Source organism: Bufo gargarizans, chromosome 9 (genome assembly GCF_014858855.1).
Source record: "Bufo gargarizans isolate SCDJY-AF-19 chromosome 9, ASM1485885v1, whole genome shotgun sequence".
In the NCBI taxonomy this organism is placed as follows: Eukaryota; Metazoa; Chordata; class Amphibia; order Anura; family Bufonidae; genus Bufo; species Bufo gargarizans.
Genome location: NC_058088.1, coordinates 111,051,737 through 111,340,094, shown reverse-complemented (window position 1 = coordinate 111,340,094; position 288,358 = coordinate 111,051,737). Strand labels below are relative to the sequence as shown.

Below are 288,358 nucleotides of genomic sequence, written 5' to 3'. Positions count from 1 at the left end.
CTAAAGGGCAAGGTAAGAGGGTTTACAGATAGGGGGACGCCCCATTCTCAAAACCCGATCACCGTTTACACTTTAACATATGCCTTACTGAACCCTGAGTGCGGACTCTGTATGCTGGTAATATCTGCGGCTTTACATTGCTACAATAGCGCTACAATATATTGGATATAACATCTATGCAAGAAAATTACTAAGTTGCTACATCAGTTTCATATGGACACAATTGTCACATAAGAAGATAGCATTCAATCAAAGTTTTTTTCAAGTTTTTTCACTTTTTTCATATCTTTTTTTTTCATAACTTTTCACAGGATATATTTTTTTCACAGATCATCATCTTGTATTTAGGACAATTACTTACAGATCTTTGATCTTACTCAATATTGCACAGTCTTACCATTTAACAGATGCAAGCAATTATTATTATTTCTTGAATTATACCGCTACAATGTATTTATTTTGCTAGCCATAGATAGAGTGAAGGAGATTTAACATATGGACCAATCTCAGTGTATTATTATTTTATGATATATTGTATTTTATCTTGTATTTTATATATATGATAAATAGAGATGGCTTCGCGGTTAGCCCGGCGGTCGTTTCACGACAATCTTTGCTTATTTGCGGTATGCCGAACGGACGAACTTATGGGGATGTCTGCTGGCACCATATTCTTATATATTGTGACTAAAATAATAGGCAAAAATAATTGGGTGACTAAAATTATAGATGGCGGAGGTGCAGTAGACATCGCTTATCTGGACTTTAGTAAGGATTTTTGATACTGTCCCACATAGAAGGCTTATCAATAAATTGCAGTCTTTGGGCTTGGACTCCCATTTTGTTGAATGGATTAGGCAGTGGCTGAGGGACAGACAACAGAGGGTTGTAGGCAATGGAGTATATTCAGACCAAGGTCTTGTTACCAGTGGGGTACCTCAGGGATCTGTTCTGGGGCCCATATTGTTTAATATCTTTATCAGCGAAATTGCAGAAGGCCTCGATGGTAAGGTGTGTCTTTTTGCTGATGACACAAAGATTTGTAACAGGGTTGATGTTCCTGGAGGGATACACCAAATGGAAAAGGATTTAGGAAAACTAGAGGAATGGTCAAAAATCTGGCAACTAAAATTGAATGTTGATAAGTGCAAGATAATGCACCTGGGGCATAAAAACCCAAGAGCAGATTATTAAATTAATGATACAGTCCTAACCTCGGTATCTGAGGAAAGGGATTTAGGGGTCATTATTTCAGAAGACTTAAAGGTAGGCCGACAGTGTCATAGAGCAGCAGGAAATGCTAGCAGAATGCTTGGGTGTATAGGGAGAGGCATTACCAGTAGAAAGAGGGAGGTGCTCATGCCGCTCTATAAAGCACTAGTGAGACCTCATTTGGAGTATTGTGCGCAGTAATGGAGACCATATCTCCAGAAGGATATTGATACTTTGGATAGAGTTCAGAGAAGAGCTACTAAACTAGTACATGGATTGCAGGATAAAACTTACCAGGAAAGATTAAAGGACCCTAACATGTATAGCTTGAAAGAAAGACAAGACAGAGGGGATATGATAGAAACTTTTAAATACATAAAGGGAAACAACAAGGTAAAAGAGGAGAGAATATTTAAAAGAAGAAAACTGCTACAAGAGGACATTGTTTTAAATTAGAGGGGCAAAGGTTTAAAAGTAATATCAGGAATTATTACGTTACTGAGAGAGTAGTGGATGCATGGAATAGCCTTCCTGCAGAAGTGGTAGCTGCAAATACAGTGAAGAAGTTTAAGCATGCATGGGCTAGGCATAAGGCCCTCCTTAATATAAGATAGGACCAGCGGCTATAGTATTGGGCATAGTATTCAGTATATTGGGCAGACTAGATGGGCCGAATGGTTCTTAGCTGCCGACACATTCTATGTTTCTACGTTTCTATGTTTCTAAGAACTTTGACCCATGACACATCACTGGCGGATCCAGGGGGGGGTGGGGCAATGCCCCCCCCCCCCCGAGTTGGCAGCACGGCCCTGCTCAGAAGTGGGGCTCGGCGGTGGGGCACAGGGAGATGAGCGCTTCCATTATGGAAGCGCTCATCTCCATAGTCATCTGTATCGCATCGCTGACACGGAGGTAAGTATAAGTGTTTATATATATATATATATATATGTACACAATACTTTTACTGACACATGGGAGGCTGTTATTACTGGCACATAATGGGGGGCTGTTATTACTGGCACATAATGGGAAGCTTTTATTACTGGCACATGGGGGGCTGTTATTTCTGGCACATGGGGGGGCTGTTATTACTGGCACATGGGGGGTTGTTATTACTGGCACATAACGGGGGGCTGTTATTACTGGCACATAACGGGGGGCTGTTATTAATGGCCCATGGGGGGGCTCTTATTACTGGCACATGATTGGGGGAGTTGCTCTTATTACTGGCACATGATTGGGGGGTTGCTCTTGTTACTGGCATATCATTGGGGGGTTGCTATTGTTACTGGCATATGAGTGGGGGGTTGCTCTTGTTACTGGCACATTATTGGGGGCACTATAGGGGCATCTACTGATGCCACAAAGAAGGGATATTTTATATGGGGGGCTCTGTACAGTAGAATTTATACTGGGACACATTATGGTGGGTACTATAGGGAAGGGGGGAGAGGAGTACTATGGGGTCATCTACGGAGGGCACTAAGAAGGGGCATTTTATACTTGCAAATTATGGGGGACACTGAGTGCATCTACTGGGACATTGTATATTGGTAGATTATAGGGGCACTAGGAGGAAGGGGGAAGAGGAGCACTATGGGGCCATTTACTGGGGGTCACTATATAGGGGTATTTTATACTGGCACATTATGGGGGCACCATGGGGACATTATGTCACGGATGAAGTTAGAAGATAGCTGGAACATATAAATAAACGAGCGACTGGCTTGATCCCAAACTAAGGAGCTTATAGGTGAGCCCTATAAAACCCTAAGAGCTCTCCCTGACTGCTATGCACATGAAAGGGTCTGTATGGTAGACGATTGCATGCCTGCGTACCTAATACTGTGTGACATCTGAAAACCCTATAATAGTGAGGGGACACGACCACTGACTCCCTGCACGTAATACGGACGGAGTCAGGGTCACCTAGAATCAAGACAGCAAGGAAACACAATAAAGTAAATGACTTATCTGAGCAAACAGCAGAAGCAGCCTACAGCAGTGAACACCTCATCCAGGAAGTAGTATGAACCGCAACGTAAGGCAGTATGGGAGGGATTATAAAGGAAGACAATTAGTCGAAATAAGTGACACCTGGCAGAAGGAAAGGAGATGAGAAAGTGAAACCAAAACAAAGAACATCATACAAGAGGTAGAGAAGAACGTCTGCCAGATCTTCTCACAGAACTGGCGGTGATACATTAGCTCAACTGGGGGCATTACAAGGGGGTATTTTTTGCACTGTCACATTATAAAGAGAATTATTTGTCACAGTCGTTACCTTTGGCTGTGACCTTCTGTCTATTCTCTCACTGCAGCTCCGTTCCTGTGTGTTTGAGGTTCTTTATGGGTTAACTCCCCTGTGTGCCTATTAGGAGTTAATCCTCTGTCTGCTCCATGGGTGTGGCCTCTCTGCTGCACCCATGGAACCTGTATATAAGGCTGAGGTTTCCTCAGTTCTGGTTCAGCTCTCTTGGTGTGTGTTGTCTTGTCCTGCTCCTAGTTTGTACTCACTCTCCATGCTGCTGACCCATGGGATCCCTGTCTGTCTGTCTGTGCTCTGTGGGTTTCCCTACTTGTTCATTGATGTCCTCTTTCCTGTGTTTCTGTTATCTGTTCTGCCAGTTATGTTTGTTACCTTGTGTGTATTCATGTCTCTGTTCTGCAAGCCCTTGCTGCACCTTTCTTTGCAACAGAGTGCCATGGGTAAGGCCATGCAGTTTACTACTGGTGTAGCAAGTCCTTCTCTGCTCATTGTCACTCCTGTTTCCTTGCTATGAACTCCTGCTTGTGTTATTAGTTGCCCTGTTTGTATTTGCCTGTCTATGTTATGTATGCCTATGTGCCGTCGGTACCTTCTGGTACCTGTTGTCCATTCGTTCCTGCTGTCACTGTCTAGTTCACGCTCCAGAGTGGACCCTGGCAACTTCCTGCTGCAAAGCCTAACCCTACCATCCGGGGCACTAGTGAATACCAGGAGTTGCTTAGTCACGCCCCTCTGGAGTATTACTAGACAGTGGCACAGTGGTGTTTTCCTCCACTGTGCGGACGGTACATAGAGCTCATGTTTTGTCTGTGCTGCCTTCCCTGTTTTTTGTTTGTGCAATAAACTCTTGTGTGTCTGTACCTGATTTCCGTTTGTTTATTGCTTGACGACGCGGTGGTCTCTCCTGGGACCTCCTAATCGTGACATTATTGCTACTGGGGGGCATTATGGTGGGCTTTATTACTCCCCCATGGTATGACCCCCTAGTAGCAGCACCGGCCTCTCCCTGCTCTTCTATCCCTCTGCCCCTTCTCCTAATCCTTATTATGAAATCTTTCTCATTAGGATAAAACACATCTGCTCCACCGAGCCCCCGGCCAAAGTGTTGAAGTGGTGTCCAAGATCCCCAAGGGCCAAGCCAAGTAATTGTAAGTTTTCATGTGAAATATGTTTGTTAAACACATAAAGCATACACTGTGCCACCCAATATACGTTATACCTCTACACTGTGTAGTTTGTTCTATAAGCACCATTGTTTTGTGGTGGAGGACAGAAAATAATCTGGAAGTGCCCCTCCAGAGACCAAGCTTTGGATCCGCCATTGTGACACATCCATCAGGTGTTACAGGACAGCCAATTGAGATGTTTCAGCACATGGACATACCCCCTACCTTATAAATAAACCCGATCTGGCCGCCATTTTACATTCAGTCTTTTGCCAGTGTAGAAAGAGGTTTCTGTGTGGAGCAGGAACAGACTGTTAGGGACACCAAACGCTAGCTAATAGGGCCAAAAAAAGTCCTGTTAAGGACTGGTATAGGTGTGCTATCGATAGGTGTGAATTACTGAGGGGTGTAATATACTTATAATAAAATTTCTAACTTAGAAAGAATATTATAGTGCATTTGTATTGTGCAGCAGTTATGTGCGGTTCTGCAGCGATACTGCAGCTACACAGAGTGCCAAACGCTATTGGAAAAAATAATTTCTACTGGTGTGATATACTAGTTACCCCCCAAAAAGCTGATTGAAGCAGGAGTGTTATATACCAATAATATACTTTCTATATAGTGCATTTGGGTAGTGCAGCATTTGTTTGCGGTTTTGCTGTGTTACCTCAGCTCACAGAGTGACAAACTCTATTAGAAAAAATAATTTCAACTGGTGTGATTATACTATTTGCCCCCCAAAAAGCTGATTATGGCAGGGGTGTTATATACAAATAGTATACTTTCTATATAGTGCATTTTGGTAGTGCAGCATTTGTTTGCAGTTTTGCTTTGTTACTTCAACTACACAGAGTGACAAACGCTATTGGAACAAATCATTTTAACCGGTGTGATATACCAGTTGCCCCCTCCCCCAAAAAAAAAAATGATTGAAGCAGGGGTGTGATATACCAATAATATACTTTCTATATAGTGCATTTGTGTAGTGCAGCATTTGTTTCCGGTTTTGCTGCGTTACCTCAGCTACGCAGAGTGACAAACGCTATTGGAACAAATAGTTGCTATTGGTGTGATATACTAGTTGCCCCCCCAAAAAACTGAAGCAGGGGTGTTATATACAAATAATATACTTTCTATATTGTGCATTTGGGTAGTGCAGAATTTGTTTGCTGTTTTGCTGCGTTAACGCAGCTACACAGAGTGCCCAACGCTATTGGAACAAATAATTTCTACTGGTGTGATATACCTGTTGCCCCCCAAAAAACTGATTGAAGCAGGTGTGTGATATACCAATAATATACTTTCTATATAGTGCATTTGGGTAGTGCAGCATTTGTTTTCAGTTTTGCTGCGTTACTGCAGCTACAGAGTGACAAACGCTATTGGAACAAAAAATATCTATACTTTCTATATAGTGCATTTGGGTAGTGCAGCATTTGTTTGCGATTTTTGCTGTGTTACCGTAGCTACAGAGTGCCCAATGCTGTTAGAACAAATAATTTCAACTAGTGTGATATACAAGTTGTCGTCCCCCCCCCCCCCCCCGGAAAAACTGATTGAAGCAGCGGTGTGATATACCAATAATATACTTTCTATATAGTGCATTTGGGTAGTGCAGCATTTGATTGTGATTTTGTTGCGTTACCGGAGCTACACAGAGTGACAAATGCTATTGGAACAAATAATTTCTACTGGTGTGATATACCAGTTGCCCCCCCCCCAAAAAAATGATTGAGGCAGGGGTGTGATATACCTTCTTCCACAAATACTGCTCTTCTATAGGGACTTTTGTCACAGGGTCATTTTGAAAATGACAGGCAGAGGAAGAGGCAGGCCATTCCGCAGGGGTGTTAGGGGTTGGGCAGGTGCACCAGGCCGGAGCCTAAGTGGGAAGTTGCAGAAGGTTCGTGCGATTATGTCAAAGGACACACCAGAACAATCCATCCACCATGCACGGTCACATCTGGTGCTCCCAGGATGCCGACACATGGCTCCACAGTATGTTTTTTTTTAACATGTCTGCTGCTGACAATAGTGTTGCTATCTGCAGCCAGAGCTGTCAACACATGAGTTGAGGTAAGCCCAACACTTACCTAGGGACGACCACCTTAAGAAGGCACCTAGCCTTCCATCACCGAGCCCAGTGGGAGCAACACCGTCAGAACCCACAAAACCACACTCCCGGCGCTCCACGTCCTGCCTCTTCTCCTTATCCTCTCTCCACCCATTTGTCCTCTACTCCACCTTCCAATGCGCCGTTGTCGCGTTAATCTGGCAAAAGGCAGGCTATCGTGGCCGAAATGTTCGAGCGAAAAAAGATGATGACATCAGATAACCCTCTTGCACAACGGCTGACCGCTGGCTTGACGGAACTGCTAGCCCGCCAACTACTGCAATATAAACTGGTGGACTCTGAGGCATTTAGAAAGTTTGTGGCCATTGGCACACCGCAGTGGAAGGTCCTCGGAAGGAAATATTTTTCCCAGAAGGGCATCCCGGAGCTATATGGCCTCGTTCAACGGCAGGTGAATGTATCTCTGGCACACAGTTTCGGTGCCAAGATACATCTGACCACAGACACATGGTCTACCAAACATGGGCAGGGAAGGTACATAACTTTTACTGCCCACTGGGTGAACCTTCTGACAGCTGTCAAGCATGCAACACGTGGCACCCGTGTGGATTTGGTGTTAACACCATGGATTGCATGCAGGCCTGCCTCTTCTTCTCCTCCTCCTACTCCATCCTCCCTCTCCTCCTCGGCTGACTCCTCCTTTTCCTCTTCTACCGCCTCTTCTGCTGCACCACCCAAACTCCCCAGAATCTATTCGACGTGCCAGGTGAGACGGTGCCATGCTGTGCTGCGACTGTTGTGCCTGGAAGCCAAGAGCCACGCTGGTCCTGCACTCCTTTCAGCTTTGCGGTAACAGGCCGATCAGTGGCTAACCCTTCTCAATTTGACAGTTGGTAAAGTGGTGTGCGACAACGGTACCAATCTGCTGAGCGCGCTGAAACAGGGCAAAATGACACACGTGCTATGCATGGCACATGTCCTGAACTTAGTTGTGCAGCGATTCGTTGCCAAATACTCCGGGATCCAGGACGTCTTGCGGCAGGCCAGAAAAATCTCTGACCATTTTTAGAAGATCTTACACGGCCATGGCTCGCCTTTCTGAAGTTCAGCGGCGACACCACCTGCCCATCAGACTTCTCATTTGTAACTGCCCGAAGTCATAGAACTCCACCTTGTATATGCTTGATAGGCTGCTTCAGCAGAAACGTGCAGTTAACGACTACCTGTATGAACTCTGCGGCAGGACTAGTTCTAAGGAACTTATTTTTTTTCACTGCTCCAGTGGCTGCTCATGCGCGACGCATGCAGACTTCTGCGGCCAATGGATGAGATCACCAAACTGGTCAGGCACAGCCAGGGAGCCAGTGACATTGTACGTTATGCCTTCTTTCTGGAGCGTGCATTGTGTCGTGTCATTGATCAAGCGGTCGAGTAGCAGGAGCAGGAAATGAGGAAATCGCAATGCTGGATGAATTCCCTGGGGGGCTACTCCATCTGAGAGAAGTCAACAGGAGTCAGATGAGGGTGGTGCTGGGGCTGAGGAGGAGCAAGAAGAGCATACTTTAAACTTTTCTGGGATCCCTGGTGTTGTCCATGGCTGGGGGGAGGAGACCAAGGACGACATTATCCTGGACGATGAGCAGGAGCCAGGCCACTCCACCGCTTCCAGTTTAGTGCAAATGGGGGCCTTCATGCTCCAGTGTTTGAATAGAGACCCCCGTATAAAAAGCATAAAGGGCAATGACCAGTACTGGGTGTCAACATACTTAGACCCCCGGTACGAGCACAAAATGGCTGACATGTTACCAGTGCAGTACACAGCCCTGCAGGGTGAGCGAATGTAAGGTCACAGGTTCTTGGTACTCACAGTTTTTATATACCCTGGGCAGGCGTACAGCAGTGATGGAGAGGCTGGCACATGGATCCTCTGGGGCACTCTATGTATAGGGACCAGGCCGGGTGGTAGGTGAGGTGCCCTGGGTGTTGCAGGTTTAGTGTGCCAGTGGCAAGATCCCTTTATAGTTTTGTTTCGCCAGTGCTGGTAACGGTGGCACACTGATTTGTTGTAGGAATAATTGAGGAACACAAGTTGCAGTGAACCAGAACTTCCTTTTACTGAACAGTTCAACTATTTACAGTCTTTAGTTAGTTCCACATGTAAAAGGTTGTAACAGGCAGACTCTATATAAACGGCAGGCAAAGTTCTTGAAAGATACTCAGAGGGAATAACACTTACAGATCAGGCCGTATTTTCCTCAGTTCCTGTCTGGCTTTCTCCAAGGCCCGTATGCCCTATTGCTGGATTTATCCTTGGGTAGGGAAACCTTCCTCTGGTATATGTCTCCTTGCTGTAGAATATCCTTCTGCCCTTCAGCTCTCTATTTAGCTGGGTAAAACTTGGCTCTGCACTGTGCTTTTAAAGGAACATCATGAGGCAACTTCTTCCCCTGGATGCAACTTCTGAGCTTCTTTGCTCAGGAACCTCAGGCAGGCTAGAACCCTAGACTATCTAGCTGCATGTTAGAAGCTGCACTTCAGCTAACCTCTAGCTAAAGTGTCCACTGGCTCCTAACTAAAAAAAACTCCTTCTCTCCTTTACCTGAACTGGACCTGACCATATATACTAGGGGGTTCCCTAGCCCCCTCTACTGTCTAGGAGGAGGAACTACCCCTAACAGGAGACAACCGGAAACAACAGGACAATACACACTATAATGCAATACAAAATACTGTATAAAATACAATGACCCTGTTCCACAAAAGGTGGGGAACAACGTAGCCCAATTGACCCTTGTGTAGTGCCCACATTTACGTAGTGGGACACTACACCAGCATCACAGAGGGCTGTCAGAATGCAGCACTTCCAGGTCTTGCTTCGAAAAATGCTGCATTCTACTTTTGCGAGCGCTGGCAGAGGAATTTCCACTCAGAGAAACAGTTGCGGGTACCAATCCAACAGAGCATGCAAGAAGAGGGCAGTTTTAGGATGTGTTAGTCACTTTGGATATGAGATCATTCTTGCATTCAACCCATCGACAGCCACACTCCGGATCCAGCCTCAGGGAACGCCTAGACCGACAAGTGTCCGACTACATCAGGTTAACGCCGATGTGGACACTCTGAGAAGCGAGGAACGCCTGGACTACTGGGTGTGCAGGCTTGACCTGTGGTCAGAGCTGGCACAATTTGCCATGGAACTCTTGGCTTGCCTCTTGTCCATTGTCCTGTCCGAAAGGACGTTCAGCGCAGCAGGGGGGGGGTCGTGACCGATAAGCGCATTCGCCTAGCTCACGATATTGTGGACTACCTCACATTTCTAAAAATGAATGAGGCATGGATCTCGGAGGAATTCAACACCTGTGACGACCGCATTTAATTGAATGTTCTCATGACAGTCCACAAATATCCGCCACCACCCAGAACAACAAATAATGGTCCTTGTCTTAGTTAATACAGTGGCATAAATGGCCTCTTCTGTTCGTTAAATGCCTAATGTTTTGGGCCTCGGAGGAATTCAACACCTGTGACGAACACGTGTTTCAACTATTATCATTGGGCTTTTTTTCAAGAGGGGGGATTTCGTTAGCCATGTTTTTAATCCAATTTTATATTTTTAGTTATTTTAAACATATGTATTTGACCTCTATTTGTACTGGGCTTCAGTAAAATTGATATCCATTGACCTTCTAATAGACCTCCAGCCACATGTACGCTGAATGCACTTTTATGTACTCTGAATGCATATTTTTGGGGGCTTGTAGTACACTGGCCTGCTGGAAAATTGATATCAAATGACCATGTAATCTACCTCCAGCCACATACTTACTTGTTCTTTTATGTACGCTAAATGCATAATTTTTGGGGCCTGTAGTACATTGGCCTGCTGGAAAATTGATATCCAATGACCATGTAATCTACCTCCAGTCACATACACACGTGTTATCGAATTTCAACTATTATCATTAGGGGTTTAATCAAGAGGGGTATTTCGTTACCCATGTTTTTCATCCAATTTTATATTTTTAGTTCTTTTAAACATATGTATTTGACCTGTATTTGTACTGGCCTGCAGTAAAATTTATATCCATTGACCGTGTAATATGCCACCGGCCACATAATTAGAATTTATTTTATGTCAGGTGAATGCCTAATTTTTAAGGCCCGTACTCCCGTGGCCAAAAATAACATTTTTCTAGGCTCCAACAGGGCACATTTCAGAAATTTTGTCTTTAAGACGCATAAAAATGTCCCCCGATTAAGATACATATTTTTTGTTGGCATTTTTGTCATTGATCCACCTCTAGTATGTCACTGTCCATGTTGTGGGACTATTTGTACACTTCTACTAAGTATTTGGTGGCTGCAAATAGGAGCTGAAGGTTTTTCAGGTTCGCCTGCCATTAAAGTCAATGGGGCCCGCCGCGAACTTGCGGTTCGCGAACATTTAATCGCGTTTGTGAACCATCTTGGCCGATGTTCGTCCATCACTAATGATAGACAGTTACATATATCAGGATATAGGTATGGTGTATACTTCAGGAGAAATTAAGCATTTTTAGTGTCACATCATACTTATTTCCTTTATTTTCTGACTGAAAGGGGTTGTCTCACCTCACTCTTTACAGGCTCCCTTGCTGCACACAGGGCTTGCTGGGGGTGGAACTGAAATGTGAGATCGAAGGCAGAGTGAGCAAGGCAAGGGGGATGCAATCCCTCCCCTTGCTTGTGCATGTGGCGCTCCTCGAGGCTGCTAGTATAGTAGAATTATCAGAAGCCTCAAGGAGCTTCTAGTAAGGCTCATATGAGGTGGCAGGGCCTAGGAGTGACTGCACAAGAGCAAGAGTATGTGTGCATTCGCGCCTATGAAACCCGGCCACCGTATAAGCTGGTAGATTTTGTATGTGTGCGCCTGCGCAGCCACGAATGATAATATTACAGCTACAGATGAGCGAATCGAAGCTGTCAAAGTCAAATTGGTTCCGAATTTCAGGAAAATTTGAATCTGAACGAATGAGAATTTCCTCACGCTTCGTGGTAATGATTTACAATTTTTTCTAACACTGCGGCTACATGTGTGAGGACATGGGGCAAGGAACTCGGGGAAGGCGGGATGACCCATAATGCCATGCATGCAGCGAATCAGCATCCAGCTTGGTGATGTCACAGCCCTTATAAATACGGCGGCCATCCTAGATTCTGCCATTCACCATCATACTTTGTTCCGGGACAGACTTGCATGCAGGCGCTAGGGAGAGTGAAAGAAAACCTAAATGTTAAAAATAATAAAGCAATTTACTAGTGCAGGGAAAGGATAGTGAGAGGAATTATTTTACAGGCAGGGAGAGACGTGCAAACAGGGCCGGTTCTAGGTGAAATGGGGCCCTGGGGCGAAAAACAATAAGGGCCCCCCCCCATGACACTTGCTGACTTTAATGTCCCGTATTGACTCTGGAGATTTAATTTGTGGACGTTCATACAGAAGAAACTGTATATTGTGTGGCACAATGTATGCTATATGTGTATAACAAACATATTTCACATGAAAACTTACAATTACTTGGCTTGGCCCTTGGGGATCTCGGACACCACTTCAACACTTGGCTGGGGGGCTCAGCGGAGCTGATGAGTTTTATCCTAATGAGAGAGATTTCATAATAAGGATTTGGAGAAGGGGCAGAGGGATAGCAGAGCAGGGAGAGGCTGGTGCTGCTACTAGGGGGCTCATACCACGGGGGAGTAATAAAGCCCACCATAATGCCCCCCCAGTAGAAATAATTCTCCCTATAATGTGACAGTGCAAAAAGTACCCCCTTGTAATGCCCCCAGTTGAGCTAATGTTCCAAATAGTGCCCCCATAATGTGCCAGTATAAAATACCCCTATATAGTGCCCCCGGTAAATGCCCCCATAGTGCTCCTCTCCCCCCTCCCTCCTAGTGCCCCCCATAATGTACCAGTATAAAATGCCCCATATATAGTGCCCCTGTAGATGCCCTCAGTGTCCCCCATAATTTGTAAGTATAAAATAGCCCTTCTTAGTGCCCCTGTAAATGACCCCATAGTACTCCTCTCCCACCTTCCCCAAAGTACCCACCATAATGTGTCACAGTATAAAATGCTACTGTACAGAGCTCCCCATATAAAATACTCTTTCTTTGTGCCCCTATAGTGCCCACCAATAATGTGCCAGTAAGAAGTGCCCCCCATAGATGTCCCCCAATAATGTGCCAGTAAAATGGACCCCCATAGATGCCCACCAATCATGTGCCAGTAATAAGAGCCCCCCACCATCTTGTGCCAGTAACAAGAACCCCCCCATATCATGTGCCAATATCCAGAGGCCCCACCCATATCATGTGCCAGTAGCCAGAGCCCCCCATATAATGTGCCAGTAGCCAGAGCCCCCCATATAATGTGCCAGTAGCCAGAGCCCCCCATATCATGTGCCGGTAGCCAGAGCCCCCATATCATGTGCCGGTAGCCAGAGCCCCCATATCATGTGCCGGTAGCCAGAGCCCCCCCATATCATGTGCCAGTAGCCAGAGCCCCCCCCCATATCATGTGTCAGTAGCCAGAGCCCCCCCATATCATGTGTCAGTAGCCAGAGCCCCCCCATATCATGTGTCAGTAGCCAGAGCCCCCTCATATCATGTGTCAGTAGCCAGAGCCCCCCCCATATCATGTGCCAGTAGCCAGAGCCCCCCCCCATATCATGTGCCAGTAGCCAGAGCCCCCATATGTGCCAGTAGCCAGAGCCCCCATATCATGTGCCTGTAGCCAGAGCCCCCCATATCATGTGCCTGTAGCCAGAGCCCCCATATCATGTGCCTGTAGCCAGAGCCCCCCATATCATGTGCCTGTAGCCAGAGCCTCCCCCATATCATGTGCCAGTAGCCAAAGGCCCCCCATATCATGTGCCAGTAGCCAAAGGCCCCCCATATCATGTGCCAGTAGCCAGAGCCCTACCATCATGTGCCAGTAGCCAGAGCCCCCCCCCCCCCATATGCCAGTAGCCAGAGCCCCCCCATATCATGTGCCAGTAGCCAGAGCCCCCCATATCATGTGCCAGTAGCCAGAGGCCCCCCCATATCATGTGCCAGTAGCCAGAGCCTCCCCCATATCATGTGCCAGTAGCCAGAGGCCCCCCATCATGTGCCAGTAGCCAGAGGCCCCCCATCATGTGCCAGTAGCCAGAGCCCCCCTCCCATATAATCTGCCAGTAGCCAGAGTCCCCCCTATCATGTGTCAGTAGCCAGAGGCCCCTCCATAATTTCCCAGTAGCCAGAGCTCCCCATCATGTGTATGTAGCCAGAGGACCCCCCCATCATGTTACAGTAGCCAGAGCCCCCGCCCATCATGTGTCTGTAGAAAGAGGACCCCCCATCATGTTACAGTAGCCAGAGCCCCCCCCCCCCCCTCATATCAGTAGCCGCCAGTATTGTAAAAAAAAAATCACTTATACTTACCTCCATGTAAGCGATGCGATGCAGGCCTCTTCCGGCCTGTGTCCCGTGCTGTATGGCTCAGGCGGCGCAATGACGTCATCACCCGCCTGCGCCAGCCTCTGATAGGTTGCCAGTCTAGTGCTGGCAGCCGATCAGAGGAACAGGGGAGGGACACACCTCTCTCTTCTGCTCCTCCACACAGCCATCTGTATCGCTGTCCTGAGGACGGCGATACAGATGACTATGGAGATGAGTTCTTCCACAATGGAAGCGCTCATTTCCCTGTGTGACTGTCCTGCCGCCGCTGCCCCCACTTGCCGCCACTGGGGACGGGGCCCACTTAAATATATTTAGTTGCAGGCCAGCGGGGGCCCCTAAGGACTTGGGGGCCTGGGGGCAATTGACCCCCTTGCCTTAATTGACGTGCCCTGCGTGCAGATACTAGGGAGAGTCATAGGAAAAACCTCATTGTGAAAAAATGCGATTTACAAGTGCAGGGAAGCATTACTTGGAGAACCATATAGTCTCATAATACAGCTCTGTCATTCCAGCAATTATTTATTGGGGTGCAAGTGCTATGTTGAAAAGCCTTTAGTGGCTTTTATCTGTGGAAAAAGATAAATATATACGCAGGTCACTTTTGTTGTTATTTGCGCTAAAAGCGTTTATTGCCATATTTCTAGAGAACAAGAGAAAAATAGACTAAGTTCATATTTGCTGTTATTTGCGCTAAAAACGTTTATTGTCATATTTCACCACATGAAAAAAATAGACACAGTTCACATTTGGTGTTATTTGTGCTAAAAGCGTTTATTGCGATATTTCTAGAGAAAAATAGACTAAGTTCATATTAGCTGCTGCCATCTCCACACTATGTCAACTTGCCACTCTGTAGTCTCCTCATGCTACTGCCATCTCCACACTATGTCACCATGCCACTCTATGGTATCCTCCTGATGCTGCTGCTGCTGCTTCCATCTCCACGCTGTCACCTTGCCACTCTGTGTTATCCTGCTGCTGCTACTGCCATCACCACACTATGTCAACTTGCCACTATGTGGTCTCCTTATGCTGCTGCCATCTCCACACTATGTCACTTCGCCATTCTATGGTATCCTCTTAATGCTGTTGCTGCTGCTGCCATCTCCACACTATGTTACCTTGCCACTCTGTGGGATCCTGCTGCTGCCATCTCCACACTATGTCACCTTATCACTCTGTGGTCTCCTCCTGCTGCTGCCATATCCACGCTATGTCACCTTGCCACTCGCTGGTCTCATCATACTGCTGCCATCTACAAACTCTGTCACTGTGCCACTCGGTGGCCTCCTCATACTGCATTCATCTTCAGACCCTGTCATTGGGCCACTCTGTGGTCTCCCCATGCTGCTTCCACCTCACCACTATGTCATAGGTCTTCTATGTGGACTTCTCATGCTGCTCCCACCCACAGGGAGCTACTTCATGACTGGTCCAATATTTTGGCTTTCGGCCTGGCTGACATCATCATTTGTTTGACCTTTCTTCTGATCTGTCAGAAGGAAGGAAAAATGAGACGCACAACCGATCCTGTCTGTGCAGCAGCTGTAAGGCCTGTATGGTCCCATCAGAATTGGCTTATGATTTGGTAGCCAAAAGCAGGAAAGGGTAACAAACACAGAAGATATGCAAATATTCCATTCATGTGTTATCTCTGTTTTAGATCCTGTTTTTAGATTTTTATTTTTTTTTTTGCATTAGCAATACTGATGGATTATTGAGCAAATGCTGAGCGAGTGAAGGAAGATGCTCAACAGACAGGATCAGTTTTTTTGTGGGTTATTGTCCTGACATTTTACAGGAAGGGCAAAATAATCAGTGATGTCAACACAAAAATTACTGCTGACACACTGTCCACTCTGTCGTGGGGGCTCTACCTGTATAAGCTTTTACTAGAACAGGTTCCGTAGACATCCATGTGGAATCAGCTGACTACAGTGCAAAAGCAGTGCACTTCTTCTTGGCGCTAACATCGTCCTGTAAGGCTGAGTTAACCCCTTAAGGACACATGATGTACCGGTACGGCATGTTTCCCGAGTCCTTAAGGACACATGACGTACCGGTACGTCATGTGTTGTTCCGATCACTGCCGCCCGGCCAGCTGTGATCGGAACAAGGTGCCTGCTCAAATCATTGAGCAGGCACCTCGGCTAAATGCGCGGGGGGGGGGGGGGTCCCGTGACCCCCCCATGTCCGCGATCGCAAAAAAACGCAGGTCAATTCAGACCTGCGGTTTGTTGTGATTTCTGCAGTTTCTGATCCCCGCGGTCCCTGACCGCGGCGATCAGAAACTTTAGTGTGGTGAAAATATATATTTATCAACCCCCCTGCACCTCTGAATGATTTTAGCCCGGTGGGAGGTGCAGGGGGGGTTGCGGGCGGTGCGGGAGGCGGGCGGTGCGGCAGGCGGGATAGCGATCCCCCGCCCGCCTCCCATTGAATAATCGTTGGTGTACAGTGGGTATACCAGGGTGTCAGCACATTGCTGACACCCTGGTATAAACGGCTGACATCGGTGATGCGATGTCAGCCGTTTAACCCTTTCCATACAGCGGTCCGTACGGACCGCTGTATGGAAAAGGTTAACAGCTCAGGGAGCCCCCTCCCTCTCCGATCGGGGGGCTGCTGTGCCTTTGCAGCCCCCCGATGGGAGAGGGAGAGAGCCCCGAGACATCCCCCCGAAGCCCCGTCCTCACCCTTCCCCATCTGCGAAGTTGTGGCAGACGGGGAAGGTTCCCATGGCAACAGGACGCCTTCTCAGGCGTCCTGCTGTCCATGGTGCTGAACAGATCTGTGCTGAAGGCATAGATCTGTTCAGTGTAAGTAAAATACTGTGCAGTACCCTATATAGAGTACAGTAATGTATTATACAGACATCAGACCCACTGGATCTTCAAGAACCAAGTGGGTCTGGGTCAAAAAAAAAGGAAAAAAAAGTGAAAAAAAAACAAAAAACACATTTATCACTGATTAAAAAGTAAATAAATAAAATTCCCTACACATGTTTGGTATCGCCACGTCCGTAACGACCTTATCTATAAAACAGTCATGTTACTTTACCCGAACGGTGAACGACATAAAAATAAAAAATAAAAAACTATATTGAAATTTTGCCCACCTTACTTCCCAAAAAAGGTAATAAAAGTGATCAAAAAAGTCGCATGTACGCCAAAATTGTAACAATCAAACTGTCATCTCATCCCGCAAAAAATGATACCCTACTTAAGATAATCGCCCAAAAACTGAAAAACCTATGGGTCTTAGACTATGGAAACACAAAAACATCATTTTTTTGGTTTCTAAAATAAAATCATTGTGTAAAACTCACATAAATTAAAAAAAGTATACATATTAGGTATCGCCGTGTCCGTATCGACCAGCTCTATAAAAGTATCACATGACCTAACCCCTCAGGTGACCACCGTAATAAAATAAAAATAAAAACTGTGTAAAAAAAGCCCTTGTTTGTCATATTACGTCACAAAAAGTGTAATAGCAAGTGATCAAAAAGTCATATGCACCCCAAAATAGTGCCAATCAAACCGTCATCTCATCCTGCAAAAACTGAGACCCTACTTAAGATAATCGCCCAAAAACTGAAAAAACTATGGCTCTTAGACTATGGAGACAATAAAACTTTTTTTTTGTTTTAAAAATGAAATCATTGGGTAAAACTTGCATAAATTAAAAAAAATTATACATATTAGGTATCGCCATGTCCGTGACAACCTGCTCTATGAAATTACCACATGATCTAACCTGTCAGATGAATGTTGTAAATAACAAAAAAAACGGTGCCAAAAAAGCTATTTCTTGTTACCTTGCAGCACAAAAAATGTAATATAGAGCAACCAAAAATCATATGTACCCTAAACTAGTACCAACAGAAGTGCCAACCTATCCCGTAGTTTCTAAAATGGGGTCACTTTTCTGGAGTTTCTACTCTAGGGGTGCATCAGGGGGGCTTCAAATGGGACATGGTTTCAAAAAAAACAGTCCAGCAAAATCTGCCTTCCAAAAACCATATGGCATTCCTTTCCTTCTGCGCCCTGCCGTGTGCCCGTACAGCATTTTACGATCACATATGGGGTGTTTCTGTAAACTACAGAATCAGGGCCATAAATAATGAGTTTTGTTTGGCTGTTAACCCTTGCTTTGTAACTGGAAAAAAATATTAAAATGGAAAATCTGCCCAAAAAGTGAAATTTTGAAATTGTATCTCTATTTTCCATTAAATCTTGTGCAACACCTAAAGGGTTAACGACGTTTGTAAAATCAGTTTTGAATACCTTGAGGGGTGTAGTTTCTTAGATAGGGTCACTTTTATGGAGTTTCTACTCTAGGGGTGCATCAGGGGGCTTCAAATGGGACATGGTGTCAAAAAACCAGTCCAGCAAAATCTGGCTTCCAAAAACCAAACGGCGCACCTTTCACTCTATACCCCACTGTGTGGCCGTACAGTAGTTTACGGCCACATATTGGGTGTTTCTGTAAACTGCAGAGTCAGGGCAATAAAGATACAGTTTTGTTTGGCTATTAACCCTTGCTTTGTTAGTGGAAAAAATGGGTTAAAATGGAAAATTAGGCAAAAAAATGAAATTCTCAAATTTTATCCCCATTTGCCAATAACTCTTGTGCAACACCTAAAGGGTTAACGAAGTTTGTCAAATCAGTTTTGAATACCTTGAGGGGTGTAGTTTATAGAATGGGGTCATTTTTGGGTGGTTTCTATTATGTAAGCCTCGCAAAGTGACTTCAGAGCTGTAGTGGTCCCTAAAAATTGGGTTTTTGTAAATTTCTGAAAAATTTCAAGATTTGCTTCTAAACTTCTAAGCATTGTAACATCCCCCAAAAATTAAATTTCATTCCCAAAATAATTCAAACATGAAGTAGACATATGGGGAATGTAAAGTCATCACAAGTTTTGGGGGTATTACTATGTATTACAGAAGTAGAGAAACTGAAACTTTGATATTTGCAAATTTTTTGAAAATTTTTGTAAATTAGGTATTTTTTTTGCAAAAATTAATAATTTTTTTAATTCATTTTACCAGTGTCATGAAGTACAATATGTGACGAAAAAAACAATTTCAGAATGACCTGAATAAGTCAAAGTGTTTTAAAGTTATCACCACTTAAAGTGACACTGGTCAGATTTGCAAAAAATGGCCTGGTCCTAAGGTGAAATAAGGCTGTGTCCTTAAGGGGTTAATACTTGAGTTATTTGGTCAGTTTGGGCCCTGTGACTGCCCAAATAAGTGAAGTGTGCAGTGTGATTCTAATAGCGTCACCTTTCATCTGCATGTCATATGGACTGACAGTATTATTTCACTACCCCAGCACACTCCCTATGCATGTTACTGCAAGGCACAATGTTCTACACCCATATAAAGGCTCTCAGCAGCCAGGAAGAAGACATTTTTTTATCGCGATTCGGTGAAAATATATAGGGATCAAAGCAATTTTTTTCTGAAAATTCGTCGAACCGGCCGAATCGAATTTTAAAGAAATTCGCTCATCTCTAATTTCAGCACTGGCTGTAACCATTAAAAAAGAGCATGTCAATTAGGGCAGTAAAATGAAGTACACATAGAGACAGAGGCACATTTGGTAATAAATGTACATTATGAAAAACCTTGCTAGGACTACAAGTAAGTGATTACATCGGGGATCAGCAACCTTTGGAACTCCACCTGTTCTGAAACTACAACTCCTAGAATCCTCCTTTCACGTCTATAGGAGTTACAATAGCAGCCAAGTAAGTGTGCATGCTAGGAGTTGTAGTTTCACAGCAGCTGGAGTGCCGAAGGTTATTATAGAGGTATGTAAATATGTGATGGCGAATTATTACACTGGAGTTTTTTATATATATAGACTTCTCTCTGTCTGAAGCTGCTGATAACAGATAACAATAGCTTTCTTGCAAATACATAGTAAACCTAACCATAATTAATAACAATAAGTAACATTCATATTCAATAAAGTGAATTATATGCATTTCTGTGTTAACCACATTGAAGATGTGCTTCTATTTTTGAATCAGTGGTCCTTTAAGTTGGACATTCTAAACATGGTGCTGATGTCATAAAAGTCACATTGTGAGAATATTGTATTAGAACCTGGCTCGCTCAGTGTTCTATACATTGCTTGACTTTACTCGTAGAGAGCAGCAGTGATATTGGTGTACGCATCAAGTGTATTTGAGTTTTTGGGAAGATGTGGGAGTCAGACTGTAGCTCAGATTCTGACCTCTCAGACTCATCTTCCATCTGTTATGGCACGAAGCCAAACTTACCATCTAAATACCGCCTAGGTGACAATTTCACTAAATACAGGGAAATGGCGGCTCAGAGTGTGCTGGCCAGGCTGACCAGCAATCCACAACTGAGAAACCCTGAAAAATATCCCCCATCTGGTTACAGTGGAAGAACAAAGGGTTGGAACATCACCCCGGAACCACCAAGATCGCCAAAAAAAGCTACAGCAAAAGAAGTCACCAAGAACATCATCCAAGGAGATCAGTGTATGGCAGCAGTGGCAAAGACCCAGGACTACCTCAAGAAAAAGACCATTAAGAAGAATTCTGTTCAGGCACATCCATCAAAATCACTGCCAAATTCCAAGGTACAGCAGAACCAGTATGATGAGCCTCCTGCACCTGAGACAAAGAAAAGACTAACATTACCAACTACAGTACCATCATCAAGTCATCATGTAGTCCAAAACCAAAAGCCAACAAGCAAAGCAACTCTTATGGCGGTTGCTGAGGCCCTGAGATTACTGCAAAATGAGGACTGGAAAAAGAAGATCCGAGGGATTGACACCATCATGTCCCTGATATCCTTCCATCCTGAAACTGCTCGGCTAAGAATACAAGAACTGAGAATAGCAGTAATACAAGAAGTGACCAACTTAAGATCTGCAGTGTCTTTAGCTGCTATCAGGTGCCTAGACTTCATGTTCAGCAAACTGCAGGCAAACATGGACTGCAGCATCCACCAGACTGTGAGGGCATTGTTGCAAAAGGCTGGAGAATCAAACACCTTTATCCATGAAGCAGTATGCAGCGCTTTATCATCAATGGTGGATAATGTAAGTCCAGGCCGTGCTCTAACAGCCCTGATAGAGGAAGGACTTAGCCACAAGAACAACACTGTGAGGTCCACCACCGTCAAACATCTGGCAGGTTTGGTGGACAGAATGGGCCCAGAGTACTTCCTTTCTGGTAAAAAAGGTATCACTGATCGGGTAATGGCAGCTGTAGCCAAATCTGTTCAGGATAGGTGTCTAGAAGCCAGGATGTATGGCAGGGAAATCCTGTGCAGTCTAGTTCCACACCCTAGACTGGGCATAATGCTGGCTAAGTATGTGCCCCCCAAAGACTTACCAGCCATAAAGCTCCTGCTGTTCAAACTGATTACTGATTTATGACCCAAGAATAAGTTATCAGAGTTTGCTGGACATAATACATGTATAAACGGAGGAGGAATGTGACCTACTGTATCCTGTGTTATAGCCCACCAAAGACTGATGCAGCCGGTGGATCTGACAAGGTATGCAGGAATTTGGGAAGGATTTGCTGTATGTGTCTAATGCTGTTCTATATGCATTTATATATATACCGTAATAGTATTTGTGGGAGCGTTCATGTGGGAAAAGCCAGAAATTCACTCGTATAATTTCTTTAACTCCTTCAGGATGCAGCCAATTTTGGATATTATGGGGGTCATTTATAAAGAAATATACTTTTTGGCGTATTTAAGGTGCAGCTATTCCCTGCTCACTCCACTTTGCAGAGGTGGCGCCAGTTCATGTCGTGGAAAATGGTCTTAGAGCCAGTGGAACCATACAAGGGCATGTTTTTGAGCTACAAGTTATACTTTTAATGACACCATTTAAAGATGTTGTGCATGATTTTGTTTTCATTTGCCCCCAGCCAGCAGTACCTGTGGAGCAATCCATACTCACCTCCTCCCTGCAGCTTAGTTCCAACTCTGAGGATCCTGGGCTCTCTTCACTGGACTTCCATTCCCCTTCTCTAAACTTCCACACATCATTTTTATAGGTATGATTTTTGGCAACATAAAAAGTGTTGATCTGTGTTTTTTTGCCTTGTTTTAGGGAGGCGAGGTAACAAAAAAACATCAATTCTAGTTTAGGATATATTTTTTCGGGTGTTCACCACACATGATGTAACCTGCTCCTCTTTCCACAGGTCAATAAAGACCAGCAAGACTCTTTCAGATTCCCTGAAGGATATCACTGACGAGGGAGCCCTATATCTGCACTTCACTGGCCCTGGGTCAGATTCACCAGCTGGTGGCATGCTTCATGTTGTTATATGAGACAAACAAGTCCTCTCCTCCATCTCTTCTAACTCTCCTAACTCTCTGGACTATATATTTGAAGGACACAGTGTAATACAGCTCTATGATTAGACTTTCAACACTCATACCAAGAACCATCCATCTTTGTACAACATCTCAGTCCCTGTTTTATCACTGATCTCCACCAAGCAGTGCACCTTTATACTAACAGGGCAACTTTTTCATATACACCCTTATAAATGTTATTTACTAGACAGTACAGAGAATAAATACTGTTGTGTCTTTCATTCGTCTGTAATGTTTTTTACTTTATTGTTTCAGTAAATATGTTATGGTGGGGTGGAGTGAGGTCGAGGCTATAGGCCCTGCCCCAAAGGTCAATGACACCAGTTTTCTGGAGTAGCTGAAATCTCCACCAGAATACCCAATAATTCCTGACAAGGCTTGTCGCTTCTCACCACAAATTAAGTGCATCCACAGCGGATATCAAACACTGGCATAACATGCAGTCTTTAACCCTTTCATGACCAAGGGTAAATGATGCCCCAGTGTCCAGGTCGAATTTTACAAATCTGACATTACCTTTATGTGGTAATAGCTTTGAAACGCTTTTATTTATCCAAGCCATTCTGAGATTGTTTTCTCGTGACACATTGTACTTTATGACAGTCATAAATTTGAGTCAATATATTTCACCTTTATTTATGAAAAAATCCCAAATTTACCAAACAGTTTGAAAATGTATAAATTTTCAAAATTTCAATTTCTCTTCTTTTAAAACAGAAAGTGATTCCTCATAAAACATTTATTACTTAACATTCCCCATATGTCTACATTATGTTGGCATCATTTTGGAAATGTCATTTTATTTTTTTAGGACGTTAGAAGGCTTAGAAGTTTAGAAGCAATTCTTAAAATTTTCAAGAACATTTCTAAAACTCACTTTTTAAGGACCAGTTCAGATCTAAAGTAACTTTGTAGGGCTTACATAGTGGATACCCCCATAAATGACCCCATTGTAGAAACTACACCCTTCAAGTTACTCAAAACTGATTTTACAAACTTTAATTAACCCTTTAGGTGTTCCACAAGAATTAAAGGAAAATGGAGATTACATTTCAAAATTTTACTTTTTGGCAGATTTTCCATTTTATTACATTTTTTTCTTTAACACATTGAGGGTTAACAGCCAAACAAAACTCAATATTTATTACCCTGATTCTGATGTAAGGGCGCACGGCAGGGCGCAGAAGAAAAGGAGCGCCATATGGTTTTTGGAAGGCGGAGATATTCTACCATGAAGGCCTGATTCACACAGTCTCCTCTTAACAGTTGTTCTAGAGATGTGTCTGCTGCTAGAACTCTGTGTGGCATTGACCTGGTCTCTAATCTGAGCTGCTGTAAACCTGCTATTTCTGAGGCTGGTGACTCGAATGAACTTATCCTCTGCAGCAGAGGTGACTCTTGGTCTTCCTTTCCTGGGGCGGTCCACATGTGAGCCAGTTTCTTTGTAGCGCTTGATGGTTTTTGTGACTGCACTTGGGGACACTTTCAAAGTTTTCCCAGTTTTTCAGACTGACTGACCTTCATTTCTTAAAGTAATAATGGCCACTCGTTTTTCTTTACTTAGCTGCTTTTTTCTTGCCATAATACAAATTCTAACAGTCTATTCAGTAGGACTATCAGCTGTGTATCCACCTGACTTCTCCACAACGCAACTGGTGGTCCCAACCCCATTTATAAGGCAAGAAATCCCACTTATTAAACCTGACAGGGCACACCTGTGAAGTGAAAACCATTTCAGGTGACTACCTCTTGAAGCTCATCAAGAGAATGCCAAGAGTGTGCAAAGCAGTAATCAAAGCAAAATGTGGCTACTTTTGAAGAACCTAGAATATGACATATTTTCAGTTGTTTCACACTTTTTTGTTATGTATATAATTCCACATGTGTTAATTCATAGTTTTGATGCCTTCAGTGTGAATCTACAATTTTCATAGTCATGAAAATAAAGAAAACTCTTTGAATGAGAAGGTGTGTCCAAACTTTTAGTCTGTACTGTATATATAAATATCCATAGTTTAAAATACTCTACACAAATTTAAGCCCAGAAGGGGATAGATCCCCCTATTTTGCTTCCATGAGTATACAGTTTATCCATTAGGGATTGCTTTAGATAGATGATTTTTTAACATCACACGCTTCTGCTGGTAGTATATTACGGACTCTAAAGGGAAAGAAAAGAAAAATTAAAAAATGTTCATGATAATTACACCTTAAAGACCATAAACTTATAAAATAACATATGAACCTTATCCCCCACCCCCTAAAAAGATACTGCTATTTAAAGAAAAGGGGCAAAACTCTGATTTTCATTAAGCCTCTTTGGCATCAAAGTCTTCAGTCTAAAAATCCACTTGCTCTCAATTCAACATACGAACCTTGCTTCATCCTTTCTTGCACATGAAATCTCGCGCAGCCGCAGTATCGCCGACTGCCTGCGCCTGTCCAATCCTACGGCTCCTGAGGGCAACAGCCTCAATAGTGTCACTGGGCATGCGCCGAGCCCAGTGACGTAATCAGAGAGCTGTTGCCTCTGGAGCCATAGGATCGGACAGGCGCAGGCAGTCGGCGATACTGCGGCTGCGTGAGATTTCATGCGCAAGAAAGGATAAAGCAAGGTTCGAATGTTGAATAAATTATATGATGTAGCGGAGGGGGTGACGCCGTTCAGCTCAGCTGTGGGAGGAAATTTATTTATGAGGAGGCGTGCTGGTCTTGAAATTAAAGAGGGCTAGGCACTGCAGGGGGGCGTTACTGGGCTCTAGAGAAGAGGAATAACGCCCCTCTGGGCACCTTGAATGTTCATTAGCATAACCGAAAAATCGCCTTTTTTATCTAAATGACAACATGAAAAAAAGAAAGAAGACCCTTGCTGGAAAGAAGGTAGTTTATTGCACATTGCAATGGTAAAAGCTTAATATGCTAAAACCCGATGACAGATTCCCTTTGAAAACCTGCTGTGTTTCCCTGTAAACAGATTATCCACTTGCGCCAACCAGGCTTGCTCTCTGGCTCCTACATCCATTATAATGGGACCAGAACTCTGTTACAAAAACAGAAACATTAATATTAATTATGAAATGGTCCAAGGCACTTCACCACAGGAAGTACGACGGTACACTCCTCAGCATACTACCAAACACCACAAAAAATGGAGTGCAAAAACACCTTAACAGTTAAAAATATATTTTTATTAAATACAATATTAAAAAATCATCATCATGACATTACATAATATGGTGTGATGGCAGGGAACAACAGCCGCACACCACCTCCGTGACTCCCTCAAAACAAAAAGAAGGAGGAATATATAGGCCGTACCATAAGCCAATAATGAACAGAGCATATCCACATCAACAGATAGAGTGCAACCAGCACTTACTAATTTGCTCAGTGCTTGCCTAGTGCTGCGCTAATGTGCGACCAAACACATGCCTCATATCCTATACAAATAATCAAACCTCAATATATGGTACACATACCTAATAAAAGATAGCGGGTGCAGAGGTGGTGCTGCTCCTCGATGCGAGTTTTGCGTATGATCGCTTTTTCAGGAGGAGTGGCTAACAAGGGGAACATGATTACTTAAAAACTAAGTCCATACCAATAGAGCAGTGATGGCTAACCTTGGCACTCCAGCTGTGGTGGAACTACGACTCCCAGCATGCTCCATTTATTTCTATAGAGTTCTGGGAGCAGCCAAGCAAGGGGGGAATCTTGGGAGTTGTAGTTTTAGCACAGCTGGAGTGCCAAGGTTAGCCATCACTGCAATAGAGTGTGTGAGCTGGAATCATGTGATATTAGTTGCATTACGTCATCATGCAAGCAGCGCATGACAAACACTGAAGGCAGACGAAAGAGAGGGCAATCAATGCGTGCAAACACAGACTGCCGTTGCTTCCATCCTAGCCAAATAGGAGAAGGTCATGCGCACAGACGACTACAATATGAGCAACAAATCCATATTCCAGATCGATTTCATATTTATACAAAAGCCACTTTATCACCATTAAAATCAAAATAATAACAATGCATTATAAAATGGATATTCGCCTAAAATAGTGATAATATAAAAATATATAAATTTCATTACAGAATGTATCATAATCAATTGCTCAATCTTAAATAAAGTGCACATGTACCCATCCTCTGATGGCTACTTCCAGCAGGATAATGCATCATGTCACAAAGCTCGAATCATTTCAAATTAGGTTTCTTGAACATGACAATGAGTTCACTGTACTAAAATGGCCCCCACAGTCACCAGATCTCAACCCAATAGAGCATCTTTGGGATGTGGTGGAACGGGAGCTTCGTGCCCTGGATGTGCATCCCTCAAATCTCCATCAACTGCAAGATGCTATCCTATCAATATGGGCCAACATTTCTAAAGAATGCTATCAGCACCTTGCTGAATCAATGCCACGTAGAATTAAGGCAGTTCTGAAGGCAAAAGGGGGTCCAACACCGTATTAGTATGGTGTTCCTAATAATAATTTAGGTGAGTGTAGGTGCATAATTGCAAAAATGATGATTACACTTACCGGTAATCGGATTTTCCTGACCCCACGAGAGCACCTTAGAGAGATGGCTCCGCCCGCAGGACAGGAAACCTGCAGCATAAAAAGATGGAGCCACTCTCCCACCTCAGTGAGTTTCCAGAGCATGAGAGGGACTCCCCCTTACGCTAGTTTAAATCTTATACATATATAGCTTTTTTATTTTTTATTTTTTTGCGACACCCGTGAACACACAGCCCCACACCAAAAGGGAGGGAATAAAGAGGTGCTGTCGTGGGTTCAGGAAAATCCGATTCCCGATAAGTGTAATCATCATTTTTGCCCTCCCCCACGACAGCACCTTAGAGAGAGATTTCAGAGATCATTCTCAAGGTGGGTGACAGTGCCCAAGACCTTTGTGCCAAAGAGTAGGTCAGAAATAGAATGGAGCTGGAGCTTATAGTGCTTATAGAAAGTGGACGGAGAAGACCAGGTAGCTGCCCGACAAATCTGTTCTATGGATACGCTGGCCCTTTCCTGCCCAGGAAGTAGACACCGCCCTCGTGGAGTGCGCTCTCACAGAAACAGGAGGAGAAACACCAGATTCTGAATATGCCAAGGATATGGCTTCTCTAATCCAGCGGGCAATAGATGCCTTAGAGGCCGTATTACCTTTCCTAACCCCACCGAATAGTACAAACAAGGCAGAATCTTTAGTTACTTCAAGATACTGCAAAATACACCTCTTGACATCAAGGGAATGCAGTTCCTTCTCTCTGTCATCCTTTGGTTCTGAAAAGAAAGCTGGAAGAACTACCTCCTGAGCCCTATTTGACCTAGAAGGGACTTTCGGCATAAAACCGAGATCTGGTCTCAGCAATACCCTATCCTCTCGGACAGTCATAAAAGGGGGGTTAATGGAGAGGGCTTGAATCCCACCAACCCTCCTGGCTGACGTTAAAGCTACTAACAAAACCAGCTTAAGGATAAGCAATTTAGCTGAGCAAGAATCTAGTGGCTCAAAAGGATGTTTGGTTAAGGCATTCAATACTAAGTTAAGATCCCAGGGAGGAAATCTGGTGCCCTTCACCGGCATCACCCTGTCAACTGCCTTAAAAAACCTAACCACCCATGGGTCCATGGCTAAACTCCTTCTCCCTAAGACTGACAATGCTGACACCTGCACCTTCAGTGTACTCTTTGCTAACCCGAGGGACAACCCTCTCTGGAGGAATTCTAACACCTGTACAACTGAGAATTCTAACGGCCAAGAAACTCTATCTACGCCTATAAAGGATAGGAACTTTCTCCAGACTCGCACAAAGATAACGTTAGTCACCTCTTTCCTACTTTTTATCAGAGTGGAAACAACTTCCTTCGAAAATCCCTGACTGGCTAAAAATTACCTTTCAAATTCCACGCCGAAAGGTGTAGAGACTCTACCTCCGGGTGGAATACTGGACCCTGCGACAACAGGTTTGGGATCCCTGGCAGAATCCATGGGTCCGAAACTGACATGGCTCTCAAAAGGGAAAACCATGCCCTCATCGGCCAGAAGGGTGCTATTAGAATTACTCTCGCTTCCTCGTACCTGATATTCCTTATCACTAGTGGAATTAACTGTAGAGGGGGAAAGGCATATCCTAAAAGGAAGTCCCATCTCTGGAGGAAGGCATCCACTCCAGATGGGTACTCCCTTGGACTGAGGGAAAATAACTTTTCAACCTTCCTGTTTTCCCTTGTGGCGAACATGTCTACTGATGGAAGACCCCATAAATCCACCATCTGGGAAAATACCTCTGGATTCAGAGACCATTTCCCCTGACGTAACCTGTGACGACTCAAGAAATCTACCTGAGAGTTCTCGACTCCTCTTATGTGTATGGCTGAAAGATGTAGAACTCTCCCTTCTATTTCTTCGAAAATCCACTCCATCTCCCTCGATAAGGAATCTGACCTGGTTCCCCTTGATGATTGAGGTACGAGACGACCGACCGATTGTCGGACATTACTCTTACGTGCCTGTTCTGGATCATTGGTAGAGCTGCTCGCAAAGCTAGTAAGACCGCCCGTAGCCCTTTCCGATTTGAAGAAAAAGGTCTCTGACCCTGGGACCATTCTTCCTGAAAAATCTGATCCTCCACATGAGCCCCCCATCCCCAGGGGCTGGCGTCTGTAGTTACTACTACTGGTTTTGGAAAAAGGACCAGGGAAATCCCTGAGTCAAATTCTCTGCTTCCTTCCACCAGTTCAGGGATGAAAGCTTTGGATCTGATAGCTTTATAATCGACTCCAGGGAAGTCCCTGCCCGTCTCGTGGTGGCCAGGATCTCTCCTTGTAGTTGCAGAGAGTGTCTCTGAGCCCACTGGACTGCTGGCATACAGGATGTCAGAACTCCCAACAGGGACATAGCTTTCCTTATGGACAAGGCCTCTCCTGACTGAGCTCTCTGAACTGCCTCTTGAACCCCGGCAACTTTCTCCACTGTGAGGAAAGTTCTCTCCTCTCTGGAATCCAGTACCAGACCCAAGAAAACCTGACTTGTTGATGACTGCATCCTGGACTTCTGGAAGTTCAATAACCATCCTAGGGACTGCAGTAGATCCATCACCCAATTCAGCGCCCTGACACATGTCTCCCGAGACTGGGCCACCACCAGAAAATCGTCCAGGTAAGGCATGAACGTGATATTCTCCTTTCTGATGAAAGAAGCCATCTCCGCCACTACCTTGGTAAAGATCCGAGGCGCCATAGAGAGGCCGAAGGGTAGTGCCCGGAACTGAAGGTGAAGAACACCGAAATCGTATCTTACAGCCACCCTGAGGAATCTCTGGTGGTCTGGATGTATCGGGATATGATGGTAGGCCTCCTTTAGATCCAGAACCGCCATATGGCATCCTGGAGATAAAAGATAGATCGCTGACCCGATAGTCTCCATCTTGAATGTTCTGGCCCTCAGAAATTTGTTCAGGTGCTTTAAATTTATAATCGTCCGGTATGACCCATCTGGTTTCTTCACTAGGAACAGAGTAGAATAGAAACCCATCCCTACCGCTAACTCTGGGACAGGAATCTACACCTTTTTGTTTGTTACATTTTTTTATTTCTTGCATTAGTGAGAGAGAAGATCTCGAGATCACAAATCTTTCTGTGGGATATTTTATGAATTCCAACTTTAGCCCTTCCTGCAGAAGTCCCACCAGCCATTTTCCTGCAATCTTCTCCCAAGCAGGTAGGAAGAACTTTAATCTTCCCCCTACTGGGATCATGGCGTCATTGTTTTCCCTGTTTCTCCGCACGAGCGGAGGCTGATCTGGACAAAAAAACCTTATTCCCAGATCTAAGCCTTGCTCCCTGCTCTCTGTCTCCCGTCTGCTTTTTATTCTGGAATCTGGACGGGTTCCGAAAGGGCCGTTTATATTGCTTAAACTGGGTAAAGGACTCCTGAGGAAATTTTTTCTTTCTGTTTGCGGCCTTTTCAAGCAAAGAGTCTAGTTCTGACCCAAAAAGAAATTGTCTGTCACAGGGAATGCCACATAGCATCAGTTTCGAAGGCATATCTCCTCCTTTCCAATTTTTAATCCACAAGGCCCGGCATGCAGAATTCGAAAGGGATGCGGCTCTGGCCGCCAGTCTCACCGCATCCACTGATGCATCCGCAATAAAGTCTGCGGCCTTTTGGAAAGTAGGTATGGATGCTAACAACTGCTCCCTAGGACATCTGTCCCTGATCTGCCCCTCCAGTCTATCCAGCCACAGAGACATTAACCTGGCAGCTACTGTGGCGGCTATACTAGGCCTGAATGCAGCCGCAGAAGACTACCAAGTAGTCCTCTGAAGAGGAGGAATCATCAGAGTCCCCATTCAGAGAATGAGACTCGCTGTCTTCTGACTCCACATTCGACTCCTGCCTCACCTCTCTTCTCCTCTTTCTACCGGCAGCCTTAACCCTTTAAGGACCAAACATTAGAACAATACCGGTGGCAGGATCTCAATGTCTGTGCCTTCAGACCTCCTTTCCTCTTCCATTATAGTAGGCAACCCTGCATACAATCGACATTGCAAACAGTTACCATGTGCCACCAGAGTGCCCCTCTCACCTGAGAGATCCACTGTATCCTGCAGACCCACCACGCCACGGACACCACTGAGACAGAACTTCTGCTGTCTATCACCGGACTTTACTCCAACACCCTGAATGCAGCCACAGAAGACTCCCAAGTACAGATCGCTGCCATACCTGCTCGCTTTTAAAGATGCCGAAATATCGAACTTCCGGTCACCTGATCCGAAGCACGCGGCCGTGGAACCCATCGACTTCCTGGATGACGTCATCACTGTGCGCATGTGTCCGGTGGCGTCCTGCTGGTCTGCGCTCTGCTGGGGCCTTCTGGCCGCACTCTCAACGGTGGTGCGGTCCTCCTCATCTGAGGGACCAACACCTTCTGCGGACTCCTGACCGCCGCCGCTCTGGCCTATTCCTTCAACCCCAAACCTATGAGAGAGGAATCTTAAGGCAGGTAAGAAAAACTGCTGTCACTGACTCTCCAGTAACTAACGGGGCTTCCAGGTCAGGACAAACCCAAACTGCAGGTTTCCCGCACCAGGACAGGATACCTCACTTAGGTGGGAGAGTGGCTCCACCTTTTGATGCTGCAGGTTTCCTGTCCTGGGGGCGGAGCCATCTCTCTAAGGTGCTGTTGTGGGGGAGGGGAAAAACAGTGGTACATCATAAATAAACGGTACACAATAAAGTGCTATATATGATTAAAAAAGGGGTGCACATGTGCAAACATTCATAATAATACACAGAATGCATATATATATATATATATAAATATCCATAGTATCAAATACTATACACAAATACAAGCCCAACAGGTTCCTAGGATTACCTTCAGTAACTAAACTGACTACTGACATAGCTGAGAGAGCTATAGAGGGGATACAGCAGAGAGGAGTGAGTTACAGAGAGTAGTATTTGTCTGCCATTTGCCTGCTGAAACCTATTGATGACCAAGATAAAGTCTGGAAACTGTATGGAATGCCGTTTATGCCAAGTAAAAGCAACTGTTTACCAAGTCTGGACTCAACTTTGTTCTACACCATCCAAGTTCACTTACCCCTTTTTGCACTGCTTCGGACCACATCACGTCTGGGATCCACAAGTATCCAGGTAGGAACACCGTGACAAGGTGTATATAACATTCACACAGACTGTAGGCCACCCTGCACCCCTCTGGCAATCCTACCCTGGGTGCCAACATTACCATCTACAAAAGGGAGCCTTGTGCTTTTGCTGCTTAACCGCAGCTGGCGTCACGTTTACTTGCTTTATAAGGGGGACATATTTTGTAGAAACCTCCTAAGGGGCAAGGGATACCCCAGGCGTGGCCTAGTGGGTCCGTTGCACATGTGTATATGGTTAGCAGATTCTGAAGGACACACCTGGCAGCATGTATGCCAGTTTTTGTTGCACAAGTTTGACATATTTTCAATAGTAAATTCCCCCTTGTGTGCATCCTGCCTAAATGTCTGTACCCTAGAATGTGCCTCTAATTTTTTCATTCTGTATCAATATTCCTGATATTTCTTTCTATGTGTTTAATAAAAAAAAAAATAATTATTACGTTTTGTCCTTGCCCTGAATTGTGGCTCCCCAAGTAGCGTACCTTTAATCGAGACAGACCACTCAACTGCTAAGGGGTCCAACGCTGAACTCATTTGCCCGGCAAGAAAACATTACATTTTCATGCAGCCACCACTAGAGGCTGCCCCATTTGAGCTTCCATTCCAGTGAATGGTAACTGTAAATTCCTGTGCTCTGAGCTCCCCCTAGGGGTGGCTGCCCGGCAGCCAGCTTTGTAATAGAAGGGAATCAGATTTACCAATGTATTTTTTGCCAGTTGTAAGTACACTGAGAAATATGGTGCTCAGAAGGAGCATCAGATTTATGAAGCACCTATTCCACTTTATCGACATAGAAGTTGGATAAAGTGGATGAGGTGGACGGCAACTTTTTAATTAAAATTTTCTTTTTGTTAAAATGTTTCCTTTTTATGAAGCTGTAAATTAGTCAAATATGTGGGACATTGTTCTTTGCGTTGCTGGGGAGCGATTGTTACATGCATACTGGGAAACTGCATGACACAGAAGGGCCCATACTAAGTTTTGCTATAGGGCCCTATAAGATCTGTGTAGGCGCCTGTGTGTCCCTTTATACCATCTAAGCAATTTCAAGCCTGCACTGCCCAAGACATATAATCATATGATACTGTATATAGTGTGATAGTCCGTTATTTAGCTCACCTTTAGGCCTCATGCACACGACAGTTTTTTTTCACGGTCCGCAAAAACGGGGTCCGTGGGTCCGTGATCCGTGACCGTTTTTTCGTCCGTGGGTCTTCCTTGATTTTTGGAGGATCCACAGACATGAAAAAAAAGTCGTTTTGGCGTCCGCCTGGCCGTGCGGAGCCAAACGGATCCGTCCTGAATTACAATGCAAGTCAATGGGGACGGATCCGTTTGAAGTTGACACAATATGGTGCAATTGCAAACGGATCCGTTCCCATTGACTTTCAATGTAAAGTCAGGAGTCCCTTTACTTTCACACTTGTGTTCATAATGCAGACGGTGGCTCCGTTCAGAGCGGATCCGTCTGCATTATATTGTTAAAACATTTCTAAGTGTGAAAGTAGCCTCAGACGGATCCGTCCAGACTTTACATTGAAAGTCAATGGGGGACGGATCCGTTTGAAAATTGAGCCACAGTGTGTCATCTTCAAACGGATCCGTCCCCATTGACTTACATTATAAGTCTGGACGGATCCGCTTGCCTCCGCACGGCCAGGCGGACACCCGAACATAACTTGAAGAGTCCCCATCACCATGGGAACGCCTCTACGTTAGAATATACTGTCGGATATGAGCTACATCGTGAAACTCATTTCCGACAGTATATTCTAACACAGAGGCGTTCCCATGGTGATGGGGACGCTTCAGGTTAGAATACACTGCAAACTTGGTACAAGACTGCCCCCTGCTGCCTGGCACCACCCGATCTCTTACAGGGGGATATGATAGCACAACTAACCTCTTCAGGTGCGGCACCTAAAGGGGTTAATTGTACTATCATATTCTCCTGTAAGAGATCAGGGCTGTCAGGCAGCAGACCCCCCCCTCCCCAGTTTGAATATCGTTGGTGGCACAGTGTGCGCCCACCATCCCCCCCCCCTTCCTCCCTCTATAGTTAAAAATTGTTGGTGGCACAGTGTGCGCCCACCATCGCCCCCCCCTTCCTCCCTCTATAGTTAAAAATCGTTGGTGGCACAGTGTGTGCCCAAAATCGCCCCCCCCCTTCCTCCCTCTATAGTTAAAAATCGTTGGTGGCACAGTGTGCGCCCACCATCGGCCCCCCCTCTCTCTATAGTAGTAACAACCATTGGTGGCAGTGTGCGGCCTCCCATTCCCCCCCCCCCCATCATTGGTGGCAGCGGAGTTCCGATCGGAGTCCCAGTTTAATCGCTGGGGCTCCGATCGGTAACCATGGCAACCAGGAAGCTACTGCATCCCTGGTTGCCATGGTTACTTAGCAATAGTACAATTGTAGAAGATTCATACTTACCTGCTTGCTGCTGCGATGTCTGTGACCGGCCGGGAGCTCCACCTACTGGTAAGTGAAAGGTCTGTGCGGTGCATTGCTAAAGAACTGTCACTTACCAGTAGGAGGAGCTCCCGGCCGGTCACAGACATGGCAGCAGCAAGCAGGTAAGTATGAATCTTCTACAATTGTACTATTGGGGGGGGGCAGATGGGAGTCCGCACACTGCCACCAATGGTTGTTACTACTATAGAGAGAGGGGGGGCCGATGGTGGGCGCACACTGTGCCACCAACGATTTTTAACTATAGAGGGAGGAAGGGGGGGGCGATGGTGGGCACACACTGTGCCACCAACGATTTTTAACTATAGAGGGAGGAAGGGGGGGGCGATGGTGGGCACACACTGTGCCACCAACGATTTTTAACTATAGAGGGAGGAAGGGGGGGGCGATGGTGGGCACACACTGTGCCACCAACGATTTTTAACTATAGAGGGAGGAAGGGGGGGCGATGGTGGGCGCACACTGTGCCACCAACGATATTCAAACTGGGGAGGGGGGGGGTCTGCCCCCTGCTGCCTGGCAGCCCTGATCTCTTACAGGAGAATATGATAGTACAATTAACCCCTTTAGGTGCCGCACCTGAAGAGGTTAATTGTGCTATCATATCCAGGCAGCAGGGGGCAGTCTTGTACCAAGTTTGCAGTGTATTCTAACTAGAAGCGTCCCCATCACCATGGGAACGCTTCTGTGTTACAATATACTGTCGGAAATGAGTTTTCACGAAGTGAAAACTTAGATCAGAAAAAGCTTTTATGCAGACGGATCTTCGGATCCGTCTGTATGAAAGCAACCTACGGCCACGGATCACGGATGCCAATCTTGTGTGCATCCGTGTTCTTTCACGGACCCATTGACTTGAATGGGTCCGTGAACCGTTGTCCGTCAAAAAAATAGGACAGGTCATATTTTTTTGACGGACAGGATACACGGATCACGGCCTCGGCTGCAAAACGGTGCATTTTCCGATTTTTCCACGGACCCATTGAAAGTCAATGGGTCCGCGAAAAAAAACGGCACAACGGCCACGGATGCACACAACGGTCGTGTGCATGAGGCCTTAAAGAGGTGAAAAGGTAGTGGGATTAGTCAGATTATTTCACACAAGGAGACCTCAGGAGACAGAAGTGCATTTCAGCTGGCGTCCTACCTGCTTTATTTCACAGGTTGCATTAAAACAAAAAACATAAATGGAACGCCTAGCCTTGTCCAGGCTCTAACTAAACAATAGGTCCCTCTCTAGGACGTGGCTGAGCTATCCTCAGTCCACCCAAAATAAGCATGCTGTCTGAACAGCAACCTGTGATACTTGCAGTTTGCAGGCTCTGGACCTTCAGGGTCGCTCAGTGAGATGTGGCTTCTCTCACTCCCAGGAAGTTCTGAGCAAGTGTGTTGTCGGCCCAGTTATCTAGCAACTCCCCAGGTGCAGCTCATCAGGACCCAGGCTTAGGTTTTTTTAACCCTTTCCTAAATAATTTTCTTCAGCATATGCTAAGAACCTGGGAGACACATATATACCCTTAATTACTTCACCCTGTGAGACACCACATCCCCTCCCCCCCCTCCCTTTGCACTAACCCATGGGTTGGGGCACCCTGGTTTGACAAACAGTAAGTAGGAGACAAACCATCTACATTTCCCTGGAGGCTGCCTGCTCGGGGCTGTTCTGTGAACCTAAAAGGCTGGAGGGACAGAAACCACCTGGTAACCCTACTATTCTTTTCCTTGTTATTCTGCGTCCACTTTAGGGGTGCATGGTCTGTGATGAGGGTGAATTCTCTGTTCAGGTTCTGTTAATGCCTGGTGACAAGTTCTCTTGGGTCAGCTGTCCATTGGTCCAGATGTCCAGCAGCAGGAAGATGATTTTCAGCCGATTGGAGGAAGCCTTCTGTGGTGCTGAACCTGTGGGTTTAAAAGAGAGGACATGGCCATTAGATACTGCATTTTGAAGAAGACTGGGACCAGTGCGCCGCCCTCCCTCATAGACGTGTTGCTTATTTGGGGGATATTGTCGCCCAGCTAATGCTGGGTGGACTTATTGGTCGATATTTTATTAGTTATCCATTAATTTATTAATTGAAGGTTATTTATTCATTAAATATTTATTTATTTAATTTGGGTAATCCCGAATAAAGCAAACAGCCTTTTTATCGAACGTTAAGTGTGTGGTTTCTTATTTATTCTCTTAATTGAAGTAATATGTGACCTGTGTCACCATGCCTGCAATGTCTGCTGCAGGACAGTGGTGTAACTAGAACTGACTGGTAGAGTTGAGCGAACACCTGGATGTTCGGGTTCAAGAAGTTCGGCCGAACTTCCCGGAAATGTTCGGGTCCGGGATCCGAACCCGACCCGAACTTCGTCCCGAACCCGAACCCCATTGAAGTCAATGGGGACCCGAACTTTTCGGCACTAAAAAGGCTTTAAAACAGCCCAGGAAAGGGCTAGAAGGCTGCAAAAGGCAGCAACATGTAGGTAAATCCCCTGCAAACAAATGTGGATAGGGAAATGAATAAAAATAAAATAAATAAAAATTAACCAATATCAATTGGAGAGAGGTCCCATAGCAGAGAATCTGGCTTCACGTCACCCACCACTGTAACAGTCCATTGTCATATATTTAGGCCCCGGCACCCAGGCAGAGGAGAGAGGTCCCATAACAGAGAATCTGGCTTCATGTCAGCAGAGAATCAGTCTTCATGTCATAGCAGAGAATCATGCTTCACGTCACCCAACACTGGAACAGTCCATTGTCAGATATTTAGGCCCAGGCACCCAGGCAGAGGAGAGAGGTCCCGTAACAGAGAATCTGGCTTCATGTCAGCAGAGAATCAGTCTTCATGTCATAGCAGAGAATCATGCTTCACGTTACCCAACACTGGAACAGTCCATTGTCAGATATTTAGGCCCCGGCATCAGGCAGAGGAGAGAGGTCCCGTAACAGAGAATCTGGCTTCATGTCAGCAGAGAATCAGTCTTCATGTCATAGCAGAGAATCATGCTTCACGTCACCCAACGCTGGAACAGTCCATTGTCAGATATTTAGGCCCAGGCAGAGGAGAGAGGTCCCGTAACAGAGAATCTGGCTTCATGTCAGCAGAGAATCAGTCTTCATGTCATAGCAGAGAATCATGCTTCACGTCACCCAACACTGGAACAGTCCATTGTCAGATATTTAGGCCCAGGCACCCAGGCAGAGGAGAGAGGTCCCGTAACAGAGAATCTGGTTTCATGTCAGCAGAGAATCAGTCTTCATGTCATAGCAGAGAATCATGCTTCACGTCACCCAACACTGGAACAGTCCATTGTCAGATATTTAGGCCCCGGCATCAGGCAGAGGAGAGAGGTCCCGTAACAGAGAATCTGGCTTCATGTCAGCAGAGAATCAGTCTTCATGTCATAGCAGAGAATCATGCTTCACGTCACCCAACGCTGGAACAGTCCATTGTCAGATATTTAGGCCCAGGCACCCAGGCAGAGGAGAGAGGTCCCGTAACAGAGAATCTGGCTTCATGTCAGCAGAGAATCAGTCTTCATGTCATAGCAGAGAATCATGCTTTACGTCACCCAACACTGGAACAGTCCATTGTCAGATATTTAGGCCCCGGCATCAGGCAGAGGAGAGAGGTCCCGTAACAGAGAATCTGGCTTCATGTCAGCAGAGAATCAGTCTTCATGTCATAGCAGAGAATCATGCTTCACGTCACCCAACGCTGGAACAGTCCATTGTCAGATATTTAGGCCCAGGCACCCAGGCAGAGGAGAGAGGTCCCGTAACAGAGAATCTGGCTTCATGTCAGCAGAGAATCAGTCTTCATGTCATAGCAGAGAATCATGCTTTACGTCACCCAACACTGGAACAGTCCATTGTCAGATATTTAGGCCCAGGCACCCAGGCAGAGGAGAGAGGTCCCGTAACAGAGAATCAGTCTTCATGTCATAGCAGAGAATCGTGCTTCACGTCACCCAACATTGGAACAGTCCATTGTCATATATTTAGGCCCCGGTACCCAGACAGAGGAGAGGCTCATTCAACTTTGGGTTGCCCAGCAATATAATGGTAAAATGAAAATAAAAATAGGATTGAATGAGGAAGTGCCCTGGAGTACAATAATATATGGTTAAGGGGAGGTAGTTAATGTCTAATCTGGACAAGGGATGGACAGGTCCTGTGGGATCCATGCCTGGTTCATTTTTATGAACGTCAGCTTGTCCACATTGGCTGTAGACAGGCGGCTGCGTTTGTCTGCAATGACGCCCCCTGTCGTGCTGAATACACGTTCAGACAAAACGCTGGCCGCCGGGCAGGCCAGCACCTCCAAGGCATAAAAGGCTAGCTCTGGCCACGTGGACAATTTAGAGACCCAGAAGTTGAATGGGGCCGAACCATCAGTCAGTACGTGGAGGGGTGTGCACATGTACTGTTCCACCATGTTAGTGAAATGTTGCCTCCTGCTAACACGTTGCGTATCAGGTGGTGGTGCAGTTAGCTGTGGCGTGTTGACAAAACTTTTCCACATCTCTGCCATGCTAACCCTGCCCTCAGAGGAGCTGGCCGTGACACAGCTGCCTTGGCGACCTCTTGCTCCTCCTCTGCCTTGGCCTTGGGCTTCCACTTGTTCCTGTGACATTTGAGAATGCTCTCAGTAGCGCGTCTACCAACGTGCGCTTGTACTCGCGCATCTTCCTATCACACTCTAGTGCAGGAAGTAAGGTGGGCACATTGTCTTTGTACCGTGGATCCAGCAGGGTGGCAACCCAGTAGTCCGCACACGTTAAAATGTGGGCAACTCTGCTGTCGTTGCGCAGGCACTGCAGCATGTAGTCGCTCATGTGTGCCAGGCTGCCCAGAGGTAAGGACAAGCTGTCCTCTGTGGGAGGCGTATCGTCATCGTCCTGCGTTTCCCTCCAGCCACGCACCAGTGATGGGCCCGAGCTGCATTGGGTGCCACCCCGCTTTGACCATGCTTCATCCTCATCCTCCTCCACCTCCTCCTCATCCTCGTCCTCCAGTAGTGGGCCCTGGCTGGCCACATTTTTACCTGGCCTCTGCTGTTGCAAAAAACCTCCCTCTGAGTCACTTCGAAGAGACTGGCCTGAAAGTGCTAAAAATGACCCCTCTTCCTCCTCCTCCTGGGCCACCTCCTCTTCCATCATCGCCCTGAGTGTTTTCTCAAGGAGACATAGAAGTGGTATTGTAACGCTGATAACGGCGTCATCGCCACTGGCCATGTTGGTGGAGTACTCGAAAAAGCGCAACAGGGCACACAGGTCTCTCATGGAGGCCCAGTCATTGGTGGTGAAGTGGTGCTGTTCCGCAGTGCGACTGACCCGTGCGTGCTGCAGCTGAAACTCCACTATGGCCTGCTGCTGCTCGCACAGTCTGTCCAGCATGTGCAAGGTGGAGTTCCACCTGGTGGGCACGTCGCATATGAGGCGGTGAGCGGGAAGGCCGAAGTTATGCTGTAGCGCAGACAGACGAGCAGCGGCAGGATGTGAACGCCAGAAGCGCGAACAGACGGCCCGCACTTTATGCAGCAGCTCTGACATGTCGGGGTAGTTGTGAATGAACTTCTGCACCACCAAATTCAGCACATGCGCTAGGCAAGGGATGTGCGTCAAACCGGCTAGTCCCAGAGCTGCAACGAGATTTCGCCCATTATCGCACACCACCAGGCCGGGCTTGAGGCTCACCGGCAGCAACCACTCGTCGGTCTGTTGTTCTATACCCCGCCACAACTCCTGTGCAGTGTGGGGCCTCTCCCCCAAACATATGAGTTTCAGAATGGCCTGCTGACGTTTACCCCAGGCTGTGCTGAAGTTGGTGGTGAAGGTGTGTGGCTGACTGGATGAGCAGGTGGAAGAAGAGGAGGAGGAAGCCGAGTAGGAGGAGGAGGCAACAGGAGGCAAAGAATGTTGCCCTGCGATCCTTGGCGGCGGAAGGACGTGCGCCAAACAGCTCTCCGCCTGGGGCCCAGCCGCCACTACATTTACCCAGTGTGCATTTAGGGAGATATAGCGTCCCTGGCCATGCTTACTGGTCCACGTATCTGTGGTTAGGTGGACCTTGCTACAGATGGCGTTGCGCAGTGCACACTTGATTTTATCGGATACTTGGTTGTGCAGGGAAGGCACGGCTCTCTTGGAGAAGTAGTGCCGGCTGGGAACAACATACTGTGGGACAGCAAGCGACATGAGCTGTTTGAAGCTGTCTGTGTCCACCAGCCTAAATGACAGCATTTCATAGGCCAGTAGTTTAGAAATGCTGGCATTCAGGGCCAGGGATCGAGGGTGGCTAGGTGGGAATTTACACTTTCTCTCGAATGTTTGTGAGATGGAGAGCTGAACGCTGGCGTGTGACATGGTTGAGATGCTTGGTGACGGAGGTGGTGGTGGTGTTGGTGGTACATCACCTGTTTGCTGGGCGGCAGGTGCCAACGTTCCTCCAGAGGCGGAGGAAGAGGCCGAGGCGGCAGCAGCAGAAGAGGCCGAGGCGGCAGCAGCAGAAGAGGTAGCAGGGGGAGCCTGAGTGACTTCCTTGTTTTTAAGGTGTTTACTCCACTGCAGTTCATGCTTTGCATGCAGGTGCATGGTCATGCAGGTTGTGCTAAGGTTCAGAACGTTAATGCCTCGCTTCAGGCTCTGATGGCACAGCGTGCAAACCACTCGGGTCTTGTCGTCAGCACATTGTTTGAAGAAGTGCCATGCCAGGGAACTCCTTGAAGCTGCCTTTGGGGTGCTCGGTCCCAGGTGGCGGCGGTCAGTAGCAGGCGGAGTCTCTTGGCGGCGGGTTTTCTGCTTTTGCCCACTGCTCCCTCTTTTGCTACGCTGTTGGCTCGGTCTAACCACTGCCTCTTCCTCCGAACTGTGAAAGTCAGTGGCACGACCTTCATTCCATGTGGGGTCTAGGACCTTATCGTCCCCTGCATCGTCTTCCACCCAGTCTTGATCCCTGACCTTCTGTTCAGTCTGCACACTGCAGAAAGACGCAGCAGTTGGCACCTGTGTTTCGTCATCATCAGAGACGTGCTGAGGTGGTATTCCCATGTCCTCATCATCAGGAAACATAAGTGGTTATGCGTCAGTGCATTCTATGTCTTCCACCGCTGGGGAAGGGCTAGGTGGATGCCCTTTGGAAAACCTGCCAGCGGAGTCTTCAAACAGCATAAGAGACTGCTGCATAACTTGAGGCTCAGACAGATTCCCTGGTATGCATGGGGGTGATGTGACAGACTGATGGGCTTGGTTTTCAGGCGCCATCTGTGCGCTTTCTGCAGAAGACTGGGTGGGAGATAATGTGAACGTGCTGGATCCACTGTCGGCCACCCAATTGACTAATGCCTGTACCTGCTCAGGCCTTACCATCCTTAGAACGGCATTGGGCCCCACCAAATATCGCAGTAAATTCTGGCGGCTACTGGGAACTGAGGTAGTTGGTACACAAGGACGTGTGGCTGTGGCAGAACGGCCACGTCCTCTCCCAGCATCAGAGGGTCCACTAACACCACCACGACCATGTCCGCGTCCGCGTCCCTTACTAGATGTTTTCCTCATTGTTACCGTTCACCACAATAAGAAAAATATTATTTGGCCCAATGTATTGAATTCAAATTCAGGCCTTTTTTTACAGACACCTAACACTATCTGGCTATCTATTTAGGTACCGTATTACACTAATAAAGGCACAGCAGTAACGACAGATTTAGCTGAATATAAATTTGAGGCCTAGTATTTAGGCACTGGATGACAGGTATACGTTTACGGACAGAATTAGACTTGGAAATGCACGGTAGCGTGTGAAGTTATTGTGGATGACCCTATCAGCACCTTGAATCTAATATACCCTTTTAGGGATAGATTTAAAGTAGGTCTGATACAGCAGAAACCACTAATTTAGGAAATTGCTAAGTTGGGAATTGTATTTCAACCCAGAACAAAAACTGTGCTTTGACGGACACAAAATAACTTGACCAGCTACAGCAATAACCACAGATTTAGCTGAATATAAATTTGAGGCCTATTATTTAGGCGCTGGGTGACAGGTATACGTTTACAGACAGAATTAGACTTGGAATTGCACAGTAGCGTGTGTGTGAAGTTATTGAGAATGACCCTATCTGCACCTTGAATCTAATATACCCTTTTAGGGATAGATTTAAAGTAGGCCTGATACAACAGAAACCACTAATTTAGAGAATTGCTAAGTTGGGAATTGTATTTCAACCCTGAACAAAAATATATCCTTTGCCAGACAGCAGACAGTATTACAATTGGCTGGCCACAGCTGAAACACCAGATTTAGGGTACTGCTATTTTGGCAATTGTATTTCACCCCTCAATAAAATAGCAAGCACAGCCAAGCCCCTGATGTAGGATATAGCCAAAATATAACCACACTATTGATGGTTAAATGCACTTGGTGACAGCTTGCCCCATATGTAGGATATAGCCCAAAAATAACCACACTATTGATGGTTAAATGCACTTGGTGACAGCTTGACCCTGATGTAGGATATAGCCAAAAAATAACCACACTATTGATGGTTAAATGCACTTGGTGACAGCTTGCCCCATATGTAGGATATAGCCAAAAAATAACCACACTATTGATGGTTGAATGCACTTGGTGACAGCTTGCCCCTGATGTAGGATATAGCCAAAAAATAACCACACTATTGATGGTTAAATGTACTTGGTGGCAGCTTGTGCTGGCGCACCACAAGACACAAAATGGCCGCCGATCACCCCAGAAAAAAGTGAATGAAAAACGCTCTGGGCAGCCTAAAAACAGTGAGCAATTGAATAGCAGCAGTTCAATGATCCACGGCTGTAGATCGATCACTGACTTAAGTCTTTTGGAGGAGTTAATCACTGCCTAATCTCGCCCTAACAGTCGCAGCTGCAACCTCTCCCTACACTGATCAGAGCAGAGTGACGTGCGGCGCTACGTGACTCCAGCTTAAATAGAGGCTGGGTCACATGCTGCACTGGCCAATCACAGCCAATAGGGGCAAGTAGTATGACGCTTGTTGATTGACTGCAAAGCAGCCTTTCAAAAAGCGCCAAGAAAACGACGAACACCGAACCCGAACTTTTACTAAAATGTTCGGGTTCGCTCATCCCTACTGACTGGGCCACACAGCAAATAATTAAACGGGCCATATGCCCCCCGTCCCCCCCTGAAACCTCAGACCTAAAAAAAAAATAACTCTCCTCTTCTCTTTGTGCATCTAGGCATGCACTACACTGTGACCTGACGTCCCCAGTGTCAGGTCATAGTGCACTTCTACGCACACCACATGCTGTCCTAAGGCTGTGCACTCCCAGGACTTAGTGCAGCACAGGCGCCCAGAGAAGAAGACCAGGGAGTGGTGAGTAATTCCAATGCTAGGACTAGGAGCAATATACTCACTGCTGCCTGGGCCCTGAGAAAAAAATCCATTTGTCTTCCTCCAGTGTTCCCTCTCAGCCTTGGGGGCTTCTGAGTGGGGATGGCTTAAGGCTGGGCAATGCTCCATCAAAGGTGGGCGATATGAAAACCCATAATACTGTAAAATAATATTCACATTGGTCAAAGAGCATACAATATAGCCCCCTGCCCCATGCTAAAAAGTATACAGTATAAACCTTACAGCTCATTATACAGTATAACCCTCCACCTCATCATACAGTATAACCCTACACCTCATCATACAGTATAAGGGTCCATACACACTTCTGCAAAATGGGTCCGCATCCATTCCCCAATTTTGCAGAACAGGTGCGGACCCATTCATTTTCAATGGGGCAGGAATGTGCGGTCCGCATCCGCATTTGCGGATCTGCACTTCCAGATCAGCACTTCCGTTCCGCCCAAAAATTGAACATGTCCTATTCGTGTCTGCAAAGGGATTTTCTATGAGAGTACCGGCAATGTGCGGTCGCAAAATGCGGAACGCACATTGCCAGTGTCTGTGTTTTGCGGATCCCCTACACCTCATCATACAGTGTAATTCCCACACCTCATCATACAGTACACGCTTATACTTCATCATACATTAGAACCCTACACCTCATCATACAGTGTAACCCCTACACCTCATCATACAGTATAACCCCTACACTATGCCATACAGTATAACCCCTACACCTCATCATGCAGTACAACACCTACACCATGTCATACAGTATACTCCTTACTCCTGATCATACAGTATAACCTTTAGACCTGATCATACAGTATAATCCCTACACCTCATACAGTATAACCCTGCACCTCATCATACAGTATAACCCCCGACACCTCATCATACAGTTTAACCCCTGCACCTCATCATACAGATAATCCCTACACCGAATCATACAGTATAACCCCTGCACCCCATCATACAGTATACCCTTACACCTCATCATACAGTATAACCCCCATACCTCATCATATAGTATGACCCCTACATCTCAACATACAGTATAACCCCTACACTGTGTCATACAGTATAACCCCTACACCCCACATTATAAAGTATAACCCCTGCACCTCATCATGCAGTATAACCCCTACATTCATTATACAGTATAACACTTGAACCTTATTATACAGTATAACACTTGAACCTCATCATACAGTATAACCCCTGCACCTCATTATACAGTATAACCCCTGTACCACATCATGCACTATAACCCTTACACCTCATCATACAGTATACTCCCTACATCTCATCATACAGTATAATCCCTACACCTCATTATACAGTATAACCCCTACACCTCATTATACAGTATTACCCCTGCTCCAGGCTGCAAGGCCCAGACTTCAGACTGGGATGACGGGGCCTTCTGCTGACCCCCTGACTTTGACTTCAGCTGTTGAAATGCAAGTTGCTCTCAGAACCCTCTCTTATCAAAGTGCCTGGCCCATTCTCAATCCAGCTGGTAAATCCATCCAGTAAAAAACATGCAGCAGTGTCTGTGGAGGAGGGGTGCAGGGCAGCTGGGGGCACACTTTCATTGTAACAGCCCTGCACTGCCCCTCAAGTACTGATGGTCACTGATCTGTGAGCTCCGTGTTTCCATTGTGCCCCCTCTGTGAGCTCCCTGTGCCTCCTGTTTGAGTTTGAGTGGTGTGTGTCACGTGCGAGTGGTGTGTGTTGTGTGCCCCATGTGTGAGTGGTGTGTGCTCCCTGTGCCCCGTGTGTGAGTGGTGTTTGCTTCCTGTGTGTGCTCCGTGCCCCCTCTATGAGCTCCCTGTGCCCTGTGTGTGAGTGGTGTGTGCTTCCTGTGCCCCCTATGTGAGTTCCCTGTGCTCCCAGTGTGTGCCCCCTATGTAAGCTCCCTGTGTGAGCTCCTTGTGTCCTGTGGGCTCTGTGTGACTCCGGTATGAGCTAGGTCTGCAGCACTTTTAGGGCACAACTAAACATCGTGCTCATGTGGTGCTTGTGACGTGGACATGCAGCATTTAATTACTGCATGGCTTTAATTAAACTAATGAAGACTTCATTGTTTAGGTGGTCTGCATTATTAATTGGGCGGGGGGGGGGGGGGTGCATTGGTGTATAGATTAAGAATCTGAGATCCACATTCGAATCCAAAATAGCAGTGTCTTTTTTTAGTACTTGGGGGGAGCAGACCAAGGCTGCTAATAAAGGCATCTGTAAAGCTGTCACACATTGAACCCCCATAACAGTGCGTCATCCACAGATCCCCCATAACAGTGTGTCAAACACAGATTCCTCATAATAGTGTGTCATCCATGGAGCACCCATAAGTGTGTCATCCACAGATCCCCCATAACAGTGTGTTATCCATAGATCCCCCATAACAGTATGTTATCCACAGATTCCCCCATAACAGTATGTAATCCACGGATTCCCCATAACCGTGTATCATCCACGGATTCCCGATAACAGTGTGTCATCCATGCAGGGCCGGTGCAAGAATTTTTGCCGCCCTAGGCAAGATAAAAATTGCCACCCCCCCTATCAGATGATCTGCCCATACCATGACATCACATATGTTCCACCCCTTTCTCAGCATTTAAATTCAAAGAACTGCTATGTTTCCCTTAGGGGTAATCAAGCTTCTTGTAGCTGTCTCCCTGACAGTCGCTAGAGGTGCTTCCGCGATTCTCACTATGAAAATTACAGTGGGAAGACGCGGAACATAGCTTTGAATGCGTGCGCATGCGCATTCGCAGCTGAGAGGAGGATCGGGGAGAAGAGTTCCCAGTGCCGGCGCTGGAGAAAAGTAAGTGGCTGAAGGGGTTTTTGCCCCACTCCTAACAACTATATAGTGCCAGGAAAATGAGTTTGTTTTCCTGGCACTATAGTGTTCCTATAACACCAGTACTGCACTGTGTCTTTTCTCTGCAGGAACAGGCTATAGACACCAGTACTTCTACATTAAACTGTACTGGTTCTGGGACTATAGCGTCCTTTTAACCAGCTCAGCTCCCCTAGCTTAAACCCCCTTAATGACCAGACCACTTTTTACACTTCTGCACTACACTACTTTCACGGTTTATTGCTCGGTCATACAACTTACCACCCAAATGAATTTTACCTCCTTTTCTTCTCACTAATAGAGCTTTCATTTGGTGGTATTTTATTGCTGCTGACATTTTAACTTTTTTTGTTATTAATCGAAATTTACTGAAATTTCTGCAAAAAAATGACATTTTTCACTTTCAGTTGTAAAAATTTTCACAAAAAAAATACATTTCCATATACATTTTTCTCTAAATTTATTGTTCTACATGTCTTTGATTAAAAAAATGGAATAAGTGTATATTTATTGGTTTGCGCAAAAGTTATAGCGTTTACAACTATGGTACAAAAATGTGAATTTCCGCATTTCGAAGCAGCTCTGACTTTCTGAGCACCTGTCATGTTTTCTGAGGTTCTACAATGCTCAGACAGTACAAACACCCCACAAATGACCCTATTTCGGAAAGTAGACACCCTAAGGTATTCGCTGATGGGCATACTGAGTTCATAGAACTTTTTATTTTTTGTCACAAGTTAGCGGAAAATGGTTATTTTTTTCTTCCTTCCAAAGTCTCATATTCCACTAACTTGTGACAAAAAATAAAAACTTCCATGAACTCACTATGCCCATCACAAAATACCTTGGGGTGTCTTCTTTCCAAAATGGGGTCACTTGTGGGGTTTATATACTGCCCTGGCATTTTAGGGGCCCTAAAGCATGAGAAGAAGTCTGGAATCCAAATGCGTAAAAGAAAAAATGCCTTGTGAAATCCTAAAGGTTGTCTTTGGAATTTGGGCCCCTTTGCGCATCTTGGCTGCAAAAAAGTGTCAAACATGTGGTATCGCTGTACTCAGGAGAAGTAGGTCAATGTGTTTTGGGGTGTCTTTTTACATATACCCATGCTGGGTGAGAGAAATATCTCTCTAAAAGTCGACTTTTCCCATTTTTTTTATACAAAGTTGTCATTTTAGAGAGATATTTCTCTCACCCAGCATGGGTATATGTAAAAAGACACCCCAAAACACATTGCCCAACTTCTCCTGAGTACGGCGATATCACATGTGTGACAGTTTTTTTGCAGCCTAGGTGGGCAAAGGGGCCCAAATTCCAATGAGTACCTGTTAGGAGGGCATTTTTAGGCATTTGGATTCCAGACTTCTTCTCATGCTTTAGGGCCCCTAAAATGCCAGGGCAGCATAAATACCCCACATGTGACCCCATTTTGGAAAGAAGACACCCCAAGGTATTCCGTGAGGGGCATGGCGAGTTCATAGAAGTTTTCTTTTTGGCACAAGTTAGCGGAAATTTTTTATTTATTTTTCTCACAAAGTCTCCCTTTTCGCTAACTTGTGACAAAAAGTTCAATCTTTCATTGACTCAATATGCCCCTCAGAGATTACCTTGGGGTGTCTTCTTTCCAAAATGGGGTCACATGTGGGGTATTTATACTGCCCTGGCATTTTAGGGGCCCTAAAGCATGAGAAGAAGTCTGGAATATAAATGTCTAAAAAATGTTATGCATTTGGATTCCGTGAGGGGTATGGTGAGTTCATGTGAGATTTTATTTTTTGTCACAAGTTAGTGGAATATGAGACTTTGTAAGAAAAAAAATATATATTAAAATTATGGCTAACTTTTGAAAAAAAAAAAATCTTCTATGAACTCGCCATGTCCCTCAAAAGTGATCTTTTTATAGCGCCGCAGCGATTTTACTGTGTTTTTGCAGTGATCAGAAAAAAAAAATTCTGTCACTGCGGTGGGGCGGACTGAACGCAAGTGTGCACACAAGATCAGGCCTGATCGGGCGAACACTGCGTTTTTTGTAGAGCCTATTGAACATTTCCTATTCTTGTCTGCAATTGTTGCAGACAAGAAAAGGCATTTTCTATATAGTTCTGGCAATGTGCGGATCCGCAAAATGCGGAAAGCACATTGCCGGTGTCCGTGTTTTGCGGATCCGCGGTGTCCGTGTTTTGTGGATCCGCAAAACACATACGGACGTCTGAATGGAGCCTTACAGGGGGGTGATCAATGACAGGGGGGTGATCAGGGAGTCTATATGGGGTGATCACCCCCCTGTCATTGATCACCCCCCTGTAAGGCTGTAAGGCTCCATTCAGACGTCCGTATGTGTTTTGCGGATCCATGGATCGGATCTGCAAAACACATACGGACGTCTGAATGGAGCCTTGCCTTTCTGGGGGGTGATCAATGACAGGGGGGTGATCAGGGAGTCTATTATGGGGCGATCAAGGGTTAATAAGTGGTTAATAAGTGACAGGGGGTGGGGGGTGTAGTGTAGTTTATCAAAACAGCGTCTAATATACCTTTTAGGGGTAAAAAAAAAAAAAATCGCATCTACAGCCTGCTAGCGAAAGATCGCCGCTGGCAGGCTGTAGATCCATTTGCTTACCTGCAGTTCCTGTGAACGCGCGCGCCTGTGTGCGCGCATTCAGAGGAAATCTCGCGTCTCGTGAGATGACGAGCCGGCGCGTGATTGTACCTGAGTCAGCCGCCTCCGGACCGCAATCCTGCGTTAGGCGGTCCAGAGGTAGTTAATGTGAGGTAAATTAGTTTTCAATGTAGTATTAATAATAACTAAACAATTAAATAATAAAAATATTGCATTCTCTACTTACCACCAGGACAATAAGATGATCTGGTCTCTGGCTGCAGTCTGGCTCTGGGGACTCCCTTGTCACTCTCCTCTCCCCCCTCCCTCCCTTGTCACTCTCTTCTCTCCCCTCCCTCCCTTGTCACTCTCTTCTCCCCCCTCCCTCCCTTGTCACTCTCTTCTCCCCCCTCCCTCCCTTGTCACTCTCTTCTCCCCCCTCCCTCCCTTGTCACTCTCTTCTCTCCCCCTCCTCGTCACTCTTCTCTCCCCTCCCTTGTCACTCTCATTCCCTCCCTTGTCACTCTCATTTCCTCCACCCCTCCCTTGTCACTCTCATTTTCCCCCACCTCTAGTGTAGCGTGGTCGAGCTCTGTTCGGTCCACGGTACACGAGCATTTGTTTCCTGTACCCAGCCGGACCAAAAGGAAGTGCACACTAAGTGAGCACTTCCTGTCAGTCCGGCTGGGTACAGGAAACGTTCAGTCCTGTACCGCGGACCGAACAGAGCTCGACCACGCTACGTTAGAGGCGCTTCCCTCCTGTCAGTGCCTCTCTTCAGGCCGCCCGGTGCGTGGGAGTGCCCGCTGCCCCCATAACAGTGTCATCCACGGATTCCCCCATAACAGTGTCATCCACAGATTCCCCCATAACAGTGTCATCCACAGATTCCCCCATAACAGTGTCATCCACAGATTCCCCCATAACAGTGTCATCCACAGATTCCCCCATAACAGTGTCATCCACAGATTCCCCCATAACAGTGTCATCCACAGATTCCCCCATAACAGTGTCATCCACAGATTCCCCCATAACAGTGTCATCCACAGATTCCCCCATAACAGTGTCATCCACAGATTCCCCCATAACAGTGTCATCCACAGATTCCCCCATAACAGTGTCATCCACAGATCCCCCATAACAGGTCATTACCCACAGATCTTCCATAAGAGTGTGTCATCCACAGATCCCCCATAAGAGTGTGTCATCCACAGATCCCCCATAACAGTGTGTCATCCACAGATCCCACATAACAGGTCATTACCCACAGATCTTCCATAACAGTGTGTCATCCACAGATCCCCCATAAGAGTGTGTCATCCACAGATCCCCCATAACAGTGTGTCATCCACGGATACCCCATTACAGCGTCATTCACAGATCCCCCATAAGTGTGTAATTCCCAGATTCCCCCATAACAGTGTGTCATCCACAGATCCGTCATAACAGTGTGCATTTGCAGCATTATCTGCATTCACTGCTATGGAATTTTGAAAAATAGCAGAGCCAGTGACCAGCTATTTTCACAACACTCATAGTATAATGAAGGATGACCATGCATGCACATTTTGCTCTCCCTTCACTTCAGAGGCCCGGATGGGACAATCCCTTTTTTTTTTTTCATCTTGTAATATAGTATATAAGGCCGAAAAAAGACATTTGTCCATCTAGTTCGGCCTGTTATCCTGCAATATGATCCAGAGGAAGGCAAAAAAAAACAAAAAACTGTGAGGTACCAAACAATTTTCCCCACTTAAGGGGGGAAAAAAAATCCTTCCCGACTCAGAATACCTCCCTGGATCAACGACCCCTCTCTAGTAGCTATAGCCTGTAATATTACACTCCAGAAAATCATCAAAGCCCCGCTTGAATTCTTTTATTGTACTCACCATCACCACCTCCTCAGGCAGAGAGTTCCATAGTCTCACTGCTCTTACCGTAAAGAATCCTTTTTGTGTACAAACCTTCTTTCCTCCAGACGCAGAGGGTGTTCCCTCGTCACAGTCACAAATAGATCATGGGAGAGATCTCTGTACTGTCCTCGGATATATTCATACATAGTAATTAGATCTCCCCTCAGTCGTCTTTTTTCTAGAGTGAATAACCCTAATGTTGATAATCTTCCAGGGTATTGTAGTTGCCCCATTCCAGTTATTACTTTAGTTGCCCTCCTCTGAACCCTCTCCAGCTCTGCTATATCTGCCCTGTTCACAGGAGCCCAGAACTGTACACAGTGCTCCATGTGTGGCCTGACAAGTGATTTGTAAAGTGGTAGGACTATGTTCTCATCATGGGCATCTATGCTCCTTTTGATGCAACCCATTATCTTATTGGCCTTGGTAGCAGCTGCCCGACAGTTTTTTACTGCTTAGTTTGCTGTTTATTAAAATTCCTAGGTCCTTTTCCATGTTAGTGTTACCGAGTGTTTTACCATTTAGTACGTACGGGTGATTTGCATTATTCCTTCCCATGTGCATAACCTTACATTTGTCAGTGTTAAACCTCATCTGCCACTTCCCTGCCTCTAATCTATCCAGATCCATCTGTAGCTGTATATTGTCCTCTTCAGTGTTAATTACTTGACACAGTTTAGTGTCATCTGCAAAAATTGATATTTTACTGTGCAAGCCTTCTACAAGGTCATTAATAAATATATTGAAGAGAACAGGGCCCAATACTGACCCCTGAGTGACAGTGTACCATTAGTAACCACCCTCTGTTTTCTATCACTGAGCCACTTACCCACATACAGACGTTTTCTCCCAGTCCGAGCATTTTCATTTTATATACTAACCTTTTATGTGGTACAGTGTCAAATGCTTTGGCGAAGTCCAGATATACGACATCCATTGATTCACCACTGTCAAGTCTAGAACTTACCTCCTCATAGAAACTGATTAAATTAGTTTGACATGACCGATCCCTCATGAAGCCATGCAGATATGATATTATTTGCTTGTTTTCATTGAGATCCTCCAAGATAGCATCTCTTAGAAAACCTTCAAACAGTTTACCCACAACAGATGTTAAACTTACTGGCCTATAATTTCCGGGGTCTGCTTTTGCACCCTTTTTAAATATTGGCGCCACATTTGCTATGCGCCAATCCTATGGAACACTCCCTGTCAGTATAGAGTTTGTAAATATAATAAATAAGGGTCTGGCTATGAAATTACTTAATTATCTTAGGATATGGGGGTGTATGCCATCTGGTCCTGGCGATTTGTCTATTTTAATCTTTTTAAGTCGCTGTTATACTTCTTCCTGGGTCAGACAGCTCACTTTTAATAGGGAATTTACTTTTACATTCTGTATTTCATCTGACAGTTTATTTTCCTCAGTGAATGCACTGGAGAAAAAAATATTGAATAGCTTTGCTTTCTCCTTGTCGCTCTCTGCAACTTCCCCCTCATTGCTCTGTAGGGGGCCGACATCTTCAGATTTATACTTTTTACTGTTTATATAATTGAAAAACATTTTAGGGTTAGTTTTGCTCTCTTTGGCAATTAACCTCTCGGTCTATAGTTTGGCGGCTTTGTTTTTTACATATTCAATTTTTTTATTGCTTCCTCGCGACCCTCCTGTTTTAGTGATTTAAATGCTTATTTTTTGTCATTTATTGCTTTCTTTACAGTTCTATTTATCCACATTAGTTTCTTCTTGTTCCCTAACCCTTTATCCCTATAAGGTATGTACCTCTCACAATTAGATTTCAGGATGCTTTTAAAAATATCCTATTTTGTGGCGGTATCTTTATTTTTGAGGACCCAGTAAGTTAGGCTTATGGCCTCTCTTAGTTGGCTAAATTTAGCTTTTTTGAAGTTTGGTATTTTTGTTTCTCCCTGTAGAAATGCTCGTTTGAAGGATAATTGGAAGGTTATTACTTTATGGTCACTATTTCCCAGGTGTCCCCCGACCTGCACATCTGTTGTTCTGTCAGGTCTATTGGTTAATACTAAGTCCAGTATGGCCGTCCCTCTAGTCGGGTCCTGAACCAGTTGGGTAAGGTTATTGTCTTTGGTTATTGCCAAGAACCTGTTTCCTTTATGAGATGTACAGCTTTCAGCAGTGTGGTTTTATAAACAGCACCAAGTGCCCTGGCCATTCATGATGCAGGTTCCATTTCCAGAATTCCCATTAAAAATGGACAGGAATGAAAATCCACGGCAAAACTGCATAAAAAAATGTGATATAGAAAGCATCAGAAGAAAAAAAAACATTAAGAAAAAAAAAACTGATGCGGATTCTGCATTAGGTTTCTTAAGCACAGAAAATAATCTGCGTGAACATACCCAAAGAGGCTGCAGGATCAGCAGCTTACAGTGGAAAGGCTAAAGAGAGATAACGTGGCATTCTGCAATCAGCTGCTGTGGTTGCAACTGCTGTCCGTGCCTACAGTCCTGTCACACTGCTGGTCCAATATTTCAGGGTTTGGGGCCCCACTTTCAATTTTGCCCAGGCCCACACTTAGTCTAAAACGGGCCCTGGGCGAAGTCATATACTCCTGAAGTCTTGTGAGACTTCGTGAATAACTTTGGTATTTGATTTTTAAACTGGAAAACCATTTTAAAACTTGGATCCGAACTTGGCTTTGGTTCCAAGGTACCAATACCTGTACGTCATGGACTGCACTGCATTAAGCCTCCAAGACATACAAGTTCGTCTCATGGCTGGAAACTGTCATGCAAACACACAGCTGGGGATCACAGCTAACTGGCCCAGGCCAGTGATTGCTCTGATTGGCTACTCTGTATAGATTAGCCAATCAGAGCATAGTAATGCCGGCTGAAACGTTCCCATCCCCACAGTTCATGACTATCGGGATCAGGACCTTATTAAATGTATATATGATCCCCCCTCCCCCTGCAGCTCCCCATGTGCCCGATAGTATCCTCAGTAAAGCCCACAAGCCTCCTCCATTACATTCAGGATGGCTGAGCGATAGCAGAAGAGTGTCAGCTGTAACAAACAGAGCTCCCTCCCCAATTGGGCCGCTGCACTGCTGTGGCAGTGTCCCGATGGTTACCATGGCAACTGGACGCCTTCACAGGCATCCCAGCTTGCGATGGTATATCTGAGCCTGAGAGTGTCACGGTGGGGGAAACTCCCCACCGTACAATGAGGAGGCAACTTGAAAGCAACAGCGTCCCTAATTCTGGCCCTGACTCCTAACCGTATGAGCCAACCCAGATGGTAGGAGGGCTCATACCCGGGCCCTACTAACCCTCAGGAAATCCCTGGACTAAGAGCAGGGTAAAGACGACCTGTTCCTCCAAAACACGGACGAACAGGGGTCTGCACCAGCCAAGCTGCAAAGGAAAAGGACACCAAGTAGAATGACATGTAAGTAACCAGTGGCCAGAGACAACTGAACCAAGAACAACAGTAAACCTGGTCCCTTACTTGCCGCAGCTGCTGGAAGGCACCAAAGAAGACACTGTAGAAAACTGGAACCCATACAAACGCACTGCTATCCAACACCATAAGGATGCAGTACGTGCAGACAGACACACAGGAACCAGCATTCGAGCAACTGCACATCCTAGACTTCTGGTCCACCCCTCCGGGAAACCAATGGGTCCCCCTTTCGGAGGATACAACATAAGACAGGGGAATGTCTAGCAAGCATGCTGGACACCAAACACCACCAGACATGTAACACCAAACTAGACAAACAAACACCCTGAACATAACCCACTCCAAACAAATAAGGATAGGAAGGGAAGGAGACACCGGGGTGACATTGATGACAACTAGGATGGCCCTCAGATCTCATCCATACACTGAGCAAGCATCTCACATGGAAGGCAGACAAACCAAACTGATCTCAGTCTCCAAGCCAAAGTATATAGAGACCTGAGACCACGCCCAACTCACCAATTTGCTGCAGCCAGTGAATTAACCCCCCATACACCACAACAGGAAGACACTACTTAAAGGGGAATTGCACACACAAGCAAAGGGCAACAGGTTGCTGCGGACAACAGCATGTGTGGCCAGCAAGTCACGGCGCACACAGCAAAACCCGTGACACTGCCACAACATGCCCAAAACAGAAACGTGTTACCACCGGCAACAGCAAGCGTAGCAAGTGTCACAGCGTACACCATAGGCCGTGACAGACAGGTCCTGCTAGAGGCAGAAGCCTGATCGGGCTTAATGTATATGAAAATGCACTATACAGTGTACTGCAGTGTATTGTACAGGCATCAGACCCACTGGATCTTCAAGAACCAAGTGGGTCTGGGTACAAAAAGTGTTTTAAAAAGTAAATTAAATAAATAAACATGTTTGGCATTGCCGCGTCCGTAACGACTTGATCTATAAAAGGATCACGTTACTTTTACCGCACAGTGAACATAAAAATAAAAGAAGACTGTGATGGAATTGCTAATTTGTCCACCTCACTTCCCAAAAAATGGTATAAAAAGTTATAAAAAAAATAAATAAATAAAAATCATAGGCCACCCAAAATAATACCAATCTAACAGTCACCTCATCCCACAAAAAATGACCCCTACATAAGACAATCTCCCAAAAAATAAAAATAAATGGCTTTCAGAAAATGGAGACAAAAATATGATTTTTTTCCCAAAAATGCTTTTATTGTTTAAAACAGAAATAAAGAAAAAAATTAAGACATATTAGGCATCACTAGGTCCGTAACGACATACTCTATAAAAATATCACGTGATCTACCCCCTAAGGTAAATGCCGTAAAAATAAAAATAAATATTGCAACCAATCAGATTTCACCTTTCATTTTCCAAAGGAGGTGTCAAAAATTAATGGTGGAATCTGTTCTACCATAGTCAGTTCTACCATACACTAGTTTGATAAATGACCCCATATGGCTTTCAGAAAATGGAGACACAAAAGCATGATTTTTTTTTTTCAAAAATGCTTTTATTGTTTATGGTTTTAAAACTGAAATAAAAACCAAATAGACATATTCGATACCTATAAAAATAGCAAATGATCTTACCCGTCAGGTGAACATCGTAAAAAACTGAAAATTACTGTGCTAGAACAGTCATTTTTTTAAAGTTACCTTGCCTCACAAAAACCATACTATCGAGTGATCAAAAATCATATGTACCCCACAATAGTACCAATAAATGTCATCTTATCCTGTGGTTTTCAAAATGGGGTAACTTTTTGGGAGTTTCTACTGTAGGGGTGCATAAAGGGGTCTTAAAATGTGACATGGTGCCTAAAAAACCAGTCCAGCAAAATCTGCCCTTCAAAAACCATATGGCACTTATTTTTATCTGCGCCCTGCTGTGCACCCATACAGCAGTTTACGACCACATATGGGGTGTTTCTGTAAACTGAAGAATCAGGGTAATAAATATTGAGTTTGGCTGCTGCCCCTTGCTGTGTTACAGGAAAAAATGGATTAAAATGTAAAAAAAGTGACATTTTGAAATTTCATTTACATTTTCCTTTAATTCTTGGGGAATGCCTAAAGAGTTAACAAAATTTGGAAAAAAAATTTGATTCTAAAATGTTTCTAAAATGGGGTGATTTATGGATGGTTTCTACTATGTTAGGGTACTTTCACACTTGCGACAGAGGATTCCGGTAGGCAGTTCAGTTGCCGTAACTATCTGCCGGATCCATCAAAACGCATGCAAACTGATGGGATTTGTCAGACGGATCAGGATCCTCATCGGCATGACAAATGCATTGAAATGCTGGATCCGTCTCTCCGGTGTCACCTAGAAAAACGGATCCAGCATTTATTCAGTCATCCTTTTTCTAAAGTGAAAAACCCTAATTTTGATAATCTTTCAGGGTACTGTAGTTGCCCCATTCCAGTTATTACTTTAATTGCCCTCCTCTGGACCTTCTCCAGCTCTGCTATGTCTGCCTTGTTTACAGGAGCCCAGACCTGTACACAGTACTCCGTGTGTGGTCTGACTAGCGATTTGTAAAGTGGTAGGACTATGTTCTTATCACGGGCATCTATGCCCCTTCTGATGCAACCCATTATCTTATTGGCCTTGGCAGCAGCTGCCTGACACTGGTTTTTGTAGCTTAGTTTGCTGTTTATTAATATTCCTAGATCCTTTTCCATGTCAGTGTTACCGAGTGTTTTATCATTTAGTATGTAAGGGTGACTTGCATTATTCCTTCCCATGTGCATAACTTTACATTTGTCAGTGTTAAACCTCATCTGCCACTTATCTGCCCAAGCCTCCAATCTATCCAGATCCATCTGTAGCAGTATATTGTCCTCTTCAGTGTTAATTACTTTACACAGTTTAGTGTCATCTGCGAAAATTGATATTTTACTATGCAAGCTTTCTACAAGATTATTAATAAATATATTGAAGAGAATAGGGCCCAATACTGACCCCCGAGGTACTCCACTAGTGACAGTGACCCAATCTGAGTATTTACCATTAATAACCACCCTCTGTTTTCTATCATTGAGCAAGTTACTTACCAACATACAGACGTTTTCTCCCAGTCCGAGCATTCTCCTTTTATATATTAACCTTTTATGTGGTACAATGTCAAATGCTTTGGAGAAGTCCAGATATACGACATCCATTTATTCGCCGCTGTCAAGTCTAGAACTTACCTCATAGAAACTGATTAAATTAGTTTGGCATGACCGATCCCTCACAAAGCCATACTGATATGGCGTTATTTGCTTATTTCCGTTGAGATGCTCTAAGATAGCATCTCTCAGAAAACCTTCAAACAGTTACCCACAATAGATGTTAAACTTACCGGCCTATAGTTTCCAGGCTCTGTTTTTGGACCCTTTTTGAATATTGGCACCACATTTGCCATGCGCCAATCCTGTGGGACATTCCCTGTCAGTATAGAGTCCACAAATATTAGAAATAAGGGTCTGGCTATGACATTACTTAATTCCCTTAGGATACGGGGGTGTATGCCATCCGGTCCTGGCGATTTGTCTATTTAAATCTTTTTAAGTTGCTCATGTACATCTTCTTGAGTCAGACAGGACACTTTTAATGGGGAATTTATTTTTACATTCTGCATGTCATCTGACAGTTTATTTTTCTCAGTGAATACATTTGAGAAAAAAATATTGAACAGCTTTGCTTTCTCCTCGTCGCTCTCTGTGACTCCCCCCTCATTACTCTTTAAAGGGCCGACACCTTCAGATTTATTCTTTTTAACATTTATATAATTGAAGAACATTTTAGGGTTAGTTTTACTCTCTTTGGCAATTAATCTCTCGGACCCTAGTTTGGCCGCTTTTATTTGTTTTTTACATGTTCTAGTAATACCTACAAAAATAGTTATTACTTTACATTCCCCATATGTCTACTTCATGTTTGGATCAATTTGGGAATATTTTATTTTTGGGGGATGTTACAAGGCTTAGAAGTTTAGAAGCAAATCTTGAAATTTTTCAGAAATGTTCAAAAACCCACTTTTTAGGGACCAGTTCAGGTCTGAAGTCACTTTGTGAGGCTTACATAATAGAAACAACCCAAAAATGACCCCATTCTAGAAACTACGCCCCTTAAGGTATTCAAAACTGATTTTACAAACGTCGTTAACCATTTAGGTGTTCCACAAGAGTTTCAAAATTTAGATTTTTGGGCAAATTTTCAATTTTAATCAATTTTTTCCAGTAACAAAGCAAGGGTTAACAGCCAAACAAAATGCTATATTTATTGCACCGATTCTGTAGTTTGCAGAAACACCCCATATGTGGCCATAAACTACTGTACGAGCACACAGTAGGACGTAGAGGGAAAGGTGCGCCGTATGATTTTTGGAAGGCAGATTTTGCTGGGCTGGTTTATTTACACCATGTCCCATTTGAAGCCCCCCTGATACACCCCTAGAGTAGAAACTCCATGAAAGTGACCCCATCTAAGAAAATACACCCCTCAAAGTATTCAAAACTGATTTCATAAACTTTGTTAACCCTTTAGGTGTTCCACAAGAATTAATGGAAAATAGAGATACAATTTTAACATTTCACTTTTTTGGCAGATTTTCCATTTTAATTATTTTTTTCCCAGTTACAAAGCAAGGGTTAACAGCCAAACAAAACTCAATACACATTGCTCTGATTCTGTAGTTTACAGAAACACCCCATATGTGGTCGTAAACCGCTGTACGGGCACACGGCAGGGCGCAGAAGGAAAGGAATGCCATACGGTTTTGGAAGGCAGATTTTGCTGGATCGGTTTTTTGACACCATGTCCCATTTGAAACCCCCCTGATGCACCCCTAGAGTAGAAACTCCCAAAAAGTGACCCCATTTTAGAAACTACGGGATAGGGTGGCAGTATTGTCGGTACTAGTTTAGGGTACATATGATTTTTGGTTGCTCTATATTACACTTTTGGGAGGCAAGGTAACAAGAAATAGCTGTTTTGGCACCGTTTTTATTTTTTGTTATTTTCAACATTCATCTGACATGTTAGATCATGTAATATTTTTATAGAGCAGGTTGTCACGGACGCGGCAATACCTAATATGTATACTTTTTTTATGTACGTTTTACACAATTATTTTATTTTTGAAACAAAAAAATAATCATGTTTTAGTGTCTCCATATTCTGAGAGCCATAGTTTTTTCAGTTTTTGGGCGATTATCTTAGGTAGGGTCTCATTTTTTGCAGGGTGAGGTGATGGTTTGATTGGCACTATTTTGGCGTACATAGACTTTTTTGATCACTTTTATTACCTTTTTGGGAAGTAAGGTGGACAAAATTTCAATTTCATAATTTTTTTTTTTTTTTTATGGCGTTTACCGTGCGGGTAAAGTAACATGACCGTTTTAAAGATCAGGTCGTTACAGACGCGGTGATATCAAACATGTGTAGGGAATTTTAATCAGTGATGTGTTTAATTTTTCACTTTTTTTTTTACCCAGACCCACTTGGTTTTTGAAGGTCCAGTGGGTCTGATGTCTGTATAATACAGTACACTATATAGTGTACTGTATTTTCACTTTACAAAGTATGATTAGACTTCTGCCTTTAGCAAAAGTCTAATCAGCACCATGGACAGTTTGTGATCAGTACCATGGACAGCCGGACACCTGTGAAGGCGTCCAGTTGCCATGGTAACCATCACTCGCTGCCACAGCAGAGCAGTGGGTGATGGAGAGGGTGCCCCTCCCTCTTAACCTTTTCCATACAGCGGTCCCTATGGACCATGGCATGGAAGGGGTTAAACGCATGGCATGTGTGCCAGCACAGATGTCAGGCGTTTCAAGCAGAGTGTCAGCAATGTGCTGACACTCTGCAAACCGCTCAGCTATCCCGAGAGGGGGCGGGCGGATGATCGCATGCCTGCCGACGCCCCCCAAGCACCGTCCTCCCTGACGCACTCCCCCCGCCGGCAGATAACAAAGAGGGCAGCAGGGGGGAAGTTAAACATTAAAATAAAGGTTATTTGAAGTTTCTGATCACTGCAGTCACAGACCACGGGGATCAGAAACTTCCAAAACCGCGGGTCTGAAATGACCTACGGTTTGCTGCAATCGCCGACATGGGGGGCTCACAGGACCCCCCGGCGCATTTAGCCAAGGTGCCTGCTCAATGATTTGAGCAGGCACCGGGTTCCGATCACCGCCCACCGGTGATCGAAACTATACAAGACGTACTGGTACGTCATGTGTTCATAAGTACCAGGACAACATGCCGTACCAGTATGTCATGTGTCCTGAAGAGGTTAAATACAGAAAAATTAAAATTTTGAAAATTGCTAATTTTTCTAAATTTTCTGTAAATTTTGCATATTTTTTTTATAAATAAAGGTGATTTTTTCAAATTTAACACTGTCATGAAGTACAATGTGTCACAAGGCACTGAAAAAAAGGTGCACCACAATAATATGTGACTGACCATTAAGGCCACTTTACGTGTATTGGTAACATTCTGGTGCACCTGGTAGCCTGTGTCACATGGCCTGTTATAGGTGGCGCAGCCCCATTGTATTAGTGATCTTACTATGTAGGTATGTAGGAGTTTGGCTGTGAGTCGGTCCTTAGCACCTATCGGACTGTGTTCACACACGATAGGTAGTTTAGCGGTAGGACCCATGCCACACTGAGACACCTTAACGGGGTGAGCAGGGCTCCGATATGTTCCTGACTGGAAAATATTGGCTAAAGTCTCAGCTTTTAACATCAGCCGCTAGCAACGGATCACTTGCGGAGCAATTGCTCCCCCGATTATAAACACGCTACAGTGTTTGGGGTTGAGCATTTCCTCCCATTTAGGCCACTTTACTCAGTGATTTTACAATGTGTCACAAGAAAACAATCTCAGAATGGCTTGGATAAGTAAAAGTGTTCCAAAGTTATTACCACATAAAGTGACATCAGATTTCCAAAATTTGGCCAGGTCCTTAAGGTGAAAATTGGCTGGGTACTGAAGGAGTTAGGAAAATGCTTCCAACATGCTTCCCAAGTTATCCCTTGAAAATGATTTATCCCCCATCCACAGGACAGGTGATTAATAACGGATCTTGAGAAGGTGGGGCGGTCTGAATGCTGGCATTCCCTGTGATCCTGAGAACAAGGGGTCTGTCTTAACACCTCTATTCTTTGCTATGGGAGTGGGGTCAGTTATCTATCACCTATTTTGTGGATAAATACAATTTTTTGTTTTTATTAGGATAAGATAACCCCTTTCAAGGGATTGTGCACTTTAAAAGGGGATGGAAACCCAATCTTCTCTTGTGTAGAGCTTCCCCATAGGTGCACAACCACTTTAAATAGGAAAATGCCCCATGTTGCATTTTTATTACCACTTGTTAATTGAATTCTGTGTCATGAAAGAAAAAAAAAATGTGGATTACCACACTTTATAAGATGCACCTGATAAGACGCACCCCAGGACTGAGAAGGAAAAATAAGAAAAAAAATATTTGTCATCATACCCGATATCAGATCCTCAGTTCAGACTCGCATAAATATCAGGACATTGGATCAGAACCCCATACCAGGACATCGGATCAGATCCTCATATCAGGACATCACATAAGACCCCCATATCAGACCTTAGATCAGCCCTGCATGTCAGACCTCAGATCAGCCCTTTATCTCAGACCCACATCAGACCTCAGATCAGTCCTCAATGTCAGACCCTCATCAGACGATATATATCAGCCCCCAATGTCAGACCCACCAGAGTTCCTTGCTAGAACACCATCAGACCTCACCATGTCCGTCAGTTTCTGCAAAAGTCACGCTCCCCTGTCTTCACCTGTACAAGGTCAGGATAGTGCAGCGGCGGGTCCAGGAAGGAAGACCAGGGAGGGCAAGTACAGTAAGTGCTCGCAGTGCTTCACTCCCCGCACCTAATGCATACTAGTGAGCGCTTCCATGATGAAAGCGCTCACTAGTATTTGCTTTATAAGACGCACTGCCCACTTTTGGAAGAAAAAAAGTGTGTCTTATAAAGTGAAAAATACAGTAACTCATTGAACTAGAATAAATGTGGGTGGAAATGGCAAACCATGGCAGAACTAAACCCATAAAATCCACTAATCTGCCCCCTCTGATGCATGTGAATGGGATCCTCTGAAAAGAATGAGCATGTTCACCTACACAGACTCAACAGAGAAAAGCCACAGATCAGCGTCTCCTCATCCATATTCTGTGTAATGCTATCCTCATGATGTACATGTGCCTGTATATATCAGGACCGTGCATGCTCTGGTGAATAGATGAATGGGTTGGGTGTGGTACTAATGACAGGTTCACTTTACGTTGCCTTCTCAAAACAGCTGATCGGCACCGATCTGATATTGGTTACCTATCCAGAGGCCATCAAACTTAAAATCCAGGAAAAAAAAAAAAAGAAGCAGCCATGAAGCCTATGGTCACTCTGGAGGAGCTGCAGAGATCCACAGCTCAGGTGGGAGAATCTATCCACAAGACAACTCTTAGTCATGTACACCCCAAACCTGACCTTTATGAAAAAGTGGCAAGAAAAAAGACATTTTTGAAAGCAAGCCATGAAAAGTCCCTTTTTCAGTTTGCCATAAGCCATATACGGGACACGGCAAAATTGTGGAAGAAGGTGCTCTTGTGAGACGAGAGCAAAGTTGATTTTTTTGGCCTAAATGCTAAACGCTATGTCCAGTGGAAAACTAACACTGCACACCACCCTGAACACACCATCCCCACGTGAAACATGGTGGTAGCATCATGCTGTGGGGATGCTTTTCTGCAGCAAGGACAGGAAAGCTGGTCAATGTTGATGGATGGAGCTAAATACAGGGCAATCCTGGAGGAAAACCTGGTAGAGGCTCAAAAGACTCGAGATTGAGGTGGAGGTTCACCTTCCAGCAGAACAACAAACATAATTGCATCCATATGTTAGAATGGCCCAAAGTCCAGACCTCAATCCCATTGAGAATCTGTGGCAAGACTTAAAAATTACTGTTCAGACACTCTTCATCCAAACTGACTGAACTTTAGCTAATTTGCAAAGAGGAATGGGCAAAAGGTTCAGCCTCTAGATGTGCAAAGCTGGTAGATACCTACCCCAAAAGACTTGCAGCTGTAATTGGTGGTCCTACAAAGTATGGACTTGGGGGGCTGAATACAGATGCATGGCACAGGTCTATTAAGATGGTGCCCACTCAGGAGCTGGGTGGGCGCCATAACTGCCAAATGCCTGCTATTTTATACTCCATACACTCAGTGGAAGAGTCAATGATTGGCAACAACGCCAATCACTGACTTTTAACACCCCAGATGTCATAGTCAATTGTGACCATGGCGTTGAGCGTCCAATTACCAGGAGCCCTGCGCTCCCACTGACTACAACTCCACCCCCGATTAGATTGCAACAAAAAAAAATATGTGGTATTGCTGTAATCATACGGACCATCAGAACAAGTCATTTTTACCATATAAGAAACACTGTAAAAACTAAAGACATAAAACAATGGTGGAATTGCATTTTGTTAAAAAAAAAAAAAAAGTTAGGGCTTTGGGGAAGCAAGAAGTAAAAAAAAAAAAAATGGGGGGGGGGGGGGGGGAATAGTCACATCAGAAAGGGGTTAAAAAGTAGTTAACCTTAAAAAAAATAGATCTTTGTACTTACTGTAAAATCTGTTTCTCTTTCGTATCATTAGGGGACACAGGCTTGACCTTGGGTATAACTGTAGACGACACTAAGCACAAAAGTGTGAGCTCCTCCCTCCAGCTATACCCTTGCTACAGGGACTAAGCTAAAACAGTTTGTGCAAAAGCAGTAGGAGAAGCAAAAGGAAAAACCAGAAAACCAAACAATGTACAAACCCAAAAATCACACAGGCCACAACGGGGCCTGTAACCAGAGAGAATGGGTGGGAGCTGTGTCCCCCAATAAACGGAAGGGAAACTGATTTCACGGTAAGTACAGAAATCTAGTTTTCTCATCTGTATCATTGAGGGACACACGCTTGACCTTGGGAGGTTACAGAGCAGTCTCAGTGGGTCATAAATGAAGAAGCCATCCGGTCAATCAGAGAACCGCCGGCTGCAAAACTTTAAGCCCCAGAGAAGCGTCAGAAGATGCAAAGGTGTGCACTTAAAATTTGAAAAAGGTGTGCAAAGACGACCAGGTAGCTGCCCCTCACACCTGAAGGGCCAAAGCCCCATGATGTACTGCCCAAGAGGCCCCCACTGCACGAGCAGTAACCCGGAAGGGTGGAGCCCGGTCACTGATGTGGTAAGCATCCACAATGGCCAAATGAATCCATCAGGAAATGGAAACTTTGGACACAGCCAGCCCTTGTTTCGGTCCCTCTGAAATGATGAATTATAAAGCCGTCCGTCGGAAAGAGGACGTCTGAGACAGATAGATGTGAATGGCCCGAACCAAATCCAGAGTGTAAAGCGACTGCTTATGAGGAAGAGACGGGGCAGGACAAAAGGAAGGGAGAATTCTCTCTTCATTGAGATAAAATGCCAACACAACCTTTGGAAGGAAGGACCGGACGAAGGACTACCTTGTCCCGATGGAGGATAAGGAAGGGCGACAGACAGGAAAGAGCCGCTAGTTCCAAAACCCTATGGATGGAATTAACTGCCACCAAAAAGGCCACCTTGTAGTACAGGAAGCAAAGGGACACCTGCTGGAAAGGTTCAAAACGGAGAGGACTGGAGAGCACTGAGCACCAGATTAAGGTCCTAAGGATTCAATGGAGGCTAGTAAGGGGCAGCAGCGTGCACCATCCCCAGCAGAAAGGTCAAAACAGCAGAAAGTGAACCCAAATTCTGCTGAAAAAGAATGGAAAGGGCCGAAACTTGCCCTTTGAAGGAACTGAGAGTCAGCCCCGAGTCTATGCCCGACTGCAGGAAAGACAAGAGTTGCGGCAACGAGAACCTAATGAAAGACAACTGGTGGCGTTCGCACCAACTAAAGTAGATCAAGGTCCGATGATAGATCCAGGACAATGGCTTCCTAGCCCGAATCATGGTCTGGACAACAGCATCCGAGAAACCCAGAGCCCTTAGTACGGCGTTAAATGTAGCAACTGTGGGGGATTAGCTCTTTTCCGGGGGTTGCAACCACACACTTCTTCACAGACACCAGGATTTAGGGGCCAAACTGTGCTTTATTGTGACACACGTCATAAAGAAAAAAAAAAAAAAAAACACACAAAGCCAAAATAAAATACCTTGCCCGTCAGGGCCCTATCTAAACACATAGGTTTCCCTGACTCACCTAAAGCATACAACAGTTCACACCCTTGATGAGATGTGGCTTTCCCAGCCCAACCTCCAGGCTGCTCCCACAACAGTGTCTCTTGGGGGAATAGTGGTCTCTCAGCCCTCCCAGCTCAGACCACACAGAGCCACTCCAGCCTTCTGTGTGCAAGTCCCCACCCCCCCTCTCTTTGAGGATTCCTTTATCCCCAGGTGATTACTGCACCCGATATTTCTTCAGACCTGGTGATTCTGGGGAAGACACAGCAAATCCTGCCATATGTCTCCCCTAACAACTATTGGCGCTCCGGCCGCCACTCAGGTGATTTTGATATTTGACCGCCGTGGAGTTGTCAGATTGAACCCGAACTGGACACCCCCGGAGACGGTCTGTCCAAAGAACCAGAGAGAGGCAAATCACCCGCAATTCTAGAAAATTGATCAGAAGGGAGCGTTCCTCGTGGGACCAGGCACCCTGAAGCGGGAGATTGTCCAGAAATCCCCCCCCCCCCCCCCGAGACAGACGTTTGTCGTCAAAACTATCCAGCGGAGGGGAAAGAAGGATGCCCGATGTCAGCATCAGAGACATCAACCACCACCGAAGGTCTCGGCGCGTCGGGGCAGGGAGACAGATGAGCCGATCCAGGGAGGCCGGGGAACTGTCCCAAATGGTCAGAATGTGCTGCTGAAGAGCCCTGCTATGTAACTGAGCATAGGGCACTGTTTCGAAGGAAGAGACCATGTAGCCCAGAGCACTAATGCACTGGCGAATGGGAAGAGGCTGAGGCCGCAACAGAGAGAGGATCTGACGACAAAGAGTAGAGAGCTTGTCCGGGGGCAAGAATATCTTGGCCCAATCGGTGTCAAACCGTATGCCCAAAAACATCAGCTGTCGAGATGGGTGAAGTTATGAACCACCCGAAGTTCAGAACCCACCCGAAGCGTTCCAGGGTGCCCCAGACAATGCGGAGGCTGTCCGTTGTTGTCCAGAATGACCCTTGGATATCGTCCAAGTAATGAATCGTCACTATCCCCCCTGGCATGAAGCAGAGCCATGACTTAGGGTAGAAGCTTGGTAAAGAACCTGGGAGACCATGTGGCAAGACCAAATGGGAGGGCCACAAACTGGTAATGAAAAGGTCCCACTGCAAACCAAATTTATTTCTGGTGACTGACACAGATGGGAACATAGAGATAAGCATACTTGATGTCTATTGAGGTCAGGTACTCCCCCAGGTCCATGAATGCAATGACCGATCGCAGGGACTTCATCCGGAAACGGCGAAGCCAAAGGAAGCGGTTGAGGGCTTTGAGGTCTAGGATCGGACGGACTGTACCCTCCTTTTTGAGGACCACAAAGAGATTAGGGTAGAATCTGCAAAAACGGTCTTGAAGTGGAACCGGAACAATCACTCCCTGCCGCAGAAGGGAAAAGGAATGGGCGGCAGAGGGAGAGGTGGCGGAAGGGGGGGACGAGCGAAAAAAACAGGACGGAGGTGGGGACCAGAACTCCAATTTGTAACCCTCCGAGATGACTTCTCGTACCCAGGCATCCGAGATGTGAGCTAGCCAAACAAGCTGTAACAGATGAAGACGACCTCCCACTTGACTGGGGGGGCGCCAGAGACCACACATCATGCAGAGGAGGACTTGAGGGTATAGGGCTTGGAGCCCTGCTGGCGACGACGCCAGGGAGGGCAAGGTTTAAAAGATGGCTGGCGCTTCTGCTCTGGGTCAGATTCGACAGCTGGCCGCTTCAGGCTGGAGGAACTCCGAAAGGGCTGAAAAAGAGGTCTGTGCTTTTTAGACCTGTTGAAGTGCATCCTACTCTGTGGCAAATGGGTGCTTTTACCCCCTGTAGCATCAGAGATAATCTCATCCAGACGCTTGCCAAAAAACCTGTTACCTGCAAAAGGAGAGGGACGTCAAAAGCATTATCCGCCGCCCAGCAAGATAGCCACAGGGTAGGGTGAATAGCCACCAAAAGGGCTGAAGAGCGGGCCAAAAGCCTGGCCACGTCCAAAGGCCTTCCAAAGGCATGGGAAAGTTGCATTGCAATATCTGAACGTTCCACCAAGGATTCCCCTGAGGCGAGGCCCTGACGTAGCTTGTTTGCCCACTCGGTCATAGCCTTGCTGACCCATATAGAGGCAAAACCTTCAAAAGCAGATTTGGCAAAAGATTCTAATTTCTCCATGGGGTCCGAGAAGGAAGCCCCATCCACCATAGGCAAGGTGGTATTCTTAGCCAGGTGAGATAACGGAGGTTAGACAACAGAAGGGAAGTCAGGGAAGTTCCATTCCTTGGAAAAGGAGAAATCAAACTCCAGGTGATTGGGGAAAACTTTTGGCGAGCGATGGGATCGCCTGAAGGAAAAACTAGAACCAGCAGATGAGGGCGTAGGGTCCTCAACCTGTAAGGTTTCTATAACTGCTGCAATGAGATTGTCTACCATAGTGGACAGTTTGGAAGACTGGTCCTCCGGTGAGACAAAGTCAGCGTCTGACAACTTATCCTCAGAACAAGCCTCTTCTAATGAGCATGCGTCAGAGCGAGACTCCCTGGGAGATGGAGGAAATGGGGGCCGCAGACGCCCTTCGAGGAGAAGGTGGTCTGGCCCGTTTTGCAGGATGGCCGAGATGGGAAGTAGCAGAGGGGTCCTCAGAGTCTGACTGGTCAAAGGGTGGTGGCACGGCCAAATGCACCATCATTTCCACAATGGCCCTGTTGGACTGGGAAACGTCCTGCACCATCTTGTACAGAGAGCGCAACTGGGACAGGGTCAGAGCCACTTGGCAGTGGAGCAGAGGGGATCCAACTGACCAGATGTGAATTTAGAGCTACAAGAAGCACATGCACAATGTCGCACGGAAGTGACCGCCGGCTTTGGGGGCTGGGTTTGCACATAGTGAGTATATGTAGTGAAAGGTAGGAGGGCTAAAGTTAGACCCTATAGGAAGGGGGGAAAGAGCTTACCCGGCCTGTGTCACTGCAGCCTGTCCGGAAAAAACCTGGTGCCAGAGTCCACAGAGGTCCTCCCGAGAAGGAGATGGGCGGAGATTTGCGCCAGGAAGCTAGATGAAGGAGGGGGAAATGGGGAGAACTCATTCCCCCTTAATGGAGTCGGAAGCCCGCGATAATTAGAAGGAGAGCTGGTGCACCCACTGGAGGTCTTTCCAACTCACCCCCCGTATAGCAGTGCTGCCGCAAGGAGCCCTGGCCGAGTGAGAAGTATCCGCGGCGAGCGGATCTGAAGTAGGCCACAGCAGAAGTCGGGGCCTCAATTTACAAGCGGCTCTGGCGGAAAAACAGGTGGGGGCAGGCGGGCGGGAGGGGTATGCGACAGAAAGAAGTTTGGCAAGCACAGAGGGCTACCCCTCACAAAAGGGCCGCCACGCAGCTGTTAACCCTTGGGGGGGGGGACAAGGCTTTGTGGGGGTGATCCACAGCAAGTAACCTAAAAAAAGGAGAGGGGGGTTGGAGCCAGGAATACTTACCTGTCTGACGTGTTCTGTCCCCCTGGTTCCAGCCGAGTCACCACCTTCAGTGTGCGGCTTCTTGGGGAGGGCTGCTACACCGGAAAAAGAGGTGACTTGTCGTGGTGACCCGAAGGCTGGTGGGATGCAGAGGCTTTAGAAACCTCTGGTCCCCCTTGTCTTCTGGAGAGTGAGAAGGAGCAGCAGGCTTGGGGACCCTCTGCTCTCCCGTATCCTGGGTGGGAGTGCAGGCAGCTAGGACTGCCTGTAATCCCGCTAGAAGAAAAAGAAATTAGCAGACCTGCAAAGCAGGGAGGTCTGCCTCCTATGGACACTGTGTGAGCTTAGTCCCTGGAGGAAGGGTATAGCTGGTGGGAGGAGATCACACTTTTGTGCTTAGTGTTGCCTTGGTGGCAGCAGCTATACCACGGTCAAGCCCGTGTCCCCCAATGATACGGATGAGAAAACCATATACCTATTTGGTGCTGCTGCGGGTCGACTTGCAGAATATAAACATTTTTTGGTGACACGTGGAACTGTGAAAAATCTAGAATGCAGAATTGCTGTTTTTTTAGCTATACCCCTTGGAAAGAGTTAATAAAAGTTAATCAAAATGTCTGTACCTCAAGCCCAAATATGCCTATGTTAGACAGAAAGAGAATAAAGTTATGGCTCTTAGAAAGGGACTATGAAAAATCGGGCCCGAACATTAAGGGGTTAATCTGCCCCGGTGGGTCACGCTGCCCTTCTCTAGGGGTGGGGGAGGGTAAGAAGCATAGGCTGGCCTGTACCAGGTCTGATGCATGAAGATCCATTTTGTTTGTTTTTTTGCAGTGAACTCTTATGCCGCATGCACAGCGCAGGGCTCCTCTCGCAGCACTGTTCGGCCTGCCCCGGAACACCTCAGCAGTAACGACACCACAAGCCACCGGTGTTCTTTGTACCGTGAAGATTAGAACCCAGCGGCGTGTTCTACTGTACAAATCAGAATTTAGCCGACTCGTGACGTCACACCCCTTGGCAACAGCCTCCCTGCTCCGCGCCGTCAGCCATTCAGAAAATCCTCCTGGAGCTGCGCTCGTCCAATCAGCGCTGAGCAGTGCGGGTGGGGGAAGAAAGCGCCAATTCGATGCGTCTCTCTGCTCCCTCCCCCGACAAGATGGCGGTAACTGCTTTGTTTCTGGTTCTTCGCCGAGTAATGGATCTGTGATCTGGGAGGCGGGGGAGGAGCGGGCCGGCCGGGAAGGGAACAGTCCCCTGCACTGTAGGGGGAGGCTGGCGGTGGTCGGGTCCTAGCGCTGTGTTCCCGCCGCTCGGCCTGTTATTTAGCTCCGGCTTAGAGGCCTCGCCTCCTTCTGAGGGGATTTTCACTTGTCTGTATTTTCTCCTCGTCATCCCCCTCCCCCTCTTACAGGATCCCCGGGGAATGGACGGGCATCGGTGAACGAGAGGCCGAGAGACGAGCCGGGCCTTGGAGAGAAATGACAGCAGAGCCCATGAGGTAGGCCGCGAAGCCGGGCACTTGTAGAGAGACGCCGGGGCCGTGCAGCATGTGATCCGCACGTCACAGACGTTATGGCCGCCCCCCGGGGCAGCGTGTCCTGCGGTACCGGTCCTGCACCGTGCCCGCTTCCCCGGCACATGGCTATTAGCACTGACTGTTTTCCTTATGCGTGTGTCATGGCGGCTTGTTTGCCTTTGTAGTGGTGTGTGATCACAGGGTCATGTGCTGGCACTGAGGAAGGGGCACACAAGTGATATGTGAAGCCGTGTGACTGTGGCACCCATTGTACAGTGAGTCAGACACGGCCACTGGTTCTGTGCAGGGCACTGTGTGCCAGTGGGTTAGCCACAGTCACTGGTTCTGTGCAGGGCACTGTGTCGGCCACTGGTTCTGTGCAGGGCGCTGTGTGCCAGTGGGTCGGCCACAGTCACTGGTTCTGTGCAGGGCACTGTGTGCTAGTGAGTCAGACACGGCCACTGGTTCTGTGCAGGGCACTGTGTGCTAGTGAGTCAGACACGGCCACTGGTTCTGTGCAGGGCACTGTGTGCCAGTGAGTCAGACACGGCCACTGGTTCTGTGCAGGGCACTGTGTGCCAGTGAGTCAGACACGGCCACTGGTTCTGTGCAGGGCACTGTGTGCCAGTGAGTCAGACACGGCCACTGGTTCTGTGCAGGGCACTGTGTGCCAGTGGGTCGGCCACGGCCACTGGTTCTGTGCAGGGCACTGTGTGCCAGTGGGTCGGCCACGGCCACTGGTTCTGTGCAGGGCACTGTGTGCCAGTGGGTCGGCCACGGCCACTGGTTCTGTGCAGGGCACTGTGTGGCAGTGGGTCGGCCACGGTCACTGGTTCTGTACAGGGCACTGTGGGGCAGTGGGTCGGCCACGGTCACTGGTTCTGTACAGGGCACTGTGGGGCAGTGGGTCGGCCACGGTCACTGGTTCTGTACAGGGCACTGTGGGGCAGTGGGTCGGCCACGGTCACTGGTTCTGTACAGGGCACTGTGGGGCAGTGGGTCGGCCACGGTCACTGGTTCTGTACAGGGCACTGTGGGGCAGTGGGTCGGCCACGGTCACTGGTTCTGTACAGGGCACTGTGGGGCAGTGGGTCGGCCACGGTCACTGGTTCTGTACAGGGCACTGTGGGGCAGTGGGTCGGCCACGGTCACTGGTTCTGTACAGGGCACTGTGGGGCAGTGGGTCGGCCACGGTCACTGGTTCTGTACAGGGCACTGTGGGGCAGTGGGTCGGCCACGGTCACTGGTTCTGTACAGGGCACTGTGGGGCAGTGGGTCGGCCACGGTCACTGGTTCTGTACAGGGCACTGTGGGGCAGTGGGTCGGCCACGGTCACTGGTTCTGTACAGGGCACTTTGACAATTAAAGGGATTGTCCGGGATTGGGGACATTGGCTTAATTGTTTAACAAGGACATGGATATCTCCCACATGACTGTCCTACCCTTCCCATACTTTTCTGGTGCCCCGTATTCATTACACAATTCTCAGCCAGACGTGAGTCTTTTCTCACATCCAGTGACGCCATCAGCCGCAGGCATTATGCAGAGCACTCGGAGGGGCAGTACCTCGGCGGCAACAGGTCGCTCTAAGCCACGCTCCTCCAGTGTCATCACCAGGCTGGGCGCGTTCTTTACAATGAAGGAGGCAAGGGAGCTATGCGGAATAAGATTCAAGGGGGGGGCGTGGCGATGCGGCAGGAGGCGGAATAACAATGAGGGGGCGGCGATGAACAGAGAGGCAGGAAGTTAGACAAAAATAAACAGATTTGTAAACAGTGCGTGGGGGCTGTCGGAGCCGTGTAGAAATGGCAAAAATGCCTTAAAACATATGGGGGGATCTAGAATCACCTGTTAACAGTGAGTACACTTAAAAATAAAACTTTGATCCCGCCGGACAACCCCTGCCCCTCCCCACTAATGTACCTTGCAGGCACACAGGACATAAATGGGTTGTATCTCTTCGGCAAATAAAATTTATCATATCGAAAAAGTTACAGGGGTTTTCCGAGTGTGTGTGTGTGTGTTTTTTTTTTTCTCTCTTTTCTGATGACCTATCTGGATACGTCACCAGTGGAGGTCCGACACTGGGACTCCTGCTGATCAGCTGTTTAAGAAGGCAGCGGTGCTTGCAGTAGCGCTGTGGTCTTCTCCAGCGTTTCCTAGGCCCGTGATATCGCGTTCCTTTGTCACATGACCCAAGCACAGCTCAGCCACTATACAATGTACGATGCTGTACTTGGTGAGCTGAAAGAAGGCTGCGGGGCTACTAAGAGCACTAGTGCATTGTAAAACAGGTGATCGGCAGGGTCCCAGGTCTTGGACCACCACTGATTAGATACAGAGGATAGGTTGTCAGTAAAAAAAACACACTTGGAAAACACACGCACAAAGTTAATACAAGGCACTTACTAATGTGCTGTGATTGTCCGTATTGCCTCCTTTACTGGCTGGATTCATTTTTCTATCACATTATACACTGCTTCTTACGACTACCCTGTAAGGCTAGGGATACACGACGACGTGTCGCACGCCAATTTTTGTAATGATAGTCTATGGTGTCGCAAAAAATGCATCCAGGGTGCTAGCCTTATCCAGCAGCGGTGGCCATGGAAAAAAAATCCACCTAATGCGTCCTCCTGTGGTCCTGGTGTTTTTCTATAATGTGCAAGCACGACCACTCGGGTGGTCATAACCCCCAGCTGTGAGCAGTGTATAATGTGATGTAAAAAATCCAGCCAGCAAAAGAAGCAATATGGACAATCACAGCACATTAGTAAGTGCCTTGTATTAACTTTCTCTACATGATAAATTCTGCGAGAAAACCCCTTTAAAGAGGACATGTAACTTCTGAAATGTTTTAGCACTAACATGTTCCCCATGTAATAAAAAATAATGTGCATCTATTATGACTTTCATTCCTCTTTTATTCCTACTAGAAGTTATGAATGAATTGCCAGCAATGAAGGTCCATGTGGGTGTTAACAAGTCACAGTTGCCCCCCCCCCCCCCCCCAACCTGGTAACACCCAGCTGGACCATTATTGCTTACTGCTGGCAATTCATTCATAACTTCTTGTAGGAATAATAAAGGAATGGTTCAGCACAGTTATAAGAATAGAGGCTCCAGAATTATTACATGGGGAATTTAAAGGGAGTCTGTCGGCACATTTACCCCCTTTTAACAGTTCCAATAGCGCTGTAGCCACAACACAGATGATTAAAACGGTACCTTTATATGCTTTTGTGGACTTCTAAAACTGCAAAAAACTGACCTTGATGGATATGTAAATGAGGGCTCGCAAGTGCCCAGGGCGGCATCCACCGCGTTGGAGCCCAGGCAGCTCTGCCTCTTCGGCTCTTATCCCCGCCCAGCCTCTTTCTCTGCCCGCCCATCTGTTTTCTCACCCTCAGCGAGATCCCGCGCCTATGCGATGACTTCCTTGGTCGGAGCATGCGCATAAGCTACTGCGATGCGGTGCCAGCACTGGGCATCACAGTGCGCATGCCCCGGCCAAGGAAGTTATCGCGTAGGCGCAGGATCTCGCTGAGGGGGAGAGAAAATCAGATACTGATGACCTATTCACTGGTTACATGCACTTCATCATTTATGGTTGTTGCAGCCTTTCACATTCAGGTGATTTTAATGCAGTGTTTGAAGCCAAAACCAGAAGTGATTAAAAAAGAAACATTGGAGAAGTCATATCTGTCCTCAATGCTTCTTCCTCTTTCATCATGCAAACCTGATTTTGGATTCAGAAACCCATGCCGCCATAAAGCTGCCTTTGTCAGTCGCTGTGATTGTGTTCACCGGTGCTGATGGATGGAGATATACAGGTCCTTCTAAAAAAATTAGCATATTGTGATAAAGTTCATTATTTTCTGTAATGTACTGATAAACATTAGACTTTCATATATTTTAGATTCATTACACACCAACTGAAGTAGTTCAAGCCTTTTATTGTTTTAATATTGATGATTTTGGCATACAGCTCATGAAAACCCAAATTTCCTATCTCAAAAAATTTGCATATTTCATCCGACCAATAAAAGAAAAGTGTTTTTAATACAAAAAAAGTCAACCTTCAAATAATTATGTTCAGTTATGCACTCAATACTTGGTCGGGAATCCTTTTGCAGAAATGACTGCTTCAATGCGGCGTGGCATGGAGGCAATCAGCCGGTGGCACTGCTGAGGTGTTATGGAGGCCCAGGATGCTTCGATAGCGGCCTTAAGCTCATCCAGAGTGTTGGGTCTTGCGTCTCTCAACTTTCTCTTCCCAATATCCCACAGATTCTCTATGGGGTTCAGGTCAGGAGAGTTGGCAGGCCAATTGAGCACAGTAATACCATGGTCAGTAAACCATTTACCAGTGGTTTTGGCACTGTGAGCAGGTGCCAGGTCGTGCTGAAAAATGAAATCTTCATCTCCATAAAGCTTTACAGCAGATGGAAGCATGAAGTGCTCCACAATCTCCTGATAGCTAGCTGCATTGACCCTGCCCTTGATAAAACACAGTGGACCAACACCAGCAGCTGACATGGCACCCCAGACCATCACTGACTGTGGGTACTTGACACTGGACTTCAGGCATTTTGGCATTTCCCTCTCCCCAGTCTTCCTCCAGACTCTGGCACCTTGATTTCCGAATGACATGCAACAGTCCAGTGCTGCTTCTCTGTAGCCCAGGTCAGGCGCTTCTGCCGCTGTTTCTGGTTCAAAAGTGGCTTGACCTGGGGAATGCGGCACCTGTAGCCCATTTCCTGCACACACCTGTACACGGTGGCTCTGGATGTTTCTACTCCAGACTCAGTCCACTGCTTCCGCAGGTCCCCCAAGGTCTGGAATCGGTCCTTCTCCACAATCTTCCTCAGGGTCCGGTCACCTCTTCTCGTTGTGCAGCGTTTTCTGCCACACTTTTTCCTTCCCACAGACTTCCCACTGAGGTGCCTTGATACAGCACTCTGGGAACAGCCTATTCGTTCAGAAATGTCTTTCTGTGTCTTACCCTCTTGCTTGAGGGTGTCAATGATGGCCTTCTGGACAGCAGTCAGGTCGGCAGTCTTACCCATGATTGCGGTTTTGAGTAATGAACCAGGCTGGGAGTTTTTAAAAGCCTCAGGAATCTTTTGCAGGTGTTTAGAGTTAATTAGTTGATTCAGATGATTAGGTTAATAGCTCGTTTGGAGAACCTTTTCATGATATGCTAATTTTTTTAGATAGGAATTTTGGGTTTTCATGAGCTGTATGCCAAAATCATCAATATTAAAACAATAAAAGGCTTGAACTACTTCAGTTGTGTGTAATGAATCTAAAATATATGAAAGTCTAATGTTTATCAGTACATTACAGGAAATAATGAACTTTATCAGAATATGCTAATTTTTTTTAGAAGGACCTGTATATATGAGCCATGGGCCTTGCAGCTTTGCTGAGTTTTAGAAGTGGCAAAAATCCACATAAAAAAATGCTTCAAACCCACATGTTGTGTTTTTTTTTGTTTTTTTTTTTGCAAGATCCAAAACTCTGCACAGCCACCATGTGTGCCGCACCTTGACAAAGCCCCGGCTGTCCTCGGATAGTGGACGTTATTTCTACAGTCATAGCCTGTTGTAGACGAGCAAATAATTAGCCATATATGAATTCAAGCAAGCGAGCATGCCTGATAATGGCGGTGTCTGAACGTTGGTAATAACTCTCGTTGACTGTATGAATAATAACTAGCGTGGGCATTCATCGTTGTTCGGTATGATATTATTTTAGGTCTGGGCGATTTTACCCCAGAAAGTTTTTACTTTTTCCCCCCTCACCTATGACGGCACCCATGGAGAGACCGCCTCCTACTCCTCAGACAGATAACGGGAACCAGAAACCACTTTTAAAAAAAGGGACCATCCTCTCCACCTCCAGTTCTTTCATGTCCGAAGGGGACAGGAGGGAGTCGGAAACAGTTAATAGATAGAGCTGTGGGCACCCCGACTGTTTGAAAGTGTGTAGGAGTGCTTACCCGTGCAGCATAAGTTTCCTTAGGGAGCCAGTACTAAGTCTGGGCCTCTTTCTCCCTTCTCCCCGCTCCTTATCGGCGAGTGGCATGCGCACGGATGCTGCGGCCTGGACGGTGACGTACTTCTGTGTGACAGTGGAGGGAAGCTATCCCTGTAAGGCTACTTTCACACTCGCGTTTGGTGCAGATCCGTCATGGATCTACACAGACTGATCTGTTCAGATAATACAACCGCCTGCATCAGTTCAGAATGGATCAGTTTGTATTATGTTTAACATTACTAAGACTGATCCGTCTTCAACACCGTTCAAAGTAAGTGGAGGACGGCTCCGTTTTCTATTGTGCCAGATTGTGTCATAGAAAACGGATCCACTTAAATTTTGTGTCAGAACGGATCTGTTTGGCTCAGTTTTGGCCTCTGCAGCTGCATCAAATTCCCCCTCTAGCGACAGTGATGTACTTTCTGGATTGGAGGAAGGCTTTTTATCAAATGATTCCTCTGATGAGGAAGCCACTGGGCAGCCGCTTTTTCATACAGAGAACATTAATTCCCTAGTAAAGGTTGTGCGAGCTACTATGGGATTAGATGACCAAAAGCCGACGCAGTCTGTTCAGCACTCAATGTTTGAGGGTCTGGGCCCTAAAGGAAAAAAGTATTTGTACATAAAAATATTCACACTGTTATTGCTAAAGAATGGAAAGTTTTTTTATTTCCTCCTCTAACGTAAATATCCTTTTGAGGAACAGGTGACTGCCTCTTGGGATAGAGCCCTAAGCTAGATGCCCCTGTGGTCAAAATAGCTTAAAAAAAACCCTGCCCTTTCATTTGAGGATATGGGTTCTCTGAAGGATCCAATGGATAGAAGGGCAGACATCTATTTAAAGAAAAATTGGGAGGCCTCGGCGGCAGCCTTTAAGCCAGCTGTTGCCGCTACTTTGGTAGCTAGATCCCTTAAGGCATGGGTGAAGGAGTTGGAGGATCACATTAAAGGGGGTACCCTTAGGGAGCAGTAGTTATCCTTTTTTCCTACTTTTTATAATGCCCTAGATTTTATGGTGAATGCTTCGTCTGACTCCCTAAGATTATCGGCCAGGGCTTCCGCTTTATCCAATTCTGCCCGTAGAGCTATCTTGTTGAAAAGCTGGAGCGGAGATGCTAGCTCTAAGGCCCCTTTCACACGGGTGCGAATTCCGCGCCGGTGCAATGCGTGAGGTGAACGCATTGCACCCGCACTGAATCCGGACCCGTTCACTTCAATGGGGCTGTGCAGATGAGCGGTGATTTTCACACATCGCTTGTGCGTTGCCTGAAAATTGCAGCATGCTCTTTATTCTGCATTTTTCGCACAACGCAGGCCCCATAGAGATGAATAGGGCTGCGTGAAAATCACAAGCATCTGCAAAGAAGTGCAGATGCAATGCGATTTTCATGCATGGTTGCTAGGAGATGATAGTGAATTGATTAAAGTCAATTTACTGTATTTCCCCTTATAACATCGTTATAAGGGAAAATAATAGCATTCTTAATAAAGAATGCTTAGCAAAATGTTGCTTAAGAGGCTAAAAGAAAAATTGACTCGCCTCATCTACTTGATCGCGCAGCCGGCATAGTCTTTCTTCTTCTTTGAGGACCTACAAAAAGACCTTTGACGTCACTACGCTCACCACGTGGTGAGCGCAATTACTTCATCAAAGGTCCTTTTGCAGGTCCTCAAAGAAGACTTTGCCAGCTGCGCGATCAAGTGAATGAGGTGAGTTAATTTAATTTAATTTTTTAGCCCCTTAAGCAACATTTTGCTAAGCATTCTGTATTAAGAATGTTATTTGCCCTTATAACGATGTTGTAAGGGAAAATAATATCTACACAACACCAAACCTGAACTTCACTGAAGAAGTTCGGCTCTGGGTACCGCATTAAATTTTTTTATCACGGGGGTGCAAAATGCATTCCACCTGTGCGATAAAAACTGAACAACTCAATCGCAGTCAAAACTGAAATTGTGTGCGCACTCGCGCGGCTTTTCCGCAATGCACCCGGGACGCATCCGGAGCAAATCCAGGGCGCCTGTCTGAAAGAGGTCTAAGGCTAAGCTTTGTGGCATTCCATGTCAAGGGGAACTCTTATTTGGCCCAGTCCTCAACGATCTTGATAGAGCCTCTGATAAAAAGAGGGGTTTTCCTTCCGTCAGTCGGCCACCTAAAAAAATCTTTCCGCCCCAAGTTTAACGGGGAAGTTTTCAGAGGAAGAGAAAGATCTAGATAATATAAGAGCCGCAAAAATGTCAAAGGGGTTTCTTTTTTCCAGGGCAGAGGCCTAAAAAAAAGCGGCCCCAATGACATCAGGCCTCCAGTGGGTGGTCGTTTGTCTCACTTTTCAAGTCAGTGGCAAAAAATCTCCAACAGCCCATGGATAAATGCTATTATAAAAGAGGGTTTAAAGGGAGTCTGTCACCTCCATATGGCCATATACAGTGCTTACATTGTCCTATAGCACACCTATACATGAATGTAATGGTACCTTTTGTTATTTTCTTTACACTTGTAGAAGCTGGAAAAGTGAACTTTGATTCATATGCAAATGAGCACTTGCAAGTGCCCAGGGGCGGCGTTCACTGTGTTACTGCCCAGGCTGCCCTGCCTTTTTTCATTGTTTCTTCCTGCCTATGCCCGCCCTCCTATTCCCTTGCATCATCCTTTGGTCCGGTTGAGATCCTGACAGTCGTGACACTCCCTTTTAAAAGTACACTTTCAGAGGCTTCCGGAAGAAAGATTTGTGTTGACAGACTATTGTGCAGACCCCACAAGGCAAGCAGCCATTATTTCAGAGGTTTATTCCCTATTAGCAAAAAAAGTATTGTTGGAGGTCCCAAAGCAAGAGGATTTCACTCAACTTTTTCTTGTTAAAAAAAAAGCCGAATGGTTCTTTTGGTACCATAATAAACTTAAAATGTCTGAACAGTTTTTTGGTGTACAAAAAGTTTCAAATGTAATCCATCAGGTCAGCAGTGAACTAACTCTTCCCAGATTGTTATATGGCCAAAGTGGATCTCAGGGATGCTTATCATGTTCCTATCCATCCCCACCACCAAATGTTTTTGAGAGTAGCATTTCTCTTAGGCTCCTTTCACACGGGCGAGTATTCCATGCGGATGCGATGCGTGAGTTGAACGCATTGCACCCGCACTGAATACCAACCCGTTCATTTCTGAAAATCGTGAAAATCGCAAGCAAGTGCGGATGCTGTGCGATTTTTCACACTCTTTTCGCATCTCCTTCTGTCTTCATCTTAGCTGTGTGGAGGAACAGGACCTGTGGTGACGTCACTCCGGTCATCGCATTGTCCGTCACGTGATCTTTTGCCATGGTGATGGATCATGTGATGACTGTGACGTCACCAAAGGTCCTTGTTGCTACAAAAACCTAAGATCAAGACAGAAGAGATGACGGCGGCTGCGCGAGCAAGTGGACTAAGGTGAGTTAATTTTTATTTTATTTTTTTTAACCCTTCCAGCGCAATTTTACTATGCATTCTGTATTCAGAATGTATTATTTTCCCTTATAACATGGTTATAAGGGAAAATAATAGCAATCTACATAACGATCCCAAGCCTGAACTTCTGTGAAGAAAATCAGGTTTGGGTACCAAACATGCGCGATTTTTATCAAGCGAGTGCAAAACGTATGACAATGTTTTGCACTCACGCGGAAAAATCGCGGGTGTTCCCGCAACGCACCCGCACATGTTTCCGCAACGGCCGTGTGAAAGAAGCCTTAGAGAGCTGAATTATGCATGCCCAATTTCAGGCCCTTCCCTTTGGAATGTCTCACGCTCCAAAGGGTTTTTACGAAGATCATTGCAGAGATGATGGCTCATGTGAGAGAGAAGAACTTAGTGATTATTCCCTATCTAGATGGTTTTCTGCTCCTCGCCCAGTCAGAACACATCTTGGAAGTACAGACTACCTGGTTGAGAGAGGGTCTGGACAAACTAGTATGGGAGATGAACTTAGAAAAGTCCAGTTTGCAACCGAGTCAGGAGCCCATGTAGAGTCTCTGCTACTGCAGGGAACCTGGGACTTCGGTTACCGTACCCAGTCTCAAAATTTCAGAGAACTGAATGCTATCAGATTAGCATTGATTCAGAGTTTTCTGTTGATCAGGGGCAGAAATGTCAGGATCCACTCTGACAATATGACAGCAGTTGCCCAAGCTCAAAGTCTGACCCTAAGCCACCAGATTTTTAGGCTAGCAGAGGATTTTCTCTTATCTCTTTCTGCAGTGCATCTAAAAGGTAGACAATGTAGAAGCAGATTTCCTCAGCCGTCATCTATGCCAGAGCGAGTGGTCCCTAGATCAGGGGGGTTTTCAACAAAATCTCGGCCTTATGGGGCGTCCCGGAAATAGACCTCTTTGCCACCAGGTCAAACAGAAAGGTGGTGGGGGTGTTTCTTTTCTTTGTCACAAAGGGATCAACTGAAGGCTGTAGATGTGTTGGCTCAGTCCTGGAGAAGGGGGCTTCTTTATGCCTTCCTCTCCCCCTTCCTCTGAAGCTGTTGCCAAGAGTACTCTAAAAGATCAGGGAAGATTGTGCTACAGTTTGATAGCCCCCTTTTGGCCAAGGAGGGTGTGGATTTCAGAGCTCTGCAGAATGTCAGTCGCCACCCCCTGGGTTCTTCCAGTTTTCCGGGGTCTTCTAGCTCACAGGGACTAATCCTTCACCCAAGTGGAGGCTTCATCTGACTGCCTGGCTCTCTGATGAGATCATCACTACTCTAATGGCTAGTTGTAAGAAGGTCACTTCTGACATTTATTTGAGGATTTGGAGGGCTTTCTGCAGGTTTGCCGATAAACCAGTGGATGTTCTGGAGGCTCCAGATATTCCTCGGGTGTTAAATTTCTTGCAGGAAGGTTGGAGAAAAAACTTAGACCTAGCACTTTAAAGGTGCAAATCTCAACTTCAAGCGCCCTATTTGAATTTAAATTAGCGGGTCATCCCTGGGTAAAAAGATTTATCACTGCAGTTTCAAAATTATCCCCAGTTTGCAAAAATAGAGTCCCTCCTTGGGATCTAAACTTAGTTCTTTCAGCCCTGACGTCAGATCCTTTTGAGCCGATGACCAGCATTTCCCCTAAGATCTCCCTAAGGCTACTTTCACACTAGCGCTTGATCGGATCCGTTCTGAACGGATCCGATCATATTAATGCAGACGGAGGCTCCGTTCAGTACGGATCCGTCTGCATTAATAACTTAGAAAATTTTCTAAGTGCGCAAGATGCCTGAGCGGATCCGTTCAGACTTTCAATGTAAAGTCAATGGGGGACGGATCCGCTTGAAGATTGAGCCATATGGTGACCTCTCAAGCGGATCCGTTCCCATTGACTTACATTGTAAGTCTGAACGGATCCGCTCGCCTCCGCACGGCCAGGCGGACAGCTGAACGCTGCAAGCAGCGTTCAGCTGTCCGCCTGTCCGTGCGGAGGCGAGCGGAGGCTGAACGCCGCCAGACTGATGCAGTCTGAGCGGATCCGCTCCATTCAGACTGCATCAGGGCTGGACGGAGGCGTTCGGGTCCGCTCGTGAGCTCCTTCAAACGGAGCTCACGAGCGGACCGACGAACGCTAGTGTGAAACTAGCCTTAAGCTGGCGTTTCTCCTAGCTATTACCTCTGCTAGAAGGGTAAGGCCTCATGCACATGGCCGTTGTTTTGGCAGCTCGGATGCGGACCCATTCACTTCAATGGGGCCGCAAAAGATGCAGACGGCACTGTTGCTCCATTCCGTGGTTCGCCCCCAAAATATATCCTGTCCTATTCTTGTCTGTGTTTTGCGGACAAGAATAGGCAGTTATATTAATGGCTGTCTGTGCCGTTCGCAAATTGCAGAACGCACACGGAAGCTATCTGTGTTTTGCGGACTGCAAAACACACACTGATCATGTGCATAAGGCCTTAGTGAGATGTCTGCTCTTTCCATTGATCAAAAATAGACTAAAACAAACAAGTGGAAATAATGTATCAATATCAGTTTATTATAAAATATATAGTATGGGGAAAAGACAGGATGGTGTACAGTATACAGAAAAGCAAAGGGTCAGAGACACCCTAACATGCACCTATCAGCCCATGTATCAATCAGACACAGGACAGTGTAGCACTCAAGGAACGAGAGATATAAGCACAGGGACAACTGATACTGCATAGCATAAAAGTATCCACCACAATAGGGTTGTATGCTGTCAAATGCAAAATATCATACCATGGTGTCCATGGGCTATCTCTCACATCCCAAAAACATGTATGGCACGACTAATAATGATAAAAGGAAAATCCCAGAATCTCATCAGTATCCTAAAAATAATAATCAGTGGTGGGCCTGAGGAATCTAGGACCCACTATGGATGTAATGAAAGTGCCGGGGGGATGCCGAGCTAAGCTAAACACAGGACGTACCTGAAGACATGATGACTGGAAGGATGTGGGACCCTAAGCGCGAGACCTCGACGCGCTCTTCATCTCAGCGGCTTCCATTGATCAGCCTTACTTAAGGATCTTGGAGGATTGGGTGGTTATATCTCCTGATCCTTCCTTTTTGTCAAGTGTCGTCCTCTTTTCACCATACCCTCCTTCTGTGCGTCTCCCAAAAATTTGAGAGAATCGGCGTTTCATTGTTTAGACGTGAAGAGATGTTTAATTCAATATCTACACGTCACGCAGCCATGGAGGTCTTCCTCCTGTCTGTTGCTTTGCTTTCAGGGTAGAGGGGCTCCGCTGCATCTTCCCAGACTATTGCTAGATGGATCAGGCAGGCTATTTACTTGGCATACTCTTCCAAGAGAGCTGTTTCACCATAGGGGTTCGGGGCTCACTCTACTAGATCAGACTCTACTACTTGGGCAGAGAGGGCTTCTGCTTCCATAAAGCAGATTTGCAGGGCTGCCACATGGAGTCATGGAGTTCCCCGCATACATTTTTATTTATTTTTTCCAAACATTAGGCTGCCTTCTAATGAAGGCCTAATATTTGGCTTTAACCACTTCAACCCCCCCTAGCTGAAACCCCCTTAATGACCAGGCCACTTTTTACACTTCTGCACTACACTACTTTCACCGTTTATTGCTCGGTCATGCAACTTCTCACCCAAATGAATTTTACCTCCTTTTCTTCTCACTAATAGAGCTTTCATTTGGTGGTATTTCGTTGCTGCTGACATTTTAACTTTTTTTGTTATTAATCGAAAAAAACTACATCCATATATACATTTTCCGCAAAATTTATTGTTCTACGTCTTTGATTAAAAAAATGTTTGGGTAAAAAAAAAATGGTTTGGGTAAAAGTTATAGCGTTTACAAACTATGGTACAAAAATGTGAATTTCCGCTCTTTGAAGCAGCTCTGACTTTCTGAGCACCTGTCATGTTTCCTGAGGTTCTACAATGCCCAGACAGTACAAACACCCCACAAATGACCCCATTTCGGAAAGTAGACACCCTAAGGTATTCGCTGATGGGCATAGTGAGTTCATAGAACTTTTTATTTTTTGTCACAAGTTAGCGGAAAATTATGATTTATTTATTTTTTTCTTACAAAGTCTCATAATCCACTAACTTGTGACAAAAAATAAAAACTTCCATGAACTCACTATGCCCATCACGAAATACCTTGGGGTGTCTTCTTTACAAAATGGGGTCACTTGTGGGGTAGTTATCCTGCCCTGGCATTTTAGGGGCCCAAATGCGTGCAAAGTAGTTTGAAATCAAAATCTGTAAAAAATGACCTGTGAAATCCTAAAGGTGCTCTTTGGAATGTGTGCCCCTTTGCCCACCTAGGCGGCAAAAAAGTGTCACACATGTGGTATCGCCGTACTCAGGAGAAGTTGGGGAATGTGTTTTGGGGTGTCATTTTACATATACCCATGCTGGGTGAGAGAAATATCTTGGCAAAAGACAACTTTTCCCATTTTTTTTTTTTATACAAAGTTGGCATTTGACCAAGATAGTTATCTCACCCAGCATGAGTATATGTAAAATGACACCCCAAAACACATTCCCCAACTTCTCCTAAATACGGCGAAACCACATGTGTGACACTTTTTTGCAGCCTAGATGCGCAAAGCGGCCCAAATTCCTTTTAGGAGGGCATTTTTAGACATTTGGATCCCAGACTTCTTCTCACGCTCTCGGGCACCTAAAAAGCCAGGGCAGTATAAATACCCCACATGTGACCCCATTTTGGAAAGAAGACACCCCAAGGTATTCAATGAGGGGCATGGCCATTTTTTGGCACAAGTTTTTTTTTTTTTTTTTGGGGGTATTTTCTCAGTCTCCCTTTCCGCTAACTTGGGACAAAAATTTCAATCTTTCATGGACTCAATATGGCCCTCACGGAATACCTTGGGGTGTCTTCTTTCGGAAATGGGGTCACATGTGGGGTTTTTATACTGCCCTGGCATTTTAGGGGCCCTAAAGCATGAGAAGAAGTCTGGAATATAAATGTCTAAAAAATGTTACACATTTGGATTCCGTGAGGGGTATGGTGAGTTCATGTGAGATTTTATTTTTTGACACAAGTTAGTGGAATATGAGACTTTGTAAGAAAAAATATATATAAAAATTTCCGCCAACTTGGGCCAAAAAAATGTCTGAATGGACCCTTATAGGGGGGGTGATCACCCATATAGACTCCCTGATCACCCCCTGTCATTGATTACCCCCCTGTAAGGCTCCATTCAGACGTATGTGTTTTGTGGATCCGATCCATGTATCCGTGGATCCGTAAAAATCATACGGACGTCTGAATGGAGCCTTACAGGGGAGTGATCAGTGACCGGGGGGGGGGGGGGGGGGGGGGGTGATCAATGACAGGGGGTGATCAGGGAGTGTATATGGGTGATCACTCCCCCCCCCCCGTCATTGATCACCCCCCTGTAAGGCTCCATACAGACGTCCGTATGTGTTTTGCGGATCCGATCCGTGGATCCGTAAAAATCGTACGGACGTCTGAATGGAGCCTGACAGGGGGGTGATCAGTGGTTCATAAGGGGTTAATAAGTGACAGGGGGAGTGTAGTGTAGTGGTGTTTGGTGCTACTTTACACAGCTACCTGTGTCCTCTGGTCGATCCAAGCAAAAGGGACCACCAGAGGACCAGGTAGCAGGTATATTAGACGCTGTTATCAAAACGGCGTCTAATATACCTGTTAGGGGTTAAAAAAATCGCATCTCCAGCCTGCCAGCGAACAATGGCCGCTGGCAGGCTGGAGATCCACTCGCTTACCTTCCGTTCCTGTGAACGTGCGCGCCTGTGCGCGCGCGTTCACAGGAAATCTCGCCTCTCGCGAGATGACGCACGAATGCGTCCAGGAGGAATGAATCGACCCCCCCCCCCCCCCCTCCAGGACGCATCCGTGCATTAGGCGGTCCTGGAGCGGTTAAAGTACTTCAGGCCCTTGCCCCACCCTAGATAGATCTCGCTTATATCTCCATGGGTGCTGTCATAGGCGAGGGGGAAAAATAAGATTACACTTACTGGTAATTGGTTTTCTTTGAGCCTATGACAGCACCCGGCTAACTCCCCCCCAAAAAAATAATTATATGTGTATCTTATATGTCTTCTCGGAAAAGGACTGGAGGTGGAGAGGGTGGTCCCTCTTTTAAAGCCATTCCTGTCCGGAGTAGGAGGCGGTCTCTCCATGGGTGCTGTCATAGGCTCAAAGACAAGTGTAATCTCATTTTTCTGTTGAACTGTAGTTTTTAGGGACACCATTTTAGCATACGTATAACTTACTGATTAAGGCCTCTTTCACACGAGCGTGACGGATTGGCTCCGGGTGCGTTCCGTGAAACTCGCACCATTTTTCAAGCAAGTTCAGTCAGTTTTGTCTGCAATTGCTTTCAGTTTTTTCCACGCGAGTTTCACAAACATTTTCTAGCAACCTTCAGTGAAAAACGCATTGCACCCACACTTGCTTCCGGATGCAATGCGTTTTTCACTGAAGCCCCATTTACTTATATGGGGCCAGGGCTGCGTGAAAAACGCATAATATAGAACATTCTGCGTTTTTCACGCAACGCAGAACTGATATGTGGAAAAAAAAATGGGTCAGGATTTAGTGCGAGTGCTATGCGTTCGTCATGCATTGCACCCATGCGGAAAACTCGCTTGTGTGAAAGGAGCCTAACCACTTCACTTCCAACGCCGTACATGTATGGCGCTGGAGTGAAGTGCAAACAGCAAACATGACGCTTGTGCAGCAGGTGTAATGGCCGGCAGGTCTCCTCTGTTTTAAACAGCAGAGACCTGCTGCAATGACAGCGATCGGCAATAAAGCTTCTGAGCTTATCGCTATCCTCTGCAGCCAGTGAGGGTGCCGGTAATTAAAACATAGAAACATAGAATGTGTTGGCAGATGAGAACCATTTGGCCCATCTAGTCTGCCCAATGTACTGAATACTATGAATAGCCACTGGCACTATCTTATATGAAGGATGGCCTTATGCCTATCCTATGCATGCTTAAACTCCTTCACTGTATTTGCAGCTACCACTTCTGCAGGAAAGCTGTTCAATGCATCCACTACTCTCTCAGTAAAGTAATACTATAGAAATACTTAAGCAACATAGAAATTGATTTTAATGTGCTGGGTCTCGCTGAAGAGACCCAGGGCATTGAAGCTGCAATTCTTATTTTGGCCAGCAGGTGGCAGGCTGACATAAGAAATTAGCAATTCTGAACAATTAATGGATCGGTGAGCAGGACAAAGGAATAAGAAAAAGAACGAACAGCAGGTGGCGCTATACAGATACATTTTATAGAATAACTCAGTGGCTATGCTAAATTTTAATTTACACGCCATTGCAAAAGTATTCAGATCCAGGGTTTGGTTTTAAAAATGTAGAATATTTTTTTTGGGGTGGGACAACCTTGTTAACTTTTTATTTTTTTGTCATGCGCTAATGGAAAAACTTCATTTTTTTTAATTTTTTTTATCTGCACTTCAGATTTACAGTGACCGTGTGACATAATTAGTTTTATTGTATGGGTCAGTATGATGATGGCGATAACGTATGTATAGTTTTATTTATTTATTTTTACTACTTTTGCAAATAGCACGTCATGCAAAAAGTTGTTTGTATCGTCGCGTTCTAATAGTCAGAACTTATTCATTTTTCTGGTACCATTTTGGGGCACATGGGACTTGCTCATTAACATTTATTTTTGGGGAGAGGATAGGAACAATTCCGTTATCTTTAGCGTTTTTCTTTGTTTCTGGGTCTGTGTAAATAACATGTTATATTATACGGGTTTTGTTAAACACTGCACAATAATATAGATGTGCGCATGTTTTTTCTTTTCAATAAAAAAAAAGCTTGTTATATGCAGAGGTATATAGTACCTTGTATACAGCTGCATTAAAGCCTATCCCTGTAACAGTGATGATCAGTCTTTTAGGCTGTGACTGTGACACAACCGAATACCCCTGCAGTCATGGCAAGCCTATTATCATGGTAACGCTTTGCCGCCCTGCAATTGTCTTCGTGGGTACCGATGGTGGTAAGGTGCCTTTGTGTAACTGCCTAGATACTGTGGTTGCTATTGAACGCAGCATGTAAGGATTTAAGCAGCCGTCATCGGCGTTAACTGTGATGCTGGCGGTCACAAAGGGAGCCTGACTACAACCGCACATGCTGTGCTGATACAGCTCTCTAGATGGATCTCTTCAGTCCCAATTGCACGTGCCAGGTTACTGAAAAGACCTTCAAATGTGACTGCATGTTAGCGATTATCTGCCCAAAAATCATAGCCCAAGAGTCATAGCCCTATTCACTTCACTCTCTTGAGAAGGACTGTGTTGGAGTTGTTTGCACATTCACTTATTACAATATTGGTTCCAGGACGACCATTTTGTGTTGAAACCATTTAAAGTTGAGTCATCTGTTCCAAAGCCCCAAAATGTCATCCAACATGAGAGAAAATGAAGATTTAAAGATGACCTTCCACCTCTCCTGACATGGTTATTTTAATAGGTACATGCATTCTCCATATAATAATTCTGGAGCATCTATTCCATGAATCTGCATTGTGCCGTTTCTTTATTTCTAATAGTGGTTATGAATTAGGGTACAGAGGGGTGTTAATCAGTTGGGGGGATGGTCCCTGCACAGTCTAACCATGGCAGTACTGACAGGATAGAGTGAGATTGTCAGGTACACCCCTAACTGGTTACCGCCCCTCTGTACCCTTACTGCAGACTGCTGGCAATTCATTCATAACCTCTAGTAGAAATAATAAAGGAAGGACATACAGACATAAGAATAGATGCTCCAGAATTATTATTACACGGGGAATGCATGCAGCTATTAAAACGGGCATGTCAGGAGAGGTGACAAGTCCTCTTTAAGAAAGAGAAGCAGATATCGAAGACAGATAAAACAAGTCCTTCCATAGAACAGTCATGAATAGGTGCTAACTAGAAACGAATCCAGCTGTCTTTCCAGAGAAATAACATGTTTGGTTGGATCGGAGTCTGAGGCATTGTATGTTGAGTCCAGTTTCAGCTTACGATGGCCCAGAAAGACCATTGTGTGTTGAAAGTGTTGTCCTGAGGGATCACTGTACTGGAATCTGCAGAAATCTATATTAAGTATTTTTATGCGCCTGAAATAAGTTTTTTTTTGTCTAGGATTCACAGCATAAAGAAATATATTATTGGCATATTATAGAGAGATGCCATAGCTTGCTGTTGTGCGAGGTCCACTTTTTTTAAGGCCTCATGCACACAAACGTGTATTTTCTTTCTGTGTCCAGTCTGTTTGTTTGTTTTTGTCTGTTTTTTGTGGACTGTATGCGGGAACTATTCATTTCAATGGGTCCCCCCCCCCTAAAAAAAAAAAAGAAAAAAATATATAGAAGTTACTTTGTGTGCATTCCGTGTCTGTACTGCAAAATAATAAACCTGTCATATTGTCTGCATTATGGACAAAGATAGGACTGTTCTATTAGGAGCCAGCTGTATAGAATGCACATGGACGTCGCCCGTATTTTTATTTTTTTTTGCAGATCCGTGTTTTGCGGACCACAAAATACATACGGTTGTGTGCAAGAGGCCTTACACAGCTTAGTTTTGAGTCTTAAGACGCAAAGTATAAAAGACTTCTTGTGGTATTTTATGGGACTGCCCCATAGCCAATGTATGCATTCTTTTTAGTATAGAGCATAAATATGTGAATAACCGCTAGAATATGGATAGGGTACTGCAGACTAAAGACTGCTTTATTTAGAGTACAGTAACTTCCAGTGCTCACCGTCCTCTGGTTTTCCTGGCCTGACTTTATTAACCCAGTTAAAGCTGTGATGTGACATCAGCAACATGTGACTGCTGCACCCAATCGCTGGCCTCTGCATTGCACCTGACAAGGGCAGTGACTGGCTGCTGTGGCCATGTGTTGCAGTGATGTCCGCATAGTCAATAGAGCCCAGCCAGGAGAATGGGGCGCAGCGTGGGATCTGTCAGGTGATTTCTTAGCTGTTCAGGCAGATCCCTGGGGTTGTCGGTCTTCCTCATGAAACCAGAGAACCCCTTTAATACGTTAGAAAAAAAAATCGTGAAGTACTCGCATTGGTGGGACTTCAGGAAAAGAGGTATGGATTGAATAAGGCTCTACTTACACCGGCCACACCTCAATAGATTCTTGCAGTGATGGGCTACAATGCACTCTATACAAGGTATACCAACGCATTATAAAAGCCATCAAATAATTGCATTGTGATGTGTCCTAGCGGGACTGGAAAAAAAATATATACTTTTTTTTTTTTTTGTTAATCAGATCATTTTTATTGTAAACATGTACATCAATAAAGCATTATTACAAATATAAACATATTGTATCACGTAATTTGATATACAACGTTAATTCCACTGGGAAATATGATACAACATCAAATGTCTATGCGGATATAAAACTACCGCAACATACCCCCCCCCCCCCCCCCCAACTCCCACTTCAGCACTTTATGGACTTATCCGAGTATTATTCGGTGCTAATCCTCCAGCGGCCCCACAATTTTTCATATTTTTGGTTAACATCGTATTTACTTTCCTTCTGAATTCCTCGATGACTGGAGGGCACAACTGAATCCAATGCAAGGCAATCAACTTCCTTGCCACATATAGTAATCGGCCAGCTACAATCTTATCTGTCTCCTCCTTTCCAATATCCGACACATATCCCAGAACGCACATTTTGGGGTCTCGGGGTATCTGCAGTGAAAAGGTATTTTGAATCACTGCCAACACATCCGACCAGAAGCCATCTAATTGTGAACATTGCCACAGCATATGCAATAAATCAGCTGGTTCTGCTTGGCATCGTGGACACTTTGCATAAATAAAAACTTTTAAAACTTTTCCTATAGTTTATTTTTTCATGAAAAACAAGCCCACAACATTGGCTGAAAAATTAATAAGTTCTGCATTTTGGAAACTTTTTTGTTTTTGTAGTGTTGCTATGGTTTTTTTACCATTCTCATGCAAATGTAGGAAAATTTTCAGAATACATTATTCTTTTTTTTTTTTTTTCCCCTGAGGCATATGAATGTGGTTTTTCAAAACTCAGCATTTAGGCAGCACGTAATTTGGCCTTAGGCCTCATGCACTTTGTGACATTTGCTGTGGCTTGTACATCTGTGACTTGGACCTTCTTATACTCTCCTGTTGAATCCAGTGATTCCCACTGGTCCTTGTTCACGCTGTTTGATGCCTCGTCCGTATGTCCTTGTGATCCCTGCAACCAATGAATCACTGATGCTCATGGCCTTGTGCACTTTGTGCTAGCATCACTGCTGAGGCAAGTGATTGCCTTCAAATGTCATGTGGATGGATGGGCTTGTCATCGCAGCCTCGAAGTAAACGGATCGACAAGGGCCAAAGGAGCAAAGAAGACTCAACAGGGATTTTAGTTTTTATTCTCTGCTCTTAGATATTTTTTTAAGGGGTGGATAAAGCCTTTAAACAGGCACTTAAAGAGAAACTAAAAAGTGTTGCCCATTCTTAACAGTTTTTATTAAATACTCCTAAATGATATAGCTGCACTATATGCACGTTGTACAGAGGAGTTTCTTTTATCGCTGGTTAGAATGCCCGACCACCAGTCATCAGTGGCCCACGTAAACGGTGACAAGCCACTGCTGCCATTTTTATCGTAATCAAGATGACATAATTTACAGCTAAAATGCATCTTTAGAGACCAGGTGGACTAACAGTTCGCTGAGGGATCAGGTTCCATTGCCCATAGAAGTCTGGAGAATGGAGGAGGAGGCAGGAGCTGCCAGATGGGGTTAGAGGCGCTATTGTCTAGTTGTAATATTTCTCCAGATATAAAATAAATATGTATATGAAAAATATATCTTAACTGGTAATTCTCTCCAAATCTAGTGTTTTTAGAAGAAAAGGTAAATGGAGAAAAAAGGCGCAGATATAAAAATAGTCTAAAACTCATACTGCTGCATGCTACAGAGGTAGGCCATCAGAATGAAGACCCCTTAACTGTAAAATATACTTTATACACTTGAGATTGCACGTCTGCTTTCATTCTGATTCGTGAACACGTTTTTGGAATCTATTACTAGTGATGAATCATGTGATCGGTGTGATTTCCTCTGCATGGTGATGGCGCTTGTTAAGATCCCCATAATGCATTGTTGGCCGAACCCTCCGAGTGTGTATGGGGGCTCACGACTGATCCCTTTGTTCTCCCAGGAGATGAGCTGTCCCCAGAGTTTCTGGCAGACACTTTCTTCTCTGTCCCTATTTTATACACCTTTATCTGAACTATGTGTACGGTGGAGTCTGGAAAGAGAACTGGCGGCTGGATTAGGCTATTTTCACATCTGCCTTGTACTGTAAGGTTTTGAGATCCAGCACAGGCTGTCAAAGGGACAACGCCTAACTTTTGTCCCTATTCATTGTCAATAGGGCCAAAACTGAACAAACCTTAACGGAGTGCACCAGAATGCATTCTGTTCCGGTTTGTTGCTTTCCTATGCCGGACACACAAACACTGCAAGTAGCATTTGTGTGTGCGGCATGGGAAACTGAACAAGCTGGATCCAGCACCAAAAATCATGTAAGTCAATGGTGCCAGATCTTTCCCCCCCCCCCCCCCCCCAGATCCTCTGCCACTAATGTGAAAGTAGCCTTATCGTTTCCCTCACGGCTATCGAATGTGTATGGCAGACTTTATTTTGATGTTGCTTTTTTAGGTGTAAATCATTCCAATGTTTTTTGGAGCGTATTCCGTACTGAAATCTTTAAGACAATCCACATGTCTTAGTTTCCATCAGGTCCATGCACATGGATTTGACCCATTGATTGGGACCAAGTCCATGTTTTGATCCATCACCTTTATGAGTAAGTTGACCCCAGATTTCTGCTGCTGATTTGTGTGAACGTACGCGTAGATTCTGACGCTTCAAATGTCTCGGAGAACCTATCTGCTCTTCTAATCTTAGTAAATATGTGCTTTCCCATAAAAAATGCTGGTGCTGCTTTCTGAGATCTGTGACGTGCTATCCCTTTGTTAACCCCTTCAGTTGAGCACGCAGCATTCATAGCGGCTGCTGGGGGTGCTTATACAGCTGACCGGTTTCAGAGATAACTTGGGGAGGACACTGCCTCTGATCTCTACTTGGAACCCCTGCTGTAAAATCATGGGGTTTTGCTTGGTTGCTATGGCATACTGGGCTCTGTAGCAAACTGCCTGTTAAGCCCTGCTCAGGCAGGAATTGATAGGGCATAGTTACTATGGCAGTCTGAGAAATTCTCTATCGCATGGTACATCAAACGATTGCACGTTAAGTCCCCTAAGGAGGCTCAAGTGATATCCCAAATTCTACAGCAATAATCAAGCCCTCACACAGCTCTGTAGACGGAAATACAAAAAAGGTATGGTTATCAGAACCTAGTGATGCAAAAATGTATTTAGATTTTTTTTTTTTTTTTTTTTATAACTGTGGCATGCTATGTCTTTGAGCGCTGGTACTTACCATACTTCTCTATGCCATAATAGTAAAGGCTTTATTACATGGGCAGATTTTTAAGATGCCCTTTATTGAGCGTTCAAAGTAACGTTCGTTCATTGGGTATTTAGGATCTTTTAACGTGTTTAAAAATAAAATTACATTAAAAATCCTGGTTTGCCGGCTGCAGATCGTGCAGTGTAATAGGTGCTCTGCTGCCAGCAAACAATGACAGTATAGGGATGAGCAATGCATTAACGATCGCTCGTCCTTATACCGAGGAGGAGATCGTTGCTTGTAATAGCAATGGTCTCCTCCTTTAGCGAGCAGGAAATTGATGGGAGGGAGCGCTTCCCTCCTGACAATCGTCTGTTCTCTCTACCTATGTAATGGGGCCTTAAGTCATGGCCAAAACTTTGTTATACAGCTTAGCTGATGTTGTCCAAAATTGTGTCATTAAAAACTACAATTTGCCCTTCATAAAAACCCTTGTACTAGAATAGGACAGAGGCAGAGCGGTGGCGAGGATGTTGCACACGGGAGTAGAAAGCAGGTCTACACCCCCTAGGATTTGCATTTACATACAGCTTGCCAGAATGAATTTGGGGCAGAAGTGAACAAAGGGGGTATAGCTCTAAAACAAAAAACAAACCACAATGATTGGGGGCCAGTAGTAATCTACAGTCATTACAGACCCTCTTTATGTGCAAATCCAAGAGCTATAACTATATTTTTTCCCGTTTTTTTAATGGCACCGTTCTGAGGTACAAATAATCATTGATCAACTTTTTTTCAAATGATAAACAGCATTACCTCCTTTGTCTTTTTACGATGTACATTTTATGACCTTTACTTTGTGTCATAAATAACATCATAACTTGGCTCTCCTGGTATTACTGCAGAACCAAATATATATTGTTTTTCTTTAACTTGTACTACTTTTGCATAAAAAGCACCATCAGGTCCCAAGACCCATAATTAATTTTTTTTTTTTTTTTCTTTTAACGGAGCAGGACAGCTCTTTATATTCATTGCTATTTTTTGGGGTACAGAAGAAATTTTATTCTAAGGGGTTGAAAGGCTGGGATTGGCTGTTTTGCTGATCTGCACAGTAGACAGCTGTGCTTTTGCGTATTGGGGATCATTAAAGGGGTTCTGCAGTTTGTTTAAACTGATGATCTATCCTCTGGAGAGATCATCAGCATGTGATCAGTGGGCGGCCGACCCCCAGGACCCCCGCCCATCAGCTGTTTGAGAAGGCAGTGGCGCTCCAGCAGCACCGCGGCCTTCTCACTGTTTACCGCTGGCCCAGTGATGTCATGACTAGTATCAACTTGCCTGGGCGGGGCTAAGCTCCATTCAAGTGAACAGAGCTTGGCCCGGCACAGGCAAGTTCATACTAGTCATGACATCACTGGGCCAGCGGTAAACAGTGAGAAGGCAGTGGTGCTGCTGGAGCGCCGCTGCCTTTTCAAACAGCTGATGGGCTGGGGTTCGGATCCTCGCCGATCACATGCTGATCTATCCAGAGGATAGATCATCAGTTTAAACAAACTGTAGAACCTTTTTAATGGGTTAATAAAGTATTTATGCAACTTTTCTTGTCTAGTCACAAATTATGGAGCATGTCATACTTCTGGCATAATTTGCAATTATTTGCGCCTCTTGTCATGCAGAAAAGGGCCTAGATCTTAGCAAGAGGGTGCTTTGCCAACCATGGGCCGCTAAATTTACCAGTTTATGCCAGTTTCTGGCATAAGTTATGTTTCCAATTTATAGCCGGCTTAAATTTTAATTTGTCACATGACTGCTGAAAGATGCACCAAATTAAGAGGCCTGTGTCTCCTAAATAGGTTGAAACAATGCAAACGTTGATGCAAATCTGTGCTTGCTTATTGCAGGGTTTTGATTTTCTGACTGTTTAATCAGCTGAAAAAGGGAAAATCTTTCTGGACGATCTGCCCGTATAAAAGGCCCTTAAGATTGGTGCAAGATAAATGTGTTTTTTGAGGACTTTCTCTCTGCATTGACATCAGTTGTGCAGAGTGCGACAAAGAACTTTCTTGCTACTTTTGTGGAGTTTTGGGTTTAGTGTTCATGGCATTGCTCAGCTGATTCAAGAGGTTGCCATGTTTGGGTTTGGCCAAGCACTGTGGCCTCTCCATAGCATACCAAATACAAAGCTGTACATAGTGTAGTGGCTGTACTTGGTATTGGATCATTTTTGGAGTATTTTTCTATTGATAGACTGGGCTTAAGTTCTAGCTGGGAAAATTGTTAAAAGCATTATACAGCCATTATACTGTAGAGGGGCAGTTAAAATATAAAAAAAACCTTAAAGGAGTTGTCCACATTTTTAATATTGATCAGCTAATTCCTCGATGGGTCATAAAGCTTCGCTGCAGTATTCTGACCCTCTAGAATGGCGTTCAGCTCCGTCTTCTGTTTCCGACGTAGGTGGCAGCTGCAAACAGTTGATCTGATATTGATGATCAATGGATAGGTCATCAATATCTAAAGGTTGGACTACCCCTATAAACTCGCCTTTTAGAGACCCCATAAAGTCGTGTACTGCCGCTCAGTCCTCCCAACTGGACTGCAGCAGTGATATCTTGTATATTGCTGTGGCCGGTCCCTGGCATTAGACCATTGATGGCAGAGATTGGCTGCAGCTGTATAGGGTGTCACTAGTGGCTGAGAGGATAGAGTGGCGGTGCTGGATCAGTGAGATGTCCAGAGGGCTACACGACATTTGTTGCGCAACATTTCGTTGCACCAATGTCGCACAGTTTTTATAATAGTCTAGTGTCGCAGCATGTCACCATAGACTATCAGTTGCGCGACACATGTTGCAGTGTAGTTGTGCTCTGTGTCTCGCGACAAATGTCGTTGTGTAGCCCTAGCCTTAGGCTACAACTACACTGCATCATGTCACGCGACAATTTTTATAATATTCTACGGTGTAGCACCGCGGCATGCTGCTACTGCAACACGACTACCAAAAATCTGAGAGAAAAAAATGGAGCATGACTTATGTTGCAGTATAGTTGTGCCCGCGCGACTTATTGCCGAACACATGTCATCGTGTATTTTATTTATTTTCTCCCCATATTGAGCCAACACCCAGGCTCCTTCCACTGATAAGAACCAGAATTATGGTGCTCTAACTCATTTTCTGATGAACTGAAGAAGATTCAGATGGTGTGTCCATAATACAGAAGCAATAAAGCACCCATATTTATATCCCTGTTGGTTAAAATAGTTTTCAAAGATTATTTAATTGATGACCTGCACTCGGGACACCCGCCGATCAGCTATTTGAGAAGGCACCGACACTCGCAGTAGTGCCGCTGCCTTCTCCATTTCTGGCTAGGCCATGTGATGTTACATCCATCAGTCACATGACCTAGGCAAAGCTGCTTTTCTGGCTGCTCCTTTTAATCAAGGCTTTTTCATCACCTAGGCTGCATCCTTCTCGCCCCTCCCCCTTTCTTCTCAGGCATTTTTATTGGCCCGCTTCTCTCGGCTCTTGGGAGGGGTCTCCAAACCCTCCTATTCCAGTTAAGCCTATGGGTGCTGCTGCTGGCTGCTTTTCTTTTCTTCCGGATCTAACTCAGCTCAGCCCTCGTGTCCTTTTCCAGAGAAGACTCCCAGCCCCCCCCCCCCCCCCCCCCAAATCAGGTTCGCCACGTATTATACGTGCGTCCGTTATAATAAAAAGTTGCCATGTGGTCAGCCTGAACCTGTTTGTGCGCAGTGCCTTGCCCTCAGACCCACTCAAGACGCCTTGACCACTCCTTCTGAATGGGCTTCTTCCCTGTCCCAAGCCATAGAGGACCTTGCCTGACTCTCCCAATCCATGGTTGAGTCGCTGGACTGCTTGCCTGCACAAATTGCAGCCGACTTCTCCGTGGATGGGGTACGCTCACGGGCAGACACCAGGTTCCGCAAACTACCTTGGGTTGTCACAACCATATCCCGCTCCTCCTCGCCATCCTCTGGTCACTCCCAGGATATATCTGAGGCTGGCGACGAATCCTCCCCTGCCGCCTCGGGGGACTCCCCTGACTCTGATTCTGGATCGGAGCAGAGCACTGCCCTGTCTGCGGCCATGCAGGATCTCATCAGGGCAGTTAGGGACGCTCTCCACGTGCAGGAAGACCCCCTCCTCCTCGGCTCAGAAATCCGTATCATTGCGTCGTTCTAGGCTTCCTGCTTTGGTTTTTCCCTAACCATGCGGATCTGGATGCACTCCTGGCCAAGGAGTGGCGTCACCCGGATAGGCGTCTTCAACCCACCAAGAGTTAGGACGTCCTCTTTCCCTTTTCCGAGGAGTCCATTACTATGTGGTCCGACTTGCTAAGGCCACCACCCTTCCTTTGGCCGACGCGGCTTCCTATCCTTCCCACCTTTGCTGCGCCATGGGTGGCAAAAGCCTGTGTGGTATGGGCCAAACAGCTTGTTTGGTGCCTTCTTTCGGATTCTACTCCGGGGGGGAGCTCCATCTTCTTGCCTCTCATCTTCTCAAGGCATCCCGGTATCTTTGTCGCCTCCTGGAATCTGCAGGGCGGCTGCTAACTCTGTGTTCATCCGCCACACGGTTTGGCTTCGTGCCTGAGCAGTGGATGCTACCTCCAAAAAGGCGCTCATCTCTCCCCTTCCTAGGTGGTAGGCTTTTTGGGAAACATTTGGAGGAGCTTATTTCTGAGTCCACGGGTGGTTAAAGTCTCCACACAGCAATTTCGCTCCTTTCGGGACGACTCCTCCCATCAGGAGAAAGACTGTGTTCATCCTTCCTTCAAGGCCAAGCCCTCCTGGCACGCCCCCCCTAAGCCTACCAAACCCCGGTCTGCAAAGCAGTCCCCAAGGGTCTTTACCAAGGTGTTGGCTCCCCTCCTCGCACTTCTCCATGCCAGGGGAGTTGCAGTAATACCAGTGAACAGAGCTTAGCCCTGCCCAAGCAAGTTGATACTAGTCGTGACGTCACTGGGCCGGCTGCCTTCTCAAACAGCTGATCAGCGGGGGTCCTGGGGTGTCGGACCCCCGCGATCAGAAGCTGATGATCTATCCAGAGGATAGATCATCAGTTTAACCAAAGTGCGGAACCCTTTTAAGGGCAGTTTTCGTAGGTAAAATTGTGAGTGAGCCCTCTCCCTGGGATAAGAAGCAACCCCGCACATGACTGGTCTCAGGATGCTTTATGCTGGCATGGCACAGGACTCGAGGTAGCGCTCTCCTATTAAACTCAGGGCCATCGTTTTTTCCAGACGTCCCAAACAGTTTGAAGGGGGCTTAATCATAGAAAATAGCTTTCCTCCAGTCCTCTGCAGTCCAGTCCCTGCATGCCAGCTGTTTGCTGTGTACAATATACATTTTTAACACATGTGGATGATGGTCAAATATTACATGGCCTCGGTTTCATTGTTTTTAGGCTACTTTCACACTAGCGTTCGATCGGATCCGTTCTGAACGGATCCGATCATATTAATGCAGACGGTGGCTCCGTTCAGAACGGATCCGTCTGCATTATATTGGCAAAAAATAGCTAAGTGTGAAATTAGCCTGAGCGGATCTGTCCAGACTTTTACATTGAAAGTCAATGTGGGATGGATCCGTTTGAAGATTGAGCCATATTGTGGCATCTTCAAACGGATCCGTCCCCATTGACTTACATTGTAAGTCTGGACGGATCCGCACGGCCAGGCGGACACCTGAACGCTGCTTGCAGCGTTCAGGTGTCCGCTTGCTGAGCGGATCGGAGGCTGAACGCCGCCAGACTGATGCAGTCTGAGCGGATCCGCATCCATTCAGACTGCATCAGGGCTGGACGGAAGCGTTCGGGTCCGCTTGTGAGCCCCTTCAAACGGAGCTCACGAGCGGACAGCCGAACGCTAGTGTGAAACTAGCCTTAAGAGTACAAGGCTGTTGATGTATAGACTTGTAAGAGCTCTGTACACCTTGATAAATTATCCTACTTGCTTGTGAGTTTTAGGTGCAATAGTTTTTGTTTTGGTGCATCTTAAAAAAACTAAAACCTGTTTATCACAAGTTGTAGTATTAGTATTATTATTATATATTTTTTTTTAATGTCCAGCTTAAAACCAGTTGTGTTAATTTTATGACAATGCATGCATGTTACTTTAGTCCCAAGTGGTATGTGTGGACTGTGCACAGTTTCTTTAGTAGTTGTGGTCCTCATAACTTTCTGCTTGAGTCACTTTTTTACTTGCAACATTTTGGTACAAAATTGCTTGAAGGTGCCTGTGTGGTAGTTTGAAAAATGGGTATAGGGAGTTAGTATTATTATATTTTTGTTTTGTTTAATGTAGGCCTTTATTTGTACTTGTGAATAACTCCCCAAAGTGGTGTTTGTCCAGTAAAAACCAAGAGCCCATTCTACTGTTGGTGAGATGAAAACTCTAAAATGTTTGTGTGGTCCTGGAGGTTAATCGCAAAAGAATCCCTTCCATTCATCCTAACCATTGCAAACAAATGTCGATGGGGGGGGAGAGAGAAAAACTGACTTAGTTACTCATAGCAACCCATCCAGTTCTGCCTTTCATTATTCAAAGGAGCTATGAAAAATGAAAGCTGGAACATAACTTGTTGCTATGGACAATTTAGCCAGTTTTAATTTCCACCAGTTTTGCTAAATCTCGCCCATTGTGTTTTGAAGTCTGTCCAGAGGACACAACTGCTCACTATGTACATCATGTAAGTGACCTGTCTCCATGAGCAGTTCACGCTCTCAGGCCTAGTTCCTGCAGCGTATTCGTATTTTACTTGCGTAATTACACTTGTCATTTTTATACTTTGTGGAGGAAGGTTACTTTAGGCAGTGTGATTGTACCATGACCTTTTTCAAGCCGCTCTGTTATCCACCCAGTGGATTTATTGGGAAGTGCACTTTTCTGCCATTTTATTCCCTGAGCAAATCTCAAAATGTCTGCTTAGATCTTCACTTGTGGCAATATTGTCCATGTATTAAAGGGAATCTGTCACCTGGATTGAGCATATTAAGCTGTCACCATTGCCATGTACAATAAACTACCTACTTTCCTGCAGTGGTCTTCTTGAATAGGCGTGCTTGGGCTCGATATTAAGCAGGCTGGGCACTGCAGGGGGCGTAACTGGGCTCAAGAGCTGAAAAATAACGCCCCTCTTGGCAGCTTTGAGGTTCATTTGCATATCACAAAAGGCGCTTTTTTTTATCAAAATGAAACCATGAAGAGAAGAAAAGACCACTGCAGGAAAGAAGGTAGTTTATTGTATGGCAATGGTGACAGCTTAATATGCTGAAACCAGGTGACAGATTCCCTTGAATAGAAATAGTATGCTGGCTGCTTTATAATTCATCAGTTGGTTTCTGCTGGGGAATTAAAGTAAATGGCTAGTTTACTGTGCTTCATGTAATGGATGTAGGCTTTCATCGATATGGAAGTTAATGAAATATCTTTCTCCTTCCTCCTCTTTTAGTAAAAACAAGTTGAATACATTGGTGCAGAAGCTACATGAATTTTTAGCTCACTCCTCTGAAGAATCTGAGGACACAACTTCTCCTACAAGAGAATCTGAAGGCAAGAGTGCAGGTAAGGTGGAGACATCTGTTTTAATGGTGGGCACAATTACGTGCGGGGCGAATAAATGTTCTAAATACTTTTTTTTTTCTTTCTTTTTTTTTTAGGCAGATCAAAGTCCAATTATAGATTGCATTCAATGGAGAACATGGAGGAGGTATAAAATAAACATTCTTATAATATTTTGACGTTTCAGCTTTGCCAATATGGTAAAAGTATTATAAAAGCCATTAGATTTTTTTTTTTAACCCATTAATGCATAGTGCCATACATGTACGTCATTTAAATGGATCGGCCTGCTGCAGTGAGCCCGCTCCATATGCAGTAGGTGCCGGCTGTATCATACAGTAGGCACCCGGCCACAATGACTGGAAAAAAACCCCTAATGGGTATAAAAAATAAATGGAGACAGCACGTCCAAAGGGTGGAATTTATTCCAGATGCAACGTTTCAGCTGTGTGGTAGCCTTTTTCAAGCATGCTTGAAAAAGGCTACCACACAGACGAAACGTTGCATCTGGAATAAATTCCACCTTTTTGGACGCGCTGTCTCCATTTTTTTTATTTTTTATACCTATTAGTTGCTTTGCTAGGGGCTTTTTACCACCCCTCCTGGAGACTAGCACCCGAAACAGTATCACCAAGGAGTGCTGTCCACCCGTATTTTCGCTATTGGAAACGAACCCCGTCATTTAACCCTTCAGATGCCGAGATAGGCGCTGATTGTGGCATCCCTCTGCCTTCCAATCAGAGCTCCCGCAGTGAAATTACAGGCTCTGATCAGTTAATATGGCAGCCTGGACACTTCTAGTAATCTGCCTGCTGAACTATGCACGAGGCACAGTTCAGTGGGGAGCGCTTCTGAATCCTATAAACACAATTGGGGTGAAAAGTACAAGGGATCAAAAGATCCCAGGTTCTAGCCCTGTGGGGGCTAATCGTTTATAAATAAAATAAAAAAAAGATAAAGGTTTAAATCACTATATATATATATATATATATATATATATATATATATATATATATATATATATATATATGTATGTATATATATTTTGTATATCTAGGATTGTAATGAGTTAACTTTTTCTACTACCAATTGCCCACCCACCCCCCTCTTTGTTTCAAGACTGGAGAGGAGAGAGAGGGGGGCAAAGAGCTGTGCTGTGGGAAGTGTCTGATTTCTCATCTTTCTACAGGTGTCCCATAGAGTGTGGTGGAATGCGTAAGCCAATCATATGGCTTGATGATATGTATATATTATTCACTGCCTATAGAGAAGCACCTCTTTGAAGTGTCACATATGACGTAGGCAGTATTCTTGTTAGAATAAACTCCATTACAAAATGGCGATGGTAACCAGATGTGTACATTAGTTCACATTCCAAAGTAGGACCAAGTGCGCAGAAGCCAGGGTGCTATCTCCTCTCTCTTATCTCTTCTTCCTTTTTGACCAATGAAACAATGTTTTAGCCTCAGTGAGGACTGCCCTCTTCTGAAAATGTATATACGCTTACCCCATGTAATAAAAAGTTAGAGATTGCTTTGACCAACTTCTGTGTCAGTGTCTAGTCTCTCAGCCACGCGTGGATATTAACCCCTGGGGGGTACATTGATTCGGAACACCAGAGTGTATCTTAAATGCCCTAATTTAGGGTGGTTTTAACATATATATTATATTTTTTTTTATTAAATTCGGACATGGTAAATTGTTGGTGGCATTAGAAAAGGCATCTTGTCCTGCAGAAAAAAAAGCCCTCATATAGCTATGTGAATGGAAAAATGAGAAAAGTTATGGCTATTGGAACATGCGGAGGAAAAATAAAAAATTTAAAAATGAAAATAGGCCTGGTCTTTATGGAGTTAAAGGGAACGTGTCATCAGAAAATGCGACATACTGTGACAGGACAGTCACACAAAAATCCGCCTAGAATAAACTGCTGCATTGCAGTTGCATTGTGACTCCATTGACTATCATTTCATAAAGATGTTGAGCAACTTTTCAGCGACATGTCGCTGTGTTTCCCTAGCCTAATGGGTCAGTGTTCAGTCCGTTTGCGATCCATTCTAAACTCTGACCACACCTTGATATGGAAATCCTTCACCTGAATGAGTGGTTAAACTGCCAGGGTTAAAGCCAGCTCTGATCCTGGCTGTTGCAGCAGTGTATCAGCTGGAGTTAAAGGGCTTGTGCCACTAAGGGTGGGTTCACATCAGTTTTCCCATCCCTTCAACGTATACAAAAAAACATTTACATTAACTGATTGCCTCAGACTGATGCCATTACAGTGGCATCCATTCACAATAGAGTTCCATCCATTGTGTAAAAAAAAAAAATATATACATGTGCTGCATTTTTGTATCTTTAATATTTTTTTCTAAGGTATACGTCAAACTGAGGCCTAAAATGTGATGTGAACCCACCCTAATAGAAATGTACACTGCCCAACAGATATCACGGTAATATCACTTTCGCCAAATAGCGCAATTTATCAAAACTGCCTTAATGTAAAGTAATTAGACTATCATTGTTCCCTGTGGCAAGTCGGTTTCGGTTTGGTTACGTCCTGTAATGGAGCCTTGTAATGTAGAACGCACGTACCCACAGCGCTTCTTCCCTTCCATAACCACTTCTGTCTGTCCACAAGCCCTGACAAATGCTGCAGATGGTGCAAAAGCAGCTCCTGCACCAGCCCCATCCTGGCTCCGTACATTTGTTGTGCTTTGTATTAAGGCCCACCCACCTGTTGTGCAGCAGGAGGGAAGAGGTTAAAAGATCATAAATTACATTTTGGCTTTTAACTGGCCTACCCCATGGGATGTTGAAATCTGGCTTTTTTAGTTGGGCCTCATTCACACTGCAATATTCTGGTTAGCATTTTTAATCTCTGTCCTCACATTGACTTTGTGTCTTTGTAGCCAAGAATGGGATTATTTGGACATTTTACATGTTTTGCACCTATTACTAGCTTTATTGGATTACAATTACTGATGTGAAATACTGACCTAAATACTCCTGTGTGAATAAGGCCTAACTGCAGGTTATTGCAGCGGTTTTGGAAAGTTTCTGTGCCCCCCAAATCAGGCCAAAGTTACACTGGCATGAAGTCACTGACGAATCTCGATGCTCAATCTGTTTCAGGGAAGTTCTTCTGAAAAAGCCAAATTTACCGGAACACCTCGCTCGAAAAGGTTGGTCTTTGTTTTTTCTGTGAGACTTTTCTGCTGTATTGTTAACTTGTCATTCCAGAATCTAATATTGTTGTATTTATTTTTTTCTGATTGCTTTTTTGGTGTTTTGCTCTTATTTTTATACATTTATGCTGCTCAGGATAGATAAGGTTGCTATGGACACAGTGATACCAATTATTTGTAGTTTATTCTATTTTTTTAATCAACGCCATATGTAAAGGAGACCATAAAAACTGAAGAAAAAACTGTTTGTCATGAACTCTATGGATTGTGTTTCTGCAGCCCAGCTTTGTCAGAACTAGGATGTGGATAATTTTTGTGCAATATCCCTAAATGTATCTATTTATTCTATCAAACACTGACTACCGTAGACCAGTTTCAGCCCCGCACGGCATGTGGGAGAGTGAATTTCTGTATTGAACTCTGCTCCTGTGACTGGACCGCATGGTATTATAATGCTGTGTGTCTCTGCTCAACATCGACTGTAATCATTTCTCCTAGCATAACATTGTCAGTACAAATCAATACAGTTGAGGTCAGGCAGAGATGCCCAACGTTATAAATCACTGGTCACTACAGGAAACTGTTCTCCCCACACAATGAACATGCTCGTCAGAAATTGGCATGTCATATTTTTTATTTATTTTTTTTATCCCGAAAAGAACAAATCGCATACGCCCTTCGCTTCCTGGTAGTGACTGTTCACTGATCAAGGCCTCGTGCATACAGCCATGTTTGTATTTGTGATCCACAGAAAACGGATCTGCAGAATACATTGGTATATGGTTGTGTGCGTGACCCTGATACAAATGAATGGGTCAGTGTGCGATCTGTAAAAGGAGCTGAATGCACACAGATGAAAAATATAGCTGTGTGCATGAGACATACAGGGTACTGGGATGATAGTTCTAATCCATATTGTGTTTTATTTTTATTTTTTCAAGGAAACCCATTTTTGTAACCAAGTATGTGGAATCTGATGAAGAACCAAAACCTGAAGAAACTATACTTGATGTGTCCAATGAAAACTCAGATCCTGAAGTTGATATGGAAAGCTTACCTTTAGGTATACAATATAACAAACTGGTTATGGCAATTTGTACCACTGCTTTTCATTATTTAATATTCAACCCCAAGTTCGTTTGACCCTAAGAAAAAAAAATGTTTTTTATTTTCAGTACTAATGTATTAATTAATGAAGGAAATGGTTCAAAACCGGAGTGACAGATTCCCTTTAGGGATAATCACCACAAAATACAGTGCAATCTGCAGGCAACATGTTAAGGTGGCCATACACATTCTAAAGTTTATCAAAACTGATGATTTCAGCCAAAATGTTCGTTCATCTGGTAAAATATAGCAAGTGCTAATGTATGGGTGCCTTTACGGGTTTGAGCACATTTTTGTGCAGTTTAAAATGCCTATCAGTCTGTTTTGAACAGATGACTATGACCTCTCCGGAGGATAGGTCATAGTCATCTGATCAGAAGGGGTTCGACACCCATTATCCCGTGGATCAGCTGTTTCAGAAGGTAACGCGGCAGTCTTAACCCCTTAACGCAGAATGCCATGCATGTACGGCGGGGGATGCATTGCCAGAATGCATTCCGCCATATATGCACGGCGGGATAATCGGTGCGCGCCCGATCACTGCAGGGGTCAGGCAGTCCCTGGTAGCCGGGCCCCTACTGTATCCACCATCATCGCTGTTTACAGTGATGCCGGCAGATTCACCACTTCTATGTTAATCAGCACGGACCGCGGCATAGAAGTGGTTTGCGGCAGGTGAAGCAGCGCATCGAGTCCCCGCGCTGTTGTGGCGGGGACCCGTAACAAGACAGCCAGATGCCATGCAGATGCTGCCCAATGCCCTGCATGGCATCTGGAACTGCCTTCTACGGGTGCCCAGGAGATCCAGCCTCAGGCTGGGTCTCCTAGGCAACCTGTTTGTGTACTACTCACTGTAGTACGCGAACAGGCAATGCATTACAATACAGATGTATTGTAATGCATTGCAGAGGGGATCAGACCCTCAAAAGTTAGTCCCAGAGTGGGACAGAAATAAAGTTTAAAAAAAGTGTTTTGAATAAAAGAAATAGTTCCCAAGTAAAATAAAAAGACACGCCCCTTTCCCCTGATTTTCTAAAAAAAAATTGAGAAACCGCACAAATTAGGTATCGCCATGTCCGCAACGAACGGCTCTATAAATAGATCACATGATTCGCCCCGTCCGATAGACACCAGGAAAAATAAAAATTGTATCGCCGCGCCCGTAAAAACCTGCTCTATAAAAATACAACATGACCTAACTCCTCAGATGAACACCGTAAAGTGTCAAAAAAGCCATTTTTTGGTCACCTTACACCACAAAGTGTAATGGCAAGCGATCAAAAAGTCATTCACACCCCAAAATAGTGCCAATCAAACCGTCATCTCATCCTGAAAAAAAATGAGCCCCTACGTAAGACAGTCGGCCAAAAAATAAATATGGCTTTCAGATAGTGGAGACACTAAATAATCTTAATTTTTTTTTAAATGCTTTGTTTTGAAAAACTGAAACAAACCGAAAAAAGTAGTCATATTTGGCATTGTCATGTCCGTGACAACCTGCTCTAAAAAATACCACATGATTTTAACTTGTAAGATGAATGTTATAAATAACAAAAAATAAAAACTGTGCCAAAACAACCATTTCTTGTTACCTTGCCTCACAAAAAGTGTAATATAAAGCAACCAAAAATCATATGTACCCTAAAATAGTACCAACAAAACTGCCACCCTATCCTGTAGTTTCTAAAATAGGGTCACTATTTTGGAGTTTCTACTCTAGGGGTGCATCAGGGGGGCTTCAAATGGGACATGGTGTCAAAAAAACAGTCCAGCAAAATCTGCCTTCCAAAATTCGTATGGCGCATTCCTTTCCTTCTGCGCCCTGCTGTGTGCCCATACAGTAGTTTACAACCACATATAGGGTGTTTCTGTAAACTACAGAATCAGCCAAAAATATTGAGTTTTGTTTGGCTGTTAACCCTTGCTTTGTAACTGGAAAAAAAATTTTTTTAAAGGAAAATCTGTCAGTGAAATTTTGAAATTTGATCTCTATTTTCCATTCATTCTTGTGGAGCACCTAAAGTGTTAGCAAAGTTTGTAAAATCAGTTTTGAATACATTGAGGGGTGTAGTTTGTAAAATTGGGTCATTTTGGGGTGGTTTCTATTATGTAAGCCTCCCAATATGACTTAAGACCTGAACTGGTCTTGAAAAAGTGGGTTTTAGATATTTTCTGAAAAATTTCAAGATTTGCTTCTAAACTTCTAATCCTTGTAATGTCCCCAAAAAATAAAATGGCATTCCCAAAATGATCCAAACATAAGTAGCCATATGGGGAATGTAAAATAATAACTATTGTTGGAGGTATTGCTATGTATTATAGAAGTAGAGAAATTGAAACTTGGAAATTTGCAATTTCTTAGAATTTTTGGTAAATTTGGTATTTTTTTTATTTTTTTATTTTTTTTAACTCCATTTTACCAGTGTCAAGAAGTAAAATATGTGACGAAAAAACAATCTCAGAATGGCCTGAATAAGTAAAAGCGTTTTAAAGTTATTCCCACATAAAGTGACATTGGTCAGATTTGCAAAAAATGTCCTGGTCCTTAAGGTGAAATTGAGCCCCGTCCTTAAGGGGTTAAAAGGCTGATCTGTGAGGGTCAGACACAGGACCCCGTCGATCAGGTGCTCATGACCTATCCAGAAATAGTATTAAGGAAACATGCATATATTTTTTTAAATCTACTTTTATACAGGTACATAAAACACACAGGCATAGCAGTCCTTTTAAAGGAGTTGTCTCACTTCAGTAAGTGGCATTTATTATCTAGAGAAAGTTAATACAATGCACTTATTAATGTATGGTGAGTGTCCATATTCCTTCCTTTGCTGTCTGGATTAATTTTTCCACAATATACCTAAAAGCACTGGCTGATGCTTTTTCCTATAGTGTGCAAGCACATAGAAACATAGAATGTGTCGGCAGATCAGAACCATTTGGCCCATCTAGTCTGCCCAATATACTGAATACTATGGATAGCCCCTGGCCCTATCTTATATGAAGGATGGCCTTATGCCTATCCCATGCATGCTTAAAGGGACTCTGTCACCAGTTTCTAACCCCCCCTTTTATAACTATGGTTCTCTCCATGGTCCCCTTCTCATTACAAAGCTGTTGTTATAAGTTAAATCCGCCGTGTAGTTTTCATAAAAATCGCTTTTATCTAACCTGTCAATCTTCAGGATAAGGTGCCCAGGGCGTTTCTGATGGTCTGAATCTGCCGCTCTTCGCCGCCGCCGTTGGTGCCCAGCTCCTCCCATGATCCTTTCAGCGCCACCTCGATGTAATGCAATCCGCCTCCGGCTCTCCTCAGTGCCCCCTCCTCCTTTGCAAAGATCTCGCGCGTGCGCACAGGCCTGTGCCTGATGCGCCCGTGCGGACGCATCAGGCACAGGCCTGTGCGCACGCGCGAGATCTTTGCAAAGGAGGAGGGGGCACTGAGGAGAGCCGGAGGCGGATTGCATTACATCGAGGTGGCGCTGAAAGGATCATGGGAGGAGCTGGGCACCAACGGCGGCGGCGAAGAGCGGCAGATTCAGACCATCAGAAACGCCCTGGGCACCTTATCCTGAAGATTGACAGGTTAGATAAAAGCGATTTTTTTTATGAAAACTACACGGCGGATTTAACTTATAACAACAGCTTTGTAATGAGAAGAGGACCATGGAGAGAACCATAGTTATAAAAGGGGGGGTTAGAAACTGGTGACAGAGTCCCTTTAAACTCCTTCACTGTATTTGCAGCTGCCACTTCTGCAGGAAGGCTATTCCATGGATCCACTACTCTCTCAGTAAAGTAATACTTCCTGATATTACTTTTAAACTTTTGCCCCTCTAATTTAAAACTATGTCCTCTTGTAGCAGTTTTTCTTTTAAATGTTCTCTCCTCTTTTACCTTGTTGATTCCCTTTTATGTATTTAAAAGTTTATATCCTATCCCCTCTGTCTCGTCTTTCTTCCAAGCTATACATGTTAAGGTCCTTTAATCTTTCCTGGTAAGTTTTATCCTGCAATCCATGTACTAGTTTAGTAGCTCTTCTCTGAACTCTCTCCAAAGTATCAATATCCTTCTGGAGATATGCACGGAATACTCTCCCGTGTGAATTAGAATTAGAAGCAATTCTTAAACTTTTTACGAAAATTTACAAAACCCACTTTTAAAGGATCAGTTCAGGTCTAAAGTCACTTTGTGGGGCTTACATAGTGGAAACCCCCCATAAATGACCCCATTGTAGAAACTACACCCCTAAAGATACTCAAAACTTTAACCCTTTAGGTGTTCCACAAGAATTAAAGGAAAATGGAGCTGAAATTTCCCCAAAAAAATTCTTTAACACATTGAGGGTTAACAGCCAAACAAAGCTCTATTTATTACCCTGATTCTGATGTTTACAGAAACACCCCACATGTGGTTGTGAACTGATGTAAGGGCAAACGGCAGGGTGCAGAAGAAAAGGAGTGCCATATGGTTTTTGGAAGGCAGATTTTGCTGGACTGGTTTTTAAATGCCATGTCCCATTTTAAGCCCCCCTGATGCACCCTTACTGTAGAAACTTTCAAAAAGTGACCCTATTTTGGAAACTAGGGCGTAAGGTGCCAGTTTTATTGGTACTATTTTGGGATACATATGATTTTTAATTGCTCTATATAATGTTTTTTTGTAAGGCAAGGTAACAAAAAACATTCATCTGACAGGGTAGATCATGTGCTATTTTAATAGAGCAGGTTGTTACGGACACAATAAGATTCTTGCGAGCAAGAATAGGAAATGTTCTCTCCGGAGCTGCGAACCGGAAGATCGGGGGGCACACTCCGGAAATACGGATGCGGAGAGCACACAGTGTGAACTCCGCATCCATACCGTCCCTATAGAGAATGAATGGGTCCACACCCGTTCCGCAAAATTGCGAAATGGATGTGGACCCATTTGCGGAAGTGTAAATGGAGCCTTAGTGTATTACACTGAGTAATACACTAACAGGTTGCCTAGGAGACCCAGTCTGAGGCTGGTTCTCCTGGGCACCTGTAGAAGGCAGGTCCCGATGCCGTGCAAGGCATTGTGCTGCCTTCTCACCCATCGGGTCTACACCACAGCAGTGCGGGGACCCGATGGACTCCCTCACCCGCAAAAAAAAAACCTTCTATGTTGTGGGCAGCTCTGACTGCGGCATAGAAGGGGTTAATGCGCCGGCATATGTGTTGTCACCGATGCCGTGCATACTGCAGGGGGCCGGCTAATGGGAACAGCTGATCGGGCGGGTGCAGGAGCTGGGCGGCAAGTCACGTCCCGCTGCGCCGCGCTATTACGGCGCTGGTCGGGAAGGGGTTAATCTCCCCAAGCCCCCGCCCCCCCCCCCCCCTCCTGTGCAGTGTTTCAGTTAAACTATCAAAATTTGTCTGTAAGCGCACATGAATATTTCCGCTCTCCGCCCTCATATTGACTTTTTATGCTCATTGTTTTATAGAAAGGCAATAACATCCTGCCAGTCCAGACAGTCTGGTGCAGTGTGGTGAAATAAGACTCTAACCTTTACTTCTGTCAGATGTTGGATGTCAGCCATTGAGAACTATTATTAAAGGAGTATTCAGGAGTTGTTTTATTTCTTCATAAAATAGGAAATCCTACCACTACCAGTAAAACTTGTAATTTTAGGCTGTCACTTGTAGTAGAACTGCCCACATGACTCTGATGTTTAAATGTATAAATCACACGTTTTAATGACTCTTTTCCTATGAAGCCGTAGAGACTGGAGGCTATGTAACAGCACACAAAGTAAATTGCAGTTTAGTTAACCTGTATGCTGACCCAGGGCGTCATGTACCAGTGGGGGTGAAGCACCGATGCATTATACAGGTCTTATGCCCGTTCTGTACCTTGTACTATGCCTTCAGTACTAGCATAAGAAATATAAATAAATGTATAACAAAAATAGTATATTTTAGTATTCTATAAAATAACTGGATTACCCTTTTAATTCTAAAATGATTGCCATCTTTTATCTACTGTGTATAGGCGCATTAACTAGGTGATAGGAATTGTAAGGCATGCTGAATAAATACTATGGTAAGAAGCATTTGGATTTACATGTGCTACAATTCTTTCAGGTACTATAGTTGTGCAACCAGAGCCAGTTCTAAATGAAGACAAAGATGATTTTAAAGGACCAGAATTCCGAAATCGAAGTAAAGTCAAACCCGATCTACCCCTACCCAAGAAACGGCCAGGTATTAACATACAAGTGTTCAAATATAATAAAAAAAAGTTCAGTGTTTGTATCCGTGCTGATACAACGCATGTTGGCATTCTATGAGAATAGGAACGTGTTAAACAATTTTCTCGTGCATGGCATTGGGGGACACAGCACCATGGGTATATGTCCAACTACCACTAGGAGGCACTAGACACAAAAAGTGTTGGCTCCTCCCAGGTGGGCTATACCCTCTCCACAGGCACGAGGCTATTCATTTAGTTTTAGTCTAGTGTCCGTAGGAGGCAGACCTGTCCTGCTTTTTTGCAGGTTCTGCTGTTTTTTATTTTTATTCTTTTCTTTTTTCTCTCTTCCGCAGGTCTCGGTGTTCTCCACCGTTATACCTGCTGCAGGCTGGGGCTCCATCGTGTTCCACTTTAGTTGCCCCCCTGCGGGCGCGTACTTCGGTACCATCGCCGGTCACCCAGTCCCCACGGACTGCATCCGCAGTGGCTTGCCGGCATTCCCACGGTTTCCGTGTTGAGTCTGCCGAAGGGGTGACCCTGCTGCGCCCGAAGACATCGGATGGTGAGTATATCTGATGGTGAGTATACTCCCCTGTGTCCCTGCCCCAGGGTTAGGTTCCCTCCTGTGGCCAGGGGGATGGGATCCACCTTAGCTGGGGGTCCTGGGGAGCCTCCATCTTCCCCCTAGCCAACCCCCCCTTTTTTCTGGGGGGGGTTATATTCTTGTTTTCCCTCCCTTCTCTTCCCCCTTGGTTGGTCTTTTCTCTCCTCCCTGGCCACACAGTCTTCTCCCTGGCTTCTCCGCTACTTTAGTCCCCGGCTTCTGCCGGGACTAGGCCTCATCTTCTGTGGCCCGTTCCCGGCTCCCAGGTGCTCCGTTTGCCCTGATCCACCTGTCCCTAGGTGTCGCTTCTCCCCCCCTACCCTCCTCACCTATTTTTATGATTCGGTGGGCCCTCTGCCGGCCGCGGTTCGCCCCGCCCCCCTCGCTCCATTCCCGGCCGCCTTAATAAATCGAGGCCCCGGCTTTTGGGCCTGCTAGGCCGCAATCTTCCCGGCCCCTCCTCCTTGCTTCCCGGGCTTTTCTGAGCCCCGCCCGGCCCTTGGGAGGGGCTATCTCTTCACCCTTTCCTGGGCTAACGTGTTTTTTCTGCTGAAGGGGGTGGTTAACCCCTTCCCTCCCCTCAATTGCTTTATGTCCCCTGCAGCCCTACTGACCACCTCTTTTGGGGGGACAAGCTGCTGCAGCGCCTCTTTGGGGGAACAGGGCGTCCGGGTCAGGATAGACAGCCTCTGCTGGCTGCTTTTTGAGCATCTCCTCTCCCAGCCTCTCCTCGGTCGCCACGTGTTTTCACGTGCGTCCGCTGTCTGCACCTCTCTGGGTCTAACAATGGCTGCCGTGCGGTCAGCCTGTCCCTGCTGGGTGCAGTACCTCTTCCCAGATCCTTTCCCCGAACAATCCCTTTGTGTCGGTCCCCCATGAATGGGCTCCCTCCGTGTCAATGCCATGGGAACCTTGACCGCCTCTCCCTGGCGGTGTCACTGGCCGCTACCAATCCAAATTGCGGCCACCTCTGCCCTCCCAGGGTCCTCCCTGCAGATGGGGCACGCTCAGTTAGGGGTACCTGCACCCGGGTTCGGCTAGGGGTAGCTCACGGTACTCCCTCGGGTGGTCTCAACGGGGTACCACCCCTCCTCGGCATCCTCGGATCCCCCCCAGGACAGGCCTGAGGCTGGTGACGAATCCTTCCTGTCACCCCATCCGTTGCCTCTGGGGACACCTCTGCGCCGATTCCCTCGGAACAGAGCATCAGGCGGTCTTCCTCCATACAGAAGCCCTCTGGGAGGTCAAGACGAATGTGGACGGAGGAACCTTTCCTACCCAGGGTTGGTATCCCCTCTAGTGGATTTTCGGATGGTGCTCCCTGACCACACAGGTATTCAACCGCACAGGTAAGGCAGCCGTCCCCGTGTTTAGCATACTGAGTCACCTACGCGGTGTCTCTGATACGTACGCCTTCTCCTTAACAGGGGGATGCCTGCACCACTGCCATAGGCTGTCCCTGACAAGCCTTCCTGGTTCCCCTATACCAGGGGCTATCCTCTACATATTTGAGAGTGTTTCCACAGGGTCCCCATCCTGGTGGTGGTGTTCGCCACTCTACCTCATTACAGGGGGTTCCTGTTCTGGGCAAGCGGTTAGCTCGGCTATCGCCTCCTGTAGGTTGGGGAGTTAAGAGCAATTGTACAGCTGCCTTGCCCCTTTTCATAGGTAGTGTACCTACACCTACTCCAGATGCTGGAGCCATTACTCCTGGCTGGCTCTGGGGTGTTCCATACAGCACTATTTCTCCCTTCCGGGCGAGATGTACAGGCCGCTTCGATTGCCGTTGCAATTGCACCTGTCTGTTCCCAGCCACTTTGCTCCCGTCATAGGTAGAGTATCTACGCCATCTCCTGATGCTGTAGCCAATTCCCCTGGCTGGCGCTATGGTGTTCCGTGCGGCACTATTTCTCCCTTTCTGGCGAGATTTACAGGCCGCCTTTAATTGCCGTTGAAATTGCACCTGTCTATTCCCAGCCATTTTGCTCCCTTCATAGGTAGAGTACCTACGCCATCTCCGGTGCTGTGGTCGATACCCCTGGCGGGCTCTATTGTCTTCCAGGCGGCAACATTTCTCCCTACGGGCGAGATATAGAGGCCACTTTCTATTGCCATAGAGTTGCCCCTGTCCGGTTCAGTTACACCTGTCTGTTCCCTGCCACCTTGATCCCTTAACAGGTAGAGTACCTGCACCATCTCCGGATGTGGTAGCCGTTCCTCCTGTCCGGCTTTATGGTGTACCATGTGGCATTTTCTCTCCCTTACAGGACGAGATTTTGAGGCCTCCTCCAGTTGCCGTGGCCATTGCACCTACCTCATCATAGTGTGCACCACACAGCCATCTTACTTCCTTCATAGGTAGAGTTCCTGAACCGTCTTTGATGCTGCAGCCGTTACACCTGTCTGGCTTCTATGGTGTACTATGCGGCCCTGTTTCTGTTGCCATTGCACCTACCTGATTGTAGTGTGCACCTGTCTTGTTCTTTGTGGTACCGTGCGGCCCTATGGGTTCCATTGTTAACGCGGTTGCTGTTGCACCTCTCTGGGTCTGGGGTGCACCATGCGGCCACATTGCTTCGATCTTAAATGAAGTTCCTCTTCACAGCCATATTTCTACTTTACAGGTTGTGTACCTGTACCCTCCGAATGCTGTCGCATCCCCAGATGCTGTGGCTATGTTTCCACTCTCCTTGGTCGGCAACATGCAGCCACTTTACCTTTATTTTAGGCGTGTGTTTGTAGTACCCCAAGTGCTGGGCCCTGTGGTGCGATCTGTGGCCCAGACAGTTTCTTTCTTACTAGGTGTTTTCTGCCCACGGGTTCTAATCTGTGCTGCAGATGTTGGTTCCATCCGTTTGGTTCTTCCATACGTCTGCCACTCCGTTACTGTCGTCCTCATTGGTCTCCTTGTGCCGCTCAAGGCACTGTCAGCACCAGGTCACCCTTGTTCAGCATGTGCATGGTTACCATATCTGGCAGGGGTGGTTCAGCCCATCCCCCACCTTATCGGTCTAGTGCTGCTTCTGGTAGCTCCAGTATATGACTGATCTGTCTGGTCCGGCGGGTGGTCCTCATTCAACCTCCTACTCCATGGCCAGGTGGTTGTTGGCCTTTGTGCTAGAGTTGCTCTTGCTTTCTCTTTAAGGTCCTACGGTATGCTGTGCTCCGCGTTACCCCATGTTATAGGGGAGTACTCACATTGTTTCCTATTGCTGAGTGGGCCATTCCTGGTGTAGTACAAGGATCTCCACTGGATCTTCTACCTTGTTTGGACATGTTGCTGGTGAGCATCGGCCGCGGCAGTGGTTTTCGGTCATCGCTGGATGTCCGCCTCACGGTATCCTTCTGGGTCCACGGCTTTTATCATTGCTGGACGTCCTCCCTGACGGGTCAAGGACAGGACCTCTGAGCGCCACACACACCTGTCTGAATTTTCAGCTGATTGCTCTGGTATCGGACAGGGCCCCGTAGTTCCTTCTGGGTCCAGGTGTTTTCGGTATTCCCTTGTATTTTCTGCTTAGTTGTGCTACATGGCGAAGGGGCAGTCCTCTTGGACCTTGCTGTCGTCTGCACCTGTCTGGTACTTTCTCCCCCCTGGAAGTTTTCTGTATGCCGGTCGCAGCTGGTTTCTACATTTCTATGTAGGCTACCCCGGTTTTTTCATGGCGACTTCTGCATTCCTTATGCATATCGATGTCTGTCGTTTTGTGGTACCTCCGAGCTGCTGTACTTGCCCTCTCTGGGACAATGTTTACGGTTTGCTGGTCAATGTTTTTGGTGCGGCTAGTTGTCCATGGCCAATGTCCCTTCCCCTATGGCGGTTTCTTTTCGCCTTTCCTGGATATGCTGGCTTGCGTTGTCTTCCGGTGGTTCAGCTCCTGGTTCCTTGTGACCCCATCTGGGTACTCCTTTCTGGAGTCCCTGTCCCTGTTCATTTGAGGTCCTCTTGGGATTTGTCTTTTTTTCCATCCTCCCACGTAAAGTACCTGGTATTGAGTGGTTTGGTGCTACGGTTTGCAATTCCACCGTATGGTCTCCTTCGGGAGGGACCTCCTCCTGTTGTAGACCCCTTCCTCCTTAGGCTGTTTGGAGTGCTCTTCTTCTACTCCCATGTCTGTCAGTCCAGTGTGTTCCTGCCAAGGTTGCCTGGGCCTGTCTCTGGTTCCTTTTTTCCATGATACTTCACATGCCCAGAGTTTCCTCTGGTCTTGCGCTTTACAGTGCTATCTTGTTTTCGGAGGCTTGTGCCTCGTTTCCTGTTTTTGGGGACGCAGGAGCGATCGTTCTTTGTTCCTGGCTTTTACCTACAACCCCCTCCTTCTCCAAGGGTTGGCAGTTTCCTCTAGCAGCCTTGGGTTTTCGCCTTTACATGGGGCGCTTGGCTTCTTCACCTGGCCTTGCGGTGAGGGGAGTCCCTCTCCCTTCACATGTGAGCCTTGCTATGGCTTCCCTCACTCGTTTGGTTTCCAGTGCTTCCCTGTTTCTTTTCTCCCCTGGCCTTTCAGGGGATGGCCACAGGTTTATGGGTCTGAGACAATGTAGGGCGTTGGGTCGATCCAACACGCAGTGCTGTCCTAATTTTTTTCTCCAGCCCTTGGCTGCGCTTGGTGTTCCCTTTTGCCACCTTCTTGCATTTGGGATTTTCTTCCAGACATTTGTCCTGGGGTGCTGGCAGCCTTCCCTGCTTCTTCTGAGGTTTCTTCCTTGTTATGAGACCTCTTGCCCATTCCGTGTTTTTTCCTGTTGGGTCACATGGTCACATTCTCCTGCACCTGTATGCCCAGCCGGTGGCACGTCTCTTCTTTTCCCACCCTCAGGGACTGCTTTGGGACGTCCCATGGTGCTGTGTCCCCCAATGCCATGCACGAGAAAATTGGATTTTTTGTACTCACCGTAAAATCCTTTTCTCGTAGTAGGCATTGGGGGACACAGATCCCACCCTATGTTTTTACTTCCGCTTCTCCGGGCTGGTCTCTTGATCTTTCCCGGTACGGGAGTTGTTGGTTCCTTGCTTTTCTTCTCTCTCCTACTGCTTTTGGTACAAACTGAATAGCCTCGTGCCTGTGGAGAGGGTATAGCCCACCTGGGAGGAGCCAACACTTTTTGTGTCTAGTGCCTCCTAGTGGTAGTTGGACATATACCCATGGTGCTGTGTCCCCCAATGCCTACTACGAGAAAAGGATTTTACGGTGAGTACAAAAAATCCAATTTTTACTTCATACTTTACAATGTCTGTATACATTTATCTCCATGTTGAGAATTGTTTAAAGGGTATCTGTCAGCAGATTTATACCTATGAAATTAGCTGACCTGCTGGATGTCCACTTGGCAGCTGAAGGCATCTGTGTTGGTCCCATGTTCATATGATCCTGCATTGCTAAGAAAAATGTTTTAATTTTATGCAAATGAACTTCTAGGAGCAACGGTGACATTGCAGTTATGAATATGGGAACATGGGACCAACACAATGCCTTCAGCTGCCAAGCACACATGTAACAGTTAGCCAGGTTCATAGGTGCAAAACTGCTGACAGATGCCCTTTATTATGCTAAATGACCAGCCTGTGGATAAATCAGCATTGTCAGAATGGAGAATCTTGTTTGTTTGGGCGGTGGCCACTTCCATTTCTGGACATGCCCTACTCCCCCTATATAAATCTGCTGCTGGTAAGCAATGAATATGGAGGCGAGCGGTCACAGTAGCAGTTGCATGTTCACATACATGGATTATTTCTGCATGTAATTGTATCATCTGCTGAAAGATCTGGTAGTATCGGGCAACGATTGCTTTGTTCTCATCATTGCCTGTGTTGGCCCTTGTAAAAGGGGTTTTGACACTTTTAAAGTAGAACTCCAGGTAAAATGTTTATTCTCTGACCCGCTAGAAAGTGATGTCATGTTGCCTACTCTGATCTCCAACTGACACAGGACAGGAAGTCTGTTACATCTCTGTTCATTCCTATGAGAGTGAGGCTCCCATAGGAATACATAGAGAAACTGACTTCCTGTCCACACATAAGATGCTGTGTCAGTTGGAAGAGTCTGATTGCTGGTCACATTACTCACAAATACAGCCAATGGTAAGAAAATTACTACAGATTACATCATATAACTATCCAACTGGTCAGAAAATAACATTTTTGGCAGGAGTTCTTCTTTAATTGCAGTTATGAAGTATGAATAAATGTATAGTTAAAACTGAGCAGATATCATTCGACTTGTACCAATTCCCTCCCCCCCCTTTTTTTTTTTTTTCTTTAGAGGAAGGACTCCATGGGATTGTCTCTTGCACAGCTTGTGGACAACAAGTAAATCACTTTCAGAAAGACTCAATTTACAGACATCCTGCTCTCAAAGTCCTCATTTGTAAGGTACACGTGGTTTGTTTTTTTGCTCTCTGAATGTGTGTGTGTGTGTATATACACACAACTATGGGTAAACTGGGTTCACATCTAGCCTTATTCACCTCCTAAGCATATGATGTTCACTTTCTCTGCAGGCTAGCACAAATGCATGGCTGTAACTGAAGGATTTGTCATTACTCTTTGTTACCAGTTAGTGATAACCTTATAATGTAATGAGCTTCTAGTGCTAAAAACTGGTTATCAATGTCAATAGAAAAAATAAATGATTATCTTCCAAATATAGTCCATCCAGTGCCCCTGGAATATTATGGTTGACCCCTTGAGTCTATTAAATACAATCTGGATAAAAATCCAGTACTTTGTTTTGTGTTAACGGATCTATGGATGCATGAGGCCCAGGGCACCCACAGATCAGCATAACAAAAGGACTGTTGCGCTTGCTAAGGTCCCCCCCCCTCGGTTTAGCTAGTCATAGCTGTTGATCCTCATATTAGGCTGTGCCTCTACTTAAGCTCGACACCACTATACCATCTTTGTTCTGGTGATTGACACTGGTTAGACCCATTAGGTTAAAGTCATTGTACTTTGACACCATTTCATTTAATAGATGATGATAGAAATGGCAAATTTCTAAATCGCTTCATATAAAAATTATGCCTGCATTTACCTGCTAAAAAACAAAGCTGTAAAGCCATGACCACTAGGGCCCTGATTTCCACCTAAGTTGCTGTTCACTGCCTGTTGTCAGGTAAGATGTGCCCCTGGTAGCAGAGACACAAGATGGCTCACAGGAAATGGGGGTGCTGTCAGGGCTAGCTGAGCTCCTGGACCTGATAGAAACCCTGCCTGTACGCTGCTTCTAAAGAGCAGAGAAGCTCCTGTATGTCTAAGGGCTTGTTAACATGACCGTGTGAAGGCCGTGCTGTGGACCGCAAATAGCGGTCAACAATGCACGGTAGGGCTGCAACGATTAATTGACGTTATCGATTATAATCGTTAACGGGATTCGTTGTCAACGAATCCCGTTATCGAATAATCGGCCGATTCGTTGATATGTGCGCGGTCAGGTGCTATGCCTGTCGGTCCTTGAACTTTAAATCACTGCATCTTCTTTTACCTTACAATGAAGCTCCAGAGCAGGCAGCGGCGTAACGTCACTTACTCACGTGACGCGTGTGCTCCGCCTGCTTCTTTCATAAAGTAGGCGGAGCATGTGCGTCACGTGAGTAAGTGACGTTACGCCGCCTGCTCTGCCTGTTACTGGAGCTTCATTGTAAGGTAAAAGAAGATGCGGTGATTTAAAGTAAAAGTTACTGCCAGTTAAGGAATAGTCTACTGCTGTGAGCGGCGGGGCAAGGGCTGTTATGGTGAGGGGGATCTGTGTATGGGGGAGATCTGTGGATGACACATAGCATAAGATGCATCCACAGAACCCCATATCCCCTTCACAACCGTGCCACCCACAGATCTCCCCCCCCCCCCCCCCCCCCCACCATGCGCAACCGGGCCATCCACAGTCCCCCGTCCCGTCCCCTCATGCGCAACCGGGCCATCCACAGTCCTCTCCCCCCCCCCCCCCCCCACACCATGCGCAACCGGGCCATCCACAGGCCATGCGGTGCAGAGGAACCGGAACCCCAGGAAGCACTCCGTAGTGCTTCCATAGTGTTCGGTTCTGTGCTTCCGTTCTGCATCTCCGGATTTGCAGAGCCCATTGAAGTGAATGGGTCCACATCCGTTATGCGGAATGCACACAGAACGGTGCGCGTGTATTGCGGATCTGCAAATGCGGTCCACAATACAGCAACGGGCAGCACACATTCGTGTGAACGAGCCCTAAGTCTGATCTCTCCCTCCTTGGCAACTTTCTCATCTTCCTAGACGAAAACAAACATAGAGGTCACTGCATACAGTATTGGCAACCAATTCAACAGAAGTGACACCCACAACATCTTGGTGATATGCATCTAGCTGTGCTGCTGAGACAGGGAATATCGCTGAAAGAGACTTTCGGGAAGCCCCAAAAACACTAGTTCCTCCTTTTTTATGATTGTACATAGAAGCACAGCCATTATGTAATTGTAAACTCAGGTACACTTTAAAGAGTAACTAAACCTTTTTATATAAATTTTTTTATATGTTGTCCCTAATAAAACTCTCTAATATACTTTATTAATCCATTTTCTATTTTGGCTACACTTTTCCCTCACTAAAGCACACCATTTTGGTTCCGCATGGTCAGGCGTACACCAAAACGCATCCACAGTGGAACGGAGCCAAACTGATGAATTCTGAACGGATCCTTATCCATTCAGAATGCATTGGGGCTGAACTGATCAGTTTTGAACAGTTTGTGAGATCCCTGAAATGGATCTCGCAAACGGAATTCAAAACGCCAGTGTGAAAGTAGCCTAATACTGTCTAATTGCCAGAGTAAACCTCAAGAGTCTTTGTGCCAGATGTATCACAGTGGTTGATGCTGGTTGATAAATCTGAGGCTGTGCTCACATAGTGGTGCTTCGGCTCCGTTCTTTCTGTCCCAGTGTCGGCAGTTGATTAGTGGAGGTGTTGGACCCCACCCTTCTGACATTATCAATATCTAGAACCTGGACAGCCCCTATAACCCAGAATTTGGTGAATTTTGTAGTATTTGTGCCTTCTTTAATGCAGTTTTAGTTCTGGTCAATGAGTGTCTGTCTGATCTTTTTGTCCTTTTTTTCAATTTTTACCTCAGAATTGCTTTAAATATTACATGAGTGATGACATCAATCGAGATGCCGATGGAATGGATGAGCAGTGTCGGTGAGCTATAGTTTTCTTTACCCATCGCCAAAGGGATCTTAGTAGCTACATACATATTGTATAATTAGTGAATGTAATTACATACATGGTTAATAAGGCTGAAAAAAAAACCATCTGTCCTTCCAGTTCAGCCTGTAGTTACTTTTTATTTTACTAGCGTTTAGCAAGGTGGAAACTGCTACCAATGGTTTTCAGTGGCAGATCGTGGTTTATTGCTGTGACTGCCTTGACTTTTCTTGTTGCAATGGAAAAAAAGCAACATGAATGGTGCAGCCTGTCGCTGAAAACAATGAGAGAGGTGTTTTCTGCTCCATGTCAAAATACCCTGTCTGGTCCCTAAGGTTGGATTCAATGTTCGTGATCTTTATTTTGAAAACCTAGTTGCTGTAAAACCACTTTTTTAAGATGTAGTTTGCCTGCACATGTTAGTATTAAAGGGGTATTCCAGTTACCATAAATATAACTTATTAGCTGAAGGGACCCGCCTTCGCTCAGGTATATTTAATTTAATGTTCGTGTGTGTCCTTTAAAATATATCAACACTATCCACTATAAGGCTGAGTTCACACGGGCGAGATTTCCACGTGGGTGCAATGCGGGAGGTGAACGCATTGCACTCGCACTGAATCTGGACCCGTTAATTTCTATGGGGCTGTGCACATGAGCTGTGATTTTCACGCATCACTTATGCGTTGCGTGAAAATCGCAGCATGCTCTATATTGTGCGTTTATCACGCAACGCAGGCCCCATAGAAGTGAATGGTGCTGAGTGAAAATCAAAAGCATCCGCAAGCAAGTGCGGATGCGGTGCGATTTTCACGCATGGTTGCTAGGTGACAGTCTATTCACTGTATTTTCCCTTATAACATGGTTATAAGGGAAAATAATAGCATTCTGAATACAGAATGCTTAGGTGATCAATTGATGGACCATGTGATTGGAGCATGTGATCTGACGTCACCACGGGTCCTAGCCGGTAGTTCATCATTAAAGAAGTAAAGAGACCGGGAACTACGCGATCAAGAGAAGGCGAGTTAATATTTTTTTTATTTTTTTTAACACAATTGATTACCTACTACACATTCTGTATTCAGAATGCTATTGTTTTCCCTTATAACCATGTTATAAGGGAAAATAATATCTACACAACACCGAACCCAAACCTGAACTTCTGTGAAGAAATTCGGGTCTGGGTACCACAGTCAGTGTTTTATCACGCGCGTGCAAAACACATTGCACCCGCACGATAAAAACTGAACATTGGAACTCAATCTCAGTCAAAACTGACTGCAATTGCGTACCTAATCGCGCGGGTTTGCCGCAATACACCGGGACGCATCCGGACCTAATCCGCCCGTGTGAACCCAGCCTAACAGTGACATCTACATCACCCTGCTCCTTGACAGTGACCTCCACAGTGCCCTGTCCCTTTAAAATTGGACCTCCACAGCAGCCCACCCCCTTAACTTTGACCTTTACAGCAGCCTTCCCCTTTAACGGTGAGTTTCACAGCTCACCACCCCCTTGACACTGACCTCCACAGGGGCCTGTCCCCTTTAACAGTGGCCTTTACAGCAATTTGACCCTTAACACTGACCTCCCTAACGGACCATCCTCTTAACTATGACCTCCACAGCAGCCTGCCCCTTGGGTGGCCAGAGGTCTAGTTTTAGGCCGGACAGTCCGGCTTTGACTCCCTGTCCTCCGTCTGGCGCATGGCCTGGACGGACACAGGGATGTCCTTTTGAACAGCTCACACCAGCACTGTGCTGTCTGAGCGTGAGCTGCAGGAAGAAAGTCGCCCTCCCTCCCACCCCCTGCAACTGACAAAAGTTGATTTTTAACTTCATTTTTTCTTTCCCTGTCGGCTTGGGGGGGTTGGACGTCGCCTAACCAGATCAGGGTGTGGCTTAGCGGGACCTAGAAGTTGATTTTTAACTTCATTTTTTTTTTTCCAATCTGTCTGAGAAGTGGAAGGGGCGTGGCCTAATCAAATCTGAATGTGGCCTTTTGAAAAGCTCTCTCTAAGACAGCAGCACTGTGCTGTCTGAGTGTGAGCTGCAGGGAGAAAGTCACCCCCCCCCCAACCCTTGCAGCTGACAGAAGTTGATTTTTTAACTTAATTTCTCGCCCAGTTTCCTTGGGGGACACAGAAGACCTTGGGTATAGCTCATCTCCATAGGAGGCGTGACACTAAGTGAAAACTGTTAAGCCCCTCCTCCACAGCTATACCCTCAGCCTGGAGAGAGAGACTGCCAGTTTTTGCTTAGTGTCCAAGGAGGCAAGACACTCCCTGCTACTGCAGGGCTGATTCTCCTTGTTTAAATTTTGATTTTTACTTTTTTCTTTTCTTTTTGTTCCAGATCATCAGGGACAACAGAGTCGCACTAGACCTCTCTGTTTCTCCCGGGGTCGAGCTGCGCCAGTGCCGGTCACCGCACTGCTGCCTCCCCCACAGAAGGCAAGGAGGACCAGGGCAGCCCAGCTCCCCTGTATCCCGCCAGCGCAAGGGTCGCCCGCACGCCAAGCCCCTCTTCCAGCGTCCTGCCACTACGGTGCCAGTAGCTGAAGGGGCGACCCTGCTGGAATGGACCGAGGGTGAAGACGGCTATGGTGAGAGATTGGCTTCTCCAGCCCTACGACCCCCCCCTTTCCACCACCACCACCACCCGGTCTCCTGCGGGCCTAACCCCCCCCCCCCCCCCCCATGGCCCATACTGTGCCTCTCTGAACAGCTTTCATAGCTGTGATGGTGAATGCCTTGCCTCTGATGGCAGAGGTCATGAGTTCGAATCCCTGGACAAACCTTAACCCTTCCACTGCTGGATCTAGGCTGGCCCCTGGGGTGCCGCAAGGCGGCAATCTGCTCCCTGCTTCCCCCCTCCCCCTCCTGGCCCCCATAGGACATGCAGCTGCTGTCCCCCTTTATCTTTTGATGTCCCGCCGGTATATGATACTACGCGGGCACCCGATCTCGGGGTCCCCCCATCTCCTTACCGGAGCGTTGCTCAGGGCCTGGGGCCCGCTCCTGACAGACCTCGCCTCCGGCCGGCATGGACATTCCGGTGCGGCCGGGCGCCGCAATGACCTGCTGGTCCGCCATCGGGCCTGCGGGGCCGCAATTCCGGCACTCCATTTGGGCCCGACTCTTCCGGCCTGCGGGGTGGGCTCCCGCGGCCGGTTTAATGCGCCGCTCCGCCTCAGTCCCGGCGGTATATAATACTATGCGGCCCCGGTCGGCCGGGCGCCGCACAAATTTAGGCCCCGGCTTTACGGCCTACTAGGCCGCAAAATTCTGGCCTTTGTTGGAGGGGGCGGGTACTTCTCCAGGCGCGAATTCTTCCCGCCTGGGGCTTCCTCCGCCCCCAGTGGATCGCAGCGCCGGCCCCCAGGCCGGCTCCCTGTTAACCCTTTGGGTGCAGGCAGGCTCCCAATGGGCCTGTATGGTTGGCCACCCCTTTTTTCTCTTGCATCAAGAGAATCTGTGCCCCTATATGGTGGTTCCCCTTTAGCCTCAGAGAGGCTGTTTTAAATAAAAAAAAAAAAAAAAAAAAATTAAAATGAAAATTAAAAATAAATAAAATATGAAATAATAATGAATAAACAGATGTCTAACAGATTCTTGTGGGCTGTGCAGGACGCTGCAGCCTCATCGCAGTAGTGCTGCCTGTCTGCATGCCCCCCTTCCATAGGCAGCATGGTTTCGCGCTCCCAGCCTGCGTCGCTGCCAGGTGCATTTCCCCTTTTAGGCGGTTTCTTGCCCTCTCCCGGGATGCAGCGCGGGCCAAGTGCATGCGGTCAGTTCTGTAGGCAGCATTCGTCACCCTCTCCAGGTATGGTGCCTGCCATGGGCATGACCCCCCCCTCCCAGGCGGGATACTGCACTCTCCCTGGCTGCGGGCTGGCCCTGTGTATGACCTTCTTAGGCGGATTGCTGCAGGTTCACCGGATACGGTGCTGGCCATGTGCACGACCCCCTTCCATAGGCGGAACGCTGCACTCTCACTGGATTCGCTGCCAGCCGTGTGCGTGACCCCCTTCCATAGGCGGAATACTGCACTCTCACCGGATACGGTGCTGGCCATGTGCACGTCCCCCTTCCATAGGCGGAACGCTGCACTCTCACTGGATTCGCTGCCAGCCGTGTGCGTGACCCCCTTCCATAGGCGGAATACTGCACTCTCACCGGATACGGTGCTGGCCAGGTGCACGTCCCCCTTCCATAGGCGGAACGCAGCACTCTCACTGGATTCGCTGCCGGCCGTGTGCGTGACCAACTTCCATAGGCGGAATACTGCACCCTCACCGGATACGGTACTGGCCATGTGCACGTCCCCCTTCCATTGGCGGAACGCAGCACTCTCGCTGGATTCGCGGTCGACCATGTGCGTGACCCCCTTCCATTGGCGGAACGCTATACTCTCACTGGATTTGTTGCCGATCATGTGCATGTCCCCCTTTTTATTAGGCGGAAATCTGCACTCTCACCGGATGCGGTGCTGGCCAGGTGCACGACACGCTTCCATAGGCGGAACGCTGCACTTTCACTGGATTCGCGGCTGGCCATAGGCATGACCCCCTTCCATAGGTGGTATGCTGCACTCTCATTGGATTCGCTGCCGGCCTTGGGCACGCCTCCTTCCCTCAGGCGGCATGCATACACTCCCTCTGTCTGTGGTTGTTCTCTCGCCGGTGCGTTGCTGGCCATGTGCATGAACCCCTTCCATGGCGGGGTGCTTGCACTCTCGCTGGATCCGCTGTCAGCCATGTGCATGGCCCCTCTTCCGTGGGCGGTGTACGCACTCTCACTGGATTCGCATTCGCTGCCGGCCATGGGCATGCCTCCCTTCCTCAGGCGACATACACACATTCTCACTGACTGTGTTTGTCTCTCGCCAGTACGTTGCTGGCTATGTGCATGACTCCCGTACATGGCAGGGTGCTCTCACTCTCCCTGGATGAGATGCTGGCCATGTGCATGACGCCCGCTGCACGTGCAAGCGGGCGTCATGTTTACACATCGCACCAGCGCCGTACATGGGTGGAACGCTTGCACTCCCATTGGATTCGGTGCTGGCCTTGTGTGTGACCACCCCTCATTCCATGGGCGGACCTTTGCACGCTCATGAGATTCACGGCTGTCCTTGTACGTGCTGTGCTGGACTTGTACATGTCCCCTTCATTGGCGGAGTGGTTGCACTCTCACAAAGTTCGGTGTTGGGGGAATTATTGCACGCTCTCTTAATGCTAGGATAACCCTGTGCATGTCCCCCTTTCACTAGGTGGACCTCCTGCGCTCCTGCAGGATTATATGGTATGTCCTATGTCTCTGGAGTAGGTACGGCCTTAGGCGTCACCCCCTTTTGGGGTGGGCCTTTGCACTCTTGCCGACTGCAGTTTGCCAGGTACATTTCCCCTCTTTCGGGGCGGACTGCTTACGTTCCATCGCGTGCCATGCTAGGCTTATGCATAACTCCCTTTCAGGTTGCACTTTGCACTTCCATAGATGCTGGGGCACTCTGTGGCTGGCCCTCTTCTCTGAGTGACTTTTTTGCAGGGAGCGGCCGTTCTTGTGCGTTGTTTGGGCCGTTTATGCCTTCTCCTCCCGTAGGTGGGTTGGCCTTCTCACTGCTTACGGGGCTGCTCGTACGTATGCTTCCCCTCCTTCCTGCGACATCCCTTTGTTCTCTTGGGTTACTTGCCGCAAGCCTTGCACTCGTCTCTACAGAGATCGTTCTGTCCACCTGACCCGGAGGGCTCTGTGCTCTCTACTGCACCGAGCTGGGTGGTACTCATTCATTTCGTTGGCCCTTCCTCCCGGGAAGTGTTCGTGGTTCCTAGATGCGTGCTGTTGTCTGCAGCGCCCCTCGGATTCTTCGTTGGCTCTGGCGGGACTATGGTTCCTTCGCCTATTACCATTTCCTCCTCTTCGGATGCAGTGTGGTATGAGTCCTTCCTCTTGGCGCCCTCTACGCTTCGGTCTGATCTGCTACCAGGTTCGGGCCACTCTTCTCGGGAAGATCACCCAACTTCTCTTGGATGCTCTATTACCCAGGTCCGGAGGACTTCCACCTTGGGTTCTTCAGGGTATTTGCCTTCTGCGAGGCGGTGAACCTGGCGTCTCACAGTGTAGCAGGGTTCTGCTTTTGGGCTGTCCTATGACTTCCCTGCTGCCCACTCCTCCTTTCGGTTGGGGGGTGTGATGCCGGCCTCTGTCTCGACTACCTTGTCTTGCCGGCTCTGTTTGGCTCCCCGTTCGGTACAGATCACGCCGATGTGGCTTCTGCCCGGCCAGGCTTCAGAGGCTGTTCCTTCACTGTCCTCCCCTCTGGGGGGAGCATGGTTGTTCATGTGGATGGTTCCGGTGTTCCTTTGGTCTCGTACTGTCTCCCTTGTTCACACTGGCTGTATTAGCTGTGTGCCTCTTGCTGGGTCTACCGCGTTCTGTCCTCCCGCTGGGTGCAGATTGCGTTTTCCATTCTAGGCTATGGTCCTGCTGTAGACTTACCTTCTTGGTAACTTGGGGGGACTGCCCTTCGGTCCAGATTGTCCTTCGATCTCCCACACCAGGACTGTAGATAGTCTTCCTGTGGTGGCTACATAAGCATGGACTTTAGCCTGTCTTGTCCTGGCATCTGGCGGATGCTGGGCGGACCCTTCGGTTCCCTTCCGTCTGTCCTTCTGCTCCCCCACTCCGGGTGGATACGGGACAACGTTGCTCGGAGGCCGACGGGACCAGTTTTGCCGACCCTTCTGCCCGTGTTACTGGTCTGCGCCTGGTCACATTGGGTTTTTATCCGCTTGCCCAGGTGACTCCAGCGGGCTCGCTACTGTTCGCTCCTGGCTGTGTTTCGTCCAGGATCTGTCGTTGGACTTAGGGTTTTTTGTCTGGGTGTCGGTGGGTAGCTGGGCATTCCCCACTCTGCCCTTCTCCCCCCCATGGTTCTGTCTTTCTCCAGTCCGGCCTGGACCTGGGACTGGGACTCCTTTGCTTGAAGTGTCAAGTGTCGGCGCTGTCCTTCCTCTTCCAGCGTTCCCCGGCCCTCGGGGCCTGTCCAGACCTTCTTCCTCGGAGTGGCTCTTTGGTTCCTCTGTACTGTACTCTCGGCGCTCCAATCTTGTCCTTGGAGCCGTTACAGGAGTTCTCTCTACCCCTTCTGTCCTGTACGGTTGTGTTCCGTATCAGTCGTGTCTCTGACGGGTGCCGGAATGGCCCCTTGTTACGAGCTTTGTCTTTTCCAGGACAGGGCTGTTCTGCATCCCGTTTCTTCTTCCTTCCTTCCTTCCTTCTGAAGGTGGTGTTTGCCTTTCGCTTCAACACCTCACCTATTTGGACGTTGTTTGGGCCTTGCCGTTTTTACTTGGAGATCTCCGACTCTTGCAGACGTTCGGCCTCTTGGGTTTCCAGGAGGGCTGTGCATAGGGTTGACAGACTCCAGGGTGGTTTTCCTCCGCTTGATCAGATTGGCTATTGCTGAGGTTACCGCACCAAGGGCAGGATTCTGTCTTTGGTGTCACCGTTCCTTTCACCAGAGCGGTCGGTGCCTCCTGGGCCGGAGGCATTGGGCTTCGGCCGTGCATCTGGGCACGGCGGCCACAGGTCTGCCTTGCACGCCTTACTGAGTTCTACAGGGTGCATACTCTGACTTTGGCAGATGCTGCCTTACCCCGCCTGGGTTTACAGGCGGCGGTTCATTGATGCCTTTCGGGTGCTTCACCTTGGTGCTGTGGTCCCTCCCCCTTTTGGACTGCTTTTGAACGTCCCAAGGTCTTCTGTGTCCCCCAAGGAAACTGGGCGAGAAAACGAGATTTTTGTATAACTTACCAGTAAAATCTCTTTCTCGCTCTTTCCTTGGGGGACACAGCACCCACCCATTCATTGTTTTTTCTCTGTACGTTTTCCAAGTTTTTTGTTACCCGTTGGGTAGTTGGCTTGTTGGTTCCTTGTTGGACTTTGCCTTTTCTCACTGCTTGGACACGCAACTGGCAGTCTCTCTCTCCAGGCTGAGGGTATAGCTGTGGAGGAGGGGCTTAACAGTTTTCACTTAGTGTCACGCCTCCTATGGAGATGAGCTATACCCAAGGTCTTCTGTGTCCCCCAAGGAAAGAGCGAGAAAGAGATTTTACTGGTAAGTTATACAAAAATCTCGTTTTTTTTCAATCCCTATCGGCTGAGGAGTGGAAGGGAGGGGATCAAGGGGTGTGGCTTAGTAGGACCTGGGGGTGGGGTTTTAAGTTCGTCTTTTGAGGGTGGACACATTATGGCAGGATGTGTGTCTGGGCTCATTCCTGCAAGAGTGCGGCCCCTCTGGGCACCTTACTGGCTCATTTGCATACCAAATACCAAAACTGGATTTTCAGAGGATAAAACCATCTATTGCTGGAACAAAGGCACATCTTGAAATAAGGTGCTAAGTGCTATTAGGCCATGGCTTTACTTCAATAGCAATTATCCTGGTGACAGATTTCCTTTAACCCTGGGCCAGGTTTCATCTTCCTGCACAGGCCATTTTTTGCAAATCTGACGTCACTTTATGTGGTAATAACTTTAACTTATCCACGCCATTCTGAGATTTTCTCGTCACTTATTGCGCTTCATGATAGTGGTAAAATTCAGTCAAAATATTTCATTTTTATTTATAAAAAAATACCATATTTACCAAAAAGTTAGAAAAATTAGCAAATTTCAATTTCTCTACTTTTATAATAGTGATACCTCCAAAAATAGTTATTACTTTACATTCCCCATATGTCTACTTCATGTTTAGATCATTTTGAAAATTACATTTTTTTTTTTTGGACATTAGAAGGCTCAGAAGTTTAGAAGCAAATCTTAAAAATTTTTCTGAAAACTTCCAAAACCCACTTTTTAAGGACCAGTTCAGGTCTGAAGTCACTTTGTGAGGCTTACATAATAGAAACCTCCCAAAATGACCATTTTATAAACTACACCCCTCTAGGTATTCAAAACTAATTTTACAAACTTTATTAACCCTTTTAGGTGTTTCACAAGAATTAACCTCCTCCGGACCGCCTAACGCAGATGTGCGGTCCGGAGGCGGCAGCGCTGTGCAGTGTCACGCATATACGCGTCATCTCGCGAGACGCGAGATGACGCGCTTTGCCGGGCCCGCGCATGGGCCTTCTGTGCCTTCTCCTCAACATGGCAGAATGCGCAGTTCGGGCCGGCATTTCGTCAAGGGGGGTCGCGTCATCAGCTTGCCAGCCAATGATCGCGGGTGGCAAGCTGATGATTTAAAAAAAAAAAACAATCAAGTGCCAGATAACAGATCATATTAGTAAATATGATGTGTTATATGGCTGCCCTGCTCCTCTGCTGGTCCTTTTCGTCGGTTGGATCCAGCAGAGGAGCAGGCTACACAGTGAGTACACCAAACACCTCATACTAGCCCCAGATCACCCCCTGCACCCCAATTAACCCTTTGATCACCCCTTTGATCGCCCCTGTCAATCACTAGTGAAAGGAAAAAAGTGATCAGTGCAAACTGTCACTTTTTTTTTTTCCCCACTGGTATTGACCGTTAAGTTTTAGGTATAGTTTAGGCCCCTTGGTTAGGTAGTTTAGGGATCATTTAGCGCCCAGCCCACCGCACCGCAGTCACTGATTCGCTGATTAGCGTATCGCTAATCAGCATTTGTACTTTTATAGTATCTGGAAGTGATCAAATCTGATCACGGTCAGATCTATAATTGTATTAGTGTCACTTTAGTTCTCCCTCCACCCAAAACGCAGTGTTTGCCCGATCAGGCCTGATCGGTCGCCCACACCCGCCCCACCGCAGTGACAAAAAATATTTTTTTTTGATCACTGCACATTCACTTTACACGTGCTGCGGCGATAAAAAAAAAATCAGTTTTGATATTTTTTATCAACCGCAGCGGCCTCCGGTACTTCGCTAGCCTCCCGTTTGTAAGACAGGCTTGCTTTTTTTCTTGGGTAGTCTCAGGGAATACCCCTAAATTTAGTTGCCCAAATGTCAAACAGGGGGTATTCTTCTGAAGAGGCCTACAGGCTTCTGACCCAGTCGGATGAGGAATGGGAACACTCATCTGATGAATCTAGCGGGTCAGAATACGAACCTGTAGAAAGCGGTGGCTCTCTGACCCAAAGTTCGGACGAGGAGGCTGAGGTCCCTGATAGTACCAGGTGTACCCGGCCCCGTGTCGCTAGACCACAGGTTGCGCAGGATCCGCTTCAAGAGCAGCAGAGTGGGGCTGGTGCTGTCGGATTACGTGGTGAGGCATACACCAGCAGCGCAGCCCTCCCTGGACCTAGTACCAGCACTGCCGTACAACCTGGTGAAATGGCGAGCACCAGAAGGGCAGTTGAAGCTGGTACGGTGGCACGAGCAGTAGTGACCCCGTCGCAGCCACCGCAAAGACGTGCCCGTAGAGCCCCTAGAATCCCTGAGGTGCTGGCAAACCCTGATTGGCAGTCCCCAACTTCAGCCGCACTTGTAGTTTTCCCTTTCACTGCCCAGTCTGGAGTTCGGGTTGAGACAGCTCAGATCGGTTCGGCCCTGGGATTTTTTGAGCTGTTCTTGACTGCGGAGCTCTTAGACATAGTTGTGGCCGAAACAAACAGGTATGCCACACAATTTATAACCGCCAACCCGGGAAGCTATTATGCCCAGCCTTTCCGGTGGAAACCAGTCCAAGTTTCCGAAATTAAAACTTTTCTGGGCCTTCTCCTCAACATGGGTCTAACTAAAAAGCATGAATTGCAGTCATATTGGTCCACGAACCCAATTCATCACATGCCCATGTTCTCTGCTGCTATGTCAAGGGCACGTTTTGAGGCCATCCTGCGTTTCCTGCACTTTAGCGACAATAGCACCTCTCGTCCCAGAGGCCACCCAGCTTTTGACCGGCTCCACAAAATTCGGCCCCTCATAGACATTTCAAATTTTTGTCCTAAGTTAGTGGAAAGTGAGACTTTGTGAGAAAAAAAAATAAATCAATTTCCGCTAACTTATGCCCCAAAAAAAAATTTCTATGAACTTGCCAGGCCCCTCATTGAATACCTTGGGGTGTCTTCTTTCCAAAGTGGGGTCACATGTGGGGTATTTATACTGCCCTGGCTTTTTAGGGGCCCTAAAGCGTGAGAAGAAGTCTGGGATCCAAATGTCTAAAAATGCCCTCCTAAAAGGAATTTGGGCACCTTTGCGCATCTAGGCTGCAAAAAAGTGTCACACATGTGGTATCGCCGTACTCGGGAGAAGTTAGGGAATGTGTTTTGGGGTGTCATTTTACATATACCCATGCTGGGTGAGAGAAATATCTTGGTCGAATGCCAACTTTGTATAAAAAAATGGGAAAAGTTGTCTTTTGCCAAGATATTTCTCTCACCCAGCATGGGTATATGTAAAATGACACCCCAAAACACATTCCCCAACTTCTCCTGAGTACGGCGATACCAGATGTGTGGCACTTTTTTGCAGCCTAGGTGGGCAAAGGGACCCACATTCCAAAGTGCACCTTTCGGATTTCACAGGTCATTTTTTACAGATTTTGATTGCAAAGTACTTCTCACACATATGGGTCCCTAAATTGCCAGGGCAGTATAACTACGCCACAAGTGACCCCATTTTGGAAAGAAGACACCCCATGAGGGGCATGGCGAGTTCCTAGAATTTTTAATTTTTTGTCGCAAGTTAGTGGAATATGAGACTTTGTAAGGAAAAAAATAAATCATAATTTTCCGTTAACTTGTGACAAAAAATAAAAAGTTCTATGAACTCACTATGCCCATCAGCGAATACCTTAGGGTGTCTATTTTCCGAAATGGGGTCATTTGTGGGGTTTTTCTACTGTCTGGGCATTGTAGAACCTCAGGAAACATGACAGGTGCTCAGAAAGTCAGAGCTGCTTCAAAAAGCGGAAATTCCCATTTTTGTACCATAGTTTGTAAACGCTAAACTTTTACCCAAACCATTTTTTTTTTTTTGCCCAAACATTTTTTTTTATCAAAGACATGTAGAACTATAAATTTAGCGAAAAATTTATATATGGATGTCGTTGTTTTTTTTTGTGCAAAATTTTACAACTGAAAGTGAAAAATGTCATTTATTTGCAAAAAAATTGTTACATTTTGATTAATAACAAAAATGTCAGCAGCAATGAAATACCACCAAATGAAAGCTCTATTAGTGAGAAGAAAAGGAGGTAAAATTCATTTGGGTGGTAAGTTGCATGACCGAGCGATAAACGGTGAAAGTAGTGTAGTGCAGAAGTGTAAAAAGTGGCCTGGTCATGAAGGGGGTTTTAGCTAGCGGGGTTGAAGTGGTTAAAGCAAAATGGAGATGACATTTCAGAATTTTTGGCAGATTTTCCATTTTAAATCCATTTTTTTTCCCCAGTAACAAAGCAAGGGTTAACTGTCAAACAAAACTCTATTTCCTTGATTCTGTAGTTTACGACCACATATGGAGTGTTTCTGTAAACTGCTGTACGAGCACACGTCAGGGTGCAGAATGATAGGAACGCCATATGGTTTCTGGAGGGCAGATTTCACTGGGATAATTTTAAAGGGATTCTGTCACCTCCCCTAAGGCAAAAAACGATTTAAAACCAGCCATGCAGCACAGCTTACCTGGATTAGGCTGTGCTGTTCAATCTTGAAATCCGTCCAGCAGTTAGTTCAAAAAACGAGTTTGATCAATGAGGAAATGCGTCCTGAAGGTGCCCAGAGGGGCGTTTTTTTCTTCTGAGAGAGCCCAGTCCCGCCCCTTTTTCAGTGCCCAGCCCGCCTTCCTTTTACTTCCTAACCGCCGCCCCCAGCCTGCCACAGCCTCTCCTGCCTCTCCTCCCCCTCCCTCTTGCCGAACGAAGTCTCGCACAGGCGCAGTACCCACTGAGGGCTGCGCCTGTGCGATCATCAGGAGACTGAGGGCGGCAGCTTCATCTTCGTCACTGGGCATGCGCCGAGCCCAGTGACGTCCGATGCTCGCTCTTCCCTGCTGACTGAGGGAAGAGCGAGCATCGGACGTCACTGGGCTCGGCGCATGCCCAGTGACGAAGATGAAGCTGCCGCCCTCAGTCTCCTGATGATCGCACAGGCGCAGCCCTCAGTGGGTACTGTGCCTGTGCGAGACTTCGTTCGGCAAGAGGGAGGGGGAGGAGAGGCAGGAGAGGCTGTGGCAGGCTGGGGGCGGCGGTTAGGAAGTAAAAGGAAGGCGGGCTGGGCACTGAAAAAGGGGCGGGACTGGGCTCTCTCAGAAGAAAAAAACGCCCCTCTGGGCACCTTCAGGACGCATTTCCTCATTGATCAAACTCGTTTTTTGAACTAACTGCTGGACGGATTTCAAGATTGAACAGCACAGCCTAATCCAGGTAAGCTGTGCTGCATGGCTGGTTTTAAATCGTTTTTTGCCTTAGGGGAGGTGACAGAATCCCTTTAAGTTGCCATGTCACATTTGAAGCCCCCCGATGCACCCCTAGAGTAGAAACTCCAATAAAATTTCCCCATTTTGGAATTTATGGGATAAGTTGGCAGTTTTGTTGGTACTATTTTAGGGTACATATGATTTTTGGTTGCTCTATATTACACTTTTTTGTGAGGCAAGATAACAAAAAATAGCTGTTTTGGAACCATTTTTTATTTATTTACAATGTTCATCTGACAGATTAGGTCATGTGGTATTTTTATAGAGTAGGTTGTCACGGATGCGACAATACCAAATATGGTTCAATGTTACATAATCATTTTTGTAAGAAATGATTTTTTTAGAGTTTCCATATTCTAAATGCGACTGTCTTATGTAGGGTCTAAATTTTTTTTCAGTATGAGATGATGGTTTGGTACTATTTTAGTGTGCATATTACTTTTTTGATCGCTTGGTATTACGCTTTTTGTGATGTAAGTTGACAGGCTTTTTTGACCCCCCCCCCTTTTTTTTTTATGTTCACCTGAGGGGTTAGGTCATGTGATTTTTTTTTTTTTATAGAGCCGATTGATACGGACACGGCAATACTTAATTGTCTACTCCCCCCCCCTATTTCTTACAATGTTTTTATTTTTTTACTTTATTTTGGGAAAATAACATGTTGCATTACAATACAGAAGTGTATTACCAGTGTAATACATTTGCAGCCTGCCTCCTGTGACATCATATTCTCTCCCTGAATGAAGACACAATGCCTAAGGAAGGCATCTGGTCCCCGTCACAGCAGCGCGGGGACCCAATGGGGAAGGGGAGGGAGCTCCCTCTACACACCCTGCACATACCGCGCTCAAAGCTGACAGCGGCATAGAGAGGGTTAATGCGCCGGCTTCAGTGTTTTCACTAATGCCGGAGCATACAGCAAGGGTCCAGCTAATGGGAACAGCCAGTCCCCTGCAGCTGGTCGGGTGGGTGCCGCTCCTGCACCCGCCTGATCAGTGCGCCATAATGGTACTGTACTGGGTGGTAAGTCACATCCCGCTGCACTGTCCTATTCTGGGCGGGAAGGGGTTAAAGCTCACCTACAGTAAAGAAAAATGGCTCGGTTGTTATGGAAACCTGGTGTAAAGCTGTGTGTATGTGGAGACTGGCCTGCGAGCTTCAATTGGCTGATGAGGGTCATGTGACCAGGCTTCTATTGGCTAATGCATTTTTTTTTTTTTTAAATATCTCAGGAACGGTACGTCCTAGAGAACTGAGACCCGGTCTAAAGCCTTTCCAAACACCTGATGTACCTGTGTGCCAAATTTCGTGATTGTAAAATGCGACGGTGCAGATTCTTTTAGGGGACATACACTCAGCTTTATATATTAGATGTTTTAGACAAATTCTACCTAATATAATGTAAATTTCACATATTTACCGTTCAGTAGTTATAAGTTATACAGGTACAAGTGCTACCCACTGTGTTTCCTCATAAATTACCATGGCATCGACCTGTAGTTCTGAGCCTTTGTTAGGTCGAGCATGCTCAGTATGTTGCTATCGATTCTCTAGCTCAGGGGTGTCAAACTCAAATTCATCGGGGGGCCGCATCAGCAGTTTGGTCACCCTCAAAGGGCCGGTTGTATCTGTAGGACTGTGTCCACTCTTATTATCATAAATTATTGTCACTGCATTCAATTATTACTGTCTTTTGTAATAATGTAAGTAATAACTAGCTCTGAAAGCTTGACCTGCTAGCGCTGACTGGGGTCACATAGCATTATACTGATTTATGATGCTATGTAACCCCTACAGTTCTGGAATGTGTTGGATAACACTGACATAATGCTGTCAGTGTTATCCAACACATTCCAGAACTGTAAGGGTTACCGTATTTTTCGCCCTATAAGACGCACCGCACCGGCTCATAAGACACACCTAGGTTTTTGAGGAGGAAAATAAGAAAAAAAAAATTTTGAACCAAAAGGTGTGCTTTTGGTGGGTTTTGAACTAATTGTGTTGTGTGGGTGGCACTGTTATGGGGGGGATCTGTGGATGGCACTGTTATGGGGGGATCTGTGGATGGCACTGTTATGGGGGGATCTGTGGATGGCACTGTTATGGGGGGATCTGTGGATGGCACTGTTATGGGGGGATCTGTGGATGGCACTGTTATGGGGGGATCTGTGGATGGCACTGTTATGGGGGGATCTGTGGGTGGCACTGTTATGGGGGGATCTGTGGGTGGCACTGTTATGGGGGGATCTGTGGGTGGCACTGTTATGGGGGATCTGTGGGTGGCACTGTTATGGGGGGATCTGTGGATGACACATATATAGCATCTTATGCTATGTGTCATCCACAGATCCCCTCCATAAGTGTCCCTGTAGTGAATGACCCTCAATACACGGGCTAGGGGCCGGCATCTGCTTTTATAATGACAGCGGGGCCCGTGCAGTGACTGTATTCTACTACATGGGCCCCGCTCACTGTATAATCCTATGTCTAATAGTTGTATGTAATCGCATAATCAGCGCTGTGTATTACGGTACTTACAACTACAAGCGCTCGCCGCTCGGTAGGCAGAGAGGAGGGAGGAGGCAGGCCGGGAGGACAGGCGCTGGCAGCGCGAGTCATGCGCCCACGCTGCCTGCTTCATTCATAAAGTGGGCGGCGCAGGCGTGTGACGTATGACTCACACTGCCAGCGCCCAGCCTGCCTCCTCCCTCCTCTCGGCGAGCGCTTGTAGTTGTAAGTACCGGTAATACACAGCGCTCCTTATGCGATTTATTATCACTTCCTGCAGGGGCCGCCTGCAGGAAGTGATAATAAAAGGTGAAGGCTGGCGGCGGCTACGCGGGCCACATGACTAGGTCTGGTGGGCCGGATTCGGCCTGCGGGCCTTGTGTTTGACACCCGTGCTCTAGCTAAATGTGTTGTGAAACAAAGGGCGTGTCAGTGTGCTGGTGATTACGGAGTAGAGGGGCGTGGCTGTATATCAGGCAGCCAATCGGTAAACATCAGCACTCACAGCAGGAAAGCTAGGGATTGTAGTCTGAAGTTTTGGGAGGGAAGATCAGGCGCCATGATATTCTGTGTGCTGCAGGCTCACAAAGTAAATTGAAGCTCTGGCTATATGTAAAGGTATGGGTTCTGATTGGGTCACAGCTTGCAGCCTTAATGCAGTTTAAAAAAAAAAAATTAAGTTCAGGCATACCACTTTAAAGGCTATTTGCAGTTTTCAGTCTGTATGTTGGATCTATTAACAAGAAGGGCATGGGGGTTTAATGGTATACATTACTCAAATGTGCAAAGAAGAAACCGTAATGGATTCTAGATGCCATAAATGTGGGTGCTTGTTTAACTGGCATCTTTATTAATTTCTTGCTGGATATTTAGCATGTATAAACCTTTCCTAGAGCTTGTATGCATTTCCTTCGTTACTCATTCATCTGGGCAGTGTGATGGTACAGCAAATAGTCGGCCTTTGTACAAAGCACCAAGTGGTACCACAGTAGAAGGATAGACCTCCTCTTGTGTTTTGCCAGATTCTGTATTAATGACCGTGCTAAGAAGCTCACTTCTGTTGTGTGTCTGTGTAAAGCAATGTAAGCCTATGAGTGAAACCTGACAGTGCATTTGCTGACATTACAAGCACATTACTACTAGGTAAAGTGCTGCACAAAAGAATAGCGCTTTTCATTTACCCCTGAATCAAGCAGTTTCAGTAAACAAGTAAATTGGGGCAGAAGTTAGGTCGGAACACTTAATGACAAAGTAGGTTTGTCGTTTTTTGTTTTTGTTTGTTTTTTTTCTTTTTTGTTTTAAGCCAGCAATGTATTGGAGCATAATATATTTATATATTTTCTTTTATATCTAGTTGGTGTGCTGAAGGAGGAAATCTTATCTGCTGTGATTTTTGCCACAATGCCTTCTGCAAAAAATGCATCCTCCGGAATCTTGGTCGTAAAGAATTGTCTGCTATAATGGATGAAGAAAGCAAATGGCATTGCTACATGTGCGAATCTGATCCTCTGTTGGACTTGGTAGCTGCATGTGACAGTGTTTTTGAGAACTTGGAACAGTTGTTACAAAATAAAAAGAAAATGAAAGTAGAAAACGACAAGAGTAAGCCTCATGACCAAACTCTAAAAAGCCTAAGTTGTAATGGACAAGACAAACAAAAGGATTCACGTTCTTGTGCAATAACCTATTCATTCAATGCCTTGATGGTTCCAAAAGAAATGTTAAAAAAGACTAAAAGAATAATCGAGACAACAACCAACTTAAACTCAAGTTTTGTAAAATTTCTGAAGCAAGAGTCTGAAAATGTCGATTCTAACCGCAGTGTTCGAATTCGTCAGTTAAAGGCATTTAAGTCAGTCTTGGAGGACCTTAAAAAGGCACACCAGGCTTTAGAGGAAAGTTTGGCCAAAGAGATGGCTTGTGATTTTGGTAAAAAAAATAAGAAAAACAGAGATGTTAGTGAGAATCGGCAGCCAAAAGAGAGAGACAACGACAAAACTAGTGAACCTCGGAAAGAGTCAACCAGTGTGTGTGAAAATGAAAAAGTAAAAAGTGACCGCAAAGAGAAGCATGGGAAGTCTAGAAATAGAGATGTAGATAAAAGGGTTAGTTTAGCTCAGGCTCAAAATGGAGAGCAAGACGATACTATAAATGTAAGTGTTGAAGAAAAGGAGGGTAATGGTGACATTCTGGAATCTTCAATACATGAGGGAGAGGACCTAGAAGATATGGACACAGAGGATGGTGATGTTCAGCTGGTCAAAGAAGGTACAGTGCAAAAGCGGAATGAGAATCACAGTGACACTGTATTAGATGAGCAACCTCAAGAGGATTCTCATGTTGAGGGCGAGTCTGATTCTGAAGAAGTACAAATTAAATGTGAGAAAAATCGAGAGAAGCTGAAGACAAACTTAAAGCCAAAGCGTAGTATAATGGACAGCAAAAAAAGAAATACAGAGAAAAGTAAGAAAGAGCAACAGTCGAGTGCTGAATCCGAAAATGATGCTGAGAAGATGGCTTCTAATAGGACATCATCCAGGCTAGCAAAGTCTCGTTCACCTATGAAGAAGCAAAAAAATGATCAGCAAGAATTTGAGCCCAATGCTGCTGAAGCACTGGACATGGACATTGTTTCAGTCCCTACTTCTGTTCCAGAAGATATATTTGACAGTCTGGATGCCTCACTGGAAGCACAAAATGCATTGAACGATTCTGGGTTAAAAACGCCAAGTAAGAAACATGGTAAGGAACCAAAGGCGGCCGTTAAAAAAGAGCTGATTCTGAAGTTGACTCCTGTAACTGTTTCACCATCTAAGAATGTGGACTTGAATGAGGACTCTAAAGCTGAGGCTTCTGAACAAGGGTCTGATGCTGACAAACCACGGAGTCCCAGCTATGTTTCTGCTAATGAGCACTCATCCGAGAATGAAGATTCCAAGTTAAGAAAGTCTCCTCGTGTGAAAACCACACCCAAAAGACGCCAGACTGACACAAAGACCTCATCAAATACAGAGGAGGAAAGTAATGATACAGACAAAGAGAGAAAAAATAAAAAGCCGTCCTCTAAAAAAGAAAATAAGACAAAATCTGCTTCTTCAGACTCTGGCAAGAGTTCAAAAAGAAAATCCGATAAGGAAAAATTAGATTCCAACAAGCATGGAAGTGGATCGGAATCTGATGAGGTCCCTGAAATTCTTAAAATGGCAGCTTTGATGAGCAACTCATCCTCCGATCATGAAAGCTGCGGTGAAACCAAGAATTCGAAGAAGGCTGTTAAAGGAGATAGTCCAAAGACTGATGGAAAGCGCAAAAGAAAGAGTTCAAGCTCTGGTCCTGAAGCTGTTAAGAAGGTGACCAGAAACTCAACAGCAAAAAAACGCCGCTCAAACCACTCTGACTCGTCAAACTATGACTCTGAACTAGAGAAGAAAATGAGAAAAGCAGGAAACGTGGAGGCTGCCAAGAAGGGTAAAAAGAAAACTGTCAAGAGTGAGGAAGAGAGTGGGCCTTCCACAGAGGAAACCGAAAGCAAGAAACCCAAGAGGAGCAAGACGAGGAGCACAGCTCTGAAGGATAAGGCATCTACATCATCTTCTGACTTGTCTGAAGACAGTCACAATATAAGTCACAATTCTGATGATGGCAGTGAAGATGAGCAAAAGATAAAGCCTATAGTGGAGAATGAAGTCCTGTCAGCAGTTGGGTTTGCTCAGTCTTCAGGTATGCTTTTTTTTTTTTATACCTAATGCTTCATAATTCTTATACATCTATTAGGCTACTTTCACACTCGCATCTTGGCTTTCCGTTTGTGAGATCTGTCATGGGCCCTCACAAGCAGTCCAAAACGGATCAGTTTTGCTCTAATGCATTCTGAATGGAAAAGGATTAGCTCAGAATGCATCAGTTTGCCTCCGATCAGTCTCCGCTTGATGAAACTGAGCCAAACTGATCCATCCTGGCACACAATATGTCTATGGGGACTGGTCTGTTTTCTCTGACACAATCTGGCACAATAGAAAACAGATCTGTCTCCCAAGGACTTTCAATGGAGTTCATGATGGATCCATCTTGGCTATGTTACAAATATTACAAACTGATCCGTTCATGACTGACGCATGCGGTTCTATTATGGTAACAGATCCGTTTTTGCAGATCCATGACGGAGCCGACCAAAACGCGAGTGTAAAAGTAGCCTTAAAGAGGTTGTCCAAGTTATATTTATTGATGACCTATCCTCAGGATAGGTCATCAATATCAATCGACTGGGGCTCGGCACCTCTGCTGATCAGCTGTTTGAAGAGAAGGCGCGTACCGTGCCAGAGCTGCCTCCCCTTTACCGTTTACCTTCTAGCTGTTGCATCTGCAGTACCATTGAAATGAATGGGACGGCTTGGGTGTAATTACACCTGCTCACCCCTGCAAATGCAACGGCTAGAAGGTAAACGGTAAAGGGGAGGCAGCGCTGGCACGGTGCGTGCCTTATCTTCAAATAGCTGATCGGTGGAGGTGCCTGGTGTCGAACCCCAGCTGATCGGCTATTGATGACCTATCCTAAGGATAGGTCATCAATAAATATAACTTGGCCAACCCCTTTACCTGTATCACTATGGATTGTTTACACATTGTGGCAGCCTCTGTTTATTCGCAATATAAGGTGCAGTAGTTGACTGCATTCTGCGTGCTGCACTGAACTCTTGTTTTGCTGCCTAAAAGGGTCAAGTAAGGATAGTTTCACACTAGCAGTATGAGACCTGCCATGCAGTTCTGGCATGGAATAGCCTGCTCTAGCTGTCTGGATCTGGCATTGCTGGATGGTACCTGAATGCCCATCAGCTCCATTGTCTGTAATGGGGTCCAGTGGAGATCCGGCTACAACCTGGCAAATATGCTGAGAATCGTCCAGACAAAAACTGCTCCACAAAACTGAGAGCTCCGGCAGCCTCTGCCAGAACATCCTGCTGGAACTAATAGGCTAGTTTTACACTAGCGTTAAGATGCTTGAAAATTCATTTAGATTACTGTCTGGCAATGCCAGATCCAGAGAGCTCTCTTAGCTAGTGTGAAGCTAGCCTTATAAATGTTAATTATGGAATGCATTGAACTTTCCTAATGAAACCAATTATATTGCAACAGACGTGGGAATGGATGTGTAGCTTAACAGTAATATTGGATTTCTTAGTAGGCAGGAAAATAAAAACTTGTAGTATGCTTCCTTTTTGATTCAGTGCAGTTCCTGTACTAGATCCATGTTCCTCCCATCTCAGTGGCTGTACACAGAGGCAGTGTCCACGTGACGTAACCATAGTGGCTACTCATCCCCACATGTGAACATCACAGTGGTATTGTCGACTACTGTGATCACATGTTGTATAGCTGGTAGTCAAACTCTGGGCATCGGGTTTGCAGGAACGGTGCAGAGTACGGTAGTTATATTACAATTTTCCTGTTACTGAAACATCTTTGCTCTGGTGTGCTAATACGGTTTGCTAACATTTAATGGTAACAACAGGGGCGCTGTATTGACATCGGTGTTACCTTGGAGTTTCCATTGCCAATTCCAGTCTCTTTTGGAACTAGAGTAGCCGAGTCTGCAGTAGTATTCTGGCGTCCAATAAGTATCCTCCTTAACGTTAATGTGGTCAGTCAAGATTGTCTGTCTGGTTTCGGTTTAAAACTGATCCGAAGACCGTTTGTGTGAACAGAGCTTTCATTTTGTTTTCTATGTCTTTTGGATAAGCTATGTTTTCCCCATTTTATATACCTATAAAAACCTGCTGTTTCAGGTGATGAAGCAGGAACAAAATCTGGTACTCGTGATGTGGAGGATGAGGACGAAGATGATGACGATGATCCTGAGAATAGGTATGATTCCAACCATACGGACTTAAAAAAGATTATAACACACCCTAAGCGTGGGTCCAAAGCAAAGCAACGGAAGAGCAAGCAGGTTGTACAAACCCGGACTTCCTGCGTTTTAAAGACTCGATCCAAGGCTGATCGCAAGTTTGACCGAGAGGCCAACAAAGCAGGGCCAAAAACCAGAAAACCAATGAAAAAATAAATCTATAAAGTGTTCACACACCTTGCATAGGGTGTGTTATAAATACACAGCAGTGTACTGTTGTTTGTGTTCATATTTTTCCTTGGAAAACTATTTTTCTTGAAAGCAATGACTTGAAGGATTGAATCTGTTTTAGGTCACACTGTTGATGCACGTTGTCCCTGCCGTCTGAGCTTTTGAACTGTAAGGTTTAGTGGGTGGCTTGGTACTTCGTTTTCTTCATTCTTGTTTAGTTTTATGTTCTCTGAACAATTTTAATTTTATATTTTGTCATTTTAAATCTGTCCTATCCTAAACTGTAAGTGAGTTTGAATAAGCATCCACGCCACAATCTTTTATTTTAATTTTTTTTACACCCATGAATGTTCAAGCTTTCTGCCGTGCAAACTATTTGGGCAACAGTGTATAATTATGCAAGTTTGAGATGTCAGAATATTTTTCTATGAAGAAGTTAGTCTGAAGTATATCACATAGGCAAAGCCATATTTCATTATTGTTTTAGAACCCATCAATATGTTTTACTTGAAATGTATAGGCCATTCTCCACACATTTATGCACACGTGTGCAACCAGTGTTGTTGCTGTAACACATCTTAAATTTAAAAAAAATCAAAATTTCATATAGTCTTCATTAAAAATGTCCTGTTTTGTGTCCTCACCTCCAATGAAGATCTGTGTGTGCGGTGTCTCTACAGGCCGCAGACACTGTCTGATCTGAACCTGCAGCATACTTCATACTTATAGGACATTTATACTTGTTTTTATTTTGTGATGCCTTAAAAGAAATGGTTGTAAATGTTTCCATCTCCTTTACTCTCAGTTAAAATGTGTTGTGCCCAGTTTTAAAGTTTTCCCCTTTCTGCGGGATAGGGGATAACTGTTTGACCACTATCCATTCTTTATGGGACTGCCGGAGAGTACAGGTCTATCAGGATGGGGGGGGGGGGGGGGGATTTCAGGACCCGCATTCTCCTGATTGTGGAGGGTCCCAGCATTTAGGGTATGATCACCTTATCGGTGGTGATCTATCATGTGGATAGGTCATAACTGAAAAACCTAATTCATTCATCATAGAATTTAAAGATAACTTGTCACCATGAAATGCAGTGCAGTCTGCAGGCAGCATGGTGTAGAGCTGAAGAAGCTGAGCAGGCTGATGTCATTTTATGGGTTAAGATTTAGTAGAAATTGCAGTTTATAAATTTAAATTTCTGCTCTTTCTGACTTCAGTTGTACATGGGGGGGGGGGTCATCAGTGATGGCATTCCCTGTGTAAATGTGTATACAGAGAAGGCTTTCAGTCACTGATAGTTGTCTTAAAGGGAATCTGTCGCCAGTTTCATGTTGCTAGGTTCTATAGCAGCTCCAACAAATGCCAGCAGGTCCTGATATTCATGTGCTCATGCTTTCTCCACCCCTGCCACTGATGGACAGCTTTTTCTAACAATCAGCAGCATGTGGACAGGGAGAGCCAGGAGCCCATAAATATTCAGGACTTGTTGGCAGGGGCTGTTCAATACAAGAATTTAGCGAAACGTCTGAGTCAAGAAAGTGACCAAGCATTTTACTAAGGGGATGTGTCACTAGTTTTTGTTGCCCTTAGGGCACCATAAAACTGATGACAGATTCCCTTTAACTTCAGACATAGCAGAGATTTAAATGCATAGTTTACGAGGTATGCTGAATCTTTCCCTACAAAAATAAATAAATAAATCAATCTGCTCTACTCCTCCTGCTCTATAACTTGGTGCCTGCAGATCGCACTGCGTTTCATGGTGACAGCTTCTCTTTAAATCATACCAGGCCTCCAGGAAGCTATGAATCTATGATGCTGTCTTTTATATGGAACTGGTTTTTTGGCCTTTAATTACCCTCGCAACAAAGTATTTGATCTGATCAATAAGTAAATAAATTAGCCATTTGGGGGGCGGGGGATAAATTAAGAGTTTTCGGAGATCGCCACAAACTTGTCCAAAGTGAGAGAGCATGTTAAGAAAATAGAAAAGAACTGATCCTTGACTGCTGAACCCCCACCGCCCCTGTGTCGCTGCAGCAGCGGGGAGTTAAGTGTTAGCGCTTTTGTTTTATAACATTCCCACATTGTGCTATAATTTCTGAAACCACTTTAACACTTTTTATCCTTTGTCAGCTTGTGAGGATCCTGCGAACAGCAGCTTAGGTTTTGGCTTTCTGAACTTCCTGTGACTATGAAATCGAGGGAGATATTATTCTTACAGGCTTTTCATTGGGACTGGCTGTAAAGATTAGTGCTCCTCCATTTTAGTATGCATCATGGTTACCCCTCACTACTTCAGAATATGCAAAGCAGTACACAGATGGATATTGTTGGATGTCTTAGCGGTGATGGCAAACTGCCCTTATTTTTAAGTATATAGATCAGAAGAGCAGTGCTGTTCTCCTAGAGATAAGATTAGCTCTCCTTATCACGTGATGCTATGTAGGTTCATTTTAACTGCAGTCACACACTTTTAGGCCTTGCATGGATATATGCTTTAAGGGTATATTCACACACAGCGGATTTGTTGCAGAACGTTTATGTAAATGAGGCTTACAGAAGAATTCATTTAGATACATAGAATTATGTTTCTGAAATTTTAGCCACAAACCCACCAAATACCCATTATAAACCACCTTATAGAATTATAACGAGGGTGTTCTTTGCTGGTATCTAAACCAGTTTCAGTAAATTAATTTTCTTTCTTAAAGGAAAGGTGGCTGCATAGACGTTGTCACCTCATTCATGGGAACTAATAAACGGGACTTGTAGGGCTCATGGCAGGGTCCTAGCATCTGGATAGACATTTTATGTTGTTGCCTCAAAATCCATCTTTAAGCTTTTAAAATAAACTGTAAATAAGAAAAACACACACGACCCCAGCATTGTGGGGCGATGCTGAGCCCCCCCCCCCCCCCCCCCATTAAGTAACGGTCTTCTCTCCTGGGAGTAAATATTTGGTGTACAGGTCCTCCTATAAAAATGCCATTTTGGGGGTTTTCAAGTGAACCACTGGGGGTCAATTTGGTGCTTGGATATATTTTCATTAAGTGTACCAAATTGAGCTGGCCTTGTGCCATGATGCATGGAGTCCTCCACCGGTGGTATAATAGAAGGCTGCAGACCTGATCCAGACTAAAGAGCACACCGAGCTGCTTTACTTGCATATCTTTAAGCCGATTGCATGACGCGTATGGACCTCTGACATGTAACTGGATAAAAAGCTGCACATAACCAAGCATACACTATTCTCTGCCTGTTTTTTTTACACGTATGGTATGGATATGTGACAATCTATGCAGCGTCACAGTTTTGCTTGGAGGATCATGGGTGCCACTTTGTGGGTTCCCCATAGTTTTGCAGAACCTTGATGGAGTTACGACACCGGTGGGGCCATGTATAATAGTGGCACTGTGTTGCGGGAATGGGGAAACATAGCACTTTTTTTCCCTACCCTGCAAACACCGCTCTGAAAATTATGCTCCGACATGGCTAGATGACTTGTGAAACCGTCCTCCTTCAAATGTTAAAGGGAGCAGTAAACTTTGCTTAATGATGCTTCTTTCTCCTTATAAAAAGCACATATTTCACATTAAAGGGAGTTTGACCCATCAAAACTGCTGTCAGAATTATATAGGTGAAGTGATTGCACGCGCCTATCAGGCGGTCCCTTCATATGCAGTGAACGGTCCGCAGCCTCTTCCCTCTGTGCTGACGGCTCTAGCATCTAATCGCTAGAGCCTGGACCCCTGCACATGAAGGCACAGACTCCTGGACACTTGCAATCAGGGCACTGGGAGGATTAAAACATAGGTCTCTTGGTCTTGCACCAGAGATGTTAACACTGCTCTTCCCATCAACTGTATAAAGCTGTCAGCAGTTTTGAGGGGTGAAACTGCTGACTGACTCCATGTAAGAAATCTATTAACTGACTGAAAGGTTACAAGATTTCTGCCAAGGTCTGTATGAACTTTTCATCCTTGTGGAGATCCCTTAAGGAGTAGCACTGACACTATTGACCCTCATGGGCACTTTCTGTATACAGGACATATAGTGAACTGCCGATGTGCGATTTAGGAACTGTAAAGTAAACCCAAGCTAAGTTTGAATATATATCGTAGTTTTAGAGAATTGCCCTAACAGTAATGGCTTATTACCCAAGCTGCATGTGAGTAACCCTAAGAGTACAGCCCTTGTGGGAGGATCCAAATAACTCTGCCACCCTCGCTCCTCCTTGATTGACAGGGCCAGGTTCCTGCATAGTCCTCTCGTCTGGCCCTGTCAGTCAAGGAGATGGATGAGCCGTCAGAGGAAGTGAATTTTTTTGGTGACAAACTACCTTTAAAATTCATCCCCTGCAAAGTAGTTTCATCTTTTGACCCTCTTTTAAAAAAATTCCATAATACTGTTAAATGAAGCCAATCTGTAATCCTAACTGTAGCCCCAATTTTAGTCTCTAGAGCTGCTTTAGGTAGAGTACAAAACAGGATTGCTTGCCCGCCAATGCCGACATGCATGTGAACTGGACTTTTTGACCTAATGTATTTCTGCACCTTCTTTAGCCAGATTGCAGTAACCTGTTTACAAAATGAATAAAGGCAAACTGGAAGACATTTTTTTTTAGATTCAGAATTGGTAGCATTTGATGTGATCCCCATATTTGTAGGGGTCCAGTGGGTTTAATAGATTGGTGGAGGCATAGCCCTGACGGTGACAAGTACTTGTGAGCTCTGCCATAACTTTGCATCCCCTCACCAACCACCCCTGAAAGTGGGATTTGTAGAACAAAAAGCCGATCTGGTACAAAAGACTGACCTGAATGTTACCCACAATCCATTGCTGCTTTCCTGTGTTTTACTATGATTTTATGGATAATATTTATTGGTCAGTTGATGTAGCTGATGAATTGACATTTAAGGAGTCGTTTCAGGAGCGTGTTGCTTCTGCGACTCCACAGTTGTTTGCTGCTATATTTTAAAAGAGAAAACAAATATAGTAAATACAATATAAAGACATTAATTTCATAAATAAGGTGCCGCTTTTTCTACAGCATTCTCCTTTGCAGCTTTTCTTAAGCATGAGTGTTCATGATGAATGATGAATATTTGCTATTTATCCCACACAACTGCTGAAGATGCTGGCTTTTTGGCTTTTGTTTCTATAGACTTGTGGTTCTGTTTAGCTTGATTTTACAGTATAGGAGCATAGCACTGCTGATTCAGACTCCATTATTACATGGGAGGGGGTAATATATCAGATCTATATAGGCTGGTGCGTACACTTTTATATAATCCTGAGGCAATTAGGGTAATAGCCCACATGCCATTTAGTTACATCCATGTACCCACTGAGTAGGACACCAAACATGGCGGCTGCACTGTAGAGGTCGCTGCCACTTAACCTGCCGCTTAATGTGCAAATCATGGACCCACTTATTTACAGGTGGGTAAAGGCTAATTTTGGGCCTGTGTTATCAGTTATGTTTTTTTGGGCATGCTTGACAGTTTTCACTTACCAGCTCTATATTCACTATTTGCCTATACTAAAGTATAGCTGCAATAGAGCAAGCTGGCCCTTGGCCTGGTGAATTGGAGATTGTTGCAGACCAGAAATATCCATCTAAACCTCACTTTACCATGATGCCTCAAGCCTTCTTAAACTCAATTGCTTTGAGTCTAGGCATCATTTCTCCTAGTATTTCCAGTAGACCATCCTTTAATTCTAGTAATGTAGTTGATGACGCAGTGCTATGTTTCCTCATGTGTGATTTATACAAATTTTATTCCTTTTTCCTCCCCTGGGATTGTTCAAAACTGAATTCATAAATTCTAATAAGGTTAATGGTGTATAAATGCATTTTGCTTTTCTGGTTGCAATAAATTTTTTGAAACTTTCTTGTCCATGCATTTAATTTTTAATTTTTATTTTTTTTTACTTTGGGGGTGGGGGGCAAAAGGATTAATGTAGATTAGAGACTTTTTTTGTACAAAATTTACATCTGCAAATTATACAAATTTGCATCTTTTACCGAATTCTTGCCTTGGTCACATTCACTTTTATATAAGGCTGCTTTTACACCTCCAGTGTGAATTCTGGCAGGCAGTACCATGAATCAGCCGGACACAAACCGCAGCGTGCATTGTCTGCCAGCATGCACGTGGAACTCCGAGGGACCCCATTAAATACCTGTTTGTATCCGGTAATGCCGGATCCAGAGAATTTCAGCAGACGGAATTTACACCGGTGTTGTGAAACTAGCCTTAATCTGACTGTACTCTAAAAGGGGAGTTATGAGTGATGCCACAATAGTGGATTAAAAAACTGATGGCGCAGGCCATAGAGGGTGTTTATTTTTTAAAATTTTTTTGCTACTTCATTATTTACTAGATTTTAAGACTGAAACTGGTGTAAATTTATAGCTAAAATGTATGTCGGCCAGAAGATGGCACATCTTACGATTTGGCTCATCTTACGATGCCACACCAAGGAAATGTCAGGCTTAAATAATCTGCCCTTAAGTCTTGTGGGTAATTTCAGAAGGTTGGTCTCGAACCCACATTCCCAGTTACACATTACAGCATGATTATTACAACCTAAGAATACCGTAATGATCCTACCTGAAACAATTTCCTTGTGTGAGCTCTCTAAAGGCAAACTCCATTATAAAGACTAATTGGAAACTATTGTTTCAGCTTCTTTCCCAAGTAAATAAAAAATATTGTATTTAAAGATAATGGTAAAATTCTATTTAAAATAAGTCACAGCTCACTGACATTTTGTTAACTTCTTGAACACCCATCTCCACTTGAAATGTGCTCATTTTTGAAGCTTTTTTTCCTTCAGTTATTTGTATATTAATCATCAATATCTGGCGGAGGTCTAACACAACGCATCCTGGCGATCAGCCATTATGCATCTGAACTACACAGATTCGCCCATTGTGTGCAGTAGGTGAAGCTAGTTACTGCAGTCTTCCATTAAAATGAATGGGGGCAGTGCTCCAGTTAGGGAGAGTTCACATCACCGTTATTTTTCCGTTATTCTGATCCATCAGAAGAGCAGGGGGAAAAAAAAGTATTATTTGACATCTGTTTGAGACATTTCCGTCTACGATCCATTTGCCACTGGAAGAGGAATGTGTTAATTAAATCTATACCATGTATATATTATATGAAAACACGGTTCCTTAAAAATAACAATCTGAAAGTGTTATGATGTCGGGAGGATAAAGTCCTCCATGAAGTCTTTATACCTATTCCTAACAAAAAAAAAAGTGACGAAGTTCAAAAGTAGCATTCCCAGGTGTCTTGTCAGGTTTCCATTAATGTCTGCTGCTCGATTCTTCTTCCCCAGGTGGAAACCAAAACAGTAGTGTGAACAGAGCTTAATAAAAACACACACATCTGTATACAAACACACATACATGTCAGGGGGGAACTAACTCCTTGGGGACAGAGCACCTTAATCAGTGTGAGGAGTCTTATAGGCCATACATGCTCCTCGGCAATTCTGGGAGGGAAGGGATGCAAATGAGCTCTTTACAAGCTCTGCCTTATCCGGTGGCATTAGAGGCAGAGCTGTTTAAGAACTCATTCGCATCCCTTCCATACATATACATGCATATATACATACATACTAGCTGCGCCCCTGCTGCCCCTCCACACTGGCTCCCGTGCCCCCATTTTTTTGTCTGAGGTTTGTTTTCTTCCTTGCTGGCATAGTCCGTCACCTGATTCTATTCAACCAACCTCTGATGGGTCTACCAGAAACGGGTCATGGTTGAAGCCAGCGGTTGGCTGAAGAGGGTCAGGTGACATGCTCCTGCTGGGGAGAAAGAAAACAAACCCCAAACCAGAAGATGAAGATTTGGTTGCTGGTAGGGAGCAGGCAAGTATGATCCTTTCAGTGGGGGAGGCAGGCTGTCAGCACCTGCCTGTTAGAAATTATATATTCCTGGACAACCCCTTCAAATGTTTCAGCTTATGCGCCGCATATGCACAGTGAGTCCTGCAAGCAAATTGTGTTCTTAAAGCTACACTTGATTATACATTTTAAACTGTATGTGTTTTAAAGAGGTTGACCCATTAAAACCACTTATCCCCTATCCACATGATCGTGTCCAATTGATGTTGCCTTCACCAATCAAGAGAACAAGGTTTAAATGGAACATATTATGCAAAAACTTAGTAGAAAAGTTGCTAGAAAGTTTATGTACAATTCAACAGCAGCATAACTTTTACCTTCACTCCTCAGTTTTGAGGCTGTGCATTGCATAATCGAGGTGCTCATCAGGAACCTCTACAAGATTATATACATTTTTATTGATGTCTTGAGTTTAATTGGGTTTTTCACAAAAAAAAAATCATTCTAGTTTTCTTGCTGGCCACTGGACACACAGACACTTCCTGATCTCTAGCTCACTTGTCAGCTTTGCTGTATAAACTGGGACAGCATGAGCAGAGTAATCTCATTAGAAGGTGAGTGAAGGTGAGGTCTGTTGTACTGCTACAGTCTTAGATTAGGCAGGATTAATGCAGTGTACACAAAGGGTTTATATGCTGTCCTTTACATTTTTACTGGAGGAAAGTGGTACACGATGATATTTTTTATTTTTCTTTTGGAAAAGTTTGTCCTTGTATGCCTATACAAGTGACATAAGTCTGTTTTAGTAACTACGTTCACATGTAATAATTCTGAAGCATTTTATTATTTCAACTCTGTTGTACCATCTTGTTAACATTCCTCCTCTGTGAATTTATTAATAAAAGTCTGAGTATTACAGTTGGGGGGTGTCCCTGCATAGTCTGACACTGCTAATCACCCAACCAGTAACACCCAAGCGTAGCTTTATCTTTAATAGAAGGGCACAACATATAGTCCTAAGATGCTCCAGAACTGGTATTACATAGGGATGCAAGTAGATACTAAGACATGTCATGAGAGGGGACAAGTCCTTTTTAAAATCTAATAAATAGCTGCAGACTTTAATAAATGAACCCATAATGCTTTTTCTGCTCCAAAAGCAGAATATGGGTCCATTCACACGTCCGTGATTTGGGTCCGCAAAATAAAAATAAAACGTCCTATTGTCCGCAGAAAATATATTATATTATAGTGTCTGTGATGTGCGGTCCGCAAATTGCAGGTGTCCGTGTTTTGCGGATCCGCAAAACACTTACGGACGTGTGAATGGACCCCATGATGGAGGAAAAGAAGCTGATCTTTAATATATAGGTTTATATAAACTTAAACTGTTCTGGGTTAAAAAAAATAAATAAATGAGGAAATCTTGGCAGGAATCTTTGGAGAGACGAAGGGGGAGATTTATCAAAACTGGTGTAAAGTAGAACTTAGTTGCCCACAGCAGCCTATCAGATTCCACCTTTCATTTTTCAGAATAATGAAAGTTAGAAACCGATTGGTTGCTGTGGGCACTTTAGCCATATTGCCTCTACATTGCCCAGCTCTCCCTGTGTATACACAGAAGTCAATCATCCTGTGTGATCAGTATTCACCATCTCCCCTGAGAACCTTTGTCAGGATTTACATATTGATCTGCTCTACCATGCTGCTGATTGCACTGCGCTTTCATAGCGAAATGTTCACTTCAAAGGGGCATTCCAGTTATATCAAGAGTTTAACTGTTGGATGGGGGGGGGGACCAGCATTTGGATTAGTTTTACCCTATCCTGTGGCTAGAGGATGGCCTGCTATAACTGGAATACTATAGTAATAAAAGATTAGGTATAGAAAGGCTCTTATCTATGGTAATGAACATTAGTCCGTGCCTATCTATATCACGTTGATATACTGAAAATGATATTCTACATGCAGATATTGCCTATATTAACAAGGGTTCCAGGTTTCCTTTCCCAGGACTGGTTACCACTACTAGGACCAACATGCCGTATTTTGCTGTGCTTTGTTTATGTATGAAGTGATGTTCGGTAACCTGTTTCTATGTTAGGCTACTTTCACACTAGCGTTCGATCGGATCCGTTCTGAACGGATCCGATCATATTAATGCAGACGGAGGCTCCGTTCAGTACGGATCCGTCTGCATTAATAACTTAGAAAAAATTCTAAGTGTGAAAGTAGCCTGAGTGGATCGGTTCAGACTTTCAATGTAAAGTCAATGGGGGACGGATCCGCTTGAAGATTGAGCCATATGGTGGCGTTCAGCTGTCCGCCTGTCCGTGCGGAGGCGAGCGGAGCGGAGGCTGAACGCCGCCAGACTGATGCAGTCTGAGCGGATCCGCTCCATTCAGACTGCATCAGGGCTGGACGGAGGCATTCGGGTCCGCTCGTGAGCTCCTTCAAACGGAGCTCACGAACGGACCTATGAACGCTAGTGTGAAAGTAGCCTAAGTAAGCATTCACACTGCCTTATACCATTTGTGGCCTGCAAATTGCAGATACGCAAAACACGTATCCCGCCATGTGCATTCCGAATTTTGCGGATCAGCACATCCTACAGACAAGAATAGGACATGCTCTATTTTTCTTTTTGTGGGGCTGCAGCACGGACATACGGATGCGGACAGCACCCAATGTGCTGTTTGGATCTTGTGCTGCCCCGTTGAAAGAAATGGGTCCAAGTGAACCTAAGATACAGTCGTGGGAGGGCCTCCTTATGTGGTGAGGACAACTACCTATATTTTTTTTCTTCAATAATGTATATCCACAGCAGTGTTGTCACTGCCTTTCACAATTCTATAACTGGTTCTCCCATTTTGGATACATGGACACCAGGCACTGTGAATGGCAGCCCCTGGCTGGCTTGGTTTTCTCTTTGGCACACTTCATCCCTTTACAAAGAGCAGAGAAAATCCAAAAAAAACACAATCTAATGTCAGCTAATTGTGGGACTGTAAACCTGCTCAGCCTGCTAATGGTTTGTCCTTAATTCATGGCACTTATGGACCACCATTGTGGATTGTGCATTACACTTTACCCCCTAAAGATCTAATTTATGAGTGGCAAACTAATAATGTCTATGATAAATGACCTTAGAGGGCTAGAAGGGGGGTCAAGGCATCTATTTAAACGGGTTTTCCAGGCTACTGATGACCTTTCCTCAGGTCTGGCACCATCTCTGGTCAGTTGTTCCCTACAGCTCCATTCAGTGGCTGTACTGGGTTACTGCAGTTCATCTCCCGTTCAAGTAAGTGGGAACCGAGCTGCAGTGACCCCGCAAGGCCACTACAGTTTGAACAGGGCTGTGCTTCCTGTGCAAAGTGCTAGTTCCAGCGCCTGTAGGGAACAGCTGATCAGTGATCGTTCAGGGTGTCGGACCATCACCGATTTGGATATTATAGACACATCCTTGGGATTGGTCATCAATTTAAGGAGCCTGCAAAGCCCCTTTTAAAGGGTATGTCTACCTTGTGTGCACAGTTACAGCTTATGAAAAGTGTCAGTGTACATGAAGTTGAGTACTACTGTCAATTCTTCACTGGTACGTATGCATAAAAGATTGTGTTATACATAAGAGCTGCATTAACCTTTCTGCTTTCTTCAGTGCTGAAATCTTCAGGCATTGTTTGCAGTCTCAATATCTGAACAGAGTAACTAAATTGAAACTTTCAAATGGTGTTTAACGGTGATTGTGTAACAGACCGATAGGGACCGAATGACACTGTTCTGGCCTCCATTAGGTTAGATTCACAACTGCAGTGTAAATCAGTCTCTGTTCTGATGTAGGAATAGAAAAATGGAATCCATGTATACGGCATATGTTGGATGGAAGTCGTGCCAGACATGTCTAATTGACCGTAATGGAGTTGGTTATTATGTCCTTTTTTGTGAGAGACTACAATGGAGCCTCCTAACAACCTCTGCCGCAGATGTGAACCTAGCATATGGAAGGAATGGAGTCCTAGGGATATGCTTGGCATGTACACTAAGCAAACATCTTCACTAATCTTCTACGAACAGGGCCTTAATAGTACAACTTGTTTTTGGCTTGTAACACTGGGCCTTGTTTGTAGGACCTATTGAATTTTACATACATGTGCCCCAGTCGGCAAAAATAGCTGCTATTCTGTGTGCCGACATCTCATGACTGATAAATTGCTGGAATATTATACTACATAATGTAACATTTATGATTGGAATTTATAATAAGTCGTGTTATTGGATTAAAATGTAGAAGCATTATTTTATGCTCCATGTATGAGATTAGAAAGAGAATGCATTTCCTGATGAAACATTGTACATTGTGCATGACGAGGACTACTTGGCATTGTTTTCCTCCTATTTGTCTGTTTGGACCTTGGCTCAAAAAAAAGGGGGCCAAAACAGGTCTGTCAAATATTCAAGTGTGTGCAATTTCACTTATTAGATCAGTTTCTCTTTCCACGCCTTCAGTACAGCAGCAGACATTTTGGTGTCCTTGATGCACTAAGCTTCAGTCTTTGAATATACAGGATAGGGTCTGTTGTAAAGGACTGATCAATAACTTCAATATGTGTAACATGCTTTTGTCTTCTGTTTTACTGAGACTAAATGAATAAAAGAACAGAGTAAGAAAAAAAAAAAATCTGGCTGCTCGATGGAGCCCACTGGGTCTCACTTGGTAGAATACCTTCAAATGGGAGAATAAAAAGAAAAAAGTGTTTTTTCAAATTTAGTATCCCTCGAAATGTATCGTAGCATAACCAAGATCAAAACTCAATTGTTTTCATTTTTCCAGGATTGCTAAGAAAATGCTTCTCGAGGAAATAAAAGCCAATATGTCATCTGATGATGAAGTATCTTCTGATGAGGAGCCCGAGGATGGCAAAAAGAAAAAAGCCAAATCTGAAAAAGTAGAGGATGAGGATAATGGTGAGTGGTTCAGTGAACATAAATCTCTAGTGCGTGTGCAAGCATAATGTACTTCCCCTTTTCCATCCTACAGATGGACTATGGACAACTCTGAAGCAGTTTATTGCATTCTAAATTTAATCTAAAAATATATATATATTTTTTTTTTTTTTTTTTTTTTTTATTATTGGTCTTCATTAAAAAAAAAAAAAAAGTTTTCTGCAGATTTTTCTGTATAGTTGTCAATTTCTGTTTGCAGACTATTGCCGTCTGTTAGTCCCATCAGACAGCAGCTCTGACGGCTAAATTTATAGCCATTATTTCTAAATGTGCACTCTTAAAGCTGTATTCATATCATTTTTATAAGAATTGAGCTATAAGGAGTGTTTAAGCTGTCAGGAGTTCAGACATAAGGGTTACAAACAGTCTTCAGAACTGCTGTCTGACGGGGCTCAGTAACTGAAAGCTATAGCCTGCAAATAGAAATTGATATCTTTACAAAAAATTCTGCTGAAATTGTTTAATAAAGACCAATTGAAAAAAAGAATTTTATCCCAAAAAGTAGAATGAAATAATAAACCATCCCAAAGTTGTCCATAGTCTGCCTGTAGGATGCAAAAGGGGAAGTACAGGTGGCTGCAAGGAGGAGGGAGAAGCTTTCCCCGAATAAACTGCTGAACTCCATTCAGCCTGGGATCACTATCCAGGGGCTCCCAACAATTGGACTCTTTATGATCTTATATTTATCACCTTTCCTGTGCATGGGTGATACATCAAGCCTTATAAAGCCTTATTAATATATAGGCCATCAATTTTTGATTGGTGGGTGGCTGACCTCAGTGACTGAATCAGCATGATAAATAGGCTGCAGTTGAGTGGTTTTTATTTTATCTCTATTGGAATTTTCTAGAAATATATTTGAGCCCCCTCGTAATCTGTTCTTTATTTTCCTGTAATTACAGAATTAGGGCATATGGCATGAAGCTGTCATTAGGCCTTGTGCCATGGACTGTATTGCAGCCTGCAAACTGTGGATCTGCAATATGTGGGCACTGGCCGTGTGCTCCCCGCATCACGACCCATTCACTTGAACTTTGTTCAGTTTTTCATTTTTATTTTTATTTTTTTATTTTTTTACGGTGCGGATGGGTCCCTGACCCATTCAAGTTGAATAGGTCTGGATCTGTCGTGGCTGCCACACTGATGGGGCAAATTGCGGTCCCCAATGCACGGAACGGCCGTGTGCATAAGGCCTAAGTGTTCTCTTTTTAGATTGGTAGTACTAATACAACATATTTTTTAGATGAAGAAAATGAGCAAAGTTCGGACTCTGATACTGACTCTGAATCTGCAAAGAAGCCCCGCTACAGACATCGTTTGCTGCGTCACAAGCTGTCTCTGAGTGAAGCAGAATCTGAAGGGGAGAAGTCGGAGAAAGAGAAAAAAGATAAATCCAAGAGTTCAAAGGATGGCACGCGTCGGAGCAGAAGAAAAGGTATTTTAGAAGTAGATCATTTTATTACCAATGATTGTAATGGTTCAGGCCACTGAACTTGTAGCTTCAAAGAATAAATCTATATATTCGTATCATGTATTATGAAGCTGAGGAAGATGACATAGGATCCACCATTGACATTTGGTGAAGGTGGCTGCTCAGCTTCTCCTCCTCTCTGCACAGTGAAGTCAATGAGAGGTTTCTGCTGTGAACAATATCTCAACAGCAACTTTTTTCAAATGGAAGAATGTACAATTTTTACTACAACATTGTGATTGCCATAAATGGGTAGTCTAGGATTTTGACATTGATGGTCTGTCCTCAGATCGGCGAGAGTCCGGGCTGTACCCCAGCATACAAGCCATTATTTTGTAGCCCAGGGCATCGGAACTACACGTCTTTGTCCATTGTGAGGGCCAGTTTGCCTGACCCTATCAATCGGTGCAGAGGGCACCACAGTTGTAGCGAAAGCGGAGGCTCTAGGTGCACTGACAACCCCCCCGTTGCTCCTAGAGGCTCATTTGCATATATTAATGCATAATTTTTCTCTGCAAATGCGGGCACATATGAATATGGGACCAACACAGATGCCTTCAGCAGCCAATCGCACATGCAACCGGTCAGCCAGTTTCATAGGTAAAAATCTGCTGACAGATGCCCGTTAGGCCACCTTGTTTGCAAAGAGTCGAAACGTATATATGGAAAAACCTGGAGAGTAAGTCAGTGATTGATATAGATAGTGGTAGACTTTAAACCATGTGTTCAGTCAAGTCACACAGAAGAGGTGGAGAACTTATTAATTTGATGATACTATTATCTAGCGCCTGTCGAGCTCACTGCATTTTATTTTGCTTGTTGGCCGCACAGTTTTCCTTTGAGACTAGTCTAGTAGCTTGCATTGTTTTGCAAAATGGTCTGTCTAATGGCTTGCTCGGAGTTAATATAGTGGCTGGAGCTTGAATCCATTATGTTGACAAGTTGCTCTAAATTATAAGGCAATTATTTGTACACTTCTACTTTGTTTAATGGATCTTTTTAAATGACTCTCAAGGTAATTTGTCCACTGTCTGTCACTTCCCTTTTTATATGTTCGTTTAGGTACCTGGGAGATTTACAGCATCTACTATAGTAGTAGACACAATTACCAGACACCTACAATGCTATTTAGATTGAGCAGCAGCAGTAGTAATCTTTTATTGATATCTGATCCATTTAAAGGGGTTATGCTTTTGATTAATGTAAAAAATTAAAATTAGACGACATATAGGACATGGCAGTTTCTGTCTAACATCAAAGCTAGAACCAGCCCTGTACCTCCCATAGATTTCCCATTCATTACTAAGGGCTCACACGACTGTATGAATGAGTGTGGAACGTTTTGGGACCCATTCATGTCAATGAGGCCACAAAAAGATGCGGACAGCTGTCTGCATACGTAGTTCCGTTCTGCGGCCCAGCAAAAAAGAGAGCATTTTCTATCATTGTGACGGCCATGTGCGGTCCGCAAAATTTCGACTTGCACACAGGCCAGTCTCTGTGTTTTGTGGATCGGCAATTTACACACTGCAAATCACTACGGTGGTGTGAATGAGCCTGAAAATGTATCTGCTCGATTCTATTCAGGTTTGCAGCTAAGGTGTGTGTCCTTTCTGCTGCAGCTCTCTTCCTATCACAGCTCGGGGGTAGGGTTCTTTCTCAGAGGGCATGTCCTTTCTGTTGCAGCTCTCTTCTTATCACAGCTCGGGGGTGGGGTTCTTTATCAGGGGGGCATGTCCTTTCTGTTGCCGCTCTTCCTATCACAGCTCTGGGGGTGGAGTTCTTTCTCAAGGGGCATGTCCTTTCTGTTGCCGCTCTCTCTTTCTGTAACTGTCACGGTTTCTAACAGAAAATCCAGCTGTTGGCAGTTGAAGGATAGAATTGAGCATTTGCGACCTGCTCATCCAGCTTAGTAGGTGGGTGTGCACATTATACCATACAGATTAAATGCCAGGGGGCGCCATTATAATTAAAGTGAATATCCTCCATGGAGCGTTTTTGCAACAGAAAGTAAATTATAATAGTTTTCCATGCTAAATTATATTGAAATAACAGGTAATGTAAAAGGACAACCCACTTAAACTCTTTGTAAAAGTTGGGCTGCTTATGCCTCTTTAATTTGTGGTCTTTGGCCCAGCAGTGAAAATGCAAGTATTGATCCAGCACAATTGAATGGATCGCATTTCTGATGCACCATGCATGATGATTAAGGCCACATGGTGTGTCAAAAATGCATAAGTGTTGTGTTTGTGCTGATTTTCTCTTACAGCTTTATTTCATTTCAACGTATTTTATTCTTCAAACCTTGTGCTGATCAGTACTTTTCCATGTTCACCACTTTAATCTGGGATGGAATCTGAGCAAGATGGAGAAGACTGCTAATGCCAGTGCGCTGGATTTTTGTTTTGTTCACTTTGGCCCAGCAGTGTAAATGAAAAAAACCTTCAGTTAGAGCAGATGAGAAAATGAGTGCGTGCTGTTTTAATAAAAGCCTTTCATTTCTTCTGATGTCTTTTATTTCTCCTAGAAATGTATGAATAAATTGGCAGCTGGGTGTGAACAGTGAGAATGGTAACACCCAGTGTATTCATACATTTCTAGTAGGAATGACAGAGGTATGGCACAACATAGTCACAAACTTTATCCAGAATAGGTTTTTTTTAAGTTGAATTTATTGTGTGTAAAGTTGACATGAGTAACTTGCTAATACAGGTGAAACTCGAAAAATTATAACATTGTGCAGAAGTCCATTTATTTCAGTAATGCAGCTTAAAAGGAATTGCATTAATGCAACTTAAAATTAGAATTTTGTGAAAAGGTTCAATATTCTAGGCTCAGTGTCACACTCCAGTCAGCTAATTAATCCATACCCCCTGAGCAAAGGGGACCTGAGCTGTTGACTTTGGGGTTTGATGAGCTGTAAGCCATAATCATCCAAATTCTACCAAATAAAGGCTTGAAATATCTTGCTTTGCATGTAATGAGTCTATCTCGTATATTAGTTTCACCTTTTAAGTTGCATTACTGAAATAAATCACTTTGCACAATATTCTAATTTCCCCTGTATATGTAAACAATATCTCTGGTCTGCAGTATGTACAAATTTATTCCCTTTTATACACTGCTCCTCTCTAAGGGTTGGGGCCACCACCACTGGTGGCAATGCAGCAGCGGTGGCAGTGCTTGCTTACAACATGAGAAAAAGCCAACCTTCCTGGTGCCATTTATCATTGGTTGTCATGAGCTGTACAGCACCCACTCAGCCGAAGCTGCTAGTGGTTCTGATCCACTGGCAGCCTCGGGAGTGTGCACACACAGCCACTTGCAGTGGAGGTGAGACACCCCCTTTAAAGGGGTTGTCCGGGTTCAGAGCTGAACCCGGACATACCCTTATTTTCACCCCGGCAGCCCTCCTGAGCCTGGCATCGGAGCATCTCATGCTCCGATGCGCTCCAGTGCCCTGCGCTAGATCGCGCAGGGCACGGGCTCTTGTGTTTACAATAACACACTGCCGGGCGGTAACTTCCGCCCAGCAGTGTGTTCGGTGACGTCACCGGCTCTGAGGGGCGGGCTTTAGCTCTGCCCTAGCCGTTTTACTGGCTAGGGCAGAGCCAAATCCCGCCCATCAGTGCCGGTGACGTCACCGGGGTTCCTGTCAGCCCCATAGAGAGCCCCGGTACGTCACCGGAACTCAGAAAAATGCCTTTGCCCTGCGCGATTTAGCGCAGGGCAAAGGAGAGCATCGGAGCATGAACTGCTCCGATGCTCATGTCAGGGGGGCTGCCGGGGTGAAAATGGAGGGATGTCCAGGTTCAGCTCTGAACCTGGACAACCCCTTTAATGGAGAAAAACACTTGTTGGAAGACCTGATGGCTCCTCTTTTACTGTAATGTCACTAATTAAAACCAGATACCCAAATGTTTTTATTTTCTGGTTGTAAATGTTATTTTGCGTACATAATTATGGGATGTGGAGAAGTTGCCTGAGCTTCAGCTCTTCAATGGTAAGCAGTAGGGATGAGCTAATTTACTTCGGATGAAACATCCAAAGTTGATTCGCATGAAACTTAGTTTGAATACTTTACAGAGCGACGCTCCGTACAGTATTAGAATGTATAGACTCTGATGAGCCGAAGTTATCACTTTGTAAAGTCTCATGAGACTTCGGGTAATAACTTCATAAATTTCTGCTGTTAAAAAACTTTTCCTTGGAAACTGAACCAGAGTTTGGGATTATTATATTTTTTACAGTACAAATTATGAAGTTATTACCTGAAGTCTCATGAGACTTCGCAAAGCAATAACTTCGGCTCATTGGAGCCTATACATTCTAATACTGTACGGAGCTCCTGCATTATACAGTATTGGAACGAAGTTTCATGCGAATCTACCTCGGATATTTCATCCAAAGTCTATTCGCTCATCCCTAGTAAGCAGCAGTTCAGAGATGCTTTACAGCAGCTACTTGGACCGGAACTTGTAGTCTGGAAATTACATTTATGGGAGAGTGTTTTAAGCATGCTCTGTGTAGAGGTCATTGTGCAGGGAGGGGAAGGAGGTGAGCTGTAACCATCACCAGTTGTCAGGCACTGCATCCTTATCAAAATGTGTTTCATGGTCAGAGCTGCTATTTACTATATTTTGTAAAAGCAACATTTATTCCCACTACTGCAAGTTTTCTTCACTTCTGAACAGTAGCAGTCAACATATGAATGTGAGATGTAGTTATAAGCAGGGAGCAGTGTATTTCTTTAATAAACTTTAGCAGCTATTCTGCGATAACAGTATTTAAAATTTTAATTACTAATCGGCATTCCGTTATCCTTTTTTTTTTCCTAGTGAGCAGTGATGAGTCTGCAAGTGGGGCATCTGGAGTTAGTGAGGAAGTCAGTGACAGTGACTCTGATGATCAGCGTCCCAGAACAAGGTACTTTTATTTTTAATATATTTTACCTTGTTTTATGTTCTCAGTGTATGATTAGTCAAATACAAGCAAAATATACAGATGGGTGAAAACAGGTAAGGCTCCCTTCACACTCAGATTTTTCTATTTTCTAATTTTAAGAAACATAAATTTTTCATGTATGTTTCGCAAGCGTTTTTTTAACATCTTTTTCATTTTTAATTTTTTTTCCCATCAACTTTGGCCCAAGAACACCACCACAAAATAAATGTAGTGCTTTTCCCCCTTGTCGACTTACATCTAACATTTTTGTGCAGCTTTTTTGGAGGGAAAAAAGCAGCATTTTCCTAAGAATGCTGCATGTGATATCACCCTAGGACAGTGATGGCTAACCGTGGCACTCCAGCTGTGGTAAAACTACAACTCCCAGCATGCTCCATTTATTTCTACAGAGTTCTGAGAGCAGCCAAGCAAGGGGGGCATCTTGGGAGTTGTAGTTTTAACACAGCTGGAGTGCCAAGGTTAGCCATCACTGCTCTAGGAAGTAAGCAACAGTTTCAGTATTGTGTTCCTGCAGGGATAGGGCTGTGTTCGCATTACGTTTTTGTCCCACATTTAAGATATACACACAACATTTATGTTAAATGGGTGCATCATTTTTGTTGGGCTGTGCAGGATGGAAAAGCGTGGTATACTATGCATTTGCACCCTTGGTTTTGAAAAAAACATAAGTATATTAAGTTTGAGACAAAAGCGTGATGTGACAAGCCCCTAATATTTATCAGACATTAAAGATATTTAAACGCCTAGCGAGAGCTATAGGAAAAGGTTTTCCAATATTTTTATAGAATTGGTGAATAGCAGAAAAAGTATAAAATACGAAATAATTGTCATTAGAGTAACTAAACCTTTGTGTTAAAAAATGTTTTATCAGATAATTTTTATTATTGCTTTTTCAAGTAAATTCGTTATACAAGTACAGTAACAACCCCCCCCCTCATCCCTCCCCGTCCCCTTCCCAAAGCATAGTCACTTAGAAGACGTTAGGTATGGTCCATAGCTGTAATTTGCAAGTCCATCTGAAGATATCACAGTCCATTCTTCTGAGACAGGGTAGATGACATCGAAGAGCTTCTGTATTCCAGGCTATATCCACATAATGTTTCTGCACAAGCATTCAGTCATCGTCCACCATCCCATATCTCGTCACTCTCATACGCATACATCCTTCATCCCTAACACTCCATTCAAAACCCACAGCCCCACTCTAAGACAGATCATAATGTGAAATCCACGAGAACCAAATAGTTTCAATTTTTTTTATAGAGTCCCTTTTCAGGTAAACATGCTCCTCCAATTGAACTAGTGCGTGCACCCTACCCACTACTTCCTGACCAGTGGGAGCTAACTCATCAATCCAATGAAATGCTATGCATTTCCTTGCTTGATACAATACTCTCATAACGGCCACCTTCTTTTTCAGCATGTTTCTTGGCACTGTCACAAAGCCTAGTAAGCAGGCCAGTGGGTTGACCTCTAAGCCTACTTGAAAAACCCTATTTATAAGTTCCACTATCTCAACCCAATACCTCCTTAAGTGCGGGCAATTCCACATCAAATGAATCATGTTCGCACTTGAGGCATTACAACGTGGACATACATCATCCCCCCTATAGCCCATTTTCAATAGCAATGCAGGTGTTCTATAAACCCTATGTAGGAGATACAGTTGAGAGATCCTATAAGACTCGCTTAGTGACAACGTTGGTAAGTCGGTGCAAATTTTTTCCCATTTCTCCTCAGTCAGCGCCTCAATATCAGTCTTCCATTTCTCATACAACTTCAGTGGGTTGGCCTTATCAACTTCCGCCCTGAGTGTGTTGTAATAAAGGGATATCACTCCACTAATGGTCCCTGCCCTTACAGTATAGTCCAGGGATCGGCAACCTCCGGCACTCCAGCTGTTGTGAAACTACAACTCCCAGCATGCTCCTTTCACTTCTGTGGGAGTTCAGAGAACAGCCAAGCAAGTGTGCATGATGGGAGATGTAGTTTCACAACACCTGGAGTGCCGGAGTTGCTGATCCCTGGTATAGTCAATGATAGAACATCTGGGTGCCTGCTGGATCTTCCCCTTTTTCTCCTGAGTCTGAACAGCATGCCTCAGCTGTAAATATACATACAAATATGAGGGATATCAAATTCTTGTCTCAACACTTCAAAACTCTTCAATGACTCATCCGAGAACAATTGAGCCATCTTACCCAATCCATATTGTTCCCATTGCTGCACTCCACTAACCTTGTTTAGCTCAGGGTACATGTAATTAGGCCATATAGGTGTATGGGCAGTATACCCATTAATACTCAACCTTTCCTTAGTTTTCCACCAAATTGTATGTATCCTGAATAGCAACAGATATTGAGCACCATGAGTGAAATGATCCATCCTCCAAAGCCGACAATAAGCAAGTACAGTGTATCAAATGCTGAATAATACGACCCGAATTGTTCAATTGAGACTCATCCCCCCCATCCTCTGAGATGCTGTAGTTGGGCTGCAATATAATAAGACCAGGGGTCTGGTACCGGCAAACCTCCGTGTGTTTTAAGTCTCTGGAGGGTTGAAAGTTTAATCCTAGGCACACCTCCCCTCCATATTAAATCTCTGAATACTGCGTTAACAGTGTTAAAGAACCTAAGCGGGATGCAGACCGGCGCATTATGGAGGAGGTATAGAAGTTTCGGCATTAGTATCATTTTCAAGAGATTGACCCGACCAATTACCGACAAAGGCAATTTGCTCCAGGCCTGTATTTTCTTTCGAAATTCACCTAGCATGGGTACTAGATTCAAACGTTCATAGTCACCTAAATTTGTAGTTACCCACACTCCTAAATACTTTAAGGATGACACCACTTGCAGCCCTCCTGTATCCGGTGGAGACCTAACATTACTACTACCCAAGGGTAATAGGGCTGTTTGTGTTAAATTTTAATATGATGTCCCTAATGCCCTAATAACTTTTTGTAATATGCTTTATCCTACCTAAAACTGTTCTCTGTACACTGATGATAGCTCAGCGGTGTATGGAGTACAGACTGAAATTTCTCGCCCAATTTCCTTGGGGGACACAGAAGACCTTGGGTATAGCTCATCTCCATAGGAGGCGTGACACTAAGTGAGAACTGTTAAGCCCCTCCTCCACAGCTATACCCTCAGCCTGGAGAGAGAGACTGCCAGTTTTTGCTTAGTGTCCAAGGAGGCAAGACACTCCCTGCTACTGCAGGGCTGTTTTTCTCCTGTTTGGTTTTTAGTTTTGATTTTTGCTTTTGTTTTTTTTTCTTCAGATCATCAGGGACAACAGAGACGCACTAGACCTCTCTGTTTCTCCCGGGGTCGAGCTGCGCCAGTGCCGGTCATCCGCACTGCTGCCTCCCCCACAGAAGGCAAGGTGGACCAGGGCAGCCCAGCTCCCCTGCATCCCGCCAGCGCAAGGGTCGCCCGCACGCCAAGCCCCTCTTCCAGCGTCCTGCCACTACGGTGCCAGTAGCTGAAGGGGCGACCCTGCTGGAACGGACCGAGGGTGAAGACGGCTGTGGTAAGAGAGAGGCTTCTCCAGCCCTACGTTCCCCTCATTCCCTCCCCGGTCTCCTGCGTGCTGGACCCCCATACTGGTCCCTGCTGGACCTAGGCTGGGAGGTGTCGTTGGGAACAGCCATGTTTCTGGCTCCAGGGCTGTCTCTCATATCCAGCTGTTGCCCAAGCCCCACACCACCACCATACTGGTGACCGCGGGGCGACTATACACTGCCCCTTCATAGGGCATTGCACAGGGGTGAGCAATGGATTGCTGTGGAGGAATCTGCTTTAGGACCGGAGTCCGGCTCCTAGCTGCCTCTGACACAGGGGTTATGCCGGCCCTCCCCCTTACCGGTCGCAGATTCAGTACAGGGGGCCCGCGCTGACTGCCCTGGTCCGTTAGGGCAGGGGGTGCAGTGCTGGACTTCAGGGTCCCCCCCCGTCCCCCCCCCCGCTCTCCTTACCGGTGTCTAGGGCCAGGGGCCCGCTCCAGAAGCTGCCGGCTCCAGAAGCTGCCGGACGCAAGGCCCTCACGGCCTGCATGTACTGAGCGCGATGCTCCAGCAGGCCCCGGCTGACTGTTGAGGCTTCCGGTCGGCCGGGAGCCGCAAACTTTTGACCCAGGCTTCGGCCTGCTCGGCCGCAATCCGGCCCTTTGTCTCTGCCGGCCCGCGGGGTGGGCACCCGCGGCCGTTAGTACATGCGTCAGCCGGCTCCCGGCCGGGTGCCGCAAACTTTTGACCCAGGCTTCGGCCTGCACGGCCGCAATCCGGCCCTTTGTCTCTGCCGGCCCGCGGGGTGGCCACCCGCGGCCGTTAGTGCATGCGTCAGCCGGCTCCCTCCCGGTCCCGGCCGACCGCCGGTACTCCCGGTCGGCCGGGCGCCGCGAAAATCTAGGCCCCGGCTTCACGGCCTACTAGGCCACAAACTTCCAGCCTCGGTTGGAGGGGGCGGGAACTTCTCGCGGCGCGAATTCTTCCCGCCTGGAGGTCCCCCGCCCCCAGGGGATCGCAGCGCCGCCCCCTAGGCCGGAGGTTTGTTAACCTGTTGGGTACCGGCCACCAGGGGCCGGCTCCCATCTAGAGGACACCCTCTATGTTCTGGGCTTCCTGGTGGGCCTGTGTGAGATTGTGCCCCTGTATGGTGGCCCCTTTTTTTGCCTCAGAGTGGCTGTGTTTTTAAAAAAAAAAATAAATAAAAAAAAATAAAGAATAAAGTTAATAAATAACGGAATGGTTGCGCAGGACGCTGCAGCCTGATGCAGTAGTGCTGGCCGCACGCTATGCCCCCCTTCCGTAGGCGGCATGTTGCGCTCCTCGGCTGCGGTTCTGGCCAGCTACATGTTCCCCTTCTAGGCGGACCCTTGCCATCTCCCGGGATACGGCGCTGACCAAAGGCAGGCGCCCCGTCTATAGGCAGAACGTCGCCTCTCCAGTTACAGGTTGGCCATGTGCATCACTCTCACTGGATTTAATGCCGGACAGGTGCATGACCCCCTTCTGGGGCAGAAGAATTGCACTCTCACCGGATACGGTGCTGGCCATGTGCACGACCCCCCTCCTTGAGGAGCACGGCACTCTCACTGGATTCCTGCCGGCCATGTGTGTAACCCTCTTCTATGGCGGTACGCTGCACTCTCACTGGGTTCGCTGTCGGCCATGGGTATAAAACATGTGCACGTCCCCCTTCCATATGCGGAACACTGCACTCATTGGGTTCACTGCCGGCCATGTGCACGTCCCCCTTCCATAAGCGGAACGCTGCACTCTCAATGGATTCGCTGCCGGCCTTGTGCATGACTCCCTTCCATAAGCGGTAGGCTGCACTCTCATTGGTTTCGCTGCCGGCCTTGAGCATGCCTCCTTCTCTCGGGCGGCATACATACTCTTCCTGGCTGGGGTTGTTCTCTCGCGGTAGGTTGCTGGCCACGTGCTTGACCCCCTTCCATGGCGGGGTGCTTGCACTCTCACCGGATCCGCTGCCAGCCATAGGCATGGCCCCCCCCTTCCTTGGGCGGTGTACCGCACTCTCGCTGGCTTGGCTGCCGGCATGGGCATGCCTCCTCTCCTCAGGCGACATACATGCACCTTCACTGACGGTGTTTGTTCTTGCGCCAGTACGTTGCTGGCCATGTGCATGGCCCCGTCCGTGGCGGGGTGCTCGCGCTCTCCTGGGATGCGATGCTGCCGTGTGCGGTTCATTGCACCCTCACCGAATACGTTGCTGGCCAGGAGCATGGCCCTCTAAACATGGGTGCGCTGCTTGCACTCCCTTTGGAAACGGTGCTGGCCTTGTGCATGACCACTTCTTATTCCGTGGGCGGTAATTTGCGCGCTCATGAGATTCACGGCTGTCCTTCTATATGCTGTACTGGACGTTCCCCTTCATTGGCGAACTACTCGTTGCACTCTCACAAAATTCGGTGTTGGTTGGATTATTGCACAATAATTTAATGCCAGGATAATCCTGTGCGTGCCCTTCCCCCTTCACTAGGTCCTTTGGTGCGGGCCTTTGCACTCTTGCCGTCTGCAGAGTTTGCCAGGTGCCTTTCTCTCCCCTTTTTTGGGCGGACTGCTTGCGTTCCATAGCATGCCCCCTGTACTAGCCTTGTGCATAACTCCCTTTCGGGTTGCACTTTGCACTTCCATGGATACTGTGGGATGCTTGGCTGTGCGCTCTGTGCGTTGTTTGGGCCGTGTTTCCCTTCTCCTCCCGTGGGTGGGTTGGCCTTCTCGCTGCCTGCGGTTTGCTAGTACGTATGCCTCCCTTCCTCCTGCGACATACTTTTTTCTCTTGGGGTGAGGCTGCTTGTCGCTAGCTTTGCACTCTTTTCTGAAGAGGTCATTCTGTCCACCTGTATGAGCCTAAGGTGTTGTCCAACACACAACAAATGAATGCCCAATGTATTCACCGCTGTATACCTTGTATATATGTAGACGGGCTCTGCTGGCTCGCTACTGCACCGAGCTGGGTGGCACTCATTCTCTGGTGTGGTCCCGTTGTGACTGCACCAGCCATGTTCATTGGCCCTTCCACCTGGGGGTGTTCGGGGTACCTTGATGCGTACCCGTTCGTCCTCCCGTGACATTGCTTCCCCGCACAAGCCGTCGGGTCGAGAGCGTTGTCTTTGGCGCCTTCTGCACTTCAGTCTGATCTGCTACCAGGAACAGACCGCTCCTCTCGGGTAGGTCACCCAACTTCTCTTGGGTGCTAGTCTATCCAGGTCTGAGGGACCTCCACTTTTGGGTTCTTCCGGGTTTTCGCCTTCTGCGAGGCGATGTGCAGGTCGTCTCACAGAGTAGCAGGTTTTCGGCTTTTGAACTGTCCTGTGGCTTCCCTGTTTGCCATTCCTCCTTTCGGTTCGGAGGGTGTTATGCCGACCTCTGTCTCGACTGCTTTTCCTCGCCGGCTCGGTTGTTTTTTGGCTTCCTCTCTGAGTTTGTCACTCCGAGGTGGCTTCTGCACCGGCCAGGCCTCAGAGGCTGTTTCGTCATTGCCCCCTCCCCTTCGGGGGTGAGCATGGTTGTTCATTTGGATGGTTCCGGTGTTACTTGTGGTCTCGTACCGTCTCCCTCGTTTTCGCTGGCAGTACTAGCTGTGTGCCTGTTTGCCAGGCCTATTGCGTTCTGTCCTCCCGCTGGGTGCAGATTGCCTTTCCATTCTGGGCATATGGTCCTGCTGGACTTACCTTTTCGGTAACTTGGGAGGACTACCCTTCGGTCACGGTTGTCCTTGACTTTCCCTCACCAGGACTGTAGAACTCCTTCCTGTGGTGGCTACGTCGACTTGGACTTTGGCCTGTCTTGTCCTGGCATCTGTCGGCTGCTGGGCGGACCCTTTCAGTTTCTTCCGTCTGTCCTTCTGCTCACCCACTCCGGTTGGATACGGGACTATGTTGTTCGGGGGCCGACGGGAGTTTTCTTCCGACCCTTGGGCCGTGTTACTGGTCTGCGCCTGATCACATTGGTTTTTTTTTTTCCCGCTTGCCAGGCGATTCCTGCGAGCGCGCTAGTGTTCGCTCCCGACTGTGCTTCGTCCGGGTTCGGTTGTCGGACTTGGGGTTCTTGACTAGGTTTTGTGGTAAGTGGGGCATTCCCCCACTCTGCTTTTCTCTCCCTTGGTTTTGTCTTTCTCTAGTCCGGCCTGACCCTGGGACTGGGACTCTGTTACTGAAGTGTCAAGTGTCGGCGCTGTCCTTCCCCTTGCAGCGTTTTCTGGCCCTCCTGGGCCTGTCATGACCTTCTTCCACAGAGTGGCTCTTTGGTTCCTCTGTACCGTTCCCTGGTACCGCCCTGGGAACTACACACTGAGCTCTTGGCGCTCCACTCTTTCCCTTGGTGCCGTTGTAGAAGTTCTCCCTACTCCTGCTGTCCTGTACAGTTGTGTTTTCTGTTGCCATCATGTCTGACGGGTGCCTGATGGGTGGCCCTTCGTGTTCTGTGCCCTCTGTCCTTTTCCAGTACGGGGCTGTTTCTCCATCCCGTCCCTTCCTTCTGAGGGTGGTATCTGCCTTCTTATCTACGAGGCTTTGGTCATCCCCTTCCCGTCTCCGGGAACGGGCGCTTCACCGCTTGGAGATTGTTTGGGTTTGCAGTTATTCCTTGGAGATCTCCGGCTCTTGTCGGCGTTCGGTCTCTTGTGTTTCCAGGATGTCCGCGCAAAGGGTTGACGGACTCCAGGGTGGCTTCCTTCGCTCTCTGTGTCTATTGCTGTGGTTACCGCACCAAGGGCAGGGTTCTGCTTTTGGTGTCACCGTTCATTTCACCAGAGCGGTCGGTGCCTCCTGGGCCGGAGGCATTAGGCTTCGGCCATGCTTTTGTGCAAGGCGGTCGCTGGTCTTCCTTGCACACCTTACTGGGTTCTACAGGGTGCGCGCTGGGGCTTCGGCGTCTGCTGCCTTGGGCCGCCTGGTCTGCAGGCGGCGGTTTCTTGATGCCTTCGGGTGCTTTGCCCTGGTGCTGTGGTCCCTCCCCTCTTGGACTGCTATTGAACGTCCCAAGGTCTTCTGTGTCCCCCAAGGAAATTGGGCGAGAAAACGAGATTTTTGTATAACTTACCAGTAAAATCTCTTTCTCGCTCTTTCCTTGGGGGACACAGCACCCACCCATTCTTTGTTTCCGAGTTTGTTTTACCCGTTGGGTAGTTGGCTTGTTGGTTCCACTTTTGGACTTTGCCTTTTCTCACTACTTGGACACGCAACTGGCAGTCTCTCTCTCCAGGCTGAGGGTATAGCTGTGGAGGAGGGGCTTAACAGTTCTCACTTAGTGTCACGCCTCCTATGGAGATGAGCTATACCCAAGGTCTTCTGTGTCCCCCAAGGAAAGAGCGAGAAAGAGATTTTACTGGTAAGTTATACAAAAATCTCGTTTTTTGAACGGGTCCGTATAAGCAGGGAGTACGGGCAGGAGCGCATATTGCTGCTCCTGCCTGTGCCAACTCCTTGCATAGCACATGAGTACTCTGTACCCATGGGCTATGCCAGGATTGGCTGAGTGGAGCGGGCTTCTCCTTTGCTAAGCTAACAGCTGACATGCAGTTCTTATAGCTTAGCGGAGTAAGCAGGAGCCCGCTCCGCTCAGTTAGTAAACCTCTGGGGGGCAGGAGCAGCAATAAAATGCGCTCCTGCCCTTTCCCACTGCTGCTGCGACCCCATTCATAAATTTCATAGCCAGTACTCCATACACCTCTGAGCTGTCAGCGGTGTACAGAGAACTGTGTTTTAGGTGCACAGGGAATGGTGCACTTTAGGGAGATAAAAGTATAATAAAAATACAAAATTAGTTAATCAAGTATATTAGAAAAAGATTTGATGGGGCATTGGGGATATCCTATTAAAATTTGATGCAAAGGTTTAGTTACTCTTTAAATGTCTATCCTCAGAGATGACATAATATGACTGTTGCAGTCAATCACTGGTCTCACTTGTAACATGTTCAGGGAAAATCTATTTAACACTAGTAATAAAGAGGAAAAAATAATGCACAAGAAAAATGTGAAATAGAATAAATTCTGTCACATTTATTAAAGGGATTGCCTGTATACTATAATTTCCTGTAATCACTCGTTTACTAGTCCAATTTATTAGTTGGCGCTATCTGGTCACCAATACCGTCCATTGCTTTGCTTCCTATGTCTTTTCGATTTGTTCCTGGTCCTGGCTGTATTGCCATCCATCTAATTTACATGAACGGGGAGTTGGCGGCATCATTAGATCTCCTGTATTGTACTGCACCTGCACAGGCAAACTAGTGTAGGATATGTCTAAAACGTAGGCACTGAAGAATACAGCAAATCTAATGATGCTGTCTGTATTAAATAAATGACTGATCACAGGACATTATACTATACTGTGCTAGACACTGGACAACCCTTTAAGGTGGATAACTTCAGCCACAGACCGTCTTTGCTATTGTCTGCTACTACTAGATTGTGCTGAGGTGGTTAAGAGGGAAAAATATTATATATGTATATGTTAACCCCTTAAGGACTTCTACCGTACATGTACAGTGGAAGTCTTGACTTTAAAGATGCTTTGCACAACAGAAACCTTGAGGCAGATACAGTGATTGGCAATAACGTCAGTCCCGGCCATTTAACCCTTCAGATGCTATAGTCAACTGTTTTTTTTACCTCAGGGGAGCTGTTCTTCTGGGGACTAAATGGATCCTCTGTGCAGAGATTGAGGGAGCTATTCAGTTGCTATAGCAGCCTGGGGCCTTCTGAAGGCTCCAAGGCCTGCCTTCTTGTCAGACACTGACTGTGACATAGGGAATCCTGTAAATATTAACATATGAAGCTAAATCGTATGCAGTACAAAATGGTTCCATTAGAATGCACAACGTGCCTCATAAGAAATAAGCCTTCATATAGCTACGCAAACTGAAAAATAAAAAGGTTATGGCTTCTGGAAGGCAGCAAGTGAAAACCAAAAATTGGCTGAGCCTGTAAAGGGGTATTCTGGTTATGTTTAGTTATCCTCTATCAACATTATAGGGGATAACTATTAGATCGTGCAGTGTTCTACCGCTCAGAGCCCCCATACCCCATTGAGCCCCATGAAATGAATGGAGCTGCTGTTTGGTCATGCATGCGGCTGCTCCATTCATTTCAAGTACAATGCTTGGCTATCTCTGGTACTCCCATAGAAATGAATGGAGCAGCCGGACGCATGTCCACATAACTGCTCCGTTCATTTTGGGGTTCCCGTTCTGATCGTTGGGGGTCCCAACGGTAGGACCCCTACCAATCTAATAGTTATCCCCTCTCCTATGGGTAGGGGCTAAATTAGCATAACAGGAATACCCCTTTCAGTCATTAAACGTGGTCATTTACCTAATCTGTTATATGGCATAAAACATGACTGTAAACATACCATATAACTAGAATAACCCCTTAATCATATCTGTGGTCCACTATGATTTTGCAGGGCAGCAAAGAAGGAAGCAGAGGAGAATCAACGAAGCTACAAACAGAAGAAAAAGAGGAGAAGAATAAAAGTTCAAGAGGACTCTAGTGATTCCAAGGTACCTGCTGCAAGCATTACATACTGGCTTGGTGCATCTGTATTTCTATGGGCTGGGTTCACACATGGATTAATTGTTGCAGGTTTTCTGCAGCAGAGTACAGCATGGGGCAAGCAAATAAGTCTGACCCCCGGGACCTCCACTTATCAGCTTTTTGAGAAGGCACAGGTACTCACAGTGCCATGACCTTCTCCAGCTTTGCCTAGGCTGTGTGATGTCACGTTCGGTTACATGGCTTATGTGCAGCTCAGCTCCATACAATGCATGGTGCTGTTCTTGGTGAGCTGAGGAAGACCGCAGTGTTGCTGCAAGCACTGATGCCTGGCAGACATCTGATTGGCGGGGGTCCGTGGTGTCAGACCCCCACGATCACAAACTTAATTTGCTTGCATTTTGTCAGTTTGTTTCTGCATGGGTTTTGCGTTAAGAAGAGGCATGTCCCTTTTTGATGCAAGTTTCAAAGCTACATTGAAATTATCCACAGCAATATGAATGACAAATGTAGGCTGAGTGAACATTTTGTTTGCAAAGAAACCACAGCAAATCCATGTCCTATTGTTTCCAGTGGGACTCCGTGTTGCTGTTCATTCATTTTTATTTTTTTGTGTGCAGATTTTAAAATCTGTTTCAAAAAAGTACATTCCCTTTTTGACAGAAACCACACCGGAATTAGCAGGGCTGTGGAGTCGGAGTCGGAGTCGGCAAAAAATGAACCGACTCAGACTCCGACTCCTACTAAATTTAAATTGGAATAAAAAAAAAAAAAAGCAAGTTTAAATGTCCGAATTCATAAACGGTTATAATTAATGACTTCTCTACTGTAAGAATAAAAGCCAATGCATGCAGTGCCTCACGTAACCGCAAAACAAACGCGTTCAGTGATGTGAAGAAGCATGCTTTTCATATGCTTCACTATATGGCACGCAATGCACAATTAGGAGTGGCAATACATATACTTTCCATTGTGTTGTGTTCTGATGTTACAGGGAACACAATGCCCATGGTTTACCTAGCCTCTCACTGATAAGGGATTAAGTAAATATGTGTTTTGCAGGACTAGAGACACTTGTATAAGTGAAGGGAATGGAGGGTCAATAGTTCAAGACTGAAGCTGTAAACCATTGGAAAAACTGCTGTCATTCAGCTAAGGCTATAAAACGTGTAAACTCAGAATGTTATCTTAAAGGGACACTGACAGGGCCAATAAGCATATTGAGGTATATATATGGCACTACAGGTCTTATAATGGGTATTACAATCATATAAGTATCCCCCGTCCACATTATACATACAGTAAACTTTAAGTTTTATAACCTGCTCCAAGGTCTGCAATCTGCCCAAGGGGCGGCGTTTCACCTCTCTTGCGCCCAGCCAGCCTCCCCCAACTGCCGCTTTGAAGCGCCTCCCAGCTCATGAATATTCAGTTTGCTGGGCGGCTTCTGCGGTCCCCGTTCTGAAGCGCTGAACAGTGCCCTGCGCATGCGCCGGCTCTTGTGAAGTCGGGGACAGTAAGCGCCGCCCAGCGAAGTGAATATTGATGAGCTGGGCGGCGCTTACTGTACCGTACTTCACAAGATCCGGCGCATGCGCCGGGCACTGTTAAGCGAAGCGCTTCAGAGCGGGGACCGCAGAAGCCGCCCAGCAAACTGAATATTCATGAGCTGGGCGGCGCTTCAAAGCGGCAGTTGGGGAGGCTGGCTGGGCGCAAGAGAGGTGAAACGCCGCCCCTTGGGCAGATTGAAGGCCGTTGGAGCAGGTTATAAAACTTAAAGTTTACTGTATGTATAATGTGGACAGGGGGGATACTTATATGATTGTAATACCCATTATAAGACCTGTAGTGCCATATATATACCTCAATATGCTTATTGGCCCTGTCAGTGTCCCTTTAAACTTTAAACATGACTATGGGATTCTTCTAGGGAAATCATGTTTTAAAATAAATGTCCCTTCCTGGATCCTCCCACTGCCCTATCTTCAGCAGAAGATCATCACACAAAGGAGAAGGCAGCAGCTTCTGCCCAACTACCTCTCTGTGCTAGAAGAGCTTAGAAGAACTTTTTTTCTTTCCTTCAAGGAATGTATAAAATACATTCGCATATTAAATACAGAGGAGTCGGAGTCGGGGAGTCGGAGTCGGAAGTACAAAAAACGGAGGAGTCTGAGTCGGAGCATTTATCTACCGACTCCACAGCCCTGGGAATTAGCCCAGTTGAAAGGTCCTAATTCATGGTTGGACCCCGGCAAAAATCTGACAACTGTCAGGTGTCAACATTTAGAGATATGCTTTACAGCAGACTCATAGGCCATAGTTAGGGATAGCGAATCGACTTCGGATGCAACATCTGAAGTCGATTCACATAAAACTTTGTTCCAATACTGTACGGAGCAGGAGCTCAGTGTAGTATTAGAATGTATTGGCTCCGATGAGCCGTAGTTATGCCCAGATATGTGCCCCTCACAGTAATAATGGCAAGAATTTATTGCTTTGCGAAGTCTCGCGAGACTTCGTGTAATAACTTCGTAAATTAATTTGTACTGTAAAAAAACAAAACATTTCCCGAACTCTGGTTCAGTTCCAAGTGGTTCCATAGTCACAATGCACAGGCAGAAAATTCATTGTCTTCTATGGGAGAATTTTCTAGGCATGCACAGGTCATCTGTGCAGGAAGGAAACGGGTAAGCTTTACTGTGAATAGTGGATCTTTTGATACCTGTCATTGTAGTCCGTCCTGAGATAATAATTAGGTGAATCCTGAAAAGTATTCTGTACAGAACAGGAAGTCTTGAAATATTATTAGACTTTGTGGCCAGTATAAAAACTGAAAAATAGATTGTCAATGACACACTCCTTTTTAAGCTACATAAATTTACTTTTCTTGTGCGTCTGTGTACTGCAGATGTATGTTCTATTGGGTAGTTGTCCCATCATATTCTACTTGTAATGCCACCTTTCATCCTGCTGAGGTCACTGTTGTCTTTTGTTTTCTCCAGTATAAGCTGGAGCATCCATGCATTAGCCCTGTGTTAATTGCTTCCTTTATGTATGTACTGTACTGTCTCTGCCTCTACTAGGTAAAATGGTTACCTTTCTAGTACAAATGTAGTACTGATATAGAATTTTTTTAAGGGTAGGCTCACATATCTTCATTTTTCCTGCTTTTATCTTCCCATCAAAAACAGGGGGAAAATAAACTATATAAGTTCTAAATCAGTTGTAACACCATCATTACCCAATGGACTCCATTAAAATAGCATAGCATGCAATATTTTGTGCTTGATTTTTGCTGGAATCCACAACTGTGAAAACTCTGCTGCAGAACCTAGCCTAAAGCTGGCCATACGTGTAAGATAGCTGTTGACAATCCCTCCATATACATGCAGACTTAGTTCAGCTGAGCAAATGTGTGCTCACTAGGTAGAGGAGGAAGAACTTGCTGCCAGTCTACTCTGGCATTGGCTCATCTCTGAGAACATAAGGATTGGGCATTTGAAATCAGACTTGGGCTACTTTCACACTAGCGTTTTTTTGTGGATCCGTCATTGATATGCAAAAACGCTTCCGTTACAATAATGCAACCGCTTGCATCCATCATGAACGGATTCGGTTATTATGTCTTCTATAACCATGATGGATCAGTCTTGAACACCATTGAAAGTCAATGGGGGGCGGATCCGTTTTCTATTGTGCCAGATTGTGTCATAGAAAACGGATCCGTCCCTATTGACTTGGTCTACTTTGACACTGCCGTTTTGTCTTTTCCGTTTGTGAGACCCGTTCAGGGCTCTCAGTAGCGGCCCAAAACTGATCAGTTTTTGTCCTAATGCATTCTGAATGGGAAAATGATCCGCTCAGAATGCACCAGTTCAGTCTCCATTCCGCCCTGGAGGCGGACACCAAAACGTTGCAGCGTTTTGGTGTCCGTCTGATGAAACTGAGCCAAACAGATCCGTTCTGACACACAATGTAAGTCAGTGGGGACGGATCCGTTTTCACTGACACAATCTGGCACAATAGAAAACGGTTCCGTCCTCCATTGACTTTCAGTGGTGTTCAAGACTGATCCGTCTTGGCTATGTTGAAGATAATCCGTTCTGAACGGATGCAGACGGCTGTATTATCTGAACGGATCCGTTCATGATCCGCACAAAACGTGAGTGTGAAAGTAGCCTTACATCGTGTGCCAGGGCGGATCCATTTGGCTCCACTTTGTCAGGAGGACAGCAAAATGCTGCAGGCAGTGTTTTGGTGTCCGCCTCCAGAGCGGAATGGAGACTGATCGGAGGCAAACTGATGCATTCTGAGCGGATCCTTTTCCATTGAGAATGCATTAGGGCAAAACAGATCCTTTTTGACCGCTTTTGAGAGCTCTGAACGGATCTCAGATATGGAAAGCCAACACGCCAGTATGAAAGTAGCCTTGCCTGAACCTTGTATCCCCAGACATCTGGCATTTGGGCAGATTTGGTTGGTTCTTAACTACTTATGTTTTGGCTGACATTCATCTAATGTGTATGATCATCTTAAGTTCATCAATTGTTAAGCTACTTTCACACTAGCGGCACAGACCTCCGGCAGGCTGTTCCGTCGGCTGAACAGCCTGTCGGATCTGTCCTGCCGCTAGTGACCGTGTGCCCCGGACTGCCGCTCTGTCCTCATTGATTATAATGGGGGCAGTTTATTCTGGTGAGAGGCTGCCAGAATAAATGTTGGACATGTCGTAGTTTTATTCTGACAGCCTCCGCCGAAACTCTGCCCTCATCGTAGTCAATGGGGACAGAGCGGCAGTTGGGGGCACACGGTCACTAGCGGCAGAATAGATCAGACAGGCTGTTCACCAAACGGAACAGCCTGCCGGAGGTCCGTGCCATTGGTGTGAAAGTAGCCTTAGTTGCAAAGAAACAAACCTTTTTATTTATTTTTTTAGGTAGAGAATTTTTTTTTTTGTATACTTACTACAGGAAATATGCCACTTGCCCAGTATGGCACTGCCCTCCTGTAACTGTTGACAAGGAGCTTCAGGTCACAGATGCCCTGGTCTATCATATATTTTATACAACATAAGATACAGTGGTTGACAGTAATATTTTCTTAGGTAAAATTTCCTAGACTAATAGCACTAAATCATTGAAACGTCAAAAATGTTTGCAGAACATAGACCATGGGCTATATCTGCAGCCACTAGTAAGCAACACCAAGCAGGTTCGCTCCTCCTATCTATCCCCATGATGGTGATAAGAAATTTATTGCGATAAATACCCATTTAGAGGAAAAAACATGTACTCTTGTTTCAGATCTAATTGTAAAGTATAAAATCAGAGAAAAGCTTGTGGAATGGGGTGGACAAGGAACTTAGTGGCCCTAGGGGAAAAAAAACTAAAAGTGGCCTCATGTTGCAGATGTAATAAAATTGATGGAAGGCGTGGCAACACAATTAGACAGGGCCACCAGTACCACAGTGCTGCACAGTTTACTGCCCCAGCAGAACCAAATACTACAATGCAGCACAATGTGCATTTTTTACACACATTTAAAGATGTTGCCTGGGTTACAGATATGGATGACCTATCTTTAGGATAGGTCATCAGTATCAGATCAGTAGGGGTATGACACCTGGCACCCCCACCAATCAGATGTTTCGAGGAGCGTGGCACCAGAATTTATACAAGGTGTCAATCTGGACGCAGTAGTTTCTGTAGTCTGTATAGTTTCACTCAGCAGTGTACTGCAGTCCTGCTCTTACACTTAAATTGGAGTTGAGCTTCAGTACACACGCATGGCTGCTATTCAATGTACAGAACTGTGCTGCCTGATTCAGCTGCTCAGTGGGGGGTCTGGAAGTCGGACCCTTACTGATCTGATATTGATGGTAATGTACTAGTGATGTGATGCACTAGTATACACTGCATAGATGGATATAATGATATATATAGAGATAAAATAAATATATATATATATATATATATATATATATATATATACACAAACCATCTCATTTTCGTACAATAATACGATACATAATTATTCTTTAGCATTACTCATAACCACCCACCTCCCAACCAACCTACCCTCAGCAGCCTGGCAGCAGGACACAGGAGTGAGGCAGAGCCTAGCTCTGCACTGGCAGTTGCCATGAAGTCAGCTGCGGTGCCCATACACTAGGTGACATCACTGTGACAGTCAGCTACGTCCTGGTGTTTGCCAGCCTCATGATTTTAAGAGAAGGCCATGTGACGTTCTGAAGCTACAAGCATCAGATCCTTATCCTGCAGCTTCCATTACAGGTCTACCATCACCACTAATGGAAGCAGCCGCCCCTATTACGTTGTTAAAGACTGCAGTGATTAGGAAATGCTGATATCGCTGTTTCTTAATACCACGGTATATTGTAGATACCGGTATATTGCCCAACTCTACCCCCATCGGCTATACCCCTTCTGCAGCCATGGAGCTAATCTTAGCTTGGTTAGTAGGAGGCAAACATGCCTGATTGCAGATCTGCTACCATTTTTTCCTATTTCTTTTTTCTTCTTCTGGAATTACAGGTGGCAGAAGCTGCCTTGTACCCTAGTCAAAAAAACACACCAGCATGGCTGGATGAGGGTAGTCCTAGTAAAACCGAATTTATAGCTAAGATTAATTGGTTACTTAATCTGGAACGAGGGGTCTATAGGAAGAGGAGTGCCATGGCCAAATTTGAAAAGCTCTGGACTCCTTGGATTGATGCCCCTGGGCTGGCATCCAGGGAACTTCAGAGATACCGTCTGGGATTAGTGTGAGGGTACTACCGCTTATTGTACTGGAGAAATGGAATGTTTCTACGCTGTGTAATGTACTGTGGGGAAGTTATGACTGATAACAAATGTATATTCGATTTATAAGATCACAGCTTTTCTTTCAAGATTTTGTGGGATTGTTGTAGGGATGGGGCCTGTGCCTGTGTAATTATGTGGTGGTGATGGTGTAACCGAATGTTGAAGCTATGGAAGATGGAGGGCATCACAATTATGGTTTGTGGGGGGAGGGTATGTGGGGGTTGGGGCCTTATGTTTGTATTATTAAAATGCTAATAAAAAATTACTTTAAAAAAAAATAAAAAATATACCAGCAGCTCACCAAACACACTGCTCGTTCCCTACCTCCAGAAGGCAAGGAGGTATGGCAGACCACAAAATCTGTAGCTCTGTTTCCTTTGCTAATACAAGGGGTGACCCCACTCTCCAAGTTCCCTTCCTACCACTCATTCTGCCACGGCCTATTAAATGAATAGAGGCTGTGGCTGTTGTGAACTACTATGCTGCATGTCTGGCAGTATTTCCTTTCTTGGGCCAAATGCTTTTCTTAGTAATGGATGGATCACAGATGTGAGGCGCGACATTGGCAGGGCAGATCGTGGAACAACACTCAGTGATGCACAGGAGATGGGTACCTGTTATGTGTCACCCTCGCCGTCTGCCCCCTGTCCAACTGACCACAGTCTGACTGGTTACCTGCTGCCCGTAGCCGCCTCATACTCCCGCTGAGGGCACCGGACAGAGCTCTTTAAATTTTACCGGAACATGAGCCCTAAGTCTGCGCGCTCTCTGGTACCAGACAGTCCACCAGGGCTACAGTCTCTAGGGCCGCCCCTGGCAACGGCCAGTGCGTCATAGAGCATTAACCTATCACGGACGTCTCCGCTCCTCTGTACTGCCGCGGCCCGGAAAACAATCTTTCAGGGCCCGGTCCTGGGCCGCGGCCCGGCGGTTGGGTACCGCTGCCTTAAAGGATAACTGTCACACTTAGACCCCAATTTCAATTTTCATATATTTAGTTACTAATAACATGATATTCCAGAATCAGTTACTATTAGACTGACTTACCCTATATTTAATAAGATTCAGCCCTTAGCAACCAGTCTGCATAAAACTGCAATTTCACTATTCAGTTAAGATGGCCGCCACTGCCCTCACCCTGAGGCTAATCCCGCCTGCCCTCACTAGCCAGTAACAATAGCCCCCCAAAAGTGTCAGTAACCAGAGCCCTCCCCCTAAAGGGTTAATCTCCTGCAGCACAAAGGGGTCCTCTTACCACATGTTGCTTTCATTTATACACTGAGCAGATGGCAGATCTCCCTTCCCTGCTCTGCGCTGCTTCAACTCTGCATTCTCCAGCTCTGCTGAGTGAGGGAGCGTCTGCCAAGCGCAGGGACAGAGAGAAGTGAACACAGCCCAGGAACTGTTATCAGCTGCTGGGGAGGACCTGACTTTAATCATTTACTTACAGTCCCTGGCTGTCAGGAATGTGACCTTGCACGCTGCTTCAACACATAGACACATAACCCTATTTTAAGCACAGGTAAAAGTAGGCAGTACAGGGAACAAAACGGTGGAATTAAGGAGTATTTGAATACACAGTGAAAAGTTGAAATAGGGCCACCAAGGAGGTATTAATCACCACAATCCCAAAAAAATACAACAGTTATACTTTAATTTTATAATTATAGCCACTTGGTATGTTCACTGCTACAGTGCGAGTCGCTGTATCGGCCATGCAAAGGGCTAGTATATTCCTGCTATTCCAAGGATTATCCATCTGATCGGGGTGATGGTTTGTCACAAGTCATCCCGGTTGGGAACTCAAATTATGTTTTTTTGGTGGATGATCTTTCCTGACAGTCCAGGAGTTGCCCTGATGTCTGCTTGCTCAGAGATTACATCATACTTCACCAAGCTGTTTCTGTCTTAAAACATCCGTCTGGTATTTTTCCACCTCTGGCACCTTGATTGGGTTCTCTTAGACCACCAACGCAAGGGTTTTTCTCTTGCTTTTGAATGGTCCACACTCTTCACTTCTAGGCCTTTAAAGCACAATATTGGCTCCCATTCTTTTAAATACAGATTGTCTCAACTTTTTCCAGGCTTCTAGCCATTACTTGGGCCATCATTTTTTATCTTCAAACTGAGGTTTAGCAGAATTATCCCTTTCATGATTCAGACCAGGATCCATTGTTGCATAGTGTCTCTCTCCATAGCAAAGGAGGACTGAAGCGCTCACCACCAGGCCTCCATACTCTAACACCTGTAATCATTTATATATCTGCCTGAGACATTGCTGCAAAACTGGGTGTGCAGCAATCTGACATTTCTGACTAGGAGCGTTATTTTTATTGTCAATGAGTGTATGTATATTTTCTTCTTTGTTTTCTAAATCTGTATTACTAAAGGGTTGAGCGTTGTTGCTATATATAACATGTATTTATTGACGTATGCCTTTCCTGATAACTTTTCAGTAAATCAATGATGTATTTTCCTTATATATTTTAGGGTAATTCAGAAGATGGAGATCATGATGATGATGATGATGGCGATGATGATGATGATTCAGACTCTAAATCTCCAGGAAAAGGTCGGAAGAAAATCCGTAAAATTTTAAAAGTTGACAAGTTGAGAACAGAAACTCAAAATGCTTTGAAAATGGAAGAAGAGAGGAGAAGGAGAATTGCTGAGAGAGAGAGAGAACGGGAGAAACTGAGAGAGGTACGTATAGTGCATAAGATGACACTTTAACTTGTGTTGCATGAAATCTATTTACTCTGATAATGCCTCATAAGTAATTATGGGAACAATTTTTTGAGGCTGTAGAGTTTCACAGACTCAATTCTCATTTTGTATACAGGTTTGAACATTGGACTGCTTTCAGAATGAAGCTAGCTAACAAATGTTCTTGATTCATTAGGTTATTATTGTGGAAGATGCATCACCAGTTAAATGTCCAATTACCACAAAACTTGTTTTAGATGAAGATGAAGAAACAAAAGAACCCTTGGTACAGGTCCACAAGAACTTGGTCACGAAACTAAAACCCCATCAGGTTGATGGTAAGTTTTCAGGAAATGGAATAACTGGAATAGAAATAAAGTAGCGCACAGTAAAACAAAGGAGTTTCCACATTAAAGGTTTCGCCCACATTAATTAAGTTGCCTCAGGCTACTTTTCATTAATGTGGGCAAAACCTTTAATGTGGAAACTCCTTTGTTTCACTGTGCGCTACTTTATTTCTATTCCAGTTATAGAAAACATGGCCCATGGACAAGTGTGGCACTTTATCCGGGCGGGTGGGGATATAAAAAAAATGTAATCTTTTTTGAAAACCTAAGCTACCCCTTTAAATGGAGAGATACTTTTGTGCAAGTTTAAGACCCTTCCTAGAATTTGGCTTGCTATGTATTGCTAGACTTCTTAAATAGATTGTCTAGGATTATTTTTAAACTGCTTCTCCCATCAGGCCCTGTGTAGAAAGCGATACCTACCAGCTCACTTACCGGCTCTCAGAATGGCTTCACCAGACTTTATCTCAACGCCTGTGAACTTCCTGCAAGGACGTGGATCACGTGCACTGCTGAAACCAATGACTTACCTCTCCGGTCACATGTCCTTAAGCGGCAACTGACCCAGCAGTGATATAGTGCTTGGGGACACGTCACTACTGTGGCAAGTCATGTGACCTCATACATGCAGAAATTTTATAGGCAGGGACTGGAAGTCTGCTCAAGACAACCCAAGAGCCTCTGAGCCTGAACAGAAAAATTCCTGACCAAGCCCTTAAAGGGCTCCTTGAGAGACAAAATGGTCCGTTGTTTTTCATGGCATTTTCCCCTATGGAGCAGGAGATGGAAAATACACCAGAAGAATAACATATAATGTGCCACAGTACTCACCTGGTAAAGGCCAGTTATTGGCTGTAGTGCTCCTGTGTTGCCACCCTGGAGTGATAATTATCTGATTTTTAAACCCTTGAGCAAAATTTTTGCCTAATTCTGGAAAAAAAAACCTATAACCGTGGGTTAAGAGTGTGCCTGCTTAGTGGATGTTGAATTGCTGGGATTTAATTTCCTTAGATTTGTGGAAGTTTTAGGTAGTTTGTCCTGCCAGTAGTGTCTTCAGTTTCTGTATATATTATTGTTGAATGGTTTGATTTTTGCAACAATAAAATGACTTACATTGGCACCACAGGTAAAGGGGCATTAGATGGGTTGTCTCACTTCAGCAAATGGCATTTCTCACTCATATCATAGGGGGCCATAGGACCGTGGGTATAGCTTGCTGCTGCCACTAGGAGGCGACACTAGGCTGAAAACTTAGCTCCTCCCCTGCAGGCTATAACCCCTCCAGCCTGGAGAGAGCATCTACGTTTTTAGCTGTGTTGTAGTTTTTAGGTTAAGGGACACAGATTCGCACGCGTCTGTCTCCCTGGGAGGCTAGCCGGTGTCGGTTTGCATCGGCATGAGTAGCCAAGGCAGTTTCGGAGTGGTCCCTCCGTTTAAACCAAGACCTTTGTGACCAATCTTCCTACGGCGGAACTCCGGTCCTTGGCTGTACAAATTTCCCAGGCAGGAAAGTACCTCTGCGAAGCTGCTTTGCACGTGGGGAAGATGGTTGTCCTCTCCTTGGCTCTCGCGGTAGCTATCAGCCGAGAGCTATGGCTTAAAGTCTGGTCGGTGGATTCATCCTCCAAACGTTCTCTTTCAAGACTTCCCTTTGCTGGCTCTCGGCTCTTTGGTACCCGACTAGATGACATTATTTCGGAAGCAACAGGGGGGAAAAAAAAGCACCCATTTACCGCAACCCAAGGCGAAATGTTCCTTTCGTCCTTGGGTCACATCTTCCCGTTACCAGTCCTTTCGTAGGTTTGCGGGCACTTGTCCAGCGGCCCCACCTGCAGCCAGACCACCCAATCAGGACCAACGAAAGGGCCCATCCTTCAAACCCCAGCCAGCATGGCGTCCACGAGCACAACAGCCTTGTTCCGCTCCCGGGAAACAGCCCTCAGCATGAAGGTGCGGCCGTCTCCTTTTTCAGGAAATGTAGTGAACTCCTATTTCGGACGCTTGGACACGAGAGGTAGTGACACCAGGATACAAGATGGAATAAAAATCTATCCCACCCAACCGTTTTTTCCTCTCCCAGCCGCCCAAGGATCCAGTTCGGGCGGCTGCTTTATTCCAAGCAGTTCAGTCCCTCCTCATACGGGGGGGGGGGGGGGGGCGGTGATAATTCCAGTCCCCTTACAAGAGAGTCCCCTTACGGGTTTCTATTCAAAGCTTTTCGTAGTACCCAAAAGGAAGGCGATGTCCGCCCCATGTTGGACCTCAAGATGGTGAACCGCTTCCTCTTTGGTACAGGGGGAACTCATGGCATCGATGGACATCCAAGACGCTTACTTACACGTTCCCATCGCATCCGCTCATCAACGTTTTCTTCGTTATGCCATTCATTCATGTCACTACCAGTGCGTCGCCCTGCTATTCGGCCTAGCGACAGCTCCGAGAGTGTTCACAAAGGTACTTGCCCCCCTCCTGGGTCTCCTGTGCTCCAGGACATTACTCTCCTCCCATATCTAGACGACATCTTGATCAAAGCTTCTACAGTCTCCTAATGCGAGGAGAGTATTCAGATCACTTTGAGCACTCTGTCCCGCTTCGGTTGGATAGTCAATCGATGGAAATCCTGCTAGTCTCCCACCACACAAATCGTGTTTCTGGGCATGATACTAGACTCTGGTGCAGCCATAGAACGCCTGCCACCGGACAAGAGCGTGGACATTCAGCGATCTATACGCATATTACTCCAACGCCGCAATCCGTCTATCCGCGATTGCATGCGGGTGCTGGGCATGATGGTGGCCTCCTTCGAAGCCATTCCCTTCGCTCAATTTCACACAAGGTATTTTTAACGAGCCATTTTGTCAACTTGGGACAAATCCCCAGATTCTCTGGATCGCCGGATCAGGCTGTCCCTCCAAACGGGTACAGCCCTCAGTCGGTGGACAGAGTCTGCGCATCTGTTGGTGGGGAAATCCTTCCAGTGATATGGACAGTCATTACAACCAACGCCAGCCTTCGCGGTTGGGGCCGAGTTCTCGCCACACGGACGGTCCAGGGCTTCTGGTCTCCATCGGAGTCCAAACTTCCCATCAACATATTGGAACTCTGGGCCATTTATCTCTCCCTTATCCATTGGACTCCACTTCTGCAGGGTCGTCCGATCAGGATACAATCGGACAATGCCACAGCTGTGGCCTACATCAACCACCAAGGAGGGACTTGCAGTCTCGCAGTGATGCAGGAGTCCGCAAAGATTTTACAGTGGGCGGAGTCCCATATTCCGATGATTTCGGCAGTCTTCATCCCGGGAGTGGACAACTGGACGGCAGTCGGACAACAGTGGACCCGGGGGAGTGGGCCTCGAACAACTCTGGATGGAGGGACATCTGCCTTAGGTGGGGACGTCCGGAAATGGACCTGATGGCGTCCAGGTTCAATCACAAGCTCCCGTGCTTCCTCTCGCGCAATGGATCCAACAGTACATGACGTAGACGCTCTCGTGGCACCTTGGGACAGCTTCGCGTTCCTTTACGTGTTCCCACCGTTACCAATTCTGCCTCGGATCATATGCAGAATCAGGAAGGAAGGCATCAAGACAATCCTGATCGCCCCAGACTGGCCTCGACGAGCTTGGTGCTCAGAACTCATTCTTCTGCTAGGAGATGCTCCGTGGCCTCTGCCACTCAGAACCGATCTGCTCTCCCAGGGCCCAGTCTTCCATCAGAATTTAGGTATGCTATGTTTAACGGCGTAGCTGTTGAAACCCTTCTTCTGGAACGTAGAGGTTTTTCTGATGCGGTCATTCAAACCATGATTAGGGCCAGGAAACCTTCCTCTTCTAGGATTTACTACCGCACCTGGAAATCCTTCTTGTGATTCTGCGAGGAACGGGCTCTTTCTCCCAGGTGTTTTTCCCTTCCTACGGTTCTAGTGTTCCTTCAGTCAGGATAGGACCTGGGCATGGCTCTCAGTTCCCTCAAAGGACAGGTCTCGGCCCTGTCCGTTTTTTTTTTTCCAACGTACTCTAGCCGTCCTAGGTCCGGTCAAGACTTTCTTGCAGGGAGTAGCTCACACCGTACCCCCATATCAGCCTCCGTTGCTCTCTTGGGACCTAAACCTGGTTCTCTGTTCGCTCCAGGCAGCGCCGTTTGAACATCTGAGTGAAGTTTCCGTCCGTCTACTTTCCTGGAAATTGGCCTTTTTAGTTGCCATTACTTCTATTCGACGGGTTTTGGAGCTGGCAGCTCTCTCCTACAAGGAATCCTTTTTGGTGTTTCACCAAGACAAGGTGGTTCTTTGTCCAGTGCCATCTTTCTTACCAAAGGTTGTTTCTGCCTTTTCATGTGAACGAGGACATTGTTTTGCCCTCAGCCTTCACAGACATGGGAGGTCTCTCTCTCCATCGTCTGGATGTAGTACGGGCCTTGAAGATCTGTCTGTGGTGGCTCCCTACAGACGCACTGACGCTCTATTCGTCATCTCAGAAGACCCTCGTAAAGGTTTGGCGGCTTCAAAGGTGGATTCGCTTGGCAATTGCCGATGCTTATCGTTCCAGGGACAAGGTTCCTCCGCCCGGGATCACGGCTCACTCTAACAGAGCGGTCGGGGCTTCTTGGGCACACCTCCACCATGCTTTGGCATCTCAGTTGTGTAAGGCAGCGACTTGGTCCTCTCTACACAACTTTACTAAATTTTACCGGGTGCATTCCTTGGCCTCGGCGGATGCTTCTCTCGGCCGCAGGGTTCTGCAGGCCGCAGTACAATGACTTTCATAGAGAGTTGGTTTGGGAGTATTTGTTTCCCACCCCGGGTACTGCTTTAGGACGTCCCACGGTCCTGTGTCCCCCAATGATATGAGTGAGAAAGCAAGATTTTTGTGAACTCACCTGTAAAATCTCTCTCGCTTGATTCATTGGGGGACACAGCACCCACCCACATATAGTTGTAAGGCACGTGGGGTCTCTGTTTTGCCAGTTGGGACCTTCTGTTTGGGTCAGTCTTATGGCTGTGTTCAGTTTTTTCTGTTGATTTTCACTTTATTCTAGTCTCTCCTTCTGCTGGAGCACAAACGGAGATGCTCTCCCCAGGCTGGAGGGGGTATAGCCTGCAGGGTAGGAGCTAACAGTTTTCAGCCTAGTGTCGCCTCCTAGTGGCAGCAGCAAGCTACCCACGGTCCTGTGTCCCCCAATGAATCAAGCGAGAAAGAGATTTTACAGGTGAGTTCACAAAAATCTTATTTTTTTTTTTTTCATGTAGAGAAAGTTAATACAAGGCACCTTCTATGGAAAAATGAATCCCGCCAGCAAAGGTGACAATATGGATAATGACAATACATATACTTTCTCTACAGTATTAATGCCACTTGCTGAAGTAACACAAGTTCCCGATCAGTATGTCTTTGGAGTGCATAGTTAGGTAGATAAAAAAGGATTGAGAGATGAAAACTAAACCTGTTAGAGCATTAAAGGGCTGTCTCACCTCAGCCAGTGGTGTTAATCATGTAGAGAGAGGTAATACAAGTCACTTACTAATATATTGGGATGGTTCATATTTCCTGCTTTGCTCACTAGATCAATCTTTCATCACATTATACACTGTTCGTTTCCATGGTTACGTCAATCCTGCAGTACATTAGTGGTGGTCATGCTTGAACATTATAGGAAAACACGCTGGTCGCTGGGACCATTGGAGCACACATAGGCCAACATTTTTTCCTATAGTGTTCAAGCACAACCGCTGTTGGATTGCAGGGTGGTCTTAACTGAAACGATAAGTGTATAATGTGATGGAAAATGGATCAAGCCAGCAAAGGAAGCGATATGGATAATAACAATACATTAGTAAGTGCCTTGTATTAACTTTCTCTACATGATTGTCATTTTCTGAAGTGAGACAACACCTTTAAGTGTGTTAGACTCCCCCTGACATATAGTATTGGGTCTTGCATATTTCATGCAATATTTTTCTTGGAAAGAACTTCTCACCAAACGGTAGTTATACTATTAATAGTTTGTAAATTTTCCTTCTAGGTGTCCAGTTTATGTGGGATTGTTGCTGTGAATCTGTGAAGAAAATCAAGAAAGAGAAAGGCTCTGGGTGTATTCTGGCTCACTGTATGGGTCTTGGAAAGACATTGCAGGTATATGCCTAACCTGTGGCACATGACGTCCTTCCTCCTCATGTTCGTTTTACAACTTTGTGAACAGAACCGCTAAACTAAGCTAAATGTTTTAAACTAATGCAGAAATGTTTAAATAGCCCCTACCTGTAGCAGCGCTCATCTCCCTGGATAAATCCTAGGGAACAGTCATGTTCCCTTAACCCCTTCCCGACATATGACGTAATAGTACGTCATGGCGGAAAGTGACTTGTCACACTTTGACGTACTATTACATCATGGTGATCGGGCGGGCAACGGAGCGGTGTCCTCCCGATCACTGCAGGGTCCCTGATGGCCGGACCCTTGCTGTATCCGCCGCCAGCATTGCTGTAAAAAAAACTATGCCGGAAGATTAACCCCTTCTATGTCGCGGTCAGCGCTGACTCCGGCATAGAAGGTGCATGCGACAGGTGAGGAAAAAAAAAAGGAATAAACATTAGGTATCACTACGTCCGTAATGAACAGCTCTGTAAATATATCACACGATTCACCCAGTCCGATAAATTCCATAAAAAAATTAAAAAAAAAATAAGAAACTGTGTCAAAAAAGTACATTTGTCTCCTTACAGCACAAAAAGTGAAACGCCAAGCGATCAAAAAGGTGTATGTCCCACAAAAGGGTACCAATAAAACCTCATCCAGCAAAAAATGAGCCCTCACAAAAGAAAATCACAAAAAAAAAAAAAAAGTATAGCTCTCAGAACATGGAGACATTAAAACGTCATTTTTTTTGTTTCAAATATGCTGCTATTGTGGTAAAGTGAAATAAATAAAAAATAGTCAATCAACCATGGGAAGGAGGGGTTTCATCAGTAAGCAACAAAGTTAGGGCTCAAGCACAGGGCCGTAAGTGTTTTGTGGTCTGCAAAACACGGATCCTGACCGAGTGAATGCTACCTTTTTTTTTTTTCTTTAACTTCTGTAGAAATGTCCTATTGTCCGCAAAATGGACCCCCCCCCCCCCCTCCTTTCTTTCGGTGACATGGTGTGCTGTCCGCATCTTTTGCAGATTGGATGTGGACAGAAACTACGATTGTGTGCATGAGCCCTTAGGGTGGACTTAGGTGCTAGGGCAACCCCCTCTGTGCTCTCATTTACATTTTGGATAAAGACTGGATGTTTTTGGTCCAATGCAGCAGACGATTTAATTAAAAAAGCATTTTATTGCTCTTTTCGAGGCCCAGCAAGCATTATGCATTGTTTTAATTATGCATCATTTTGCTTTGCACCACATTTGTTAAGTCATTTAGATATTTTTTTGGCTTGTCTGTCACATGTTGTGGCTTAGCAGTTTGGTGTGTTTTTCAGTAAGGCTCCTAATAGATGGTATAAGCTTGAGACTGAACAATCTAAAAGTGCTCAAGAATTATCATCCCGCATCAGCTAGTGTGATAAATCTGGAGAATCTTAAAGGGAACCTGTCTACCTGGGATTTTGGGTATAGAGCTGAGGACATGGGTTGCTAGATGGCCGCTAGCACATCCGCAATACCCAGTCCCCATAGCTCTGTGTGCTTTTATTGTGTAAAAAAAACGATTTGATACATATGCAAATTACCCTGAGATGAGTCCTGTACATGAGATGAGTCAGGGACAGGACTCATCTCAGGTTAATTTGCATATGTATCAAATCGTTTTTTTTACACAATAAAAGCACACAGAGCTATAGGGACTGGGTATTGCAGATGTGCTAGCGGCCATCTAGCAACCCATGTCCTCAGCTCTATGCACAAAATCCAGTGACAGGTTCCCTTTAAGACTGTCAGATCCAAAGGACATTTACACTTGCTGAAGATTAGAGCAATTAATGGGAATGACTGCTTGTATGAACACTCGTTCCTGATAATTGACCTGTGTAAATAGTTAGTCTGTGACCACATCTTTTATGTGGCACCTGAAATTACTAGCTAGCACTACATCGCCCTACGTAAACAGGGAGGTGCTGCCAACAAACAGTGACTGTGGGAATAGACAGGTGTAGCCGCATACAGAAGGGACGATTGCTGCATTTAAAATCGCCTCAGCTCAATTATCTGGCACAAGTGGTTCATTCCCGGTAATTGCCTGTGCATTGACCCATGTTATAAGGGCCAAAAGTTTACAATGAATTTGAATTTTGATATACTGTACTGTGTTTGACATGTCGGTGCATGATCTTGTCATATTGTGACATGGGAACAGCACCAATGATGTAGATTTACCTTTTAGTGTTCGCTTTTTTTAAAGTGTGCATAAGGCGTGAGTTCTCTGCACTGCTTGCTAGTTTGCAGTCTAACACTTGGACTCCATATGCTGGCTTCAGTCCGTCTGCTCTCGGGTTTGTCCAATCTATGTATTTATTTTACTTTAGAGCCAGTGTTTTGATCTTAAGCCTTTCTGGTAATTGTTCTCCCCATGGGTATATTTACAGACACTGCTAGTCATAACAGTCAGATTAGCCCTAAAAAAAAAAATCATTCGCTCTTTAGATACGCTTACCATTTTTCAAGTGCATTCAATTAATTAACATACCACGTCAAGCCAGAAGTGTAAAATCTGGTAAATCTATTTGTAAATTGAGTTTGTCCTTAGCCATTCTCTGAGTAATATCAGTGGAATTTAAAGGGACGCTTCCATCAAAAATGATCACATACTAACAGCCTATATTTCTGTGTTGTACTTAATTTCTTTATAAAAAACAGATGTATGTTCTAAATATCATTTTTTCACTCCATGTATTCTACTTCCTATCCTTGCTCTTTAACTTCCTGCTTGGACTTTTACCATGGCAAACAAGCTCTCCTAATGGGGCTGTGCCACAAATAACACTTGTTTTCTACCCATGGGAAAAGTGTTTGATCGCTGGGGGTCAAACCGCTGGGACCGTGGCGATCACGGGAGTCTATGGGACTTCTGTGAGCACTGTACGCTGCAGTCCCATAAAGTGAATGGAACAGTAGGCAGGCATACACACGTTCACTCTATTCTCATGGGGCAGTTTGGCGGTGCTTGTGAACCCCTGTTTTCATGATCACTGGAAGTCCCAAAAGTTGAACTATCTGCGATTAAACACTTGTAATCCCCCTATAGTTACTCAATTGTATGACGCATGATGCATTAAAATAATCAATGCAGTTCTTTTCTGTTTGACATCCTTAATTAGGCCTATTAAGAGCATAAAGCTGTCGAAACTGTTATCCCAAATCTACACCTACTATTATCATTAATAACCACCTTTTATGAACGATTCCTGATTTTGGCCCCCAAAAAATGAAATGCTATTGCTAACATACTCTAGTTTGCTGTTCAAATAGTGTTGTGGTTTTTACAGGCGAAACATCCTAAATGCAAAAAAGAAAAAAAATACATTTTTTCCTGTAGTTTTAACCTCCCAGTCTGTATACACCCTCACTGTCATACACTGCACACTTGCGCTTGGTTAAGTTTCCTGATCATGTAATATCTTGGGCATCATAGTGGTTAATGTTTATTTTAAGTAGTGATGATGCACTTTGCGGATGTTGTAAATGGCTTGCATGGTAATGATGCCCTGAAATGCCAGTTTGGAGTTCAGGTTTGGTAAATAGCCTCATACGCGTTTTCTGTGCTGAAACATAGTGAAATGCTCATATGTATGCTTCCTGATCTTTCCTCTCTGCTCAAGGTTTTACCCAGATGATTGACACTAGATGAAACTTTTTTTTCTTCTTCTCCAGGTGGTATCATTTCTTCACACTGTACTTCTGAGTGACAGGATGGACTTTTCCACAGCTTTGGTGGTGTGTCCTTTAAATACAGTTTTGAATTGGACTAATGAGTTTGACAAATGGCAGTATGGCCTTGAAGATGATGAAGCTTTAGAGGTTTGTATATCAAATTGAAGGCACTGTTATTTAGATCTCACTTTTATTATTTATTATTGCATTTTACACCTTTTGGGTTTAAAAAAAAAAACATTTCAGTTTTGTTCTTCAGGCTTAAAGGGGTTATCCAAGAGTATAAAAAGCTCCCCCATATGCCCAGGCCCCTCACATTGAATATTCCTACCTGGCTCCACGCTCTGTGTTGCTCCTGGTCCCCGTACTGCCGCTGCAGCTTCTCCCCATGCGGGGATGAAAACATCTGGTGTCGGGGGGGGGAGCAGCCAATGGCAGACTGGGACGAGCCTCCCTAGCATAGCGGCGTCGGGAACCAGGTAAGTATATTCAATGTGAGGGGCCCAGGGGTAAGGGGAAACTTTTTATACTCTTGGATAACCCCTTTAAGTTTGTCAGTCTGCAGAGTTTTTTGCTTTGTTTTTCAGTATGACCGCTTGATGTGTAACCCTTATCTTTGAACTCCTGGTAGCTCATGAACACACATTTAAGCAATATTCGTATCTGTTTGGTAAGAACTTGGCTACAGTGAGTGTTCATGTGCTGTCAGGAGTTTAGAGATGAGGGCTGTACATCGAGTAGTCAGAGTAGCAACCTGACAGATTCAGTGGGAAACTGAAAGCAATGTACTGTGCAGACAGACTGAAACTTAAGCCTTTAGAACAAAAACTGTTGGAAATTTGTAATCGATCAGTTGATTTTTAGCCCAAAGTGAGTAAAATGCAATCATAAAATAATTGACCCTGAATGTGATCATAGCCTTTAAATTTAAAAATATGGGTATAATAAAAACTAAATTAGGACATATAAATCACATTCGTATAAAAATCTTTCATGGATTTGATTTTAAACAGTTTATAGTCAATATTTTAAAGGGAGTCTTTTCAGTGGTTTCAACCATGCAACACTGGTGACAGCGCTAGGTAGGGGCTGGGAAGAGCGGAACAAACATATTTTTTGGAGCTTTTATTAATGGAAGTAGTGTCTATATAAATTACTCCACCAAAGTCTGCTTCTGCAAGTGCCCAGAACGTGGAACTTCACTATGATGTACTCTTTGCTTGAGCTGCTTCACTTTCCTTCATCTCTGCTCCGAGTGGTAGCTGAATCATCTAACCAGGAGACCACTGTAGCTATCCCTCAGGGCAGGAGCTGCAATCAAGTGCAAAACAGAGAATGCAGGGACAGGAGCACTCCCTGGCAGAATATAAATGCACATTCACACTACTACCGAGTTCTTCAAAAGGTATTTTTGTCCTGCTAACCCCAGCTCCATCAGCTTTGTAAAGTCAAAGCTACCGACAGACTGTAAAATGTACAGTTCACAATATGTTCCATGGGTATGTAAAAGGTCGGTTTCCATTACCTGGCAGCAATGAGTGCTGCTTTGTTTTTCATTAGAAATTTTGAACAACATGTGACATCAATCATATACAGTTGGGTCCAAAAATATTTGGACAGTGACACAAGTTTTGGCATTTTAGCCGTTTACCAAAACATATTTCAGATACAGTTAATAATTGATATGGGCTTAAAGTGCAGACACTCAGCTTTAATTTGAGGATATTCACATCCTAATTGGAGGAAGGGTTTAGCAATTACAGCTCTTAAATATGTAGCTGCCTCTTTTTCAAGGGACCAAAGGTAATTAGACAGTTAGCTCAGATGCTTTTTAATGGGTAGCATGAGCTATTCCATCATGAATCAATCAATTAAGCAGGTAAAAGGTCTGGAGTTGATTGCAGGTGTGACAGTTGCATTTGAAAGTTGTTGCTGTAAACATGTGGTCAAAGATGCTCTCAATGGAAGTGAAACAGACCTTTTATTAGGCTGAAAAAAAGAAATCCATCAGTGAGTGTGTGGCCAAATGAACAGTTTGGTACTTTCTGGTGAAAAAATGAGCATACTGGTGAGCTCAGGAACTCATGAAAGTCTGGATGTCCATGGAAGACTACAGGGGTGAATGACCACAGAATTCTTTCCATGGTGAAGAAAAAAACCTTCACAACATACACCTAGGTGAAGAACACTCTCCAGGAAGTAGGTGTACCTGTATCGAAGTCTACCATAAAGAGATGACTTCATGAGAGAAAATAAAGAGGGCTCACCACAAGGTGCAAACCAGTAATCAGCCTCAAAAATAGAAAGGCCAGATTAGACTTTGCCCAAAAAAAAAATCATCTAAAGAAGCCAGCCCAGTTCTGGAGCAGCATTCTTTGGACAGATTAAACTAAGATCATCTGTACTAGAATGATGGGAAGAAAGTATAGAGAAGGCCTAGAACGACTCATGATTCAAAGCAAACCACATCCTCTGTAAAACATGGTGGAGGAAGTGTGATGGCATGGGGCATGCATGGCTTCCACTGGGACATTGGTGTTTATTGATGATGTGACTGAAGACAGAAGCAATAGAAAGGGATCTACTTTCTATTCAGATTCAATCAAATGCAGCAAGGGTGATTGGACAGTAACCCAGAAGTTTAAAGAGGACCTTTCATTACAATAAAAACGAAGTATGCTGACATGGAGAGCGGCGCCCAGGGATCTCTATGCACTTACTATTATCCCTGGGCGCCGCTCTGGTATCTTCAGATTTTTGGCTCAACTGGGAGGAGCCTGCTCAGCAGATATCTGGGATTCGACTGCTGGAATCCTGCCAATCATGAAAATCGGGGTGTCTCCAGTATTCGGCTATATTTGGGGGCCCCATAAAAGTCAGTGGAGCAGAGGTTGTGCAGCACAACGTCATTCACACCGGGTCATTGTGGGTGTCCCAGAAAAGGCCACCAGAGATCACACTTTTATCACCTGTCCAAGTGAAAGCCTTTTAACAGCAGCTTAAGCAAGATGACCGCTCCCATGGTAATATACAGAAAATAGAATGTAAAAGTCGGTCATAAAATATCAGATTAGAAAAAATAGAACCAGTATCTGGGTTTAATTATGAAACAAAGGCTTGGGGATTGGGACTTGTGCAAGGAATTGTGTTTTCAATAAGTTCATGGCGAGCCATGCAGGAGCTCAGATGACTCCAGTAACTCTACCTCATAGTCTAGGCCAGGCATCCTCAAACTGCGGCCCTCCAGCTGTTGTAAAACTACAACTCCCACAATGCCCTGCTGTAGGCTGATACCTGTAGGCTGTTCTGCCATGCTGGGAGTTGTAGTTTTGCAACAGCTGGAGGGCCGCAGTTTGAGGATGCCTGGTCTAGGCTTTGTGTTCTCTTCCTGGCTTACCAGAGCTTAGTGTTGCATGCATTTGGTCATGACATTAGTTGAGTGTTTTTTCTGTTAGGTTTGTGAACTAGCCACTATCAAGCGTCCACAAGAGCGGGGATTCATACTACAACGATGGCATGATAATGGAGGAGTGTTGATTATTGGATATGAGATGTATCGAAACCTCACTCAAGGAAGGAACGTGAAGAGCAAAAAGCTCAAGGAGATGTACCTGAAGACCCTTGTTGATCCTGGTAATGTTTCCTTTGTCTTAGTTTACTGAGCAATATATTGTATGTTTCCTCATAATGTTCCTTCTGCATAGAGTTATATTAAAGGGGTTATCCCATGATTAATGTAAAAAATTAATATCAGACACCATATAGCACATTAAAATCTCTAATAAAGCTAGAACCAGCCCCATGCCCTCACATGAATCCAGAGATCCATCCCTTCATCTATTGTTTCAGCTGCTTTGCTAGATTTATATCAAGCTGACCGCTCAGGGGGCATGCCCTTTTTGGAAAACCACACTCTAAATCTGCAGTGTTATCGAGTGCTAACAAATCGCTTCTGTGTTTCAACCATGTGTTTTGGCTGCCTTTGGTCCCCCACATTGGCCGAAGGCTAACTTGCCCTCTGACCAGAGCAGCGGAAACAACTGTAACTGCTCTATCTTTATTATTATTAGACACTGGAGCATCTCAAGAAAGCGCATTAAAAATTCAAGCCACTTGACCGTGGTCCCTTAGTGATCCCATAGTGAAAGCTTTGCTGCTTTTGCCATAACGCCATTGGATTTTGCAAATGCTAGACTTAGCATCTCCATATTTCTACATACATTCCAGCTTTTCCTGTGTCCTTGGATTTCTTACTTTCAGAGATATTTTTCCATGTTTAACAAAATCTTCTGCCATGCATATCGGTTGTGAGTTTTCTTTAACCACTTCAGCCCCGCTAGCTGAAACCCCCTTCATGACCAGAGCACTTTTTACACTTCGGCACTACACTCCTTTCACCGTTTATCGCTCGGTCATGCAACTTACCACCCAAATGAATTTTACCTCCTTTTCTTCTCACTAATGGAGCTTTCATTTGGTGGTATTTTATTGCTGCTGACATTTTTACTTTTTTTGTTATTAATCAAAATGTAACGATTTTTTTGCAAAAAAAATGACATTTTTCACTTTCAGCTGTAAAATTTTGCAAAAAAAACGACATCCATATATAAATTTTTCGCCCAATTTATTGTTCTACATGTCTTTGATAAAAAAAAAAATGTTTGGGCAAAAAAAAAAATGGTTTGGGTAAAAGTTATAGCGTTTACAAACTATGGTACAAAAATGTGAATTTCCGCTTTTTGAAACAGCTCTGATTTTCTGAGCACCTGTCATGATTCCTGAGGTTCTACAATGCCCAAACAGTAGAAAAACCCCACAAATGACCCAATTTCGGAAAGTAGACACCCTAAGGTATTCGCTGATGGGCATAGTGAGTTCATAGAACTTTTTATTTTTTGTCACAAGTTAGCGGAAAATGATGATTATTATTATTTTTTTCTTACAAAGTCTCATATTCCACTAACTTGCGATAAAAAATTCTAGGAACTCACCATGCCCCTCACAGAATACCTTGGGGTGTCTTCTTTCCAAAATGGGGTCACTTGTGGGGTAGTTATACTGCCCTGGCAATTTAGGGGCCCAAATGTGTGAGAAGAACTTTGCAATCAAAATGTGTAAAAAATGACCGGTGAAATCCAAAAGGTGCACTTTGGAATATGTGCCCCTTTGCCCACCTTGGCAGCAAAAAAGTGTCATACATCTGGTATCGCCGTACTCAGGAGAAGTTGGGGAATGTGTTTTGGGGTGTCATTTTACATATACCCATGCTGGGTGAGAGAAATATCTTGGCAAAAGACAACTTTTCCCATTTTTTTATACAAAGTTGGCATTTGACCAAGATATTTATCTCACCCAGCATGGGTATATGTAAAATGACACCCCAAAACACATTCCCCAACTTCTTCTGAGTACGGCGATACCAGATGTGTCACACTTTATTGCAGCCTAGATGTGCAAAGGTGCCCAAATTCCGTTTAGGAGGGCATTTTTAGACATTTGGATCCCAGACTTCTTCTCACGCTTTAGGGCCCCTAAAAAGCTAGGGCAGTATAAATACCCCACATGTGACCCCACTTTGGAAAGAAGACACCCCAAGGTATCCAATGAGGGGCCTGGCAAGTTCATAGAAATTTTTTTTTTTTCGCATAAGTTAGCGGAAATTGATTTTTTTTTTTGTTTTTTCTCACAAAGTCTCACTTTCCGCTAACTTAGGACAAAAATGTAAATCTTTCATGGACTCAATATGCCCCTCAGCAAATACCTTGGGGTGTCTTCTTTCCAAAATGGGGTCAGTTGTGGGGTGTTTGTACTGCCCTGGCATTTGAGGGTCTCCGCAATCATTACATGTATGGCCAGCATTAGGAGTTTCTGCTATTCTCCTTATATTGAGCATACAGGTAATGAGATTTTTTTTTCCGTTCAGCCTCTGGGCTGAAAGAAAAAAATGAACGGCACAGATTTCTTCATTCGCATCGATCAATGTGGATGAATAAATCATTGCCGGGATTTTTTTTTTTATATATATATATATATATATATATATATATATATATATATATATATATATATATATATATATATATATATATATATACACATACACACACAAAGTGTTTGCCAAAGCATAGGAACGCCTCCTCCTCAGCTCGTATGCCTTGGCAAACGTATCTGTCACTGCAGAGGAGAAAATCCCGTCTTGCAGCGCCGCATACACCGACTTGCGTGTAATCTGACAGCAGCGCAATGCTTCTGTCAGAATGCACATCGGTGCTGCAGCTAGTAGATCGGTTGGTCCACCTGGAAGGTAAAAAAAAAGAAAAAACCAGGCCACAACGCAATAATTTTATTAACTTTGGAACAGAACATGTAAACTTTAACTTTTTGAACTAAACATTAACGTGTTTGCTTACTGGTGTTTTTTTTTTGTTTTTTTTTTTTTTGTTTTTTTTACCTTTATAGAACAAACCTCTCCTTCCCCATGGGTCAATGTGCAAAGCGCAAATCGCCCAAAGATGTGGCGAAGTGCGTTATGCACTTTGTCCCATGTGAAAGGAGACGTTTGCAGCAGCTGTGAGTGAATGGGCCCTAATAGCCCTGTGTGCCTATCCTGGTGAGATGATCCCTATGCTAGGTGTACCTGTGTGTGGTACTTTCGGAAACACTCCCCTAAGCATAGGGCAGGGTGGTCAGGACAGTCAGGACAGAAATAGCGGGTGTCACGCCTTATTCCACTCCTGCTACAGACACAACATCTTTTTCGGGGTGACGGGTGGGTTGAGGTACCAGCAACGACATTGGGGAAATGTCGCTCGTGTAGACGGCTAACTACACTGGTGGATGGGGCCACGGAACCTCCTGGATACAGGAGGTTCTCGATGATCTCTTCCTGAAATTTGAGGAAGGATCCAGTTCTCCCAGCCTTACTGTAGAGAACAAAACTATTGTACAGAGCCAATTGAATTAAATATACAGACACCTTCTTATACCAGCGTCTGGTTCTGCGGGAAACTAAATACGGAGACAACATCTGGTCATTGAAGTCCACCCCTCCCATGTGAAGGTTATAGTCGTGGACTGAGAGGGGCTTTTCAATGACACGGGTTGCTCGCTCAATTAGTATTGTCGTGTCTGCGTGAATGGAGGAGAGCATGTAAACGTCACGCTTGTCTCTCCATTTCACCGCGAGCAGTTCTTCGTTACACAGTGCGGCCCTCTGCCCCCTTGCAAGACGGGTGGTAACGAGCCGTTGGGGGAAGCCCGCGCGACTAGTTCGCGCGGTACCACAGGCACCAATCCGTTCTAGAAACAAATGCCTAAAGAGGGCCACACTTGTGTAGAAATTGTCCACATAAAGATGGTACCCCTTGCCGAATAAGGGTGACACCAAGTCCCAGACTATCTTCCCACTGCTCCCCAGGTAGTCAGGGCAACCGACCGGCTCCAGGGGCTGATCTTTTCCCTCATAAACACGAAATTTGTTTGTATAGCCTGTGGCCCTTTCACAGAGCTTATACAATTTGACCCCATACCGGGCACGCTTGCTTGGGATGTATTGTTTGAAGCCAAGGCGCCCGGTAAAATGTATCAGGGACTCGTCTATGCAGATGTTTTGCTCTGGGGTATACATATCTGCAAATTTCAGGTTGAAATGGTCTATGAGGGGCCGAATTTTGTGGAGCCGGTCAAATGCAGGGTGGCCTCTGGGACGGGAGGTGCTGTTATCACTAAAGTGCAGGAAACGCAGGATGGTCTCAAATCGTGTCCTGGACATAGCAGCAGAGAACATGGGCATGTGATGAATTGGGTTCGTGGACCAATATGACCGCAATTCATGCTTTTTTGTCAGCCCCATGTTGAGGAGGAGGCCCAGAAAAGTTTTAATTTCGGAAACTTGGACTGGTTTCCACCGGAAAGGCTGGGCATAAAAGCTTCCCGGGTTAGCGGTTATAAATTGTGTGGCATACCGGTTTGTCTCTGCCACAACTAAGTCTAAGAGCTCCGCAGTCAAGAACAGCTCAAAAAATCCCAGGGCCGAACCGATCTGAGCTGTCTCAACCCGAACTCCAGACTGGGCGGTGAAAGGGGGAACTACAGGTGCGGCTGAAGTTGGGGACTGCCAATCAGGGTTTGCCAGCACCTCTGGGATTCTAGGGGCTCTACGGGCACGTCTTTGCGGTGGCTGCGACGGGGTCACTACTGCACGTGCCACCGTACCAGCTTCAACTGCCCTTCTGGTGCTCGCTACTTCACCATGTTCTACGGCAGTGCTGGTACTAGGTCCAGGAAGGGCTGGGCTGCTGGTGTATGCCTCACCACGTAATCCGACAGCACCAGCCCCACTCTGCTGCTCTTGAAGCGGATCCTGCGCAACCTGCGGTCTAGCGACACGGGGCCGGGTACGCCTGCTGCTATCAGGGACCTCAGCCTCCTCGTCCGAACTTTGGTTCAGAGAGCCACTGCTTTCTACAGGTTCGTATTCTGACCCGCTGGATTCATCAGATGAGGGTTCCCACTCCTCATCCGACTGGGTCAGAAGCCTGTAGGCCTCTTCAGAGGAATACCCCCTGTTAGACATGTGGGCAACTAAATTTAGGGGTATTCCCTGAGACTACCCAAGAAAAAAAAAGCAAGCCTGTCTTACAAATGGGAGGCTAGCGAAGTACCGGAGGCTGCTGCGGTTGATAAAAAATATCAAAACTGATTTTATTTTTTTTTGTCACTGCGGTGGGGCGGGCGTAGGGCGAACGCACGTGTGGGCGACCGATCAGGTCTGATCGGGCAAACACTGCGTTTTGGATGGAGGGAGAACTAAAGTGACACTAGTACTATTATAGATCTGACCGTGATCAGTTTTGATCACTTCCAGATACTATAAAAGTACAAATGCTGATTAGCGATACGCTAATCAGCGAATAACGGACTGCGGTGCGGTGGGCTGGGCGCTAACCGATCCCTAAACTACCTAACCAAGGGGCCTAAACTATACTGAAACCTAACGGTCAATACCAGTGGGAAAAAAAAGTGACAGTTTGCACTGATCACTTTTTTCCTTTCACTAGTGATTGACAGGGGTGATCAAAGGGTTAATTGGGGTGATCTGGGGGCTAAGTGTGGTGTAGTGGGTACTCACAGTGATGTGTGCTCCTCTGCTGGAACCAACCGACCAAAAGAAGGAGCAGAGGAGCACAGCAGCCATATAACCCCATCATATTTACTAATATGATGGGTTAAATGGCTGCTGATTGGATTTTTAAAAAATCAGCAACCTGCCAGCCAATGATCGTGGCCGGCAGGCTGCTGACGAAATACTCTGCTGCGAAATGCCGGCCCGCGATGCGCATGCGCGGGCCGGCTGTGACGTAATCTCGCGTCTCGCGAAATGCGTCCAGGAGGAAAAAATCAACCACCTCCCGGACGCATCGGTGCGTTAGGCGGTCGGGAGGTGGTTAAGGTGGTGTCATGATTAAAGCCTCGTGAACACGTCCGTGAAACACCAGCCTGGATTTCTCCTGAGTGCAGGAGTGCACGGCGTTATTGGTTCTATGACGCCGTGTGCTTCCTGCTGCCGCTGCAGTACAGTAATACACTTATCCACCGATCTCCAGAAAGGGAGTTTTGTTCACCCGTGCTGGTGATTGCGCCCTGCCGCTTCATTCATTCCATATAGGACTGCTGGGAACAGCTGAGCACTGTGCTATCTCCAGAAGTCCCATTGAGAATAAATGAAGCAACCTGGTGCATGCTCTGTCTGATGCACCATCCACGTGGAGGAGGAGGATCTCCCTGAAGTGAATCAGAACTTCAGGCACTTTGCATGACCTGGGCTGTGCTTCTGCCTCCATTCACAGTTCCAGTACAGTAGGCTGATTGGTAGGGGTGTCGGACCCTCACTATTCTGATATGACCAATCTTTAGGTTTAGTCATCAATATCAGGATCCTGGAAAATCTGTTTAATACTCAATCAGTATTGTAGAGGATTGCTCAAATAACATAATCCAGACCATCATTTCTTTCTTGCTTAGTGTCATTCTCGTTACCGTTGATCTGCAGTTAAAGTGGGTTATCCAATAGTAGAAATACCCCCTACAATGCCCGGGCCCCTCTAATAAGATGATACTCACCCTGTCCCCACCTCCCTACATGGCCGCCACTGCATCTCCCCGGTCACACAGATCACAATAATTGTCGATGGGGAGAGCAGCCAATAGCGCTAGCCTCCCTAGCACGAGTAAGTATAGTGTATAGCAGGGGTCCGGGCATTGTTGGATTTCTGCTATTGGATAACCCTTTTAAGTAGACTCAAACTCTAAAGTTGTTGCAAAACTATAAATCCCAGCATGCACGAACAGCTGCAGGCTACACACTATAGTTACCATTAGTTTTTAGTAATTGTAGTTATAAGCTTTCGAGATTTATTATAATTTTTTTTAATTAGTTCTTTGAAAGTGATTATTTGACCTGGGCTAGAACTTCTATGCGCAGTGTGTTTTATCCCGTTTTCTTCTGGGCCCCGACGTTGCACAGCGTAGTACCATAAAGCAGACAGCGCGCGGTTATCGTCCAGTAGTTCTGGCAGCACTAGACAGGGCTGACTTGCAGCTGTGCTGTTGTTTGGATCTAATATGGCTGTGAGTCAGAGCTGGCAGTGAACCGGACTGCCAGTAAAATGCAGCTATGGCTCACTGCTGCGACTTTAAATAGGAAAACATTCACTGCTGGGAACCATTTTAATTTAAAAAGGAAAAGAAAGGGGTGTGCCTGAATTGTTTGCATCCAACGCATTGTACATTTACATGTCTTTGTCATAAAGTAGTTACCGTAACTCCAAACTCTGCGAGCTTAAACTTCTGCATGTCACTTTATAAAATAATCTTTAGTGTTTGTATAGTTTTGAGCTGTTATCTGGTTTGGGTGCCTACTTCTTGCTCCTCAACTATAGCACTTAAGTTCTACGGGAGTCATTTTTTTTAAACCCCTATAGCTGGGGGTGGATCTGCTGAAGTTCTGTAGAGGTGTAGAAAATGATGAGTGACACTGGCCCGCCAGCCCGTCCACGCCGCACCCACTTTTTTAGACCTGGCGTGAGCGGGGAAAAGTCAGACTGATGTGCAAATAACCTTTGTGCCACAGTCTGTGCCAGCAATACACCTATTATATTCATATTTCTGGATAATAAATGACCCCTGTGTTCACATACCGTGTCTACACTGTTTGCTACACATCAGAGTGTCGTGATTTCCTGTGCAGGTTGCTGTACTGTCTACTGACCTGCACGACGACTTCATCAGTATTTGCACTGAATTGGTTTTCCCATGTTTGTTTTTATCTTAATTCTTTTATGCTAGAACAACAATATACCATACCACTCTATTATATGTAAAAAAATAAAATAAAAAGTTGACCTTTCCCATCACCCACCCTATCTGCACTGAAATGAGGAAGAAGCGGTTTTCCTAGAGACAGTAATTGGACACGAGACAAGTGAGAAGCTCGGTTGGCAGACTCCATTTCTAACAATGAACAACAACTTTATTATTGCCTAGGCTCCTGTATTAATTTTTAATTATGGTAGCTTTCATAGAAATTTCATAAAATATTTGACACCCCAACAAAGATTAAAGGCTGTGGAAACATTTTGTGAGGTTTTTTTTATTTATTTTTTAACTTCTTTAACTTGAGGGCTTGTGTAACTGCCTGTCCCCAGTCTTTTCTCTCTCAAATAGTTTTTTCTAGCAGGTTTCTAACCAAATCATTTTACAGACCGTCCGTCCGTCCCTCGGTAGAGCAATCCCATCCTTGTCTGCGATACGGACTAGAATAGGACATTTTCTGTTTTATTATTTTGCGGGGCCATGAAACAGACCTGTGGATGTGGACAGCATATGGCGTGCTGCCTGTATCTTTTGCGGCCCCACTGAAATCCGACCTGCAAAAAATGTGTCTGATGCATTCAAACCATATTTGTTTGCAATTTGTCCACAATGTGTGGACTTGCCACCCATTAGTGGTTCTCTCATCTGGAAACCAGAAACCGCTAAATACAACCTGACTGACTTCCACTGTGTGAACCTGGCCACCATTTTCTTCAGTTCTCCAGGCTTGTGTTTTTCTTTTTCTTCTTCTTTTTAGTCTGCCCTTGCACATGGAGATGATCTCGTTCAGTACACTTTCGGTAACAGTTTGGTTATAGTACATGTTGGCATAGGAAATCTGCTGCTCAAGCAGGAAAAATAAACTGTTCTGTTGAGTAGTGTGCGTGGGGCTGAGTCCCAGGTCTAGTCTTCAGTCATTTGATGCCTTGTTTGAACGCCAGCCATGGTCACTGAGCAAAGCAGAAGTGCGGCCGTCATATGCTTTGTATTTATTTTTCTTCTGGAGTCCTGTAAATCGTGTAATCTGCCTTTTTTTAAGCAGGCGGTTTTCTCTTCTCCACTCATTTTCTAGGAAGTGAGTTATCTGTAAGGTGCATGTCATGGGCTAATAGTGATTAAAACTTGTCAGAGCTTTGTGGTGCACCTTGTCACAACCATGCGGTCCTCATTACCCTGGAAAGCTTTGTGCACGTGCTAATTGACTTAAACATCTCTTAGCTGGTTTGTGTTAGCAGAATTTAATTCACCTCTTCTCGGGGTAAGAAAATAACCTGAAGCTTGATTGCACTTGCCTTTGATTTCTAGTTTAATAACTGCTGCGTTATTTTTGCTCACTTTGGTCTAACATAAGCCTGAAGGCTTTGTCTTTTATGCTTCCACCGAGGTTATGCTTCAGAAATCCATACTTCCTATTATCAGTGGTCACTCTGCATAGTCCAAAGTATCTTTCTTTTTACTACTTTGCACATCATAAAACAGGCAAATGTTTCCCTTCTCCGGAACACTTGCTGGTTTGGTCCTGTGTGAAAGGTATAAAGAACACAGCTTGATCCTTCTTAATGACGGGGACACAGTAGTGGGAGACTTACAGATAGCCCAGAGTGTGGATGTATGTGGTTATTGATCTGGTTTTGAAGCCAGAAAACTCAGAGCTACTAAAGCCTCATGTCATACTCGCAGGGGTCCAGGAAGCAAATTTTCAGTTTGATGGTGGTGGTCCACTACCGTAATGTTAAAGGGACACCTCCATTAGAAAGGATATAGATAGATATAGATATAGATATATATTTATACATACATACATACATACATACATAGCCATGAAATGCAGTGCAATCTGAAGGCAGCATGTTATTGAGCAGGTGGAATTGAGCAGATTGATTTTTGGCAGTTTTATGGAAGTCGATTCATTCATAAACTACGATTTTAATGCTGTCTCCGTACAGCATTAAAATGTTTTGTCTCGGTTTCACCTGAAGTCACGCAAAACATTGGAAAATTAATTCTGTATTCATTTCTGCATCTTTAAAAACATTTAAAATTATGAATCTGAAGTCAGGCTGGTACCACTGTTCTAAACCCGACTTTGGATTCCTAATTTTAAATGTTTTTAAAGATGCAGAAATGAATACAAAATGAATTCACCAAAGTATCGTGCGACTTAGGGTGAAACTAAGTTTGTTTCCATAGAGCCAATACATTTCAATGCAGCATTTAATCTTCTGGATAGAGCATTCGTTTAAAGAGGTTTTCCGAGACTTTTACACCCAAGATCCCTGTTGATCAGCTCTTTGAGAAGGCACTCGCAGTAGCGCCGCATCCCTTTAGCCAATTTGCCTTGGCCATTTGACGTCACATTCATTGGTCACATGGCCTAGGCGCAGCTCAGCCCCTTTGAAGTGATTGGGGTGAGCTGTGATACCAGACACAACCGCTATACAATGTACGGCACTGTTCTTGGTGAATTGAGAGAAGGCAGCAGTGCTGCTCCGAACAGCGATACCTTCTCAAACAGCTGATCGGTGCGGGTCCTGGGTGTAAAAGTCTTGGAAAACCCCTTTACACTAATGCTTTTTCTGAACTTAACAAGGATGTCCAGTTTCAAGAGGAAACCAGACAAACCCCAGGATCTGCCTGATCCGGTTTGCCTGCCGGGGCGCCATAAACCAGGCTGCAGCAGTGGCCACATTTGTGCACCCCATGAGACAAGTGATTGGCTGTAGCTGTCACATGTCAGCATTACGTCACTGCTGTAGCCAGGTATATAGAGCGTGAGCAGGAGAAATGGAGTGGCAACGCTGTGTGGGGTTTAACTATGCCTTAGACATGGATAGAGGGAAGGTTGCTGGAGGAGGAGAGGAGGCTCATGGGCCTACTACTACTGTATTCAAAATGACTGGAAAATAGAAGGGAAGGACTTTATTCTTTCCTGAAAACACTGTAATTTATCATTGCGCAAAAACTTTTGTGCAACTGGTATTTTTCCTCCATCCTCGACACTTTCCTGAAAAGGGGACGTGGGGAGGGTGCAGGGCCAGCGGGCACATTACATTTATCTTTTTACACCAGATTTCTGGTATACTAGAAGACTGAAATCTACGCCACGGTGTCCCTATTGGTAGATTTACTTCTATGTATTTGAGACTATCATAAGAAGTAATTACAGGAAGCCAGCAAGGGGCAGTGTCCTATACAAGTAACAAAACCTTAGACTTCACCGTCAAAGATTCAGTGGTATTTATTTAATTACTTGTATAGCGCTGATGTATTCCGCATCGCCTTACAGACGTCATCACTACCTGCTGCCCCCTGTGGAGCTCACAGTCTGAATACCCTATCAGTATGTCTTTGGATTGTGGGAAGAAACTGGAGATCCCACAGGAACCCCACACAAACACGAGGAGGACATACAAACTCCATGCAGATGTTGTCCTTGGTTACAATTGAACCTAGAATCCCAGTGCTGCTAACCACCAGTGCCAACCACTGAGCCACCATGTTGCCCCTGTGTGAGGAACGAAATAAATCAACATGTTTCTTGCCACCGTGTATATAGTGCAGGGCTGGCCAACCTCCGGACCTGTCTATTCTGCACCAGTTTATTTGTGTCTATGGTTATGTATGTGCTTATACAGTATTGATATGCAGTAAGAAATATAGGTAGTCATAGGATATACTTTGCTTGCTGTCTGTAAATAATGATTTTCTCTATTTTATCCAGGCCCAGACTTCGTGATATGTGATGAAGGCCATATTCTTAAGAACGAAGCATCTGCTGTTTCTAAGGCTATGAATTCCATAAGGACAAAAAGAAGGATAATCTTGACTGGAACCCCGCTTCAGAACAATTTGGTGGAATGTAAGTAATGTGTTTCAGGTCTTTTTTTTTTTTTTTTTTTTTTTTTATATAGACACATGACCCTGTACACCCATTTTGTACCACTCCAAAGCATCTAAAATACAAATGGAACTAATCTACCATTTTAGGTTTACAGCTCCTTCTCACACCCACTGGTTAGGGCCCACTTACACAGGCCAAAGATCTTTAAAATTATTGGGGGGTAGTATTCATACAAACACTTTTTCTAACAATTGCCCCAAGTAAAGTTGCCGCCAGTCATCGAACGAACGACCGTCCAACTAAATGCTTGTTAATCAGCGTTTTGTGTTCGTGCAAAACCTTAAAGGGACACTGACAGGCCCAATAAGCATAATTATCTATATATATGCATGCACAAGTCTTCTATTGTGTATTAAAAACATATAAGTCTAACTCCTGTCCACCTTATGAACACTGCAAACTGATGTTTTATAACCTGATGTAATCGCTCTTCTTTCTGCCCAAGGGGCGGTGTTTCAGCTTCACTTCTGCCCAGCCAGCGTCGCCCCAACTGCCGGTTTGAAGTGCCGCCCAGCTCATCAATATTCACTTCGCTGGGCGGCTTCTGCTGTTCCCAACGTTCCGAGATCCCATAGCTTTCTACTGGGCATGCGCGGGATCTCGGAAGGTCGGGGACAGCAGAAGCCGCCCAGCGAAGTGAATATTGATGAGCTGGGCGGCGCTTCAAAACGGCGGTTGGGGCGCGGCTGGCTGGGCAGAAGTGAAGCTGAAATGCCGCCCCTTGGGCAGAAAGAAGAGCGATTACATCAGTTATAAAACATCAGTTTGCAGTGTTCATAAGGTGGACAGGGGGTATACTTATGTTTTTAATACACAATAGAAGACCTGTGCATGCATATATATAGATAATTATGCTTATTGGGCCTGTCGGTGTCCCTTTAAATAGTTTGCAGTACATTGCCTTGTGTAAACGGGGATGTGCTTCTGGCAAATAAAGAATTGGTATGGGGACAAGCGATCGCAGTAGCAGTCATTCATTCCCTTAAGAGGGATGCAATTGCAGCTGAAAGAGCAGGCAGTGATTGGGAATAAAAGGTTTGTTCCTGATCATTGCCATGTTCTCCACCTCTTGATAATCTACAGAGTGGGGGACTTTGTATATGCTATTTATGCCACTGTTGTGGAGTTAAAGTGTTGGCAATTATGGCACACCCTATATTTGCACCATAAGTTGTGAATTTTTCCGGTTCTTGACTCTTCCAAAAAAAGGGGGACGTAGCTCAGAAGGCAGGGCAGAGCCCACAGGATTTACTTTAACTTGCTCTAGAAACTGGTATAAGTTACAGTGCAGGTCTACTCCAGCTCCTGGCTGGTGTAGATGTCAGTTAGTGGCGCACAGAGTGGCAGAAATGCACCTAATGCCTTTTAATAAATGAGGTCCCAATGGATGTAGACGGACGTACAGGAACTCCAGTCTTGACGAATCTCCCCCATATGTTTTTAGAATGAAGTAGGGGACAAATTAGAGGGTCTATGACTATTGATCAGAAATTCATTCATGAGGTCAGTAAGGAGTAGGGGACGGGGTACACAGGCCTTTGCAACTTTGAACCTGCTTTATTTCTATTTTACATGGATTGGAGCAATAACAAATGATTGCAAAAGTATTGATACCTTTTAAAGGGAGTCTGTCCCCTACTTTACGTACTTTACATTGTACTGCCATCAGTGCCCTGTAGGTGATATAAACTGTTAACAGAGCATACCTTTTTTTTCTCCCTTCTGTGGATTTGATGTTGAAAAAACGACATTTGTGGCTATATGCAAATGACTTGCAAGTGCCCAAGGCGTTCCTCCCAGAATGCATGTGCCCATGTCCTCCAATGAATGCCGTTATCTCTTCTCCCATGTTTCACTGACTCTGCTCACTTCACTGCCGGCCCAGGAATCCGCCATACACTGACCACTGTGGGCAGCTGCATCAGTGAACCGACTGCGCATGGCTGGGCCCGGCATTGACGCAAGCTGGCGCGGTATTTCTGGGAGCAGAGTCCGTGAAGTAAGGGCACTGGACTGGCTTACATGCAAGGAGAGATCAATGGCAGTCTCGGGAGGGCATGAACACTTGCATTTGGGGAGGACCCCCCAAGGCACTTGCAAGTCGTTTGCATATATCTTCAAACATTGTTTTTTCAACATCAAATTCACAGATGGGAGAAAGAAAGGTACGATCTGTTAACGGTTTGTCACTACAGGGCAGTATGGGACAGTAATATATGTAAAGTTGGTGACAGACTCCCTTTAAGGGACATTTTCAGGTTTACATCAAATCATACAGTAATTTGACTGTTGTAGTTGTTAAAATTACATTATAAGATACATAAGTTCATTAGATATTATGGTTTTAATTACATCCCACGCTACCTATTGCCTTCTTGTATTAGAGCGCAGCGCTTGATCAAGGGGATGGCCTTCAACACACCTTGTCTCCTATTGCAGACAGAGCAGTGGACGAAGTCCTCTGCTGCAGCTGTAGTCTTGGAGCCAGGTACAGGTATGGGAGGAGAATGTCTAGTCTCCTGCTATACAATTCTATATGTAATACACAGCTCTGATTAAAAGAGGCCGAGTACTGGAAAGGAAATTCTAGGCCTTATTTTAACTCTTAGATGTGCTGGTTTGGACAGTGATCTCTCACTTGCGGGTCTTCATGCCAGCTCCTGTCAGGAGTGCCCCTGTTCAGCTGTCTCCAGAGTCAGGAGCTTTGCTAGATGTCGGGAACTTCTCACCTAAATGCATCCTTCTGAGGGGTTGTCTTAAGCAGATGTCCCTATTTCAGATGCATCAAAGTCAAATTTAGTGTCTAGACGTAAGTGCAAAGGTCCAAGCTGTTTCTTTTCATGTGGAATTGGAGTTGTTGTGTTTTAGACTTGTTGCCACTGATTACTGTTGGTGTGTGTAGAGTCATTAAAAAGCATTTATTACTCTAGATAAGGCTCTGTTGGGCATCAGGAAAGCTTCCGTCTCGTACACTAAACATAGCCATGGGCCTTCATTGACCCTATAGAAAATAAGGTCACTTTCACACATCAGTGTTCAGTCAGTGATTTCCATCAGTGATTGTGAGCCAAAACCAGGTGCGGCTCTAAACACAGAACAGGTGCAGATCTGTCCCTCATGCCTAATCTCTGAGTAGGCTCTACTTCTGGTTTTGGCTCGCAATCACTGACCAAACACTGACTGACCGTGAAAGCGGCCTTAGAATGTCGTTTTGGCTTCCATCAGGGTGATAGCTGTTGTTTTTCTTTCTATATGGTAGGCCACCACAGAAGAGCATACTGTATGGTTTACATCTGTGGGGGGTTTTCACCATCAAAGGCAACAACCAACCTATACCAGTGTGGCATATACTGAGTAGCATATGTACATTGTGTACCTCGAATAAGAACTCAGTTTTGCAGTATAATGGTAGTTCGTAGAAGTTTTTTTTTTTTTTTTTTTTTTTTTTTTTTTTCCTGCTAATCTTAGTTTGTTTTCATGGTACGCCCAGAACTTCTCATTGTAGGATCCTTTATTTTCAGATCACTGCATGGTTAACTTCATCAAGGAAAACCTGCTTGGCTCTATCAAAGAATTTCGGAACCGCTTCATAAATCCTATACAGAACGGGCAGTGCGCGGACTCCACCATGGTGGATGTCAGAGTGATGAAGAAACGGGCTCACATTCTGTATGAAATGTTAGCAGGTTGTGTGCAGGTGAGTTCTAAAAGCGAGATGAGGTGTTCATTACATTGTGAATATGTGACTGTAAAAACCGGTGTGCCTTTAATTATTTCAGAGAAGAGACTACACGGCTCTGACCAAGTTTTTACCACCGAAGTATGAATACGTCTTATCTGTTCGGATGACTCCTGTTCAGTGCAAGCTCTATCGCTTTTATTTGGACAATATGGCTGGTAGGTTTTATTATTTTTTGTATTTCCCAAATCAGTGGTAGTCTGTGACAAAAAAGGTGGAGTTGTTAGACTATGGTCCTTTGGCGGTATTCACAGTCAGATGCCAAGTGCCTTTTATGCCCATGAGTGCATCTCTCGTATTAGTTCTTCATATTATATTTTGAATATAACACTAATGGAGTAGAACAAGGGTGGCATTGACATCTGCATTTCTGTACACACACAAGTTGAATTGTTCTAGATGCGCAAGACACAGCAACTGTATTTATGCTTCCATTACATGCATAAAGGCGCTTACAGGGCATTCAGGGCTTTTTTGAATTTGGCTATCTTACATTTAATGCTCCTTTCACACGACTGTATTTTTGCTCTGCATCCGATACGCATTTTTTGCAGATTTGATGCAGACCCATTCATTTCAATGAAGTCACAAAAAATGTGGACAGCTCAGTGTGCTCTCTGCATACGAATGTTCATTCCATGCCCCAGCCTCAAAAAAAAAAATATAACATGTCCGTTGTCGTTTTGGGGGGGACAAGAAAATACATGGTTTCCATGGGTCCATAAAAAAAAATGCAACACGGTCACCATCCATGTGTTTTGTGGACCATAAAATACATCATGTGAATGCACCCTAAGTGGGCTTTTGAGTTGCATGCTCTCCATTCCTGTCTCCCACTGAATTGCTAGCCCCTGCTCTCACACGGTCTGTGTGATGTGCACAATACCTGTATTAGCTTGTTCATGGACCCTGTAAGGTTACTTTCACATCTGCGTTTTTGTTGTCTGGTTTTGAGACCCGGCATGGGATATCAAAACCACAGCAAAGCGCTTCCGTTATAATAATGCAACCGGCTGCATCCATTCAGAACTTATCCGATTTGTATTATTTTGAGAATTAAGAAACCGGATCCGGCACTAAAACTATTGTAAGTCGATGGGCGCGGGATGCTATTTTTTTTTTCATGTCTGAAATAATCAGATCCAGCACCATTGACTTACATGGTTTTTGGTGCCACATTGAGGTTGTTGAGTTTCCCATGCTGCTTGCAGCGGTTTTGTGTCCAGCATGGGAACGCAAGAAACCGGAGCAGAATGCATTCTGGTGCACCTTGTTCTGGTCTTCTCAGTTTTGACGCCATTGACGATGAATGGGGACAAAACTGAAGCGTCACACTGCGATTTTGAGACTCTATGCCGGATCTCAAACCCGGACAGCACAACACAGATGTGAAAGTAGTCTTAAGCAGAAGATAGTTTGCAGTGGAGAATACATGTGTGTTACAATATGAGAGTGTGCCTCGGGTTTTTTTTTTAATCAAAGTCAGTTTGTAACCAGGAGAAAATATGTCTTTATAGGGGTGGGAAAAAACCTAACCTACATAATTTTGTCGGTGGGAATTATTTCATTGGACATGTGCTCTGCTCTGAGTCTCCCCTCCCTGCTCTTTAGAGGTTTGTGTCTTTCTCTTCCCACCGCTCCAACTGCGACCATCTCTTCCCGCCGCTCCAACTGCGGCAAGAGATATTCGTTCATTAATCATAATCAATGGAAAAGTGGTAATGTTAAGTTAATTGTGGTCATAATCTCCCAGGCCTATGTCTTCATGCCTCAGTATGTCTAAGTTGGAAGCACACATGGGTACAGCATCCCCCAGAAAAAGGCGGCTATGGCTGCTGTATTGGTTTATGATCCATACAACACAGACCCATATTTGAGCTCTTGTGAAGTAGTATCACCATAGTTCTGAATGAGGGAATGTTTGCTGCCGGGTTCTCCGTAATGTTCACTCAGCAGCACTTCTGTCGGTATAAGTGAATAAAATTGCAGATGAATTGATTTTTCTTCTGCTGCCGTTATGGTAAATTTCTCTAAGTGCCGTTTTTCTTCCCTTTGTCTTTTCTTGAGGGAATTGTCCTCTGAAGTTTTTTTTTACCAACTTTAATTTGAAAACAGAAGGCCATCATAAGTATAATTACACTTTGTACCAGTGCATGATGGGCAGCAGATGTTAAGTCTGGGTACAGAAAGTCTACCGTTGTCTTAATTGTTTTGATTGTGCTTTTGTCCCGCTAAGAACGCCTTAGATAACTTGCCAACTGCTTTTTTGTCTGTTTTTGGACAGACTATTATCGTTAGGCTGGATTTGATGGTAATAAGATACCGATTCAGGAATATTAATAAATCATGTGCATTAGTAATGCCGCTGTACCCCGAGGGAACAGTGTAAGTAATCTAATAGATGCTGAGCCCAGCTTACAAAGGGGTCATATTATTTTATCTTGATATTTTTATTTTCTTCTACTGTGCTTTTTAATAAAGCGTCAACACTTGTGTGCCTCCTAATCTTCATCCTGTATGAAGGGCTGCCCCAGAATCATAACTGAAAAATGTAATGTCTCCTGTGATGGACGGTCATCTGTGCAAAGTATTGATGCTTTGTAGTTTTTAACGTTGGCTCTCTATGCTATGCTGACCTGTTCTCCCCTGCGGACATCATGCCCTACTCGCTATGCTGCTGCTTTGCTTTTTAGGGCACAAGCCCTCACCTCCAGCCTCTTAAAGGGCCAGTGGGTGCAGTTTCAAATCCTTCCACAGTCAATAGCTGGGAGTCCCAGGGTATTTAGGGCACCCTCTCCACGCAAAGGGTGCCTGAGCTTTAATTTCCCTGGTGACCAGCAAATGTGTTCTGATAGTCTTGTGCTATTGCGATTTACCTGTGGTTATCCTGTGTTCCAGCTCTTCCAGTTTCAGCTCTGTCAATGTTTAAGTTAACCTTGTCCATCTGCCTTGTCTGTATCTTCACTATCACCCTGCCTGTCGATCCTGTGTCTCCCACAAGCTATGCTTCAAGTGCGCTGTCTGGATCTCAGAAACCTACATTCAAGTCTTACTTACTGTTCAGACTACAGAGGTCTGTCTCTAGCCAGCAGCCTATTCTCCTCTGCCTATTGAGAACGCGTGGTTGGAAGGAATACCTGGTGGCCTAAGGCTACATAGTGACACTAGTTGTGGCCAGGATCGCTGGGTAGCGGGGATCTGATAGAAATGAATGGGATTGCCATGGCAGTCACAAGAAATCCAGCCGTGTTGGATTTCTTGCGACTGCTGGTGCAATCCCATTCAGTTCTATGGGATCACCACTACTCAGTGATCCAGGACAAGACAGGTGTTGCGTGACCAGTGTAGCCTTAGCCTAATACTGGTATAAGATGTATGGCTAACCTCAATTTTTTTGGTCTTAATGTGTACTGTCTGGTATCTACAAGGACTTCCACTATCCAAACAATATATCAGCTAGGTTTTTTTATTTTTATTTTTTTACGTATATATATTTTTTTTAACAGCTCATTGCTCTTTCTGATATTTGTGATGTTAGAGGATCTAAACAAGTATTTACTTTTTCCGCTTTTATATATCATTGCCAATTATATTACACCCAGACTGCTCCGCTTGTCCCGTCTTCAGAAATGTTTTTTGATCCATTTAGGCTGCATCCACATCTGTGTTCCTAATTCTGGTATCCTGTTCTGGAATAGGAACCGAATACCGGAATTGCTATATCCAGCATCTGCCAGACATCGTCTGCTCCTGGCAGATTCCATTCAGTGTAATGGTGTCTGCCGGAACTCTTGAGTACTCAACATTCGTGACGCAAACCCAGCACACCCCATTTTAGTGGATGGGATCTGTTGGGCATCAACGGTGTCTGGCATTGTCAGTATTTTGTTTCTGCGCCAGATCACAAAACCAGAATCGGCAACACCAGTGCGGACAGATGTGTAGGCATTTCTGGTGCTTTGCTTTTGGATTGTATGTTTGTTGCTTTTATTATAATTGTTTGAAAAAGCACTGCTGTTTTTTAAAACCTCCACAAAATGTGATCCCAGCCTTAGAAGATGCTACTTTGCCATGAGTCAGAGTTTTATGCATGTCAACATGTCTTGTAATGCAGGAACAAACGTAGGAGTGGAGACTGCATGTGTCAAGGTGGCCGTAAGCAGGCTTTCTTCTGCAATTCTTTTCATAAACTTGTATGTATGCAGTTTTGGCATATAATAGGAAACATTACAGAAAATCACACACAAGTAACTACACACATATATATCACAAAAATAAGTATTTAAGCCACTTTGTTGAATCTGGAGCAGTTTAAAGTGACCCTCAGTCTAAGGGGGAAAAAAAACACATTAACTGTGGAACAAATAGAACACTTACATGAACGGTAATGCTCAGTGGCTCACCTATGGTGATCTCCTTTTCAGCAGCAGATCCAACATGAAAGTACCGCATGTCGGCCTACCAGAAGCACACAGCGCAGCAATTGCAGAGAGAGCAGAGCCTCTAGGTGTAACAGCAATGCCCCCGTGGCTCCTAGAGGCTCATTTGCATATATTAAAGCTTCATTTTCCGCAGTAATGCGGGCACTTATGAAAATAGGACCAACACAGATGCCTTCAGCTGCCAAGTGCACATGCAACAGGTCAGCCAGTTTCATAGGTACAAATATGCTGACAGATGCCTTTAAGCCCTTAGGCTACATGCACACGACAATGAAAAAAATCAAAAAAACAGATGATCAATTTAGAAAGAGGGGTGCTATGACCAAATTTGAGAAACTGTGGACTCCTTGGATTGACGCCCCAGGGCTGGCATCCAGGGAACTCCAAAGATACCATCTGGGACTGGTGTGAGGGGGTACTAATGCTTGATGTGTGTAGCTGGATCCATGATTGGCGGTCTCTTGCAGGATTTGTGGAATGTCTCTCCTCTATTTAATAAGGGGAAGTTGTGTATGGTAACAAAATGTAATTTCACCCATAGGACAAAGATTTAACGCAGTATTGAGTGCTGTAGGGAATGAGCATGTATTTATCATGGACATTATGGTGGGGTCGGGTGGTGAGGAATGTGGAGAATGGAGAGCATCATCAAGATGTTATGAGGGGGGAGGGTGTTGGAGTTTTGTGAAATTTTCAAATATGTTAATAAAAATTAATTTAAAAAAAAACCATTTTTTTTGTTTATGCCTTTCTGAGAAATAAACGCTAAAAACAATCCCATTAAATCTTAATGGGGCAGTCTGTCAGTGAACATGATATTCCCTGTCTGTCAAAAAAAAACTGCCGTGTGAATAAGGGTCCATTCACATGTCCGTGGCGTATTGCGGCTCTGTTTCGTATGTTTTTTGCGGAGCCACGACAGGCAAGTTTGGGGCCGAAGTTCGGGTCTGCGCTCCGGAAATGCGGATGCGGAGAGCACATAGTGTGCTCTCTGCATCGCGTTCTGCCCCATTGAGAATGAACAGGTCCGCACCCGTTCCTGATATTGTGGAATGAATGTGGACACATTTGCAGACGTCTGAATGGAGCCTAACCCCATAGTCTATGGTGTTGTTCACATGGCTTTTTTTTTTTTTTTTTTTTTTTTTTTTTTTTTTTGACGGCATAGACTACTTTTGTTTTTAAAACGGATGTGTGACGGCGTTAGAAAAAAACATCTGTCCATTTTTCTTGTCCGTGTGCATGTAGCCTTAGAATTGTTCTTGTGCAATGCTTACTATCTAACAATACGTATCGGTGAAATGTTAAAGGGGTTGTCTTACTTTGGCAAATAGCATTTATCATGTAGAGAAAGTTAACAAGTCACTTACTAATGTATGTGATTGTTCATATTGCTTCCTTTGCTGGCATGATTCATTTTTCCATCATGTTATTAGAGTTGTTGCGATACCAAATTTTTGATTCGGTTTCGATACCATGAAAAAGTATTGCGATACTTGATACCATTCGATACCACGCAAAAAAAATAAACAAAAAAAGCCACGTGCATTCCTCATTTTTTACATTCACCACCTAGATTTTTTTTTTACATTTTAATAGTTTGGACTTTTCTGACGTGGCGACGTAATATGTTTATTATTTATATATTTTATATGTGAAATTGGGAAAAGGGGGTGATTTATACTTCATATTTTTTTTTTTTTTTACACTTTTTATTTAATAACTATTCCCCCCCCCCCCCCCCTTAGGGGCTAGAACCTGGGATCTTTCATCCCTTTTCCTATTCAGCCTGATAGATCTCAGGGATGTTACCATGGCAACCAGGGCTTCTGTAGCGTCCTGGCTGCCATGGTAACCGATCGGAGCCCCAGCATTACACTGCTGGGGCTCCGATCAGAAGCTGCCACTGCACCACCAATGAGGGGGAGGGGAGAGGTCCCTGTGGCCACTGCCACCAATGATTTTAATACTGTGGGGTTGAGATGGGCTGGCGCACTGTGCCACCAATGATTTTAATGGGTTGGGGGGCACACTGCACCACCAATGATAATTACCCCTTTATACAGGAGGCGGGTACTGGCAGATCAGCGGCAGTTAACTGCCACTGATCGCAGCTCCCTGTCAGGGGCAGGGTGCCGGCAATGCGATTCTGCTGCCAGCACCCGCCTCCTGTATGTGTTAAAGACTGACTACTATATGGGACTCCAGACTTTCACTATCAGGCCACACAGAGCGGCGCCCAGCGATGTCTCAGCACTCACAATTAGTCCTGGGCGCCGCTCCGTTCACCTGCAGTGCTCCATTACTGTCTCCTCTCCTGCTCCACATGCTGCTGATTACTATCGGAGCAATGGGAGGAGACATCAGCTTCACTAGTGGGCGTTCCTTCTCCCTGGCTGTAGCGCTGTCCAATCGCAGCGCAGGGAAAAGGAACGCCCACTAGTGAAGCTGATGTCTCCTCCCATCGCTCCGATAGTAATCAGCAGCATGTGGAGCAGGAGAGGAGACAGTAATGGGGCACTGCGGGCGAACGGAGCGGCGCCCAGGACTAATGGTGAGTGCTGAGACATCGCTGGGCGCCGCTCTGTGTGGAAATAATCCTATCATTGGTGGCGCAGTGCGCCCGCCCCTCCTCCGCCCCTCTCTTCTCATTGCCGCCCCTCCTCCGTGGGGCCGCCCCTCTTCCGCCCCTCTCTTCTCATTGCCGCCCCTCTCTTCTCATTGCCGCCCCTCCTCCGCCCCTCTCTTCTCATTGCCGCCCCTCCTCCGCCCCTCTCTTCTCATTGGTGGCAACGGCAGCAGCACAGGGGGGAGGGAGGACAGCTTCCTTCTCCCCGTGCTGCTGAGAGAACATGAGCGCGCCGATAGCAGCGCGCTCATGTTCAGAGATACTAGACTGCGCAGAAGCTCAGCCCAGTATCGAAAAAAATGGAAGTCCCGGTATCCTATCGATACCGGGACAAAAGTATCGATTGGGTATCGAAATTTCGATACCCGCAACAACCCTACATGTTATATACTGCTTGTTTCCATGGTTTTTGCTTAAAAATATTATACAAGAGACACAAAAGGAAACAAAATTGAAAGAAGTGAAAGTAGAAAAAACTACTGTCCTGTATTTCATTCTTCCCCATAGACTTTCTGCTAAGATCAAAAACTGCTGAAAAATGCCACACGATATCTGTGTGTGGAGCCGCTCTTCATTACGGATGTATTGTTCTCCCCTTTTGGCAATTAAATCCTGATTTATCTGCTTGATATGTCTTTTTTGTGCTCTTTGTCTACACTTTTGCCTAGAAACTCCAGTCCCCAAATGTTCTCGTCACACATTCGGTATGACCATTTTATTGTGCGATCGGGGAACGGCTGCAGGTTGCTTTATTAGACTGAGCTCTGGTTGGTGTCAGTAATTGACAGCTAGGTGTACTCTATATTTCTGTGCACATAAAGCATGTGGTTTTCTTTTTTGTGGTTTTAGATAACACACTTGCTTTTCAATTTAACTTTTCATGCTCAAAACCAGATTTCTGTATTGAGATTTTAAGTGTGAAATGAAAACACATGCTGAGATGTTGTAAAAACCTTGCCATAGTCCCCCATATAATCCTTTTACCTTGACAGGTGGTGGTGGTGGCGTTGGTGGTGAGGGAGGCACACGAGGCAAATCTGGAACCAAGCTTTTCCAGGACTTTCAAGTTTTAAGTAGGATCTGGACTCACCCTTGGTGCTTGCAGCTGGACTATATTAGTAAAGAAAATAAGGTACGGCAGATATCAGACTACATATTTTTGTCTGTTAAATGTTTCCCCAATAAATGATGCCAAATAGTGGGTAGAATTCCGGTGAAATAATGGAAATTAGGTTTTGTTTCGAACATGCAGTGCTATAGATTTGACTGCTGCTCTTTCATCTGCGATCATATTCCTTTATATTTGAAGATATATGCCCATTATTAAAGCTTTGTTTGAAATGATGTAAGCCAGACTTTTTCCAAGTGACTAAACAGATGTGCTTCAGTTTAACACGACAGTGCCTGCTGCTGCGGAGAGATCCATTGCAGTGACGTCATCGGTGTGTGTTTTTTATTTATATTTTTAGGGTTACTTCGATGAGGACAGCATGGAAGAGTTTATAGCGTCTGACTCAGATGAATCCTCAATGTCCCTCAGTTCGGAAGAAGAAGCCTCAGTGTAAGCACTTTTTATACAGCCACAGAAGGGGTTAAAGAGCCCCCTTCCTCCTCCACAGGGCCTTTCTGCCTCTTTCCCCAGTGGGTACAACAATATTATAAATGCAATCAAAATTGGCCTCTATGGCCGTGCGTCTACCTACAAGAATAATTATTTTGTGTTTATCATCTCCTGCCAGAAAATCACTTAACAATAACGTAATGTGAAAGATCACCAGGAATTAGTCAAACAATCAAAGATAAATGCCAACTGATTTACTTGTGTCCTGCCATGTTGTGCCAAAATGTGAATTAAATTATGAATCAAGCAGTTACAGTTTTATGGAAGGTATATGTGTGCAGTCTGAGCAGCTTAATTACTTTCAGATTTTATTTTTATTTTTTGTGACTAGCTCACATTGGGTAATTCCTTCGTTTACATCCAATCCACATTATTTGCGGATTGCATGAGGACCCATTAGTTTCTGTGGGTCTGAAAAAATCCAAAGAGCACACGGATGTCATCTATGTGCTGTCCACTTTTGTGTGGCTGTTCCACAAATTCTAGAACGTGTCCATAGCCATTTCTGTAAGGCCCCATTAACACGATCATGGGACCACTGTGCCTGTGTGGCAGACCACAAACCGGTGCACTCCGCATCGCGGTGGAGACCTATTGACTTCAATATCTGTAAGGCCCCATTAACACGATCATGGGACCACTGTGCCTGTGTGGCAGACCACAAACCGGTGCACTCCGCATCGCGGTGGAGACCTATTGACTTCAATTGATCATAATCTGCAAGATGCGGTGAATGATGAGGCATGTCCTATCTTTTGTGGCACAGAGACATAGACCTGGAAGCACGCGGAAGGGTTTCTGGTTCCAATGTGAAGTGCATGTGGCCAGAGCCAGTGTCTTGCAGACCCGCGGTAGCGGCTTGCACATGGAAGATATCTGTATTTGTGGACCTGCAGTTTGCTGACCTCAAAATGGTTAGGCTATATGCACGCGACCGTCTCAGAGTATTTCACTGAGCTGAAATAAAAGAAAGCATGGCTCAGTTATATACTTATAACTTTGTTTGAATCTTTAGAAAGAAAAAGTCAAAGGGTAAAGGCAAGAAGGAGAGCAGTTCAAGTGCAGAGGAAAGCGATAACGACGTTGAAGTTATTAAGGTGTGGAACTCGAGGTCTCGTGGTGGGAACGGAAAAGACTCCAAAGTAGAGGATACGTCAAATACTTCTGCAGTTGTTAAACCAGAAGAAAGTGAGTTAGTCTTATGCATGGAATTAACTAACAGAGTACCGAGTGTTGCAAGATTGGTCTTCTTGCGGTTTACTTGTAGTACCTCAAGTACAAGATCTATGAGGTCGCTGTAGAAAGTTTTAAAATCTTGCGTGCAGTTCCATTAGACTGTCTCAGAACACATGCAGCTTGTTTCTGGTTAATTTTTTGAAGTGCTGATGATGCAACGTTTGTTGATTATTAGACCCCTGATACATTTTCTGACTTTGAAAAGTGATTCAGTGAAGGTTGAAATGAACAGTTACAGCCCAGACTATTCTCAGAAACAGCGAACTGCCAAATTCTAGTCCTTCCCTACTTTACAGGATGTCACCAGATTTTACAGTAACACTTTCTTCCCAAGGGCCCCTTACCATCTTGCAATGTACATGTGTGTAATGGGGGATCTTATGGGGCATATAAGCTGTGCCCATGTGAACACCCTTAGGGGATTGACAACTGCCCTGCAGTGAGTGCGAACCACTGAGTTTGGAGAAAACGCTGAATCACTGAATTTTTTTCCTTTTCTGCATTGCGGCAAAGAGGAAATGGTTCCCTACAAGCCCTTTTAGGACATACCTAAGGCTACTTTCACACTAGTGTGCTGCGGCTGTATCTCCTGCCCATCCCCATTACAGTGAATGGGGCTGGGGCGGATTTCTGGTAGCACACATGTGCAAGCATTAGTAGGGATCCGGCAGGCTGTTCCTCTGCCGGACAAACTAACGCTAGTGTGAAAGTAGCCTAAGGTGTATGTACAGGTTGCTTTGTAATGTCATAATGAAAAGGTCCCTTAATGGAACTAGAAATAAACTTAAAAATTAAAGTTTGATTAAAATGGTAAAGCAAGTGAAAACACCACAGCACATGTGTTTTAATAAATTGTATTGAGTAAAAATGATTTTATAGTAAAATCATACAGATATTGGGTATCTACAAACTCAGAATGACATGAGAACTAAAGTTATTTTAAGTTGTACAAAGTAAAAAAGAAAGACTCTAGTGAAATGGAAATTTCATGCATTTTACCAGTTTAAAATATAAATTAAGTTTAACTGATATTCCCCCAAATAGTTTCTAATAAAATGTACAAATAGTCTCACAAAATGAAGGCCCTTAACAGCTAATGTAGAAGTAAATCTATAATGGTTATGGTCAACAGAATGCTAAGAAGACAAACTGAAAAATTTCTGTGGTGCCCACAGACAAAACTAACCTTGTCCTTAAGGAGTTGAACTATTAAATGTAAACAATGTTTAACCCCTTAACACCCAGCTCTGTACATGTACGGCACACTGATCGGGAGCTGTATCAGCGTGATCCGCGGCAGAGGTAAATGAAATCACCGATGCCGGCTCATTAACCCCTGCACAGCCGCGGTCAGCGCTGACCGTGGCACATGTGGTGTCTGTGTAGGAAGGAAGCAGCCATCTGGTCCCTGCACTGCTGTGACAGGGACCCAATAGCAGGGAATGCAGCCCAATGCCTTCCTTAGTCATCATGGCTGCCTTCCGGTAAAGCCTGTGAGATCCAGCCCCCTGGATCTCACAGGCAGGAAGGCTGTAAGTGTATTGCATTGTAAAGGGGTTCAGACCCCCAAAAGTTGAATTCCCAGAGTGGGACAAAAAAATTTACTTGAAAAAAAAATTACGTGGAAATAAATTTAAAGTTTAAAAAAAAAAATGTATTTGCCCAAAATAAAGTAAGAATAAAATTGTTAAAAATTAGGGGGAAAAAAAGAAAATGGACATATTTGGCATCGCCGCGTCCGTATCGACCGGCTCTATAAAAAGATCACATGACCTAACCCCTCAGGTGAACACCGTAAAAAAAAACTGTGCTAAAAGGACCTACATTTTTTTTGTCACGTTACATCACTGAAAGTGCAACACCAAGCGATAAAAAAGGCATATGCCCCCCCAAAATAGTAAGCTAATCCCGCAAAAAATTTACCTCTACCTCAATCTCCCAAAAATGAAAAAAAATAAATAAATATGGCTCTCAGACTATGCAGATACTAAAATATGATTTATTTATTTTTTGTTTCAAAAATGCTTTTATGGTGTTAAATATAAAGTCATATTGGGTATCGCCTCGTTCGTAACAACCTACCACATGACCTAACCCCTGGGGTGAACACCATAAAATAAAAACTGTCAAAAAAGCTATGGCTCTCAGACTATAGAGACACTAAAACATGATTTTTATTTTGTTTCAAAAATATCATTGTGTAAAACTTAAATAACATAACTAACATAAATATCCTGAGGATAGGTTATCAATATTAAAAGCCCAGAGAACCCCTTTAGGCTGGAGACTGATACCTACTGTCCCCATGACAGTTCTGCGTACCCTGTATCCTGGCTTTTCTATTTGTCTCTGAGTGAGTAATTACGTGGATGAAAATTCTGAAGTTGCTATGAATCCAGAGGCAGTAGATACAAACACTAAAAATATTGATTTACTCAGCATGAGCAACCCTACTAGGTAATATGCCTGATTTAATGGGGCTGATCATGCTGACAGAGGCTCTTTAACAGGATGTCAAGTGAAGTATGATGCTGACCTAGATCTGTAAGGGGTATACATAGCACACTCTTATCTTTATCATCTCTTTTTCAACCATTGGCATTGGCAAAGCCACATCCTCCACCCCAGGTAGCCCAGCTCCTGACTGGTACAAAGATTTTGTAACCGACGCTGATGCAGAGATCTTGGAACATTCTGGCAAAATAACACTTTTGTTCGATATTCTTCGCATGGCAGAAGAACTTGGTGAAAAAGTGTAAGTAATTACCTTTCCTAGTTTTGTGTTAGTCACTTGCAATGTTAAACATGTATTTTGACTATTACTGTAACTCCAGGACGTATCTCTCTGCCCTTGAAATTGTTTCTGTTTAATGTCTTTGGCCATCGGCATTTTTGTCAAAAGAAGCATGATCTGGATATAGTATTTTTCTCCATATTATTCTATTGGCTTTTTATGCCTCAGAGGGGTTGTCCACTCCTTTTATATTGATAACCATTCTTAAAGATAGGCCATCAGTATCTGATCAGCAGGCGTCCCACACAGCAACTGTTTGAAAGCAGCTCCAGCGCCGAAAGTAGGTTCTGGAACTAGACTGCTCCATTGTGGAGTGGACGCAGCTGGTCACTGCAGTGCTGCTCCCTTTTAAATGAATGGCATCAGAGATACTGCAGAACAGCTGATTGGTGGGGTGTCAAATCCATGCTGATCAGATGTTGATGGCCTATCTTTAGGATATACCATTAGTATAAAAGTACTGGAAAACAACAACTCTTTTAGCTTGGGGTACTTTCACACTTGTGGCAGAGGATTTCCAGCGACGGAACTGCCTGCTGGATCCAGCAATCTGGATGAAAAACTGATGCATTTGTGAGACCGATCCGGATGCGGATCCGTCTCACAAATGCATTGCAATACCAGATCTGTCTTGACGGTTGTCATCTGGAAAAAATGGATCCGGTATTTATTTTTTTCATAGATTTAATTGTCTGCGCATGCACTGACAGAAATTACGGTTCCATTTTGCCAAGACACTTGGCACTCAGCATTAATGCATTTCAATGGAAATTGATGCCGGATCTGGCATTCCTGCAAGTGTTCAGGGTTTTGGCCTGAGAGAAAACTACAGCATGCTGCGGTATTTTCTCCGGCCAAAGCGCGTAAGAGGGACTGAACTGATGCATCCTGAACGGAATGCTCTCCATTCCGAATGCATTAAGGCCCCTTTCACACGGGCGAGTATTCCGTGCGGATGCGATGCGTGAGTTGAACGCATTGCACCCGCACTGAATTCCGACCCATTCATTTCTATGGGGCTGTTCACATGAGCAGTGATTTTCACGCATCACTTATGCGTTGCGTGAAAATTGCGGGTCCCATAGAAATGAATTGGGTTGCGTGAAAATCGCAAGCATCCGCAAGAAAGTGCGGATGCGGTGCGATTTTTCGCGCACGGTTGCTAGGAGACTATCGGGATGGAGACCCAATCATTATTATTTTCCCTTATAACATGGTTATAAGGGAAAATAATAGCATTCTGAATACAGAATGCATAGTATAATAGTGCTAGAGGGGTTAAAAAAATAAATTAACTCTCCTTAATCCACTTGATCGCGCAGCCCGGCATCTCTTCTGTCTGTCTTCTGTGCTGTGTGGAGGAACAGGACCCGGTAAAAGATCATGTGATGACCGGAGTGACGTCACCACAGATCCTGTTACTGCACACAGCTAAGATGAAGACAGAAGGAGATTCCGGGTTCGCGATCAAGTGGACAAAGGCGAGTTAAATTATATTTTTTTTAACCCTTCCAGCACTATTGTACTATGCATTCTGTATTCAGAATGCTATTATTTTCCCTTATAACCATGTTATAAGGGGAAATAATACAATCTACAGAACATCAATCCCAAGCCCGAACTTCTGTGAAGAAGTTCGAGTTTGGGTACCAAACATGCGCGATTTTTCTCACGCGAGTGCAAAACGCATTGCAATGTTTTGCACTCGCGCAGAAAAATCGTGCATGTTCCCGCAACGCACCCTAAGATAAAACTGATCACTTTTTTTCCGGTATTGAGCCCCGAGGCTGGAACTCAATACTGGAAAAGAAAAAACGCTAGTGTGAAAGTACCCTTAGAGAACTGTAGGTCCTTTGTTAACATAGCGTCAAAGGTTTGTCCAAGATCATTTTAAATCTCAGACAAGCTTTAAATTAAAATAAATATAGACATTATACTAACCCATTGCCATTCTGTGTGGCTCTGTCCAGTTCTCCCTCCACTGTTTGTTTACAGCTGCAATCACTGCTGAGAAAAGTAATTGGCTGCAGTGGTGACATGCCATATTGCAGCAAATGACCTCTGCTGTTTATAAGCAAACAGTGGCAGGAGAACTGTACCAGCGCTACAGAACAGTGCTGTAGAAAAGGCGGAGTGTAAGATTTATTTTTCTATTTTAAGCCATTTTAGAGCTTGTGCGAGTTTATCTTGGACAACCCATTGGGGTTGTGCAGTGCTAAAATATTAGTGATGTGTCCTCATGATCAAGTCACCAATATTAGGTCATTGGGGTTTAACTCCTGGAAGCCTCGCTAATTAGCCGTTTAAAGAGGTAGTGGCACTCCTACAAGGGCTACTTCAAAATTACCTGTGTGCTGTCTAATTTGCAGTAGCACAGTATATTACACCTGCTCATCGCATTCACTTCAATGGCATGGCACAGTTGTAATTACGATACACTGCGACACCTCTACAAAGCAGATGACACGCTGATCATTTTGAAGAGAAAGCAGTACTTTCGGGAGTGCTGCTACCTCTTCAAACAGCTGATAGCTTGGAATGCCTGGTGTCAGAGTCCCACTGATATGATATTGATGGTCAGCAATAGTGTAGCACTGTAATATTGTAGTACTGTAGCTGTATGGGCAGTTTTAGAACAGCAATCAGGATGTGTAGATACAGTTGCTGATTCACATCATTTAACCCTTTCAACCATTGTGATGTATCGGTACGTCACGCTGGTTGTGGGAATGTATGGAGGGGGCTGCTGCTGTGAGCATGCTCCTTACGCGGAAAAAAATATCTGATCCGTTTTTCGGATAACACCAGAGAGACTAATCCGGTATTTCAATGCATTTGTCAGACTGATCTGGAAACAAATGTTATCCGTTTCCATATGGATTCCGGATCCGGCAGGCAGTTCCAGCAACAGAACTGCCTGCCTGAATCCTCTAACACAAGTGTGAAAGTTATTACTGTAAAAATCATTAAAATATTAAGTTTAAAGAGGACCTTTCACCAGAATAAAACATCTAAACTAACTATACAGACATGGAGAGCGGCCCAGGGATATCCCTGTGCTTACTGTTATACCTGGGCGCCGCTCCGTTCTCCCGTTACAGCCTCCAGTATCTTCATAGTTAGGCTCCACCCAGGGGAACCTGCTGGCGCCTTATACAGCTCTCTAGACTGAAATATAAAAGTCAGAAAATGGCATTGCAAAGAAAATGTTAATTTTTTTCAAAGGTTTTTTTTTTGTTTTTTTTTTTGTAGTAAAAAAAAAAAACAATAAACCTATACAAGTTTGGTATTGTCATATTTGTATTGAGCAGCAGAATGACGTCATGTCCTTATTGGCTCATAGTGAACGCCATGATGTAAAAACCTTGGCGGAATTGTGGTTTTTCTTAGCTTATCCCACAAAAAATGAGCCCTCACGGCCATATGAACAATATGGGAATTTGTACTTTTTAATCTCAATATGTCAGATATTGCATTTTTTATTTTTCTTATTTCTTCAGTTTAGTTTTCAGTCAGTCTCTTATATCCTTGGATCTGATTGAAGATTTCTTGGAATTGGCAAGCGTAGATCCATCAGAAGAAGGAGCAGAATCCAAACCAGTGATTTACAAAGGTATATAGAGCCTTAAACCTGTGTTCTTTACCTAATTAAATCTGTCTTTACCTAATTTACCTGTTCTTTTCTTAAAAGTTTCAGCAGAGTTCAGGTTTTGGGTATATTCACACATTCACACATAATTCTACTTTTAAGTGTGAATATATCCTTGCAAAATGGATGAAATATAAGCTGGCCAAAGACTAGATGACTGCCAGATGAATGAGGAGATTTATCCTCTGAGACGGTCTTCCTCTCCCCTACAACTACCACTTTTGTAGAACGACTGATTGCATTCATTTGTACGCACCTGTATTTTTAATAGTTAAAAATCAATTTTTAGAATGAGTCTATGGTGTCGCACTGCGACATGACAGTAGCAAAAAATCCATCCATGTAGTTGGAAACTGCTATGATTTTATTCTTATATTTTTTTTTGGGGGTGGGTGTCTAAATTATGACTTTAACCTCTAGAGCATATGATGTTTTTCAAGGGAAACCACTTTAACCTGCCCCATAGATTGCGATAACAGTCATAGCATGCTGCTTGGGACCTGTTATGAGGAAAGAACTGTAATGCTTGCTTCCCTATAAAAAGTCTGAATTTCAACCTCCATTCAGTGTATCACTGCATGCTGTGATTATAATTGATCAGTATTGCTTCCTAAGGGCTCATGCACACGAGCGTGTGTGCACATGCTATGGACCGCAAATTGTCCGCAATGAATGGGTCCGTGATCCACAAGAAACTGTCCACGCAGCAACAAAAATAGGAGATATTCTATTTTTTTTGTGGTGCAGAGGCATGAACTGAAATCCCACGGAAGCGCTTCATAATGCTTCTGTGGACTTCCGATCCATGCCTCTGCAACGCTTTGTATTGTGCAGATTGCAGGCCTGTGATACAAGAGTGCACAGGACCCGCTCTTTACTAGCACAGGGCGCACACCTTTGTGTGCATGAGCCCTAAACCTGAGCAAAATGAAGGGTATGTTTTTCAGCTAAAAGACAAGAATAGAATTGCCTTTATTTTGTGCAGATTTAGGAAGCGGTAACATGCGGAAGCAGTGATAAATTGATAGCATTTATAGTAAAGACACAAAACATTGATCTGATATTGCGGCTATAGGTTTCTACCAGTCAGCTGTTTCGTTTTTGCATGCCATAGGTTCATGTGGTTTTTCGTGTCTGACATCTGGCAAAATGAACCCATAATTATTAGTCTAATTAAGCACAAGCAGCTGGTCCACATTTGAGCACAAAAAATAATTAGACCTTGAAGGCAAATGCATTTACTACAGTTTGCAAGTTGGGTTGCGGAAACAGTATCTCTTAATTGAAAGCATATCTCCTATTGAACATATTCCGTAGCTTTTGTCTAAGGGTAGAGACATACATAGTGGAGGTTCCTCCACGTTGCTTGGTTTTCAAAGGGAAAATGTTAGCGAGGTTCTGCAGACATTAACAACCAGTTTGAAAACTACACTGATTTGCAATAAACCGCACGTCGTTTTGACTGCAGTGTGTTGAACTGAAGGGTATATTCACAAACTGCAGTGTAGTTGCAAAAATTTCGGCAACTGTTCCATATGTCTGAATGGGGTTTGCAGAAATGCTGCTGGATCATCCTCATTTAGTTTAAGTCGCAGACCTTTTTGAGCTATTCTCCTCTGCAGGGGCGAACCGGCCATAGACCTTATAGGGAAACTTCCCTTTGGGCTGATGCCGAAGGGAACACCCAAGTTTCTTTCTTTCTGTCTCTTTCTTTCTTTCTTTCTTTCTGTCTCTTTCTTTCTGTTCTTTCTTTCTTTCTTTCTTTCTTTCTTTCTTTCTTTCTTTCTGTTTCTTTCTTTCTTTCTGTTTCTTTCTTTCTTTCTTTCTGTTTCTTTCTTTCTTTCTGTTTCTTTCTTTCTTTCTGTCTCTTTCTTTCTGTTTCTTTCTTTCTTTCTTTCTTTCTGTCTCTTTCTTTCTGTTTCTTTCTTTCTTTCTGTTTCTTTCTTTCTTTCTGTTTCTTTCTTTCTTTCTGTCTCTTTCTTTCTGTCTCTTTCTTTCTGTTTCTTTCTTTCTTTCTGTTTCTTTCTTTCTGTTTCTTTCTTTCTGTTTCTTTCTTTCTGTCTCTTTCTTTCTTTCTTTCTTTCTGTCTCTCTTTCTTTCTTTCTTTCTTTCTTTCTTTCTTTCTTTCTTTCTTTCTTTCTGTTTCTTTCTTTCTTTCTGTTTCTTTCTGTCTCTTTCTTTCTGTTTCTTTCTTTCTTTCTTTCTGTTTCTTTCTTTCTGTTCTTTCTGTTCTTTCTTTCTCTTTCTGTTTCTTTCTTTCTTTTCTTTCTTTCTTTTTTTCTTTTCTGTCTCTTTTTCTGTCTCTTCTTTCTGTCTCTTTCTTTCTGTCTTTCTTTCTTTCTTTTTGTCTTCTTTCTTTCTTTCTGTTTCTTTCTTTCTTTTTTGCTTTCTTTCTGTTTCTTTCTTTTCTCTCTCTCGTTTTTTCTTCTTTCTTTCTCTTTCTTTCTGTCTCTTCTTTCTTTTTTCTGTTTCTTTCTGTCTCTTTCTTTCTGTCTCTTTCTTCTGTCTCTTTCTTTCTGTCTTTTTTTCTGTTCTTCTTTCTGTCTCTTTTTCTTCTGTTCTTTCTTTTTCTCTTTCTTTCTTTTTCTTTCTTTCTGTCTCTTTCTTTTTTCTTTTTTTCTTTCTTTCTTTTTTTTTTCTTTCTTCTTCTTTTTTTTTTTTTCGTTTCTTTTTTTTCTTTTTTCTTTCTTTTTCTTTCTTTTTCTTTCTTCTTCTCCTTCTTTTTCTTTTCTTTTCTTTCTTTCTTTTTCTTTCTTTCTTTTTCTTCTTTTTCTTTCTTTCTTTTCTTTCTTTTTCTTTCTTTCTTTCTCTTTTCTTTCTTTCTTTTCTTTCTTTCTTTCTTTTTCTTTCTTTTTCTTTCTTTCTTTTTCTTTCTTTTCTTTCTTTTCTTCTCTTTTTCTTTTCTTTTTCTTTCTTCTTTTTCTTTCTTTCTTTTTTCTTTCTTTTTTTCTTCTTTCTTCTTTCTTCTTTCTTCTTTCTTCTTTCTTCTTTTCTTTCTTTCTTCTTTTTCTTTCTTTCTTTCTTTTTCTTCTTTCTTTTTCTTTCTTCTTTCTTTTTTCTTTCTTTCTTCTTTCTTTTTCTTTCTTTTCTTTTTTTCTTTCTTTCTTTCTTTTCTTTCTTCTTTTCTTTCTTTCTTTCTTTTTCTTTCTTTCTTTTTCTTTCTTTCTCTTCTTTCTTTTCTTTTTCTGTCTTTCTTTGTTTCTGTCTCTCTCTTCCACCCCTCTCCCCAGCTGAATAAATAAGGATCTAATGCTCTCAGCATTAACGCTAGGAGCCACAAGTGCCCTCCTGAATTCAACTATATCACTGTCCTCAGGAGTGGTATTTGGTTCTGCTGGGGGAAGTGTTGTGCCGGTGCACTGCGGCATTACTGCCACCCCAACCCCCCCACTTGTCTTTTCCGTCCCTGCATGTGTTGGCTCTGAATTGTCATTTTGGACCTACAGTGCCTTGCAAAAGTATTCACCCCTCCACCCCACCCCCCCTTGACGTTTTTTTATTGTTTTGTTACATTACAGTCTTAAGTTTAATGTTTTGTTAATCTGAATTTTATGTGATGGATCAGAACACAATAGTCTAAGTTGGTGAAATGAAATGAGAAAAATATATAAATAAAACTATTGTTTAGAAATATAAAACAGAAACTTGGCATGTATTCACCCCCTTTATTAGGAAGCCCATAAAAAGCTCTGGTGCAACCAATTACATTCAGAAGTCACATAATTAGTGAAATGATGTCCACCTGTGTGCTATCTAAGTGTCACATGATCTGTCATTACATATACACACCTTTTTTTGAAAGGCCCCAGGGGCTGTAACACCTAAGCAAGAGGCATCACTAACCAAACACTGTCATGAAGACCAAGGAACTCTCCAAACAAGTAAGGGAAAATGTTGTTGAGAAGTGCAAGTCAGGGTTAGGTTATAAAAAAAAATATCCAAATCGTTGATGATGCCCAGGATCACCATCATAACCAAATGGAAAGAACGTGGCACAACAGCAAACCTGCAAGAGACTGCTGCCCACCAAAACTCACAAACCAGGCAAGGAGGGCATTAATTGGAGAGGCAGCACAGAGACCTAAGGTCACCCTGGAGGAGCTGCAGAGTTCTACAGCAGAGACTGTAGTATCTGTACATAGGACAACAATAAGCCGTACGCCCCATAGAGTTGGGCTTTGATTGGCCAGAAGAAAGCCATTACTTTCAGCAAAAAACAAAAAGGCACGTTGTAAGTTGGAGGAATGGGCAAAAATCCCAGTGGTAAGATGTGGCAAGCTCATAGAGCAGGGCTGGCCAACTTGCGGCTCTCCAGCTGTTGTAAAACTACAAGAGCTGTAGGCTGTCTTGACATGCTGGGAGTTGTAGTTTTGCAACAGCTGGAGAGCCGCAGGTTGGCCAGCCCTGTCATAGAGACTTATCCGAAGAAACTTGGAACTGTGATTGCCGCAAAAGGTGGCTCTACAAAGTATTGACTTTAGGAGGGTGAATAGTTATGCACATTGACTTTTTCTGTTATTCTGAATAACAAAAAGGAAAAAAATCAAAGTTGTGGGCATGTTCTGTAAATAAAATTATACAAATCCTCAAACAATCCATGTTAATGTGAGGCACCAAAACACGAAAAAAAAAGTCAAGGGGGATGAATACTAGGCACCGTATCTACAACATCAGGCCACTTTAAGTTCCCTGTCAGCTCTTGCCCATCTGGGCATTTATGGTCTATCCACAGGGTATTCAATTAATGTCCCATAGGAGTGTGTCCAAGCGCTGGATTTGTACAAACAGATTTTTTTTTTATATATTTTTTTCCCTGTGCTGCCTTAAAGGGATGAAAGATACTTTGTTTTTTTTCTCTGTCATATTATAGCCTTTGGGCTCATTCAGAAGTATATTTTCAATCATTTGATTTGACCCCATTTCCCAACTATAGTTGTTCCTCAGCAGTACTTTGACACACTGGTGATTGTATGGTAGGTTGATAGAATGGACCAATGATGAATAATGCCTTGGTTGGATACTAAGCCATTAGGTAGTTAGCATAAGTAAAATCTGGTATTAAATGTTAACTGACGTTGAGCCTGAATATCTAAAATGTGAACTAGTAGAACATTTTGTTTCATAGGTGAAGGAAAATGGTTTAGAAACATTGATTACTACCGATTAGATGGTTCAACCAGTGCTCAAACACGGAAGAAATGGGCTGAGGAGTTTAATGATGTGACCAATGTGAGGTAAGATGTTCTTGAGAATAAGGCACTTTGTTCCATTAAGCTCAGCTGTTTGATATAAACCTATCTTTTATCTGGTCAGGGGGCGTCTGTTCCTGATTTCTACAAAGGCCGGATCCCTTGGTATAAATCTTGTGGCTGCTAATCGCGTCATCATCTTTGATGCTTCATGGAATCCATCATATGATGTCCAGAGTATCTTCAGGGTATATCGATTTGGACAGACGAAAGCCGTCTTTGTGTACAGGTTTTTGGCACAGGTTTGTTTAAGATTTTAATATTGTTACATCGTATTACACTTAGCTGCTAAACCTGCTTTTGGTTTAGCTTGTGGTCTTGGAAAACGAAACACTAAACCTAAAGGGCGCCCGTAAACTGGTAGTTTTATAACCTTAATAAAATCTGGGTCACTTACTTGAATTTACCCAGCCCTTTTGCTATAATCTATATTGAACAGTTCTAGCACTGGAGCCGTTCAATACACAGCACGCCCCTGTGAGTCCTGCCAGGTGGAGAGTCGGGACATCATGAATGCGAGGACTCTCTGGCATGTGAATTGTACCGAACAGCTTCACTACTGCTGGATTTTGACAAAATGGCTTGTCAGTTCAAGTAAGTGGCCCAGCGTTTTGCAAAGGGGATGTGTCTCCAGTTTATGCTGTCTTCAGTTAGGGCACCATAAAATATGCTGCTTAATTCTCTTCAAAGGGAACCTGAACATTGAACATGCTGTCTGATCTGCAGCATTTTATAGAGCAGGGAGCGGAGTGGAAAATAATTTTGTACAACTTGTAAATTTATTGATCTTTTTTTCCCGGCTTAGGAGTCCAGTGGGTGGTCCTATTGAGTTTGCATACAAAGATAGCTGCCAGTCACTGACACCCACCCACTGGACTCCTGAGCATAGAAAGAGTAGGTATACAGATGAATAGTTTACACATTATATTGTATCTTATCCCACAAAACGATATATTAATCTGTTCCGCTCTGCCTGCTGTATAACATGCCTGCAGCTCAGAGACCATGTTCAATATGAGAGAGAACAGGCATACTCCTGAAAATACAAAGGGGGTCATTTATTAAGACTAGCGTTTTGGACGCCGGTTTATTTAAAGGGTTTGTCCCTTTTCTGCAATTGTCATTTTTCATGTAGAGAAAGTTAATACAAGGCACTTACTAATGTATTGTTACCTTTACTGGCTGGATTCATTTTTCCATCACATTATACATTGCTTGTTTCCATGGTTACAGACCACTCTGCAATCCATCAGTGGTGGTCGTGCTTGCACAATATAGGAAAAGGCACCAGCCTATGTGTGCTCCCATGGTCCTGGCCATCAGAGAGGCTGACACTTATGCCTTTAGTGTGTAAGCACGACCACCAATGATGGTTTGCAGGGTGGTCTGTAACCATGGAAACGAGCACTGTATAATGTATAATCACTGTATGATGGAAAAATAAATCCAGCAAAGGAAGCAATATGGATAATAACAATACATTAGTAAGTGCCTTGTAATAACTTTCTCTACAAGATTAATTCCATTTGCTGAAGTGGGACAACCCCTTTAAGCCGTTTAGCTTAGCGGCAGAGCTTGTTGAAAACTCATTTGCATCCCTTTTGTCCCAGAATTCCAGAGGAGCACGTATGGCCTATGTCTCCTCATGCCATTTAAGGCGATCTCTCCTCAAGGAGATCTAGTGAGAGACCAATTGTTCATTAGATGTTCTTTACAGGTGAAACTAGAAAAATTTGAATATTGTGTAAAGGTCATTTATTTCAGTAATGCAACTTAAAAGGTGAAACTAACATATGAGACTCATTACATGCAAAGCGAGATATTTCAAGCCTTTATTTGGTATAATTTGGATGATTATGGCTTACAGCTTATGGAACCCCAAAGTCACAATTTTGAGGTACCATTTGCTCAGGGGATATGGATTAATTAGCTGACTAGAGTGTGACACTTTGAGCCTAGAATATTGAACCTTTTCACAAAATTCTAATTTTAAGCTGCATTAATGCAATTACTTTTAATTTGCATTACTGAAATAAATGGACTTTTGCACGATATTCAAATTTTTCGAGTTTCACCTGTAGTATATTAGAGAAAAGCATCATAACTAGTATAACTGCTGTCCACATTGAACACATTCTGACACGTAACTTTTATAGATGCTCTTATAACAGAATTACCTGTTATGTTTTCAGGGTACTATGGAAGAGAAAATCTATGATCGACAGGTCACCAAGCAGTCCCTGTCCTTTAGGGTAATTGACCAGCAGCAGATAGAACGTCACTTTACTATGAATGAGCTCACAGAGCTTTACACCTTTGAGCCAGACCTAATAGATGACCCAGAAAATTCAGAAAAGAAGAAAAAGAGAGAAATCCCAAAGCTGCCAAAGGTGAGAGGATAAGTCTTTAATGGACTAATGCCAAGAAAACGTACGTTCTACAGTAGTCATTCTACTAGATGGTTCTGTCTGTGAAAACTGGTCTTCAGCCTTATGCTTCAAGGACTTCTCCTTTCAGTGGTTGTTTACAGTGAAATTCTTTAGGACTTGAGAAAGTTAAAGCCTTAGGCCTCATGCACACGACAGTGAATAATTTCTGTGTGAGCCATCACACGGCCATTTTTAGTACCAGTGAAAGTCTATGGGGCTATTCACTTGGGCCTTCTTTTAACGGCAAGTGAATAGCGTCCGTCCCAAAAATTGGACATGTCCTATTTTTGTCCGTTTTCACAGACGGGCGGACCCCGTGGAAATCAATGTGACAGTTTTTAACGGCCGATTAACAGGAGTGCACCCGTCTAACGGCCGTTAAAATCGGGTACACAGGCCATTAGGATAGATGAATTGCATACAAGTCTATGGGGCGTTGTGAAGACGGCTGCCGCGTCTCACAGGATAATCACGTGAATAAGGTGAGGGGTTTTTTTTGTTTGTTTTTTAGCTGCGGGACACTAAGAGGGCATTATAAAGCTTGGGCCCAATGGGGGGGACATTATTTAAGATGGGGCCTTACATTGGGGGTATTATTAAAGCTAGGGGCGGTTAAAAAAAGCACCGTGGGGGACATTTATTTAGCTGGGGGTATTAAAAAATGGGGGTGTTAAAAAAATAAAAAATAAAAATTTCTACACTATGGGGGACATTATTTAAAATTGGGGTCATTATTAAAGCTGGGTAAAAAAAAATTCCTACAGTATGAGGGAAATTATTTTAGCTGGGGGCCTAGTATCCTGTGGGTGTTTTCAGAAGGGTGGGTCTAGAAATAATGCCCAATCAAATTTAAATGACACAAAAAACAGATGCAAAATGGCCATGAAAAACTAAGTGTGTCCATTTTTTCATTGTCATGTGCATGTAGCCTTAGGCTCTGTGTTTTGGGCATGGGACTCATGGGGTAAGGTAGATTGGCCGGACGCAAGTTGCAAAGAATGAGCTATGATCATGAGATCTGCTGTCTTCCAGATGCCATATGACTAGTGTGCAGTGGAAGACCTATTGGGGTGAAAAGTGGATAATGTCTTGGTCTCTTGGTGTGCGAGTATAAATTAGCAATTGGCAATGTTTTGTTTATGTCCTGTTGTGTGATGTGCTTAGGGCCTGTTTTCATGGGTATAGGTGTAGTAGGCTTTCATACTGAAGATCGTTATGTCTGTCAACTGTTAGTAGTTTTGTTCCATCCCATCACACTTTTGCTATTTGCTTCTCTATCCAGTATCTATAATTGATCCACAATTCTCTAGTTCTGTGGTGTAAAAAGGAGCATTGATTTCCATCTTAAAGGGGTTTTGTATTGATGACCTATCCTTAGGAGGCCCTATCATCTGTTTGGAGAGGTGTTGTTGCTCTAGGCGAGCGCTGCTTCCTCTTCATTAAACTACGCAACGTCTCCCTTGCAGCGGTGGAGTAGTGTAGTTACAAGTACTCACTTTGCTCAAGTGAATGGAGCAAGTACTTGTAATTACACTCTCTTCCAATACCACATGTAATGAAGAGGAAGTAGCGCTCGTATGGCGCCTCCTCTTCTAACAGCTGATCGGGGAGGTGCTGGACTCCCACAGATCAGATATTGATGTCCTGAGGATAGGTCATCATTGTAAAAGCCCTGGACAACCCCTTTAAAGGGAACCTGTCATCGGGATTTTGTGTATAGAGCTGAGGACATGGGTTGCTAGATGGCCGCTAGCACGCCCGCAATATCCAGTCCTCATAGCTCTGTGTGCTTTTATTGTGTAAAAAAAAAAAAAAAAAAAAACAATTTGATACATATGCAAATTAACCTGAGATGAGTCAAGGACAGGACTTGGGTTAATTTGCATATGTATCAATTTTTTTTTTTAATTTTTTTTTACACAATAAAAGCACACAGAGCTATGGAAATAACACTAATGGCCCTTCACACGGGTGGAAAGTTGGGGCAATTATTGGGAATCAATGTTCCTAGGAACAATTGTTCCCAATAATTTCCTTGCATGAACCTGCTGCCGATCATCCACTGAGCAAACAATTGTTCATCGGGGGATTGCATCTTTCCTGTGGCACATTAGATTGCCCTGTACCTTCAATAATTCTGTATTTGTCCCCATACAGTGGAGGTGGTTGCTGTTTGCTACCTTCTCTGATGAGCAGACAGTTATCAGGAAGGAACTGTCCCTTCCAGATAATTGCCTGATCAGGCGGCTTGTGTAAATACATCTCTAGTCTGACATTGCAATGTCTTCTCATTATGCAACATGCTTACTAATACAGTACTACTACTTTTACATGACAAGTTGGGAAACTGATTACAGTCTCTGCTGTAAATGCTGTAATGTTCTTCTGAGCTCCGTCTTGTGTATATTGGCATCACTGGGCTGTCCACATAAAAGCAATGATGTCATTCAACTAGTTGGCATGTTCCCAGTGTACAGGGATGGGCAGGTATGTTGTGACCTTTGTAGCTCTTTCACCCTTTATTCAGAGGAGAACATATTGCAGAGTGTTTTTGGCATACTTTAGGTAAATTTGATTGGAACAGCATGAGTGAGACTCCTTCAGACGTGATTTTTAGGGACTTCTGCATTAAAACAAATATCAGGAACTTTCATGTGTGTCCAGCGAAAAAAAAAATCTGAAAACCTGCAAAAAAAAGCTGCCTGCTGCAAGAGTAGTGCGGGCTACTAGACGTCTGCTGAGCATATTCCAAGAGTAATTCTTTCCTTTTCACTTCAGAGGTTCTTTGAAAGGTAACCCGCTACCCTGTGCTATTACCCTCCTCCCTTTCCTTCAAGCACACACTTATCCAGCATAGATCTTTCCCACAGACAAAGAATGCCAGAGAACCTAGTGTGAACTGAAGCTTGACTTGCATATTAGATGACTTGCACAGAGGAATAATGGCCTTAACCTCAGAATGGAAACATGTCCCTTTTCAAGGAGAGATTGATGGGATGCCTTACCTTGGAGATCGTATTTGGGCTTGTAGGATAAGGTTTAGCCAAGTAAACAATAGGCTTTTTTAACCTCTTAGTTGGCAGTGTTGCTGAACTCTTCCTCCAGTTCCTGAGATATGTATGAATCCGTTTGGGTACAGACCACCAACAATGACCTTGCAGCTTTTCACGGTTTTAGGGGCAACTTGATGTTGAGCCCAGCCCTGTTTGAACAGACCCCACTGCATTCCACAGGGCTCAGCTTTCAACACTGGGGTTGCCTGCCCAAAATAATCGTTGAACTCTTTGTAATACACGGTTATCTTTTTATAGAGATCTGATATCTGTGTACGCTATTACCTTGCTTCTTGAACATGGCTATACGCCAGAAGGAGAACAGGCAGCAACGGATTTCTTGTTTTCTCTACACGATAGTCTTTGTGGACATGTATGCAAAAATGCCATCACCTAGGGATCATGTTGACTGCCGAGTCCAGATGCTACATATGGGCATTATTTTTCTATGCATGTGTTGTGAGAACCCTACCGGTACCACTTATCACAAAGTTGGCACTTATGGCGGTAAGACTGTTCACTGCCTTGGTGTGAATATTGGCAAGTTGATAGTAACCAGTATTGAATGTTAGTATAAGATGTGGTGACATGAGCACAGTGTGGCCTCGCTGCACTTGTAAATATGATTTGATGCAGAAGTAAGCAAATTTTATCAAGAACCAGAATTTATCATGCAACAAAACTTTGAAAGTTTTTTTTCTGTACCTTTTTAGATTTTTGCTGGGTGATGAAAGGTATAATTTTCCCTTACCTGCAGGTTTCGTTGTGACAAGTGTGTTAGGTTTTCTAGCTTTCATCATATAATGTCTTACTCCCATCCTCTCCTTTGATATTTTGTTTTCTTTTATTTCATGTTTTGCACCTGGAGTTTTTATTTTTTTAATATATATTTACTTTAAAGCATTTGGTATAGCTCGTATACAGTGCTCCATTTTATGGTAACTTAGAGCCTGAGGTTATGCATTTTTAGCCAGTATATTGCTAAAAAGAATGTACCATACCTTATGTCACCCACTAATGTAAGTATCCTAGCAATTATAACTAGAGCTTACCATGACTAACACCCTATAGAGACAATTTTCAGATTAAAAAGATTGAAGTTGCTGAAAGGGAAAGAATTGATATTTGCATTGAAGGTATCATATGCCCTACAGTAATGGCTGGCTCTATCCTCATTGATTTTGACCACGATTCTCTACCAGAGACTCTCCAATAGTCGGTGAGGGTCTGTCAACCTGCACCCTTTCATCAGCCATTATTTCAGCCTTCTGTGTCTGAACTATCACTGGTTCACGTCAGTAGGTGCTGAGCTGCAGTAACCCAGCCTGGCCACAATAATGTGAACGTTGCTGTACTTCCTGCTTCATTCAAGAGTTAGTTCTGGCACCGGAGATTGCAGGAAGCAGCTAATCATGGTGGTATGCGTTGTCAGACCTTCACTGATTGGATCTATCCAGAGGAAATGCCTGACACTGACCACCTTGGCACGGGTAGGCGGGCACAGATGTGTTTTTATCAAAATATATTGGCTGAGTGTCTCAGATTTTATTATATCAGAGTGAGGGCTTAGGGTACTTTCACACTAGCGTTATTCTTTTCCGGCACTGAGTTCCGTCCTAGGGGCTCAAAACCGGAAAAGAACTGACCAGTTTTATCCTAATGCATTCAGTTTTATCCTAATGCACCCGTTCAGGATGTCTTCTGTTCAGTCTTTTTTTCCTTTTCAGGACGGAGATAATACTGCAGCAAATTCCGGAACACTTGTCTGGCATTTATTCCCTCTGACATGTATTAATGCCAAATCCAGCCCAGAGTGTTCTGGCAAAACGGATCCGGCAAAAAACTTGAAAAAAATTAATGCAGTATACATTTTTCCAGGTGACACCAGAGAGACTGATTCGGCATTTCAATGCATTTGTCATACGGATCAGGATCCTGATCCATCTGACAAATGCCATCAGTTTGCATACCTTTTGATGGAACTGCCTGCCGGAATCCTCTGCTGCAAGTGTGAAAGTACCCTTAGTCCATATATAATGTTTGCATCTATTGTGTTTAGTGTATTTTCTGTGATTTAAATTTTTTATTCCCTTATAAATGTTGCCATGTACAAACACTGTTTAGTTATCATATCGTGCAGGATGTGTTTTATTTTTATTTTTTTTTTTTTTTATCGTGAGGAAAACTCTTTAAGGTGTACCTTCAGCCAAAAGTGAAATTGACCCAGTGCTCTTGAACTTTATTTTTTCTGGAAATGTTGTTTTGTTCAAATACTGCTTTGAAATACAAACTTCTCCTACCTCCCATTTACAACAGTGTGTGGAAGATACTGGAAGGGCTGTAGTGCAGCCATTGAGCAGCTCTCCTCAGATACAGTTAAGAAAAATCTCATCTGAGCCAGGTTTTTGTGTTTGTGTTATCGGGTCACACATATACTGGGGTTCACTTGTTATTTCAACGGAGAGTCTTCTTTCAATGCATCCCATAAGACAGGACAGAATGGGAATAACAAGTAATTTAACAAGGCAAATAATTCCCTTAAAAAAATGAGTGAACCCTTCAAATTAGCTCAGGAGCAACAGTCTGTTTGGGCCATTGCCTGGCCCTTGGGTCCCTGTGAATGATGATGGTTGTCCTCAGTATTCAGTAGAAGTTAGTGATAATGTACCGATACAGTACTATTAGCAGGATCACCCCCTGCATTTAGAAACACAGTTGGTAAGACTGAAAAGAGACGCAGGTCCTTCAAGTCTAACTTATATTGCGATTGTGTTGATCTATTATGTTAATCGCCACCATGAGGCAATTATGTCTTCCCGTTCCAGGCTTGAAAAAGAACAACTTGGGCAGTGTGCGAAGGGCTTGCATCTTTTAATGCATGAGGGTTTTTTTTTGTTTTTTTTAACCCCTTCCTTGAAGAGCCAAAGTTTATTCTTTCCGTTCACAGAGCCGTATGAGGACTTGTTGGTGTTTTTTTTGTTCTGGAAAAAATAAAAAATAAAAAGTACTTTTTACGGGCACTATTTAATATTGCATAGAATGTAGTGGGGCACTATAAATTCCAAATGGGGAAGAATTTGAAAAAAAAACAAAAAAAAAAACGGCCACAATTTTATGGGTTTTGTTTTTACGGCATTCGCTATGTGGTAAGCGGACTTGTACTCTTTATTCTCCAGGTCAGTACAATTACGGAGATACCACATATGTTTCGTTTTTCTTGTGTTTTAATGCTGGGGAAAAAAAAAAATTTGCAGGATAATCTGTAGTTTTTGTTAATACCAATTTGGGGGTGTGTGGCTTTTTGATCACCTATTAAATTTGGGGAGGTAAAGTGATGGAAAAATGGTGAATTGGCTGTTTTAGTACAGGCGTTTTTGCACACAATGCCCGTAATGTGTATGTGTGTGTGTGTATGTGTGGATATATATATATATATATATATATATATATTTATATATTTATATATTATTATTATTTTTTTTTCAAAAACTTTCTTCACAAATTTTTTTTTAACCTTTTTTAGGTCCCCAAGCGGACCACAACATGCAATCATTAGATTGCAATTTGTATAGAATAATACAATTTTCTCCATTATCCTATACAGAAATGGCTATATTACAATACAGTGCTACCACCTACTGGGTTGAATTGTAATAACTAGATTTTTGTACTTACATAAAATCTGTTTCTCTCCCGTTCATTGGGGCACACAGGCTTGACAGTGGGTATAGCTCCTGACACTAAGCACAAAAGTGTCAGCTCCTTCCTACAGGGACTAAGCTAAAACAGTTTGTTTGATTTTCCTCTTTTTCCTTTTGCACAATGGACATACCCAGAATCATGCAGGCCACAACGAGGCCTGTAACCAGAGAGAATGGGTGGGAGCTGTCCCCCGCAATGAACAGGTTAGAAACGAAGAAGCCAATCGGAGAACCGCTGTCTGCAAAACTCTACCCCCGGAGAAGCGTAAGAAAATGCAAGGGTGTGTACTCTGTAAAATTTGGAAAAGGTGTGCAAAGATGACCAGTTAGCCGCCCTGCACACCTGAAGGCCCGAAGCCCCATGATATACTGCCCAAGAGGCCCCTACTGCCCGAACAGAATGAGCAGTAACCCGGAAAGGTGGAGCCCAGTCACTGATGCGGTGCGCTTCCACAATGGCCAAACGAATCCATCAGGAAATGGAAACTTTGGACTCAGCCAGCCCTCGTCTCTGTCTCTCTGGAATGACTAATAGAGAAAGAGGACGTCTGAGACCGAAAGATGTGAACAGCCCGAACCAAATCCAGAGTGTGGAGCGACTGCTCACGAGGATGAGACAGGACAAAAGGAAGGTAGAATGATCTCTTTATTGAGCTGTAATGCTGACACTACCATCGGAGGGAAGGACTGGACAGGATGGAGGATTACCTTGTCCTGATGGAGGATAAGGATAGGACGACTGACGGGAAAGAGCCGCTGGTTCCGACGCCCTACGGATGGAAGTGACTGACACCCAAAAAGGCCACCTAGTAGGACAGGAAGTGAAGGGACACCTGCTGCAAAGGCTCATACGGAGAGCGCTGAGCACCAGCATGAGAGAAAATAACGCGGAGGAGGTGGGGATCGGAACTCCAGTTTGTAACCCTCCGAAATGACTTCTCGTACACAGACATCTGAGATGTGAGCTAGCCAGACATGCTGGAACAAATGAAGACTACCTCCCACTCGACTGGGGGGCACCAGAGACCACACGTCATGCAGAGGAGGACTTGGAGGTATAGTGCTTGGAGCCCTGCTGGCGAGAACGCCAGGGAGGGCGAGGCTATAAAGATGGCTTGCACTGCTGCTCTGGGGCAGATTTGATGGCTGGCCGCTTCGTGCTGGAGGAACTCTGAAAGGGCTGAAAGAGGTTTGTGCTTTTTAGACCTGTTGAAGCGCATCCTACTCTGTGGTAAATGGGTGCAAAAGGGAGGAACATCAAGGCCCGTTTAGAAGCATTATCCGCTCCCCAGCAAGATAGCCACAGGGTACGGCAAATAGCCACCAAAAGGGCTGAAGAGCCGGCCAAAAGCCTGGCCGCATCCAGAGAGGCCTCACAGAGGTAAGAGCTGGCATGGGGAAAGTTGCACTGCAATATCCAAAAGTTCCTCCAAGGAGTCCCCTGAGGCGAGGCCCTGACATAGCTTTTTTGCCCACTCGCTCATAGCCTTGCTGACCCATGTAGAGGCGAAAACCGGGCGTAGGGCAGTGTCAACTGCTTCCATGGCAGATTTAAGATTCCAATTTCTTATCCCTGGGGTCCGAGAAGGAAGCCCCATCTGCCTTAGTTAAGGTGGTATTCTTAGCCAGGCGGGATACCAGATGGTCAACAATAGGAGAGGAGGACCACTTCTTTGTCAAATCCTCTGGAAAGGGATATAAGACGTCTAAGCGTTTTGGCAAAGCAAAACGCCTGTCAGGGAAGTTTCATACCTTGGAAAGGGAGGAATCAAACTCCAGGTGGTTGGGGAAAACTTCTGGCGAGCGCCTGGATCGCCTGAAGGAAAAACTAGAACCAGCAGATGAGGGCGTAGGGTCCTCAGCCTGTAAGGTTTCTATAACTGCTGCAATGAGATTGTCTCACCGGAGGACCAGTCTTCCAAACTGTCCACTATGGTAGACAAAGTTGGCGTCTGACAACTTATTCTCAGAACACGCCTCTTGTAATGAGGACGTGTCGGAGCGAGACTCCCTGGGAGGCGGTGGGGAGATGGAGGAAACAAGGGATGCAGAAGACCTTCGAAGAGAGGGTGGTCTGGTGTGTTTTTTAGGACGGCTGCGATGGGGAGTAGCAGAGGGGTCCCCAGAGTCTGACTGGTCAGAGGGTGGCCGCGCGGCCAAACACCCCAGCATTTCCACAATGGCCCTGTTGGACTGGGAAACGTCCTGCACGATCTTTGATGGAGAGCACGCCCACTTCGGCTCTACCAGGGGTGGTGACTAGGACAGCGTCAGAGGAAGCGTCAGTGTAGCAGAGCAAGAGGAGCAGAGGATGGGAATATATATATATATGTGGAACAATCGGCATACAAATCATGTGATCGCAATCCAACTGGTGGGTGTGTTTCAAAATAATACAATAGATAAAAGTGCATACAATGTAGTATACAAAATACAATATAGCGTAAATGCTAAATACAATATCAATCGTGATACCTAATATATTAATCTTGTGACAAAAACATATTAATCCTATACAAAGACTGACCATGTCAGGTGATAAGGAATTGCCTAAAATGCAGGGGGAGGAGCAAAAGAAAAGGTAGCGCAGACATACCAATCGGGTGAGGCGCACAATCCATGTGCCATCCCGGCGTTGTGTAGATCACACTGTGCCTGCTCAGAGGAGCGCCAATCGGTAAGCTCATGCAGCCGCGAACATCATGTGTCATAGGCAATTGCCGACGCATGCACGTTCCCCAGCTACTGCACCACTAAGCAGCTTCGGTGTGTTAAATATTCCACGCATGCCCAGTATAGTTCAGGCACACACGTGCCATCTTGGTTAATGGAAAACCCCAAGGACCACCACAAATCCCGTGGCTATCCAAGGGGTATTATCCTGAGGGTCGTGCGGACAAAATTACACTCATGAGGGATCTCCTCCAGCCGGTGCGCAGGTGACAGAGGGCATCAACTCATAAGAAAACAAAACGATTAAAAGACAACACCATAAAGGCTAATATAACAATGTAGCATATATCCGGTGGTGGTGCTTGTGATTTTTTTCAAGTTCTCTGCTTTGAAAAAGGCTCTAGTATTGAGCCGAAACGTTGCACCGCACTGGTGATTAAAGGAGTCATTTGTTCTTAATTTACCGGAGTGCCGTTCATTTTCTGGACGTTAAGTTCAACTTAGAGCAAAGACGTGATGTGAATCCACCCTTAGCATTAGTGAACAAACTGCTGTCCCTGACCACAGCAGCTATTTGAAGTTGAATAGTTGCCATTCAGGAAACAAAGGGGTTAAAGATAGGAGTGCTAAACCTGGCTGTCTTCCCTAGTGCTGGCAGATTACATATGACAGGTTTTATAATTGTAAGTTGGCAGCTTATCGCCAATCCCAGAAATTTCATAAAAATGCTGCTTTGAAATATTAGCTTTATGTTTTTTTTTTTAGTTTTTTTTTCCTAAAGAGGTTATTCCCGCCAAGACAGTGTTGTGTAATGCAGATCAGAGAGGCTGATAGCGTTCCCCAGTTTTTAATTTGGGTTTGTACTTAGTAAGCAGCATGATGTTGTTTTCCTGAGCTCTCTTGACAGGAAGCCACAGCAGCTGCAGTCCTCTCTCTACATATGGGGTTATCTCCTAAGTTGACACCAAGCAAAAGGTACGCATTATTGAACTATGCGGTTTTGCTCTAGCAAAGATATTCTTTTTATGCAAAAAAATTAAAACTTGAGCAATATGCGGTCCTTTTACCTGGTATGAACTATGGTGTAAGATTTACAGTCCAGGATTTTACTGCATGATTAAGCATTGAATGTATGAATTGGTCTGTGGCATTCAGCGAGGCCATAAGGTGATCAATCGGGCTTTTGGTTCTAATCCAGTAGAATGTTACAGCGGCCACAATGTACTGACAGCAAGTTGGCAAGATCTGGGCCTATTGTAACAAGCTTGTCCTGCGTGATACGTGCATTGTTCTGGGCTGGGACACTGGATATGATATGACTCCAGAAGTAGTTAGAAAGTATTTGGTATTTTGTGTTGCCAAGTGTTTGTTTTTTTATGGGTAGTCCAAAAACCACTGGGACATCAATAACCTTTCCTTTTTGTTGGCAGATGCAGAAAAATATATTATTAGTCCATGTAGATCAGGCATAGGCTTTAGGATTGAGGGTGATTCATAATTCATGACATAGTCAGATTTCGATTACAGGAAAGTAATCGGCATTCCTTCCATGAAGTTTCCACAAATGTTCTGGCAGTCGCTGACCATTTGTTCTTACCTTGGTCTGAAGGTCCCCTTTTTTTTTCCAGTGATAACTGTTTAGAGTGTATAAAACGCAAAGCAGACAGTGCCGAGTGTTGGCTGGGGTCTCTGCTCTTTCCTTTATCCATCAGACCCCTGTTTTATGTTGTAAACCGGATGTCACTGCCGCTTAGGCTAGGATCACATCTGCCCCATAATTTTCTGGTTTTCTGTTCTGGTCTAAGAACAACAAAAGAATGACTAACACCAGTGCGGCCCTATGTACAACGTGGTGATTTGACCACTGGAACCCTCAACAATACTGAGAATGAGGGGTCCTGGAGTCCTTTTTTTGGAATAAAGTACAAGTGTGTGTCAGTCCACTGCTTCATTAATTTCTATCTGACAGAAGAGGATGCAGCAGTGGTCCTTTAGTTTTCCCTTAGTTACGGCTGTTTAAACATTTACAATATGAGGACCTTCTCAAGATGGCTCCACTGACAGTTCTCTGAGGCCAAAACTGCTTTACCTCACTTCCCATACACACTTGCTGTAGCCAGCAGCTCCCTGCCAGCCAATCAGATTGGATTACTGAGGGACATTCCTCCTCACTCTGGAGCCTAATGCAGACCGCCCCTCTGTCTTCTGTTTACATTAGGTTGGGACACAGACCAGCCAGCCCTAGTAACAGTCTTTTAAGGGAGCAGTGGAAAGGGATAGAGGACATTAAAGGGGTTGTCCGACATACCCTTATTTTCACCCCGGCAGCCCCCCTGAGCCTAGCATCGGAGCATCTCATGCTCCGATGCGCTCCAGTGCCCTGCGCTAGATCACGCAGGGCACGGGCTCTTTTGTTTTCAATAACACACTGCCGGGCGGTAACTTCCGCTCAGCGGTGTGTTCGGTGACGTCACCGGCTCTGAGGGGTGGGCTTTAGCTCTGCCCTAGCCGTTTTACTGGCTAGGGCAGAGCCAAATCCCGCCCATCTGTGCGGTGACGTCACCGGGGTTCCTGTCAGCCCCATGGAGAGCCCGGTACGTCACCGTAACTCTGAAAAATGCCTTTGCCCTGTGCAATTTAGCGCAGGGCAAAGGAGAGCATCGGAGCATGAACTGCTCCGATGCTCATGTCAGGGGGGCTGCCTGGGTGAAAATGGAGGGCTGTCCAGGTTCAGCTCTGAACCTGGACAACCCCTTTAATGGAAGCTGTTATTATAAGGTAATTACAGATCTTTTGCCACTCATTGACAAACTCGGGTATACATGCCTAGCTTTAATAAACTAACAAAAAAAATGACAGTTAATCTTTAACAATTGTGACACTAACTATAATTCTATATATGTAATGTACTCTTATGATCTAAAATACAGGTAGTTCTTTATTGCTGGGGTCCCATGACCCCTGGAAGGGAGAGAACCACATAATTATTGGCATGAGACACAAGCTTACAAGCATTATCTTTTTATTCTCAGGACACCGTTCTTGCAGAATTGTTGCAGATCAGGAAGGAACAGATTGTGACTTACCATGAGCATGATTCTCTTCTGGACCACAAAGAGGAAGAGGCTCTAACTGAGGAAGAGAGGAAGGCAGCTTGGGACGAGTATGAAGCTGAGAAGAAGGTACGTCTTAATGCTCGGGTTCTTGATTAGAGTCTCAGGGAACCGTAATTGATTAGACATATAGAACTGTTTGTTCACACTTTTTGTTGACAAATTTGGGATTTCCAAGGTACGGTTGCATGGATTGTATTGTAGGAAACCTTCCAGAAGTGTTAATTTACCACACACTGGCCCAAATTTATTAATAGAGATGTATTTTGCGCCAGTGAAATTGGACAGGGTAGTTTGTGAGAATTGTGCCATCTGGTGCATTTGGAAATGTTTCAGTTTCATTGTTTGATATGAGTGTATGTTCATATCTGACAGCAGGGTTTTATTTTTACGGTGTTCACCATAAAAAAAATTATTTTTCATTTTATTGTTTACTAAATTACAAGGTGTCCAGGTGTAGTAATACATAATTTTATTTGTATCCCGTACATTAAAGCCAAAGCCTTTTTCTTTTCTTTTTTTAAGGGATTGACCAGTCGTTTTAACGTGGCAGCTGCAACTGGAATTAATTACTCTCAAATTAATTTTGGTGCTACTCAGTCGCCTTATATGCCCCTGAATTTAGGAGCCTTGTCTTCACTGACTAATCCACAACTGGAGGTAAGTAACCTAACCCAAATGGGTCACATGTGTTTCAATTGATAGTTTTAAAATGTACATTGATCTGTTTAGAAATCTACCTCGAAGCCTTAAGGTCCTTTTGCACAGGTCGATTATTGGGATTGAATGTTGGTACAAACATGAATTCCCAATAATCATGTCACTAATGAAACACTCGTTCATCGGATGACAGCATCATTGATGCGGCTACCTATCACCGTTTATGAGCAACAGATCTCCTGTCCAAAAAAAATGATTCTCTCTGGGGACGAGAATCATAGTAGCCATCAGTTGTCACCGTGAAGAGTTGATGATTGCTTCACGTAAATGCCGCACTTTCCTCATCTGAATATCAAACTACTGTTGTGAACAAACTGTTCATTCCCGATAACTATCTACGTAACCAGCCTGTGTAAATGAGCTATTGGGCCAATTTACATGGCTTGATACTCAGAGCATTGACTGCTTGTTTAGCTGTATGTACACGCAGCAGTCATCTACTCCTTATAGGGACGAATGATCACTTCTGCCACAGGTTCATTGTTTTTGGTGCAGTACATCCTTGTTTGCGTAGTGATTTGCTGCAGATCTCCTGATGATCAAGGAAATCCTTTTTCATTGGTTGGATTCATCATTTTATGCTGACACCAAAATCATCCTTTCTGGGCGGCAGCAGTAGCAATCCCTCTTTTCCCACACAGTGGGAAATGCATGTAAATGCAGCTCTCATCTCCTCTGATGATCAGGCAATTATTGGGAAGGTATGGTTCCTTTACATTAATTGCTAGCTCAGTCAGCGTGTGTAAATGCGCCATTAGCTGAATGAGACCCTGAAAGCCCATTTTGTGTAGTCTTCCTTTACACAACTCACTTTCACCCCATGATCTAGTTGTCATTTAGTTTTTTCTTTCCTAAAGGATCTTATTAACCAAGGCCGTGAAAAAGTGGTAGAGGCTACGAATAGTATAGCATCTGCAAGGATCCAACCTCTGGATGACATTATTGCTACAGTGGTAAGTGATTTTGTGGATGTTTTTTCTCGTCACTATAAATATACCGACCCCTCTGATCATATCACGTTTTTTTTCTCCCCAGTGGAAAGAAAATCCAAGCTTGTCAGAATCCCAGGTCCAGTCTTTAGCTTTAAGCAGACAGTCAAGCCAAGAACTGGAAATAAAGAGACGAGAGGCCATTTACAATGATGTTCTGGCCAAACAGCAGATGGTGAGTGTTTCACCTGTATCTTGAAGATTACAAAGATTCTGAGCACATACTGTCATGTGGTGTATGGAAGAGGTATTGTATAGAGCAATTGTTGACCTCCTTGGCCTTCAAAGGGTTACATTTCACAGATACTTGTTATGTGAGCCGTTGACGCTTAACAAAAAATACAACATTATCCTTCCTGTGGAATCCCTTTGAATTTTTCATGCAAGTGTTTCCTGGACTTATTGCCAGCAACAAGCTTCACACAATTAAAAATCATTCCAGTCAGTAGGTTCCAAGTTATTTGGGGCTCACATTGCTCCGGAATGTCCTGGCCTCCGCAAGCTTCTGGACAGATCAGCGACATTCCTGCTCCATATTCAGCTCCACCATTAGCGTTTTCTTGTCTAATTTGTTGGGATTTTTAACTCCCACGTGTGGATCTGCCCCTTTTCCAGTCACAATTAAAACCTTCCTTTAAATGTAATCAGTGACAAATGTGAGGTAGATCCAGCCTGAATGTTTCTTGTTTTCCAATAGCGCAGACAGCGGGGCCTTTGACTGAGTCATGGTGCTTGCAGGAATTGCCCTCTGGATACCAGCCTATTAGTGATGGCGACAAGTTTAATTGCTTATGCATCTGGTGGGGTGTCCCTTACTAATTGATTTTATAGCATAAAGCATTCTCACTGGCTGGATATTTGAGATGAGAACACCATGTTATTCTGTTCAGGCAAATGTTAATAGAATATCCCTGAAGTGCACCAGAAAACTAATGCATTTAAACTTTAAATGGAACCTGACATCCAGATATTCAACATTTAAAGGGAACCTGTCACCTGGATTTTGGGTATAGAGCTGAGGGCATGGGCTGCTAGATGGCCACTAGCACCACCGCAATACCCAGTCCCCATAGCGTTGTGTGCTTTTATTGTGTCAAAAAAAGATACGTACAGGACTCATATCGGGTTAATTTGCATATGTATCAAATCTTTGTGTGCTTTTTTTCTGTAAAAAAAAAAAAGTTATAGGGACTGTGTATTGCGGATATGCTAGCGGCCATCTAGCAACCCATGTCCTCAGCTCCATACACAAAATCCCGGTGACAGGTTCCATGTGTATTACCTTATTATTTCAAGCATGTTGTCCCCCATGGTGCCATCGTTCTGCTTTTGTATTTCGTGGTTGCAGAGAAAATCTACTTTATTCCACACTCCCGCCATTTGATAATAAGGTGTCTGGCCCTTGCATCCTTCAGGTCCAGTTCGCGGCACCATTTTCCTGCCTCCTGCCCCTGCCCCATGATTGACGTTTCAGAGCAGTGGCAATGTCATCCTCCTGCCTCCCAATATCTCGCACACGTCTGGAGCAGACGCACTCTGTCTTCTTCAGAGTGCCTACGTAATGAAGCTGGGTGTACAGCTCCTGGCTAACAAGGAGTACAAAGCGAGTCTGGAAGGATGACCGGAAGCGTACCATCACAGCAGGGAAGCACTGTACACCCAATTTCACAGTGCAGACGCCCGGAGGAGACACGAGTATTTCAAGGGGATGACGACGTCACTGTTCTGAAATGTCAATCGAGGCACAGGAGGCAGTAAGAGGGTGCTGTGAACTTGACTTGAAGGATGCAAGAGCCAGCCTTCTTGACTTCAAAGTGCTCATTATCATACAACAGGGGTGAGGAATAAAGTAGATTTTTTCTGCAACCATGAAACACAAAAGTAGAATAATGGCCCCATGAAGCTCAATGTGCTTGAAATAATAAATGTTGAATATCTGGACTGGATGGCAGGTTTACTTTAAAATCGCCTTTAGCTGCTGGTGGTTGTAAGTGCGTATTGATGTGGGTGGTGATTTACAGTCACACAGGAAAAAAAAACAAGCAATCACAGCACAGCTTTCATTCACTGTAGTCTGCTTGATTACTATGGGCAACAGACTTATTTTAGGCAGTTTCATAAATGTGGCCCAAGTCAAAAGCCTAGAGGTGTTATCAGAAGGACGGGGTTTGCATTTGTAACTTCAACTCTGCAAAAGTAGGTAGCACTTTTCACCTGTTTGCAGGGCCATTTAGCATGTCACATGCTCTTTGACCTCCAAACATCCCCCAGTACCTTCATGCTATCTCCAGTTGTCCCTTTCTGATTGTCTACTTGAATGAGATATCGATGGTCCAAAGGAAGGGGGACGATTGGAGACAGCACTGAGGATTGCGGGGGACATTTGAGGGCAAAGAACGTGTGAAATAATACTGTCTAATCTGATATACAGATGAAACTCGAAAAATTAGAATATCGTGCAAAAGTCAATTTTATTTCAGTAATGTAAATTAAAAGGAATTGCATTAATGCAGCTTAAAATTAGAATTTTGTGAAAAGGTTGAATATTCTAGGCTCAGTGTCACACTGTAGTCAGCTCATTAATCCATACCCCCTGAGCAAGGGGACCTGAGATTGTGACTTTGGGGTTTCATAAGCTGTAAGCCATAATCATCCAAATTATACCAAATAAAGGCTTGAACTATCTCGCTTTGCATGTAATGAGTCTATCTCATATTAGTTTCACCTGTAATCAGTACAGAGAACTACATTTCTTTGCAGCTTCCCTATTAGCACTTAGAAGACATCATATAACAGACTTGTTAACTCTAAAGAGTGGTCCAGAGAAACAATGAATGTTCTTCACGAGTCTGGCTGCTGTGCCATCTAAACAATATATAAAATAAAGCAAATATCCAGAAAATAAAGATTCATTTTACTTATCTAGCTTGTGAAAAGCATTACTTAGCCATAAATGTGTAAAGGTAAAATGTCCATGGTTTCAGCTTTCTCACAATTTCTAGTCTCGGTTGGATGAATAGGACTACTTGATGTCATTTTTTGGGCTAATTCCCTGTACTGCACACAGACCCAGTCATCTTATCTGGTCCTTTTTCTCTATCCTTGCAGCTCATTAGCTGTGTCCAGCGAATACTGATGGGCCGAAGATTACAGCAGCAGTACAATCAGCAGCAGCAGCAACAGCAGCTCGCCTTCCAGCAGCACGCGGCATTGAACCGCCTGATGATGCAGAAGCCTGGAAACATTCTTGTCAACCCTGCTAACTTTCCACAAATTGACCTGCGAGGAATGTATCAAGCCGGTATGCAGAACCACCCAATGCAGCAGAGAGCACCAACTCCCAACAGAAGCAAGACTGCTGGACCTTCCCAAGCAAAAAAAATGTGATGATATTGCACTAAGACCTCTACTGGATTGTTTCAATGAGAAACATTCTTTACTTTCCCCATTTGACTAGGAATCTAAGGCTTGACATACTGTAGAAAACATTCAATATGAAATGGTATGGTGTGTTCCCTTTTCCAATGACAAACTGTACCGTTATTAAGCTTTGCAGTTTGATTGGCTCTCTGTTTTTGTTGGAGCCCACAGGGGACATAGACATTTGTTTGCTGACCTGTTGCAGAAGAGACCTGTTTTCAGTGAAAGCATGCCTTCTGTATCCACACCAGTTACTTACCTTGGCAACAAAGCCAATCTCATAGCAAAACATCAGTCTTTAGTAGCCGGAGCCCCCTATATGCAGCTCAGCGCATCACCAGTACTGTACATTTCTAGGGCATTATACAATGATGGTTTTCAAATCAGATTACTGGTTTTGTACCAGAAATGGCAAGCCCGTCAGTACTGCTGCGGTCGCTGAGCTGCATATCTAGGGGTTATGGGCCACATCATACAAGATGTAGCTCAACAATGTAGAGGGAATAGGTACCCCCCTCCCCTCTCAATCACACAACTTCTGAATGGTCCGATATGGACAACCCAGTTTTGACTTCAGAGATTACTAGGCTTCAGAGAATTTGAGAATTCCTGAATAGCTAATATATCTAGACACTTTGTTCATGTTGAGGCTCCTGTTGTGTGTTATGTAACGCTATACGTTTCATTGTTGTTTCAGCATCCCTGTGCCTTTGTAAATATGTTATTTTTTTCTTCCCTTTTTCATAGTGCTATTCAAAATAGGTGTTTACATTAAACATTTTGCTTTTTAAGTTTCTTTTCTGCCCTTGTACTGCGCCACAAAGTGTTAGAATTCTCTCATGTTCTCACAGTCGATTGAATTTGCACAGCATTTAGTTCTTGTATCTTTAGCACATTTGTCTTGCGCACTCTCATCTTGTGACCTTTAAGAAATAAACCACCTAAATATCCTATTGAACTGTGGCTCTGGATTAGCCCTTCCAATGTACGGATGTTTGAATGCTATGTTGGACCAATTGGAGATATTTTCAGTTATTAATCTTTCGCTAAAAAAAAATTTGTTTCCTTTTATTACATGGGTGGGTGAAGAATCAGAATTCCGGATTGCGGTTAATGATTGTTTTCTTGCCATTGTTGCAATTTACACAACACATTCAGGAACGCCATCATTTGGTTTTGTCCTGGGCAGCCTGAAGGAAATAAGCCATGTTAGTAAAAACGGACATTTGCTAGCTGTACCCAAGTCATCTCGGTGCTTATGTCAAGGAATGGCATTGATTCCACTATTGATGGTGGACTGTTTCCTTCTACCAAGGACTAATCAAATTTAGGCACCAAGCCTTTGGGGGGGCTCTGTTTAATTGCTGGCCTTTGTATGCAAATGCAGACTTTTTTTCTTTGTTCTAACTTGAAAGCCCTTTTAAACTTTTGTGGGATCTCTGCAGATTTCTTTTTAGTTTTTAGTATTTTATGACCATTCATTAAATATGAACTAACAAGCCATGGCCACACGGAAGCAGTCAGACCATTTCTGCTGAAGTTCACTTCTCTCCGCTTTCATGTGAAAATAAAGATGCTTATTCCGCTGAATAGTGTCCACTATCATAGCACAGAAATCAAGCAATGTAGCTATGGGACGGAGTGTCAGCTTCCATAATGCACTAGTCATTATATAGGGAAGCTGCAAAGCTAGCCACTGTGATTCCAAAAAGAAAGGCTCACGAGATACAATTTTACAATACTTTCTATATTTTTGTTATGTAAATGTTTCATTAGTTTTCCATATACGTAGTGAAAGTCAGTACTTAATTGAGTTCATGATCTGGCTAACAAATACAATGTTCAGATGTTTAAGACAAATAATGTATGTGCTTTCTAACTGCTTTAAATGTCTTGTAATAAGATTTTTTTTATTTTTACCTAAATGTAAAAAAGAGAAAATGCAATTGCTCTTTATTAAAGCAAAAAAAGTGTATTTGCCTTTTGAAGTAACAGCTTTTTACTTTGGTCACAAATCCGTCTTGGTAGATCAGCAGCGGCCTTGGACTTCGTACTAACACGACTCTTGGTTGTGATAAATGCAGCAAGTTTGGTGAAGAGGACTTGCGTCATGGACCACTCACACCAGTTGTCAGTAGACATTTTAGCTGCATATGCTGTCTGCGTTAAGTAGAGCATCAAGCTTTAACTGATATTCACAGACTTAACCTTAGAAAGACGTGGAAGGCTCCTTTTTTTACGTTCTTGGCGTTTTAACTAGCTGCACTACCTTTAAGCACAGTTAAAACAGAATTGCTTGTATTACAGTTTTGCCTGCTAAATTCTCCACATTTTGATGCTGTTACTTTGGATGTAAAGCGTTTGGTATTTGTGATATTGTATATGTATGTCTCGGTTGTATAGTAGTTTCAGTCCATCTAATCCGCTTTGGCCGCTGAAATCATACAGCTGTGGAAATTTGCCTTTTTTTCCCTCTTTCTGCTCTTTGATTTTGATATTAAGTACTGTAGAAGTACCATAGAAGTTACTTCTTCCGACAGCGCAAGTTTTTCATTTGTTTGTAAAATACTGAAGGACTGAAATTGTGTTTTTAATGAGCGAGCATTGAAAAATGGAAATATCTTGTGTTTTCACCATTTAAAGTGCTGTTTAGTAGTTAAAAAAAATATATTTAATATCTCATTTAATAAAGTGACCAAAACAGTTTCCAGGCTTTGACTTTTGTATGGGTCCCTCAGTATCACAGTTCTTCACACCACATGAAGCTTAAAAAGGACAGCCATATTACTAGGTCCAGAGATCGCAATAACGGCTGCACAAGTGTCATAGACACCTGTTCAGACCATTTTACTCCATAAAAAAAATAATAATTCTGATGTGTATTAATACGCGTTAGACTTTTCCCTGCCATTTATGAGCGTAGTACACACTGTGAACAGCACAGGCAGATAAGTGGCTGGCGCCTGAAATGTCCAATAACAAACCTCTGTACAGCAAGGAGCTTTGTCATTGGGCAGTTTGGGTGAGCTGCCCGACCATTCAGCACTCCAGACCCCTCCATGGGGCTTATTAACCCTATCCTGGAGGGAATGCAGGTATTTACATGGGAGTGTATGTTGAATGGGTTAGAGGGAGTGGGTAGTGATATTTAAATGGGATAATATGTTGATGGGAAGGGAGAGACGCTATTTACTTAGGGCTGTATATTAGAGGTGCTGGAGGCAGGAGGTAATGCTATTTACATGGGACTGTTGGAGAAGATGATGGGAAGTGAGAGGTTATTTACATCAGTGGCCCCCAACCTTTTTTTCACCAAGGACTAGTTTCATGCAAGACAATTTTCCCTAGGGGGGGTGCTTGGGGAGTGGCGGGGCTGACTGATTCACGTGCATAACAAAACACAAGGTGCATATTAAAATATATAACGATTATATAAACTGACTATGATCTCTGCTGCACTGTACTGTATTCTTCGCCCTATAAGATGCACCTAGGTTTTAGAGGCGACCAATAAGAAAGTATTTTTCATTACACCTCAGGTCAGACCAGCAATCAGACCCCCAATGGCTCAGATCAACCCCCAAACCTTTAGCCATCCATCAGCCCCCCATGTCAGCCATAAACCCCCCCATATCAGCCCCTCATGTCAGCTCCTTATGTCAGCCATAACTCCCCCATGTCAGCCATGAGCCCCCAGTGCAAATAAAATAAACACCTACCACTCCTGGTCACCATCGCAATCCTCTTCATTCTGCTGTCGGCTGTGTATAGCGGCGCACAGTGTGAGGTCAAGGAGCGACCTCGCGCTGTGCGCAGCCCTGCACAGCTGATAGCAGAGCCCGTGGACCAGGAAGCGGTGAGTACAGATCCTTCACCGCTTCCTGGTCCTTCTGTACTAATAAAGCAGAAGCGCTTCATTAGTACAGCGTTAAAGACTGCTCGGATCGCAGCGGCCTGGCGTTTGGGGACCGCTGATTTACATGGTACTATATGTTGAAGGAATGAATGAAGGGGAGAGATGTTATTTACATGGGGATGTTTGTTAGAGGGAGCTGAACTGATGGTATTTAGACTAGTAATGGTACCCCTGCATAAAATACCAAACTTTTGGGCTACCTTCACACCACTTCGAATTATTTCTGTTCTACTCCGATGCGCAGAACGACAAAAGAAAACCAGAAGTGTCAGTGCACATAATTGACCCGAAAGAAGCTGAGCAGACTCCATTGACTCTTTCCAGCAGTCCTGCATGCAAGGCTTTTTTGTCTGGTCTGAATTTGTGACGGAGGTCCCGGACTGAGCGTCCAACGCATTTGTGAACAAGCCATCAACTTTATGTAGGCCTACATATTTATTTCAATTACAGCAACTTTTGTACTCCTCAGCTACAAATACTCCTCAAAAATGGTCAGAGGAGTGTCTGTCTTACAACCAGAGCTCTGGAGTTGGTAAGCCAAATTTCTGCTTACCTTGTTTTTCCACATTGTCAGCTCAGCATCATAAATGGCTCATGTATATTAACTAGTAATAACAAATTTACTGTAGGAAACGAGGCTTTTCACCACCACCCAGTAATATTTTTATTTTGATGTTGGGGTTGGCACATTTCTCCCAATTCTCCACAGTCCTGGTTACAACCATTTTTGAATATGCTTATGAGAATGAGTGTCTCCTGATCCACCAAGTGAAATGGCTGCTCATATCTGTGGCTCTATCCGTTCATGTCTATGGCAATTATGGAAATTGCTTAGTTTACTGATTCTGGTTACCCCTGTTGGCGGGGCAGGACTCTGGCTGACCCCAGTCTCCTTATGGATGAGCTCCAGCTATCAGGCATTAACATGGTGGCATAGATTTATTTTGGCAGAAAAAAGCTTTTTTCCCCTAACAAAAAAATGTAATACAGGTTCCATCGTATGACTGACAGAAACTGCACCTGGTGGATCTCATTGGCTATTTTGAGGGTCTGTTGGGTTTCTGTCATGGAACCTTGCAGTAGTTTAGTGCAGTGGTGGGCAAACTTTTTTGTCAACTGAGCCAAATATCGCCCAAACCACGATTGAATTTTTTTGGAGAGCCACATTTTTAAAACCTAAAATATATTGGAAGGAAGAGCATGCTGAAGTGAATGGGTCCATGATGTGGGCTGCACACGGCCATGTGCAGCCCGCATCATGGACCCATTCACTTCAATGGGTCCAGGATACGGGATATGAGTGCTACAGAGTGCTTCTGTGGTGCTTCTGGCTGTGCCTCCACACCGCAAAAAAGTAGTGCATGCGCTGCAATTGTAGTAGACATGTCTGATTTACCTTTTACATATCCACAAGTATTTTAGCCTCTGTACCTTTCATACTGCAGCCATGGACACAGTCATACACGCACTCTCCACATACATGGACGCAGTCATACACGCACTCTCCACATACATGGACGCAGTCATACACGCACTCTCCACATACATGGACGCAGTCATACACGCACTCTCCACATACATGGACGCAGTCATACACGCACTCTCCACATACATGGACGCAGTCATACACGCACTCTCCACATACAGTACAGACCAAAAGTTTGGACACACCTTCTCATTCAAAGAGTTTTCTTTATTTTCATGACTATGAAAATTGTAGATTCACACTGAAGGCATCAAAACTATGAATTAACACGTGGAATTATATACATAACAAAAAAGTGTGAAACAACTGAAAATGTCATATTCTAGGTTCTTCAAAGTAGCCACCTTTTGCTTTGATTACTGCTTTGCACACTCTTGGCATTCTCTTGATGAGCTTCAAGAGGTAGTCACCTAAAATGGTTTTCCCTTCACAGGTATGCCCTGTCGGGTTTAATAAGTGGGATTTCTTGCCTTATAAATGGGGTTGGGACCATCAGTTGCGTTGTGGAGAAGTCAGGTGGATACACAGCTGATAGTCCTACTGAATAGACTGTTAGAATTTGTATTATGGCAAGAAAAAAGCAGCTAAGTAAATAAAAACAAGTGGCCATCATTACTTTAAGAAATGAAGGTCAGTCAGTCCGAAAAATTGGGAAAACTTTGAAAGTGTCCCCAAGTGCAGTCACAAAAACCACCAAGCGCTACAAAGAAACTGGCTCACATGCGGACCGCCCCAGGAAAGGAAGACCAAGAGTCACCTCTGCTCCAGAGGATAAGTTCATCCGAGTCACCAGCCCCAGAAATCGCTGGTTAACAGCAGTTCAGATTAGAGACCAGGTCAATGCCACACAGAGTTCTAGCAGCAGACACATCTCTAGAACAACTGTTAAGAGGAGACTGTGTGAATCAGGCCTTCATGGTAGAATATCTGCTAGGAAACCACTGCTAAGGACAGGCAACAAGCAGAAGAGACTTGTTTGGGCTAAAGAACACAAGGAATGGACATTAGACCAGTGGAAATCTGTGCTTTGGTCTGATGAGTCCAAATTTGAGATCTTTGGTTCCAACCACCGTGTCTTTGTGCGACGCAGAAAAGGTGAACGGATGGACTCTACATGCCTGGTTCCCACCGTGAAGCATTGAGGAGGAGGTATGATGGTGTGGGGGTGCTTTGCTGGTGACACTGTTGGGGATTTATTCAAAATTGAAGGCATGGCTACCACAGCATCTTGCAGCGGCATGGTATTCCATCCGCTTTGCGTTTAGTTGGACCATCATTTATTTTTCAACAGGACAATGACCCCAAACACACCTCCAGGCTGTGTAAGAGCTATTTGACCATGAAGGAGAGTGATGGGGTGCTGCGCCAGATGACCTGGCCTCCACAGTCACCGGACCTGCACCCAATCAAGATGGTTTGGGGTGAGCTGGACCGCAGAGTGAAGGCAAAAGGGCCAACAAGTGCTAAGCATCTCTGGGAACTCCTTCAAGACTGTTGGAAGACCATTTCAGGTGACTACCTCTTGAAGCTCATCAAGAGAATGCCAAGAGTGTGCAAAGCAGTAATCAAAGCAAAAGGTGGCTACTTTGAAGAACCTAGAATATGACATATTTTCAGTTGTTTCACACTTTTTTGTTATGTATATAATTCCACATGTGTTAATTCATAGTTTTGATGCCTTCAGTGTTAATCTACAATTTATATAGTCTTGAAAATAAAGAAAACTCTTTGAATGAGAAGGTGTGTCCAAACTTTTGGTCTGTACTGTACATGGACGCAGTCATACACGCACTTTCCACATACATGGACGCAGTCATACACGCACTCTCCACATACATGGACGCAGTCATACACGCACTCTCCACATACATGGGCGCAGTCTCCACATACATGGACGCAGTCATAAACGCAGTTCTCCACATATATGGACGCAGTCTCCATATACATAGATGCATTCATACACACACTCAACATATACATGGACACACTCATACACACACTCAACATATACATAGATGCATTCATACATGTGTTCACCATATACATAGATGCACTCATACACGCGCTCTCCACATACATGGACGCACTCATACATGCGCTCACCATATACATACTCTCCACATACATAGATGCACTCATGCACACAGTCACCACATACATGGACGCACACATATACAATACACATATATAGACACCCAGCTTTCCTGCTGTGCCTCTCCCTCACACTCTAATGCCTCTGCACTTGTGCCATGCAGGATAGCAGGGAAGCTGGATAACATTTCATGATATAATTCACCCAGCTTTCCTACTGTACTGCGGTCACATATGCACATTTTGGGAAAGCTGAATATAACCCCAGTAATTCCCCTGGCACTCACATCAATGGTGCAGTTGTGTCAATCCAACTGATGCTGGGCATGGAAGATTGGAAGGTTCAGGCTGCAAGAATCGCGGGTAGAAAAGGGGGCGGGGCTATTATAGACGTCGGGCCGTCCGGTTGCTGGTCAGTGTCCAACTGAGGAGAGGGATTGGCGGAGCAATGTCACTGATGTCAGGTCAGTAACAGAGGTGCAAGGGCAGGACTCTGGACCCGGTGCAGGAGCAACACGCCCTCTCTTGCTTTGTGGAACGCAAATGCGTCCCACAGGCAAGATTCCTCTGTAGTGCAGGATGGGTTGGTTTCGCCTGGGGAGCCCGCACCAAAGAGCCGCATTCAAGGGTCTAAAGAGCCGCTTGTGGCTCGCGAGCCGCACTTTGCCGACCACTGGTTTAGTGCTCTCATTAAGAGAAACAAAATAAGAGTCTTGGGGGTCTGATACCTTTTAATGGCTAACAAAAATAGAAACAAAGATGTTACATAGCGAGCTTTCGAGACCACATCAGTCCCTTCGTCTGGAGTACTACCAGCACAAAATAGTGTAAACTGTACTAAAGCCCCTGGTAGACCGTCTGACCCAGATGTGAATGAAGCCTTACTTGAAACTCATGATTTTATTTTAACACCACCTTTATCTCATCTTTGGGCAAAAGATTGAAATGTCATACACATTTATAACTACGGTGGTCTGACCTGTATATTGTGAATGTCACTTGTGACCTTAGGCCATTTAGTGAAACTGAACACAGTCACCATTTTTATTACATGTTATTTATGCATTTTGTGAAGGAATATGGACACATTCACATTAGGCACCTACGATAACTTCAGACTGCCACTGCTTGGCCAGTCCACAAATGAAATAGGGGCTCTGTGCTGACAATAGGATCCCACAGCTGCTTACGTTTAGACTAGACCCCTAGACAAAATAAACTGCATTGTGACTGTAGAGCTCTACTACGGCTGTCCAATTTAACAGGACACTTAATACTGCTAGACGTTATTTTTAACACATTTCATTCCTGTATATTCACTATTTCTGCCAAATACCATGGAAGAATATAAAGAAAGGAATATTCTGCACTCCGGTGAGAAGTGTTAAATTTTCTATACTTAATTTCAAAACCTCAACATGGATACATCTTTGCTTACGCGTTTCAATCATAAGATCTTAGTCATAACAATGCCATGCCGGATATTCCTTTCTTCATGTTTGAAGCTTTCCAGCTATTTTCTGTGCACCCCAGAGGACTACAATTAAGAAGCCAGGTGAGCGGACTACAAGTGTGTAATTGAATATTGAAGTTTATTCTTTATAATGTCCAAAAGAAGTGTTTGGTGACCATGGAGAGGTGGCTTATTATACTAAAATCCATGAAGCTTGATTGTGCCTTTGCTTCCATATAGGCATGCTTTAGTCGTCAGCCACTCACTTAGTGTAGTAGAGTATATTTTTATCCGTTAATGCTCTGACTTGATCATAGTTCACAATATGGCACTTGTCCAGAGGGTTAAAGATCCCTTTGAGTACCACTTGCCTGTTAGGGCAGATGAGAAATATATTGTTTCTAGAGAGCAGGCTTAGGCTACTTTCACACTAGAGTTTTTGCTGGATCCGGCAGGGTTGTGGGTCATGACGGATCCGTCTTGCTCTGCATCTCAGGACGGAAAGCAAACCGCAGCATGCTGCGGTTTGCTCTCTGGTATGAGAACGGAATGCATTTTGGAGAATTCCTTTTTCTTCAGTTGCGTTTTGTCCCCATTGACAATGAATGGGGACAAAACGTTTTTTTTTTCGGTATTGACACCCTATGATGGAGCTCAATACCGGAAAACCTTAACACTAGTGTTAAAGTAGCCTTACAAAGCAATTCTGAGAAAATGCATGATCACATGAGCCACGAAGTTAATATTTCACATCCATTTTCCGAAGAGCTGGAATAATTCAGATTAATGGCGTTGTTGGGAAAAATTGATTTTATATAGGAATGTGAGGCTGACATGTTCCTGGATAGTTTCTAGAAAATGATGGTGGTTTTGTAATTTTTGTATTACAGAATACTAGGGTCTTGTGACAATGTCAAAACTCCCCCCTTTTTGACGTGTGCTTTACCTGCAAAAAGTCAAAAACAAAACGGGGCAGATTTACTAATCCTGTGTAAAGTGTAGGCAGTCTAAAGACGCTTTTTTATGTTAAGCTACGTCCATTCTGTGGACGAGGTGCAGTGGATTATTTATTTGCTTTATAGATGCGTCTAAAATTAGACACAATAAAATTAGATGCAATTTATGTCAGAATTCAGGCGAAGCCACGTCCATAAATGTATGATCAAGGTGCTTCTAAGTTATCAGTAATGGATTTTATTTTCACGTGGCATCATTGCTGTTTAAAGTTTTATTCACAGGTCAAAAATGAAAACTGGTCTCAGGAGTTTTACCACCAATTGGGTCTGCACCAGATCGTCAGCATATTGTGGTGTGAACTTTTGATATAATTTGGCATTGTTTTTTATGTATTTAATGATTTATTCTTTTCTAACTACCATTTGTTGTTAACAGCTGCAGAAATAAATTCATATGTCCTTATTGGAAATCTTCCTAACCATGCTGCTGTAACCCAGAATTCCCACAATTCAGCTTTGGAACAGCTGGAAAAGTGTCATTTTCTCCCACAAATACCGCTTTCCTGACTCACATCACTCTTCATGTACCAGTCTGCACCCATGTTACCTCTTATAAAGAAAGATCCAGTAACAGCTGCACTTTGTGTGATGTGCTCCTTCCTTTCATACCAGCTTTTACATGCTACCTCATCGAAAGCTGCGGCCCACTTTTTAGTATTACTAATTGCCTCTTGACCTGTATACTATGTGGATAATGGATTAGGACAATGCCTTTCCCTTCATTTACAAGGCTTTACTCTGAGGTTATGCTCTAAAATCCATAGCTGAAAACTGGTAGTTTTGGGTGGCAGATTTTTTATTTAGTGGTAGTTTAGAAGAATTGTAGAAGAGTTTTTGGTTGAGGTTTTACTACATCCCCACTGACGTCTATGAAATCAAATCCACTTCAAAGTAACATCTCACGTCTAAAAAGTTTTTCAACACTTTTTCTGAAGAAAAAACACAATTTTTGCACTGTGCCCATAGTCAAGTTTTTTACATTAAAGTCAATGGCGAAACTGTTGGTATAGTTTAGAATGTGGATTTAGCAGTGGGAAACACCTGTTTTCAGCTGCTGAATCTGCGGCACATATTAGCCATGTGACCATAGCCTGATATATCAGTCATCTCAAATGATAATAGGAACAAGTTCTGAAAATAATTTGCTGTCTGGAATATAACACTTCAGTGCAATAGTAAACATGGAGCATTATTATGGTCATAGGCCTATAGACAGAAGCATACTCTTAAAATACTCCCTCATGCGAGTATTGACTTTGCTAAGGGAATCCTAGGGTACGCTCTGAAAGCAACCACTGATGCCTTGCAGATTAGTAGTTCCAAACAGATGTATGCATTCCAGGACGCCATCCTCCAACATATACTTTGGGCAGCCACATCTATGGCCGTGAACAAGGTCTCGGATAGACCGAAATGTTGACCAATGGCTCCTTGCTAAAATAATTTTGGATGGAATAAATATCTATTACTACATTTGAGTGCCGTGGTTCAACTTGCTTTGTCTCTGAATTCCAGGACAGGACTTGCAGTTTATGCAACATAAGATATATACAGTTAAGGGCATGCACTGATTAAATGTCAAGACTGAGTCCAGAAACAGACCAGGTCAAATCTAAAAACATTAATTCATAAGCACCTTCACAAATGAACAAGAACCATGAAACCTCGATGCTCTGGCAAGGTGAGTCAGTTCTGAGAAGGTTTAATATAAAGGTACTTGGGCATAATCTGTGCAACCACTAGCTGACATTCTCAGCCATTTCAAGTCTGATGATGGGAATTCAAAGAGAGTAAAGTTCACCACACAGACAGCGGGTGTCCTAGCATAATTATACTTTAGTAAAATACACAATTAGGCCTTTTGCTGTTACCAAGGGACCAGAGCATTTTGTGGAACATGGTAGCATGAAACTCCTTCCCCCCCTTCTTCTTGTTTGACATGAGTGTGAGTGATCTCGTGGTGGATTCATGATAAAAACCTGAGCTGGATCTTAACATTTTTCATGGGCGCAGCGGTATGTATAGCCTGCCCCTTGCCTTTATGTATCTTCATTGAGTCATTTTTATCCAGTGCATTGCTCCTCACTCACTAAAAAGAAAGTCATCTATGAAAAGCTCAGGAGGCTTGTCATTTTGCTTAAATTTGGTTTCCCCCTTACTGAGGAACTAAAAAGAAAACAGTTATTCATGTGACCGAGCTTTAGATAGTTTAGTGACTTGTTTTGTGTTAAAAGAATAAGTGAAATCGGCGCCCCCCCCAGGGCCCTCTGTTGTGTGTCCCAGGTGTAGTAGGAATGCCGAGTGGTGTAGTGCGGCCTAAATATCTCTATGTGTCACGGTGCTCCTACCTGGATACCGCTGGATACCAGGTTTTGGCTCAGAAACAATAAAAAGGGGGAATAATTGAGGGATAAAAGAATATCTGAAGTCCAGACCTTCCAGCAGGCTTTAGCATTAAACTGGCAGGCAAACTCAACTCAGCTATATCTCTTTCTCTCTGACTCTGCAGTACTGAGAGGTTGGCTGTATAACTCAGCTTCTCCTGTATACTGCACTTCTTCTCTGAAGTCTGACTCTAGGTTATGCGAGGGAACTCCTCCTGGCTCCTGAGGCTTCAAGCTTTGGCCTCCATGAACAGCAGAGCTTAGGGTGCTCTGGCTGGCGTGGGCACTTCCAGCAGAGACGTGCACCTGCACACCCTTCCCCTGTCAGGGGGTAAACTAGACTGACTCTAACTGGTCCCCACCCTTCCTGCAGGAAGTAGGACAAGCCCACTTCTCTCCAGAGGAAGTTAGAATGGAATGGTAACAGCTCTGCCATGTTTGCTGCCACCTGGTTGTGAAACGGGCATATTACATGAACATAACAGTTGCAAATAGATTAGGAATGCACAGTGTATAGGACCTGGAACAAAATACATAAGATTACATTTTGTTAGCCCATTAGAGACAGTAGCAGGATGCAGTAGTGGTAACACCACTCTGGTGTGTTACATAAGCCGCTATAATCGTGATACTGCTGCCCTTGTTACCAAGTTTTGGCTGTGTTCACATTTTGAGCCTACATTGGAGGTGTACTTCTGGGAGTGGACCTCCAATGGTAGGCTGCGATGTATCCCACTGTATATTACAGTGGAATATCTCACCTGTAGGCCCCATTCTTAAAAGAAGACAGGTATACCATGTGGTATCCATATTTTGTTACTGTGTCCCTCTGCATAGGAGGGACATATGCTTTCCATACAGTGAGAGGAAGGATATGCCAAAAACATGATCTTTTGGTATACATTGGGTACATGGGGGCCTCAGCAGTCACAGTATGAAGCAACTTCCTGTAAGGAGCTGACTCATCTGTGGTATTTAATTAATGGTTTGCACCTTGTGGTGCACTTTCTGTATTTGCTCTCATGAAGTCTTCTCTTTATGGTAGACTTAGATACTGATACACCTACATCCTGGAGTGTGTTCTTCACTTAGGTGGATGTTGTGGAGAGGTTTTTCTTCACCATGGAAAAGATTCTTTTGTGGACGTCCAGGCCTTTTTAAGTTCCCGATCTTACCAGTGTGCTTTATATATATATATGTATAGTATGAAACTATACACTCATGGCATTGATTCAACAAGGTGCTGATAGCATTCTTTAGAAATGTTGGCCCATATTGATAGGATAGCATCTTGCAGTTGATGGAGATTTGAGGGATGCACATCCAGGGCATGAAGCTCCCGTTCCACCACATCCCAAAGATGCTCTATTGGGTTGAGATCTGGTGACTGTGGGGGCCATTTTAGTACAGTGAACTCATTGTCATGTTCAAGAAACCAATTTGAAATGATTCGAGCTTTGTGACATGGTGCATTATCCTGCTGGAAGTAGCCATCAGCGGATAGGTACATGGTGGTCATGAAGGGATGGACATGGTCAGAAACAATGCTCAGGTAGCCCGTGGCATTTAAACGATGGCCAATTGGCACTAAGGGGCCTAAAGTGTGCCCAGAAAACATCCCCCACACCATTACACCACCACCACCACCAGCCTGCACAGTGGTAACAAGGCATGATGGATACATTCGGACTCTACCATTTGAATGTCTCAACAGAAATCAAGACTCATCAGATCAGGCAACATTTTTCCAGTCTTCAACAGTCCAATTTTGGTGAGCTTGTGCAAATTGTAGCCTCTTTTTCCTATTTGTAGTAGAGATGAGTGGTACCCGGTGGGGTCTTCTGCTGTCGTAGCCCACCTTTCTTTCCCATTCTGACATTCAGTTTGGAGTTCAGGAGATTGTCTTGACCAGGAGCACAACCCTACATGCATTGAAGCAACTGCCATTTGATTGGTTCACTAGATAATCGCATTAATGAGAAATAGAACAGGTGTTCCTAATAATTCTTTAGGTGAGTGTAGATTTGGCTGCTCCTTACATTTCTGCTATCTCCCTCATGGATTTCTTCTTTTTTTTTTTTTTTTTTTTTTAAGGGTAATGATAGTCTGTTTTACTTCCACTGGGAGCTTCTGTATGATGTGGGTTCATGGCAACAGCTTCTAAATGCAAATGCCACACCTGGAATCAAATCCAGACCTTTTACCTGCTTAATTGATGATGGATTAATGGGGGAATAGCCCTGCAGCCCATTAAATAGCTTTTGAGATAATTGTCCAATTATCTTTGGTCCCTTGAAAAAGAGGCAGCTACATATTAAAGAGCTGTAATTCCTAAACAAGGGATTAGCAAGCTTCGGCACTCCATCTGCTGTGAAACTACAACTCCCAGCATGCAAACATGCTCAGATGTTCTTCTAACTCCCACAGAAGGGAATGAAGCATTCTGGTGGTTGTAGTTTGTGAACAGCTGGAGTGCCGGAGGTTGCTGATCCCTGTCCTAAACCCTTTCTCCAATTAGGATGTGAATACCCTCAATTAAAGCTGTATGCACTTCAAGCCCATATTGATTATACAACTGTATCTTGATTATGTTTTGGTAAACATAAATTGCCAAAACTTGTTTTACTGTCCAAATATTTCTGGACCTAACTAAGTGGAATGGGGCCATTCAGAGGAGATGTTCACCAGGAACTGCTCTCAACTGTGGAAAGAGATGAGAAATCCCACTCAGAATTCCCAAATAGGATATTTGAAAAAGGATTTCTAAGCTAGACAACCAAATTGTATAAGCTCATGTCTCGTGAAAATGCAATCCAATCCATTTTATTGTTTGCAATCCATAAATCCCAAAAACCTTTGTATTTCCAAAAGATGCAATTAGGTGGCACAAGGAGCAGGAACTTTTTTGCTTTGAAGCTTGTACACCTGGGGTAGAGGGTGTTTTGCATGTCAAGATTTTTAAATACTCTTGGTTTACTTGAAAGGCCTAGCAATGTGGTCCCATTATATAAGGGGGTAAATATATGTAACATCTTTCCAGGTTAATCTGGAGAGTATGAAATCATTGCGAAAAGCATATTGGCACGAACCAGTGGGTGTGAACCCACTGTGCCACGTGTCCTACCTCATCTAAGGGCGTTGTCTAAGTTAACCCCTGGATCTTCACAGTACCCCTGATGGTGGGGTTAGACTTTCCAGAGGGGAACACCAGGTCGCTACCTCTTGAGGAGGATAAGCACACAAGGTAGCTGGTCCAGGCAGACCAGGAGGTACCTGAGAAAGGCACCAGAGGTGCAGGTCCAAAGGATGAGGCAGAGGCATAGTCAGACAGGCAAAAGGTCAGGGCAAGTAGCACAGGTACAGTTTAGGCAATCTGGGGCGGCAACAGGAGAGTCAAGGCAAGCAGAAAGGGATCTAACAGCACAGTCCAGGAATACAGATACGAGTCAGGAACACTAGCGGAAACCAGGGACCTTAGCAGGACACAAGAACCTTGACACTAAGGCATCTGGGAAGGGGGCTGAGCCAATTATATATGCGCATGAGGGCTATGATAGGTCAGCGAGGTCACATGACCTAACCTATAAAGCCCAGGAACTGACACACGCAGCATGCTGTGGCCAGGGCTGAGAGCAAACTGTGGAGCGGATCCCAGAACAACAGCACCCACACAGACAGAGCCCAGGACTGCAGCGGTGAATGGGAAGCACCGACTGCAGATCACTGTTGAACACGGCGCCTGGGACGGCGGCAGTAAGCTGGGGAACAGCTTACACATATGCCATCTTTTTTACATCATTTTACAATTAACATATAGAATTAATCTACAGAGTTTAAATATATTACCAATATTGTAAATACATTGGATCAGTTACAGCTTGTATTATAGTCAAGAGCAGCACTCATCATTCTGCAGGCATCTGAAACCTTTCCGTATTCCCTACTTGTTCAGTGTCTGCGCAATACTGATTTTCATTCTGCTCCATATTTATTATTACTTCTGGATGGTATTTTTTTTTATGTTTTCCATGTGGCTAACAGTTTTCAATTTGAGAGTCTGATTCCTGGTTATACCACTCACACATTATAAGGTGCAAGACATGTTTTAACATTTTTGCCAGCAAACGAACACTTTTATAATTGTTTCCTACACATTTTTATGAACAACTCTGTTGGAAGAATTGGGCTGCTTAAATTATTTCACAGCTCAAATTTGCTTACCTGATAGACACAAAAACAGCCAGTTTGTGTTGAGGGGTTACCTGACCTATTAATTGAAGGGTTAACACTGCTTGAATTACAAAGGAAGGCAGAATTAAGTTTGTCTATTTCTTCTGGTGTAATGGGTGTTTCTTTGATTTTGCAGTTAATGAAATGCATCACAAGCCTGATTTATTACAGAATAATTACCAACAAGCAGAATTTAATGTATGGCCCTTTAAAGTCTAAAGTTATTTCCTGACGAGTAACTCACAAGAAAACGTTCCCGCAAATCCCAGCAAAATGTCATTAAAGCTGTATTTGGGGTTTAAAGTCGAGACACCCCCTCCCATCACTGCCTGGAATTGAACATACGGCTTTGGTTATGTAAAAGTCTCATACCATTCCACCAATAGTCATTATGGATGGTGTTTGCTCACTGGAAAGCAGAGGCAATCACTTCAACTCCCATTCAGATGTTGCTTTGGACATTGCATACCGTATATAGATAATAGTTTTATGGCTATGAATAATGTTGAACAGATGGATGATAGTAAAAGGTTTATAAACATGAAGACATTTAAATGGAAGAAAATTGCAAAATAAATTGTATCCAATTAAAATGTAAATTTTTATTTATTCTTACTATTTTCAAGCATCTATTCATAGCTCAATATAGGTGAGCCTAATGCTTGTTTAACTCTTGTACATACTATCCATTAGGTAGCGTGATATGATTGAGGGGCTAACATACACATGATTTGACTGGTAACTGAATGGGCGTGGAGGCAGAGAAGTATTTATGTATTGTAACAATCTCTGCTCCAGAATCCAGGCATAGAGGTAGGAGAGAGCGTAACCTGGCTGGCTCACCTGTTCTGGAGCAGAAGGGCAGAAGGCGGCTTGAGAACCAATCCATGAGATCTGTGCACCAATCTCCTCCAGAGTACGGGGAGGAGTGATCGCTAATGCCATCGCTCTTCCCCATACTGTCTCATTGTTTTTCCCGGCAGCAGATCATGTTGACACAGCTACTGGGAAACAATGATCTTTTGTGCTGCACAAATGATCCAATTACCAGATGAACGAGCGTTTCGCTCGTTTATGGGGTAATCAGCAGTGCATTTATACCACCAGATCATTGCTAACGAGCTTTACTAGTAACGCTGGTTAGCGATGATCTCTTCAATTGTCGACCCTTTTTAAAGGGCCCTTTAGATTACTCTGTGCATATTGTGAGTATTCTTATGTTTCTGACTTGTTTACTCAATTACTTTTGCTTTCTACCTGCTTGCCACTGTGTTTGACCTGAGACTACTTCGTGACCATTCTCTTGCTTTTGCGTCTCTTTACCTTTGTCTCTCTTGGTTCTAGCTTATTTCAGTTTTTTCTATTGGATTCTGTTTTGGCTTAAACATTTCACTGCTCTGTTTTTGACCATGGCTAGCATGACGGCTCTACCCGCCCACTCCACCCTTCACCAGCTACCCAGTGAACGGCAGACAGGATTTCTTACTATTTGCAGAGACCGGTCAGGATTAGCTAGTTAGGTTCCTTAGTGGGATCACCCTTATAAGGCGGCTCGTCCGCTGTATGCAAGGCCTCTGTAATTGTAGGGTTGCAGGGCAATTTGGCAGCCGTGGAGCCTAGTCTAGCAGTGTATACTTGCAAGGAGGTGAGTGACTTTGTGATCATTGACAACTCCAAAAAGACTAAATTTGTTTACAACTTGAAGTTTGTTCTTACATTAGGAACAACAGCTCTTAATGCTGCTCTAATAAACTAAATACTGTAAAGACTAATATAAAGGTGAACATAAAAGAGCCACGAATTTTGATATTTTGTCATGGCTAGTGATTTATTTTTATTTTTTTAAATATTCTCTCTCCCAGAGATTTTGTAGCACTGCATTTTAACATGCCTTTTTAGTGCGTTTAATTCTGCAAAAGCACCAACTCCAGATTTTAAAATGCAGGGTGCACATTTTTTTCAGTTGCTGCGCATTTATTTATTTTTGTCCAAGGTGTTTTTTTTTTATTGTAGCAATGGAGCTTTTTCAGGCTTTTTTATTCCATAAAACGGAAAGAAAATGCTTTTCACACATGTGAAGGAAAGAAGCCAAGAAAAACGCATGTGTTTTTTCTGGTGGTTTTCTTAACAGCTAAAAATGCCAAACCAAATTCTTGTGTGAAGTAGGCATTAAGCCCCCTCTTTCACGAGGGACCAAATGCGACTTCTACCCCTGCATAACCAACTTATCTAACATGCTTTTTACAGGTGTCTTATATCTCTTGTTTTTCCTATTCTGCTGCTTAATAAAGCAAATTGCCATCTCCCATTACCACTGTCACAGCCTACTTCTACATCCTAGAACATTATTATTGGCACCGCTGTACATGCCCTGGGATGTCGCTACACAATTTGGCTTGAACATTGCACAACCACACGTCTGTGCATGCACGCAAGAGAAAATAATTCCAACCATCTTCCAGCAACAGATTTCTTCTTCTGATTACTCTGAAATGCAAAAATGGAAGGCAAAAAAGCCCTTTCCTGGATATGTGCAGAAATGAAATCCCTGCTGCACAAAACAGAAGGGAAAGGCTATAGGCATCTTCTTACCATACAACTGCTCCTTGGTATTGAGTTGGTTAATTGGAATGGGGGGTATCCTTGGGAAAATGTCAAACTCATTTAGTAACCAAGCATGAGTAATCTCATCCTCTCAACATCCTCCGAACCAGATAATAAAGGGTTTGTTCACCCCCCCCCCCCCCCCCCCCTGTGGAAATAACAGGGCATCTAATAACAGTTCAGCTTATCTTACTTTAGCGTTGACAAATCCTCTAATTTCAAAGATCATAGGAGCAGGACAATGTCTGTTCTCATTGCCCCTCGGGTTATATTGCAGAATGGTAGGTTCTCATTGGGAGAAAGAGGAATCCTGTCTGAGCTGTATCAAACATTTAACTCCTCTACTGCAAGAACAGACTGGAGCCCTTCAAACTGCATTTAATATGATTTCAATTATCCAGTCATGACATTTCTCCATAACCCTTTGAAAACCAAAGTCACATATAGAAATAGCTGGATAATAAAAATGGTACTTTGTATGTGTAACATTAAACGGCCTACAACAGCTGCTGCTCGTAGCTGCAGTTTTGGTCTTTATTAATTGCAGCTCAATAGCCTCAACTGCCCCAGTTGGGAACCTTCTGAGAATATGTCCATATGTGGTCTATACACCATGGAGGGTTTTCTTGTGGCAAATCTGCAGTATTGTACAGTGCTAGCAATGAGGAGGAGATTTTAATAAATCTCATCTACACCATGCAAAAAAAATGAAAGATTTGCCGCGTATATGGACCTGGGGTCCACATTTGAAGTCTTCAGTCTGTCATTTTATGCTGAAGAATTCTCTCCCATTCATCTGAATGAGCTATACAGAAATCCATAAGCTTGCTGCAAAAAAAAAAAACTTCAGATGAATGAAACTGATATTCCATGTGCGAATATTCCCCAAGATATCTTGAAATTATCTGGGCGCAGATTAGCAGCTTTACTGGAAAAAATAGATATCTTTTGTAGATGGTTAAAGCTTGCCACACCAGGATCTCTACTATTGAGACATGGACCATATTAAGGGGATCCTTGTGTACGGATAATTCAGAAGGATTTACATGCCGCCACTGTGAAATTGGATGTAGATTTATCAAAACTAGTTTACAGGAAAACTGGCTTAGTTGCCCATAGCAACTTCCACCTTTCATTTTTCAGAGCTCCTTTGGAAAATGAAAGGTGGAAAAATGAAAGTTTGATAAATCTCCCCGATATCTTGAACAGCTAAAGCTTCACTGGCATGTCAGAACTTGGGACCACCCAAGGAATCTTTGGTGGGTCATTCAACCCTAATGACTCAAGAGGGAATGTATCTCATTCATGTGCTATCAAATAAGACATAGAGAAACATAAAGGTCTGTACATATGAGGCCTTTATGTAGAGTATTTCATCGAAATAACTGTCAACACTGAAATTGAATGTTTTTTTCTTTACACACCTAAGAAGTGTTGGTGATAGACACATCATTTAATGCTTACAAATGGAGCGTGTGTATTAGGCATTTTTCAGTTTTTCCTACAGCTCCAGACAAAATGTTTTGAGACATGTCGACCATTCTGTGAAGTGTTATAAAAAGAGCTGGAATAAAAGTACAATGTAAAAATAAAAAACAGCCGCGAATAGGTGTCAGAAATGGCCTCGTTGGTGACATACCATATTCCACATAAATCATAAGTGGAGATGAGCGAATAACTTATAGTCCGTGGTAGCGGAATCCGTAACGGAATTCTTAGAGAACCCGAACCTTGTACGCCGAACTTGAAACCACAAGTTCGCTCATCACTAATCTTAGTAATTTTTTTATGCAAGTGTTACAAAGATAAGACAGACAAAAACTAATTTTTATTTTATGACCCCTGATTATATATATCAGCCTATTCCCTGTGTGGTGCCGTCCTGTATCTTACAGCAGAATTTGCTACATGTATTGCTAGAAGTTCCGGGATTCGTGGGTTCTCCTCAGATTGCATTCCTGAGCTAACACGCACAAAACAAAAGTTTGGTTAGGTGCATAAAACACACTGTAGTAGTTAGTAACTATGGTGACCCTAAAACACTATAAAAATAAATATTTTAAAATTCTCAGACGACTGAATTTTGCAGAGATGGCAAACGTAAACATGTCATTACCTTTCACAAATCTGGAGCTGACCCACTTCATTACAGACACCACAGATTATTAGTGAGTCATAGTTTAAGCAGGTTTTCGTGGTGGAAGTTATTCTTAGGGCCACCGGAGAGTAGGTGGCGTCTGGGCCAGCAGTCCAGGGGTTAAGGGTGGCACAGCTGGTGGGAGACACGGATTCTGGCTGCATGCCAGGCACAGCTCTCTGAAGACAGGAGTCGCTCCTGCTAATAGCTGCAGAGGGTGATTAAATGCAGCTGCCTCCATGCACAGCCTTTCAGGGGATCCCCTTTCAGATGCCTCTCATCATTTACTCTTTCAGTACCTGACACATTTTCAGCACAGCACAGAAATGCCTGTATCCTTATCCTTGTCCAGAGCTATGTGAATAGACCCACAAATAATAATCTTCAATACTTAAAATATTTAGGGGAGATGTTCCCCACATTACATATTTTAGTTAGGCCAGTTCTGCATAGCAGACATTACCATATTGTCATGATAACGACTACCATCACACACTGACAGGCTTAGTGAAGCCCTAAAACTGGCCATACCCACTATCCCTACTTATACGGTCACCCTAGGCCAAGGATGGGCAAACTGCGGCTCTCCAGCCAAATCTACAATAGCTGACCCCACAACTGGATGACAGTCCCTATGCTGCAATAAGGGACGAAACACAAACATCGACAAACAAACACTAAGATAGTCGTCATACAGAAAAAGGGTCAAATATCAGTAGGACAATGCAGTACAAGTTACGCCAAAGACAAATGAGAGAACCAAACGCCCCAAAAAGTCCGCACCAGAAGATCAATACTAGGGATCAATATTGATTTTTTAGAGCTGATACCGATAACCCGTGAACTTTCAGACCGATAGCCGATAACTTATGCTAATATTCCCTATTTACCCTAATAGAGCTCTATTAGGGTGAATAGGATCTTACACTGTCACTATGGCAGCCAGGGCTTCAGAAGTGTCCTGGCTACCATGGTAACCGATCGGAGCCCCGCGATTACACTGCTGAGGCTCCAATCAGAACTGCCACCAATGAAATTACTTAGGTTGGGAGGGTGGGACCCTGCAGCCACTGCCACCAATGACTTTAATACTGGGGGATGGGGGGGGCACTGCACCACCAATGATAATTAACATTATCATTGGTGGCACAGTAGTCAGGCACCTGCTATGCTGGCTGCTTGACTCTGGGGAGGACACTCAGGCGGAGGAGGCTGCTGCCATTCGCCGAGCACACTAGCTGAGATGGCGCAGCGGTAAACCCTCCCCTGTCCCTCCTCCTGCTTTATTATTAGCTAGGCATTTATTGGTGGCAGTGGTGCGGGCAGCTTCAGAGCTTCATTTTATTAGGCTCTGCGGCAGCCGTGTCATAGGAGGGAGGGATTCCGTCCCTTCTTCCCTCTTTCTCCAGTGACTCTGGCCACTAAACATGCGACATGTTCTCTCATAAGCGAGCAGCGCTGGACGCATTATCGGCATATCAGCAAGGTTAGATGCCGATACTGATAACTTCGAAAATCATGAATATCATCCGGTAATATCGGTAAATCCGATAATTGGTCGATCCCTAATCAATACAATACCTAAATGCCAGAAGCCCAAAAACGTAGTCACAGTCCCAAATACAGAAATCTAATCCAAAGGAGTCTTCAAATAATGCAAGGGGCCAGTAGGGGGAACCAGAGGACAAGAAATTCACTGGCACCTGCACATGAAGAAAGAAGGCAGCTCACACTGACGTGACTGCACGCCGGGTAGAGCTTCCGCCATGCACCCTGATGTTTGGTAGCCCCAGTGCACCTTTGTGCAGTACGAAAAAATCGCGAATGCGTCCATTTTAAAATCACAAAAAATCACAAGAGCCGTCTCCTGCAAACAAAGAGTTAAAATCTTTTATTTATTTATTTTTAACCCAGAAGTAACTCGCCTTGCTAGCACAGATCACAGTCAATTAGCACCTCGGTGCCAAAAGAATCTTCCTGGACAGAGGAGCACCCCCTGCCAGGTTATACATCCATCACTCTGATATCATCATGACAAAACCTCATAAAAAGTGCATCTTCCCAGTCTCTGTGGCTTCTGCATTGCAGGAGGTCTCAAACCTTTAGCCTGGGCAGCGAACTTCAGAAGAAAAGGACAGATCCTTATCACACAGTTGGTTGGTACAAGAAGGAAGATGACCTGAAAGTCACCTCCAATCCATAGACTTCATATTTTTCCCATATTTTCTTCATATTTCATGGGTTAGGGAAATATGAAAGGAACCATCTCTTCAGAGGTTGTTTGGGCTATTCTAACACACCTTCCTGGAAAACTGGCAAAGCAATGATACTGCCAGATTTTCTCCCTCTCAGGGCAAGGACTGCCCCTCTTCCAATTACACAAGGCTGGACTTGTGAGTGTCACAGCCACTCCCAGCTCCAGAGGGGGTAAAACAGAGTAACCCACACAGATCCTAGTCCTTCATCTACCATCTGACATTGACTAACATCACGACCACCCGCTGGACATGGGCACCCCGCCATCTTGGATTATTACTTCAAAGACTTTATCTTTTGTTGGACTTTACCACGGTAATTCTGAACTTACAGACATTCTATTCCCTTCCACCTCTTACCTATTTCTATCCAACCAATCTGTTCGACTGGCAGGTATATTTATCTGTCAGTTTTAATGTATATATTTTTTGTGTATAGTTTTTAGAATAAAACTAACGATTTAATCGTTCCAGTTGTGCCCTTGTTACTTGATTATCTGGTCTATGCTAAGAACTCTGTCCTCAGAAGAGACATACTACCGCATTGTCTTATTTCTATAAATTGTTAATTGGTTAGCTAGGTTGCAAATAACCATTTCTTCCCTTTAGGATTAGCTAGCCGGTGTCTCTTTGGCCCGATTCAATACGAAGAATGGTGGCAGCAAATAATTTGATTTCCAGCGCGAAATCAATCATTTTATTTTACCGATTGTGTCATGTATGGGCACACCAACCAATCTTAAACGTCTACTGTGCTCACAGTGGATTCACCCCCCAGAAGTCTCTAGTGGACGAGACTTGTATGTGGCATAGTACGACGGGATTGGTGGGGGGTTGTCACAACCTCCTCATTGGCCCGGGGTTCCAATGTCAGCAGAGGCCGCCCAGCAGCCCCTTTATCCCCAGCAACTGGACGCTGCTGTTGCATGGAGGCAGCAGTGGCCAGGGGAAACGTGACATCTCTATTATAATTATGTTACATAAAAGCATTCATTGAAGGGGTTAAGGCATGGCTGATGTAAAAAAAAATAATCAGACACAATATAGTACATAAAAATCTCTTTCTCACAAGGCTAGAACCAGCCTTGTACCTCACATGGATCCAGAGATCTCTCCATTCGTTGCTCCAATTGCTCTGCTAGATTTATTTCAGACTGGCAGTTCAGGGGACAAGTCCTTTCTCAGGGTGTGTGTCCTTTTAGCTGTAGCTCTCTCCCTGTAACTGTCTTAGCTTCTAACAGAAGATAGGACTGGTGGCAGGTGAAGGGTAGAACTGAGCATGTGTGACCACCTCAGCGAGGTGGAGAGAGAAATAAGTAAAATAATAAACAGCTGGTGGTGCTATACTGATACAGTTTATTGAATAACTCAGTGGCTATGCAAAATTTTTAATTACACTCAATTACATAACTATTCATATCCAGGTACTGGTTTAAAAAAAAATCTTGGGACAACGTCTTTAATAATTTTACCTATTATACCCTAAAATTAATGAGAAATTGAGATATATTAAAGAGCTGTGTGATCCAGACAATAACAGAGAAACGCGGTGCTACAATAAACATTTAGGTCAGCCACTTATAACAGCTGATCAGCTAATCATCATGGAACCTGCACCATAACCAACGTTGTACGAACTGATCTATCCCTTTGAAGCAGGTGTGTAGCTACAGAGAGTGCAGAGGTAGACATTACTCCGGGGGCTTGATGCCTGAAAGGGGTCCAAATGTCATATAAGAAAACACTAGTATTTTAAATGGCATATGGTGGATGGGGGGCCCCTGTTACAGATGTTTCATTGGGACACAGAAGCTTCAAGTTACGCTTCTAGCTAGGAGACTTGTTCTTTATAAAATGTGTTCTGTAAAAGTCTGAAATATATCACCAAAAATCTACTGATATTTCCCAGTTATTATGTGGTTCATTAACCCTTTGTTCTATATAATTAATGCAAGCCAAGTCCAGATTTCCCATAATATGAAAACTAGAGTCACAAAAAAGAAAAAGCATCTGGAAGGAGTGCTAAATCTTTATAGTGATTATTATAAAGAGCACAGAGCAATGCATTTCGGAGTAGAACCTGTTCTCCTGTCAAACTAAAGGTAAAGCAAGAGCTGTATTCGTAACTTTAGTTTTCATACCCTTAAAGGTTTTTTTTAAGACTTTCTAACTGATGACTTACCCCATGGATAGGTTATCCGTATCTGATCGGTTGGGGTCTGACACTTGGGACCCCCGCCGATCAGCTATTTGAGAAGGCACCAACGCTCTTGTGAGTGCTTCTCCTAGGCCAGTGAATACACGTTCATCAGTCATGAGGCCTAAGAGCAGCTCAGCCCCATGGAAGTGAATGGGCCTGAACGTGATTCCAGCCACTATACATTGTACGGCACTGTGCTTGGGGAGCTGCGAGAAGGCAGCGGCACTCACAGGGTGTCTTATCCCACCAATCAGATAATGATGACCTATCCAGAGGAAAAAAAATAACCTTGGAAGACCATTTAAAGTCGAATCCACCCCAATTCCCAGATGGATTATCAACAGCTTTATTTAGATGACCACTGTGGTGTTGGGCCTATAGCACAACGTTCTCAGATGAGCACCTCTATACCCAGGCATATTTCTCCTAGTCTTTTGGTGATCTGTTCTATGAAGCACTTTTTGTTCTTGTAACAGTTTGTCTACTACAGATTTCCCATATAGCATACAATGCATATTTTTGGTTTGTTTAATGAATACTGACAGAAGTGGTCTCAGAATACTCAAATTGCTCTTGTCTCAGTTAATAGATCTTGTGATTATTTCAGGAAAAAGGGAGCACTCTGTGTGACTACTCATACTATGGTAATGGGGCCATTTGTGAGTACTAGGGAATGGAAATGCTAGGAGTACATGATAAAACAAAGATTAGGGAAATTCTTGAAATTTCTTTCTGATTCCAATTATGTTGATTCAGTTATCATATTTCATTTGGACAGGGGGGGGCACTACTGTACATATTAGCGATAGGGAGACTGCTATGTGCCTTTTTAATTACTGCAGGGCCATGGAGACCATTCCTGTGTTTATTGTTGGGGTGAGGGACGCCATATTGATTGGTTTGAGGCAGTTGCTGTGAATACTAATAGCAAGAGTTGGGATCACTGCTGTGACTACTGGAGGGGAGTACTGCCGTACAACTTTGGAGAGAGGATGGACATGCATCCTTTAATCGCGAATATCGGCACTTCGAGAATTAGCGAATATTTTGAATATAGTGATATATATTCGGAATTTCGAATATTCTAGATTTTTTTTTCACAGCACACATAATCCCTCGCTGCTTCTAGCTTGAGGGCCAATGAGAAGTCTGCAATATCTCTGTCATAGCTCAGCAACATCCCTAGCAACCAATGGGAAAGTTGCCTACCCCTTACTATATAAGAAAATTTCCAGCAGCCATTTTGTGCTGTTTTATGCAGTTGTGTGAGAGAGAGGAGTGTGATAATTGTGCTGTGCTGAATTGCAGTGTAGGGTGTTAAGTACATTAGTTAGGTAGCTCAATAATATATATAATCCAGATAGTTAGTGTGAGATAGTGTAGGTTAGTTAGTTAATAGTGTAAATGATAGTGATGAGCGGCAGGGGCTATATTTGAATTTGCAATATTTCACGAATATTTTGTAGAATATTCGTCATATATTCTTGAATTTCGAGAATTCGAGATTATTATATTGAATGCGATAAATCGGCAATGTAAAAGTAGCGTAATGCGAATTCGTATTGCGAAATACAGATGTGGGTCACTTTGGTTACATTTTTCAAGCTGGTATAAGTTTCCTGAGACTGGAGAAAATGGTTGGCACGGAAGAACATTAGAATAGCTTTATATGCAGATAGAGTCAAGTGCTCCAATATATTGGCGATTGCGCTAATCGGCAGTGATTAGAATATTTTATCGCACTACGTGCAACTTCACATATTAGCAGGTCTGACTACAGATTACTGATTGGTGCACTAAGTATTGTTGTGAACTTGACATTGCTTCCTTCTCAATGGCCTACAAGCAAGCAGCAGAGAGGAATCATGTGTTCAGACGGAAAAAAATGCCGAATATTCGAAATAACGAATATATAGCACTATATTCTAAATATTCGTGAATTCTCGAAGTGGCGATATTCGCGATAAAAATTTGCTATTCGAATATTCATGATCAACACTAGTAGCTAGGGTTTAGTCCATGCCCTACACCAGCACATTGTGCAGAATGTATCCCTGTTGCTGGATCACGCTGTCAGCGACAGGGTACATCTGACAATGGATGTCTGGACCAACAGACATGTGCAGGGATGATACATAAGCTTTACTGCCCATTGGGTATCCCTCCGAGGCACCGGGGAGAAATCATCAGATGTGGCAGCATCTTAGTTTGTGGTGCCATCCAGGGGAGAACTGCTGCTCTTCCTCAAGCCACTGTTTCCACTGCTGCTGAGCCCCCCAGCAAGTGTCCTCATAGCAATGCAAGTGTAGGGCACGTCCGCTGCCAGGTCGTGCTCCAGCTTGTGAGCTTAGGGTAACGGAGACACACTGGACCTGATGTTCTGGCCACCCTCCAGGCTCAGGTCCACAAGGCAGGCATGGTTGTCTGTGACAGCGGCAGCAACCTCCTCGCCACCCTCCATGCTGGCAGTCCCACACACGTGCCCTGCATGGCACATGTCCTCAACCTTGTGGTACAGAAGTTCCTACACACATACCCAAAGTTGAGCGACATCGTACCAAGGGCACGTAGGATTGCCAGCCACTTGCAACGCTCCCCAACCGCCACCGTGTCCCTGTCCGAACTGCAGCAGGATAACAGTCTACCACCTCACAGGCTGATTGTGGACAGCGTGACACAGTGGAACTCCACCCTCCACATGCTGGAGAGGTTGTGGGAGCAGCAACGGGCGGTGAAAGAATACCTACTGGTCCAAGGCACTTCTGGGCCATCACACCCACTCCCCTACATCACCAATGCAGAGTGGGGGCAGATACACCAGGTCTGTCACGTGTTGGCCCCATTCGAGCAGGCAACCAAGATGGTCAGCAGGGAGCATGTCGGCCTCAATGACATGCTCCCCATAGTGTTCCTGCTGGACAGGACACTAGATAGCCTGCTCGAGGCTGGGGTCCTGGGGAAAGTGCCTTGGTGGAGCAAAAAGAGGCAACAATGCCTCCACCAAGACCAGACCCAGGACAAGGAGGAGGAGGAAGAATGTGTTAAGGAGTTTGCCGACGTCCAGGAGTCTGGGCCTGATCAGGAGGGGGAGCCGGTGCGAGGGGCACCGTTTGTCCGGGGGTGGGGCGGCTCCCACAGGGAGCAGCAGCAGCAGGACCAAAATGTCATGGTCCCGGGCAGCCGAGAAGAGTCACAACGGGCTGTCTGGAGAGCACCCGACAGGGTAAGGAGGGTGATGAGGGACTGTTGGTCCCCTCTTCCCCTCTCCTTATGTTTCCCTTGGTAGGGGGGAGAATAGGCCTGGGTAGTGGTTTTGAGGGAGGATAGGAAGAGGTTAATAGAAGTGGTAGGTGGAGTGAGGATGAAGTGGGAGAGACGGTGGGAGGAGGAATAGGGGTAGGCATATATAGGGGAGTTCAGGGAAGAGGACTTCCTCTTGACAGGGTAAGTGAGTTGGTAAGTACTTACCGCTGGCTTGGCTCTTTGAGATGTCCGCAGGTGACGATGCGCTGCGCGCTTCCCTCCTGGCGCGTTTTCATGCGGAGGGGGAAGGATGGCTGCGATCCTTTTTGTGCAGCTTTGATCCTTCCTCTGCCTCCGTTCCTCCTGCGTCTGCCCCGTTACTGCTGCCGGAGACGCCGCTTGGTGAGTGCCCCATTGTGGTGGCGCAGGGGCCGCGGCGCTCGGCGCGTAGTCGCCGCCCCCCGGCCAGGCTGCGGCTAGTGTCCCCCTTCCCTGTAGTGGCGGCGGCTGCCCGGGGCCTCTGTAGTCCGGCGTTGGGGTCGGACCTGGAAGTAGGCCGCATCCTGGCTCCTCCCCTTCCGCTTTCTTCCTCGCTGGGCGCAGGTGTCCCGGCGTGGAAGGCGAGTTTGGCGGCCATTATGGGCGCTCGGCAGTCCAGCGATGGGGCTGCAGATGATTGCCCCATCACTCCTCCGCCCTCTCAAGCGGTCCCTCCCTCCCCTCATTTCCTCCCTGCGGCGGCACTAGTTTCATCAGCTCCCTCTTTGGGTGGTGACACGGCCGGGGGTAGGGCTCCTCCTACTGGGGGTTCATCTAATGTGATTGGGTCTGCAGTTTTGGACCCTGGTGTTCCCCCCCCTTTCACAAATTCCTCCCACTCCTTTCGCAGCGGCTCCTGCAGTTGAAATGGGCAGACGCAGGGAGAGATCTTTGTCCCCCACTTCCTCCAGAGAGGGCAGGAGGCTTCAATAAAGACTCTAAACCCGCATTACCCCCACCCGCTCCCCACGCCCCCACATATTGGTACTCACCAGGAACCGGGATCGCCGACGGAACCACCGCAGGTACAGGAACAGCCTCCCTGTGTACTGCCACCGAAGCCAGGCTCGGAACCCTGGGAACCTCACCAACCGCCAGTCGTCCACGCCCAAAACGCGGTGTACGAACAGACTCTTCCGATACGCCTGAGGATCCCTCTGAAGAGGACGGGGAACGCCACCTGGAAGATCTGGACCGCCTGCTGTACCGGGAGGACCTGGAATGCCGACTCTTTGCTGGATCGGTTGCCCGTGGTTTACCCTGTTCCCCTCGCGGTTCCGGTTGTTGGAGGGACGGAGGCTCCAGTGGTGGCTCCTCCGCAGGTGGCGAAGGCCTCTGTGGTATTAGCGGGGATCCATAAGGATTCGTGTTTTTGTGGGGTCAGCCCTTTGGGGGCTCATTTGGAGGAGTCGGTTAAGGAAAAGATCTGGTCTCACCAATATGTGGACATATGGTCCTTGGTGTCGGTGGATCAGCATGGGGTGGATAAGGAGAAGCGTTTTGTGGATAAGCCCTATGATAAACGGATGAAGGTAGCGAGAACGATGAATAATTGGTTGCAGGCTTTTGCGGTGTTGGGGTGTGTGATGGGGCAGAAGCATCCGGAGCGTTGCGCGGAGTTGTTTATTTACATGGATACTATTTATAGTGCGTATAAGGCGCATGGGGGTAGTGCTTGGTGGAAGTACGATGAGGAATTTCGTAGGCGTCTGGCACTTCAGCCTGAGCTGGGGTGGGGGGTGAAGGCCACGGATGTCTGGCTCCGCTTGATGACGGCGCCTCGTCCTCCTTCCTTTCCAGAGGCGGCCACTGGCGCTGGGGCCTCGGCTAGCCCAGGGTCCAGTGGCCGTCAGACGCCCGGGTGCATGTTGGTTATACAACGAGGGGCACTGCAAGTACGCTGGCTTGTGTAGGTACAAGCACGAATGTTCGGCTTGCGGGGGCCCCCATCCCGCCCTGGTAGGTGCCCCAGATCCCAGGGTCGAGGTGGGAAACCCCCTGCCTCCTTTGATCCAAAGGACTCCGGTCAGCGTGGAAAGGATGGCCCCCTGGTTAGACCGGTACCCCAATAGGAGGGCGGCGGACGTTTTGCGGAAGGGGTTTTCGGAGGGTTTTTTCATACCGTTTGTCCTCAATAGATCCCTGGTTCTTTCAGACAATCTTAAATCAGCGAGGGAGTTTCCGGAGGCCCTCAGGGAGAAGCTGCGGAAGGAAGTGGCAGCGGGCAGGATTAGGGGTTCCTTTGTTCACCCCCCTTTTTCCAATTTGAGGGTTTCCCCGTGGGGTGTTGTTCCCAAGAAAGAACCGGGCAAATTTTGCCTGATACATCACTTGTCTCATCCGAAGGGTGCATCTGTGAATGATGCTATACTTCAGGAGGAGGCATCAGTGTCATATGTATTGTTTGATCGGGCGGTGTCACTAGTGCGGGATGCGGGGAGGGGGGCTCTCTTGGCTAAGTCGGATGTGGAATCAGCGTTTAGGCTTTTGCCTATCCATCCGGATTGTTTCCATTTGCTTGGTGGTTGTTTTGAGGGTTTTTACTATTATGATACCTGTTTGCCCATGGGATGCTCCTATTTCGTGCCACTATTTCGAGACGTTTAGTACATTCCTGGAATGGGTGGTGCGTTTTGAGTCCGGTTGTTCGTCGGTGATTCATTATCTCGATGATTTCTTGTTTGTGGCGCCGGGGGGAGAGGGAGTTTGTCAGGCTCTCTTGTCTTCCTTTTTGTCCTTGATGGAGTGTTCTGGTGTTCCCATATCGGTTGAGAAGACGGAGGGTCCGGTGACGTGGTTGTCTTTTTTGGGTATCGAGATTGATTCAGTGGCTATGGTTTTCCATTTGCCTCAGGACAAGTTAGTACGGGCTTAAGGCTTTGATTGATGGGTTTCTGGTGGTGCGGAAGGTGACACTTAGGCAGTTGCAGTCGCTCCTTTGTTTGTTGTGTTTTGCGTGTCGGGTTATGCCTATGGGGCGGGTTTTTTCGCGGCGGTTATCTTTGGCGTCGCGGGGGGTGGTTTCTCCTCGTCATCGCATACGGTTGACTGCGTCTCTCAAGGCTGATTTGAGGGTGTGGCGTGAGTTTTTGAGTTCTTACAACGGCCATACCTGTTATATTTCTCAGGAAATATCTAGTTGTGAGTTGGAGCTGTGGTCTGATGCGGCTGGTTCCTGTGGCTTTGGTACGGTGTTGGGTAAGGAATGGTGCGCTTCTCCCTGGCCGGATGAATGGAGAGTTATGGGTTTGGTGAGTAACCTGACGTTGCTGGAATTGTTCCCCATTGTAGTGGCGGTAGAGATTTGGGGTGATAGATTGGAGAATCGTCATGTGTGCTTTTGGTCGGATAACCTGGGTACGGTTCAGTGTATTAATAGGTTGTCTTCCTCATCATTTCCGGTCTTAGCATTACTTTGGCAGTTGGTACTAAGGTGCTTGGAACGTAACATTTACTTTAGAGCCCGCCACGTGCCGGGGGTGGATAACAGGATTGCTGATGCTCTCTCTCGGTTTCGTTGGCAGGTTTTTCGGGAACTTCATCCGGAGGCGGAGATGGATGGACTAGCTTGCCCGGATTTCCTGTGGCGGCTAGTGCTCAACAATTGATGACGCTGGTCAGCTCTTCGGTGACTCCGGCCACGTGGAAGGCGCATGGTAAGGCCTGGGCTGAGTGGTTGGTGGTGAGAGGTAATAGGGAAGTGGCGTCCAGGGATGACGTGCGTTTGGAGGTTACGGTGGAGTGGTTGTTGGGGCTGCGTGGGCGAGGGGTTTCTGCTCCGGTTGCGCGGCGTAAATTGGCAGGGGTGGCTTTTTATTTTAAATTATGCGGGTGGCCGGATGTTACGAAGACGTTTTTGATCCGTCAGGCTATGAAGGGGTGGCAGAAGGAATATGTGGTGCGTGATAGTAGGCGGCCAATTTCATTCAGTTTGCTGGGAAGGTTGGTGGATGTGTGTCAGGTTGTGTGTTCTTCAGGTTTCGAGCGGGCATTAGTTGCGGCGTGTTTTGGGGTTGCCTTTTTTGCGGCTTTGCGGGTGGGGGAGCTGGTTGCGCCTTCGTCCTCTCGTAATGGGGGTTTGTTGGTGTCGGACGTGATTCTCAATAATAATGTGCTGCGTGTTCGGGTTTGTTGTTCCAAGACTGATCAGCTTGGTAAAGGGGTGTGGTTACCTATTCTTCCGGTGGCGAGAGGGGCGTGTCCCGTACGGTTGGTATCGGAGTATAGGTCACTGCGGGTTAGTGGGAGGAATTTTTTCGCGCATGCGGAAGGGTCCCCCTTGACTAAATTCCAGTTCGCATCCGTGTTGCGTAAATGTTTGGCGCAGTTGGGTTTCGATCCGGGGGACTTCGGTACCCATTCCTTTAGAATAGGTGCAG

The 288,358-nt window shown here is 44.8% G+C and overlaps 1 protein-coding gene across 1 annotated transcript; it reads left to right on the top strand.

The window, feature by feature from the left end:
- The first annotated feature begins 70,892 nt into the window (after positions 1 to 70,892).
- ATRX (ATRX chromatin remodeler) lies at positions 70,893 to 257,631 on the top strand. The gene is made up of 35 exons (XM_044305242.1): positions 70,893 to 71,249; positions 101,755 to 101,867; positions 101,963 to 102,012; positions 104,997 to 105,046; positions 105,991 to 106,112; positions 112,261 to 112,380; positions 119,234 to 119,343; positions 122,072 to 122,139; positions 139,408 to 141,773; positions 143,837 to 143,915; positions 156,825 to 156,958; positions 158,241 to 158,432; positions 163,307 to 163,394; positions 174,378 to 174,474; positions 183,781 to 183,993; positions 184,193 to 184,334; positions 190,370 to 190,479; positions 194,195 to 194,341; positions 197,650 to 197,827; positions 209,289 to 209,426; positions 212,990 to 213,165; positions 213,248 to 213,365; positions 221,271 to 221,410; positions 221,748 to 221,839; positions 222,915 to 223,087; positions 225,734 to 225,890; positions 229,430 to 229,542; positions 234,704 to 234,812; positions 234,892 to 235,069; positions 237,020 to 237,217; positions 249,716 to 249,865; positions 250,322 to 250,456; positions 251,374 to 251,469; positions 251,552 to 251,680; positions 254,614 to 257,631. The coding sequence occupies exons 1-35, from the start codon at positions 71,230 to 71,232 to the stop codon at positions 254,890 to 254,892; spliced, it is 6,780 nt and encodes a 2,259-aa protein (XP_044161177.1). The 5' UTR covers positions 70,893 to 71,229; the 3' UTR covers positions 254,893 to 257,631.
- The last annotated feature ends 30,727 nt before the right edge of the window (positions 257,632 to 288,358 follow it).

What these genes read in the sequence shown, in the direction of transcription:
- ATRX (XM_044305242.1), top strand. Translation starts at nt 71,230, where the DNA reads ATGACAGCAGAGCCCATGAG. An exon ending in GTCTTGGAAAGACATTGCAG is followed by an intron (nt 190,480 to 194,194) that starts GTATATGCCTAA and finishes CTTCTTCTCCAG; the next exon opens with GTGGTATCATTTCTTCACAC. An exon ending in TCGGAAGAAGAAGCCTCAGT is followed by an intron (nt 221,840 to 222,914) that starts GTAAGCACTTTT and finishes TTGAATCTTTAG; the next exon opens with AAAGAAAAAGTCAAAGGGTA.